This window comes from Varanus komodoensis, unplaced genomic scaffold (genome assembly GCF_004798865.1).
Source record: "Varanus komodoensis strain SLA01 unplaced genomic scaffold, ASM479886v1 scaffold23, whole genome shotgun sequence".
NCBI lineage: Eukaryota > Metazoa > Chordata > Lepidosauria > Squamata > Varanidae > Varanus > Varanus komodoensis.
The window spans coordinates 3368013-3611116 of NW_025335627.1; the positions used below are offsets into that span (position 1 = coordinate 3368013).

The window sequence follows — 243104 nt, forward strand, 5'->3', positions numbered from 1 at the left end:
CAATAAAGCCTCAGATGGTCTGGACGCTTGGTCTTTCCCACGAACCCGAGTTTTATTCCCTCTTCTCAAATTGAGATTCCGGGATTCTGACAAAGAGCGCTAGCATATCTCCCCCCTCCCCCACCTGCCTTCTTTTCTGAAGGCTAAACAGAACCTCTATCCTTACAGAGCTTTGTTTCCAATCCCCTGAACTTCGTTACCTTCCTCTGAATGTTTCCCATTTTGTCTGATTCTTAAAATAGGGTGCCCAGAACTGGACACTGTACGTCAGATGATGCCTAATGAATGCTGTGTAAGCTAGTACGTTATGGGATTTTGAAGTGATATAGCCTAAAAGAGCAGCTGCCCTTTTTGCAACCGCATCACATCGTTAACTCACATTCGGCTTTTCATCTACAACATTTGTAGTACTGCTGAACCAAGTATTCCTCATCTCTTAACTATACATTTGTTTTCTGTTTCCCAGGTGCAGAAGCTGGCATTTTCTCCAATTAAATTAAATTTCATTCTGTTGCTTTCAGCCTGGCAGTCCAACCTCTAAAGATCACTTTGAATTTTGTTTCTGTCTTCTAGGATTAGGTAATCCCTCCCCACATTTTGTGTCATCTGTAAATCTGATAAGTATTGCCTAAACCTTCTCATAGAAATCTTTAATAAAAATATTGATGAACACTGGTCATTACCTTTCCCCAGTTTGAGAAGGTGCAAATTAAGAAGTACTCTTGGAGTCTGATTTTGTAGCCTACTGTTGATCCACCTGATCACTGCTCCATCTTAGCCCAGGTGTTCCCAGCCTTTTCCATGCCCACACTGCTAGAAAATGTTTGATTATGTTCACATCCTCTACAAAAGTAATATCATGTTTGAAGATGAAGTCAAATTTCAAATTTTTGAATCACAAATCGAACCATATGCAGTACTGCAGGTGAACAGATCAAACTAAAGAGCTTTTAACTCAGTGCATAAAATTCAAATATAAATCAAACAATTAGAAAAAAAATTGTAAACAGTAAAATCAATCCCAATTTGTGGACATAAATTTCAATGACTTCTTTGTTCCTGTTTCTCATTCATGATTTTGTCAAAATGTGAACTTTCTTGCTGATTGTGGATTCAGGCAATTCTTAGATTTTGTCTTGATTGACAAAAGAGAACTGAATCCAAATGCAAACAAAACTGTTATTCCAGTCCCTCCTCACAGGACTGTTTCCGCTACCTTGATCATCTTTGCAACGAGCTCTGAAACTTTTCCAATTTGTCTGCATCTTTCTTAAACCATGGCGCCTAAAGCTAGTCACTTAAGCAGTGCTGAGTAGAAGGGGACTAGTAACGCACATGATTTGGAGGTGACAGTTCTATTAATGCAGCCCGAAATAGCATTTGCCCCTCCTTTTTTTGCAGCCACAAAACATTGTTGACTCATACTCCATTTGTGATTTTCAGCAATGACAAGATCCTTTTCACCTGTAGTATTGTTGAGCCAAGTATGCCTGGAACTGTAACTATGCAGTTGGTTTCTTTTCCAAGGTGAAGAGCAGCAGAGCAGCAGAGGCAGAGGCTGGGGAGTGTGCTGAGGGTGGCCAGTGGACTGGCGAAGACAAGGTAGGAGCTGGGCAGAGGAGTGGGGGGCAGGAGCAGCGGAGAGGAAGGGAGGCGGGGCCAGAGGGGCCAGAGAGGCCAGGAGGAAGCAGAAGGGCGGAGCCACGAGCCTGAGAGGCTTAAAAGGCTGCGCTCAGCCACTGGCAGTGCCAACGGCATTGTCCCTTGTCTGTGTCCCTTGTCTGCGGCCTGGGCTGCCTGGGGACTCCCTTCACTGGGGGCTCCCTTCCATGGGGGCAGGGTTTTATCTTTATCTTTTTAATGTTTTCTTTTTTAATTAAATTTTTATTTTGTCCTTGTGTGTGTGTGTGTGTGTGTGTGTGTGTGTGTGTGGGGTGGGTTTTCTGGAAGAACTGGACAACTGAGGAGTAGGGCAGGACAAACAAGGCGGGGGAAGAAGGCAGGGTCTCTGAGGGGTTCCCAGTGTCAGGCCAGGAGATGGCCTTGGCGGGAATCACAGGTGTTGCTGTCTGCTGTGACAGCTGCAACATGTTCGCCCTTCTCCCTCAGGAGAGGCAGAGATACACTTGCCCTCGGTGCAAGCTGGTGACCCTCCCAGAGGAGGAGGTGAGGGGTCTGAGGGCTGAGACCTCTCCAGGCCCCCCGGGAGCAGCCCCCCTCCAGACAGAGGGTTGAGGGAGGGGCCACGGGAGGAACAGCCAGGGAGACTGGGAGGTATGTCGCTCACGGGAGGAAGAGGCCTCTCACGCCCACTGGCTTCCATTTTTGAAGCCTTGTGACGTTCCAGAGGACTGGAGGGTGGTGTGAGTGGCCCCAGTTTTCAAAAAGGGTAGTAGAAAGAACATGGGGAAATATAGAACAGTTCGCCTTATGTCCATTGTAGGAAAAACAATGGAAAGGCTCATAAAAGCAAGAGATCTAGTGATGCTAGATAGGGAAGGGAGGCTGGCAGCCACACAACATGGCTTCCACAATAACAGGTCTTGCCAGACAAACCTTCTGGAATTCTATGACAAGGTTTCAAGGTGGCTAGATGGAGGGGATGCAGTGGATGTGGTTTTCCTGGATTTCAGCAAGGCCTTTGACAAAGTGCTGCATGATATCCTGGTTGAGAAACTGAAGAGTGTTGAGATAGGCCAGTGCACTGTCAGATGGATTAGAGCATGGTTGACCAACCGAAAGCAGAGGGTAACCATTAGTGGGGAATCATCAGGATGGCGGCCAGTGACATGTGGGGTCTCCCAGGCCTCTGTCCTGGGGCCGATCAGGTTTAATCTTTTTATCAATGACATGGAAGAAGGGGTGAACAGTCTGCTGATCAAATTCACAGACGATACTAAAACTGGGGCAGTGGCTACAACTGAGGAGCAGGTGCACCAGGTCCAAAGGGATCTGGACAGACTATGGAAGTAGCAGGAGAGCAGCACTTGTGAAAGGGATCTCGGGGTGCTGGTTGACTGCAGGCTAAACATGAGTCCGCATTGTGATGCGGTGGTCAAGAGGGCGAACGCCACCCTTGGTTGCATAGCCAGAAGTGTGGCTTCTAGATCGAGAGAGGTATTAATACCACTCTATATGACTCTGGTGTGCCTACAACTGGAGTACTGTGTTCAGTTTTGGGCCCCTCGTTACAGGAAGGATATAGCCAGGTTAAAGTCAGTGCAGCGTAAGGCCACAAGGTTGTTGGCCAGTTCGCAGGGGAAGCCATATGAGGTGGGACTGAGGGAACTGGGTCTTTTCAGCCTGGAGAAGGGGAGACTCAGAGGCGATCTGTTGGCGACATACTCTATGTGAAGGGGTATCACACAGAGGTGGGTAGTTGCTATTCCTGCCTGCAGACGAGGGCAGGACCTGCTCCAACAGATGCAAGGAAGTACTTCCTGACAGTAGGACCCCAAGGGTATGGAATGGACTTCCATGGGAGGTGGTGGAGGCCCCATTGGTGAGGGTGTTCAAGGATAGGCTAGACATGCACATGGTGGGCATGTCATGAGCGGAGCCATCTGAAGCCAAGGGTCAGACCAGATGGCCCGGGAGGCCCCTTCTGACTCACTGTGTTTCTGTGCAGAATTTATCATTTGCCTGCATTCTGTTGATTTTAGCCCTGTAGTTCAATGTATTTATATAACTTAGAATTTTGTTTCTGTCTTCCAGAGTATTAGCTTTCCCACCCAGTGTTGTGTCATTTACAAATCTGGTAGATCTGGAGAGATCTGACATGCCTCCTTATAGGTATCATTAATAAAAATGCTGACAAACACTGGACTCAGGATTGAACCCTGTTGTTTTCCACTTATAACCTCTCCCCAGTTTGAGTAAGTGCCATTGAGGAGCACTCTTTGAGTCTGATTCTGTTGTTCCATCTAACTCACTAGCCAACTTTTAGCTGGTTTCCTAATCAGGCTATCAAAGGGCACTTTGCAAAAAGGTTAGCTGATGCTGAGAACTACTGTGTCCACAGCATTCCCATAGTTTACCAGGGAAGTTACCTGATCAAAAAAATGAGATCAGATAAGTGTGGCAAGGTTTGTACTTGACAAATCTAGAAATTGCTGCGTTGTTTTCAAAGTGTTTACCGAAGGTCTGCTTTAGAATCTGCCCCAGAATTTTCCCAAGGACTGATGCCAGACTGACTAGTCTGTAGTTCCCATGTTCCTCGTTTTCCCCATTTTTCAAAACTGGGGCAATGTTAACCCTCCTCCAGTCACCTGGCACTCCCCTGTCCTCCACGATTTCTCCAAGTCAGCAGGCAGTGGCTTTGAGAGTAGTCCTAGCAGCTCCTTTATTCTCCTAGGATGCAGTTCTTCAGGGCTTTTGTGTTCTTACATGTCCCCTGAAATACATGACAAGGATTGACAAATCTTTCTCGATGCTGGCTTTTGCACTCTGTTGGACTTGTTGTAAGGTTTGAGGCCATTCTAATTCTACCCTGTCCCATTCTGGATGAAAAAGCATGGGTTTGTGGGAGACCAGACATGGGGTGGGAAAAAGTTTTTGCTAGGAAAGCGTTGCCCTTAATCCTCAGGTATCTTGAACCAAACCATCAATTCTCAGAAACCTCACATGAGCAGTGTGGGGGATTTGGATGTTCCTCTTTTTACCCAGTATGTTGTCTTCTGATCCTGTTTAAACTATAAATCCAAGAAGCAGCTCTGAGACTTTCCAAATGTATTTGTTTAACAAAGGGATTACCAGATGGAGGTGGCATTGACAGAATAATGGAAATGCATTGTGTGCCAGGTCCCCTTGTAGACTCGCAAGTAAGCCTTGCTAGCACTAAGTTAGTTACAGTTAATTTGAAGTGATTTTATACTGATGGTTCTCTGATGATTTGTCATTATGTTCATTGCACCAGGAGTATTATATTATTGCCCAAAGCACTTTGGACAATTCCAGCAATGAAGGGCATTCTGCAAAAGGCTACTGTAGTACTACTAATGTGACCCTGAGGGTAGAGTAGTGCCAGCAGCCACAGCAGGAAGCTGAGGCTATTTTTGTTGCAGAAAATCTGAGGAATGGAATCGCCTCCCTCTTCTTCTGTTTGGCTAGCTGGATGAGAACAATATGATCCCCACAAAGGGAAATGATGAGGAACATCTTGTACCGTTCATGTTCTGCTTGTAATTCGCAGCACCTGAGGGCTTCCCCAGCTCTACTGCATTGATGGCTGGATACCTGGTGAGCAACACAGTGTATTGCCACATCCTAAACAGAGAGCCTGTGTAGTGTTGTGGTTACAGTGCTGGCCTGGGGCTGTGGAGATTCTAGTCCCCACTTGACGAATGGAGCCCACTGGGTGACTGACTCACGCTCAACCTAACACACCTCAGAGGGCTGTTGTTAGGATCAATTGACACTACGTGAGCCACCTTGGGGTCCTCACAAGACATACAAAGGTGGGCTATAAATGCAGTACAATATAATGCAATATAATAATAAACAGAAGTTTGTGAGTTTATATTCACCACAGAGTTGCTTATTAAGAGGACTACAGTGGTATATTGTTGTTCCCGCCCTTACTGTCTTGCTTTGAAAATCAATGCAGAACACAGTTTGGGAGTGTGATGTATACAGCTGCTCTGGAAGACTAGAGAGGGGATGTTTACCCATTACCCGTAGGAAGCATAGGTACAAACAGTAAACTACTATTTATCATGTAAGCAGCCAACATCCTGTTTGACAGTGGAGGCCCATTCAATGTCCATCCAGTAACCCAAAATTCCCTCTCCAATCAGGCCAACCACATCTCTGCAGGAAACTCAGAGCAACAGGTGGGCATGCGGTGCAATTTATCCTCAGTGCATCCCCAGCTCCAGGTATACTGTGGGTATCCATGGAGGTTCCACTTAGCTATTGACCTCTGTGAAGTACCCTAAGCTTGTGGCAACATCACCAGACCTCAGGAAAACCTCAAGTTCCAAAGATACGTCATCTGTTCTGTGAAGAAGGTTTTCCTTTGATCTTAGTCAATCGACTGTTGGACAATTTCATTGGGTGCTCCTGAGTTCCAATACTAGGAGCGTCTGTTCACAGTACTCACTAGTGTGATAGAATGTAGAATCCCTTTGCATCAGGTTTTAAATCTTTTGTTAATTTATTTCTTTGTTTCTCTCATGACAGTAGCTTCTTATATGATAAGAAGAAAAATAGGAAACTGGTTGTCCACTTCAGTGTCTTCTGGGTTTGGCATTTGTATGCTAGGGTTGTGGGCTGGGCAATTGCTCTGAAAGATCTTTCAGGGCCCCTTAGATCACAAAGATCCAGGTATGTCCTCCTTGACTCTAAGATTTCTGTGGGTACAGTTTGCCTGGGAGTCCCTTGAGGCCATTTCTCTTAAAGGACTGCTGATAACTGGCAACGTTCTGATGATGTATCACCATGGGAGCTAGTTCATGCCCTCCACTAGACAAGGGCAGGGTGTGACTGAAGCAGGAGGTCAGTCTGCTGGAACTAGATCAGAAAGGGAGCAGAGCGATGTCTTTGTCCACTGCAGGAAATCCTATGACGGTATGGGTTGCCTTGCACAACTGAAGAGGAGCAAGAGTCCATTGAAGTGTTTATTCTGTGAAGCCTCATATTATGCTCAGATATGATGTGAATTTGCATCAATAAACCTTATATCACAGAAACTCCAGTAACCTCCTTCTAAGGAAACTGTACCCTGAGTAGGCACTGAAAACTCTAAAGGTTTTCAGTGCTTGGAAAGGGGTCCGCATGTGTAACGGTAATTTGGTTTTCAATAAGTACATTTTTTCTATAAGTGAATTTTGAACTAAATAGATCAGTACTGCTCCAAGAACTATCATTCAAAAATACGGTGAATAAGACAATTAGTCTGCTAGGATCTGGGCTGTTCTGGTGGCCTGCTGGAGCTCGCGTCCTGCTGAGGAGTGTCAGCTGGGAGTCCTGGAGGAAGAGCTGTATAAGAGCAAATTCTTCCCTCCAGAAATGGCCTTAGCACTGTAGGTCTTCCTGTTTGCTGCATTGCCTGCCCCTTGTACCTACGGTCTCTCCTGCCTTGCCATGTTACTTCAGCAGCACAGGTCCTCTCGTTTGCCGCTGTGCCTACCTCTTGCCTGACCTTCCCTGCTCCAGCTCTTGCTCTTGGTTTTGTTGTGTCTCCTGCCCTGCCATATGGATCTGGATAGGCTTTTCTTCACTTTTAGAAGGCTAACCTGCCCTTTTCTGCCAGTATTTCCCCCTATTCCTTATTTCCTTTGCTTGCAGTATGTTTCTGTGGTAAGGCAGTACACAATGTTTATTTTGCAGTGGTGGCAATGAGAGTTGGCAGATCGATTCCTGGCAGACTGTCTCGTGTTTGGCGGTGCAACAGTTGTGTGACCAGATGCCAGTCATGTGGCTGTCTGGCTTGCTTTAGCCTTAATGTTTCCACTGCATTTGTCAAAAGTTCCATGAATCTCTTACTGAGAAGCTGAGACACACGCATTCCATAGTTTATATTTCTGCTCCCACCATCCTAGCAACGTGTTTAATGTGCCGAATGCATCTCTTTCTGGGAAAGGTTGCATGAGCAGAGGCCTGATGGCACCTGGAAACTTGCGGATCTTAACAGTATCTCCTGGGCTGCATGTGTTTGTTGCAGCTGAGGTCCGTGATCTGCAGCGCCTCTGCCTTGGCTGCCACCCTGCCCTATGCAACACTTGGGACTCTGGATAAAGGCAAATGCTTCTGGGATACCATAACAGCACGCCAGTGAAGAAATCCACAAGGGTGCCACTAAATCCCTGGCGGGGACCGCCCTACAGGCCAGACTCCACGTTGTGCTAAATCCATCGAAGCGGGCATCAGTTTACACAAAGGAAGCCAGCGGGAACCTCTTGTCGTGATCTGGCATCTCACTCCCCCAACCGCCTTACTTTTCCCCACACAGCAGATCACAGGGAGATGCTCCTGACCATGGCCTTTCATTATGCGCAAGCTGGCTAGCCAGGACTGACTTCATGGTACTGGGGGAGTAATATAAAGATGGTGAGCAAGAGGCATTTATTTGTTTGTTTGTTTGAACGTTTCTATGCCGCCCCTTGCCGAAGCCTCTAAGTTGAGTGCATCTATCAGTTGAGTGAGTCCCCTACTCTCATTGCAGCTGTTGATTTTTCCCAAGCTGGAAGTTGCTTCTGCACTGAATCCACCCCCTTCTCCACTGCAGTTGACTCTACCCTCAGCATGGTTTGTGCTGCTTGTGGTCCAGCTGGTGCAAATGCTGGGTGTTACTTAATGGTTCTGCTTGTTTGACCTGGCGTCAAACATGGGGCAGCTTAAATGACACCTCCCTGTGCCCCCTCATTCCACAAACATCTTCTCCTGAACAGAGTTAGTGTGGTTCTCACCAGCTTCTTGGCTTGTCTTACAGCTTGTTGGTTTTGCAATGAAGTGAAGCATTCTATATATATTTGCTACACTTCAGCCCTATATTTTTATTTATGTATGTATTACATTTATATCCCACCCTTTTTCTTTTCATGGAACTCAAAGCAGCTTACAATCATTCTTCTGCTCTCAGTCTTATCCCCACAACATCCCTGTGAGGTAGGTTGGGCTGAGAGTCTGTGACTGGCCCAAACTCACTCAGTGAGCTCCACAGCTGAGTGAGGACAAGAACTCAGATCCCCCAAGTCCTAGCCCCATATTCTTAATCACTACACCATACCGGCTTTCTTCTTTGTAAGGATAGTAATAGTAAGGATGTATGAACAGTACATTGCAATTTAGTTTTTGTATCAAGATCCAGTATGTACCTTCTAGACTAAGCATGAACTTGGCCACAAGCCTGAACTTGGCCACAAGCCATAATCAAAGTTCACACATTCCTGAACTTGCAATACAGTTTATGGACCAAAAATATCTGTTCAATGGCATGGGTACATTTCAAAACGGGGTACTTTTCAAAATGAGTACATTTTAAGCATATGCACAAATATACTTTAATCATAAGAGAAGAATGTGTACATTTAAAAATGTGCATATTTAAAAACGTGAACAATCTGAAAGAAATATGCGCAGAAATACACATGGATTTTCATATGAAAAGTAAAGCAAAAACAATATTCATAATATGATACAAACACAATTCAGAGAATTTAATCAAGTTCTGATTTTTTGGGCTCACATACCCCTACCCAATAGCAGATTAAGAACAGTGATGTTTATTAAGACCATGCCATTGGAAGAAGTGGCCAAACGCTTGGAGACACAGCATCACCTGCTGGGATTTTTGTAAAAACATTCATGCAATCTGAACTGATGCAGTTAGCCTCATGTCTAGTTTGCCACTGGGATGATTCCCATATTCAGGGGACCATCCACTAGGGATGTGTGAGGAATCTGCTTGGGGGTGGGAATCTGTTGGATTTCACTCTACTCCCCAGACTCTGGTCTGCTTTGCAGAGGCCCGAAGTCCAAGCTCCTGGCCAGTGTTCCCAGAGTTCATGGGGCAATTGCCAGGAATCAAGTCCCATGCTGTTGCCACTGCTGGCAGCTACAAAGGAACAAGAAGTTTGCTCACCCTTAGAGCTCTTCTTCTGGGCTGTTGCCTCGGCTGGCAGAAGTGGGCAGGGAAGGTTGGTTGCAGCAGTAGCGGGAGGGGAAGGTCAGTCATCAGGAGCAGAAGCCGGCACAAAGGCTCGCGGTGTCTTTCCCCCCTGCCGGCTCCCATGGGGTGTGGAAGAGCAGTGCTGCAAGGATGCGTGCCATGCGCTGACTGACTCTCCTCTTCGCCTGCTACTGCCACATGGGGAAGGTGGCCACCTGTGCCACCAGGGTTCAGCGAACATCTGCAGCCTCCACCTCAGAGCCAACATCTGGCTCTCTACAGGACCGGGCTGGGTGCGAGAAGAAGCCCACCGATCCTGAAGGAAGGAGCGTTTTCAAAAGGGTTCATCCCAGCTCTACTATCCACAACCATTATGAGAGAGAAAGATTATTTTGTCAAATTCTGGACTTGCAGCCAGCCATACCAGCAATAGGACATTTCTCCTGAAGAACATTCAATTCTATTAATTTCAATATAATTCAGGGTGGTTATGCAGTCACTAATCATGATTCTTGACTAGAGATGAATAGAACATGAATAGTGTAATCTGTATATTCTCTTATGCTACTTCTCTTTATATTTTGCCAGTGAAAGAAACGCACGAAGCTGCCTGTGTTCCCATAACATTTTGATTTGCATGTCATACAAATCACAGTTTATCTAAATGCATATTGAAAATAGGACTTGTCAACAAAATGGACACCATTTGTTAAGACATACTGTATGTAGAAAATACAAAATTGAATGCACAAATAAAATACCAAGCTTGTAATAATGATAGCACTCTCAGAAGTAAAGCCAACCACACCAAATCATAATGATTGGTTATATGACTCAGTAGGCATCCAGCGCTTTGCAAGAGAACACAGCTCCTACAGCCAAGTTAATCAAATAATCTCAGAAACCAGTGGAAGGATTTCAGTACCCCTGAGTCCATGCTCATGCAGGGCCTGTTCAAAGAACACCATTTCCTGTTGATTCCCACAAGCCATTTTTTTAAAGTCATGTCTTTTGTTGCAAATGAGCGCTTTATTTATTTGGTACTGGGTGTCCTCTTCCATTTCATAGTTGTGTATCTTGGCAAAAAGTGTAGCCTTCCTTCTCCAGCATATATCCATGTGAGTCAGGAGAAAACCCATCTGTTGAAAGATGAGATGCCCAGTTTTCTTAAATTAGCCTCTTGCTGCCTATACTAAAAGGAAGTGTATATAACAGCATAACACCCAATGCAATGTTATGATCTGTTTTCCATTTGTCATTTTTTGCACTATTTTAAACCAAACTTGCAAAGCAAAATGCTTCTTCTACCAATAATGGGTGGTGAGCATTCGCAGAACTAGCACAAGAAAATGCAGGACGCATTCAATATGTAGTGAGGAAGAATGAAACTTTGACACAATCTGTATCGCACAGTCTTTTCTAGCTACTTCTACTCCTAAGGTTTCTGGTCCACAAAGAGTTGCTCCATCACTTTTCTCCTGCCCGAAGTTTTGCTCTGTTCTAAATTTACTCCCATTTTCTGCCTCCCCACTACATTTGGCCACCCAGAGAAAAAGCAGCCTTACCACAGCTTCCACTAGCCCTTAGTATGAAGGTGGAATGATAGCCTTCTGATACTGGCCTGATACACACCACTATTGTACGCAGTTCCTACTGCAGGTTGCTAGTAGGAACTCTGGAATCCTTCCACCAGTGGAAAAAAGGCCCAAGCTGACATGCTTGGTTGAAGCCTTTCTCCTGAAGGAGGAGGAGAATGTGAGTTGAACAGTTATTGTGCACAACCCGCAGCCATTATGTATAGTCACCATAATTTAAGGAAAAGTTGCATATAGTCTGCTCATGAAGAGGGAAAGGTGCATATTCCCTGCCCATGGTGCAGAATCCCCAAAAGGCCCTGGGACGTGTGCATATCTTGGCTGCAGCTTGCGCATTCTCCAGGCAATAGATACAGTCCAGCAGACCTTGGAAAACATGTGTTTTGTACTTTCTGTGGACAGTAAGCATATCCTCTGTTCAAATATGATACTAAGCTCAACCTCCAGGTGCCAACCCTTTGAGGGGCTTGGAGGGTGGCAACCAGGGGAAGGGCCTGTTCAGCAGTGACCCCCCATCTTTGGAACAAGCTCCCTACTGTGGCCTGCCTGGCACCAAATTTGTCATCTTTTTGATGCCAGGTTAAGACAGCCCTCTTTGCAGGGTGCTTTAAAGACCTCCCTGGTCATTCAGGGGCCTGACCTGATTAGCCAGTGTTATTTTTGGCCAGGCTTTTTCATTGTCTTTTAATGTTCCTTTATGCTTTTAAAATTAATTTTCACTTCTTGGTAATGTTTTAACAATTGAATTTTATTGTTTTTATAGTTTTTTGTAAAGTGCCCAGAAAGCTTCAGTTATGGACAGTATACAAATGAAAACAACAAGAACAACATGTACAATCTCCCCTCTATGTCTCCACAGCGTTTTTACACATCCTCTGGGAAGTATGCATATTCTCCAATAAACACTGTGCTTATTTCATCACAATCTAATTTTGCTATTTGCTCATGCAGTGAGTATTTGCTCTAGGAAATCAGCATTGTAGCAAAGGAAAATTGTACATCCTTTGTCCAGTATACTTTGCCTGCAAGAGACGTATGAGGACCGAAATGAGACTAACCTGAAGACTTAATTCCTGGGAATGGTACCATCTAGCTCTAGCTCTAAACACACCAGGTGAAGAAGAAAGATGATTTCTGAGCTAGACCTCCCCACCACCTCTCTGCTGGCTGTATACTTGCATCTTTTTTAATATAGAGAAAATGGGTTTGGGTTTTTCAAATACAGTTAGCACTCTCATGTGAGGATTTTATCACACCGTCCTTCTAGACTTGCAGACCAGATCTTTTCTCCTGTGATACTTAGAAAATATGCAAAATGATTGTCTTAATCATCTTAACCAGCTGGAGCTAAAGCAGGAAGGTGGAGAAAATGTGCAATTCCCTCTACATGAGCAGAGCACATCCTCTGGAAGATGTGGTGAATGTGCACAAAGGTGTGTGTGCGTGCACACACACACACAATTGCCACTTAAATATGCAACCGTTACGTCAATACTTTCAAACAGCTGATAATTTAAAATAAACATTTATTTATTTATTTGATTTATATGCTGCCCAGTTAGCCACAGGAGTACTTGTGGCTTATATATACTCAATGCCACCAAGCAAACAAATGCCACAAAGTAATAGACAACGAAACATACACACACCAAAAAATACACAGGCAAGATGTAGAGGTGTGTGAGGAATCTGATGGAGGGTGAAAATCTGAAGGATTTCTACTAGTCAGCCCCCACATTTTGGTTTATTAGCCTTGCACTGGCCGTAGCTGGCTGTGGTGGGAGTTGAGCCAGTTGTGCTTGAGCTAGAGTTGAGTTCAGCTTGCAAAATGTGCACCTTTTAAACTGTTAATGGAAATTGTACAAATAAACAGCAAAAACTATGTGCCTATAGCACAATTTACGTAGAATCAGCAGTCTTGAATTTGTGCAAAGCATAATTATAATTATATCCGTACAAATATACAATGATATGTAAATCAGTTTATCTGCGCAAATCTCATCACAGGTGAAAAAAAATGCACATCAGGACACATTATAACCATTGAAGTCAGTGAAAGAAAAACCTGAACCCTGGCACCTGCATGCAACTGCTTGCATGGAGACCGTGTGTGAAAATGCAGTACTCTGAGTACGCTTACTGATCACTCACATTTTCTGCCTAGTCAGTGCTATTGTCAGACCCCTGGACTTGCACTGGGACACACACCTGCCTAAGTGAAGCTAGAACTCCCAGGTACCATCACTATGCAGGTGTGTGCACACACATGGATGTATGGATGTATGGGTACATAGTATATATGTATGGAGTAGATTTACTTAAATGTCAGGAAAAGAAAAGCGATACGTTATTTCTTTTCATTTCCTGCACCCCACTCCCATTTTTGTTTGGTTCTGGCTTGGAAGGGTTTTTCCCAAAAGGTACAACCCTATCTTGAAACTTAACAGCAACCTCAATCCCTGGATATACTCCTTAAATTTTCGGTCAGCTTGTAGAAAGGCAGAAGTCCAGGTATTTGTCTTGACTATTCCCTTTGTTTGCGCAAAATCTTGACTATTCCCTTTGTTTGCGCAGTCGAGCCTATTTCCAGGCCCCCAAGGCATGCGTGTGGAGCCAGGTCTTCACGACCCCATCTTCACCCTTAAAGCCATAACCCAAACCCTAACACCCAGGTTTAATTCCTGTGCATTTACCCAGGTTAAGATTCAGTTTTCATAGCCCTAACCTGAGGCTGAACCCAAATGGTAACTCTCATTAAAAAGAATCCCTGTACATTTAAAAAAAGATTCACAAAGGCTGCCGTAAGCATATTCCAGTTTAGGAATGCAGCAAGATTCCACGGAATCTAGCATTTGTGGACTTCCTCTTGTGCTTGGCCTGCTCTTGGAGAGTCCGCTGTGCCAAGAGGAAGTCGGCAAATGCTCATAGAATGAAGGCTGCACAACTGACAACCTCCTTCTGCATAACATGCACCAGTACAGCCAAAGGCAGCTGCACTTGGTGCAACAGACGGGTGCAGCTTGAGCTGCTTGAGCACCAGGCCTGCTTGAGCACCAGGGCTCCACTCCTGGTGAGAGCCACGCAAGCAGCCTTCTTCTGCATCGTGCGCAGCAGCACAAGCAAAGGCTGAGGAACACTGCCTGCCCAGGTGGGGGGCTCCATTCCCGGCAAGCATCATGCCAACGCTGGGTGTGTTCACCAGGAGCTCAGACTCGGGACTGGAGTCCAGGGAGCCGAGCCCAGGGAATCCGATGGATTCCGTCCCCCGGACCACATCCCTCTTCTGGCTACCCACTTACACTTTTTGTGTAAGCAAGGCTATTTGCAGGTCTCTGCACATGCCCAGGCCCCCAGGTTTTCCAGCCCTAGCTCGATCCAGAACCCCAGTCCTAACGCTCCTATACACACATGAAAAATGGAGAAAAGCCGAGGGAGTGCCTGTTAGTCACAATTCCTGCTCAGTCTACCCTATTTCTACCTCACTGGACATGATTCATAGAATCATAGAACAGTAGAGTTGGAAGGCATCAGGAAGGCCGTCAGGTCCAACCCCCTGCAGAACACCAGCTTTTCCTAATGTGAGCCCTCATCTGGAACTTTATCCCATCCTTGATGTTGAAATGCCTGTACCTCAAGACATCACATGCAAATGTAGCCATCAGGGTGTGCATGTTAACCCCTCTCACTTTCCTTCCACTGTAAGCAATTTCAAAGCCCCTGCATGTGCCGGGGCAACCAGGTTTTCCAAATCTGAATTCTAGTCTGAACCCTAACACCAAACCCAACTCCCTATACATTTATGGAACATGCAGAAAGGAAAGATTCATGGAGTTCTTGGTGACCATCACCTTTCTTGCCCAATTAAACTTGTTTCCAGGCTATAAATCAGGCAAATGGATCTTGATGGTTAGGGTTAGGTTTTCCTAACCTTAGAGTTTTCCTAACTCTAGTCTGAACCTTTAACCTCAACCCTAAGGCAAAATGGAGATAATCATAGATTCATAGAATAGTAGGGGCCAAGGAGGCCATCAGGTTCACCCCCTTGCTGGTGCAGGTCACCAGTTTACACCATTCCACTCAGATGCATGTCCATTTTCACCTTGAATATCTCTAGTGTAGGAGACCCCACAACCTCTCTAGACAGCTGGTTCCACTGTTATATTGCTCTGACAGTGAGAAAACTGTTAGAGCAATCTCTAGCCTAAATCTGGTGCCCTGAAGTTTAAGTTCACTGTTCTGTGTCCTACACTCGGGGATAAGTGAGGTCTTTTCCTTCCTCTTTGTGACAGTGTCAGCATCTGGAACATGGGCAGCTGACTAACTGGCAGAAGCACCAGGACCCAGGCAACCAGGTTGGGGCTCAAGGTTCAGTCCAAATCATAGGGAAGCAGTCCAAGGTCAGAGCCATGAGTAGGACAGCAATGTAGAGTCACTCCAATAGGCAAGCATGGTCAAACAAGCCAGGGGTCAGGAAACCAAGGAGACAATGCTGAGGGGGAACTGGCAAGTGAGGCCTGGAGCAGGAGAAGGAGCAAGCAAGGATCAGGAAGCTAGGTAGGCTTCAGGAGAAGGAGCAGGGTCCAGGAACAAAGTCCAAGAGTCCAGCAAACAGGGAGCACTCCAGCAAGTCAGAGGACCTTTATTGCTAAGGCAGCTTCTGGAGGGAGCCAGTTCTTGTATAGCTCTTCCCACAGGGCTCCCAGGTGGTGCTCAGGAGGGCCCTGGCAGCTGCAGTAGATTGGGGCAGTAATTCTACAACTACCAGGGCTGCTATGCCCCTTGGCCAGCAGAGGAAGCCCCAAAGCTGTCTTGGATCTTGACCAAATGCTTCTGAGGTACTTGTTGGGGCTATCATATCCCCTTGTAGTCTTCTTGAGGCTAAACATGCCCAGCTTTCTCAACCTCTCATGATAGGGTTTAGGTTCCAGACACCGGGTCATTTTCATTGACCTCCTTTGGACCCTTTCTAGTTTTTCTGCATCTTTTTAAAACCTGGGTGTCCAGAACAGATCACAGTATTCCAGGTGAGGTCTGATAAGTGCTGAGTAAAGGACAACTAATACCTCTTTTGCCCTGAAAGTGATGCTTCTATTTCTACATCCCAAAATAGTGTTTGTGCTTTTTGTGTCTGCCTTGCACTGCTGGCTCATGTTTAGCTTGCTGACCACAACAACTCCAAGGTCTTTTTCTTTTGTTGTGCTGTTGAGCCAACTACTCCCCATCTTAGAAACACAGCGAGTCAGAAGGGGTCTCCTGAGCCATCTAGTCCACTCATGACATGCCTATGAATCTTATATTGGTGCATTTGGTGAGTGCCACCCATCCCAGTGGAAAAAATGGCATTTGTCCCTCTTAAATTTTATTCTGTTTCTTTCTGCCTAGAAGATCTAGATCACCCTGGATCTTCTTTTTGTCTTCCAGGGTGTTAGTTGTCCTGCCCAATTTTGGGTCATCTGCAAATTTAATTATTGTTCCCTGGTCTTCCTCATCTAGATCATTAACATCTTTATTAATGTTTGTTTGTTTGTTTATTAAGAGCACTGGTCTTAAGAGCACTGGTCCCAGGACTGAACCCTCTGGCGCCCCACTCATCACCTCACTCCAGCTTGAGACGGTGCCACTGATGAGCACTCGCTGTTTCCAATTTTGTAGCCAGTTGTGAATCCACCTAATAGTAGTTCTGTCAAGCCCACTTTTTGCTAGTTTGTTTATCAGGATGTCATGGGACACTTTGTCAAATGCTTTGCTAAAGTCTAGGTAAATTATGGCCATGGCAATTCTACTGTCCATATGAAGGTTATCCAGCCAAAATATGAGATGAGGTTAGTTTGGCATGACTTATTCTTAAGAAATCCATGTTGGCTTCTGTTTATCACTGCATTTTCTTCAAAGTGCTTACAGACTGGTTTTTAAACAATTTGCTCCAATATTCTCTAGGGACTGGTGTCAGACTGACTGGTCTACAGTTCCCTGGTTCATCTTTTATCTCTTTCTTTTAGATGGGGACACCATCAGCTCTTTTCCAGTTGTCCAGCACATCCCATTTCCCAAAATTTCTCATAGATTACCAAAAGTGGTTTAGAGAGTTTTTCCATCAGTTTCTTTATGACTTTGGGATGGAGCTTGTCAGGTCCTGGAGACATGAAAACATTAAGTCCATCAAGGTGCTCCTTGATCATTTGTCTGTTGATCTTAGGCTGTCATCCAGCCCTTTTGTCTTGTACATCCTCCTCTGTAGGAAGGTTGTATTTTCTCTTGTGGGAGAACACCATGCCTTTTCCCTGTCATCTGTAATCTTTTTGTCATCCACACTGAGTTGGTGAATTCTCCTCTCTTTCATTTGTCTTTTGTTTTGGATGTAACTGAAGATTCCATTGCGGTTTTTATCAAGCCTTCCTAGCCTCAGTTCATAACCTGCTTTAGTCTTCCTGATTCTTCTCTGCAAGTCTTTAGTGTCTGTTTATTCTCTTCTTTTGTGGCCTGGCCTCCCTTCCACTTCCTGTACATGTTCCCTTTTTAATTTCAAGTTGTCTCTTAGCTTTTCGTGGAGCCATGAGCGTGTCCTCTGTTGTCTTTTGCATAACAGAGGGAAAAGCTCTAGTAGCACACCAAAATAATCTTCTCCACAACACAGGAAAGAAGTCAGATGACCAGACCATAAAGCACATGGGTGTTGGTGTCTGTACACTAATGCCCACAGTATGGGAAATAAACATGATGAACTCAAACTCTTATTACATGAAGGCAAATATGACTTGATAGGTATTACTCTAACTTGGGGGCATGACTCCCAGGACTGGAATAGAGCTATTGAAGGGTATAACTTGTTCAAAAATGCGGAAGAAATAGGAAAGCAGGTGGAGTTGCATTATATGTTAAAATACTTACCCTTGCACAGAAATACAGAAAAAAATGAGCCTGTTGGACCTACTGAGAGGATCTGGATCAAAATAAACATGTCAAGGGATACAAGAAAAGCAGGTTGCTTACCTGTAACTGATGTTCTTCGAGTGGCCATCTGTGCAGTCACACATATGGGTACTGCGCCTGTGCAGTGCCTTTGGCCGGAAGATTACAAGTTAACGGTTTTTGGTGGGAAAACTCCGCTCCCCCTCCCCCACAGCCTATAAAGAGTGGAGCGTCCGCCATTTTGTTCATTCTTTGACAACCAAACGGACACCCCCATGTGGGAAAAATTAGTTCTACTATGAACTAGATCGGTACCAAGAAATAATGGAAATGTTTGGTACCGACGAAAAAGTTCACTCACCGACACCGAGCGGGGCCGGTGGGTGGGTTGTGTGACTGCACAGATGGCCATTCAAAGAACATCAGTTACAGGTAAGCAACCTGCTTTTCTTCATCGTGGCCTCTGTGCATCACACATATGGGTAGATTAACAAGCTTACCATAATGGAGGAGTGGAGGTGTCCTCAACGAAGAACAGATGAAAGAACGGCTCTGCCGAAGGAGCAATCTTGTCGAGCCTGAACATGTAAATGATAATGTTTGGCGAAAGTGCAAGGGTTCGCCCAAGTAGCAGCCCGACATACATCGTCAATTGGTACTCCTGATGCGAAGGCAGAGGAGGTAGCAACAGCCCTAGTCGAATGGCTTCGAGGAGCTGTGGGTAAGTCAATCTTAGCCAGTTGGTAAGACAAAGTGATGGTATGGACTATCCACTTAGAAAGCCTCTGCGGAGTGACAGGGGTGCCTTGATCTCTGGTAGCATAATTAACAAAAAGTCTATTTGAGCACCGAATAGATTCCGTCCTAGATCTGCAGAAGGCTAAACAGCGCCGAACGTCAAGTGAATGCAATGATCTCTCTAGCGGAGTCGATGGAGATGGAAAGAAGGCAGGCAAATTGATATCTTGTCCCATATGAGAGGGAGTGGACACCTTAGGGAGAAAAGATGGATCGAGTCACAGGACGACCTTTTCTCTGTGAAAGTTGAGGTAAGGTGGGTCTACGCGGAGAGCGCAGAGCTCACTGGCCCTTCGGGCTGAGGTAACCGCCACTAGAAACGCTGTCTTCCACGAAACAAGACGTAAATCGACTGTTGCTAACGGTTCGAAAGGAGCTCTTGTAAGCGCTTGCAAAACAACAGAGAGACTCCAGGTAAGCATTACTGGCCTGATTGATGGATTCAGATTATAAAGCCCCTTCAGAAACCTCTTAATAGTAGGTTGAGAGAAGATGGACTATCCGTCCAGCATGCCACGATTATAGGCGATCGCTGCCGTATACACTTTAATCGAAGATGGTTTCAGTGCAGAGTGGTGTATTTCTAAGAGGAACTGAAGAATTTGGTGTATCGATGATGTAAGTGGAGAGAACAAACGAGACTCGGCAAAGGTGGAAAATCGTCTCCATTTAGCCGTGTAAGACTTCCGTGTGGAAGGCTTTAGAGCGGAATCCAAGATGTGTTGAATGTCCGGATGAAAAGTTGTCGGATTCGGCGGAACAACAGTCGGATCCGACAGTGCTGGTGGATCGAAAGAGGAAGCAGTGTCAACCCCAGCAGATTCGAAGGTTCTGAATGCAGCAGATTTGAGGGCAGGATTCGAACCACTTGAAGTTGCTGTCGGTACAGATGTAGCAAAAGTAACTATTGGATTCGCCACGCTGTTAGTTTCAACGACAGTATATCTGGATGGCGAAGCGCACCATCCTGCTGGGTTATGAGGTATGGAAGCAGTGGAAGATGAAGGTATTCCCCGTGAGAGATGTCGAGCAGTGTGGCAAACCAAGGTTGGCATGGCCACCAAGGGGTAATCAGTATCCCCGTGGCCCGATCGTATACAATCTTCGCTATGACTCTCATCACAAGAGGAATCAGCAGGAAGGCATAAAAGTTCAGGTTGTTCCATGGGATCATGAAGGCGTCCCCTAGGGATTCACACCCGATTCCCGCTCTCAAACAGAAAGTTTTGCACACCTTGTTCTGTTGGGTGGCGAACAAGTCCACGTTGGGAAACCCCCAGCAATGAAAAAGATCGTCGCGTGTCTGAGGATCTAGCTCCCATTCGTGAGAGATGAACATGTGCCTGCTGAGAAGGTCCGCTTCCACATTGTCCATACCAGCCAGATGGACTGCCATTAGTGTAATCTCTCTCGAAATGCACCAGTCCCAGATCTGCATAGAAAGTCTGGCCAGGGTTGGAGATTTCGTCCCACCTTGTTTGTTCAGATAAAAGACAGTGGCTATGTTGTCCGACGTTATCTGAATGACCTGATGTTGAAGAACATCCTCGAAAGAGTGTAGGGCTTTGAATACTGCCAACAACTCCAGGAAGTTGATATGATTCGTGGATTCTTGGTGAGTACACATGCCCTGGGTATACAGGCCGGAGCATACCGCTCCCCACCCCAGAAGAGACGCGTTGGTACCGATGGTTATCGATGGGCTTCGGGGCCTGAAGGGGACCCCAACAGTCAAACTGGCTGGGACCGACCACCATAGTAGAGAGTGGAGCACCGAGGATGGAACTCGGAGCAACTTCAACGGTGGATCTCTCTGTGGATGGAACACTTTGTTGAGAAATAGCTGCAAAGGACGAAGTCGAAGTCTGGCGTGTGGTACCACAGCAACGGAGGAAGCCATATGGCCTAGAAGCCTCTGGATGGACTTCGCTGGAACCGTCCTGTCTCGTCGCATTCGATGGATGTGGTGAGCGAAAGTCAGTTGTCTGTCCTGAGGGAGGAAGGCCTTTTCCAATGTCGAATCCAAGTGGGCTCCAATGAATGTAAGCTTCTGTACCGGAAGAAGAGAAGACTTCTCGGTATTAATGCAGAGGCCCAGATTGTCCAATAAGGCACAGGTAATACGGATGGAAGTGAGGAATGCTTCCCTAGATCTGGAGACCAGGAGCCAGTCATCAAGGTAAGGATAAACTTGTATGCCCTGGAGGCGTAGGAAAGCGCAGACAGGGGCCATGCATTTAGTGAACACTCTTGGAGCGGTGGCCAAACCGAAGGGTAGAACCATAAATTTGTACAAATCAGAAGCAACAGCAAAGTGAAGGAAACGCCTATAATTGGGATGGATAGCAATATGGAAATAGGTGTCCTTCAAGTTCAATGAGGTGAACCAATCCTCTTTCCTTAGCAGCGGCAAAATATTTTGGAGGGTGGTCATTCGAAACTTTTTCGTCACGATGAATCAATTCAGATTACATAAGTCCAAAATCGGATGTAGGTCACCATCCCGCTTGGGGACTATAAAATATCTGGAGCAGAATCCGTGAAGTCCGTCATGTTGAGTTATTTGACGAATCACTCCTTTATGAAGAAGTTGTTGTATTTTATCGAGCAGTACCGGCGAGCATGATGTAAACTGGATCGGACTCGATGGAGGAATGATGTTGAATTCTATCCGACAGCTGTGCTGTATGATGGACAATACCCACCGGTCAGATGTAATGGACTCCCAAATGGGGAGTCGGCTTCGCAGCCAGTCCCCAGATGAGAGGGGGGTAGGTATGGGATAGGTTAGAGGAATGGTTTGCCCGTCCCGTCAACGCTGCCTCCTATCGTCGTATCGGTGGCGGCCCTGTTGGTAGCGTTGTTGGGGCTGTTGTCGGCGGCATTGTTGTTGCTGCTGCCTGTGCTGAGGCTGTTGCCTGGATTGGTAAGGCTGTCTATAGGGCGGACGGGTCCATGCCCACTTATGCCTTGGTTGCGACTGGAGTTCCATCCGTCAGGCTGTCATGCAGAATTCATGGAGTTTTTTGAGTTTATGATCTGTCTTGGAATGGAAAAGCCTGGATCCGTCAAAGGGCATTTCCTCAATTCAGCGCTTAGTCTCTTCTGGAAAGTTGGCGCTCCTCAGCCACGCATGCCTGCGGAGAGAGACAGCACCGACCAAGGCTCTTGAGTTGGTGTCCACATGGTGCCTGGCTGTGGACAACTGCTGAACGGCGACCTGCATCTCCTCCTTTATTAGCACCTTGGCCAGGTCGCCCTGGTGGTTCAGGAGGGCCGAGACGATGTTGTGGAGGCGTTGCATTATAAAGTACTGGTACCTTGCCAACATCACCTTGTAGTTCGAAATACGCAGCCCCAGGCCTGAAGCTGCGTAGACTCTCCTGGCTAGGGAGTCGATCTTACGGCCCTCCTTATCCCGTGGAGCAGTGTGGCCTCTTGCCTCTCTACCCTGGGAGGACTCCACCACGACCGAGTTCAGCTTGGGGTGGCAGAGGAGGAATGGGACCTCCTCCTCCCGAACCTGGTACATAGATTCGTACCTCTGCGACGTGGGTTGAGGGTGAGAAGGCAAGTCCCAGGGTTGCGTCATCACCTGCCATAGGGTGGTGATCAAAGGCAGGACGATTGAGGTCGACTCCTCCCCGCGGACGACATCATAAAATTTGTCCGTCGAAGGTCCTGGACGCTGGACAGCGTCGATATCCAGGGACTGGACAAGCCAGGACATCAGCTCCGCAAAGGAGACATGTGACTCATCCGGTGATGCAGGGCCCTGGGAGGTCACAGTGACATCGGGAGAGGTGGAATCGACATTCGAGTCATCAGAGTCCGCGCCATAATACGGGGGAGCTGAAGAAGAGGACTCCACCGGCGAGACGGACTGGCTACTTTCATCCCGAGGAATTGGGGACGCGTGCCTTGGATCCAAAGACAGCGGGTGGTCGTGGGAGGGTGGTGGGGACCGATCCCTCGGTGCGGGATAGTACCCGGTAGAGTATGGCTCATCCCAGGATGGATTGTAGGAGCGATGCCATCCCTCGGATCGCTGATCCCTCGAGCGGCTCCTGCAGGCCCTAGGCGGGGATATGACCACATCCACCTCCATCATGGTCATGGGCATAGGCATGGGTGACCTAGCCTTGGGGGGAGAGTCTTGAATTTCCCCATCAGAAATCGACCCCCGCTGAAGAGTTGGCAGCAGCTCGGTGGGAAGGTCGGCCACACGTCGAGGGGACCCTTGGTGGGTAACCCTCATAGCTGCCTGGAGTACCGGCTCGGGTGGAGTCGGTACAGTAGCTGCCGCCGGTACCGAGGCAGCCGTCGAACCCGAGTCACGGTGTCATGGGTGCTCCGGGTCCTTCGACTTCTGAGTCGGTTTCAGAGGCTTCTCCTTCCTAGCCTTCTTTGCTGATTTATCGGTATCAGCATGTTTACGCTTCTCACACTTCTTCTTCAGAGAAGCGGGTGGAGCCCTCATGGTAGATGCGTCTTCGTCCGAAGGGCGTGAGGGCAGGACCACCGTGGTAGGGCCAGGCTTCAGAACGATGACGAGTGGGTCAGACTGCATGAGAGCCCGATCCCACAGGAGCCTCCGGGGGCAGTTCTCACGATTTTTCCTGGCCTGCTTAGAGAAGGCCAGGCAGTGAGAGCACTTGTCGGTTCTATGCCCCTCCCCAAAGCAGAGGAGGCATAGGTCATGCGGGTCAGATGGAGACATCTTCGACCCGCATTCCGCGCATTTGCGGAAAGCCGCTCACTGCGCCATCGCAAGAAATGGGAAAAAAGAAGACAGTGCAGAGGGTAAGAATATATTTTTGTTTTTGTTTTTTTTATAGAAGATCGAAAGGAAGGTAGAACGATAGAACTACAGAACTAACAAGAACTATAGAGACAACCAGAACTAACAGGGATATAATAACTGGGAGAATAATAGAGAAGAAGAAGTACTATACAAGTAACGGTCAGAGCGATAGTTGAAAGCGGCACGAGGCACAGTGAACAGCGGTCACAAAGACTGAACAAAATGGCGGACGCTCCGCTCTTTATAGGCTGTGGGGGAGGGGGAGCGGAGCTTTCCCGCCAAAAACCATTAGCTTGTAATCTTCTGGCCAAAGGCACTGCGCAGGCGCAGCACCCATATGTGTGATGCACAGAGGCCACGATGAAGAAACATGATTGTCAGAGTGTACAACCAACCACCCAACCAAGTAGAAGTTAAGAATGAAATTTTTTCTCAAGTAAACTGCCAGTATTTCAACGGTGATATGGCAGTTATGAGGGGACTTCAATTACCCACATATCTTTTGGGAGACAAATTCTGCCAAAAGTGACCCCTCCAAGGAATTTTTTGCATGCATGGCAGCTAACTCTCTTCTACTGGATAGTCTGTCCTTGACTTAATTCTGATTAATAGAGATGACTTAGTGGATAAAATTGAAGTTATAGGAACTCTGGGGGAATGTGACCACAACATACTTGAGTTTGAGATTTTAAAGGAAGCAAAAATTGAATGTAGCCATACAGGTACTCTGGATTTTGGGAAACTTGATATTAATAAACTGAGGACAAAGATAGGTAAAGTCCCGTGGCAAGCAACTCTAAGGAAAAGAAGGAGTCCAAGATGGGTAGGAATTTTTCAAAAAGGAAATTTTAAACGCACAATTACAATTTCAAAATAAACAAAAGATAAGAGACAACAGAAAAAATCAGTGTGGCACCACAAAAATGTCAAGTTGAGCTAAAAACAAAAAGGACATGGACGGGAAGTAGAAGGAAGGCCAGGTGACAAAAGAAGAATACAGACAGGTGGCACAGAAGTGCAGGAATGACATAAGGAAGGCTAAAGCTGAGAATGAGATGTTTACAAGGGATGCTATAAGCAACAGAATGGCTTTTTTCAGGCATGCTTACAATGAACGACAGAGAAAAGAAACGGTGGCTCAGCTTCTCATTTAGGAGGGCAAAGCCAAAGTGAAGAAAAAAATGAAGTCCTCAATTTCTGCCACCGACACAGCAGAAATGAAGTACAAACCAAAGGGTTAGGACTGAAGCATAAAATTAATGACCAAATCGCAAAAGAACACCTATATTCTTAGAACCAGTCCAGATTTCTAGGGCTTGATGAACTTCATCCTAGAGTCTTCTACCTTTATGAAAAGTCATAAATGAAGTGCCACATGACTGGAGGAGATCTAATATTGTCCCAATCTCCAAAAAGGGCAAGAAGGAGGATCCTGGGAATTACAGACCAGCCAGTCTGACATCAATTCCTGGAAAAATTCTCGAGCAGATTATAAAGAAGCTATTCTATAAGCACCTGGAAGACAATGGCTTAATTACTCGAAGCCAGCATGGATTTATCAAGATCAAGTCATTTTTCAATTGGGGAACCTCCCTTGTGGACTGTGGGTATGCTTCTGGCATAATATAACTTGATTTCAAGAAAGCTTTTGACAACGTGCCCCATGACATTCTGATCAGAAAATGAATTAAAAGTGGGCTAGATGGAACAGCTATCAGGTAAATCAATAGTTGGCTACAGAATTGGACTCAGAGAGTGCTTCTTGATGGTACCATCTCAAACTGGGGAAAGGCAACAAGTGGGGTACTGCCTGGGACCAGTACTCTTCAACCTTTCTGTTAATGACTTGGATGAAGAGGTGCAGAGAATGCTGGCCAAGTTCGCAGATGACACAAAATTTGTTCAGATAGCTTATACCATGCAAGACAGAAACAAATTTCAAACTGATCTTGATAGGCTGGAGTGCTGGGCTGAAGGCAACACAATGAAATTCAGTAGGGACAAATGCCAAGTTCTACTCCCAGGAAAAGGGAACGAAATGCAGTTACAGAATGGGAGATACTAGGCTTAACAATACTACAAGACAAAAGGATTGTGACATTGTTGTGGGTCACAAGGGGAGGTATGATAGCATTTTTCAAATACTTGAAAGGCTGTCAAGCTGAGGTGGGCCAGGATCATTCCAGAGTGCAGGTAATGGCTTCAAGTTGCAAGAAGCGAGATTCTGGCCGGATAGCAAGAAAAAAATGCCCTGACTGTCAGAGCAGTACAGTGATGGAATCAAAGACTTAGGGAGGTTGTGGCCTCTCCCACAATGGAGGCATTCAAGAGGCAGCTGGACAGCCATTTGTCAGGGATGGTTTAACTTTCAGTCCGGCACTGAACAGGGAGGTGGTCCATCTAGTCCAGCATTCTGTTTATCCAGTAACAAACCAGTGCACACAGGAGACCCACAAACAAGCAGCAGCATCCTGCAGTCCAAGTTCCATGACATCTGTATGCACATAGGCATACTGGCCCTGAGGAAGAAAGCATTTGGCCATCAGTACTAGAAGCTATTGATAGTCTTATGCAACTTGAACAGCCTTTTGGACATCACCTGTGGCAAAACCACCCCAGGACTATTTATGAGCTCCAGAGCTTCTCCTGGGTGGTCAGGCTTTTGCACTTCATCCCTGGTCCATGGATGATATGCAAAGGCATCCATCCCTTCGACCATCCCTTTATCCATCCCTGTATTGACCATCCCTTTATCCCTGTTGCATAAACATCCACTGTTGCTTCCAAGACTGTGTCTTCCTCTCTGGTAGGATTCAGTTTAAAGCCCCCCTCATGAAATTCTTCTTGCTGTGGCCAAACACAATTTGTCCAGCTCTGGTGAGGTACAAGTCATCCCTCACTAGCAGTACTTAATCCAAATAGTTATTTAACTTATTTCTTGTAAGCCGCCCTGAGGCTTCGGCGAATGGGGCAGCATAAAAATGTTTAAATAAATAAATAAATAAATAAATAAATAAAATAGTGTGATCTGTGGTCCCAGAATCCAAATCACTCATGTCAGCACCACCTTCATAGCCTTGTGTTCATCTGGAGCATTTAAATTTCCCTACCCCTCTATCCCAATAATAGTCTTCCAAAAGATGTAGGAAGAAAGATACAGTATAAAGCACGCGGTCTTCAATGCCTGTATACTAATGCCCAGAGTGTGGGAAACAAACTGCATGAACTTTAATACAGGAGGGTGAATACAATCTCATAGGTATAACTGAAACTTTGTGGGATGACTCCCATGACTGGAATTAAACAATTGAAGAATACAATCTGTTCAAGAATAGAAAGAACAGAAAAGGAGACAGAGTTGCATGCTATATAAAAGACACACATCTCTGCTCAGAAGTACAAGAGGATGAATTTAGTAGCCCCATCAAGAGCACCTGGATTAATATAAATGGAGCAAGGAACAAAAGGGACGCAGTGGCTGAAGTCTATGACTGACCCACCAGTCAAGAAGATGAGGATGACACTTTTGAAAAGCAAACTGTCAGTGTTTCAAGGAGGCATGATGTCATCGCTATGGGGGACTTGGATTTCCCTGCAGTCTGTTGGGAGACAAATTCTGCCAAACATGGCCCCTCGAAAAGGTTCCTAACATGTTTTGCTGGTAACTTCCTCCAACAGAAAGTGGAGGAAGAAACAGGAACAGCTGTCCTTGACTTGACACTACCAAGTTATTATCCTTGGCTTGATACCAACCAACAGGTGAACCTAGTGGACAAAGTGGCAGCTACAGAAACATGGGGGAAAGTGACCATGCCATACCTGAATCCTTGATTCCAAGGGAAGCAAAGGTAAATGTATCCAAACATGTACATTCCAAACATGTGCATGTATCCAAACATTTTAGGAAATCTAATTTTAATAAAATCAGAACAATGTGAAGCAAAATCCCATGGCATGTGGCTATAATGAGAAAAGATGTTCAAGACGTGTAGGGATTTTTTTTTTAAAGGTAATTCTAAAAAATTCTAAAAACAGAATTACAAACAATTCCAACTAGAAATTGGAAATGGTAGAAGTTAGAAGAAAGCTGTGTGACTTCACAAACAGCTTGGAGATGATCTGGAAAAAAGGACATGTACAAGCCAGGCTACAAAGGAAGAATACAGTCAGGTAGCACGAAATTGCAGGGATGGCATCAGGAAGGCTAAAGCCTTCACATATGCCCAAAGTAAAAGAGAGAGAAAACAAGTGGGGGTCCAGTTACTCAGTGTGGCTGGCAAAATGGTAACAGATATTGAAGAACAGACAGAACTGCTCAGTTTCTGCTTTGGCACAGTCTTCTTCCAGAAGATTTATGACTTTCCTGATTAAGAGGAAGTACAAGCTGAAGGGAGCGGGATGGCAGTTCAGGATACGCTAATGGTCAAGGAGCATCTGATTGGGTTGAATAAGTAATGAGGTCTGACTATGTCCTCACTGGTCAGACCTCATCAGGAATACTGTGTCCAGTTCTGCACACCAAGTTTTAAGAAAGATCCAGGAAAATTAGAAAGGGTCCAGAGAAGGGGTGGGGGCAGAAGATCCAGGGTTTGGAAACACTGCTCTGTGAGGAGAAAGTGAGAGAACTTGCATGTTCAGCCTTGAGAAGAGAAGACTGAGGGGGGACATGATAGCTCTCTGCAAGGACCTCAAAGGCTCTCACAAAGAGGAAGGTCAGGATCTCTTTTCACTGATATCAGTGTGAAGGACATGGAATAATCAATTTAAGTTGCGACAACCCAGATTCAGGCTGGACATCAGGAAAAGCTTCTTCACGGTCAGAGCAATAGCACAGTGGAACCAGCTGCCTGGAGAGGTGGTGGGCTCTGCCACACTAGAGACATTCAAAAAGAAACTGGACAGCCATCTGAGTGGGATGGTGTAACGTGGTGTCCTGCAGCTGCAGGGGCTTGGACCCGATGGCCTTCATGGTCCCTTCCAGCTCTACCATTCTATGATTCTATAAGTTCAAATCTCCTGGGCTCAATGAGCTCCATCCTAGACTCATAAAGGAGCTTGTGGAAGAACTCCCAGAAGCACTATCTCTTCTTTTTGAGAAGTCATGAAGAACAGGGGAAGTGCCAGATTACTGGAGAAGGGCTAATGTCCCTGTTTGCAAGAAAGAAAAATAAGAACCTGGGAATTACAGACCAGTAAATCTGACATCAATCCCTGGAAAAATTCTGAAGCAGATTGTACAACAGTCAGTCTGCAAACACCTTTGCCTTCATGCATCACTGCCTTCCCTTGGCAAAGGGGCTTGCATAATGCAATGAAGCTATGAGCTATGCCGTGCAGGGCCACCCAAGATGGACAGGTCATAGCAGAGAGCTCTGACAAAAGCTGATCCCCTGGAGAAGGAAATGGCAACCCACTCCAGCACCCTTGCCATGTAAACCCCATGGACAGTGCCAAAAGGTAAAAAGATATGACGCCGGAAGATGAGCCCCTCAGGTCGGAAGGTGTCCAATGTGCTACTGGGGAAGAGCAGAAGCCTAGTACAGGTAGCGCAAGAAAGAATGAAGTGACTGGGTCAAAGCTGAAAGGACACTTAGCTGTGGATGTACCTGGTGGTGAAAGGAAAGTCCAATGCTGTAAAGAACAATATTACGTAGGAGTCTGTAATACAAGATCTATGAATCAAGGTAAGCTGGACATGATCAAACATGAGATGACAAGAGTGAACATCTACATCTTGGGAATCAATGAACTAAAATGGACAGGAATGGGTGAGTTTAATTCAGATGACCATCAGGTATACTATTGAGGGCAAGAATCCCTCAGAAGAAATACCCATCATAGTCAGTAAAAGAGTAGGAAAAACAGTACTGGGATACTATTTCTAAAATGAGAGAATGATCTCAGTTTGAATCCAAGGCAAACCGTTGAACATCACAGTAGTCCAAGTCTATGCCCCAACCACTGATGCTGAAGAGGCTGAAGTTGACTGGTTCTCTTGCAGAAAATGATGTCCTTATCATCATGGGGGACTGGAATGCTAAAGTAGGAAACCGAAAGATAACTGGAATAACAGACAAGTTTAGCCTTGGAGTACAAAATGAAGCAGGGCAAAGGCTGGTAGAATTCTGTCAAGAGAATACGATGGTCATAGCAAACACTCTTTTCCAACAACGCAAGAGACGATTCTACACATGGACCTCACCAGATGGTCAGCTCAGAAATCAGACTGATTATGTGCTCTGCAGCCAAAGGTGGAGAAGCTCTATCCAGTCAGCAAATACAAGACCAGGAGCTGTCTGTGGCAATGCCAAAGAATGTTTGAAGAAAGTAGGGAAAACCACTTGACCACTCAGGTATGATCTAAATCATATTCCGTATGAATATACAGTGGAGGTGACAAATAGGTTGAAGGAATTAGCATTGATAGACAGAGTGCCTGAAGAACTATGGATGGAGGTTTGCAACATTGTGCAGGAGGTAGCAACTAAAACCTTCCCAAAAAATGAAATGCAAAAAAGCAAGAAAGCAAAATGGCTTTCTGAGGAAACTTTGCAAATAGCTGAGGAAAGAAGGGTATCAAAAGGCAAACGAGAAAGCAGAAGATACACCCAATAGAATGCAGGATTCCAGAGAAGAGCTGGAAGAGATAAGAATGCCTTCTTAAATGAACAGTGCAAAGAAACAGAGGAAAGCAATAGAATGGGAAAGACTTGAGATTCTTTCATTCATTTCTCTTCAAAGAAATTGGAGATATGAAGGGAACTTTTCATGTAAAGATGGGCTTGATGAAGGACAAAAATGGCAGGGACCTAACAGAGGCAGAAGAGATTAAGAAGAGGTGGCAAGATTACACAGAAGAACTATACAAGAAAGAGCTTAACGTCCCTGATAACCACAATGGGGTGGTCACTGACCTCGAGCCAGACATCCTGGAGTGTGAAGTCAAATGGGCCTTAGGAAGTCTGAGCAACAACAAAGCTAGTGGAGGTGACAGTATTCCAGCTGAGCTATTCAAAATCCTAAAAGACGATGCAGTCAAAGTGCTACACTCAATATGCCAGCAAATTTGGAAAACTTAGCAGTGGCCACAGGATTGGAAAAGGTCAGTTTACATTCCAATCCCAAAGAAGGGCAATACGAAAAAATGTTTGAACTACTACGCCATTGCACTCATTTCACACACTAGCAAAGTTATGCCCAAAGTCCTACAAGCTAGGCTCCAGCAGTATGTATGTGGATCCAGAACTACCAGAAGTACAGGCAGGGTTTCAAAGAGGCAGAGGAACCAGAGATCAAATTGTCAAAATACATTTGATCATGGAGAAAGCTAGGCAGTTCCAGAAGAACATCTGCTTCTGCTTCATTGACTACGCTAAAGACTTTGATTGTGTGGATCACAACAAATTGTGGCAAGTTCTTAAAGAGATAGGAGTACCAGACCATCTTATTTGTCTCTTGAGAAACCTTTATGCGGGTCAAGAAGCAACAGTGAGAACTGGACACGGAACCACCGATTGGTTCAAAATTGGGAAAGGAGTACGGCAAGGCTGTATATTGTCCTCCTGCCTATTTAACTTATCTGCAGACTACATCATGTGAAAGGCCGGGCTAGATGAATCACAAGTCAGAATTAAGATTGCCGGGAGAAATATCCACAACCTCAGATATGCAGACGATACCACACTAATGGCAGAAAGTGAAGAGGAACTGAAGAGCCTCTTGATGCAGGTGAAAGAGGAGAGCACAACATTTGGCTTGAAACTCAACATTAAGAAAACTAAGATCATGGCATCTGGTCCTTTCACTTCCTGGCAAATAGATGGGGAAGAAATGGAGGTAGTGACAGATTTTATTTTCCTGGGCTCCAAGATCACCGCAGACGGGGACTGCAGCCAAGAAATTAAAAGACGCTTGCTCCTGGGGAGGAAAGCTATGGCAAATCTAGACAGCATACTAAAGAGCAGAGACATCACACTGCCGACAAAAGTGGGTTTAGTCAAGGCTATGGTTTTCCCAGTTGCAATGTATGCCTGTGAAAGTTGGAGCATAGGAAAGGCTGAGCACCAAAGAATCAAGGCCTTTGAAATGTGGTGCTGGAGGAGGCTCCTGTGAGTCCCTTGGACTGCAAAGACATCAAATCGGCCAATCTTAAAGGAAATCAACCCTGACTGCTCTTTAAAATGTCAGATACTGAACATGAAGCTCTGACTCTGGCCCTGCAAGGGAACACATGCTGTGCTCCTTCATCAGCCAAGGGACTTGCTTCTGAGTTGTGTGAGTTCATGTGCTTTTGCTTGGTATCATTAAAAGTACAGCTTGCTGCAATATGCCCTGAGAACTATTTAACATGGGGTATAAATTTTAACATATATAAATGACATGAAATACACAGGAAAGTCCCATTTCCTTACAGCCCTGGAAGGAAACATTAATAGATTGCCCAGAGCATGGCTAGCCAGGAGGTTGAGAAGGGGAATGGCAGCAACTGTTGCAGTCTCATTGGCAGGCAGGCTCTGTGGGCTTCTGGGCCCTATGGCAGCTGCTCAGTATGCTGATTGTGCACATCTGTAATGCGTGCACAACCGGCTGAAGCTACACTCTTCATTTAAGTTCATCCTTTGCCACTGAATTAAAGCTAAGACACTCTCATGGGCATAAATGGGAAGAAGGTTGCTTAGAACCACGTTCCTGCTTTGTGGAACAAGCTGCTCATTATGACCTTATCAGGGATAATTTAGCTCATGCTGATGGACAGATCCAAAGCTGTTCCTTGCCTAAATCTTAACTTTTTCCTGGAGTCAGATTCCAAGACAACAATCCAATACATTTTGAAATACCTCTTCTAAGATCTCCTGTACAGTCACTTTTACTAGGCAAATTGGCATTGTCTAATGGAGCATGTTCTAAGTAATGTTCCAGGGACCCTTTCCAAATCTCGCTCTGTCTGTGACACAGCTAGTATGTGCAATGGGCACTCTTAGCTCATGTCTAGGGCAGAGGTTCTCTGCCACTGTGAACCATGCTAAGTAAAGAAATCTGAGATTCGGTTTCAAAATTATTCAAATGCACTCAGTTACATCATAGGAAAAGTAGGTAAAAGGGTTGGGCGAAGCTACGACGTGAAGAGAAAGGATTTCAGGAAGACAGGGCAGAGCTGAAAGGTACATTTTTAGGGATTTCAGCAGATCCTTCTTGAAGAGAGGGGTGGAGATCAGGAAATGCCTGGGTTTATAGTGTAGTAAGCCTTGGGACAAGGCTGCAGGCATGTCCTCATGCCAGCTAGCTGGGGATCCCTGGCAGCCAGCAGTGGGTGTTCTGGGGGAGAGGGTTGATGAGGCTCTGTGGCAGAACCCCAGGTTCTATGGCTTTAAGTGACTTCAGTGAAAGGAGTGAGCCAACACATGCAGCTATGCCACTGGGCTTGTTATGCACTAAAACCGTGTGTTGGACTATTCTAATCATGGTTTGGCCCTGTGTTTGGTGAGCATGAAAACTTTCACACGCTCTCACATCGCCCAACTGCCCCTTCCCTGAGGAGCTGCAAGGGGACCCTTGCAGCCCCCTCTCAGCACACATCCATGCATCTGCGGCAGTGTAACGTTATGCCTGTTCTGAGCACCATTTGTGTATCCCAGGCTAAGTAGGATGGATGTGGGCAACAGCCAACATTCATTTGCCCACTCAGCAGCATCCCCTCTTCATGTATAGTTCCCTACATGCATTCCCAGCTTGAGGTGGGCATTTTCCTACTTTTATAATGAGCAAAAATGCCAGATCACTAGGGGAGAACCACATGGGAGATTAGATGAGGCCAGAGAATTAGGGGCACAGATAAGAGTCACCCCCCTAGAAGTTGAAGGGCTCCTCAGGGCACTGGATGTTACAAAGGTGCTGGGCCCTGACGGTTTACACCTGAGAGTACTTCAGGCGTTGGCAGGGGTCCTCTCATGCCTGCTGGCCTCCATTTTTGAGGCCTCGTGGAGAATGGGTGAAGTTCCAGAGGACTGGAGTGTGGTGTCAGTGGTCCCAATTTTCAAAAAGGGTAGTAGAGTGGATATGGGGAGTTACAGACCAGTTAGCCTTACATCCAATGTAGGAAAAGCAATGGAAAGGCTCATAATAACAAGAGATCTAGTGATGCTACATAGGGAAGGGAGGTTGGCGGCCATGCAACATGACTTCTGCAAAAACAGGTCCTTCCAGACAAACCTTGTGGAATTCTATGACAAGGTTTCAAGGTGGCTAGACGGAGGGGATGGAGTAGATGTGGTTTACCTGGATTTCAGCAAGGCCTTTGCCAGAGTGCCGCATGATAACCTGGTTGAGAAACTGAGAAATTTTGAGATAGACCAATGTACTTTCTGATGGATTAGGGCATGGGTGACTGACCAAAAGCAGAGGGTAACCATTAGTGGGGAATCATCAGGATGGCGGCCAGTGACAAGCTGGGGCCAGGCTCTGTTCTGGGGCCGTTCCTGTTTAATCTTTTCATCAATGACATGGAAGAAGGGGTGAACAGTCTGCTGATCAAATTCTCAGATGATACTAAAACTGGGGCAGTGGCCACAACTGAGGAGCAGGTACTCCAGACCCAAAAGGATCTGGACAGACTATGGAAGTGGGCAGGAGACAACAGGATGGCGTTCAATGTGGATAAGTGCAAGGTCTTGCACTTGGAGCATAGGAATGGGTGTCATAAGTACAGGTTAGAGGACAAGTGGCGGGAGAGCAGCACTTGTGAAAGGGACCTCAGAGTGCTGGTTGACTGCAATCTAAACATGAGAGGGCAAATGCCACCCTTTGTTGCATAGCCAGAAGCATGGCTTCTAGATCGAGAGAAGTATTACTACCACTCTATATGACTCTGGTGTGCCCGCAACTGGAGCATTGTGTTCAGTTTTGGGCCCCTTGTTACAGGAAGGATATAGCCAGGTTAGAGTCAGTGCAGTGTAGGGCCACAAGGTTGGTGGCTGGTTTGCAGGGAAAACCATATGAGACAAGACTGAGTGAACAGGGTCTTTTCAGCCTGGAGGAGACTCAGGGGGGATCTGTTGGCAACATACAGGTATGTGAGGGGGTGTCACACGAAGGTGGGTAGAGACCTGTTCTCCCTTGCAGAGGAGGGCAGGACATGCTCCAATGGAGTGAAGCTCAAGGAAGCAAGGTTCAATTTAGATACCAGGAAATACTTCCTGACCGTTAGGATCCCAAGGGTATGGAATTGTCTTCCGTGGGAGGTGATTAAAGCCCCATCGGTGAGGGTGTTCAAGTATAGGCTGGACATGCACATGGCAGGCATGTCATGAGCAGAGCCAGCTGGAGCCAGGTGTCAGACTCGATGGCCCGGGAGGCCTCTTCTTACTCGCTCTGTTTCTATGTTTCTGCCTTCCCCACCATTTTTCACTTCATGCTTCATTTGCTTTGTCTGGTGGGACGTCTGGATTTTTGTAGTTACAAGGCATTTGTTTTTCATTTGTTCATTTGTACCTTGGGAATATGACCAGCACGTATATTTCAAACAGTGGAATTGCTGTTATTATTTATTATATTTATTAACTGCAGTTTCTTTAATTGGCATTTGTATTCACCCCCTTCCTCACCCAACACCCATGACATGATAGGTGTGCATGGTTGGAGGAAGATACCTGGGGCAGTGCTTTGCAGTTGCCCTTATCCAGTAGGTGAGATGATGGCAAGCTACACTAAAAATAGAAATTAGGGGTGGACGCAGCTCGGGGGCAGAAACAGAAGATAAATATTGTTCACTTATACAGTCCTGTGTAGTCTACTCAGAAGTAAGTCTCATTCTATCCAGTGAGGCTTACTCTCAGGCAGGTATACATAGGAAGCCAGTCCAGATAATTTCCTTCTGGAAGATTGCACTCTGGCTTTTTAAATTTTATTTTAGTTTTATACTACCCATTAGTCAAAGCTCTCCAGGCAGGTTGTCGGCATTCTTCTCCATTACCCAGAAGCAAGTTCTAAGTTGTGAGCATGGTATCGCTGACGTACTCAACGTCTTACCCCATTCCACACAGCACTGGTTTTAGTTGTCTGCTGTGGTGTGTCACACAAAGCCGTTCTTTTCGGGACACCACACTTCCTCCTTATCACAGTGAAAGAAATTTTCCCTCAGGGTTGTCAGTTTGGGTGAATGTCCTAGTGGAGACAGTTACAAAGTAAAAGCTATCCATTCCTTTTCCTTGGAAGGAGTCCGACATATGTCAGTGAACTTTATCGGATGCTGTGGACAAGGGCTTTTCCTTCTGTTTTTTTAGAACTGTTAATCACGGAGCAGTAGGCAGGTAGCCTCCCCTGCACTTCTGGGAACATGAGATAACATCGTATTAACTTTCCTTTTGGTGTAATCTGCTTCCTGTAGCTATATGGGGGAAATTAAGGTGGAGAGGGGATAAAAGTTTGTGGAGGTCCATTAAAATAATGGATGTGCTGAAGTCATCAAACTCTGCAGAAGCCAGAATTTCCAGTTTCAGGCAGTAAATTAAGATGCCGTGTAATATTTAAAAGGTATTTATTTAATACCCTACCTTTCTGCCAAAAATGCAGTTCAAGTATTTTGTAGAGAGCCAATATTTCTCAGGGGACTCTTCCTGCCCCCACCTTCCATTTCTCAAGTTTTCATTGCAAGCAGTTTTCTAATAGAGGGCATGCAAGAATGGAAAGAGGGTGAGGCGAAGACATGTTTAGACTGTGGAAGGAAAAATGGCAGTTTAAAAGGCTGTTGTCTTTATGTTAGAACCCTTACTGATCTGCTGAGGGTTTAAGCTCACCTGCATGTTGTGACCTACAAACTCAGAAGGAAAAGTAGGGCTTGGATTTTAACCCTCATCCCACATCAATGTAAAACTAGCATTATTTGCATTTGGGGCAATTTTCTTACCCCAGACAAAAGCACCACAGGCTGCCAAATGCTGCATAATAGTTTTGTCTACAAACTTTTTTTTAAAGCTTTCCCTCCAAGGATGTTAAGGCAGATTTGGGGCATAACCCAGAAGATTTGGCGTGCATGACCTGGTGTGTCTTTCTTAACAATGGCATTGTGTAAGTTAAGTCACTCCATTGTAGGAAACATATTTCTTAGTACATCCCATCTTAAGTGGTTACATGCTGCAATAAAAAGTCATAGATTGACTAGGATGCTGAGTTTTCCCTAGCAGCATCTTAATTTAGTTTAACAGAGGGGAAAAGAAGGCATCAGACACAGCTGAAATATACATATAGAAAGTATATATACAATTTGGCTTTTGGGTGGCAAGGCTAAAGACATTTACTAAGGAATAAGACCCACTCAATTCATTTTCAGATATGCTGGTAATATTGAGGAAATTTACTCAAGAAGGCCACCAGGTTAAACCTTACATCACCATATGACAACACAAAGATATGTAATGCCAGACATCTATGGTAAGAATTTTAAAGATGGTGTGTTTTTGGCCTCCCTTTCTTACACACCAAAGATAGTATGTTCTTGCATGACCTTTTCTTCAGTGCTTTGTAATGAAAAGATCTAGCCTTAGGCTCTCAATAAACAAACAAACAAACAAACAAACAAACAAACAGACAAAGTGCATATCTGGATATGCTAATTTACATACGCTCTAAAGTTTATGTGCCTGTATGTGTGTGTGTGTTCTAAGGACCCTGTCTCCAATGGAAAACTATATTTGTTTGAGGCGGGTTCAGGCACCAGGCCTTTTAGTGGAGACGAGGACAATTATTATGGGAACTTATCATATTATTATTTGTTTTATTAATGTACTGTTTGTCTTATTGCATTTTATTATAAACCTCCCAGAAAGCCCTCTGGGCTATGGGGCAGTAAATAAATGCAATCAATAATAAATAAATTAGTAAAAAGGGAGGTCTGGGTAGGGGAGCAAAGGGCATTTGATTTCAGGAAAAAAAAGACCCTCGGGCAGAAAGATACAAGTTGAAAGGAGAGCAACCAGAAGTGATGCACTTATGGGCAAAAAGCTTGCTAATCCAAGGGGTTCGGTTGTAACAGAGACCACAATGGCCCCTGTATCTGCTGTACCTGTGAGCAGCAGAGTGGGGGGACAAATAACTTTGCAGAGATTCAGGAATCCAAATGGAAGTTGTGGGGATCCAGCCCTGCTGGACTACCCACTAACACCACCTCTGCTGATATCTGTGCCTTTAGGAACCAAGTAGGGAAGAAAAGTAACTTCTGTAGTTTTAGCTCTTTCATGATGCACCCTTTCAGTTGAACTATAACCGATAAAGTGGTTTTAAAGTAGGAACTGAGTTGAAGCTTCACACACTATTCCTTATGTCAGACTTTTCCTCCTACCTCAGGCACTTTTTCAAAGTGTTTATCCTGTAAAAGGTAAGAACAGCAGCTGTCTCTGGTACTGAAACTGACCTTTTTGTCCAAATGATCAGGAAAGGAAAATAAATGGGATACTGAAATGTGAGCCAGTTTCTTTACTTTCTTCAGGTCAGGCCAAAGAGAGATATCTCTACAAGTGGACCAGCTAGATGATTGGTTTTGTTTCCTAATCCTATAACCACCTTCTCTCTCCTAGTGCTCTACATATATAGGGCATGAGGGAAGAGGGAATTATATGCATGGCTGCTAGCCAGGTTGGCTGGGAAATATTGCAGCTGCAGTCCAATACATCTAGAGGGCACTAGATTTGGGAAAGGCACATTTCACGTTATAGCGGAATGTGCTTCCCCAGAGCCAAGGACCCAAGGATGGCTCTATCTGGAATATGTCAGACAAGGTTTTTATCATGCATTCACTAAGTCTCTTTCATGGAGGTCCAGACATAATCAGCTTCTATTTGTTACCCTTCTGTGTTTTCCTACCACTTCTTCCATCCCTGTTCCTTCCACAAAAAGATCTGTTAGAGAGGAAAAGATGGAACAGCTGTTCAGAAGAGTTCATAATGTATTTTGATACATGCCGTCTGGAAACACCCGCAGAGAACAAGATGAGTTTCAGTGTAGAATCACACAACCATTGTTTTCTCTGGCACAAATTGACTGTTTCAGTTAGTTCATGTCAGAAACGGCTGTTTTTCTTAGCCTCCCTTGTGTTCAAACTGTGAGCCAAAGTAACATAGGAAGCCTTGAATTTTGAATGCATCCAAGTTTATAGTTTAGAAAAGATACCTAACACTGCATTTTTGAGAATTTGAACTATATCATATGTTGATGGAGAAGTTCAGATAAAGAGTCATGCTGAGTGCAAAGCTATCATGGATAGAGCCTAGACATTCAATCACAATGATATTTTTAAACTGTTCATACTCTGAGAAGTCATAAAACTATTCAATAGAATTTTGATTTTATATGTAAATAAATACCTTGTTGTCTTTATTCTAACTTTTCATTCAGGTAGGATAATAAGCTGGAAGGGATACTTTTCCTTTCTGTAACAAAAGTTATATGTTGAAATTTGAAAGTGGTTTTATGCAAATTACTAAAAGAAACTAGTGTTGGCTCTAATGCCAAATATTCATATATTGAGGCAAGCAAATAATTGAGACTTTGACCAGATCTACAATATACCTTTGGTACTGTCCATAGGGTTTTCATGGCAAGGGTACTGGAGTGGGTTGCCATTTCCTTCTCCAGTGGATCATCTTTTGTCTGTGCTCTCTGCTATGACCTGTCCATCTTGGGTGGCCCTGCATGGCATAGCTCATGGCTTCATTGTGCTACACAAGCCCCTTCACCACGGCAAGGCAGTGATCCATGAAGGGGGGCACCTAATGAAAAGGAACAACTCACTGGAGAAGACCCTGATGTTGGGAACGATTGAAGGCATAAGGAGAAGGGGACGGCAGAGGATGAGGTGGCTGGATGGAGTCACTGAGGCAGTGGATGTGGGCTTGGGTGGACTCTGAGGGGTGGTGGAGGACAGGAGAGCCTGGAGGAGTGTTGTCCATGGGGTCGCGATGGGTCAGGCACGACTTTGCGATTAAACAACAGCATGCTTGCATTATCAGTTCTTTGGTTCACTTAAGGTAACTGATTTGATCAATAATTTCAGCACTGTACTTTATCAAGATTTGGGTTTGATTTTCAAAGGCAAGCTCTCAGTGATGAGACGGACTGGCAGGTACATCCTGAAGCAGAAGAAGGCCTTCCACAATGCCCCAGTCTGAAGCAGCCTTGGACACCTCTAGCAGTGCTCGAGAGAGAAGCCCATCAGCCACTCTCCCTCTGGGGCATTTCCCTCAGCATGCTTGGTGGGGCTGTGTGGAGCAGTCATTAATCCTGCCTTGGTACTCCAAATCAAGAGGTCAGCCATGCCCACAGAGGATTTGCCCATGTCCCCCACAAGGCCTCATGTGATCATGGCCATATTCCTGCGTGACCACATGAGATTGCAGCCATGGTCTGTGAGATCTTGACTGTGTCGTGTAGAATTGGTGGCTGGGTGTCAAAAAGTCCTGCCAAGCAATCCTAAGAGCCCTGAAGCTCCTTGTGAAGGCCCCAGCACAGCAACGAAGGTAACGGGGGTGCGGCCTGTCAGTGACAGCAGCAGTAACGGCGAGAAATTGAGGGCAGCAGTTCAGATTCTGCTTTGAGTGGAAGCGAGTTTGGGTTGGACCTCATGATGCAGAAATGAAATCTATCTGGCCAGTGTGGAATGCAAGAACACAAGGATAGCATTCACACAGCTCACATCCCTATTCTATATAGAAAAGCACATAAATGGAGGAAGGTGCTAGCCATTTCCTGCGGGTGTTTCTGCATGTGTAAGCCTCTCTTCCGAAAGAAGTTCTCCATCATAGGAATGGAATGATTGAGAAGTCTGTTGCCTCAATAAAAACAAGACTTTGTGAACAGAGGTTATGCACTTTTTTCTATGTAGTCAAGGCAAGAAGAAGGGCTAGTGGGCATGATCTGGCCCACCTTTTCACACGTGCATGCCCTGAGGAATATTATGAGTACAGTGCTAATGAAAAAGAGAACATACTATGAACCCTAGCAAAAGAACTAGTGGTTAAACATAGGCACAATATCACAGGATCAATGAAGACCAAAAGCTGTTTGAATTAATGACTGTCAAAAGTGCTTTTCAGCCCCTTTGGTTGTTTCCATGCCACTTGTGAATGCAGTTGACTGAAGGAGAAAATTCAGAAGATACGTAGCTCAACCCAACCCTACACAAGAGAGTAACTGTGGGGATAAAATGAGTTGAGCAACCTGTGTGTCACCTTGAGTGCCTTGGAAGAAACATGGGATGTAAGTGTACTTTAAAAACTGAACCTTGGTGCTTCATTAATTGTTTGGTTGTTGGTTGTTATTGGTAAGGTTATTGAGAATGTGGAGAAGGATTGTGTGGAGATTAAAGTAGGTCCTATAATGGGCACTGAGCTGTGTTTGGTCAGATTCATTTCAAGTTTTCCACCTGAGCTCTAGTTTCTTTGCTTGCAGGTCTGGTGTGTACCAAGTTGCTGGGCAGGCTCAGCGAGAGGGAAGAGGGCACCTGGGAGCAATTGTGTCAACCACCAGGGTGATCTGGGATTCACCAGGAGCCCCAGTCAGGCCAGCCAGAAAATCCCCCATAACTCCCCATAAATCTGCGGGATTCATTAGACTCCAGGATTAGGCCAACTTAATGTGTCCCCAGAGGGGAAAAGGGGCTGAAAGTCTGAACCTCAGGAAAAAGTGATCTGACCATGACAAAGGGGTTGATGATAGCCCCCCTAGAACCAGATCACCATCTGAGAAGGAAGAAGGATGGGAACAGAAGAAAAAAAAATAAGAACTAGTAAACTACGGCAGGTATTCAACTTTCCTTTTCTTTCAGAATCCGCTTCTTACTGGTCTTCTTACCACATTACTATGTGAACTACTTAACATGGTTCAGTACTTTGCGCTATATCCCAGCTGTTTGACATAATCACAGCCTTCCTGAAATGTAGGTATAACAAAAAGCCCCCCCCCCCGCCCTTGCCGCACTCAAACAGCCGCAGTCTTTGAATGATGGAACTCCCATTCAAGCAGCAAGAACCTCAAGGAGCTTGAAGTGGGATCTCACAGTTTATTTACAGCAACCAGGAATTCCTAAATTAGAACACCAGTGAGTGGTATCCAGTTTAAGACTGACTATGAGGAAACAGAACATACACAGAGTGTTTTATGGAGTTCGTGTCACATACACCTTGCAGGGAGGGAAATGAGACTTTGAATGGGTGATATGCAAGGACAATATAGAGGGACAGAAGGACAATACAGAAACCTTGGAAAAACATCATGACACATCGAGACCTTCTGTGGCAGATAAAAATAAATAAAAGAATCAAAAGTTACAGAATTTGACAGGTTTCAATGTCTGCTTTTTACAGTCTGAGGGAGGAAGTTCCAGAAAGACAACGAGGGAGCTGAAAAGCAGCTGGCGGGGATGTGCAAGTCTCCAGCAAGACTACATTTGCAACAATGCATTCACATATCCTGAGGCTCACCTCCCCTAGAGGGAACCTGAATGGGAAGGCCCTGTGGGTTGGGGGCAGGGGGGTGTGAGGGAAGGGAGGCAAAGATTTCTGTATTCCAAAATATAAAACTATAACTTTTATGAGGACAACAGCAACAAGATTTATTCACACTGGATGATAACATCCTCCCCATTATTTTCTTTTTCCCAAAGGTATCTACTGTCATGAGTGTAAAATAGCTTTCTTTGTAGAGAGGTAATGGTAAGGGCATTTTAGCCTTCCTGAAGTCTGTGGCTTTCACTAGAAAACTGATTTACACCCAGCTGTAAGTGTGACTGTAGGGTGCAAGTATGAAGAATTATTTGCCATTATGATGTCTAATTCTGATGATTTGCCCAGCTCATTTTGTTTTAGCTTTTGTTTGTTTTTGAACAGACTGTGGAAATGGGCATGACTTAACCTCATTGGCAGGAGGCTAGAGATTGGACATTACTACAGAAATCATCAACTGAAAGAAAACTGACCCCAAACAAGAAATGCTACATAGGAGACCACTGCAAAAGGTTTTATTATTTCAAGAAACACTGTTTGTTGACCCGTCTGGTTATATTTTAAACTGCAGCTGGTTCATAGCAATCAGCACTGCTACTTTAGAAGTCAAAACAAAATGCAGGCTCCAAAGCTCTGCTTCCTGGCAGTGTAGGGATGAATGGTGTTTCTTTCTTGCCAAAAGCAGACATTAACACGTGGCTTAGTGATGGTCACCTAGGAAAGAGTGCTCAATTGTACAGGCCCGTTTGTCTTTTGATAGCTTAGTCTGGAGGAGGATGCAACTGTCCTTGCTTCTAGTATACACTTTGAACTGGCTGCCCTCGCATTGTCTCTGGCTGTAGCACTTCTGCACGTTTCTACAGTGCAGGGGTAAAGAGCCTCTCTCATTGTTTAGCTCTCTGTGTTCAAAAATAAATAGCCAAGTTTGCAAATGAGGCATGAGGGAAGCAACTTTGCCACCAGCATTCAGTCACCAACTGTGCATGCGACAGAGGTTTATTTCGCTACCTTGATTGATAGGAGAATTTATTTGGGCAGAGTTGTGAGGAGCTCTATTTTGGGCAAGGTGAGAGGAGCTGTGGGGTGGCTTGGTAGCTTTGGAAGAAGCCGCCATCCTACTGGCAAGCTCCACATACAGTAAAACCTCAGTTCACAAACGTTTTTGTTCACAAACAATTCGGTTCACGAACAGAAAGTTTGGCAAAATTTTGCTTCCTTTTGTGAACTCTGCAGCAGGTGACAAACACAATCACGACCATCTTCCCCACACGAACACAATCAAAGCCATCTTCCCCGCACCATGACCATGTGTCAGAGTGTGTTCAAGCGGGGAAGATGGCCACGACCGTGTTCATACAGACACGAGCGTGGCCATCTTCCCCGCTCTGACACGTGGTCGCGGCTTCCTCTAGTTGAAATCGTGGTCGCAGACTCTCCCTCCAGACAATAACCTCCTTCCCACCCACCTTCCTGGCCTCCAAGCCACAAGTGGCCTCGAGCAAGGTTAGTGTTCTCTCTCTTCATACTCTACTGCACTGTACTTTGTTTCATATTTTTGTGGTTTAAAAATATATATATAGTTCAGAGCAGAGTAACCTTATTTACATTGAACCTTATGGGGAAACTTGACTCGGTTCGCAACCGATTCAGTTTGCGACCAGAATCGTGGAACGAATTAAGTTCATGAACCGAGGCACCACTGTATTTGTCTTTAGGAAAGAATTAAATTCTCTGTGCTATAACAGAAGTGGGCAAAACTCAGGCTTGTGGGATCTATTTTGTCTCTTACTAGAATATTGAGATCCACCACCTGGAATTTGGTTCAAAAGACAAACACTTACAATGGAAGAATTCTGAACTGAGGAACTTATTTTGACTACCAGAACTGAAAGGAGATCACAGTCCTTCCACACACAAATCTCCTACTGGTTACTACATGCTTCCTTCATTTCAGCAGACTGATAATTCACTTTTATGCTGCTGCTGTTCAACAGTTGGAAATTACAAATCCTTGCCAATCTTTTAGAAATCATTCACAGATCTATTAGTACATTCAGATCTAAAGGATGTCCTAGGTGACTGGAGTGGGCTTCTGTGGAAAAGGAATCCGACCAGGCTTGGATGAATGTCCACTTCCATGGCTTAGAGTAATTTTAGCAGAGGAGCAAGAGCCAACCAAGACAAACTGGGCTTGTCATGCAATGAAGTGTTTTTCATAGAATCACAGAATAGTAGAGTTGGAACTGACCCGAAGGCCGTAAGTTCTTTTCAACAAAGGGTAACTAATTTGTCTGGCTGAACCTGAGTGGACCTAAGACCTGGTTGGCTTAAACAAAGATTACAATGGGACAAACAACTCTATGTCTGATGAAGACAACAGCAATAACCATAAAAAAATAAAAAAAAAACCAGAAGAAAAGACTCTTAGGCAAAGTGAAGATTGGTTTCAGTCAGAGTCTAAAGCTGACCAGTAATCAAACACCTTTCCCCAAAATGCAAACTTGGCCGCTTGTCCAAAATAACTAAGATCCTCTGTATCTAATCCCGTCTTCTCCAAAAGGCTGAAAGCAAAGTCCTCTTTTAATAGTAGGTCTCTTTCGAGACTAGGCTGTACCTCAAGGAAGCACTTCTTAGATGCAGTTTATCAGGCCAGATCTACTGCAATAATAAGCCAAAAACAGCAGGAGTCAAGAGTACATGTGGCTGGATGCAAGAGCCAACTGCTGCTTCTGCCACTGAAACTCATTGCGTAAAACCAGGAAAGAGGGTAACTGGACACTTGCAGTATCTCACTTCCTTTGCCTATAGAGACTGGGTCATGCAAATCCAAACAACTTTATCCTCAGATTCTGTAGAAAGGAGAAGGGTACATAAGGGTGGAGCATCAACAGAATTTTCTGGGAAAGAACAGTCTGTCCCTCACCTTATTCATGTTTGCTATGAAAGAATGTGACTGCTTCTAACACTACCACTTCTGGAAATCTATAGTTTTGTCGTCTCTGATGGCAGAAGGAATACTGCAAGGCAGCTGCAAAATGCTTTAGAGAACGAGCCATGATGGTGCTCATTTTTGTCAGTTAAAATAAAATGGAATTAGGCTAAACGTTTAGAAAGGATTCTTCTCTCCAGAGGTAGTTCAGTAATGAAAAAATCTGCGATGAAACACCATTGCCAACATTCCCACACATCAGTCAGGGGTGAATTTGGTCAGGGAAGACCGTCTTTAGCCAAGTGACCCACAAGATACTTTTGGCTGCTGCACTACATACTTGTGAGCCCCATTGAACTAATTAACTCTAAGTGAATATGCACAGAACTAGCTGCACTATCAATCATGGCCCCACAAGCCCACCTGCTATGATGAGTTGTTCTGTAGTTATCCTAGGAAAAAAAGTATGTTTTCTAGGATAAGTGTGACTCACAGAAGCAGTGGTTCACATTAATGTATGACATGCCTGAAAGTGCTTTCAGTGCTAAAAGAAAGCAATTGGAAATACCCTACCTGTCCAATCTGTGGAGACCATAGAAAGTGTGTGTGGGTTGCACTTACAGTGTCCTTCAATTCCCCCCCGTGCCACTGGGCACAGAACGAGACCCCCCGATACACCCAGGCACAGCTCTTCAAAAGTAACCACCTTGCCTTAGAGTTAAGGTATCCTATTGTCAGGTGTGCATAAGGGCTTTTAGCTCAAAAACTCTACTCTTTTTGGCTTGCGCACGGAAATGCAACTCGGCAGTCATGAATAAAAATCTTTCCCAGCATGCAGCAGAAATCACAACTGCAGCTGACTAAAAGCTGTAGGCTGGGCTCTTTGGGGGTGGTCTTTTTTGGAAAATCCAAAATCCAGGACAGAAATCTGGAGCTTTCTCCAGGACATTACAGCTGGGAAATACCAGCAGTCTCATGAGAAAGACTTGGTGTCACAAGATTTCCAGCATGATTTCCAGCTTGGATATTCTTCAAATTCTTGAATGCTTTCTCCCAAACCCAAATCTCTGAACTTTTAGGGGGTGGTTTGTCCCTTTGTAGACATTCTATCTGGCAGGGCAGTTAGTTTTGCAATGAGTGTCATTGCTAAAGCCCATCTGTGAAAAATGTTTTGGGGTTTTGCAGTCTTTGGACAAGAAATCTCAAGAATTTCCAGACACGTACTTGGCTAGGAGTGAAACAAGGAAGAAAGGGAACAGCTTAGTAGACAGTATTTGTTTGCTAGAAAATCACTGATTTCAGTCTGTGTCAAATATAAGCAATATGGTTTCAATCTGGGTCTTAAAATTGGACCAGAATACAGTGCTAGGACACATTCCAGTTTCTCCTCCATGTCGCTTGCTCCATCTAGGCGCTGAAGCAACTCAGGCCAGAGAAAACATTACCCCTCACCCCAAGGCAAGATGTGAATGTTTACCAACACTTAATATTGTCCTATTTAGTGAATAACTACAGCATATTTTCAGAAGAGTATTGACCAAAGGTGTTGTTGGCAACCGTCCTCAGAATATCCTTTGTTCTTTTAAATGACCCAAGTTTGCATGCTGTTTGTCCTAGATAACTAGAAAAATATTCATATAATCAAAGTGCATTTTGAGTCATGGGGAAGGCACACATCTGAAGTGCTTATTCAATCAGCATAATTGATGGGTGAGAAAAAGAGCACCTGATGATTGATGACTGGAGTCCAAGCAGCTGCGCAGCAGCTTTTCAAAGGCAATTCTTGTCAGGAGAGCGAGTGCAGATAAGAAACAGCCACAGCAAATTGAAATTGTACACAGATGTTTTGCAATTTGAAAAGAAAGAAAAGAAGTCAAGGCATTTGTCAAAAATTTGTGACTCATAGAATCATAGAATGGAAGGGGAGTTGGAAGGGGCCAGAGGGCCATTGGATCCAACCCCTTTCTCAGTAAGGACTCCAAGTTAAACCGTTCCCCTCAGATGGCTGTCCAGCTGCATCCTGAATGCCTCCAGTGTGGGAGAGCCCACAACCTCCCTAGGTCATTGGTTCTGTTGTTGTTCTGCTCTAGCAGTCAGGAATTTTTTCTGGATCTTTAGCCAGAATGTGGCTTGAGCCCATTATGCCATGTCCTGCGCTCTCGGGTGATCAAAAAGAGACCCTGGCTTTCCTCTTTGTGACAGCTTTTCAAGTACTTTGAGAATGCTATCCTTTCTGCCCAGTTCAGAAAGGACAGGAAGGGATAGAGGGGAGCAGGAATAGTGCTATATGTCAGGGAAGTATAGGATGCAATGAGATAGAAGGTGACGTAGATGGTAAAGGTGGCTGGGGTGAAACTAAAGGGTTTCAATAGGAAGAGGGACCTGACAGAGTATGTTATCATCCTCCAAGTCAACCTGAGACCCTGGATAATGCCCTGACAGACCAGATTTGAAAGACATCTCAGGAGAAGGACACAGTAATTATAGGAGATTTCAAGGAAGTTGAGGAGCTCCTCAGGGCACTGGACATTACAAAGGTGCCAGGCCGAGAGTACATAGGGAGTTGGTGGGGGTACTCTCACATCCACTAGCCTCCCTTTTTGAGGCCTCATGGAGAATGGGTGAGGTTCCAGAGGACTGGAGGGTGGCATCAGTGGTCTTCAAAAAGGGGAGTAGAGGGAGCATGGGGAATTACAGACCAGTTAGCCTTACGTCCATTCCAGGCAAGACAATGGAAATGCTCATAATAACAAGAGATCTAGTAACCCTAGATAGGGAAGGGAGGTTGGCAGCCAAGCAACATGGCTTCTGCAAAAACAGGTCCTTCCAGATGAACCTTGTGGAATTCTATGACAAGGTTTCGAGCTGGCTAGATGGAAGGGACACAGTGGATGTGGTTTACCTGGGTTTCAGCAAGGCCTTTGACAAAGTGCCCCATGATATCCTGGTTGAGAAATTGAGGAGTTTTGACATAGACCAATGCACTGTCTGATGGATTAGGGCATGGTTGGTGGACCGAAAGCAGAGGGTAACAATTAGTGGGGAATCATTGGGATGGTGGTTGGTGACGAGCAGGGTCCTCCAGGGTTCTGTCCTGGGACTGATCCTATTCAATCTTTTCATCAATGACCTGGAAGAGGGAGTGAAAAGTCTGCTGATCAAATTCACAGAAGATACTAAAATGGGGACAGTGGCCACAACTGAGGAGCACGTACTCCGGATCCAAAAGGAACAGGACAGACTATGGAAGTGGGCAGGAGACAACAGTATGGCGTTCTATGTGGATAAGTGCAAGGTCTTGAACTTGGGGCATAGGAATGGATGTCACAAGAACAGGGTAGGGGACAAGTGGCTGGAGAGCAGCACTTGTGAAAAGGATCTCGGGGTGCTGGTTGACTGCAGGCTAAACATGTTAGCAGTGTGACGTGGCAGTCAAGAGGTTCAGCACTACCCTAGGATGCATAGCGAGAAGCATGGCTTCCAGATCGAGAGAGATATTACTGCCACTATATACAACTCTGGTGGTCCCACAGCTGGATTATTGTGTTCAGTTCTGGGCCCCTCATTACAAGAGGGATGTAGCAAGGTTGGAATCAGTGCAGTGAAGGGCCACAAGGATGGTGGCTGATTTGCAGGGTAAGCCAGAAGAGCAGGGACTGAGGAAGCTGGGTCTTTTCAACCTGGAGAAGAGGAGACTCAGAGGGGGCCTTTTAGCGACATACAGGTATGTGAAGGGGTGTCACACAGAGGTGGGTTGTGAGCTTTTTTCCCCTGTAGTAGAGGGCAGGACACATTCCAATGGAGCAAAGCTCAGGAAACCAAGATTTTGGGTGGATCTCAGGAAGTACTTCCTGGCGATTAGGACCCCTAAGGCATGGAATGGGCTTCCATGGGAGGTGGTTGAAGCCCCATCAGTGAGGGGGATAGGCCGGGCATGCACAAAGTAAGCATGTAATGAACAGAGCTGGCTGGAGTTAGGGGTCAACGAGATGGCTCAGGAGGCTCTTCTGACTCTGTTTCTGTTTCTATGTTTCTAACTGTTGATCCACCAGATAGTTGTTCCATGTAGCCCACTTTTCGCTAGTTTCTTAAACAGAATATCATGAGGCCCTTGTCCAACGCTTTGCTCATGTCAAGATAGAGTATGTCTGCAGTATTCCCACAGTCCACAAGGGAGATTGCCCATTCAAACCAATGAGATCAGATTAGTCTTGTAGGATTTGTTCTCGAGAAATCCATATTGGCTCATAGTAATCACTGCACTGTTTTCAAGGTGTTTGCAGACTGACTGCTTGATAATCTGCTCCCAGGAAATGATGTCAGACTGACTGGTCTGTAGTTCCCAGGTTCATCTTCTTTTTGTTTCTTGAAAACAGGGACAACATTTGCTCTTCTCCAGGACTTCCCTTGTCCTCCATGATTTCCCAAAAGTAATAGACAGTGGTTCTGGGAGTTCTTCTGCCAACTTGTTTAGAATGGAGTTTATTGGGCCCTGGAGATTTGATCTCACTCAACCCAATGAGGTGTTTCTTGATCATTTTCCTATCAACCTTGTGCTGTGATTCTGCTCCTTCAGCTTGTAATTCCCCTTCATGAGGAAGGTCATAGTTCTGCTTTTGGGAGAAGCCTGAGCCAAAGTAAGAATTGAGCACTTGGCTTTTCTTTGTTATCTGTTCTCATTTAGCCACCCACATTGAGTAGTTGGATCCCCATTTCTTTCTGCTGCCTTTTTCTTTGGACATTTCTGAAGAAGGCTTTTTAGGTTGCTTTTAGCATCCCTCACTAGCTTCATTCTTAACTTAAAAAGCTTTCTAGATGCCATCCCTACAATTCCATGCTACCTGTGTGTACTCTTTGTAGCCTGGCCTTCCATTCACTACCTGTACATGGCCTTTTTGTTTTCAGATCATCTCTAAGCTTTTTATAAAGCCACATGGGTGTCTTGGGTTGTCCTCTACCCATTTTCCTTCTTGGAATTGTCTTTGTGCCTTTAGAATTTCCAAGAAATTCCTGCCCGTACTGGACTCCATACTGGAGTCATTTGCCATGGGACTTTATTTACCATTATTCTGAGTTGACTTTCCTAAAATCCAGGGTACATGTTTGGCTACATTTGGCTTTTGCTTCCTTCAGAATCAAGAATTCAAGTGTGGCATGGTCGCTTTCCCCCAGAGTTCCTGTAATTGCCACTTCATCCACTAGGTCTTCCCTGTTGATTAGGATCAAGGCAAAGATAGCCTTTCTTCTTGTTCTTTCCTCAATTTCCTGTTGAAGAAAGTTATCAGCAACACATGTTAGGAATCCCTTGGAGAGGCTATGTTTGGCAGAATTGATATCGGGATGTTGGAGTCCCCTGTCATGACAACACCATGCCTCCATGGATGAGAAGTGCTCCTTGGGTGCACAGAAAGGCAAAGACTTGCTCTTAAGAGCACATTAATTCAATGTTGTCTTCTATAAGTGCCTTAGTGTTTCAGATGGAATGAATAGCATGTATTGCATAAGGTATGGCATCCTACATTCATAAAGTACGAATCCTAACTCTTTCTACAAGTCTCCATCATGGCAGAGTCAGTTCCTTGCTTCCCCCAGAGATAAAGAGCAATTACCAGTGACCTGTCACAGGCAATCGAAGCCAAATCCTAATCTTCTTTGTAGCCGGAAAGAAGAAAAGTGCATTGAGCAAATCTGGCTGATACTCTCTGAATGGAAGAAAACAGGAATGTCCCTCTGCATTTCATCTTAAAATTGCTGTCTGATCCTGAGCAACACAGGTGTCTTGCTATGGGCTCAAATATCATGCTATGGGTGGGTAATGAATGAAGAATTAGTTAGCTGGAGAAGCACAACTATGTGTGGCAAGGAAAATACTTTTGTCACTTGATACTAGAAAGTAGATAGAATGGAAAAGCAGGAATTGATTATTTTGCTAAGAAAGGGTTGAATTCTCTGATTCCACTTATGGTAGCAAAGGAGCTGGGATGCTGAGACTCAGGCCTGCATGTTATTGCATGTTGCTGGGATCCTTGGCTGAGTGGAGCAGAGCAGCTGATCAGCGATCAGGGAAACATTTCTGTGTGATCACTTTCTTCTATGTATTTCAGGATTCAGCCTTGGTACAGGAAGCAAATTCCTGAGCTGATTCCTCTGAATCACAGCACAAAAGAATCAGGGTGCCATTTTCTCTGTCTTCCTGGCTGCGCTTAAGAATTGTGTTTGCTGGGCATCCTTTGTTTCCTAAGAAGCAGAATGAATAGATTGAAGGAAACAGAAACTGGAAGCAAGTTGATGGCTAGAGAGAAAGAAGCCCTGAAGAACAAGATCCCAGGCAGCTGGCGGATGGGGTGATTTGTGCTGGCGTAAGTGGGGCGGAGTGGGCATGCAAGGCACGTTTTGCAGGGCTTGCTCTGTGCTGGGGGGCACAAGTTGTCGGATGAATTATATGCATGTTCATTGGAACATCACCCAAAATACTAGCTGCCAAGCAAGCAGACATTATGTATCGTTTAACAGAGAAAAGGAAACTAAGGGACAAATGTGACACTTTTGTTCTACGTTTATTGTCTGTCTGTCTGTCTGTCTGTCTGTCTGTCTATCTATCTATCTATCTATCTATCTATCTATCTATCTATTTATTTAAAGTTTTTATATGCCATCCCCATTGCTACATAGCCTTGGGACTGCTCACATCAACAAATAAATAAAACAATTACAATTACAATTAAAACTTGGAAACACACTGGCTGCACAATTAAAACTATAAATATTAAAGATTATTAAAATACTGTTTGCATAAAAAGGTCTTGGTCTGGCGCAGAAAAACAAATAATGACAGCGCCAGGCGGACCTCTCTGGGGAGCATATTCCACAGATGGGGCGCCACTGCAGAGAGGCCCTCCTCTGGGTATTTTGCTTCCTGATATCTCTCATGGAAGGCTCCCCGAGGAGAGCTCCTGCTGCCAATCTCAAGGGGCGGGAGGGCAAATATGGCCGCAGGCGTTCCTTCAGGTATCAGGGTCCCAAGCCGTTAAGGGCTTTATAAGTAATAACCAACACCTTGAACTGAGCCTGGACTTCGATGGGAGCCAGTGAAGCTGGCAGAGGACTGGCGTTATATGAGAATAATGCTCAGTCCTCGTCAGCAACCTGGCTGCTCTATTTTGCACCATCTGAAGTATCTGGACTGTCTTCAAGGGCAGCCCCACGTAGAGCGCGTTACAGAAATCCAACCGGGAAGTAACCAATGCATGCGTCACTGTCGCTAGGCAGTCGTCCTCCAGGTAGGGACGCAGCTGATGGATCAGCCGAAGCTGATGGAAAGCGCTCCTCGCCACCGCCGACACTTGAGCTTCCAAAGTCAGTTCCGGGTCGAGGAGCACTCCCAAGCTGCAGACCCTGTCCTTTAGAGGGAGTGCAACCCCATCCAGGGCAAGGTCCAAGTCACCTACCCAAGAGTTTATATACATACAGCGTACAAAAAATTAATTGAAAGGTAACAAGGGATGCAATCCACAGAACATGAGTGGAAGGCAACTGGTTCAAATTTCAGTAAAGGGCTTGTGGAACTCTATGATCACTGTTTGTGATGCTCTGCCCAAATGGATAGGTTGTATGAATGCCAATCCGATTTCATGTGTTTTTGTATTTTAGACCAAATAGAACTTGAGGCTGGAATCAGATTTATTGGTGATGGAACTCTTTTGTCAACATAAGCTGAGAAGAATGGTTTTTCAGATATGGTAATTAACTAGCAGCTCTTGCTTTATTTTATTTTTCATATTTCAGAAGCATTTGACCTTTTCTTTCCAGTTAGGAGATGTGGAGTGAAAAAGATGAAATCTCTTTTCCAGTGCTTTTTGGCATATTCCATAATGTCACTGAGAGCTCTGGCTAAGAATCCACTTCTTTGGCCAGCTGGACAAATCACTGGGACACCGGATGCTGGGACCGTCTTTGTGAATCATTTCTTTCTTGATACACCATTTGAGTAAGGGAGGGCGGGAGGGGGAGCGAGAGTGAGAATGCTGAAACGTATTCCTGCCAAACACAGCTACACTGAAGGCTACCTATATTTGCCAACTTCATGCTTAGCATTTCACCACTGGGCTGTCTATTTCCTCTTTCTATGAGCTCTTCAGTTTGCATATTAATATTCATGCAGTTATATCATTTTATACCAGTTAACTTCAAATGCTTGGATTCTGGAATGTAGGGGAATGTTTTCCAGTGTAGGGAGACGTGGAAGAGGGCACCTCACTTGAGATAATACATTTGAAGGATGTGTGTTCTCTTTTCGAGGGAGAGGCACAGCCACGCCTTCATGGCAACTCTGCCTCATGCCTTGCAGTTCGTCCTGTGTGACCATGTTCGCCCCCACCAAAGGTCATGGAGTAGCATGCCTCAATAGCCCCATGTAGTTTTGCTGGTGGTAAATGTGGGCCCCATATTTGCAGCTAATTATTTTCCTACAGATGTTTGGACCAAACACATCTGTAGTATTTACATCCACTGCACTTCAGGTTTAGCTCAAAATGATCAGTCACTTTGCTTTTGAATAAGGACTATGCTTTTCTATTAGGCAAAGAAGCCAATCTAAGTATCATAATGAAAAAGAATCATTACAGTTTGATATATGGATTGTATTTATAGCAGTTATATTGTTGGTCTGGCATAGTTAACAAGAGATCAAGCTTCACAGTAGACAACCCTTGGTCTGAATTTCATCTTTGCTATGAATTCACTATGTAACCTTCTGCAAACAGTCTGATCCAGGCATCCCCACTGCAAAATGGGAATGATCATAGTGGTCTGCCTTACAGGATTACAACAATATACTGTGAGTGTAGCTTTTTGGATGTTCTAGCTGTGTAGCCAGTATGGTGAGAACCATGGACAGGAACTCGGGTGATGTGGGTTCTAGTCCCGTCCCCCCAGGTGAAGAAGCTCACAGGGTGACTTTGAGCTAATCACTGACTCTTAGCTTAAACTACCTCACAGCATTGTTGAAAAGACTGGAAAAAAAGAGACTGAGAATTATGTAATTTGCCCTGGGGTCCTTGCAGGAAAAAAGCAGCGTATAATTTTTCGCAGTTATGTACTATCAATTTATTTCTGATTTATGGAGACACTACCCTCAAATGATTGTCCTCAAAATGACAACCTTGCTCAATTCTTAAACTCATGTAGGAGGCTAGTCTGGCCAGTGAAAGTGAATGGTCAGAAAGAATACCCAGAATGCAGCATTTCTAAATAATGCTGGAATGTATAAGCAATTTACCTTGGTTTTAGGATTGGGTCAAGCATCATGTTAAGGACACATTTGGGAAACCTAATTTCGATTCCATATCCATGGGCCTGCAAACAGGCTAGATCGGGCAAACAATGTGTGTGGTCAGCAAGAACACACGGAGTACTTCCTTTCTTATTGTAGTTGCACGCTGTCAAGCTGTCTCTGACTGATGGTGACCCTACGAGTGTGTGCCCTCCACAGAGTTCTGGCCTTGACAGCCCTGCTCAGCTCTTGTTAAATGCAAGACTATGTTTTCCTTTACGAAATCAAGTCATCTCATAGTTGGTCATAGGCTTTGGCTTCCCCTAGCATAATTATCTTCTCTAATGAGTCTTCCCTTCTTATGCTGTGCCCAAAGTACAACAGCTTTGGTTTTGACATTTTTGCTTTCAAGGAAATCCCTAGTTTGAAAGGACTCTCGAACTTGTTTGTCTTTCTGTTAGTGCAGAGTATTCACGAAGCTCTCCTCCAGCACAATGTTTCGAATGCACAGTTCTCTTCTTCAGCTTTCCCACCCTCCTGGCTCTCTATTTGCATCAAGAGTAGGAATACAACAGTATGAATGAGCTTGACCTTCATCCTCAGTGAAATGTCCTTATGATACTTTCATTATTTCCCTTATAAGTCTCAGTCTTCTTCCAGTTTCTTGGCTGGTGTCTCCCCTTGAATTGATGATTGAGCTAAAGTATGCAAAATCTTTTACAATTTCAGTTTCTTCACTGCTGACCTTAAAGCTGTTTATTCTTCTGTAGTCATGATTTTTATTTTCCTAATGTTTAGTTTTAGTGCTGCTTTTGTACTTTCTTCTTTCATTTTCATCAGTAGTCATTTCAACTCATTGCTGCTTTCTGACAGTAAGATAGTATCATCTGCATATCTTAAATTATTTCAGTATCGTCCACCAATTTTCATTCTTTCTTCCTCTAATGCTAATCCAGCTTTCTTTATGATCTGCTTTGCATACAGGTTACACATCAGGACGATGAGATGTTGAGGCACCTCCTTTCAGGACCATCCATAGCTTCTCATGATCCACACAGTCAAAGGCTTCACTGTAATCTGTATAGCATTTCCTTCCTTCCTTTGGTTTATATCCCTCTTTTTTCTTACAATGAACTCAGAGCGGCTTACATCATTCTCCTCCTCCTGCTCCCAATCTTATCTCCAGAACAACAACACTGTGAGGTAGGTTGGGCTGAGAGTCTGTGATTGGCCCAAAGTCACCTGTTGACTCCATGGCTGAGCAGGGACTCGAACCCAGGTCGCCTGAGTCCCAGTCCCATGCTCTTAACCACTACACCATGTTGGCTCTCTATCAGCATAGACTGCTTTTCTAAAATTCTTTGATGCACTCCAGTAGCTCACATATATTTGTAATATGATCTCAAGTGCCTCTTTATTTTCAGAATCCAGCCTGAATGTCTGGCATTTCTCACACCAAATAAGGTAAAATTTATTGTTGCAACTTGCATGGGAAATTAGAGCAATTGTCCTATAGTTGCTGCACTCCTTAGCATCTCTTTTCTTGGGGTTTGGAATATATATTGTCGATTTCCAGTCTGTGCAGCCTTGCTTGTTTTCCATATTCATTGGCATGTTAGGATTTGGACCAGTCCAGTTGCTGCTGCTTGGAAAAGTTCTATTGGTACCCCTCTCTACTCCGGTTGCATTATTCTTTCCAAGCGCCTTTTACTTCACTTTCTAATATTCCAGGTTTTAGAAGAACTGTAGGATTCCCCTTTGAAGGTATTTGTCAGCCTTTTATCTCTTCTGTACAGTTCTTCTGTATACTGTTTCCACCTTCTCTTTATTTTGCCCTGGCCAGATAGTATGGTCCCCTGCTGGTCTTTCAGTATTCCTAATCTAGGTTTGAGTTCCCCTTTGATTTCTTGGAGCTTCTAGAATAGGTTTCTTCTTTTAACTCCTTTGTTGTTCTCTTCTGTTTCTTTGCACTGGTCATTTGTCTCTATATGATAGTCACTGGAAAGTTCCATTCAAGATTCTGACCCTATTTCCATCACCTTTTGATTTTGCTCCTTGTCTTTCCCTACCAATTAGGTTTTTCTGTCATCCACCTAGGCCCTACCCCCTCTTCTATTTTTGCTACAAGAATTATCTTTTTGTGTTCTTCTCTAACAATATCTCTGCTTTCAAACCACCGTTCTTCTGATTCACAGTCAGTTGAATCTATGTTATATAAATTTATTTTGGCACTACTCTTCTATCAGTGATCTTTTTCAGTTTTACTCTAGTTTATATTAATTCATGCAGTCTGGTCTTGTTTTGGAAGCAAGAAGAGAGCTTTTCAATCTCTTACTTTCAATTATGCAATCTATTTAATTTATATATTGGCCATCTGGTGATGCTCAAGGGTGCAATCATCTGATCAGTTGCCTGAGGTATGCATTTGAGATAAACAGAATGATTCCCTCACAACATTGGATTCTGCTTCGTTTTCTACTTCTCTGTCCATTCAGTTATGATTATGAAATGCATACGTACAAGATGGGGATGCTCGGCTCAATAATCCTGCAAGTGTGAAGGATCTTGCGATTGTTGTAGACTACAAGCTGAATATGAGTCAACATCATGATGTGGCTGCAAAAGGGGCAAATGCTCTTTTAGGCTGCATTAATAGAAGTATCACTTCCAAATCACATGAAGTACTAGCTCCTCTTTACTCAGCACCGGTAAGTCCTAATTTGGAGTACTGCATCCAGTTCTGGGCACCATGGTTTAAGAGAGATGCAGACAAGCAGGAAAGGGTTCAGAGCAGGGCAACAAGGCTGATTGTGGGAATGGAAACAAAGCCCTAAGAGGAGAGATTGAAAGAACTGGGCATGCTTAGCCAGAAGAACAGAAGATCGAGGCTAGCACTCTGAAAGACTTGAAAGGCTGTCACAAAGAGGAAGGACAGGATCTCGTCTTGATCGTCCCTGAGTGCAGGACACTCAATAGCAGGGTCAAGTTGTAGGAAGCTAGGTTCTGGCTAAACATCAGGAAGAACCTCCTGGTGGTTAGAGCAATGCAGCAATGAAGCCAATGGCCTGGGGAGGTTGTGAGCAATCCTATATGCATCCAAGAGGAAGCCGACCAGCCATCTGGGGGAGGGGGTGGCTGCATTTGGAATCCTACACTGAGTAGGCCATTGGTTTCTTTGTCCTTTCAATATGTCTTGCGTTGCTATGCCTGCATAGAGATTTTCAGCTTCTTCTTCAGCATGTTGTTGGAGTGTAGTCTTAAGTGAGGGTTATGTTGATAAGTTTTCTGAGAATTCAGATTAATAGTATTTGGTCAGAGTTTGCATTATGCCCCCTTACTACCTACGCTATATCATGCCTCAGTATAAGAATTCTGTTTCTTCTGAGTTTGTCATTTCCAGAGTAAAACAATGTGTGTTTCTTTAAATGAAAACGTCCTATTGCAGTCTACTTAGTTCATTATGATGCTTAGCCATCCATTTTTGACTTTACTGTTTCCAGTTTGCTTTGATTCATACTTCTCACATTGTGTTCCAACTGTATGTGTTGCGTAGCATCAGACTTCCTTTTGCCTCTGTGCATCTCAGCCATGAAATTCCCTTTCAGCTTTGATCTGTTTGTGCGATTAGCAATAGCACTTGGCCTTTGCTCTTCCCCAGTGCCTTCCAACGTGAGAGGGCTCTCATCTTCTGGCATGATTTCTTGTTTCATTTTGGATTTTTCAGCATAGGGTTTGCAAGGTAAGAAAATTCAAAGTGTTTTATACAGATCTATACATTTATAAATGGTGAGGAATATTATTAACAGCTGATCCATGGCTATGAAGAACCATTTCATGTAGAAGTATCCTGTGATAAAGTAAACGAAGAGAAATGATAAGGGAACAGAAAGATGAAATAATTACACCTAAAGAGATTAATTAACTATTTATTTATTTTATTTATTTTATTAAAACATTTTTATGCCGCCCCTTGCCGAAGCCTCGGGGTGGCTTACAACACAATAAAATACAATAAAATACAAAAATAACAATATAAAATTAAAATATAAAATAAATAACAATATAAAAGAAGTCGCCTTGGCCAGATAAATAAGCAAATATTGTTAACAATTAAAATGACGTTTAAATAAAAAGGTCTTCACCTGGCGCCAAAAAACAAATAACGACGGCACCAGGCGGACCTCTCTGGGGAGCACATTCCATAGATTGGGCGCCACCGCAGAGAAAGCCCTCCTCCGAGTACCTACCCTCCTAATTTCTTTCATGGAGGGTTCCTGGAGAAGGGCCTCTCCCGCAGATCTCAAGGGCAGTCGGGCATATATGGATGTAAGCGCTCCTTCAGGTAACCAGGACCCAAGCTGTTTAGGGCTTTATAGGTCATCACCAACACCTTGAATTGGGCCCGGACTTCAATGGGAAGCCAGTGAAGCTGACGGAGGACTGGAGTCATGTGAACATAATGCCCCGTCCCTGTCAGCAACCTGGCAGCTCTATTTTGAACCAATTGAAGTATCTGGACCGTCTTCAAGGGAAGCCCCACGTAAAGCACGTTACAGAAGTCAAGGCGGGAAGTCACCAGCGCGTGTGTCACCGTCGCCAGGCAGTCGTACTCCAGGTAGGGGCGCAGCTGATTAATCAGCCGAAGCTGAAGGAAAGCGCTCTTCGCCACCGCTGTCACCTGAGCTTCCAATGAAAGCTCCAGGTTGAGGAGCACTCCTAAGCTGCGGACCTTGTCCCTAAGAGGGAGTGCAACCCCATTCAGGACCAGGTCAAATCCACCCTCTCCGAAGCCCAATCCGCCAAACAACAGGACCTCCGTCTTGTCTGGACTGAGCTTCAGTTTATTGGCCCTCATCCAGCCCATTACCTTGGCCAGACACCAGTTCAGCACAGCCACTGCCTCACCTGGATTAGTGGAAAACGAGAGGTAGAGCTGGGTATCATCAGCGTACTGATGATTCCGTAGCCCACACCTCCTGATGACCTCTCCCAGTGGTTTCATGTAGATGTTAAACAGCAAAGGGGACAAAATGGACCCCTGTGGTACTCCATGGCATAGCTGCCATGGTGCAGAGCCATAGTCCCCCAGCACCACCTTCTGGAATCGGCTGTTGAGATAGGAGCGGAACCACTGCAAAGCAGTGCCTCCAACCCCCAATCCCGCTAGCCTATCCAGAAGGATACCATGGTCGATGGTATCGAAAGCCGCTGAGAGGTCCAGGAGAACCAACAGGGACGCACTCCCCCTGTCCTTCTCCCTGCACAGGTCATCGTACAGGGCGACCAAGGCAGATTCAGTACCGTACCCGGGTCTGAAGCCGGACTGAAATGGGTCCAGAGAATCAGTTTCATCCAAGAGTGCTTGGAGTTGTCCCGCCACCACCCGCTCTAACACCTTGCCCAGAAACAGGATGTTGGCCACAGGTCTATAGTTAGTGGCCATCTCTGGATCCAGTGACGCTTTCTTCAGGACCAGTCGGACTACCGCCTCCTTTAAAGGGGCAGGCACCTGACCCTCCCTCAGAGAAGCATTAACCACTTCCAAGATCCAGGTCTCAATCCCATGCTTGGAATTATTTATTAACCAAGACGGGCAAGGGTCCAATAGGCAAGTGGTGGGACATACTCGTCCAAGCACCTTGTCCACATCATCGGGCCGCAATAACTGAAATTCATCCAATAATTCTGGACCAGACGGAAGCATTGGCGTCTCCCCAGAAACCTCTGATTCATTAGTGGTGTCCAGCTCGTGACGAATCTGAGCAATTTTCTCCCTGAAATGCCTGGCAAAGTCGTCACAGCGGGCCTTTGAGGGTGGAACTGGATCTTCCTTAGGACCCGGGCGAACCAGGCCTTGCACCACTCGAGAAAGCTCCGCCGGACGGCATTGTGAGGAGGCAATGGAAGCGGAAAAAAATTTCTTTTTCGCTGCCCTCACCGCCACAGCATAGGCCCGATAGTGGGCTCTCAAGTGTGTTCGGTCAGATTCATCCCGTGATTTCCTCCACCTATGCTCTAGCCGTCTCCCAACCTGCTTCATCGCCCGCAATTCAGGACTATACCAAGGGGAAGAGCGGGCTCTGCCCGGTGGGAGAGGACGCTTAGGAGCGATCGTGTCCACAGCCTGGTCATCTCCCCGTTCCACAGTTCGACCAGAGCCTCGACAGGAGCACCAGTCTTGTCAGCCGGAAACTCCCCCAGGGCTTTCAGGAATCCATCCGGATCCATCTGGCTCCGGGGGCGGACCCACACAATCGGATCCGCACCCTTACAGAGGGAGAGGCCGCTCTCAAGCACAAACCTCACCAGGAAGTGATCTGACCATGACAGGGGAGTCAAACATAAATTCCTCACCCTCAGGTCACCCTCTTCCTGCCCCGTCGAGAAAACCAGATCCAGTGTGTGTCCACGTTCATGGGTCGGGCCAGAGACATGTTGAGACAGGCCCATGGCCGTCATGGAGGCCATGAAGTCCTGAGCCGCCCCGGTCAGACCAGACTCGGCATGGAGATTGAAGTCCCCCAGGACCAACATCCTGGGGGTCCTCAACACCAGGTCCGAGACGGTCTCCGTCAGCTCAGACAGGGAAACTGTTGGGCAGAAGGGTGCACGGTACACCAACAGAATCCCCAATCTGTCTCGGTCGCCCAACACCAAGTAGAGGCACTCCAGCCCTGGTCTCGAAGGGACCGGAAGTCCTGTGAGAGAGATGGAAGCTCGGTAAACCAAAGCAACTCCCCCTCCCCTCCCCTCTGGGCGTGAACAGTGCTGAACCAGATACCCGGGCGGGCACAGTTGAGAGAGGGCAACATCCCCCCGCTCCCGCCCAGGTCTCCATTATGCAAGCCAGGTCGGCCCCCTCATCCATAATCAAGTCATGGATGAGGGAAGATTTATTATTGACCGACCTGGCATCGATCAGCAGCACCATCAGGCCCGAGGGGCGGTTGACAAACAGTATCCTTGCGTATAAAGGGTGGGAAATGTTCAGGCAGTCTTCTTCATTTATCAAAGAATTTATATTAAGTAGTACAATATGATGCAATAGCAAAGTGGGAAAGATGGAATGATATGCCATGTAATATGTTCTTGATGTAGCTCTCATAAAGCAAAGCACATTAAAAAAGACATCCAGATGGAATCATTTAGCTAGTTTTGTACATCTTCTAACTATTAATTTATTTGGCAAGTCTTCTAATATTCCAGGGTGACTATTGTTTTCCTCTTATTCTCACCACACTGTCTCTACCTCATTTTATTTCTCAGATTTCTCACTTTAGGAGTTCCTTCTAAACTCACCTCCATTACCTCTGCCCTTTCCTCTTGCCATCTTGCTCTCAATCTTACAAGCTTCCAACTCCATTTTCTGGACCCAGACTACCCCTTTCCCCAACCCTATCACCAACTGGTTCCCTAAGTACTATCCACATGAGGTCTCAGGACTCTTTCAGTGCAGCTGGGAGCATTCTGCTCTGAAGCATGCCCTTTCGGTGCAGTGGGGCTTTATCACGAGAAAGTGTGCTGAAGACTGCATGCCAAGTTGTCCCTTCAGACCTAGCATCCTTGTGCCTTTGCACAGTTCTGAACTCCTGTGCATTTCTATCATTTGTGTGTTTGGTTTAGTTTTCGCTTTACAGAATCATGGCTGTGGCGATGTTACTTCCACGCTCCCTGCATGCATATGAGTGCTCACTGGAAGGAAAGACTATGGAATGCTTGGCCACTTTCCCTGTTTCTTGATACACACTTGGCTGTCAAAAGGGATACGTGTGCCATGCACCGTCTTTGCAAAATTACTTTGGGAGCATGGTAGGTGCTGTCCCAGGCTTCTGCATGTTACTACATTTTATTGTGTCTTATCTGCTGTTGTGAATCACCCAGAGAGCTTTGGCTATTGCATGGTATAGATGCAGCAGCAGCAATACTTGCGTGCATCCTCATTACACTAAGGGAACCGCTTCTGCACTCTGCCCTTTGTTTTGGATGGCAGCACTTGATCCAGCTGGATGGCGCCTGCAAGAGTATGTTGGGATGTGCATATGGCATTTCAGCATCAGGCAAAGGAACTGTAAAGAGAAATGAATGCACATCTGTGATGGCCATCACGGACATGTACACAGAGTCACAAGCCAGCATGGCAAGCAAATAACTTGAGCTGTAGGAAGTGGAGAGCAACGTTTGGGCTTGCCAAAGACTTGGGAGTCTACAAAGAGCTCTAGAGGTTATTTTAGATACTATATTTTGATGGAACATATACACTCAGTTTTAGTTTGGCAGTGCTTGAAGATGCCTCCACATCTAGCCACCAAACTCTTGACCTTACACTTTATCCTCCTGCATTTTTACTGTTTCTGCTTGGCTCTTTGGTTCCCAGATAGAAACAATTAATGTGCTTGGATCTGAAGGTAGGCTTGGGGTAGGCTACATGAAGTGACAAAAACACTGGTTCCCAGGGCCAGACTAGGCAGGAGAGAACTCCAGTTATTGTGCAGCTGTCTGTACTATTCACATATAAATGGAGGGTGGTGCTTGGGTGGGGAGGTTGCCTTTTACCAAAACAAGAAAAGAAGGAAAGGCTGAAGATGGGTGAGGGGAGCTAAGCCCAGCCTTGTCTTGCTCCCTTCCCATTCCTTACTGACCCAGCTGCTTTTCTCACAGCCTGCCTGTGATACTGGAGATGTGCTATGTTGAGGGGGAAAAGGTCTGGAGGGAGGATGGGCATTTTGCCAGCAGGGTGTCAGCTCCCCTCACTAGCAGAGTCTGTTGGAGGTAAGCCTCACAAACCTCATGCTCACACTGCAGGTGCTGGGGTGCCCGTACTCTGAATGGGCCAGTGCTGCCACCACTGCCAGGGCTTGCTGGGCCCTTGCTACTGGTTAACTTGTCCGCAAGGCCTGTGACGTGGCAGCTGCAAGGTGAGATCTCCCCACATACAACGTTCCTCCTCCCTTTTCACTTTCTTCACACAACTCAACAGGGCCCACATTACTCCCTGGTCTGTGAGAACAACAACGCAAGCTGTTGTGGCTCACTCAGCCAGGTGTCCCGCAGGACAGGGATTCACTCGTGCCTTCTATGGTCAAGACCTGGAGCTGTTTCATACGCTTCCTGTTAATGCCAGGGAACGAGGACTGGTTTGTTGTGCTGCTGCTCTTTAAAAGAGGCTCTCAGGCTGCTGTTGGTGCATCCTCCTAGGCCAGAGCATGCCTCTTTCTCTTCCTGTGAGTAACAAGTTGTTTTGCTCTTTTCATACTGAGGTGCGAGGTTCTGCAGAAGGCCAACCAAAGAGGCTCTTAGTCCCGCAGCAGGTCCGTATGGGGGAGAGGGAGGAGGAGGTCCTTCAGGAGGTCTGGCCTCGAGCGCTTCATGGCCTTCGCAATTGGCACCAGCCCTTGGAATGTCCCACTTGCCTGCCCAAGTGCTAAATGGGCAAGTTTTCTTCAATAAGGGAGCCAAGCCATGAGGAATTTGTGAAGGCTCAGCAATGAATGCAGGTGGAGAAGCCAGCAACCTTCTCTCACAGCCAGCAACCTTCTCTCACCTCGTGCATGCAATGCAAACAGGCTGCCGCATGGGGTGTGGAGGGGGGGTGCTGCTCATGCAGCATGTGGGCTGGATCCCTGGGCATGCTGGACCGGGACCTGAACTCGGGCGTGTGACGAAGGGGGCGAGAGTCCCGGGAGCCCAGCACAGGGAATCCAGTGGGGGGCTGCCCCTAAAACCCATTCTTCCACATCCTGGCCATATCGTTGTGGGCTCCATGCCTTTCAGAAGCATGAGCTCCTTCATCGGGACCGATCTGGCACAGCCCCAGAGTGGCAAGCAGAGGGAGCTGGCTTCCGATGCCGCTGCTCCCATTCCCGCGTCTACTGGGGACGGCACATCCCCGAATCCCCGAATGAGGAAACATCCGCTTTCAGCAGACTGCTGGCTTAAAGGCACCACACTTGTATTTTGGTGGGGGCAGCCTCTTTCTCCCCCACCCACAGGCTACTTGTGACCCTGAGGCCCCGCAGTGAATGTTGTGGCGCGTGTGGCAGGTGGAGCGTGTGGCTCGGGATGCCCTGCCTCCGTGTGACCTGCCTCGAGGGACAGGGCCTGCGTCTGTCACGCAACACGGCATGGGGACATGCTGGGCGTGACACGACAACGGGACACGATGCTCCGCAGGGAACAACGGCGTGCATTTCTGCACTTGTGGAGAAATGCCCTCTATGCCGGCATAAAAGATGAGGCTGATATTCCTGCTGTGTGTCGTCCGTCCGGCACAGAAGACGACCCGCCAGTTTTCCTCGCTCTTTCGCTTTTCTGTGGTCATGTTATACACTGGTACAGCAAATGCTCCAGGAGGCACGTTCCAGACACCCACCGCGTGGGCGTGCAAGGCGAGCTGCACAGGGGCCAGGCCAGTGTTCGGGGCTCCTGATACTCGCCGGGCGTGCAAGGCCACCCCAGCGTGCTTGCCGGCTCCGGTCCAGGGGCGGCTCCCACGCCGCTGTACGGGGCATGCAGGCCTCTCCCTGGAACAGCAGCCTGCCTTGGCGGGGCCCTGCCCAGAGGGGGTGGGGCTGGGCGGTTGCCATGCGGCTGTTGCCACGGCGCCCCCTGGGGCCATTGTGACAGGCTCCCCACAGCCACGGCCCCAGCCCCCCAGGGGAGCCCGGGGCAGAGGGAGGCCTTCCCAGAGGGGGACGCGCTGGCTGCTTCCCGCTCGCTCTGGTGAGGCGGCGATCCGGCGTGTCTGCCCAGTGGATGAGGCGCATGCGGGATGTGGGTCGGCCTCGGGGCAGCCTCCCCTGAGCCTAGCCCGGCTCCTGCCCCCCGGCCACGGCAGCTCTCCCTCCCAGAGCCACGCGAAAGCCGAGAGAGGCCCCCATCACCCGGCGGCCTCTTCACAGGGTGCCCCGTGAAGGCCTCTCGCACAGGCCCCACCACTGCCGAGTCTCCGGTCGATCTGTTTATGCATTGGTTCACTTGTCATCCAGTGCCGGTTTCTACTGCCCGACAGCCTGGGGCTCTTTGGGTGGCTAACGATTAAAGCTGGGAACGCAGAGACAAGAAAAGCAGGAGCTTCATATAAACAGCCCTGAAACATGGTGTTGTTGTTGACTTTAGTATTTTATGTAAGCCACCTAGAGAACCCACCTGGATTAGTGGGCAGCATACGAATAAATCAGCAAAGGAGAGATACTACACCCAGCAAAGCAAGAGCAGTAGACCCATAGCAATTGCAGTCCATCGAGACAGAGGTTCAGGCGCAAGATCAGATAAAATGCCCTAAGAAATTCTCAGCATCCCCCCATTAGAGGATGGAGGTGATCTGGCAATGGGACAGAGCCAGGGAGGCACCAAGCCCAGTCCTGCTGGGCAGCCTGCCCGCAGACCTGGGAACGGCCAACCTTCCTTGTCCCCTGCCCGGGAATTGCTTGTGTTGGCCACTCCACTCCCTGGGTTTAGCTGCCTCTGATCCAGAAGGGTCTTTGCATCTTGCCCATCTCTCTTACAATCACGGCGTCCTGTGGTGGAGCCATGACCACTGTCCGTTGCCCCAGGACCCACACAGTCCCCCCAAGCTTTGAGAAATGGCAGGAGGGGGGCAAATCCAGAGTTAGCCTCCCTGTGGAAATGAGCTAAACTCAGCCTAGTCACGCAAGCCACATTTCTCCTCTTCTTCCTCTCGCCCAGCTTTTCCAAGCTGAAGAAGTTTCTCCGTACCCGGGGAGGCAGTCTGCCTGGCACAGGAGGGAGGTAGCGGGCCACCTGGAGCTGCTGCAGAGGGACCCAGGATCGACCATGGGGCTTGGGCTTGGGCATCTTTTCTGCGGAGGAACAGAGTCCAGCCCCTGCCTGGCAGGCCGGCCGGCCACGCAGCACGGGGTTGGCAGCCCAGGTGCTCCTTCCTCTGTGTGGGCAAGGGCTCAGTCCACGTGGGCAACGAGCCAAGACCGCCAACCTCTGGAGCTGATTCCGAAGGCCCAGAGGTGGAGGCCCAGGAGGAAGCGTCCCCACCCTTCCCGGGGACCAGTACAGAGCCCCCTCGGAGATGCCTGTTGCCATGTGAGTCGCTGCCCAGTCTCTCAGGAAAGGCTTGGGGAGTGGCTCTTCCTCATGGAATCCCCTCTGTGGGGTGCAGGAGTGCCGTGGCCTCGCACCAAGGGGACACTCCATGCCTGCACCCAAGGGGAGGGTCAGCAGCCCAGGGGATCCTCACGGGTTACCAGCCTCAGCCCAGCCTTCAGGAGCAAGCAGAAAGGCAGCAGCGGGTGCGGGGAGGCCTCGGAAGCACTGGCGGGAGCCATGGAGGAGCAGGAAGGAGGGAGCTGAGTGGCTGGCATCCTCGGCATGAAATGTGGGGGCAGGTCCGGCTTGTCCCTCCAATGGCACATTGGGAGCTGCTGTGCCCACGAGGTTGGAGATCCAAGCAGGGAGAGGGAGAGGGAATTTGGGGCCTGCCAACATCGCTTCTCTTGGTGCGAGGTTCTGCAGGAGGCCAACCAAAGTGGCTCGTGGCCCTGGGTCCTTCCCTGAGTCCTGGCCTCGAGCTGCTCATGGCTTTCGAGACTGGCACCAGCACCTGGGAAGTCCCACTCGCCTGTCCAAGTGCTTCCTCTGACGTCCCGCTCGCTCTCTGAGGAAAGAAGGCCATATTCCTGTCGACCTCGTCATCTAGTGCGCTGGAGTCCAGTGAGGACGAGGAGCCATCGTCCTCCCATGAGACGGACCCCTCTGAGCAGGAGGACTGATGGAGGGAGCAGGCGTCCACGAGAGGAAGGAGCCCTCCCCACCACTGCTTCTCCCCTGGCACGGTCCTTGTGCGGGAGGCTCCCACGAGAGCCTCGGGGTGCCTGCAGGTGGTTCTTTCCTCAAAGCAGCCAAGCTGCTGCAGCTGGAAGGGGCCTGCAGCCGCCCCCGAGAAGGGAGGATCCGGCCCGTGGCACCCGCTCCTTTCTGAGCCAGAAGGAGCTTGCAGACGGGGCCCCTGACTCAGGACAGGCTGATCCTGAGAACGGAGAGCGTGTGTGACACGCGGAGTGAAAGCGGCTGGCGCAACAAGAAAGGGCTGGCATATGAAGCGGGCAGGAGTTCCCTGTTTTTCTGGCTGTTGCCAAGGGGGCCTGGAATCTCTGAGACTGTGTGGCTGCAAGATGTCCCCACCCCACGGCCTGCGGCTTGTGCCAAAGCCCCCTTTCCACACACGCTCGCATTAAGGCACCTCCTGCTGGGGTCACGGCCCCCCCTTCTTCTCCTCTTGCCCCTCCTGGACCTGCAGGCTGCACGAGTGATGATGGCAGGCCTTCTGGCAGCTGAACTCAGCACGGACCCAGCGACAGCACGGGATGGTTCCTTGGCGAGAGCGGGGAGCTGCCCCGCAATGGCCTTTGTGGCGCGTGAGCACGGAGAGGCGGCTGAGCCACACTCTGGCCATCGCGTAGCCCTTGGCTGGCCCTGGACTCTGCCAGTGGGAGTGTGGGCCCACCTTCCCATCCTGCCTTTCTTCTCTTGTCCGCAGGTGAGGTGCAGAAGGAGGGCCTGAAGAGATCCTCCACTTCAGCTACACCCTTCATTGCCCCTTCCCTCCATCAACCCTTTTCACTTCCAAATATCTATCCACTACACCCACCCATGTGTCTGTCTGTCTATCCCTCCCTCCCTCCATGTATGTCTACCGCTTCCTCACCAGTTAACTGAGGAAGACATTGTGTGTAAAAAGAATTTAAAAGGTTTGTTTGCCTGACTTGCTTGCTCATCTCATTGATGCACAAATGCGAGTCTCCAGGCTCAGTTCCCAAGGATTGCACCCTTAAGCTGCAAACCGATTTCTCGGAACTCTTTCCCTGGGAATGTGGTATGTCTGCATCTTGCCAGAGATTCCGGGCCATCTTGCAGGTCCCATTGGGCTGATTTTAGGCCTGTCCCACTATTTCCTTTAATTGTTCTTTTCTGCAGTACACAAACCACTTGCTCCCCACTTGGGAGCAAAGCATTGACTGAGGTATAGGGTTGGGAAGAAACAAGGCGGAACTGCCTCTGCAGTTGCACGGGGCCTGGTTTTCCCTAAGCTGAGACGTTTCCACAATGTATCGAGGCCGCTGAACTGCATGTACACCCCCACAAGTGCAAAATTGCATCCCTCCGGTTGTTCTTTCAGGCGCGTCCCACTATTTCCTTTAATGTGTTCTTTTTTGTGTTGCACAAACCCTTGCTCCCCACTTGGGAGGAAAGCATCATTATGATTTGTCATTAAGAAGCTGTTTTTGATTCTCTTTTGGAAAGCTTTTGGAAAGCAAAGCATTATTGATTGATTTAGTGCTTTGTTGCTGTACTTTCTTATGAAGTGGTTTGAGTGCAATATATACAGAAAAGGATGAAAAGTGTACATAAAGCAAGAAAGGTAACCACTGACTGGCAAAAGGATTATATGCATACACTTATTCTAACCTACTCAACTGCAAGATCATTCACCATGTGGCCTCTGATGACCCAGAAGGCTCTTTAGGATTAAAATACATACTAGCCATAACAACAAAAGGGCTTTATTGTACACAGAAAACACCAGAGGCTTGCATGCAGGTGCATCTTAGAGTCCACTAGGTTAGTAGGACTGGAAGGGAGCCAGCCAAACACCTTTTTCTTTAAAGAAGACCAGAGAAGGAAGTGCAGTTGTCTCTACTAGATGTGGGGGGAAGCACGTGTGGTTAGTCAAGCGCACAGGCAGGTCAGTGCCTGATGCCCATTAATCCAATGTGAGCATGACTCTGAGCATGCAGTGTCACCCAGACAGCTCACAACTACCTTGGCTACTTCAAGTAGGCCTCATTTTGGGCATGCAGACCAGGTTGTCTTCTGGGCTGTATTTGATCACATTCTTAATGTACACCCAAGGTCGCCAAATCTGACAGATTTCTAGAAGCTCAGACCCTGTGATGCTGAGGGTAATGTGGGGGAGTTGGCACCAAAATGAGAGCAGAGTTGGTGCCAGGCAAACTTCTCTGGAGGGCCTATTCCACAGGTGGAGGGCCGTTACTGAAAAGACCCTTCTTCTCTTTACCAACCCTCTCACCTCCTTGAGAAGGGCCTCTCCGCCAGATCTTAATGGGCCTGCATTTAAACTGTAACCAATGTAGTTCATATAGAATTGGTGTTATGTGGGCCCGTACACCAGCACCAGGTACTAATTGTGTGAAAATAATTAGCCCCCCACCCGATACTAATCCAGGAGGGGCTTTCCACTGCCAGCTGCTTTTTCTTCCAATGCTCCATGCTCTGGGCAGCAGCAAAGGCTGTCCATTGGGTGCCTGGTGGACACCTGGTGGGCATGAGACTGTGGGAAAATTTGGTCAGATCAATAGACTGAATGGTTCAGATCCAACTAATCATTGGAAAGCCCTGTGGTGTTAGATGCATTAAGTAGGTTTCAAGGAATGTGTATGATGATCTCTAGCACTCCACCTCTGATCTGGGGACTACAGAGTAGTGTTGTCACAAGGGGTCATGCTCTCGCTTAAGCCAGACATGGGTTGTTGAAGCTACTCACTTTTCTGAATCAAAGTCTACTCCCCTGTCTATATTCTTCTGCATAGTCTCTGGATTGTGAACTTTTCTGTTCCTGAGAAAATGGAAATTCATCTTTAAGTCAAATTTGTATGCAAGTCAGATCATGTAGAGTCAGTCCTCCACATTCAGGGGGGTCAGGGGTGCGGGACTCCCATGAAAGTGGAAAAACAAATATCTCTACCCGCTCCCCCACCCAAACGCACCAGCAACTCCTCTTTGCAGCAAGGAAATGCCAGAGAGATTTCGCTCTCCAGATGAGCAGGCCAGGAAGGCATGTTTCAGAGGCCTCCCTCTCTGCCCTTCCACTTCCTGCCTCTCTGTGGTGATGGCGATTTCCTGCAGTATTTTTTTAACGTAACAGGCTGTATGGCAGTTAGTTCATAATAAAACACCTGACTGGTTTCCTCCCCTCCCCTCTCCCCTCCCCTCCTCTCTTCTCAACTGAATTTGGAAGATGTCTGCGTTTCCATGATCCTCAGCTGCTGTGTTCTCTTGCTTGATCTTTGCCTGCCTGCCCTGCTCCTTTTGTCTCTGCAGATACTGAGATAAAGGTTAAACATCTGTTTTGTATCTGCCCACGCGATCCAACTGAAGCAGAGTAACTCTGTCCTCCTCCCATGAATCATAGTGCATCTGGAGCACAGTCACAGTTAGTTAGGGGGACAGTTTACCCCATACAACTAATTTCAAGAAGACTGGTTTCATTTCTTGCCAATTGTGTTTTGATGTTTTAGTCATTTAAATTCTAGAGTGGATAATAGGGAAATAGAGACAGAGGCTGTTCTTGGGACTTCCATCTTGCCAGTTTGTAAATGCATGTAGAAGCAAAGCAGGGTAAGGAGAAGCACCAACATTAGGATATTAAGAATAAATGTGCAGCATAATCACTCCATGTTGGGGCAGGCTTGCAAATGATGTATTTACTTATTATCATTCTTATTCATCTTTCCACGTGCTTTTCCCAAAATGACTTACAGATTTCATGATGTAAATTCAAATGATGGTTAAAGCTTTGTGAAAGCAAGCATTCAGAAGCTCTGTAGTGTAGTTTAATTTCAAATATTTACCAAAAAGCCAAATATGATAATCCATCTATCAATCAAAGTTGATTCATCCAGCTATAGTCACAGACCCATTTACCAAAGAGCAAGCATATTTTAAATCTCTTTTCAAAGCAGCCACAGATAAATCAGAAGGAAATTCCACAGAGTAGGGGCTTCCACAAAGGCTTTAGAGGGCAAAACAAACACTTTGAGTAGAGCTCTGTACTGTGGCAGCCGCTGTAGCTGATAGAGAACTGGTACAATGCTCTGCCCCTCTTACTTCAACAAAAGTGTGAGTGGCGTTTATCCCATGCCACCAGATGTTTCTGAATTGTCTCCAAAAGCAGCCCCACAAAAAGCCTATTACAGCAGTTAAGCGGGAGGTAACTGGAGAATGCATCACTGAGCTTAGATCAACTTTCCCTAGATAGGTTTAAAACTAATACGTTAACTAAATTGATAAAAGGCATTCTTTTTTCCCCATCATTAGTCATGCATCCAAAAAGACCTTGCTGCCTAACAGTCTTCCTAATGAGCTGGCTAAGGGGATCATCGGTGTTACACTGGAGGCTCTAAGAATGGGCAATTCCTACATCCACACAGGGACTGCCTTATTAAGAGTGAATTCAGACTTCATACTTTCCTTAGCCATGTTGGAGTTATCCCAAGTTATTAAGTGTCCACTTACAGAGCAGGCATACTGTAGACTTGGTTTTCCGTTCTGGCCAGGAGGAGGAGGATCTGGCTATTGGAGTTGGGGGGAGTTTAGCTTAGACTCACGGGAGCTCCTAATCTCTACAGGAGTGAAGGAGCAGCCCTGGAGCGAGATGGCTCATAATGGTTTTCTGATTGACCTGGGAGATGCCTTGCTAGTTCAGACAGTGATTCTTTCAAGGCCCTGGTCAGTGTCCAGGACAGAAAAATAATTTATGTGGTTTCCATTGTCATTGGATTCACGCATTATGACAACCAACCTCTGTATGGCTTCCAAGGTCCGTGGTTTTTTGCCTGGATGTAACTGACAGAAGAACAGGTGGTTATCATGCTAGCATGGTGTCTCAGTCGTCTCATCGTTGGAAAAAGCCCATCAGCCACAACACTTGACATTAAATCACATGCTGGATGTGTGGTGCAGGTCCTGTGGCTATCGCTCTTTCCAGGTAACTCTGTGGTAGCTGCATACCAAGTTCATGGAAACCATGATTTTGGGTTCCAGGCAGCAGATAGATCATGGTGTTGCACAGAAATCATAGAACAGACTGGCTGTGTTCAGAAAACATAACAAGCCATGGTGTTGTTGTTTTTTTAACCACTGTTAATCTATCATGTTGTATTTCATCAGGGTAAGTATTGTATTTAGAAACCTGGATAAGAAACAATGGTTTATTGTGTTTCCCCATAGCACCATGGCTTATTGAGTTGTCTGAACACAGGTTCATGGTTTCTATAATCGCGGTGTGTTACTAGCACTGAAACCTCTGGCAAGAGCAGCAACTGCAGGAGCTGCTCCAGCCATCCAGTCTCTATGTGTGGACCGATAAGGAAGAAGCAGGCAATGCACCTTGGGATTGAATTTCAGGCACATTGGCTGATGAAATATATGATAACATAGTGGGAGATGGAAGGTGGAAGGATGGAAACCATGATAAAGTAGTTGATACATCACTCAGGGATGTGGGTGGCACAGTGGGCTAAACTGCTGAACCACTGGGCTGATGACTGGCAGGTTGGCAGCTTGAATCTGTGCAGCGGGGTGAGCACCCGCCACTGTGTCCCAGCTTCTGCCTACCTGGCAGTTTGAAAGCATGCAAATGTGAGTAGATAAATAGGTACCATTTCAGTGGGAAAGACAACAGCGTTCCTTGTGCCTTGGTGTTTAGTCATGCCAGCGACATGACCACGGAAGCTTTTCAAACATGTATAATCCTTATTTATGTTCGCACTGGGGTTAAGCTTCAGGATAAGATTAGGAATAAGCCATGCATTGCTAGGTACCCAGAACTAGCTTTTATTAGGAAGAATGAATGAGCAGTCAAGAAGAACATCCTGATTTCTTTCTTTGTGCATGTTTTCTAACTGTAAAAATATTATACCTGGGTGTAATGATTGGAGGTAAGTTTCAAGTAGTTTGATTTAGGAAGACCTCAGTCTCTGAGCACATGTAGAAGTCTGGAAATAACCTTGATAGGAAAGATGCTATGAGTGGTCAAGAAGAACATGCTGACTGCTGCCTTTGTCAATATTTTCTTACTGCATAGGAAATATACAAGAGAAATAAAGGTTGGGTTCAAATTAAGGCTAGGATTAGGGAAATCTGCGTCTCTTTGATGTTCACGGACCTGGAGGAAGGCTAGACTGGCCTAGCAAAGTGAATGGTCAACATGAACAATGCAGCCTTTCTACATGCTGACTTTAATTTGGGGTTAAGACTGGAGTCAAGCAACTGGTTAGGGATACATTTGGGAAACCTAGTTTTATTTGCATGCCCATGAGTCTAGGAATAGCCTAGACTGGGCAACGTGAGCAGTCAACAATACCCTATATCCTTCTGTAAAGACTTAAAGTGCTATGTTTGTGTTCCTTTAAAAGTCGGTAAGTTTCAGAAGGGCAAGAGAGAAAAAGAGGGGGATGAATGAATTGGGTGATCAGCTGGTGACTGGGAGTATTGGGCAGAGCTTGGAGGTGTGTGGAGAAAGAGAGAAAGAAAAGTTCTTCTGTGTGGTCTCTGTGCCTCACACTTATGAGCTTTGTCGCGCAGCGCAAGGCCTGGATTGGAGAAAACACTTCTACAGCTCAGTGTTATAGAGTGGATGGGAGCCCGTCCCTGCCACTTCTGGGTCTCTGGAAGAAAGGGAGTGGGGCTCTCTCTCAGTTCCTTTTTGACTGCACAGACAAGTCACATCTGCTGATCAGAATCTCCGTCTTTGCTCTTTACTTACCTTCATCACATTTTTTTTCTCATTCTGCAGTCAGTTGTGGTCTGTCAGCAGTTAACAGCACTGTGGTTGTCAGAAGTCTACAGTCTGAAGAGGCAGCCTTGTCCTTCGAATCCTACTGAGTGCTGTGAAAAGCATTTACGATTCTAAAGAAAGAAGCAGAATATTAGAGGGCATATTAGAGACTACGAAGAGTCAGAACCTAATATTGTCAAATATTTTATCTATCTATCTATCTATCTATCTATCTATCTATCTATCTATCTATCTATCATTTCTGTATCCTGCCCTTTACAGTGTCTCAGGGCAGCAATAACATAAATAAATAAGACACAGCATCACAATAATATATTCAATAAACATTAAAAACAACACTAACTTTTAACATGCTGGGAAAATAAAAAGCTTTTGGCCTGGCACTGAATGAAAAAAGTGTTGGCGCCAGGTGCACCTCTCTGAGGCACCAATTCCATAGCCGGGGTGCCACTGCAGAGAAGGCCCTTCTCCAGGTAGCCACTCTTCTGATCTCCTTCAAAGAGGGCTCCCGAAGAAGGACCTCCACTCCAGATCTTAGGGGATGTGCAGGTATATATGGAAGGAGGCGCTCATTCAAATAGCCAAGTCCTAAGCCATTTAGGGCTTTGTACGTAATCACTAGCACCTGAAATTGGGCTCGAACTTCAATTGGAAGCCAGTGCAGTTGGCACAGGACCAGCATTATGTGTGTATATCTGCTGATCCCTGCAAGCAACCTGGCTGCTCTATTCTGAACCAATTGAAGTATCTTCTTCAAGGGCAGCCCCATGTAGAGCACATTACAGTTGTCCATTTATAAGTGTGTGAGAGATACAAGCTGACAGAAACCTGAGTGAAGGAGAGAAAGGAGGATCTGCTGTGTGTGGAAGGTGAAGGGAAAAAAATGATATGCCTCTATCAGAAATTCTTATTATATGTGGCTTTATTTACTAAGGAAGAAAGTTACTGAACATCTTGAAACCAATAGGCTTATTGTACAAATAAAGCTTTATTTTGTTTTTTGTTAACTCAGAGTCACGGGCTGTTTAAATACTGGTGTCTCCTCCTCAGGACCACATAGCCCAAGGAAGGAGCCCGTACTGTGGCAGGTTAATGTGTAAGACTGGAATTTAAATTTCTGGTGTCAGCATTAGCTATCAAAAGAGCTAAAAACAGACCTCAGTCAAGAAAGGAAAGGGGAGTATTTGAGATACCTTCCTTTCTTGTTCTTTTTATATGCTGTCAAGTTGCTTCAGCCTATGGACAACCTATGAATGAGTGACCTTCACAGTGTCCTGGCTTGGACAACCCTGCTCAGCTCATGTAAACTGGAGACTGTGACTTCCTTTATGGAATTGATCCATCTCACAGTCAGCCTTGGATGCATCCCTAATGGATGGGGAGCACATTGTACAGGACACCACGCTCAAGGAACATGGCAAGGGTTAGAACAGAAATGCCACATCAACGGCCTGGAACTCCTTGCAGCACTCAAACCCCTCTTGCTGTTTTAAAGACTCCTAACCGGAAAACATATGCAAGTGGCCACGGACAACAGGACAACCGTGTTTTACATCAACAAACAAGGGGGAACAAAATTTTCCCTTCTAGCCCATCTAACACTGTGCATATGGAACTGGTGCATCGATCATTACATCCGTTAACAAGCAGTACATGTAGAAGGGACCAAGAACATGGTAGTGGATTCACTCAGCAGACACCTCCTTCAAACATATGAATGGGAACTGCACAGGCACCTCCATCAGGAACTATTCGAATGATAGGGCACACTGACTGTTGCCCTATTCCTCATGGAACAGAACAGAACTGTTTGAGAGCAGGCATAGGAAAGGGGTCATTCGGGGACGCATTCATGGTTTCGTGGAAGAATGCCCTTTTCTGTGCATTCCCACTATCTAATTCCTCTATGCCTTCTCACCATCTAACCCTCTAGTTCTATGGACATTAGTGAAAATAAGGGAGGACAAAATGTCCTGCATTCCGATAACCCCTTGGTGGCCCCATCCGACCTGGTTTACAACTCTCCTACATCTCTCACAACAGACGTACCTTCACCTACCACAGACCAAGGACCTCATTTCCAAGGAACATGGGAGAATATTACACCCAGACTTGCAGACAGTGAAACTGATGGCCTGTCAGATCCACGGACACCTAAAACATTCAATTTGGATTCACAAATACAGCTGATAGTACAAGCAGCATTAAGCCAAATACAGGGTGATCTACGTGACTAAATGGAGAAAATTCAAGAACTTTGAAAAAGGCCATGGACTCAAGGCATCTACCATCCTGATACATATCATTTTACAATTTCTCTATTCCCTACATAAAGATGGACTAAAACCAACTTCAATAAAACTATACTTATTAGCGATCTCACACTACAGAGGCTATTGACAGATCCTCTGTTTTCTTCCATCCACTAGCACGGTCCTTTATGAAGGCCCTCCAGAACAAAAACCCTCCAAGTGGGTCCTTCCTGCCCATGTGGAGTCTATCATTAGTTCTCCAAGCATTAACCAAACCAGCTTTTGAATCACTCACAACCATGGACCTAAGACTCCTTTCATGGAAAACATTGTTCTTGGTGTCTGTCACATCAGCAAGAAAAGCTAGTGAACTGTGTACTCTTATAATAGACCTTTCATACTTGAACTGCCACAAAGAAAAGGTCATCATGCTCCTGGATCCTTCATTCCTACCAAAGGCATCCACTGCATTCCATCTAAACCAAGGCATCATTCTGCCAGCCTTTGTCTTGTCACCTTCATCTCCAATTGAATGATCGCTGCACACTCCAGATGTACAGAGGGTGCTTGCCTTTTACCAATCCTGCACAGAGTCCTTCCACAAATCTAAATGACTTTCGCTAGGAGAATCTTCCTGAAAATGGGCACCGCGCAGGTGCAGCACCCATATGTGGGGATGCACAGATGACTACTCAAAGAATAACAGTTACAGGCAAGCAGGCTGCCCTTTCGAAGTGGTGTTCATGCAGTTTGCCTGTTGGACTGGGGGTGGTGGGTGCAGGATAAGTGGAGGTCTGCTCAGAGTAGGGAGAGGCGTTCCTGTCAAAGAGTGGACAGTAAACTGGGAGTCCTGCTCCGAGATTATAGCCTAGGGCCATCCATGTAGTCTATAAATACGATGGACAAATAGGGACGCAGTAGCCCTCACAGAGGGGAGCCTGGAGCAGGATATGAGATGTGCAATCTTAGTGAAGAGGTCAGTTGGCACTAGAATAGTATTGTATTCAGCAGAAACAGGCAAGTCTGCAATAAAGTCCAGACAGACAGTGTGCCGTGGACAGCGGGTGGGTGGGCACAGGGAACAACAATCTGGCAGGCGTGCTGGGTGGCAATTTGGCATGTTGGCAGATAGGATAGGACTGGACATACGTTTTTACATCATGATGCACCTGTGGCCACCAGAAGTTTCGTGTAACCCCATGTAAGTTCTGAAATGCCCTGCAGAAGGAGCATTGTGGCACTGGTACAGAGCACATTGCCATTTAGAGAGGGGAACATAGAGACATTGGTGATGGTAGAGCAAGCTGTCCCTGAAGAAAGGAGCTGGGGGTAGTATCCTCGAGTCCTGTTCAGTCTGCTTTTTTAGCATAAAGGATCACTCTAATGAGCTTGGCAGAGTTTTTCTACTCAGGAATGACCAGGAGCTATAATGGCCGAGGATTCGGGGCAAAGGATCAGAAGAGGAGAGGGACAAGCTACTGAGTTGTTGAGGTACTCTGGTTTGCAAGAGAGGGCATCTGAGCCAAGGAAATGAAAGTGGGTGACAGACAAAGCCCATCATGCTTGTCAGTAGTCTGGCTGTTTGAAAGTGTTACAGGTTTTTGTGGTCTGTTTGGATGAGAAGGGGGTGGGCAGCCTCCTCCAGCAAGCGACACTAGGTTTTCAGGGTGGATTTAATGGCCAAAAGTTCTTTTTCCTAGATAGCGTAGTTCTGCTCTGATGGGGTTAATGTTTAGAAGTAAACAGCGCACAGCTGGAGGTCCCTCCTTCCCCCTCCCTTTGTACAGGACAGCTCCCAGGGCTCTGCCTGAGGCATCCGTTTGAATTCCAAGGGGAGGTCAGTGTGAGGATGCAGGAGTAGGTTCTTGGATGCAAAAGCGATAAGCTTGGACAGCAACATCAGCTGTGGTGGACCAGGTGAACCACTTCCCTTTGCCTTTAAACAAATCAGTCAAGGGGGTTGCAAGCGGAAAGTGATTAGGAATGAAGTTGCAACAGACCTTAGCAAAGTCCAGAAACTATTCCAACTCACACTTTGAGTGACGGGACCTCTCAGGACAGAACAACTTGTACTTTAACCAGGTTCATTTTTAACAACATGGTGAGATGGAACTCAAATTTCTCTAATTTGGCTGGCAGGTTGTGTCACAAGTACATTCCTATATTTTGTTGGGTATAGTGTGTCTTTAACTTACTTTGATATTTCCCTTTCTTTCGGTATGTGATGCTGCCACCAGGAATTTAATTCCCATCTTACTTCTTGCACTGCATAGTGCCCAAGCTGTAAGGCTCCTTCATTGGACTATGTGGTCCTGATGATGTGACACTCGTACTCCAACAGCCTATGACTCTGAGTTAACAATAAGCAAAATAAAACCTTATTTGTACAACAAGCAGATTGGTTTCAAGATGTTCAGTAACTTATTTCCTTCATGGATAAAACAATGTATAATAGCAACTTTTGATTGAAGTATCTCACTCTTTCCCTTTATAAATGCTTCTAATGCAGAGATCCTCCTTTCCCTCCTGAATGTACCTTAACCAGTCTGTATTCTATTCATCTCAGCTCAACCTTCCTCTTCTGCACTCTGGTTTCTGTACACTTCTATCTCTCACACCCTTATCATACTTGACAATTTCAGGTTTTGACTCTCCCTGGTCATTAATATGTCCTCCAAGCATTCTACTTTCTGCATTTCCATGGGAATCCTAAATTCCTTCTGCAGCCCTCTAAGGGATTCTAATGAGAAGGCTGCCTCCTTGGAGTCCGCAGACCGCTGACTGACCCCAGTTCTGACTGTTAGCTGCTGACAGACTACTAGAATCTATTTCTCTCTCCTCACACACCTCCAAGCTCTGCCCACACACCCTCAGTCACCAGCCAATCACCTCCCTCACTCACCCCCCTTTTATCCCCCTTGCCCTTCTGAAACTTACCAACCTTTAAAGGAACACACACACAACCCTTTAAACCATTACAGGTTGTTTTCTTCAAACATTGGAGGACAGCCCTGACATGTTGTTCATGCAATGCAGGGTCCTTTGAGGATTAGCAGGTCATCTAAATATACAATTAAGAAGTATTCAAGGAAGTCCTGGAAAATTTCATTCATGAACCACATTAATGCAGCAGATGCCCCAGATAATCCAAAAATTCATAGCTTCCATAGTGCATGGTCACTGAGATATAGTTCTAGTTGTAGTTCTCATTGTTGCATCTTGACCCACATGCAGGTTTCTCAAGAGACAAATAAGATGGTCTGGTACTTCCATCTCTTTAAAGACTTGCCACAATTTGTTGTGATCCACACAATCAAAAGATTTAACGTAATCAATGAAGCAGAAGTAGATGTTTTTCTGGAACTCCCTAGCTTTCTCCATGATCCAGCGTATGTTGGCAATTTGATCTCTAGTTCCTCTGCTTCGGAACCCTGCCTGTAGTTCTGGTAGTTCTTGGTCCACATACATACTGCTGGAGCCTAGCTTGAAGGATTTTGAGCATAACTTTGCTAGCATGTGAAATGAGTGCAATGGTGCGGTAGTTTGAACATTTTTTGGCATTGCCCTTCTTTGGAATTGGAATGTAACCAGACCTTTTCCAATCCTGTGGCCACTGTTGAGTTTTCCAAATTTGCTGGCATATTGAGTGTAGCACTTTTACTGCACCATCTTTTAAGATTTTGAATAGCTCAGCTGAAATACTGTCTCCTCCACTAGCTTTGTTGTTGCTCAAACTTCCTAAGGCCCATTTGACTTCACATGCCAGGATGTCTGCCTCGAGGTCAGCAACCACCCCATTGTAGTTATCAAGGACATTAAGATATTTCTTGTATAGTTCTTCTGTGTAATTTTGCCACCTCTTCTTAATCTCTCTTTAAGAGTCATAAAAGAGCTAGCAGAAGAACTCACAGAACCACTACCTATCATCTTTGAGAATTCATGGAAGACAGGGAAAGTGCCAGATGACTGGAGAAGGTGTAGGGTTGTCACCATCTACAAGAAAGGGGAGTGGGGGAAGGAACCTGGGAAGTATAGATTAGTTAGTTTGACTTTAGTTCCTGGAAAATTCTAGAGCATAGTGTAAAATAAACAGTCTGCAAACACCTTGAAGACAATGCAGTGATTACTAGAAGCCAGCATGGATTTCTCAAGAACAAATCCTGCCAGATTAATCTAATTTCATTTTTTTGACTGGATAACCTCCCAAATGGACTGTGAGAATACTATGGACATAATCTATCTAGACTTTAGATATCTGACTTTATTGGTCAGATTTATAATCAAGAAAGCATGAGATTCTACATTGAGCTGACAAAGAGAATCTCTACTAGAAAGAAGTTCAGATTTTTCAAGATTTACCAATAAATTTGCTCAGAAAAAAACAGATGGATTTTGCAAGAAAAATTCTAGAAAGAAAAAATAGAAGATATCGTTGGAAATCTGATTGTAATGGACAATGATAAGTAAACCCCATGGTAAGTTATCCTAAGGAAAAAAGAAATCCAAAATTGGTGGAAGTTTATTTTAAAAGCATAATTACAAACAATTCCAACAAAAATGAAAGAGCAGATGACAGAGGAAACCAATTGTTGGGAGTGAGAGACAGTTGTTCCTGGTGTGCCTTCTCAAGGGTTAGGATTAGGGTTAGGAAGGAGGCCCAGTTAGAGGATTGCTGTACAGAGAGGAAGTGTACTTATTTCCAGAAGGCCCCTCCCAAAAGGATGGGACCCAAACATAAGAAGAATTCCTACAAATAAATACTTGATTGGCTTCAACAGACCGCTCTATGCATGCTCAGTTGAATGCATTCTGGGTGTTTCTGCTTCTGGAAATCACTTTGGTGAATAAACAAAATTTTGCAAGAATGGGCTGTGGCTCTGAATGTGAAGGGAAGAAACCTAGCTCATTAGTTTTACAATGTGGCAACACAACATACGTCAAGTTGAGCTAAATACAGTGGTACCTCGGCTCACGAACTTAATCCATTCCACGACTCTGGTTGTGACCCAAATTGGTGGTGACCCAAGTCAAATTTCTCCGTAAGGTTCAATGTAAATAAGGGTAATCCATTCTGTAACTTTTTTTTAAAATCAGAAAAATTTGAAACAAAGTGACAAAGAACAACAAAGTAGCAAAGTACTGGACAGTACAGTGGAGAACACTAACCTAGGTGGGGGGGTATTGTTTGGAGGGAGAGTCCCCCTCCATAAGGACACTGGGGAGGTCTCTTTCAGGGGTTTCCTTTCTTTGTCTCTTAGCTGCAGGGTCAATTTTGGTGAAATGGCACAGAGTGCAGGAATAACATCAGGGAGGTTAAAGCTGAGACTGAACTGTGGCCAGCAAGGGGTGCTAAAAGCAGCAAACAACAAAAGCAAAGGGCAGCAAGAATGACTTTGCTTCATGGGAAGGAGGGTCGGAGCCAGTGCCAGCTGCCCTTACTGCCCTGCTATGTCCAGGGCTAGCTCAGGATGAGTGACGGGGGATTTCTTGCTGCTCTTGCAGACCAAGTCACTGGCTGTAGCCCTTGGCCAATTATGGGATCAGTTGTCTCGGTTCAAACAATGACAATCCATCACGGGTAAAAGAAACACAAGAATAGTCTATGAGTTCTCATTATGAGTTGTGCAAAAAACCCCAACTCACAGTGTTAACCCATTGCTGGTTTCACGCAACATGATGACCGACTATTGACCCTTATCATTGGTTGGTTGTTCTGATGCGAATCTTGTCACTTTGAGAGAATTCTAGATTTGCATGTCTGTCTTCTTATGGGTAAAGGGAACCCACTGGTAAAGGAGAGGCATTTGTCAAGACTTCCTGTTCCAAAACCTGGAGCTGGCAGTGGTTCCTCAAATCAGCTAATTATCCTGCAACCACACTCATATTATGCTGTGGCCTTTCCACACCCCCCAAAAGAAACCCTGAAACCTTACAAAAGAAACCCTGAAACCTGGAACATTAGCGGGAATCCGTTTGGGGAAAAGTGCTTGCAGCTTGTGGTATCCTACTGTTGTGGTCCTTTGTGTGTTAAAGGAAGGATAGAGAGGAGATGAGAGTTCAGTGAAGGAGGGGCTATTCTTTCTGGGGCAGGCACTAGAGTTTCTCTCTTGACATGGCAGTAAGTCCGTCTTTCATAAAACAGAAGCTCCTGATGCAAAGAGCTGCAGCCGCCTGCTATCCTGGCAGGTCCTGGGTTCTGATGAAAGGAGCACTCCTCCTTTTGTAATGCACGCACTGCTTTGCCTTGACCCCATACTAATCAATAGTAAACATGTTCCATAAACAGCACTTCAGTCCTGAGTTCTGGCAGGAGATCTTTTCTCCTTACCAGACGTTTCCATTTAGAGGAGGAGGGAAGTGCATACAAAAGTCTGCAGAGTGGTTGGACGTGTACATGGTGGCTGGAGATTATTGTGCTCTCCCTGAGATCAGGGTGACTGTTTGCCCTTTCCAACTGCAGGGAAAGGCTGCTCTGCTTCTGCTTCTGCTTCCAGAGGGGCTCTGATGAATTACAGCAAGTTATTTTTGGGCTTCAGTCTTCAGCCACGCTGGCAGATCCTCTTCCAGCTGAATGGCAATTGTTTCCATGTATGCATTGGAATGCAGCTGCTGAACGTTTTCCTGAGACGCCACCTGCTTCCTTAAAAGGCCCGAGAAAGCTGGGTTCCAAGTCCTGATGTGTTGCAATGCCTTGGAATGAAAAGGGAGTTAGCAGCCAGTTATCCCAGTGGAGTTTTTGCCAGTTTGAGCAAGTGTGAAGTTATCCAAACATCACTGTCCAGCTGCATAACAAAATGAAAATACGCTCTTGAATGGGAATATGATGGAGGAGAGAAAGACGCAGAGAGGAAGAAACTGAAGCCCCTGGTGCTCTTCTTGGATGGGGTAGCTGCATCTGCTCAGGGCTCTTGTGCTGCCAGCATAAAGAGCTCAGACCTGACCACTGGCTGAAGATGAGTCCTCACCCCAGCAGGATTCCACTGAAGCACAGGGATGAAGGCAAGCTTCTAGATGCTTGGCAATTCCCTGCCCTTCCAGGATTGGCAACTGAGCAGAAAAATCTTGCTAGGGCATTTTTATTAATTTTCAGACCTTTGATCAGTGTGTGTATGGTTCGTAGTCAGCCAGTAAGTGTTTTATTGTTTTTGGTCAATTATTATTACAGCTGATTAGAGAATTAAATACAGAAATTCTAAAGATTCAAACAGGACATTCTAAAATAAGGAAGAAGAAAAAAACAAAGCCCGAACCAAACCTTAAAACCAATGGTAGGGAAATGGCCTGCAGACCTCCTGCAGTTCACCATCCCTGCAATAGTGGTTTCATGAGAATAAAACATCACCATGGCAATTGATTGCCAGGTCTTAAATCCTTTTTGCCACCAAGGCATCAAGGCAAACTCTAGAGCTCTGACTGTACCTACTAGTGCCTGCACAAGGAAGTCTACGCTGCCCTTCTTTAATACCAAATGGTGCTATTGGTATACTTTAATACCAAATGTCTCGTGCCTCCAGACATTTTGGCCTACAGCGCCCACATTCCTAAGCATTGGCCACACTGGCAGAGGTTGATGGGAGCTGAAGTTCAATATATCTGGTAGGTATGAGGTTGGGGAAAGCTAAGAGCATGCTTTAACTAGAGTGGAGGCAATCAAGTTCCACTCCGGCCATATCCCGATCCATTTCCAGCACTGCCCAGTTGCCAATTCTTCTGGAATCAGGTGATAACTCTAGCTACAGGAAAGAGGTTAAGGAGAGGGGATGAGTCTTTGTCACCTGTTCCTGCCATGCTTTTACATCCCCCAAGCTATAAATATCTGCAACCCACCAAAAGGTATTGATGAACCGCTTTAAGCTACAGTACTGGAGAGCTGGAAAGTGCAGATTTTCCTTTTCCTAGCAAAGTCCATTGCTCGGGTCCTTAGAACACCATGTGCTGCTCTGAAAGCAGGACAATGGCCTAAATATTCTGGCAGGCAGAAAAATTGATGTTACCAGATTGTACCAATGAGAAGGTTCCCTTCTCTAATTTGGTAGGGAAGCACTATTAAAAAATAAGTCAACACTTTGTTCTCTCCTGCCAGTTGCCCTGGAGGCAATTGCAAATAAAGGTTTGTTTAGGTTGGCATCCAAAGTGGAGCATCCTAACCTTGCCAAAACTTTTCTCCTTCACTGTGCATAAAGGGCACTGCAAACACTTGTCAACATTTCTAAGTGGTGGCCCAGTCTCAATAAAACAGCAGGAAGAGAAAGGAATGCAATAAAAATAGCAAGAACTCAACCCAGCAAAGTAAGACAAGCGTATCATCTAAAATATTGAGGTTGCAAGTTAAGGCTACATTGGAAAAGACTAGGCTGAACCAATATGCCAGTACCAAAACATATAAAATGCAAAATTTATTCAATTCTAACATAAAGAATGTTATAAAATTAAAGGATAACTGAATTGTACTTGATTTCCATCTGGGTGCATTTATATTCATTAGCCGGAGCACTGGAAAGCAAGAGCAGTTGAGTAATGGGATAGGATCATCCCTTCATGCTTTCAGTTTTACCTGCACAGGTAAAAATCCTGGATAATTATCACTGCTTTTTCTTTAACTTGATAGCTGAAACTTCCAGAAAGGCAACTGGCGTATCCTCTGGATGGAACTGGCCTCCACAAGCAAATGTACACAACCAATGGAGGTTCAGCTGTGGGTGTGATGTGGCCCTAGGCACAAAACCCTCTAGTGAGCTCCCACCTGTGTCGGTGCATCCTGGTGGCCTTTCTTCAGAGCAAGGGGTGGGAGCAAGCCGGGAGCGTGATGGGGCGACAGGTAGAATGGGAGCGCGCTGACAGTATGGGGAGGCCGAAGTGGGTGAGAAGTCCTGAATCATGAAGCAAGATCCCCAGGACATTGTTATGCTTGGCTTCGTGCTCTTCTTCAAGAGACAAGTGCTGCAGCTGTCTCTTGGAACCCCAGCCAGTGGGTAAGATGTGCATACACACGACTGCACACAGCTGCGTAGATTCTCTTGCTTTCTGCCTTGCTCTTGCTGACAGCACAGGCCAACCATCGAACCCTGAATTTACTGTTCATTTAGTCAAGTGTGTGAGTGTTTTACTTGTGTAAGGATGCCAGGCAGGTTTGCAAGGCCCATGACAGGCTCTACATGAGGAAGTAGGGCCTTATCATTTCAGGATTGAAAGACAAATGAACAGACAATCCGGGTGTCCGTCCCATCACACCTCTGCCTTTGCCCCAGTATGCCAGGAGCTGATGCAAACCTAATTTAGGTTTTGTTTTTTTTTTTTAATCCCAGCATTTTAAGTTGCTTGTCCTGAAAGGAGACACACGAGGTTGGCCAGCTGCAGCAGCCACAATCTCCCCTCCACACATATTTCTCTGGACCCAGAGATACTGGATGGAAAAAGATTGTGGCTGCAGCAGCCCCCTGCCCTGGAAGTCCCTCCACTCTTCCACTCTCGAACCATTGAGGGTCAGTGTGTTTCCCTGACACAGTTTAAATAAGACCCAAATCATTTCTATAATACACTATTTCAGTAGTTTATTTAGTCACAAAGTCACAAGGGGAAAACATAGTTCTCTTCTGTGCAGGCCCAAGTGAGGGCAAAGCTCCAATTTTTAACAAGCTTCAATCTGGACACACTTCTAATTTGACCCCAACTTCTTATTTTCTATTTTGTGTGCTTGGAAGGACGGTTGCTAATGTGGCCTTTGCAGCATCCAAGCATTTTGGATGAGTGGAAAGCATAAGGAAAAACCCAGTGCTCTTGTCCAAGAACCCTTCTGAAAAGAAATTGCAAACAACTTCTGGTGAAGAAGCCACTATATTGGCCAGCCAGGCAGCTGTGCAGTCTGCTCACAATGAAGAACCCCACATCCTCCGAAAGGGCAAGAAACTAATTCTGATGTGAGCTTGGTGAAACGGACTCTGTCTGAGACTTTCAAGTGAATCATACGTGCATGACGTACACCCTACGTGAGTGGAACTTGTCTGCCACATCTTGAGATGGTGGCTATTTCCTCTGTGGGGAGAAGGAGCTGGCTGCAGGCAAGGCTAGCATGGGGAACTACTCTTGGTCTGGGACCAGATGATCTAAGGGCATAGCCAGCCACCTGCACCTCCACGGGTGAGGTCTCACCCCTTGGTGACCAGGAAGCTGGTTATGCTAGGGAAAGCTTGGCTGCCTTGTTGCCTTCCCCATGTTAACACTTTGAATTCATCACAGTCTGAACTGTAGCCACAAGTGGCAGCAGGCCAGTCATGTACCAGATGCCTACTTATGGAGGCAAGCCAAAGAAGCTTGCACCAGTTACTTTTAGAAAAGTTCCAGTACTGTGTGAAGGTTCTCTGCTCTTCCAGAAAATGCATTTGCTGCTCCTTCCAATGTTCTTGGCCAAGTCACCTCATCTCAGTCTTTAAGTACTAGCTATTGATTCTTGCATGTGAAATCAAAGTTCTGATTTCACCATGTCACTATGATTGGCTTTTCTAGTATTCTAATGCAATAAGCCCTTAAAAATTGAATATCATAGTATCAAGAAAATGTGTCCTATCAATATGATATTTGGTGTGGGGAATCAATTTGCTCTGTAGATTAACATGACCAAATGCCAGAAAATTCTCAGCAATAATGTTGGAGTTACAGATATTTAAACAGTATACACTGAATGGCAGACAATCCAATTCTACGTTTTTGTGCCTGCCCAACGCATTTCTTAAACATCTCTTCTCAATCATTTAGGTTATATCAGAAAAATTAATTGTTTAGATGAAACTGTTACAGCACAAGAAATTTCAGATTATGAGATCCTAAACTTCCCATTTGCAATCACCATGGGCAGAGCAATCCTAAGGACCCTAGGCAGTGTCCGGGGGTGGTGGGTTGGTTGATCAGATTCCCAGATCTGTCTAAAGTTGAAAAAGCATTCCCCTCCCACCCACCACCTGCAACAGGTGCAGAAAGACCCATGCCAGGAATTCCTCCAAGGTCATAAAAGTGACCTCTGAGAATGGGCAAAGAGGACCTCCGGGGGGAAAGGGGGAGATTGGGCCCACCTTGATGCAAAATATCCTGACCTTTCTCCTGCCTCCTTCCTTCCCATCCAAAGCACCCCAGCTTTCTGACTTGCAGGGCAGGAACAGCAGTGCCGTGAGCATCACCTCCACGCTCCTGCTGCCCATTACAGGATGCCCACCATCTCCTGAGGCTTACAGGCATCCCTGCCAGATTGTGCCCTCAGATGAAATTGAAGTATGAGGCTGAAAGGCTGAGCAAGAATGTGGGTGCAGGTAGACAAAGGGCTCAGCTTCTATCACTGCATATTAGAAGGCATTGTGCAGCTCTTGTATTTTTCTGCTTACCACACTGTTTACTATTGCAAAGCTATTTTCTATTATTGCCAAGCATTTACTATTGTGGTTCATCCCATTATTTAGGAAAATAATGGGGTGTTCACTTTAAGAAATTCAGCCTAGCATGGAATAACTCAAGGCATGGACAACTTATGGGGCCGGCTGAATAGCAAGGCATCAGTCAAGTTACTTTGTCAGGAGAGCATCTTCCCAGGTCCAGAATTAGCAACCACACCTGATCAAGGAGTACAGCAATCAGGAACTTTTGTCTAGGTATCCAAAACCAGTCCTGACTCTGCCAAGTCTTTTCCTCTCTTCTGTTTCATCACCTTCCTTGGACCCAGAGCCTCTTCTCGCATTGCAGTTTTTCTCTAAGCCCCAGAAGGTCTTTGGGTCTGCTGCAGTTCTTGTCAACCACAATAAGAAGAAATAGCTTGCTCTGGCATCTGTCTCTGCCATGATGGTTGTGACATCCAAACGAAGAAAAAATGTTTCATCTTTGGTGGCTCAAGAGCCCAGTAGGATCCCATAGCAAGAGCAAAAGACAAGCAGCCAGTCCAGCCCTCTGACCTCTGCTTAGAGTGTCTGCCTGGCCACTTGTACATCATTCCTTGCTTTGACAGGGTTCCTCCTCTTATAAGGAGTGGTACTTGAGCACTTACAGTCAGAGTACCAGAAGTTAGAATCCCCCCCCCCTTCAAAGTAGAGTATGTTTGCAGTAGGAGAACTGTCCCAGAACAATTTGCAGAACAATTTGCAGTAGGAGAACTGTCCCAGTACATGGTGTGGGAGAGGCACAGTGGGCAGAAGATGGGGGCATCCACAGGGAAGGCCTGGGAGAGGGGTGGTGCGGAGAGGGCTAGTTCACGCAGGAGGAGTGGGGCAGCGGCTTGATACGGGGGGGCTCAAGGCGCAGGGAGAGGTCATGTGCAGGGGTAAGTGGCACCGGGCGTGGAAGTGGCACACGAGGTGTAAAGAACCTGGGCCGGCCTGCCAGCCAAGATGGGCTCAAAAGCGGGAGGGACGGGGAGAACAAGAGCGGCTTTTGTGCTGGGCAGGGCCTGGAGGAGAGTGGGGGGGGGCGAGGAGCTGAAGCGGCTACCTGGACGGGGAGTGGCGGCCCCTGCAGGGCAGGCTGCGTGGAAGGTCGATGGCCATCACCTGCACGGGAGCCCAAGTGAGAGCAAAGGCAGGTGGGGAAAGGCAGCAGGAAGGCTGCTTGCGAGGGCAGTGAGGCTAGTGAAGCGGAAATCAAGCTTCCGTTCCGAAAGAGGCACCACAAATAGGTAGGGGGTGTGTGTGTGTGGACTGGGGAAAACGCTTTTCCCATGGAGATGGAGACAGCTGGCCAAAAGCAGGGAAAGTGACAAGTGGAGAAGCACAGGCAGCATACACGGGGGCAATTTTTTCCCAGTGGGAACAGATGTCCAACGAGCTAATGATGGGCTATGAGGTGGAAGAGAAAAGGTTAAGGCTCTTGCAGGAGGCGGGAGAGGGGGCCTTTCAGCAGACCAGAGACAGACCAGTTACCTACCTAGAGAGGGTGTGTTGGCTCCTGGGATGCATGCATGGGGGGCGGGGTGGGGCGGGGCTGGATGGAAACACCATCATAAGGACTAGAGTGTTTGGCCAAACCCTCCTGGTAACCACTGGCCACCGTTCGTGCTGTGAACACCCTCCCCATCTGCTGCAGAGCTCCTTTCTGCACAGGAAATGCCTGCAAGAGGAAATGGAAAGGAACAGATAGCACACAAACGATGGGTGATGTGAGGGAGTGAATGACTGCGCATGTTGGGTGTTGCCGTCTCGGGAACCCAATTTTTGTTCTCCCCTGATGTCACGGGGACTGTGTGCCCAAGGGGGCTAACCTTGGCACACCTACATCTTGGGGTTTAGCCTTGGCAGGCAAACCCCTGCGTGCCTTTCCATCCCCGTTCCTGCTCTTGCAGTCAGATGTCCCTGAGCCTCCCCCCCCCCCCGCATTGCTTAGCCCTGCCCTCTGCAATTCTCTCACAGCCATAATCTGGGCTAGAAGCTCCATGGAGCTATTTATTTGCCTTTAATTTCATTTGTTCTGTATGAATAGGTTTGCTCGTAATATATGAACTAACTGAAGCCATTACAAAGTTAATAAAATGTCTAATGCTCCCAAGAGGAGTTACTGTGCATAGTTTTATTCTTGCACGTTCAAAACCCCCCTCTTGTTTGAAGACACTGGAGTGTGTGAGTGCCTTGTCTCCTCCAAGATGGGTTCTGACCAGAATTCAGCAGGTCCCTTAGACTGGGGGATATCTGAATTCGTATGCAGATGGTGTTACTGCGGAATGGGAATTGTCAGGAGAAATTAGAGAAACCAAAAGGAAGCCAGGCCCCACTGTAAATCCTGTGAATAAGGCTGGACACTGGTAGCACCCTTGCCGTGTCCAGAAGCATTTTACATGGCAACTGAGCAGAACATGTGAGGCTGCAGAACCTGCCAACAGTCTACACGGTTGAAGAGCAAGTCGGCAGCCTTGGCCTTCCTGCACTTTTTGGGGCGAGTACATTTGACAGTGCTAAAGCTCTTCTTAAGCAGGAGTTCTTCTCATGCTAGAATCCAACATAAATCTGGGTTGATACATGAGGAAGATACTAGACGTTGTTCCAAGGTTACATGGGCTGCATAAAACTACCTTAAATTCACCTTTTATATAAAGGTGAAACAAAAAATAACAATTGGTGACCTTCAGCAGAAAGTTGCATCCTGGCTGTGTGTGTGCAGGTACGCCAATTTAGTAATGCCTAGTAAGACTGCTTTTCTGATCCAATCCTGCAATCCTGTTTTGGACAAATCAAATGGTAAAAAGCTAAAAACACCCTTTGATAGTTTTATAATCTGAATGAGACTGTAGCTGTGCTTTGTGATCATAATTATAGTTTGTATTTAAATTGTTTCTGTTTGTATATTGTAAGGTGCTGAAAGATCATTTATTTATTGCATTTTTTGCCGCCCCATAGACTGGGGCCTCTCTAGGAAGTTTACAAAAGACAAAAGCATAACATAACTGTAGTACAATAAAACAATAAACTCTAAAACCACATAAAATCCAGCTAATATAAGGTGCAAAACAGGACGATAATGTAAACAATAAAAACAACAATAAACCAGCAGTGAAAAGCAAATGAAAGCATGACGCTAAAAGCAAGTATTTTGTATTAAAAAGCAGTGCTTTTTTGTCATAGAATGTGTGGGAATGGAGTTCCAGAACCTTTTTTCGAAAGATTTTCCAAGTTTTAAAAGTAACTTGAAAATTTGATGTTTGGTCCATGTGGATTTGAATCACCCTGTTGAGTGTAGCAGGTCGGCGGAAAAATCATTAAAATGGTGCATGCGGGCTGCTTGTGTGTCGAATCCGATGCATGTGTACTTCGCGCTGGTTGTGATGGTGCTGCTCGGCTTGTGGCGCTGCTCAGCTTGTGATTGGTTGTGTGGTCGCACACTGAGTGCTTACTGCAGGCGGCCACCATTATATTTTGTTACACAACTGATGTGTGTGGCTGTGTGTACAGTGATTGCCTACATGGAAAAGGTAAATATTTTCATGAGTTCTGGCACTTTTTTTCTTACAAAAAAAGCACTATTAAAAAGTATTAAATATTAAATTAAAAAGTCTTTACCTAGCAGCAAAAACAGAATGAGGGTGCCAGTTGTACCCCTTTAGGAAGAGAGTTCCAAAGAGGAGGTGTGATAACAGAAAAGGGCCCCTTTTTGCCAATTTCCCCCTCACTTCATTTGGAGAAAGTTCACGAAGGAGGGCCTTCATTGAAGATCTAAGTGACATGGTAGGTATATATGGAGGCAGGTGTTAGAGATCCCTGACCCAAGCCATTTAGGGCTTTGTATGTTAACGTAAACATTTTGAATTGAGCCCTGGCAAGAACAAGCAGCCAGTGCAGTTGATGGAAGACTGGTGTGATGTGCTCTCTACAACTGGTCCTTGTTGTTCGCTGTGCTGCTCTGTTTTGCATCAACTGAAGTTCCTGGACCATCTTCAAAGGCTGCCCTGTGTAGAGCGCATTACAGTAATCCAGGCGGGAGGTTACCAGTGCATGGATAACTGTGTCAAGGCTCTGCTTGTCCAAGTAGGAACGTAGCTGACAAATCAGCCTAAGCCGATAGAAAGTGCTCCTGGCCACCAAGGCCACCAGCAAAACAGGTGACAACTGGGCATCCAAGTTATGAACCTTATCTTTTAATGGAAGCACAACCCCATCCAGGATAGGTTGAAAATTTCCCATTTGAATGGACGGACTGCCCACCAACAGTACCTCTGTCTGGTCTAAATTGTGCTTCAGCTTATTGGCACTCATCTGGTCCATTACCAAGCCAAGGCACTGGTGCCTCACTTGGATTGGAAGAAAGCGAGAGGTAGAGCCGGGTGTCATGAGTGTACTGGTGACACTTCACCCCAAACCTCTGGATGGCCTCTCCCAGCAGTGTCATGTAGATGTTCAATAGGATGGGGGAGAGAATATAGAACTGCAGGACTCCATGACACAAGTGCCATGGTGCAGTCCCCCAGCTCCACCAACCGGAGGTGGTCAGCCAGGTTGGAGCAGGGCCACCACAAAGTGGTGCCACCAACTCCCAGTCCAGAGTATTCTGGGCACTAAGCTGTGTTCGGTCAGATAAATTCTGAGTTTTCCTCTGCCTGAGCTCTAGCTGTTTCCCCTCTTGCTTCATCCCTCACAGCTCTGGCATATCCCAAGGAGCCAGGCAGGCTCAGTGAGAGAGAGGCGGGTGCCTGGGAGAGACTGTGTCAACTGGCTGGATCACCTCCGCATTCCACAGGGTGACCTGGGCTTTGACAGGCATGCCAACCATGCCAGCTGGAAAATCCCCCAGAGCCCTCTGGAAACCTTCTGGATCCATTAGACTTAATGTGTCCCCCACTTTACAGAGGGGAAAAGGGGCTGAAACTCCAAGCCACAGGAGGAAGTGATCTGACCCCGACAAAGGGGTTGATGACAACTTCTCCTGCTACCAGATTGGGAAAGGTTTCCTGCCCAGTTGGGAAAACCAGGTGTGACTTTTTATATGCGTTGGGCCAGTGACATGCTGCGACAGCCCCATGGATATGGGGCTGAGCCACCTGGACATGGTAGCCTCAGTGTGGAGACTGAGGCCCTCCAGGACCATCATCTCGGGGGTCCTCAACACCAAGTCTGAGACAACCTCCTTCTGCTCAAGCAGGGCGCCTACTGGGCAGTGGGGTGGGCAGCACTCCAGCAGCATCCCCAGTCTGTCTCGATCTCTCAGTGCAAGGTACAAACACGCACTCAAGAGGGGCACTCGAATGGGCAGGGAGCCCTGTGAGGGGGAAAGGACAATGGACAATGGCCACCCTCCCTCCCCAGCATACCAGGTGATGTTGGTGCAATACGGAGTACCCGGGGGGGGGCATAATTGGGAGAGGGCAACCCCCCTTCCTCTTCTACCAGGCCTCGGTAATGCAAGTCAAGTTGGCACCTTCATCCACAATTGAATCATGGGTCAGAGAGCTCTTATTACATACCAACCTTTTGTTTAGCAACAGCACCACAAGGCCCAGGGGAAAACCAGCACAGTTCCCAGGAAACTGTCGGACTGGGAGAGAGATCAGAACAGGGGACAGTGATAAGGCATTTATTCCCTCTTCTTTGCTGGCCTATCAATTCTTCAATGCTATATCTCTCCCTACCAGTGACCACTGTAATAGGGGCTCCCATATCTGTTCCCAATAAGCCAAGTAAAGCAATAAAATAGCCCTAAGGCTGAAACAAAGACCAGCTGCTGGGAAAAGGGGAGGGAAAAAGAGAAAGAAAAGGGGGAGGGGAAGCGAGGGGGGGGACCTATTCTAGTAGTCTACACTTGCCTTTTCTTTCATAATCCACATCTTACTGTGAATAAACGCACTTACTTTTTGACATGTCAAGAAGTAAGCACATTTCTATTTATTCACTTGGTTGGATGAACATAGAGTGGTGTGGGGAGTTGGATCTTGCCCACAAGCCCTGCCCTCTGACCTTGGTGTATTCAGTGGAAGAGCGCAGCTAAGCAGAGCCCAGCATCCTTCCCACATGATTGGGAGCCCTGTGGTGCACTGATGTGGCTATGTGATTTTCCTCACAGCTCCATCTCGATGTGTCCACAGATGCACAGAGACTGTATGAATAGGGTTGTGCCTGTTGTTACTGTGAATTTTGTTAACTGTCCAGATTGCCTTCAGGTTATTGGGTGTTATAAAAATGAATAAAAAAATAAAAGTATAATCATTGTCACTTAATTTTATATTTTGTCTGGTGCCTCAAATATGTCTCTTGTAGTGGTTAATTATATGAGTTTCTTGGGATGAACTAAACCCCATGGAATCATTGTCTTTGGCCTTAGCGGCCCTTGCTTTGAGCCAGGGTAGCTCAGGCTCAGCAAAGGCAAGTGGCAGCTAGGACGTCGGCATTTTCAGTGCCAGGATTTAGCTCTGGAGTACAAGGAATGAAAGTGCCTCCAGCAGGTGTGACGGGCATTGCTGACCATACTGGTGGCTAAAGAAGAGTCTGCACAGATGTGGGGTTAAGAAGAGCAGCTTTGTGTTCAGAGAATGTGCCTGGGTATTTGTTTATGGAATTATATACTGGCTAATGAAGTGAAGTATAACTATTCAGGAATATGGGTGGGAATGCCAGACAAGGGTCACGACCCCTTACCAGGATTGCTTTAGTCTTGGTTCATTTTCAAAGGTCCCACTGAATGGGGCCTTTATTGGATTGTCACCAGCCCTTATTTTTCATTAATGAAATGCCAGAGTTAAAAGTGATGAATCTAAACCATTCCATGACACCCTAACAAGTGCTTGATTTAGGAAATAGAAGCACAGATACCTGATGAGCAGTCATCTCATGCGGTATCTGAGCAGTTCTGGCACAGTGATGGATAGAAGTCCACTTTCATGAATACTTTTCATTATATTTGGGGCTAGTTAGCCATGGTAGCATTTTCTCACATCATTAGATACTAATTCTGCCAAGCAGAGCATATTTTCTGTATCTTCAGCCACAGAATAAGTTTTGGTGTGCTAGTGCATTTGGCTTTGACCGAAATCTATATAGACCAATTATTCTGGAGCTGGTCATTAAAAAGTATTGTTGCCTAAAGTACCAGCTTTGGAAATGAAACCAGAGGTTCATCTGGACCATTTCTGAATCACTGGCACATTGGGAGATGGGCAGGGGGCAGGGAGGGAGGCATGGTCTGCAATGGTGATACAATCGAAAGGTTCTCTCTTTATTCCCCAGGAATGGGGATTTCAAAATGGCCGCTCTGGCACACATATGGAACACTCGATCTTCACAGAATATAAATAGGCAAGATGTTGAAGTGGAAGAAGGAACATCTCTCTCTATTAGCTGCATTTGAGACCAGGCAAATCCACTTATGCCTTTTCCTTGTTTAGCCACTTGCAGTCATCTGAATGCAGCCTTTACCCAGGAAGCCTGTGGGACCAAACAGGCATGGATCTGCTTCAGGGTGGGACAACTTGCAAAATGCATTCCATCAGCTATGTCCACCATGTTCTTCATGAAGTTTGCTTTTGCATTTCCAGGCAGGTAGCAGCAATGGTTGGTTTATGAGCCCCTACCCTGATAAATGGCTGTTGGACTATCTTCTGCTTGGTGAGAAATGTAGAAGGCCAAGCTTCCTTGAGACTTTGTAGAATTGTGCTTTTTATTTGCAACCCCTGCCCTCCCCCCACAGTTTATTATAAAATCCCAAGACTTTCTAAATCACGATTTAACTTTATTTAACAGTTCTTTTGTATAGAGTTCCTAAAAACAAATACCACAATTAAAAGAAATTCCTGTCCCCCAAATCCCCAAAACAAAAAAAATATAAAACACACATTAGAGGATTGCCAATAACCTTCTACACCATATTTTAAAAATTCTTTAATTCAGTTGTTGGTCCTAGCAGTGCATCTGTATTAAGAAATACTGGATTTTTCTGGTTTGATTGATCACATATGCATAAAAGAGAATTAGTATAAAGTCTAATCCAGGAAGAATAAAACCAGAATGAAAATTTGGACTGTTTGTGTTCCAGGATTGACTACTCTTTTTAATACAAGGCTTTCCATCTAAAGTTATGCTCAGTTATGGAAATGATAAAAGCAAGTACATAACAGTTGGCAGTGATTTGTGTTTCATTATTTTCTAGTCTTTACACTGCCTAAAATAGGGATGATGCCAGAACTCAAAAGAAACTGTAATTTGCTCAAACAAATAAGATCTGTGGTGGGTACATATTACATAATGTTGACAATATAGAGTATATCCCAGACATATTTAGCATTCAGTCCACAAACAGTTTAGCACCATATTGATAAAAGTCGTGCAGCCAAACTCTTTCTTCAAGGTTTGCTTAGAACATAAAGCAGAAATAGCACAGTGCAAGGTAGTCTATACCCTTAGCTTTTATGAGGGGTATGATGGCAATGGCTGACCCCTGATTTTCTTAGAGGTAAACGTTGATGTTTTGCTGTGATTTAGGTTCCTATTGTTGTTGCAATGCTAGGTTTTTCAAGGGCTGAAAAGGCAAAAAATAAAAAATAAATTGTTAGGCTATCAAAAAGAAAAATGACAAAGTTGGGATCAAAATACTGTCTAGGAGTCTAAAGGGAAAACATATAAAGCTTCTGGTTTTCAAGAGAGTACCTACCGATGTTAGATTCCTAACCCCAAATGTCTTATTTTTTTAAAGTGCCCTATTATGAAATTCTGTGATTTATTATATCACCCTGGGCTAGCCAGAAAGTCATGAACTAGTATTTTCAGGTTGATGGAATACTGGGGATCCTAATAAACAAATATGCCACACAAGACTGAAACTAGTCCACTTCTCTAGCCTGTCAAGGCTGGCTTCATAGACTGCACAGTATTGCAGTAATCAGCAAGTAATGATTCCATTCTCTCACCTTTAATCTATTTGAACAATAATAGCCTATCTGTGTTCCTTTTCCTTTCTAGTTATTTCTACAGCTATGCCATTACAATTATATAAAATTAAAGTGTCTTAGACTAAATCATGGACAGCGGAGCCAATTTATTTCAGCAAGCAAATTCACAAAAATGCTATCCATATGTGTTATTTTTGATTCCTTGCAAAAGATTCAAATCTTTTAACACACCATGCAAACACCCTAACTAGAAGTATTCTAGACTACCTTTTACATTTGTCAAGGTGGCTTTCATAATCCCTGCCTCCATGAGTCAACATGGCAGTACCACAGTGGTGAGAAAGTGGTCCAAGTGTCCATAGACTGTTCTGGCATCTACAGTTCCATTTTTCAATGTCATTTCAAATAAAGGCATGCAAGAAAATGCAAGGACAAATCTTACCCGACATGCAGAGATTTTCACATTCTTTTTGTGTGTTAAATCTGTTTTCATTTCCATCACAACCCCCATACCAGAATCTAGTACAGCTTCTGCGTGCTGGGTCAAAGGACCATTTCAGGGTAAAATTCCTGCAGGGTCCTACTTTTTTCTCCAACATACAGATATCTTTCACTGTAAATCAACAGACAAACAATAAATGCACCAGGCTTCCTGTGAATCTGCACCACTTCGCATGCTTTCAGCAGAACAAGAAACAGCTTTCCCTCTGATGAGCATGTTTAAAGGATAGTCACAAGTACATGAAGTTTTATTGGTCACTGTGGATAGCATGCAGGATTAAAGGACAACAGAAATCATTTGTACGTGACAACACAGAAATCACCCCACTGTCTTCAGGAAGGCCTCTCTGCACAGGAAGAGATAACAGAACTGGAGGGATGCCTGGAAGATGCCTAATTTAGGAGGATCCTGCACCACTGACCTAACTTTAAATACAGAAATGATTATGAGGAGTCCCTCTTATTATAAGAGAGTGAGGGAGGAATAATTCTGAACTACATAGAAATTCTGTTCTTCAGTCACTTGCAGATTAGTAAATCCATACACATAGAAGTTCCAGTGGATGGATTATAAAATATGTTGGAACTTTGCAGTAATTATTTGTGAATTAATAGGTATCTCAACCCCAGAGAGGCAATTATTGATCTAAAGTACCACCTTTCCTAAGTCTGCAATGATTTCTGCCTTGCTGCCATTCAGCTGCATTTTTCATTTGCCAGTCTTGCAGATGATGTTTGAGCACTGTATGGCAGTGGAGTATTTAACAGATGCATATGCCTGCTGGGGAGTCTCTCCATTCCTTCCAGAATAATGAAACGCAGGTGAAAACAGGCTGAAATGTGATGGGCTTCAGAGAGACAAGAGATGTAAGGAGTACTTCGGAAGTGATGGTTGAAGTGTTGCTGAGGGGAGGTTGCTACGTGCAAAATAATCAAATACATTTGAGATCCTGACATGCTTGTCTCTAGAAGCATTTGCCCTGCATCAAGTGTTGCCCTGCTTTTGGATATTCCACCGTGACTGTTCATGTCGATGCTTGTGTTCTGGGTTCATTCAGAGCAGCTTTCTGTCTCACGGACGTTGATGCCCCGTATGGATCTGATGGGCTGCATTGAACAAAATGGCCTGAGTAGTTTCTTAGTATTTGAAGGATGTTTTTTTTTCCTTTCACGCAGCCAAAGAAATGTTTCAGTGGCAACCAGAGATTCACTGCAACTGGTTCTTGTTCTGCTCCTACTTGAGCAGCATACAAAAATCTACATGAAACCCACTTTTCTGATAGCTCCTTAGACAGTCGAAAATTGAGACACCAGAAAAACAAATGCCTTTTTGTTTTGCAACTGTTTTTTGATCCCTCAGGTATTGTATATTCATTTCATTTTAGTGGGGGAGCGAATGCACACATATCAAAGAAGGTGTAGAGAGATAAGTTCCTCTACTGAGCAAATAAAAAAGCCCTTCAAAGCAGGATAGCTCCTACCTGTATCAAAGGACCATTTTGTACTATACACCTCTGAGGCATTGGAGTGAATCTCTTGAAATCAGGATGGACAGTTAAATGTGTTATCATGCTCAAATAGACATCTAATTACATTCTAGCATGCTTCCACCCATGTTTTAAAGCATTTAGAGAACTAAAGATGTTTTCTTTATTGGAGAATTATTCAAAATTAGATTTAGTTAGCCATTTTATAAAATGAAAATTTCTCCCACTATAATTTCCACCCTTCCGGGTCACAATTCCCAATGGAGTTAGAGTAAATAAAGGGCACTGGAAGTATTTGTGCCAGTTGCATGCAGTGCCATCATAACCTCGATAGAATACCAGCACACAAGTGTAATAATGTATTACATTATTACACTTAAAATGGTGTTTAAAATGGTTTAAAATGGTGCTGGCACTTCAGTTGACCTGTCCCAACATAGTTTTTATATGTGCTGAAGCAGCAAGGATAAAGGATAAACATGCTGTTGTCCATGGTGTAGCCTTTGATTGTACTCCAAACTGAGAGCTAATTTGCACAGGCATCTGAAAGATGGAATGATCTTCACAGAAGAACTGTACTAATTTCAGGTCTGGTTTGAGAATCACTTGTTTGAAGTGCTTCAGTGTGAAGATGGCCTGCATGCCAATAATTTACCACCATTCAGTGAAAAGAATGAAGAAGCATTTTCTTTGCTGTGACATATTTTTGGTTAGGAATGGAAAATCTTTCCGTTTCAAGTTTCCCTCAGTTTATTTCCCCAGTCTTGTTTGTTTTGTCCTATTTCCAAATCTGTTTGTGAATATAGTTTTATGAATCTGTATAAAAGTTTGTATGCATTTTGAACACACTTCTAATATATACACTTCATACACAATTTTGTCCAATATACACATCTTACACACTTTTCCAAAGTAGAATGCATTTTTGTACATTATCACCTATATATGTTTCCATATTTCCCTCTAAACTCTATGTTCCCTCTGTGAACATTTTGATTGGCATATTTAGAGAAGCCCAAATACTGATGGTTAGCTGTGATTTGGTTCTCAAATTGTTTTGAAAGTGTGAATTAGGTAAATTTTTATGAAGTAAATTAACCTGGAAATAGAACAAATTCCTCTCACATCTGTAACTTTGATTTAGAGATTATTTCAAACAAACAGCTCCCCTGTGAAATATGGTCTAGCAGGTTTAGATATAAATAATTTCTAAATCCCAGTCTTACTGATTTTGTTGGTTTTGAGTTTAGATAACAGTATTATATGGATTGAGGTACATGGACCACTTACATTGATGTACCTTTTTGAAAAAGAAGTTACAAATCCTCCCCACTCCCCTTTTTAAAATTTTCTTATTAAGAGTGATTATTGTATATAGACATGTTATAGTCTTTTCTTTCATGGCTCTCCCCACCTTTTTATTGATGTATTTGCAATAAAGAATAATTGAGATGCTTTGCCTGCACCATAAGGACTCCAGTAGCATCTGCAGGCCAGTGAGAAGTTGCACTGGATACTAAAGCAGCAAGCATTAGAGCTGACAACCTAGTTAAATGAGCCCATGGGAATGGATGAGGCCACAGAGGTAAGGTCCACTATCCTGTTTAAATAGGACTTATGAACACATCAGAGGCATCTCTGACTTACACTGTCCAAGGAAAGGAGGAGGCAAAGAAAATAATACTTCAATCAATAAATCAGTTCATAAGCAGCATCTTGCCTCCTGATATTTTCGCTATGGGTAAAATGTAATACAAAGAATCAAGAGCTGTGTGTATTTATTTTATACTCACTTCATAAAGTCAGATATTCAGACTTGAAGTAGTATTTTAACACAAATTGGAAATGCCCCTTTAGGTAGCAAGTTAGTTTATAGTTTATAAACTATATAAACTAATATATATATTGTTTATATAGTTAATATTAATATATTAATTATCATTAATATATTATTATTATTAAAATAATAGTAATAATATTTTATAATATTCATATATATACAATATATGAACCTGTATAGTTTAAAGCAGCCACACCAGAAAAGCAACGAAGTGCAGTTGCTACATTCTTAATATCATTGTATGCTTCTCAGACTTGCTACATGTAAGCAACCAACGTGAAAGTGGAAAAATGCACTTTTAATTCTTTCACTTATTTTTAAATTGAACTTCAACAGTTCTGTGCTTTGGCTTTCATTTTGTACCTGAGGCATTTGCAGTTCCTGGGGGGAGGGGCAGTCTCATGTCAATCAATGTGACAAGCACCTATCAGTGAGGAGCTCATTGTCATGACAGACATGCCAAGTACAGAGTCCACATGAATTTTCTATTGCATATACAGGTCAGTACATTCAGAATGTTGATATGTAGATTTTAAAAAATCTACAAGACAGCTGCTGTGGATAGACCATGCTTTTGCTTCAGAATGTTTAAAAGGGGCACATGCATATGGAATGCATATCTTACAAAGTATGCCTGCATTTTTTAGTGTAGTATGTATAACTCAATAGAAAAGGCAAAGTGAGAACTTGTCTTTAAAAATTCAGAACTGTATAATGGTGATGAAATTATATAATGAAACAAATACCACCTAAACCCAATTACATCTGAAAAATGAATGTCTAAACTAGAAAACCCGAGAGCCTCAAATAAACTTGAATTTTAAAAAATGAAAGCTGAAATAGCTCCCTTCTGATCTATAAACATATTCTCAAGAAGAAAAAAAATCATATATGTTATGATACCCCCCTGCTATAATTTTCTTTCCAGAGGAAAATATCAGGGTGATATCCTCATACAATGAAATGATTGGCAGCGTTCTAGAATTGCATAAATACACAATTCTTTTTCCAAGCAGGATTTTCTATGCATCAGAACAGAGGCATTTCTGCTTTCATATACAGCTACTTTAACATTCTTTGGCAAGGAATCCAAATACTTGCTGTTGCTCTCCATGCCTGACAAAGTTCAGAAGGTTTGCTGGAAATAGCTCTACCATACTCATCAAGCCTTATTAGCTGAACAATTCCATCTAGATCTTCGATTTCATATCTTCAGAAGGTAGCCAAGTTCTGGCTCCAGCATGGCCCATGTGTTCTAGACCATTGCTGCATAGTTGTGCCTGTAACTGATTGACCATTAGTAAGAGGTCCTAATTAGAGATGCAAGTTATCTATTGGTTTCCATAAACTCTGCAATGTCTCAGGTATCCTTACTTTTAGTTACTGTGGACATTGCCATTTATGAAGTACTGGATATCTTGTTCATTCAGCTGCCAATGCCCCCCCGACACACACCAAAAAAGAAGAAGAAGAAGAAGGCAGATGGAATTAGACAGATGATGGCTTCAGTGGAATTTTTCACAGCAACAGATTTACCTTATGCATGTTGGACACAAAATCAGATGGATTATTTTCCCTAATCCTAATAAACATACAAAATGCAAGAGGTCTAATTCTGATAATGAAACACTCTTATCCAGGATGCCTTGCGTGTCCAGGCAAGATAGATGGACAGCACATTCCTATACATGAACATACTCTGAAGTAAGTCTAACTGTAATTGAACTGGATTGCAGTAAAGAATGAAGAAAGGCTCCTGCATGCTCTACTCCCATCCAACTCAGTGCAAAAGTTCCAGATAAAAACAATGCATTTAAATCCACCTGTTGATTTGTTTTGCATGTTCCCTGTCTCCTTCTCCATGTCCTGATGAGCTTTGTCTCTTGAGCAAATAGCACTATTTTGTCATCTTCAAAATTCTGGAATATTTAATGATTTTAAAGTGCTTATTCTGCTGAAGCCATGCCTTAAATTGGGTATTTCAGTTTACTTTAAGCAAGAAAAGTGCCAGTAGACCTGAGAGTGTTTTACATAGGATTCCCTTGCCCTCCTTCCACAATGGACTTCCACAGATGCTTGAACACTTTTCCCTGCAAAGATGAACCAAAAAATAAAGGATTCCCCTTATCCCATTGCCTCAGTGCTTCAGAGCGCAACTTTACCTTGTGTGGTTCTCCTTGCAGATATTCATTTGATGCTAGTATAAGTAAACGTGGCCCTAAGAGTTAATGGTTTGGCAGTGCCTTCAGCTGCATCAGAGCAGCGGCTCTCCTAGGCGAGTGCCATCCGTTCTGAGGCACCCTGAGGCTCCGGGCCTGCTACCTGCATTTCCTGAGTTGCTGGGCCTTGCCGCGGGGGCCTTTTGCACACAGAGCGGGCACGTGGCCCCTGGGCTAATCCACTCACGATTCCACCTTTGCTCCCATCCTTTCTTTAAAGCTATTTCTGTTGTGTACATATACCTTCCTTGATTCAGTGCACTTCTGGTTCCTGGTCTTTCTCTCATACCTGCTCTTGCTATGTTTTTTGCTCTGCTTTCCAATTTCCTTCTGGATAATTTCCTCCTGGGTACTTTCTTCTTGGGCACTTTCTGTCCTGTAAATGTTGAGACCGGTTATTTCACTACGGCTGTATATCCTAAGAGTGAGTATACGCAACCTGGAGTCTAGATGGTAACAGAACTTAATCCAACACTTCATTGCTTTAGGCTGCGGCCTTAAAATGCAAATATGTGTGTTAAGCCTAATTTTTCTTTACCGGAATTAAAATGGTCCTGTTGCCTTGCCTAAATAAAAAACCTTAGTGAGAAGCTAGTCAGCATTAGCATTCTCAGCAATCAGTGGAGCAAATAATTGTTCATAATGTAAAGTCCATTATTAAATATTTGGTTTACTTTGAGTTTTAAATTCAATATTCTGCGTCCCATTGTGCTACAACTGCCTGTGCACAGACAAACTTTTCCACATGAGACTGTTAACTGGCTGCCAATTCACTGTATCTATTTTCAGTTTCATCACAGAATTTAGATCCTAGAATTGAGATCCATACAAAATGTTTCCTTTCCTGTTTTTCTGCTACTTAACCTCTAGGTGGCATAGCAGAGTAGCACAAATACACAGTGAAGAAGCATTTTCTTTTGCTTTTCTAATCAAATGCCACATCTTCCCTGCTGTATGAAGGCTTGTTAGGCATAGACCATTTATTTTCTTATAGGAATAAACATATGTCTCTATCTACCGTTCACTTGGTAGAGAAACAAAAGGGGTGGACTCACAAACGCCCCATAGTAAATTCATCCCCTTCCCCTTAGAACCTTTTACATTGAGAATCAACTGCTCTTTTCTACATAGGACCCTCCTGGGCTCTGCTTCTTGGATAGGCTAGAATATGGTGGCCTGTGGGGAGTGGATTGTACATGCATGTGGATGAGCTCTGTGGAAGCAGGGTTGTTATCCAAACTCCTGTGCCAGTGAACAAAACCCAGAGGTTTTGTTCCTGCTGCTTCACTTTTTCACTCTGTTGAATCACTTATTATCAGGTTTGTTGTGTGTCACAATAAGGACAGAACTCCAGCTTCTTCCCTTTACACAAACTAGACAACCAGCTCGCTGTTCTTGGTGAGACAAGGGGCACAGTCAATGAGAAACTCGGGTGGGGGGGAATGCTCTTCTGGCACAATTTAACCCTTTGGGTTTGTCCTAAAATAAGTTAAGGAGATGTGAGGTGATTATGTAAATGAACTGAACTGTGAAATACTCCTAATCCTCTAATACAATGCTATTATTATTATTATTATTATTATTATTATTATTATTATTATTATTATTAGAACATTTCTATGAACATTTCTAAACATTTAATTATGTATTGTATATCAAACACACAGAGCCCAAGATAACTGGCCCAAAAATTGTGCTGTTCACTATTTTTCCCATCCAATAAATTACTACATTTGAATGTATCCTTGTTGGAAAGAAAGTGCATTCAGCCCTTCAGCCGGATGAATAAACGACTTTGAAGCTTACTGGTGAGTTATGCAAATTAATGAACTTTGTTTAAACTCATGCTGCATCACCTGCCATATTATTAAATGATGCCCCTTAACTTTTGATTGAAGTGATGCCATGAAATGTGCTTTTAGAGGCCATGAATGAAGGAAAGTTGATTCAATATGTTTCACCTCCACACCTTGATCTTTTCCGTTCTCTCACAGTAGATTTAGAAGAGCTTTGCTCTGTTGCTCCCTCTTGCTGCTGCCTGATAATCAGCTGTTTGTTCTTTACCTTAGACATTCTCCTGACAATTAGAAGTTCTGAAAAATCTTACTGGACAAATGGACAATTAAGGCCCTAGCACATATTCTGAGATTTACAGTCCACCACAAAACTTCAAGAAAATGCCAGGATTCATATTCTGTGATGGGAGTAATTCAAGGCAGCCCTGACTGTGGCCTTTGTTCTTTATAACAGAGGCAGACAAGAGACAATCAGGGCATCTCTGATCTGCAGTGGAAAACTGAGATTGATGGTTGATAGGGCATGGCTGGAACTTGCTGGCTTGGCTGCAGCAAGAAATGCCTCACTACTGGCCACAGTTTTATTATTATTGCATAATACGGATGAAGAGTCCTTCTCTCAGGTCCTCACTGCAGGGATAAAGCAGGTTGGCGTTCTGGAGGTCCAATGCCATATCCTCTCTCCCCAGCCATCCCCTTCTCTACAGGGTCCTAGTTCCAGATGATCACTATGCATTTGGGCAGTTTTCAAATGTGTAAAAGAATGCCGGCCTAAAGGAACAGAACATTATCCACCATAGGTGCTGAGAATAGGCCAACAAGTACTGGGTAAGAATGACAAGATGTTAGATGCTTCTTCTTTCTAAAAATAAAAGAAACCCAGCAATGTGTAGGGCTGCAAACCTATACAAGTTTACCTGGGATTCAGTCCCATGGCATTCCAGGGTCCTTTCTTCCTGACAAAATGCATACAATTGTTTTGATAGGAGGAGGGAGAAGGTAAATTCCAGAGTGGACAGGAGTCTCTTCTGGATTCCTTAGATCTTGATATGTATCTCAGCTTGGTGTAAAGGAATCAAAACCAACAAAGATCCTCTGACTTAGCATGTTACAGGCGACTTCTTCAGATTTTCAAAACTCTGATGTTCCTAATCTGAAGCCTGTCTTTCTAGTCGTGTGCCTGGCAGTTTTCTGGGCTAAAGCATTTTTCCCAGGCAAAGGTGATTACTTGAACAAAAGTAGATAATAAAAGTAATGCTTATTGAAAATAAAAGTACTGCCTCGCTAAATAAAAAGGAAAAAGAAGGTAAAACACATAGGTGATTATATTAGTGACACTGAAGACAGTACAGTACGAGTAATGAAAGTTACTATCTCTACATGCTCATCAGAGAAACAGAAATGTGCTTATCATAAACTCTTGTTCTGTGGTGTGCCATGAGGGCAGGCTCAACACCAAGGGTAGAATTTCCCACTGGTAGGAAATCCAGACCAAGTTCTGACTCCCCTCCCAATCGGAACTTGAAAAGCCAACATGGAAATAAAAATCCAAAACAAGCTATGAAAGCATCAAACAGCAAACTTAGGTTTGGATGCTGTGGGAGAAGCAGACAAAGTCTTCCTTTGGAAATCCTACCCACACATGTCTAACAGTGATAGAAAGGCCAACATCCATCTAAGAATGTGGCTCTGGTCAAAATATTATTTTTAGGGAGACAATGCAAATGGGGAGAGCCTGCATTCTGGAGGCGCTGAAGAAGAATAAAAATCCCAGTACAGTTATTTTGGATGGACTTGACAGAAACACATGTGTGTCGGAGAACTACAACCTGTCTTAGAGTGGCTTGGGATAATGCTTCTCTTCCTATGGTTACGGTGTGCAGGAGAAGCTCTCTTCTGCATCTCACCAGCAGTTTTCATGTGGTCACCCTGTCATACAGACCTTCCAGTTAGTTACAATATTTTTGTGGGGAATCCTTCTGTTAAGATAAATATTTTTGGTAAGCTCTCCTTTAGGATTATGCAGACCCTCAACATCTTTGGTTCACCCTCCAGGCTGTTAACAGAAGCCTGTCTGGCTGCAGGGGAAACATTGGATTCTGATCTGAAAGCCAAATTATTTTCTAAATTGTCAACTTTAAACGGTTGGTGAAGATGCTCATGTCTACATTGATTATCCAGTGGGATTCCTAGAATCACATGTCCTATGATGGTTTAACCTTGGGTGTCCACCAAGCCAGGGAAGATCTGAGAGTGGTCGACAATCTTTTGTTGAAATTCCTATAGGAATTTCTAAAGTGGTCTTGAATGAAACCTCAGAGCAGTAGTTCTTGGTAGGAGACTAGCATTTCTAGGATCTGGCATCCCTAGTTGCTCCACAGATCCAAGATTCAACTGATCTTGTGTAGTAGGTAAAGCCCTGTCTGTGTGGTGGAAGTTATTTTGGGTTAATCAATGCTGATAAAATTTGCAGATGATACTAAAATGGGGGTGGTGGCCACAACTGAGGAGCAGGTACTCCTCAGATCTGGACAGATAATGGAAGTGGGCAGAAGACAACGGGATGGCATTCAATGTGGATAAGTGCAAGGTCTTGCACTTGGGGCATAGGAATGGGTGTCATAAGTACAGCTTATAGGACAAGAGGCTGGAGAGTAGCACTTGTGAAAAGGATCTCGGGGTGCTGGTCGACTGCAGGCTAAACATGAGTCAGCAGTGTGACGGGGTGGTCAAGAGGGCGAATGCCACCTTAGGATATAAGTGTGGCTTCTAGATTGAGAGAGGTATTACTGCTACTCTATATGACTCTGGTGTGCCCACAACTGCAGTATTGTGTTTAATTCTGGGCCCCTCATTACAAGAGGGATATAGCAAGGTTGGAATCGGTACAGCGAAGGGCCACAAGGATGGTGGCTGGTTTGCAGGGTAAGCCATATGAGGAGAGACTGAGGGAAAGTGGTCTTTTCAGCCTTGAGGAGACTCAGAGGGGACCTGTTAGTGACATACAGGTACGTGAGGGGGTGTCACGCAGAGGTGTGACACCTTTATTCCCCTGTGGTGTAGGGCAGGACGTGTTCCAGTGGAGCCAAGCTCAGGGAACCAAGGTTTAATCTGGATGCCAGGAAGTACTTCCTGACAGTTAGGATCCCTAGGGTATGGAATGGGCTTCCAGGGGAGGTGGCTGAAGTCCCCTTGGTGAGGGAATTGGCTGGACATATGCATGGTAGGTATTTCATGAGCAGAGCCAGCTGGAGCTGGGGGTCAGACTAGATGGGAGACCCCTTCTGACTCACTCTGTTTCAGTGTTTCTATGTTCTTCAAACATTTCCTCTTTGCTTCCTAGGTATGCTCTGGATCCACAAATGGAGCAACCAAAGGTTGTCAATCTGAAAGATATTATCCTGCATTGCATGCCAGCAGACACAAACATTCCTATATTCCAGGGTATACTTATACCTCCTATTCTTCTTCAGCATTCTAAAATAGATGGAATGGACTACTTAGTTGCCATAAAGTTGGGACACATGCTATTGCTCTGATGTTCAAAAGGTACCAGATTGTCAAAAACCTCTGGGCTTTTCCAGATCCATTAACCAGTTAGGATATAATGAGCCTGTCTGCCAGACATCTTTGTCTGGGAAACTGGGAATAGTACAAAGAAACAGGAATCTGTTAGTATCAAGCAGCAGCTGCTTTCATTGCTGAAGATATCCCCCAATCTGATTTGGGGGTGGGGCCATACTCATTCCATGTTTGCTGCTTTCTTCCTCTATTTCAGGCTGAGAACTAATTGGTAACTGAAGAAGATGTGACTCTCTTTGCTTCTGACTGGAGAGTACTCCCCACCTCCAGTTTTTGAAACTGTTATATATGGTTTACAGCTTAGTTGTAGGCAATGAAATGCAAACAGACTGGAAACTGCATTGTCTCTTCTTTGTTAAATCCTTCATTTCTATGAGAATCGCATGTCGGAAGTCTCCAAAAGTCTTTAATTCAAATGATGAGTTTCCACACCAAAGTTGTTAAGTCAGAGGATCTGATGTGCTAACATATTAAGTTTGCACCAAGTTTTTCTTTTTCAGTTCTGTTGAGCCACGTATTCCCCATCTTGTATCAATGCCTTTGGTTTCTTTTTCCTAGGTGGAGGCCTTGGCACTTGTCCTTATTGAATCTCATTCTGTTGCTTTCAGCCTAAGTGTATCAAAATCACACAGCATCTACATTTTGTCTTCTGGAGTGTTCGCTATTCTGCCCAGTTTTGTATCATCTGCAAATCTGATTATCTGTCCTTGTACTTCCTCATCTAAATCATTAACACAGATGTTGAAGAGCACTGGGCCCAGGACTGAACCCTGTGACAACCCACTAGTTACCTCAACCCAATTTGAGAAGGTGCCATTGATGAGCACTCTTTGTGTCCGATCTAGCAGCCAGTTTTGGATCCACCTAATAGTTTTTTTCTCTATCTAGTCCAGTTTTTGCTAATTTGCTTATCGGGATGTCATGTGGCACTATGTTGAAAGCTTTGCTAAAGTCTAGGTAGATTGTGTCCACAGTGTTCCCTCTGTCCATTTGGGAGGTTCCCCAGTTAAAAAATGAGATTAAATTAGTCTGACAGGATTTATTTTTGATCAATTCATGCTGGCTTCTATTAATCACTGCATTTTCTTCTAGATGTTTGTAGATGGTTTTTTGTTTTGTTTTTTAATAATTTGCTCTGGAATTTTTCCAGGGATTGATGTCAGTCTAACTGATGTCAGATGGAAAAAAGGTCCATCTTTTTCCCTGTTTTGAAGATAGGGACAACATTAGCCCTTCTCCAGTTGTCTGGCCCCTATTCCACATTTAGTACAGGATGGGAAAGGGATTCTTCAGAGACTGAAGAAAAGATAGAATAATATAAAACTATAGTAGTTGCAAAAAGAAACCAGCAGCATGAGGGCACTCTTACAGCCCTTATTTCCTGCCTGAGAGATGAGGTCCCACTGCAGTCATAGCCATGAACTGGCCCTGCCTACCAAACATGGTGAGCCTCTATCCTGGTTGTTGAGTCTGCCTTCTGAATATGGGGAAGAGTCCAGAGTGTAACACCATTTTGTACATTCTATAATATATTTACAGCAGCATTGCTTTTCTGGGTAGGACAGACTGCATGCCAATGGAGACAGACAGGGAAATATCAGACAATTCACAGCAAGGCAAAAGAGCGGCAAGAAAGCACATTGTATAGTTATATTTGGCCAGTGGCCACGGCAAAGCATCCAGGGGGCACATCCCATGGAACAACAAATGATCAAATGCACAATCCTCTCCGTTTCTGCTTTTACCTGACAAGTGGCTTTTCGCAAGGACAGGCAGCTGCATGACTGTCTCATCTGCTGTAGAGAAAAAGTGTGTGGAGTTTGTTTTTAAATTACTTTTTTCTATCTGCTTTGAAACTTTCTTTGACAATATTTGAAAGTGCAAAATGGGTTAACCCTGTATGGGTACTTACATGGCTTCAAGCATTTGTTAATGCAGTCAGCTTCTGTCTCAAATCTATTGGCGTTACCACCACACCCACCATACCAAACCTGGGTGCAGATCTTGTTTTTGTAGTCAAAGAACCACTTAACCTGATACTCCTTGCACTGTGTGCCCATGTCAAGGTCCAGCAAGCAAGGATCTGTCAAATTTGAATTTCAAAATGTGCAAATGTTAAATGATTCTGAAAAGGTTAAATGCAGCTAAAAGGCACAAAACAACCCCCCTCCCACCACCAAATAACAAGCAGCAGCAGCTTTCAGAAGCGCAAATGAAACAGAGCAGACCTGTACTAAATCACTTTTCTGATATCTACCTTAACAAGAGCAACTTAGGAAATTATAATCTAGCTATCATTTCTAATAAAATCACAAACATGCCAGGCAGCCAATACATGCATATTAATATTTTAATCTTTTTTGCATATAGTTTTGCATAGATTTTCTGTGAAGGTGCTTGGCTTATATATGCCTCTGCCAGTCAGTAGCCAAATCCAGTGCAGTGCAGCAGTCAGAGGCATAAAAATGCACAGTGGGGAAAAAGAAAGCATGGTGCAATTTCGAAATCTTAGAACCGAAGTGAAATTCAAGGGAAATGACAAAAAACATTTAAAAATGTGTTTGCCACTCCCAACACTCCCAATGACTAGAACATAAGTTCTGTTTTCACCATCGGTTAAGGAGGGTGTTTCCATACACAACCAAGAAGCTCCTCTTCCCATCCAGCCTTGCCAATCAGACTTTGCCCTGCTGAGCTTCTCCATTCAGGGGCAAGATTGACACAGATCTTGAGCTACGCTGGGCCTCTTGGAGAGGTGCATGGCTACAGCTTACAAGAAAGTTGATACTGAAGCAGCTACTTAGAGTGTCCACGCATCTTGCCTGTTGGATGGTGCCTTTGGGACATTGTGGAAAGAGGGTGTTGCAGCAGCAACATGACATCAGGTGAATGTGATCTAGAGGGAACTATTCCGTTCACAAGCCCACCTGGCTTGGAGACTGGAAACTTGCCAAATTAGCCCATGCTGAATCAGAGCATCCTAGTAGCAGTCTGACATGACCCCCAGCCTCATTGATTCCCCCAGATTATCAACTTGATATAGCCCAGGTTTTCTTGGGTGGGCGGTGAAGAGCTAAGAGAGGTTACTGCTTACAGGCTTTCCTTGTAGTCAGGCTGAGATTGCTTGAACAAGGGCAACAGCTGGGGTTAGGTTCTGGTTAGAGTTAGCCAATGCTGTGAAACCCATAAGCACTTAGAAAAATCGGTGAAGTAAAGAGCATTGTTAGGAACTAACAGCTATTTCAATGAACCTGGCCATCTTTTTTAATGTATTAAGTCACTGTAATCATTGCCTTTATTTTGACTAGTGCTTCCCCTCCCCCACACAACTGTTGGCCATGTTTAATTCGTGTTCCTTGGGAGAGGAACCTCTCCTTTGTTTATTACAAATGGCTATGTTGTAAGTTTGCGCACACAAATTTATGTGAACCTGCGTAATTGCTAGTGTGTGCGCACCTACCCTAGGCAGCTCATTTTAACTCCACTGTAGATATCTTTGTACACCTACATTGCTCTCTTCCCTCAGCTTAGGCAATACCATTTCTGTGCTTTGCTCTTACCCAGCACATAGCATCCAGGCTGTATTAAAGATTCACGCCTGGATCTTGGGCCCATGCCCAACTTTATCCACATTTTATCGCATTACTGCTTTTGACCTCTTGGCAGCAGTGTGCAATTTCTCAGTTGATTCAAAACCAGCCAAACTATACAGTGAAGTAATTCCCCAGCTACTGCAATGGGTGTGCTCTCAGTTCAGCCTGCATACTGCCCACCCATGCTGTAGAAGACATCCAACCAAGCTCATGCCATGTAATCCTAGAAGCAGTTTCATATCTGCCAATAAAACCAACACTGTTGGCCTTTCTCTCAGTATTGATATCTGTGGATGAATGTTGTCAATGTAGGATAGAAAGAAGAACTTCACCATTAAATCAAATTTATATTCCAACCAAAGCAGTAGTTATATTTTCATTAGAAATACAGAACTTGATAAAATTAAGCCTCACATGTGAAAGCACTGTTTCGCATATGAAAACTGTTTCTCTGTTTTCTATTTTATTATTGTTGAATAATTGTTCATATTCTCCTTTATTGCCTTTCAGACTTCTAACATATATTGGGGAAGTTCAAACATCACAACAACCCCCCTGTGAATAAGCTATGCCCAATTGGTTGTTTGTGAAATAGTACAGAGTGTGCCTAATCAGACAATTTAGTTTAGCATGAATTGTCATCCTGTTTTTTTCCTTGGTCCTCTTGCAGGTAGGGGGAAAGCAGAGTAGAACCCATCTTGTTTCTTCTGCCCTTGCTGACTGCAAATTCTATTGTATTTGCCATGGCTTCTCTCCTACCACTTTTTGGGGGAGTTAGATACTATGTTTTGCAAACTCACTGACAGTCCCTCCAAATACAGGAAGTGCACAAGTGGCACATTTGAGCTGCTGTCAAAAAAGGTATAGCACCTATTAATGATAATGATGAGAATGAGTGAACCTCAGTTTTGTGTGAATATCTTTGTCCTTCAAAAAGAAAAATTGTCTTTTCACAATTGGAGTTTTTGACAGAGATTTTGAAAGGTATTTGACAGCAATTCTCAGGAAAAGTGAAAAAGTATGAAGACACTGACAAGGGTCAGGTCTAATAAAAACAAAACAAAACCAACCCAACCCAACCCAACCTGGAGGATTTTCCTACAAAGAGGGTAATCTACTGGCCAAGGGACACTAACAGCTTGGCTTTGACAGCTCACTTTCTGATAGCTGTCTAGAGAGTGCAAATAAAAACTTAACTAAGTTCTGTGTAGCCCATTCTTTCATTAATAGTCTTGCATGGTTTCTCCTGCACTCTTGACAGGATATGCTTTCCAGGACATTGATGAGGGAAAGCTTTTGATTTCAGCCACTTGAAAGTGTCCAATTGTGTACTCTCCAAAGAGCAACACACGCCAAATAGTGAACCAGTGACAGTTGCTGTAAAGTGATACTTGGAGACCTGTTAGCAACATACAGGTATGTGAGGGGGTGCCACGCAGTGGTGGGTCATGACCTTTTTTCCCTGCAGTGGAGGGCAGAACATGTTCCAATGGAGCAAAGCTGAGGGAACCAGGGTTTAGGATAGATGCCAGGAAGTACTTCCTGATGGTTAGGACCCCAAGGGCATGGAATGGGCTTCCACAGAGGGTTGAAGCCCCATCGGTGAGGATGTTCAAGGATAGGCTGGACATGCACATGGCAGACATGTCATGAGTGGAGCCGGGGGGGGGGGTCAGTCTAGATGGCGCAGTAGGTCCCTTCTGACTCTCTCTGTTACTATGTCAAAGACCATGAAAGGCATTAACAATATCTGAAAATAAAATGTGGCAGAACACAACATGTGCAAAGCACACAGTTGAGACGTGGGAGACTGAGCCAATGACAGTCATTCTAAAGTGCTGTTTGGGCACTTGCTGGAGTGGCTGTCACTGGCAGCAGCCTTGGTATACTCAGTAGTGACACAGGCAAACTCAGCAAGAGCTACAAGAAGTTTTTGCTGCTCTTGCTGAGAAGCTCAGATGCTGCTTCCCTTGATCTGCAATGGGCTCAGTCACCATGGGTTGCCACAAACAAGACACCTTGCAGGAAGTGATCCAGGTTTGCATGGCACAGCAACCTGCTGTTGCTAGTAACCCACAATGGGTTATCATGTCATGCGTACCCTGTCACCTTGTGCCTGATGAAGAGCTACTGTAACTTCTAGGTACATATATTACGCATCCTGTGACTCTCTTACAAAGCAATGGCTAACAAGAAGGTAAAACATCCAGACAAGTACAAATCCCTTCCACAAATCACTTCAGTGCTGTGTAATACACAGGGCAATTATACACATAAATAAAGAATGAGAAAGACACAATACGGCAAAAGGATAGAGATTAGGAGTGGGACGACAAAAGGAGTCTGTGATCATACTTTGAAGCGCTGTACTTAAAAAGACAAAGCCCAAAGAGACATACAACCTTAATCCCATCTGTTAAAACTGTTGAATGTTGTACATGTAAAATCAACCATTTTCAAAAGAAAAAAAAAATATTTTCTTGCAGCCCAGCTCTCTTGCCTCCTCTGAAAATCTTAATATTTTTGATACTCTCTTCTTGAGTTCACCCTTAAAGCTTATGTTTAAGGAACTAGACAACAATGCTCAGGGAAGCTGAAGAAAGAAGAAGAAACAGCAGGTAACTGAAGTGGGTCAATTCCATACAGAAAGTCACAATCTTGTGCTTACAAGAGCTGAGCAGGTCTGTCAAGGACAAGACATTTTGGAGGGCTGTCCTTCACAGGGATGCCGTAAGGCAGAGATGACGGCACATAGAGGAGCAGCAGCAATAAGAAACCAGACACAGGGAACAGCATATTCAAAACAAGGCTGCTGGGCAGCTTATCTGAAGACAGTTGTCAGACAAAAAACTTCAGTTGTATACATGAATGGGAGAAAAGTGAGTGGATTTTTTTCAGGCACGCTTCTACATTCTATTCCTTCATAGCAGCTTGCAGCCTTCAGAAATTTTGAAGCCGTGAAAACTGACCCAGAAAATTAGGTACTTGTGGTGGGTTGGCGCAGGCAAGTATTACATAAAATGCAACAGGCAAGGAAAAAAAAAAAGGAATCTGGACAGTTCCAGGTATGACGTATAGGGCTTTGAAATTGAAACAAGAGTGTGGCAGATGTGGCCTATCATGAAAATCTCCAGTACATAATGGAAGTTTCATACAACTGGGCTGTCAATATAACTACTAATACCAGCTTTGAAAAAGAAATGGATTTCGCACCAATCATTTCTCAGTTTTGTGAAATAAATTTCATGGGCAGACAAGTGAGATGTGGCAGTTTATCATGTACAACATGTTTCAAGTCATAACTTCTCAATATTTCCATTCATTTGTGACGATTAAAACAAAAAGAGAAAACTACTGACATTAACACAACCTTCTCACCTATATAACAAATGGTAATAATCCACATGTTGTAAATTACTGAGCTGGTCCAAGTAGTTGGCCATTAATGGTTATTGACGCATGCCATTAATGCCTTGAGGCAAGATGTAAGGTGAACAGACAAGAGCAAGGTCCAACAGTGCAACATAAACTTATGCAATAAAGAATATTTAAATGAGCCATGGGGAAATTTTTTTCTCTAATATCTCTGAACATTTTGTTGTTGCTCTCTGGTGGCCATTGCGCCATGTGAAGGCTTAAGCATCGCCATCTGAAATGCGCCCATTTACTGCAAGAGTGGGTCTACTCTTCCTGGTGGAAAGCAATGCAATTGGGACTAATGAACCCTTTCTAGCTGCCATGGTTTGTATGGCTGTTGAGGAAATAAAGTCTGCTACCTTACTTTAAATTCCAAAGGAATCAGAGGTGAGCTTATTTACATCTTTCCCTCATTAAGAAAGGGAATTGCTCAATAAAATAGTTTGATCGACATCTGTTCTCTTACCAATGTGAAACCATATAATTTTCTTCAGGACTGACCTAACCGGTCCTTTGGATAGGTTTTCTCCACCTCCTCAGAAATCAACTAATTCATGTAGATGCTCAGGACTTTGAAAGAAACCTCTAATAAACCTCTATTAAAATACAAGAATAATGAAGAGACTGAAATATGCGCAATATGTTCAAAATCCATGGAGGATCTAATACCCAAAGATGCTGTGTGGCCGAGGACCTAGGGACTCTAATGCTCCAATTCACTGTATGTTGCCCTTCTAAAACATCATGACTGGGAACACTGAAGAAGGGCTTGGGGCCAAGTCCTCTTGGAAAGGCACCCGTCAACTGCTGGTATAATGGGAACTGTGGATATTGAACCTGTAGGTATTGGTTCCTGAGTGACTGCTGTGTGGATCTAGAGGATTCACCAGCTAGACTTGGTTCCTATCCTTTGTAATGTGCAATGTCAGCTGCACATGCATCTGGGACTCATTTATTTATTTGAAGACAATTTTTGGCCTCTTTTAAGGATGGAAGGCTCTCTAAGGATGGGGCTCACTCATCTCACCACAGAAGAGATGCACAAGTCAGTACTTTCTATATTACACTGAGAGCACTTGTCAATCGAGCATCCGGTCAACTCTTCTTTAACATCTGGAATGACCAGGTACCACTCCTTTCTGTCCTCTTTACCAGAGCAATCCAGTCTACATTTCTTGCTTGCTTGCCTGATGACAACTGAGCTCCACTTACAATGACAACAGCCAGCTGAACACCTGTCAGTGATTTGGAATGCCAGATGTCCTGCCTTTTAAGATTGCCCCCCATGTACTATTTAGCCTGTTATTTAAGGCCATCAATATTATATAGAACAGTATGCATATAATTTAATTTATGTATATAATTTTCTGCTCCAAAGAAAATAAGTTGTCCTTTATTTCAGACAGCATGCCACCCAGGTATCCTTTCCTATAAAAATTCTTCCCGAGACCCTAATATAAAATGATGCACACAGATAGCACACATTTTCTACTTTCAGGGACTACAGACTCACCCGTTTCAGGTCCTTGCAATGGCTCAGCATTCACTATCAGATTTGCTTTAGCTGCTGAAGGTAATTTGGGCAGGGGCATGCTCTCTGCAGAAGGAAAGCCAAAGTCATTGTCTGCAGAGTGAACAGGATCAAAAATAGAGGCAATATTTTTTCTATTAAAAAAATCAAATCCCAAGCACTATTACACATATAATGTACATTCCTTAAACTGTAACTTTTACACACACACACACACACACACACACACAGAGAGAGAGAGAGAGAGAGAGAGAGAGAGAGAGAGAGAGAGAGGGGCTTTCATATTGAATTAACCACTAGAAATCTAGAACTTTTTTTTTTAAAAAGAGGCAAGCTAAAGCCCCATATACAAACTATGGAATAAACTTTGTAAACAAAATTAAGTGGGGCATCTTTTGACATGAGGACAATATGAAAAGAAGAGCAACACACATGCCTGGTTTGGCTTATAGAATGGCAAATATATTTTTCAAATAAGAATTGTTTTTCACTGGGAAATATTTTCAATCTAGCCCTCTAGGAGGCAATTCATTCTTGGAAGTGCTAAAAATACAGCATATTTCACTCCCCTGAGGAAAACCGAAGCCCTCAAAAAGAAAAGTTTCATAAGGATTGAACAAGAAATTTACCTTCTGCAATGGTGATTCCTATGTTATCAGAGTGGCATGACCAAATTCTACAATACTCCACTACCATCAAATTTCAGAAACAAAGTTACTCCTCACTATACTGGAGTAACAAGGAGTGACTCTGAGAACAGCTACCTAACCCACATGGCTCTTCCTACAAAGTGACATGGGACCCAGACACATCTGATGTCCGGGCAAGTACCATGTGCTTATTTTTCTCATGTTTTAAAAATGGAAGCAGGGAGTATTCTGAGAGAAAGAGTAACTTGCTTGAGGCTACTCAAAGCAGGGCTGGGTAGAAAGCAGATTTCCAAACACACTCAATGTACTCCAAAACTCCCAGCTTTCTGCACTATTGGCCATGCTGGCAGGACCTACTGGGAACTGTAGATCAAAATGTCTGGATATGTACCTCCTGTGCACCCCTGATCCAAAGGATTCAAAGCATAGGTGATCAGATCAGAGACTTCCTGACTCATAGTTCTGTCTCTTAGTTCTTAGGTAACTGCAGTGCAGTGACAGAGTGCAGAAGGCTGGGAATCTCAGATCCACATTGATCTAATTTTATTGCAATGCTATTCTTTAAAATTAGCTTTTTGAATTTTACTGCCAGCTTCCAATGAATCTACCACTTTAGAATATTGTACTACAGTATGAACCACTGTTTCAACATGTATCCCATTTTTATCCCATTGACTGGGCATGATTCATCATTACTAAGAAAACATTATTTTTCGGAAGAATTAGAAGGTATTATGGAAGGATTTGCATTGAAGGGAGATGGAAGAATAACTTTTTATTTGATGATTCATAGATCTTAGTTTAGGATTGATTATATATTTGTATAAAAGGATCTTTTTTCTCGAGTATATGACTCAGATGCAGGGCTAATTAAAATTACAGGTCATACATTAATAAATATGGACTTTAAAATTAAAAGTGATTATGAAGAGACTAATAGATTGGAGATGGATTTAAATATCTTACAAAATAACCATATAATAGAAAAAATAGAGAAAAGACTGAAAGAAATATGGGAGATTAATGATAAAGAGGAAAGTGAACGAAACTTAGCATGGTACACAGTGAAGGCTGTTGCAAGGAGAATGAATATTAGGGAATCTCATAGTTTTAAAAGACAAAGGGTTAAATACATGGAAAATTTAGAGGGTGAAATTAAGGATTTGGAGAAGTATATAAATGAGAGCGATAGTAAAATTATGGTGGAAGTACAAGTTAAAAGGAAAGGGTTGAAGATTAGGGTAATAGAAAGAACACAGAGAAATTTAATATATTTAAAAAGGGAATCTTTTGAATTTAGCAACAAGAATTCAAAAATGCTGGCTAGAGCAATGCAACAAAAAGAATTAAAAATTCCCTTAATGGGAATAGTTAAAGATGAAAAGGGTAAAAATTGCAATTTAACAAAAGAAAAATAGAGCTGCCAGGTTGCTGACGGGGACGGGGCGTTATGCTCACATGACTCCAGTCCTCCGTCAGCTTCACTGGCTTCCCATTGAAGCCCGGGCCCAATTCAAGGTGTTGATTATGACCTATAAAGCCCTAAACGGCTTGGGTCCTGGCTACCTGAACAAGCGCTTACGTCCGTATATGCCCAACCACCCTTTGAGATCTGCGGGAGAGTCCCTTCTCCGGGAACCCTCCATGAAAGAAATTAGGAAAGTAAGTACTCGGAGGAGGGCTTTCTCTGCGGTGGCACCCAACCTATGGAATTCACTCCCCAAAGAGGTCCGCCTGGCACCGTCGTTACTGGTTTTTCGGCGCCAGGTAAAGACCTTTTTATTTAAACATCATTTTAATTGTTAAAACATATGATCTGGCCAGGGCAACTTCTTCTTCCTTCTCTTTCTCCTCCTATATTTTTATTTACTTAATTTATACTGATAATTTTAATCTTATATTTGTAAATCAATATATTTTTTGTATTTTGTAATTAATGGTAATTTATTATGTGCTATTGTATTTCATTGTATTTTATCGTGTTGTAAGCCACCCCGAGGTTTCGGCAAGGGGCGGCATAGAAATGTTATAATAATAATAATAATAATAATAATAATAATAATAATAATAATAATAAAAGTTATTTTATAGATTTTATTCAAAGTTATATGAAACTGGGAAGTTGCCAATAGATCAAATTAGATCATATATAGAAAAGAATGTTGGGAAGAAATTGCAGAAGAAAGATAGAGAGCTAATAAAACAGGTCATCATGGGATGGAAGAGGTTATTAATAATTTTAACGCAGAGAAAACTCCAGGTATGGATGGATTAGGATCAGAATTTTAGAAGGTATTTAGAAAGTTTCTGGTACTAAGATTAAACTATCTTTTTAATAGCATTTTGGAAGGTGGGAAGATCCCAGGATCTTGGAAATATTTTTCAATAGTTTTGATACCGAAATCTAGCAAGGATTTGAGAGATCCTGGAGTGTATTGACCTGCATCTTTGATAAATCAAGATGCAAACATTTTTACAGTGATATTTGCAAAAAGATTAAATAATTTTATTGATACATACATTAAGATGGATCAGGTAGGGAGAAGGATGTTGGATGTGACTGGAAGAGTATTACACATAATATAATTTATATTACGTGAAAGGTTAGAAGAGGGTGTAAAATCATTAGATTTTTTTTAAAGCTTTTGATTGTGTGGAATGGCTAGCAATAATAGAGACATTAGGATTTGGGTCATGATTTAAATGGGTAATAAATCGATTGTATTCAGAAAACCTCAGAACTGTGGCAGTTAATGATAGCATAACAGAAGAAATATTCTTAGGCTGAGGCACTAGAAAGGGATGCCCTCTTTCATCAACATTGTTTGCTTCAGTTATAGAATTCTTAGCAAATAGTATAAGAAATGATGATACTATAAAAGGTTTTGGCATTTAAAATAAAATTACATTTGAGATTCGCTGATGATACATTATTAATAATAAGCAAAGACCGCTTTAAAGTTATGGATAAGATTAAAAATCATTTGGTGGAATATGGTGAGATAACAGGTTTAGAAGCTAATTGGAATAAATACAAGATGATGGTGTTTGATTGCACCGGAGAAGAAAAGGAGGAATTAAGAATAAATTTCAAATCAAAATATGTAATATTATTAAATATTTAGGTATTAATATTTTTTAAAAAAATACTCAATGTTTGAACAAGAATAATTTTGATATATTAAATCTGAAATAAAGAATAAATAGCAGCAATTTAGGAAACTAGGATTATCTTGGTTTGGTAGGATACCAGTTTGAAAAATGAGAATTTTACCTAAGATTATTTTTTTATTTGGGATGTTCACGATTAGGATATTAGGGGAAATATGGCAAAAATAATTAATAAATTTTGTAAGAATTAGTAAGAAAAGATGGTATAAACCACAAAAAGAGGGAGGATTAGGTATTCCAAATAATAAATTATATTATGAAGCAAATCAGTTAAGAGTTATACCAAATATCATATTGCAGCCTGATAAGATAATATGGGCAGAGACAGAACAACAGCAAATTGAGGGACCCTTTTAAGTATATTTCTTAAGCAGGATGATAAGAAGAATGTTAAAAAGATAGAAAACCCATTTTTAAAAAACATGATGTGAGTTTGGGAGAAGTATGGGGAAGAGCTTATGCTGACAATCTCCCAATAATTCCAGTCACAGAAATTAATGGAATTTCCAAATTTCAGATGATTGCAATGAGTAGGGAAACTCAGGTGGTATTTAAGCAAGGGGGATTTCAAGTGGGATATATAAGATTTAGGGAGGATGTAGATGATCTTTTTAAAATCTCATGGGAAATGGATTTAGGGTTAGGATATAGTTTGAGCTGTTGCAAAATTTAGACTTATTGAAGAAAGTAGAAAAATTCTTCTAAATTGAAGAAAGTAGAGAAAAGCACTAGACCACTCGGGTATGACCAAAATCATATCCCTGATGAATATACAGTAGAGGTGACAAATAGATTTAAGGAATTAGATCTGATAGACAGAGTGCCTGAAGAACTGTGGACAGAGGTTCGCAACATTGTACAAAAGGTAGCAACTAAGACCATCCCAAAGAAAAAGAACTGCAAGGCAGCAAAATGGCTGTCTGAGGAAGCTTTACAAATAGCTGAGGAAAGAAGGGAAGTGAAAGACAAGGGTGAAAGGGAAAGATACATCCAGTTGAATGCAGAATTCCAGAGAATAGCTAGAGGAGATAAGAATGCCTTCTTAAATGAACAGTGCAAAGAAATAGAAGAAAACAATAGAATAGGAAGGACCAGAGATCTCCTCAAGAAAATTGGAGATACAAAGGGAACGTTTCAGGCAAAGAAGGGCATGATAAAGGACCAAAATGGCAGGGACCTAACAGAGGCAGAAGAGAAGAAGAGGTGGCAAGATTACACAGAAGAACTATACAAGAAAGAGCTTAATGTCCCTGATAACCACAATGGGGTGGTCACTGACCTCGAGCCAGACATCCTGGAGTGTGAAGTCAAATGGGCATTAGGAAGTCTGAGCAACAACAAAGCTAGTGGAGGAGACAGTATTCCAGCTGAGCTATTCAAAATCTTAAAAGACGATGCAGTAAAAGTGCTATACTCAATATGTCAGCTAATTTGGAAAACTCATCAGTGGCCACAGGATTGGAAAAGGTCAGTTTACATTCCAATTCCAAAGAAAGGCAACGCCAAAGAATGTTCAAACTACTGCACCATTACACTCATTTCACATGCTAGCAAAGTTATGCTCAAAATCCTACAAGCTACAAGGAAAGCTATGGCAAATCTAGACAGCATACTAAAAAGCAGAGACATCACCCTGCCAACAAAAGCGCGTATAGTCAAAGCTATGGCTTTCTCAGTTGCAATGTATGGCTGTGAAAGTTGGACGATAAAGGAAAGCTGAGCACCAAAGAATTGAGGCCTTTGAATTGTGGTGCTGGAGGAGACTCCTGCGAGTTCCTTGGACTGCAAGGAGATCAAACCGGTCAGTCTTAGAGGAGATCAACCCTGAGTGTTCTTTAGAAGGCCAGATACTGAAGATGAAACTCAAATACTTTGGCCACCTAATGAAAAGGAAGAACTCACTGGAGAAGACCCTAATGCTGGGAACGATTGATGGCAAAAGAAGAAGGGGACAGCAGAGGATGAGGTAGCTAGATGGAGTCCCTGAAGCAGTCAATGTGAGCTTAAGTGGACTCCGGGGGATGGTGGAGGACAGGAATGCCTGGAGGAATGTTGTCCATGGGGTTGTGATGGGTCAGACTCGACTTTGCAACTAACAACAACAACAACATATTTTGAGTACATTAATATGGGTGGGTTTTTCTGTGGAGCAGGTGCAAACAAATTTGTGTTGCAATCTTTTGCCCACGTATAAACACTGTTTCATTTGTTGGGCCCTTAGCCTGAATGGAATTATTTTTACTGCCTGACTCTTTATTATTGGTTTGTATTGCTGCATCTCACTGCCTCTTGTTTCTAATTTTGTGATGATATTCAGTTTAAACATTTGAAATGCTTTTAATCTGTAGGGACCCACTCCTATGGCCTCCCAACATTGTCTGTGGATCTGTAGGATTTTTCAGAACCCCAGCACCAAGGTCTTGCAGCCCTGTTGCTAGGACTCCAGAGGCCAAGCTCTCACTCCCCATGGAACTGGAATTAACACAAAGAACAATATAGATGAAATGGGCAGAAAAATATCTAGCTTGCAGTTAATAAATGCAATTGACTTTAGTTGCAAGTGGGATATCATTCACTCAGTGCAATTACGCTCAGGGCAATTAAAGATTAGCTCAGACCTTATCACAAGGAAGAGAAATCCTTCTTCAGTGTCAAACTGATGCATCACATTTTGATCATATTATTTTTCCTATCTAACTCATCATCCAGATCAATTTTCTAGGGGCACGGCATATACATGGAAAGTCTAAGTTGCAGTTGGCATATAGAGGATGAACATGCATACAAACCACATTAACCTAAGGACAAACTATGCAGTTCATGGATGAATGTAACAAAGCACTAGTGTTTTCTTTCACTTTCCACTCATGGCTGCAACCATGACCAAAAAGACTGAAGAAGGATGGGATGTTTACTTTGACCACTATATTAGTTGTTCTGCTTACAGTATTCATTTACCAGGTATTTTCCCACTGGAGAAAAGTTATGTAGCCCTTCTTCCTATAGCCTCTCCAGCAGCTACTTTTCCTTATTATATTTTAAAGGTAAACCTCAGGGCTTCTTTTTGTCCACTTATGTGTGACGTGATAGCCACCCTTTATCAAAGCAATCATGTGGACTTGGATCTGAACATTTTGCTTTACTTTACATCCTTAGTACATTTTACTGCTGTTGACAATCAAGACCAATCTTGATAAAGGGGAAACATTGTACATACCTTCTGGCTTTCTTGTTGTAGAAGGCAAGGCAGTAACATTATTTGGAACATTTCTAATGGAAGAAACAAAGAATAGTAATGGATACATAACTATATAATGGTCCTTCTGATTCATCCGTAAGCATATCTAAGATATCAAGATTAGCCTCTCTCTCAGCTGAGCCATCAGAGCTCGGCAAACTGTAGACGAGGAATTCACCTCTTGGACGAGGAAACATGCTGCATGTCGCTGTTATGGGTCATACCACCTCACAGTCTTACAGACGCACTGGGAAGAGAACTAAATTGTGCCAAATGTATATTTGTTGTTTGTTTAGTAATCTCACCAAGACAGTCTATTTATTTCATCTGAGAATGGAGAAGCCCATTAGACTTACATTTGTTTCTGACCAAATTTTTGGACTGGCTGATCAGCCTGGAGCCAGTCACATTGTTTCTTGACCTCTGGAGACAGGTAAAAGGCATTTTCACCTAAAATAATAGTAATAATATTAATAATAACAACAACAACTACTACTATTACTACAATGATGACAACAGCAGCACAGAACAAATAATATATAATAGAACTAAACCATTCCTTCTTCTCCAAAGATAGCACAACAATTACAAGCATAATAAAATTGTTTATTAAGTATGATTATTTAAGCATTTTAATACCACATTTTATTATGAGCACAGTACTGGGACTCAGGCAATCTGGGTTCTAGTCCCTGCTGACCATGGAGCCAACTGGGTGACTTTGGACTAGTCTCAGCCTAACATACTTCATGTTGTTGTTGTGGAGATAAGATTGAAAGCAGCAGGAAGATGTAAGCTGCTTTGAGTTCTGAGCAAAAACTGACGCATTTGGGGATTCTGCAGTGCTCTTGGGGGGCTTGATGAAGGTTCAGTATATTTGCCACCAACTGCTAAAAGTGCCTGTTAAGAGTGCCTCCACTTATCCTCTCATTATATGTTTGTCCAATGCAAAATCATTAATACAAAGAAGCCCTACATCTTCAGCGTTCCCTTGATGAAACTAAGCCCTCTTCAGTGCTCTGGTAACAATGTAACATTGTCTCAAAGGAATTGTGTATAACATGATTTGATTAGAGAACCCAAGATTTGTTCCTGCTTGTGATCCAGATGTAAAATGAGTATATGTTGCTAGTCAATCCAGATTTATCTCCCTCCCATCACATGCACTCCTTGCTCAGTGTAGCATTTCATGTTTAACACCAGCCCGCACCAAACTTTCCATTGCCGTGCCACATAAAATACTTACTGCTGATAAAGGCTGGCAAGAGGTTTCCAAAGCGTAACAACGGCTCTTCGTTAAACTCGGATGGCTTGTCAATGTATTTGAAGAAGACATCATTAGGCTCACTTGCCAAACTGTAGATATTCTTGATGTTAAGTTTCTTACCAATGCCTACTATGACAAAAAAGTATCCTTTGCATTTAGCTTCTGCAATAACTTTCTGAAGGTGTTCCAGTTCTCCATTTTTAACTTCTCCTGTCATCATCAAGACAAAGACTTTGAGATCTCTGGGATTAGGTGCACTCTCAAAAATGTGTCTTGTTGTATATTCTATTGCACTTGCCACAGCTCGTGTCCCATACAGCTGCACCATTTGATTACTAATGAAATCCATCAGCTGTTCTTTAGATGCATAGTCTGTCAATGACAATTCAACTTTGACGGGAGATGCACTTGAGTTTGATTCAAATTCATAAGGAGCATGTTGGATGACAGCTACCCTGGCATGGTGCCGGGATGCCTTGGGATCGGAGCTCAGAGCCATCTGGCTTACTAGGTATGAAATGTAGTTCTTCATCTCTCTGAACTGCAGTGGAGTAGTGCTATCAGAGCTATCCAGGAGGAATGCTACATCAATGTCAACATCTGTAGGGGCTGCCCGTCTGTCTCTACCAAAGCCAGCCCTTTGGGGACCACAGCTGGGATCAGGATCACACACGTCTAGAAGAATAAATATTCAACACATGAATACGTGTAATAATGATCATGCGAAAAATAAATTTAGGAATCTGTATTGACAAATTGCAGCAAGAATGACAGTACTTCATGGCAACCTAACAGTTAAGAAACATAAAACTATAGTTGGCTCTCAACTTTTGCAGGGATTAGTAGTGTAGGGCACCTGCAAAATAAGCCCTCCCCAACCTTAACTCTTAATACAGTTGGCCACACGTGCCCCGGATTGCCTCTCCACTTCTATCTCAGACCTCCGTCTGATCCAGCAGGGCTCCCCTTCTTCCTTTATTACATTTTTTATATCCCCTATTCCCTGCCCTCCCTTTCACTCAAGGAATTGCCAGAGGGATTTCCTTCCATGGATGGGCCGGGTAAGAAGACATGTTTTGGAGGCCCTCCCTCTCTCTCCTTTCGCTTTCTCTTTCTTCATGGTGATGACAATTTTCCACAGTAGGCTGCAAAACTCAAAAACAAACAAACAAACAAACAAACCAAGAACCACCCCCATTCAATTATTGACAGCAAACTTGCGAATAATTAAATCCACAAAAGTTAAACCCACAAAAGTCAAGGTTCAGCTGTGATTTCATGTGGCCACATGGTTTTAAAATTCCCTGAACACTATAGTCTGAGCTAAACGATGATATGTTGTAACTGGTTGTACTGTTATACTGACTGATTCAGGCCAATTGTATGATCTGAATTTTCACACGCATTTGTCAGCCACAGCAGGAGCTCCTTCGGGGACTCAGCATTGCAGGAAAGAAAAGTGAGAAGAAAAGAATGTCATTTGAATGGAATTGTTCTAAGCAGAAAACCACTGAGTGTCCTTTTATATGGCCCAGGAACCTCAAAACAACTTTGTAAAATAAGGAGTTATGCATAATGGGTAAAAGCACACACCAACACCATTCTTTCAGTGAGAAGAAACAATAAAATCTCCAGGCATGGTTTACAAGTACGTACATTACATAGGAATCATTTCAATACCTTACCTAAACAAATATGGCATGTTAATGCTCTCCTAAGAGCTTGGGCCTGTTGATTTGCACCACCAGCAAATACAATAGCCTGTCCACCTATAGTGTTGTTGATCTGGTTTGAGACAAAAACAAATATATTAGTACTCAAAGGAGGCAGCATGAATAGGAAAGGCCAGTGTCTTCAGACTAAATTGCATTTGGAATTGTTGAAACAGGAGATGGATAAGAGCTCAAAAACAGATGGTCAGTCCCTTTGATGCCAGCACAATTGTGTTTTGTCTGTCTTTGCCGGAGCGGGGCCATGTCTCACCTACCATTAAACTGCAGTGTTGGACAATAGTCCTCATTTGAATGAAGTAAATCTACAGAGTCTATTGGAATATGTCAGGAGAAGTGTCAGTTTTTTTCACCTTCACCTGAAATGCCAGGTATGTTGTCTCCCTGGAGGATGAATTAGAAATGTGACTGAAGGGTTTCTGACATGTATCGCTTCCTGCTCTTCCATGTGGGAAGATATAATACTGCCAAATGGGGTTCTGGAGAAATCACATCAGACTTTGAAGCTCTGGGAAGGAAACTTGAGAATTTGGGGGCCAAGATAATTTTCTCATTCATCTGTCCAGTACTTTGATGATTAATAGAAAGGGAAAGAAAAATACTCTGGCAGAATACCTGGGTATGAATGCAGTACTGATGCAAGATATTTGTACTTTGGAACCATGGGCTGCACCCCCTAGAAGATGGACTGCTGGCAAGGAATGGCTTGCACCCCACAAGGTCTGGGAAGAATGTGTTTGGCCACAAACTGAAGAAATTCAACAGGAGGGCTTTAAACTGATTCCCACATGGGAGGGAAAACTAATCTTAGGGATTATAATGGAGAACCCTTATGCAGGGAGCAGATCTAATAGTGCCCAATGATAGCCTTCCAAAAATATAAGAAGAAAGCAGGACTATAAAGTCTGTATAGATTCAGTGGTTTTCAGTGTCTCTATATGAATGCCCAGAGTATTGGAAACAAATAGTATTAATTTGACCTGTTAATATTGGAGGGCAAATATGACTTGATGGGTGTAACTGAAACTTGGTGGGTTGACTCCCATGACTAAAATTCAATAGTTGAAGCATCTAAGTTCTTCGTGAAGAATGGAAGGAACAGAAACAGTGACAGAGTCTCTGCTCCGAAATACAGGAGGATGAGCTTAGTAGCCTCATCAGGAGCATCTGAATTAAAATAAATGGAACAAAAAGTAAAAGAAGCATGATAGAGTCTACTAGCGACCACCCAGTCAAAGAGGAGACAACAGCTGCAGAAGCCAGTTGCTGAGTTTGGGCAGGCAGAACTCTTGCACTGTGAGGGATCTTGTGGGCAGCTAGTTTGCCACTATGTGGCTTGAGTGCTGGACCTGATAAACCATTGGTCTGATCCAGCATGACTCATGTTCTTCTGTGGATGGAACTTTTAAAAAGCAAATTGCCAATGTTTCCAAGGAGGCATGCAGTAATAGTAATAAGGAACTTCAATTTTCCCCATATTTGTTAGGAGACAAATATTGCCAAATATGGCCTCTCCAAGAAATTCCTGACTCGTGTTTCTGATAACATCCGTCCAGAGAAAATGAAGGAAGGAACTAAAGGATCAGCTATCCTTGACTGGATTCCAACCAATAAGTAAGATGAGCTGAAGCCGATGAAGCAGGCTGGGAGATGGCTGGAGTGAAGGTGGAGAAAAACTCATGCTGAATCTGACCGAACACTCCTTAGAGCTCATTATCAAGCCTAAGCTGTGGTGGTGAGGGCACCGAAGAAGAATCTCTTCTCGGCTTCCATTGCATCCTCAGTGTCGTCCAGCAGAGCTTTTCCAGGTGGTGCAGGGCCTGTTACATTCTAGGCCCAACACAGATCGTCTTGAACCCTTGCTGGCCTGCTGTGATGAATGTGCGCAGCACTTTTGGGATAAAATCTCAGATTCAGCATGAATTGGACTCTGCAGTTAGTATTGTTCCTGTAGTGGAGATGTCCAGGGCACTGTCTAGTCCACCTTTGTTGGATAGGTCTCAATTATTGTCATCTGAAGAAGTGGATAAGGTGCTTGGACAAGTCCAACCCACCAACTGTTTCCTTGACTCATGCCCTTTATGGCTGATCACCAAAGCCAAGGACAGGATACATACCTGGGTCTAGGAAGTTGTAAAAACCTGAGGGAGGGGCCGGTTCCTGCTCTCTTGAAGGAGGCAGTTAGTAGGCCTCTCCTAAAAAAAAGGCAAACTTAGAGGTTGCCACCAATTATAGACTGGTAGCTATATCTTGTTCTTGGGCAAGGTGCCTGAGCAGGTGGTGGCCAGAAAACTCCAGGTACTCTCGGAGGAAACTGACTCTCTGGATCCATTTCAGTCCAGTTTCCGGCCTGGTTTTGGGAATGAAACTGCCTTGGTTGATGTACAATGACCTGTGTTGGGAGAGGGACAGGGGGAGTGCATCCCTCTTTTCTCTTCTGAACCTCTCAACATCTTTCAATACCTTTCACCATGGTATCCTTCCAGAGAGGTTGGCCAAGTTGGGGGCTGGAGGCACTGCTTTGCAGTGGTTCTACTCCTACTTGGCCAGCCGATTCCAGAAGGTGGTGCTGGGGGATTCTGGCTCTGTGCCATGGCAATTATCCCATGGAGTTCCACAGGGTTCCATTCTATCCTCCTGCTCTTCAACATCTACATGAAAAAGCTGGGAGAGTTCATCCAGAGGTTAGGGTTGAGGTGTCACCACTATGCTGATGACACTCAGCTCTACCTGTCCTTTACATCTAATCCAGGTAAGGTGATTTTGAATCAGTATCTAGCCAGTGTGATGGGCTGGATGAGGGACAACAATTTCCGACTTAATCCAGAGAAGATGGAGGTTCTGTTGGTAGGTGGGCCCCAGTAAGTGATATCTGCCCTATTCTGGATGAGGCAGCACTCTCCCTAAGGGATGCGGTGCATTGTTTGGGAGTGCTCCTCTACCCAGAGTTATCTCTGGAGTACCAGGTGAGTGCTGTGGCAAGGAGCACTTTCTACCAGCTTTGGCTGATCCATTAACTACCTGGCTGCCCTTGAAGACTGGTCCTGTACCATCTGTGCTGGCTACTAATTGAAGTCCAGGCCCAATATAAGGTGTTAACTTTGATGTACAAAGCCCTAAATGTTTTGGGGCCTGGACATCTGAAAGAGCATCCTTATGATCTTCCACTGATGTCCTTCTTTGAAGGAGGTTAGAAGAGTGGTTACCCAGAGAAAGGCCTTTTCTATGATAGTGCCCCGGCTTTGGAACCTGCTCCCCAGAGAGGTAATTCTGGCACCGATGCTTTATTCATTTCCTTTACCTGGTATTTTAAGGTTTGATGGCATTTTTAAAATAGGAATTTTATGATAAAGTTTTTACATGCTATTTTAATTGTTCTGCTTTGTTGTGGGTTGTCTTCAGACCTGTTGGCATAGACAGGATCAAAGCATTATGAATGAATGAATGAATGAATGAAGAAATAAATGAATAAATCCCATGTTGAGTGACTCTAATGGGAAAGGGAATCCAAAATGGATGAGATTGATTTTTAAAGGGCATGTTAAACATGCAATTACAAACAATTCAAACAAGAAAAAAGACAGAAGAAAACAGAAGAGGCAAATAGGCTTCACAAAAAGCTTGGAAAAGACTCCGAATGCATAGAGGAAGTGGAAGGAAGCCCAGGCTACAAAGGAACAGTGCAGGCAGTTAGCAGGGATGGTGTCAGGAAGGCTAAAGCTGAGAATGAAGTGAGGTCAGCAATGGATGCTAAAAGAAACAAAAATGCCTTTTTCAGATGTGTGCTGAAGACAGAAGAAAGAAACAGTGTTTCTTAGTGAAACAGAAATAGCGCTATTTAGTGAAGAAGGCAAAATGATAACAGATGACAAAGAAGAGGCAGAATTGTTCAATTCCTACCTTGGCTCAGTCTCCTAAAGGAAAGTCTATGACAAAGATGAAGTACAAGCTGAAGGGGCAAGATCGCAGCTTGATTCAAATGGTCAAAGAACTTAGCATGCAGTCAAATCCCCAGGGTCCAATGAATTACATCCTGGGGTAATGAAGAAACTAGCAGGAGAACTCACAGAAGCACTGTTATCTCTGAAAAATCATGGAGGATGAGCAAAGTGCCAGGTGACTGGAGAGGGGTTTATTTCAGAAAGGGAAACAAAGAGAATCCTGGGAAGTACAGACCAGTCAGTCTGACATCAGTTGCTGGGAAACTCTGGGTTTGATTATAAAGCAGTCAGTCTGCAAACTCCTTGAAAACAATGCAATCATAACTAGTAGTCAAGAACAAATCCTGCCAGACTTGGCTGGTATCATTTTTTGTTGGTGTAGCCTCCATGATTGACTGTGGAAACACTGTGCACATACTATATCTAGAGATCAGCAAAGCTTTTGACTCAGTGTCCCATAATATTCCAATTAGACAACTAGCTAAAAGTAGGCTAGATGAAAGAACTGTCAAGTGGATCCACAGTTGGCTATAGAATCGGACTCAAAGAGTGTTCGTCAGTGGCACCTTTTCAGACAAAGGAGAGGTAATACGTGGGGTACTGCAGGGCTCAGTCTTGGGCCCAGTGCTCTACAACACTTTTATCAATAATAAAGAAGTGCAGGACACACTTATTAAATTTGGAGATGACAAGCTTCCTCACTGCCAGAGCAATATGACAATGGAACCAGCTGCCTAGAGAGGTGGTGGGCTCTCCCACACTGGAGACATTCAGAAAGAAACTGGACAGCCATCTGAGTGGGATGGTCTAATGTGGTGTCCTGCAACAGCAGGGGGTTGGACTCGATGGCCTTCATGGCCCCTTCCAACTCTATGCTTCTATAAATTTCATTCAGCTCTTTTCAGCCCAGTATTCCAATTGATCAAGATCACGTTGAATTTTATTTCTGTCTTCCAGGGTATTAGCTATCCCACCCAGTATGGCATCATCTGTTAATTCAAGACTCATTCCCTGCACTTCCTCATCCAAGTGATTAATAAAATGGTGAAGAGCACTGGCGCCCAGGACTAAATGCTGTGGTGCCACACTTGTTACCTCTCCCCAGTCTGAGAAGGTACCATTGATGAGCACTCTTTGAGTCCAATTCTGTAGCCAACTGTGGACCCACCTGATAGTTGTTCCATCTACCCCACTTCCAACTAGTATGTTAATCAGGAGATTATGGGTCATTTTGTTGAAAGCTTTGTTCAAGTCAAGATAGCTTATGTCCACAGCATTTCCACACTCCATCAGGGAGGTTATGCAGTAAAAAAAGAAATCAGTCTAGTCTGATCTTCATGTTTGGCTCTTTTTATTTATGCAATAAATTTATATGCCGCTACAATAGCCCATATCTGGGCTAGATAGTTGTGCAGCTCACAATATTTTGCAGTCCTGTACATACGTTCTTTGATACAGAGCTAGCTAGCTAAGTAGGTTTGAGAATCATTCTTCAAACACTGCATATTTGTCACAAAAGATTTGGTTTCCAAGAGTGTTCTAGTAATGACTGCATTGATTTCAAGTCTGCAGTTTGCAGACTGACTTCTTTATAATCTGCTCAGACTAAAAAGAATTTTCCCAGACTGACTGGTCTGTAGTTCCCAGGTTCATCATTTTTCCTTTCTTGAAGATGGTGCCAAGATTAGCCCTTCTCCAGTCATCTGGAACTTCCTCTGTCCTCCATGATTTCTTGAAGATAAGAGAAAGTGGTTCTGAGAGTTCTTCTACTAGTTCCTTTATGACTCTAGAATGGAGTTCATGAGGACTTGGAGATTTGAACTCATTCAACCCAATTAGATCATCCTTGACCATTTGCCTGTCAGTCTTGAACTGCCATCTTGCCCCTTCAATTTGCACTTCCCCTTCATCAGGAAGGTCATAGCTATTCTTTTGGGAGAAGTTTGAACCAAAGTAGGTACTGAGCATATCTGTTATCATTTCCCCATCCACATTGAGTAGTTGCACACCCTTTTCTTTCCACTGTCTTTTACTTTGGACATATCTGATGAAGAGTTTGTTGTGACTTTAAGCATCACTTGTTAGCTTCAGTTCATTTCAAGCTTTAGCATTCTTGATGCCGTCCCTGCAATTCTGTGCTACCTGCCTGTATTCTTATTTTCTAGCCTGGCCTTCCTTCCACTTCCTATACATGTCCTGTTTTGTTTGCAGATCTTCTCTAAGCTTTTTGTGAAGCCACATGGGCTTCTCCTGTTGTCTTCTCCCCTTTTTCCATGTTAGAATTGTTTGTGATCATGTCTTTGGAATTTCCTTTTTTCAAAAAAAATCCCAACCATCTTGGACTCCTTTTACTTAACATTGTTCTGCATTGATTAAAATTGGCTTTTTTGAAATCCAGGGTACATGTTTGGCTACATTTGGCTTTTGCTTCCTTCAGAATCAAGAATTCAAGTATGGCATGGTGGCTTTTCCCCAGAGTTCCCATAGCTGTGACTTTGTCCACTAGGTCTTCCCTGTTGGTTTCTACCAAGTCAAGGATAGCTGTTCTTCTTGTTTCTTCCTTCACTTTCTGTTGGAGGAAGTTATCAGCAACACAGGTTACGAATCTCTTGGAGGAACTCTGTTTGACAGAATTTGTCTCCCAGCTGATACTGGGGACATTGAAGTCCTCCATAATGATGACATCATGCCTCCTTGAAACACTGGCAATTTGCTTTTCAAAAGTTTGATTATTGTCTTCTACTTGACTGGGTGGTTACTAACCACTGTGTTCCTTTTATTTCTAGTTCCATTTATATTAATCTAGATGCTCTCAACTGAGCTACTATTTATTTATTTATTTAGGGAATTTACAGGCTGTCCATCACTGTCATTGCTGGATGGCTTACAGCATTATTCTAAATCCCAAATAAAATAAATTGGCTATTTCATGAACTGACCATAAAATGAACATATTTAAAATAAATTAAATAAATCAAATACAATTAAAATTGGTTAATGTTAAAATATTGGTCAAATAAAAAGGTCATGACCTGGTGCCAAAAAGCACATAATGACGGCGCCAGGCAGAACTCTCTAGGGAGCGCATTCCATAGTTGGGGCGCCACTACAGAGAAAGCTCCCCTCTGAGTACTCTGTCTCCTGACCTCCTTCAAAGAGGGTTCCTGGAGGAGGGTCTCTGCTGCCGATCTTAGGGGGCAGGAGGGCATATAGGGAAAAAGGCGTTCCTTTAGGTATCCTAGTCCCAAGCCGTTTAGGGCTTTATAGGTACCTTGAATATAGGTACAGCACCTTGAATTGAGCCCGGACTTCGCTGGGAAGCCAATGGAGCTGATAGAGGACTGGAATTATGTGAAAATAACGACCAGTCCCCGACAGCATCCTGGCAGCTCAATTTTGCACCATCTGAAGTATCCGGACTGTCTTCAAGGGCAGCCCCATGTAGAGCACGTTACAATAATCAAAGTGGGAAGTAACCAGTGCATGTGTCACTGTTGCTAGGCAGTTCTCCTCCAGGTAAGGACACAGCTGATGGATCAGTCGAAGCTGAAGGAAAGTGCTTCTCGCCACCACCGTCACCTGGGCTTCCAGGGACAGCTCCAGGTCAAGGAGCACTCCCAAGCTGCGGAACCTGTCCTTTAGAGGGAGTGCAACCCCGTCCAGGGCAGGGCCCAAATCAGTTACCCAGAAAATCGAATCACCTACCAACAGGACCTCCATCTTACCTGGATTGAGCTTCAGTTTATTGGCCCTCATCCAGCCCATTTCCTTGGCCAGGCACCGGTTCAGGACAGCCCCTGCCTCACCTGGATTAGTTGAAAAGGAGAGGTCGAGCTGTGTGTCATCAGCATACTGATGACTCCGCAGCCCAAACCTCCTGATGACCTCTCCCAGCGGTTTCATGTAGATGTTGAATAGCAAGGGGGACAAAATGGAGCCCTGTGGGACTCCATGGCAGAGTTGCTAAGCTCAGCTTCCTGTATTTCTTGGCAGAGATCATGTATCTTTAACATAAAGTGTGAATGTGCTCTGGCCAAACACCTTTCCAGCCGTGGTAACATACAACCTATCCTTTGCCAGGCCCTCCATGGATCGCTGCCTTGCTGTGGCGAAGGGGCTTGCGTAGCTCAGTGAAGCTATGAGCTATGCCGTGCAGGGGCACCCAAGATGGACAGGTCATAGCAGAGAGCACTGACAAAACGTGATCCCCTGGAGAAGGAAATGGCAACCCACTCCAGTATCTTTGCCATGAAAACCCCATGGACAGTACCAAAAGGCAAAAAGATATGACGCCGGAAGATGAGCCCCTCAGGTCAGAAGGTGTCCAATATGCTACTGGGGAAGAGCAGAGGGCTAGTACTAGTAGCACCAGAAAGAATGAAGCGACTGGGTCAAAGCCAAAAGGACACTCAGTTGCAGATGTATCTGGTGGTGAAAGGAGAGATCTAAACTCAATAGGAACCTGGAACATAAGATCCATGAATCAAGGCATGCTGGACGTGGTCAAACAAGAGATGACAAGACTGAACATCGACATCTTAGGAATCAGTGAACTAAAATGGACAGGAATGGGTGAATTTAATTCAGATGACCATCAGATATACTACTGCGGGCAAGAATCCCTCAGAAGAAATGGAGTAGCCTTCATAGTCAATAAAAGAGTAGGAAAAGCAGTCCTGGGATACACTCTCCAAAATGATCTCAGTTCGAATCGAAGGCAAACCATTCAACATCACAGTAATCCAAGTCTGTGCCCCAACCACTCGTGCTGAAGAGGCTGAAGTTGAGCGGTCCTATGAAGGCCTACAACACCTTCTAGAATTAGCACCAAAAAATGATGTCCTTATCATCATGGGGGATTGGAATGCTAAAGTAGGAAGCCAAAAGATAACCAGAATAAGAGGTAAGTTTGTTACAAAATGAAGCAGGGCAAAGGCTGGCAGAATTTTATCAAGACAACACGCTGGTCATAGCAAACACTCTTTTCCAACAACTCAAGAGATGACTCTACACATGGACATCACCAGATCGTCAGCACAGAACTCAGACTGACCATGTGCTGTGCAGCCAAAGGTGGAGAAGCTGTATAACTCAGTAAAAACATGACCAGGAGCTGACTGTGGCTCAGATTATGAGCTTCTTGTGGCAAAATTTAGGCATAATTGAAGAAAGTAGGGGAAAACACTAGGCCACTCAGGTATTTCCTAAATCATATTCCTGATAAATATACAGTAGAGGTGACAAATTGATTTAAGGAATTAGATCTGATAGACAGAGTGCCTGAAGAACTGTGGATGGAGGTTCACAACATTGTACAAGAGGTAGCAAATAAAACCATCCCAAAGAAAAAGAAGTGCAAGAAAGCAAAATGGCTGTCTGAGGAAGCTTTACAAATAGCTGAGGAAATAAGGGAAGACAAGGGAGAAAGATACACCCAATTGAATGCAGAATTCCAGAGAATAGCTAGAAGAGATAAGAATGCCTTCTTAAAAGAACAGTGCAAAGAAACAGAGGAAAACAACAGAATAGGGAGGACCAGAGACCTCCTCATGAAAATTGGAGCTATGAAGGGAACGTTTCAGGCAAAGATGGTCATGATAAAGGACCAAAATGGCAGGGACCTAACAGAGACAGAAGAGATTAAGAAGAGGTGGCAAGATTACACAGAAGAACTATACAAGAAAGATCTTAACATCCCTGATAACCCTGATGGGGTGGTTGCTGACCTCGATTCAAACATCCTGGAATGTGAAGTCAAATGGGCCTTAGGAAGTCTGAGCAACAACAAAGCTAGTGGAGGAGATGGTATTCCAGCTGAGCTATTCAAAATCCTAAAAGACAATGCAGTGAAAGTGCTGCACTCAATATGCCAGCAAATTTGGAAAACTCAACAGTGGCCACAGGATTGGAAAAGGTCAGTTTGCATTCCAATTCTAAAGAAGGGCAATGCCAAAGAATGTTCAAACTACCTCACCATTGCACTCATTTCACATGCTAGCAAAGTTATGCTCAAAATCCTACAAGCTAGGCTCCAGCAGTATGTGGACCAGAAGTACAGGCAGGATTTCGAAGAAGGAGCGGAACTAGAGATCAAATTGCCAACATACGCTGGATCATGGAGAAAGCTAGGGAGTTCCAGAAAAACATCTACTTCTGCTTCATTGATTATGCTAAAGTCTTTGATTGTGTGGATCACAACAAATTGTGGCAAGTTCTTAAAGAGATGGGAGTACCAGACCATCATATTTGTCTCTTGAGAAACTTGTATTTGGGTCAAGTAGTAACAGTGAGAACTGGACATGGAACCACTGATTGGTTCAAAATTGAGAAATGAGTATGGCAAGGCTGTATATTGTCCCCCTGCCTATTTAACTTATATGCAGAGCACATCATGTGAAAGGCCAGGCTAGATGAATCACAAGTTGGAATTAAGATTGCCATTAGAAATATCAGCAACCTCAGATATGCAGATGATACCAATCTAATGGCAGAAAGTGAAGAGGAACTAAAGAGCCTCTTGATGCGGGTGAAAGAGGAAAGCACAAAAGTTGGCTTGAAACTCAACATCAAGAAAACTAAGACCATGGCATCTGGTCCTCTTACTTCCTGGCAAATAGATGGGGAAGAAATGGACAGATTTTATTTTCCTGGGCTCCAAGATCACTGCAGATGGTGACTGCAGCCAAGAAATTAAAAGACGCTTACTCCTTGGAAGGAAAGCTATGGCAAATCTAGACAGCATACTAAAAAGCAGAGACATCATCCTGCCAACAAAAGTGTGTATAGTCAAGGCTATGGTTTTCGCAGTTGCAATGTATGGCTGTGAAAGTTGTATGATAAAGGAAGGCTGAGCGCTGAAGAATTGAGGTCTTTGAAGTTTGGTGCTGGAGAAAACTCCTGCGGGTTCCTTGGACTGCAAGGCGATCAAACCGCTCACTCTTAGAGAAGATTAACCCTGACTGCTCTTTAGAAGGCCTGATACTGAAGATGAAACTCAAATACTTTGGCCACCTAATGAAAAGGAAGGACTCACTGGAGAAGAGCCTAATGCTGGGAACAATAGATGGCAAAAGAAGAAGGGGATGGCAGAGGATGAGGTGGCTGGATGGTCACTGAAGCAGTTGGCGTGAGCTTAAGTGGACTCCGGGAGATGGTGGAGGACAGGAAGGCCTGGAGGAATGTTGTCCATGGGATCATGATGGGTCGGACACAACTTCGCTAAACAACAACAACAGCAGCAACAATCTCTTGCCAGCAGCCCATCTTCCAGAAAGTGTAGCCTATAGTCCCAGAATCTGAATCACTCACATTGGCACCTGCTTTGTAGCCAGGTATTAACTTGCAGTATTTTTCTTTCCCTGACTATTCCTCTTCTATGAACTGGAAGGATAGAAAGGAAAACTATCTGAACTCCAATGTTCTTGATTTTTGTCCCTAGAACTTCAAAGTCTGACATGATTTCTTCAAAGCTCCTCTTGGCAGTATCATTTGCTCCCACATGTATAAGAAGGAAGGGATACGTGTCAGTGGACTGTTCGAGCCTTGGCAACTTTCAGTTATTTCACTCATCTGTGCTCCAGGGAAACAGCATTCCTGATGATTCCCCAGGTCTTCCTGACGTGTGTTTCCATCCCACACAACAGGGAGTCTCCCACAACTAGCACTCTTCTTTTCTTGTTCTTGCAAGCCTTGGTATCATTGCTACTACTCGGTTGACCTGTAGCCTCTTGCTCAGAGCTGCACCAGATGACTTGCAGGGCTCCCAATGCAGGCTGCGCTCCAGTCTCATCTGTGCGTGACTGAAAGCCGTTGCGAGTCCCCCTGCTTCCACTGCTGCAGTGCCTTCTAGCTCTTCTGCTCCTGTCACCCTTTTCCAGGGAGTTTCCTTCTCGTTTTCCCTTCCCTCAGGATTCTCTACTTTTGCCTCAGCTGGCTGTTGCCATTCTAGCTTTTGTACTACTGTTAGGTGGTGCAGTTGCACTGCTCTGTCTAAAAACTCATCTTCTTTTATTACCTAGATGGTGGGCACTTGTGTTGCTCAAGTGCTTTTCTTCTGGCCGGGCTGCTAACTTGCACTTGTTGCAAGTGTAGGCCATGTTGACCTCAGGCAGGGAAAAAAATTGTACAGTGATTGCAGGTCATCGCTACTAGGGGGCCTTCTTGCTTCATTCTTTCTGCTACCTTTTAAATTGTATCCTGCTGGGTCTGCTGTAACAGCCAGTGTCATTGGCCACCAGTAGGGCTTTTCTGCTAGACTTACACTCTCTGGTCTTCAAGGAGAGGAGCCGCTTCCCTTGTTCTGGGGCCTGGTGCAGTCACTCGCTGCTGTTGCCACTGTCACTGCTTCTTCTGAGCCTCCCCCCACCCCTGACCTTCCCAGCCACGGGAATTTCCACTTCTTGCTCCCCGTTGACCTCCAGGGGGGCTTTCTTTTGCTTGGCTCCTGCTTTCTGGCTTTCAACAGTCTGCAGTCATTTTCTGCACTCTGGGGCTCAGCATGGGTCCTCCAACAGGTCCCCGCTGCCTATCCAGGCACACTTTTAATGGTGGGGAGTGGCTGTGTTTGGGCTTTCCCCCCCTCCCATCTCAGTTCTTGGTGGTTACTTGGCACCATGCATGGCTGCTATGGGACTCCAGAAAGACAAGAAGTCACTGCCACTGCCTTTGGCTCCCACTGCTGCTTCCCATTTCTGTAAACTGTCTGCTTTCCAGTGCCGTTGTCAGTGCCCTTGTTTTCCTAGTCTGGGTCTGGCTATTCCCAGGTGCTGACTCTACACCCCTGGGGACCCCTCTCCTCATTGGTGCCACCATCTTGACTTACTTAAGAACCTTCCTTATGATATGATCAAATGCTTGAATGGGTGTCAAACATGGTTGTACCAAAATCCCTTTTCAATCATCTCAAAGTGCAGGACACAGAATGAAGGACCCAAGGTACAGGAAGCCACGTTCCAGCAGAACACCAGGAAAAACCTTCCTGTTAGAGCAGTACAGCAATGGAACTGATGATGCACTGTGGGGGCCACAGACTCTTTCACTTTGATCCACAGAACTGCTTACCTGTGTGAAAACACTGTCAGCTGCCCCTGGAAAGAGGAGTGCTGGTTTTTGCCTGCCACACCACAGCATCCTTTTGCAACCTGTAGGCGTGGCCTATCTTGGGTAGGGAGCAAAAGGACTACAGGAGCAAAGTCCCAGCAGATGCACAGACCGTCATGCAGGGTTCATTAGATTAAAGCCAATGTTAGAACCTTCCCTGGAGCCCCTCTCCCCAAAGCATGCCAAGACACCGAACAGCCAGAATTCTGTCTGGATCAAAGCAAGCTGGCTAGTGCCAGCTTGCTTCTGTTCCCTTCTGTCTTTGGAAACACCTTGCCTGAGGAAGCAACATGGGCAAAGGCCTCCTCGTCATCCCTGTGGGCTACAAGCCTCTGAGGCCATGCTCAGCAGTACAGAACTTCTGCTGCCAGGTATGCGCATGGCTCCCTCATGCAAGGCATGTGCTTGACTCTGCATGGAGGAGGGAGGGAGGGAGTCACGGTGCAAAGGAGGGCAGAGAGGAGTCAAGGCAATGAGAATGTACCAAGATTAAGGATTTTTGGCTGTTGCAGTGGGGCCTGGAAGACTATTTTTGGAGGATGGCTGTGGCACAGCAAGAGAGCCCCAGACCTGAGCCTGTATAGAAGGGAAGAAGGGTAAGGACGCAAACCTGCAGTGCATTTACAAGGTCCCTGTCCTCTCTGCTGGTAAGGAACACGGGCACGACTCCAGCGTCGTAGAGCTTCATCACAGCCTCATTCAGTTGTGGAGATGCTGCTGTTGTTGCTGGCCCATGGGTGAAGAAAACAGCCACCTTCCTCATGAGGAACCCACTACGTGCACGTTTGAATGTATTCCTGGCCACAAAGGACATTGCAGCTTCTAGATTTCGCTGTTTTGATGTCTGCTGAATTTGGAGGTCCTCGATCTTTTTCACAAGGTTTTTCTTCCTTCGGAAGTCAGCGAAACGGATCTCAGTGGTGATTTCGCTGTTGTATGTAACTAATGCAACACGGGCACCCCGTGGACAGTTGCTCTCAGCAATTGTGAGATCATTAAGAATTGTCAGCACAGCTTGCTTCGTTCTGTTGAAAACATCCGCCCTTCCACCAGCAGAGGTATCTATAGCAAATGCCAGTTCTGTTGGATATATTGGGCATTCTCTTGGACCTGCAAGTTATGGATATATTAAAAATCAAACGATATGATCAAACACATTTGCTTTGTAAGAGCAAGGGGCAGGATTCTACAACTACCTCAAGCCAGTGCATGTCCTTTGCGGTTACTGCTTAGATCAGTTCTTGATCTGATATACCAAAAACTAAGTAATTTAAGATGAACTTACCATAACAGCAAGCTGTGAATTACAAGGAAAGAAAGAAAAGACGTCAATTGCTTCATAATCTTTCACTAAAACAAACTATAAAAACATTAGAGACCAAATATGCAGACTTACGGCATTTGTCTTTGATGTTGCGTATAAGTGCACATTCCTTTAAGGAAAAAAAAAAAGACAATGATACAGATTTCTAGCATGAAGAAATGCTAAATACCCAATACCATGAATTAGTAGCTGACTTACATCTCTTGCTTCTCCTTTGTTACCCTTAAGTCCCTGTAAGAAATAATTTTAAAATGTAACTGTGACTGCAACACATATATGTAAAGGTCTGCTCCACGTGGCCCTGCACACTGAGATTTGGTGGGTGACTACTCACAAGTAGACCTTTTTTATCAACTCAACAGCAACAACAATGCTTCCTACACAACGTTCTATGTAGTTATTCCAGATGTGTGTCTCACTAAAGGCAGTACAGTTGTCTTCCAAATAACCATGTTCATGCGATTACAACAAAAGTTTCACTGGTTTATCTCTTGTATGAAAATACTGAGAACCACTAATTAGTACTACAGCTAAGGAGGATATGGACATTGTAAAAAGATCAGGCTTAAGAAAATGGCACTAATATGGCAGGGGAGGTTACAAGACTCAAGAAAAACTTGAAATACCTGAAACAAAATGAACATTTCTGCTGCACCTTTCAAAAGCTGAATTCAAACTTTGACATCCACTTTTGAAATAAAGATTTTGATTCTTCAGATTTATAGTCTGTGTATTTGAATACCTAAACCCTTCAGTTTAATTCAGTTCAGTATGATCATCAACTAATGTATATTTTACTAAACTACAATTATATTCCATACTGAGTCACAGAAGTGCTTTGCACTTCAGCTGGGAAGAACAAATGGACTCCCTGTTCAATGCTTCTTCTTCCAATTGCCCACCAATGGGGCAGTACACAACAAGGATCAGAGATCGCTGGCCTCACTAGGAGCACAGGAGGAAATCGTAGCAATGCTCACTTCCACGAGGTCAGTGGTGTTTGCAGAGGGGAGTTACACTGACCTGCCCTAATTCAGAAACAAACATTTCCACCTGTTCCCAGGATTACTGTCAGAAGCAAGTCTGTTACTCACAGTGGGTCCGTGAGCGCAACAGAACAAGCAAGAGCAGAGCAGCAGTACCAGATACTGTGTAAAGCAACACTTTTCCAGTTATAAGAGCAGGTCTGGAAAGTGCATAATGGGCATACTAGGGCTAATATATTGGGTATTACCCTGAAAGCTCCTCGTTTGACATTCTCGTGCACGCAGCATCGTGCCGTTTATGGCTCGTCCAATAAAAGTATAGCACGTGGACTACGTTTGTAGAACAAATGTGAAAAGGTGTTCCGAAACATCTTGGATTCTCAGGCTACTGAATTAATCATGTGCATAGCACGAGCAACTTACACTTGGTCCTGGGTATCCTCTCTCTCCTCTTGGGCCTCGTGCACCAGGTTCCCCTGCCCTTCCCTGAAGGGTAAAAGGCAACAAGTTGTAAACGTGCTTGACTGATGCAATACATACCTGCTCTTCTGAGCGTGCCCGCTTTGGCTTCGTTGGGTCAGTGCAATGGTTCTGCATACCATTGGTGCGAGCCTCTCTGCCTTTTGTGCAAGCCCTACAGTCATGATTGTGCCCATCCAGAGCTGCCCAGAGAACCCACTGGGCTATAGGGCAGCATATAAATACAACCAATTTACAAATAATGAATATTCTCTTGGATTGTACTTTAGCAGAGGAAGGCCTGCGGAATCTCCCCACCCCAACAAATTTGTCAAGCATTTCTTGTATTATCATTTACCCAAACATTTGTCAGCATGTCATTGTTTCGTGACTCTTCTATTACTTGTAATGTCTTCTTAAAGTCCAACTACAGAGTGCCCTAACAGTGCCGTGTGTAGCGGAGACATTTACTTTGGTGTAAGCAAGCACAACCCCAGTGCACATTTGGGACAACTTCATTTTAGAAGAGCAGGATTAACTCTCCCCCTGCACTGTTTACTTCCTGAAACAAAGAATGGGGAGTCTTTAAAACTTTAATCACATACACATGGGAGGGAGATTTGCGGAAATAAACAGTGGCCAGGGAATGCTTTAATTCTCCTTTCCTGGAGTGCAGGGGTCCTGATCCAAATCAGAGCTGCACATGCTTAGACCAGAGGAAATAAACAAGAACAGCTGGATGTTACACGTGATCTGCAGTTTGGGTCTCACTTGTCCTGAACATGCATTAGCTTTTTTATTTACTATACTATTTTAAGTAATTATTGTATGTTGCTTTGAGCAGTCTCTGGTCAAGAACAACAAATACATGTTGCAAATATTACATTTTTCTTCATACGGACAATGCAGATTCCTATGTCTATGATTCATATTAAATACAATCAGCTAAATGAACAGAGGGCACAAAAGGGCTAGTCGGAAGTATGCAGAAATCCTTGTGCATGGGTTCACACAGTTCTGTAACTGGCATGTCTTATGTGGTGTGGAAGGAGTGCGATATTACAAGGAATATTTGGCTTCATTGATTATTAGCATTACAACATCGGTCATGTTAAGGTGCTCTCTTATGCCATATATTGCTTCTGCTTTTGTATCTGTCCAGTATGGTGCATGTCCATACATAAACTTGTATTCTGTTTGGGAAGGGGAGACATCCAGGTTTGAAACTGAGACTTGGTGAATTCAGATTCATAGTCAGTGGATTTGAATACCTCTACCCTCCAGTTTCAGGTCTGAACTGCTGGACTTGTTCAGGCCTCTCTTCTTAAGTAGCACTATTATTGTTGTTGTTCATTTCAATTCTATATCACCCCATAGCCAAAACTCTCTGGGCAGTTTACAGAAACATTTCCATGTTCCATTACAATAATTTTTACATGTAAACAAAGGCAACAAATTGTTTCTTGGAATCTGAGTAAGAAATTCTTTTTTCTTTAACAGTAGGGTCTCTGTAAAGGATGTGCTAGCCCCTTGGCTGGCAAGTTTCACTTTTCTTATGCAGTGCTCTACAATAAGCTATAGAACAGTCCTACTCTGAGCAGGAGATACAGGAAGATGTCGTCGTATCGGACCCTATGGATATTGAGGTTTGATTCTAGGTACAGTTGAACCACAGGGTACATAGATGCTCAGACCAGTCTCCTGGTAAACTAAAAGTGGGAGATGTTTCTTCTCCTGGAAATATTTATCCCAGCTATTCCTAGAATGATTACACATTATATGACCTTTCTCAAATTAGCCAATATTTATATTTTGATCCCATTCAATGAGTTTTTCAAATGTAAGCAAGCTCTCCTATTGTAGGTCCCTACTTAGTGATAATTTCATTATCAGGTTTACTGTACTAACATCAATCCAGTAATGGTGTTAGAAAAAGTGCCATTATTAGTGAGTAATAATTACACCACCTCTACTTTGGAGCCTTGGTCATTGCTGGGGAAATAATTGCCTTTATCTTTCTTATGAATCAATAGAGCTATGGAGGAAACTTTGACAGAATAGGATTTAGAGGGGAAAAATTGCTGTGAAGAATGAAAATGGCTCAGTTGGCTTCATTTTAATCTTCTGGAATCAAACAGAAAGCCACATTACCCTGTGACCTCTGCTTCCTTTGGGGCCAGGATCACCAACAGTACCAGAGTCTCCAGGTGCACCCTGTTAGGAAAAGAAACAAGGCATTGACTCTCTGGCAAGCACCGTCCATGAGCAACTGCATTTTAGCACAAAGTTCATGAGTGAGAGTGTTCTAAATACCCTTTGTCCGGGATATCCTGGGAAACCAGTTTCTCCCTGTGAAAATAAGAAACAGTTTTGAGAATCACAACAAGAAGAAGGTTATTTTCTGATCCACTCTCCATTCACTATCAATAGAATTATTGATTAAGTTGATGCACTGTAAACCACACTGCAGGTAATAATACGATGTCATTCTGATTTTGCAGCTGGTACAAAGCACTAGAGCCCGCCTTCTCTTAGGACAGAAGGGATGAGGGTCACTGAAGAAGAATGAGGGACTTTTCACATCAGTGGTCCAATGTCTGACACTCTCTGTAGTTGCTTCTGGACTCGGTGTAATAAGTTGGTCATGACCTGGAAAGCCCTAACAGCCTGGGTGCAGTATGTTTCCATACTCCATTGTAGATAAAATGGGAAGACTGTGTAATAGCCAGTGCTTTTTTTTGTAAAAAAAAAAAAAAAAATGGTGCCGGGACTCACCTCGCCACCGGCAGTAAGCACACGCACCAATCCCAAGCAGCGGAGCAGCTATCTCTCACTATCAGATAGCAGATCACAGACACAATAGCAGCCTGCAGGCACTATGTTAATGATGTTTGCTGCTGATCTGCTACGCCAAAATCACTTCGTAAAATCCATTGAAAAAAAGTGCCAGAACAATCCATTGAAAAAAAGTGCCAGAACACTGTTCCGGTGGGTTCTATGACAAAAAAAGCCCTGGTAACAGCTATGTGGAATGTGCACTGAAGACAAGGTTTGGTTTGAACCTTGCTCTGCCACTTCAGAAAAGCTGCTAATTGGGCCTGGACTGAGCTGGACACCACTCACTTCAATTCAAGTATGAATAACAACCTTGCTTCAGAAAACCCTACGGTTTCTATGGTTCCTCTTGCCTAGAATGGGAAAATCACTCAACATTTATTTTGTCAGAATTGGACAGAGTGTGTTGGCACCTCTGTGCTACTTTATCTAAGTTCATTGTTCTCTCGCTATATTTAAACAGATGAAGCCTATTAAGGTTCAGGCAAATACATGCAGCCTTTTCGTACACGTGGGTTGTTGTTATTAAATAAACAAATATGCCTATAATATTTTATTCCTTGCTGGAATTGGATGCAATTGCAAGTGCAGTTGCAGCCACTACAAACTAGACAATGAACCGAACCTTTCAGAGGGAGTGCAGCCCCATCCAGAATAGGTAATGATACTCTCGCTTGAGCTTGGGAACCACTCACCCTTGGGGCCTTTATCTTTTTTATTAAAAATATTTATATCCCATCCTTTACAAAACATCCCAGGATGGCTTACAAACCATAAATAATCAAACAATAACTAATTACATCAAAATACAACATAATAAGCATAACAAAGCATAGCAGAACATAACAATGTTAAAACCAAGTTAAAATAATTAAATATTAAAATATTGGGCAAATAAAAAGGTTTTAGCCTGGCTACTATAAGACCAGGCTGGCTACTATTGGAAGCAAGATGCTAATGCTAGAATATAAAATAGACTGGTTTTGCTCTGACCTCAACAGGTTTTAAGTGTAATTCCAGTGCACTTTAGGGTTATAGGCCCACAGGTTATATAGTAACAATTACCAAAGGAATCCTATAAATGCAAAACAAAAATGCTCAGAATCAGATCCTGTAAGCTGGTCAAGGGGCTGAGAAGAACTACCCCTTCCAATATCAATTTATAGTTGTTCCCTTCCAAATTCACTGGCTGCTTCCTCTGGGACCACATTGCCCAAAGGGGGAATCAGATTTTCCTGAGAAACTCTACTTTTGTTCATTCTGACAGATCATCAACTCATTTACAGTATTTTCCTTGTGTTTCTGCAGCACTATCTGTTGCAAACAGACATTTTGAGATGGGGTGATCAGAATGCTATTTAGCATTCAAGTTACATGCATGCACACACCACAGATTTTATCCTATATGAATGTATCTTCATTTTACCCAAGCCAGCTGCACTGTTTGCACTGCAAGTCTGCTTTGAAGACTGGGGAAACTTCAGGTGTGCATATAATTGCAAATAGACTGAGACTATGCATACCCTTCTGCCTTTAGCACCAGCCGTGCCGACTCCGTCTCGACCATCCTCTCCCTGCAAGATGTAAAGACACAGTAGATGAATGTACAGTGCATACTGGAGTGCAGAAAAGTGTTCGCTTAATTTAAACTGTCAAGCTAGGATACTGAGATCAAACTTTTCTGAGTGTATGCCTTGAAATAACAAAGCAAAGGAGTTTAATCAGAAGGCTTATGGAACAACTAACAAGCCATCTCTGGGCTGGCCTTGGTGGGGTGACCAGTCTTTTCAACATCTCTCTCTCTAAAAAAAAGGGGGGTGGGGCTAAGGGGATTTTCTGTTCATTTCTACAGGATGATGCTGATTAGCCTAGCCCATGGGTCCTCAGGCTACAGCCTGTGGGCCGGATCCAGCCCACCATGCCCATTTATCTGGCCCACCTCGGAGGTTCTGGACTCCCCGCACCTGTGCACGACGAGGTGGCGGATTGCTCACTTGGAGATCATTTTGAACTCGCTCAGAGATCTCCAAGCGAGCAAGTCACTGCCTTGCCACGTGTGCCAGCTGCCACCCCCGCCTCACCGGCCCGCACCCGCTGCCGCCACCTTTCAACTGGCCCCTGTTGAAAAAGTTTGAGGACGGCTGGCCTAGCCCCAGTTTCCATTTAGTCCAGCAGCATTCTTACCGTCTCTCCTCGAGGCCCAGGTGGACCATTGGGCCCCTTTGGACCAGGGTCACCAGGTTCACCCTGTAATTAAAAACAGTGATTTTAACTTACAATGTGGAATGGTGGCTACAAACATGGCTATGAATCAGGGTGTCCCTGTTGTGGAGGCCGTGAGTAGCCTTGGGAAATTCACCCTCACCTTCAGCACCCTCATCTACGGGGATCAGAATGCTCTCTCTTAAGGGTTATTTGTACCCCAAGCCAGGCTCTTAAAGAGTTTGTCAGCACTGCTAGATTTTATCTATCACATTTAGAGTTCAAAGCTATTTGTTAAAATGAAAAAAGCTGATGCTAACAGGAGCCATGGATGATTATCATAACTCACTTTGAATGCAAAAGCAATATTGCTTTTCAGTGTAATTTCAACATTTACTTTTCAGTAAGTGCCTTTATCACTTACTTTTTTACCGAAAGGACCAAGTCTGCCACGCTCCCCAGCAGAACCAGGTAGACCTCCAGCACCCTATGGAGACAAGGTCTGAAGCTTAGCAATAAGCCAAAAAAATTAAAACAAAACTTTACTAAACACATATATGTAACAACAGAATAATTTTCTAGGAACATATTTGTGTAGTGTTACAAACAAATGTCTTACAAATATGGTAATGTAATGTATTTTCACTGAAAATATTTTCCTGAAATGCATTTATTAATTAAAACACTTAAAAAAATTATTTTCAAATGAGCAGGCGTAAGATTAGAACTCTATAAAGTACAACGAAAACAATAAAACATAATCAGGCAAAGAAGGGTGCAAGTACAGCAGAGCAAATACAGTGTATCGGCTAATTAAAATGCCTGGGCAACCAGGTATTTGAGCTGATTCTAAAGCAGTAATACTGTTGGTGCCAATCATGGAGACCATAGTGGAGAAGACTATCTTTTATTGACAAATAATATATAGAAGAACAAGAACTTTAAGGAAAAAAAAACTTCCCTGGCAATCTTTGTTCATAGGCGGGTTGATGGTGCTCTTGCAGATCTTTGTTCCAACATACTGGGTGAATTCTTACACAATGGCAACCATTATTTAGCATTGTGTGTGTAAACAAACACGTGCAAGCACAGAACCATTATCTCAAGTGCTCCTGCCTCCCTGTTCCTGTACATCCAGGAGCGAAATACATCAGCCTTGAACTTCATTTGAGCAGATTCCTGGCTTGCCCATGCATATGAACCAGGAATAGTAGTTAAAATAAACTCTAGCCAACCCTGCTTCAAATGCTAGAAGGTTTTTGTGATTTGTTTAGAAAGCTAGAGTTTATTTTAAGATACAATTCCTGGTTTGCACATAACAACAAGCCAGACATCTGCTAACGTGAAATGAGCTCCTGCTGCATTTGGGGCATGGGGGTGGGGTGTGAGAACCTGGTGCTTCATGCGAAGCTACACAGAGGGAATTCTTGCAACTTCTCTGCATGCTATCACAATGTTACAGCACCTAAATGCAAGTCAGAACTTGGATTGACACCTTTTGGACTGACAGAAAGCAAGCACTGTGGGTATCTTTCAACTTTAGATGTATTTTAGATGCTTCTCCCATCTAAAAGTGCATAAAAATAAGTTTTTGGCTCACACTTTATATGCTGCAGAGACTTCCACAACTGACTGTGGGTCATATGCAGAAAACCTGCTGGGCTTGATCTCCTTTTGGAAAATAAGAATAATTCAATATTTTTACCCTTGGGCCAGGAATGCCTTGCTCTCCCCGAAGACCAGGTGCTCCAGCTTGGCCAGGTGGACCCTGTGTAAATAGGCAAAGGTAGAAAAAACTCAGTACCACCACACAAAATAACAATAGCTTAAGACCTAGGGTCAACTTTTGAAGTTATTGTACATTTATTCTTTCTTATGAGTAAAACTCAAGAACTCTTGTGGGCATTCCTGGAGTGCAGAAACCTCTACACTGCTGCAAGTACCCTTAAGGGTAAATGTAAAATAAAATAAAGGTCCTTCAGCCACTTCCTAAACTTCAAAAGGAATGTACAAACACTGTCCCCCAGCCTAAGGAGAAAATTATTCAAAACTTTCCCCATCTCTGAATGTGGAAGGAGAAAAAAAAAAACCCTTTTTCACAGTGAGAGACAAAATTCCTGCAAATAGAGGTAGGGTTGAGCACAGCACAAGTAACTGTTAGTTAAGATCCCCTGAGAATTAACTGTCTGTGGGAATATAATAAACTCTGTATCTTCAGTTATTGATCCTCCCTCCCTCACAGACAGACACAGACATGCTGCCCTTGTGAATGGGCAACTTTTTATCTTATGTATCCATTTTCCCACTTGCACTTCACATTGTTTCCACTGCTCACAATTATAAAACTTGACAACTGAGAATAACTAAACTCTATTAGTTTTTGATGTGCCACAAGACTCATTTTTGTTGTTTTCCATACAGTAGACTAGCACACACATAACCTGACTGTCAAGATGAGCTGCAAGATTTTCTCACCTCTGGCCCTCTTGTACCCTGTTTTCCTGCAGCTCCTGGTAGTCCTGCTGCACCTCTGTTTCCCTAAAATATAATATAGTAAATTGAGTGGTCAATGTAATGAAATTTGACAACACTAGATTTAGGGCAGACAACCTCAATGGCTTCGTAACATCATAATTAACTTCTGCATTCTTTTGTCACAAGATCTGGCAAAGAATATGGCATACAGCTACATCTGGAAATTGGCAGGATTAAGGATTTTCTGCTGTGAGGCCTCGTCTGTTTTCCCACACCTTCACTCCTCATGCCCAGCCTAGTTTCAACTCCCTTTGCCCTTCTTTTGCTCCCAATTCATTCTTCACATAGGTTGCTCACTTCATGTTTGATTCCAAGCACTTCGTGTATGTTGAGCACTTTGCTCTGTGATTATATCCAAGATTCATCAAAATGTTGCTTGCACTTCAGTTTTCTACTTGAAAAGTTACTCCAACTTTTGTGTCTAACTCTTTGGTTTGGCAAAAAGTGCACCCAGAGATACACGCACAGCCCTGTCACAAGAAGCCTAATCAAATTCACGAGAAATGCTTTTCAGATCCAGAGCATCCATTGCATCTGCCAGCATAGTGTTGCACCAACGAGTACCATACCTGAGCAGAACCAAGGAAAGCTTTATGAACTGGTCAGCTACTCCTAGCAGGTGTGCATATTGTGCAGGGCTTGAGTACTGAATTATAAATTTCCCAAGCATTACCTCTTAGACAAAGGTTCCTAAGTGCAAAGTACTTCTCAAGTTTCTGTGAATTCTGACAGATATTAGAATTTAAAACATTCCAATTCCTATTCTTCCAATCTGGGGTTTCAGCAGTTCCAAATTTGTACTCAGACTCCTTTTGTCTTTTCTGTGTCAGTGTGGGCATGTGCGCACTGTGCAAGTGCAAGAGTTCACTTACTTTGACTCCTGGAGGTCCTCTTCTGCCAAGTCCTCCCTGTGAATCAACAAAGCACAGTCACAGAGAGTCATGCCGAGCAACAGCCCCTCATTCCACCTGTGCTCTGCAGGCTCCCCCTTGATTCCCTGGGACTATTCTGCACATCCTTCATGGGAAAGCAGGTGGAAGATCAAAGCGAAACTGAGTCGGAAGCACAGGGCCAGGCTCTCTCTCAGCCAGTGGGGAGGGAGGCATGACGTAGCGCCTGGCTTTCTGCTGCCATCCCTCCAGCTCAGCTTCCAAGCACTCAGCAGACACTTGCCTCGCTTGGCCACCTCCTGGCCCTCAGTGTGGCTCCCCTGCTGATGGCCACTCACGGTCCTACCCAGCAAGCTTCCACTTTCCCTCCTCCAGCTCTCCGTTTCCCTTTGAAAGCCGTAAGACCAGGAAATGTGCCTCCCCTGCCTGGCAATCGAGCCTTCTTTGATTGCCTCCCCACCAATAGGCAGGGCTGTGCCTCCTTCACCATGGTGCCAGGAGAACCAGCTCCCACCGTGCCACTGCTTTGCCTGCCCTCCCCTGGCCTCAGCGACATGGGCATTGCCATTAAAAACACATAGAAGCATAGAGAGCGAGTCAGAAGGGGCCTCCCGGGCCATCTAGTCTGCCCCCTGGCTCCACTCACGACATGCCCACCATGTGGACGTCCAGCCTATCCTTGAATACCCGCATCAATGGGGCCTCAACGACCTCTCGACCTCCACACCCTCGGGGTCCTGACTGTCAGGAAGTGCTTCCTGGCATCCAAATGGAACCTCGGCTCCCTGAGCTTGGCCCCGTTGGAGCGCGTCCTGCCCTCCTCTGCATATTGCCTTCCTCGGCTGGCGCAGTGGCGCTTGCTCATAGTTGCCATGTGTGTCCCCACTTAAATCCAGGAATGTGTCCATGGTACAATCTCTCTCTTCCACATTATATGAAATCTGCATTATGCCTTGGCCCGTGTGTGTGTAGCAACCAACTCAGAGCAACCCTATACAGGGGTTTGCATCCCTGCGGCTGACAGAAGGAGGCTCTTTGATCCGGCGACAGCATTCACTGGCCTCCCTTGCCATACCCACAGCAGAGCCCTCTCCTGGATCAGAGAACCTCTTATCTGTAGAGGAAGATCAGTGGGTAAAACCCGAGGGATCCACCAGTGCTGCTTTTGCGGCAGGAGCAGAGCACCATGCCTGTGGGGGGAGAGGCAGCTTGGCCAGGGACCTCACCAGGCGAAGCTGTACTAGGCAGACCTTGACCAAGTCACAACTTGGCTTCATAATGAAATAACACAGATAATAATAAGAGCAACAGACACAGTAGTAATTAATAACCATAATAATCAATACTTTCTCAGGCAAACATGAATACCCACATGCACTGAAGTCAGTCATGGGGATCATATAAAAATAAATAGATCAAAATGCCTTTAGGGGCCCCAACTTGTGACACTTCCTTGATTGGCATGGTGAAGTTCAAGCAGAACAGCAGGAGGAAAGCAGTGATACTCACAGTCCTTCCAGGATCTCCTGGGGGGCCTGTAGGTCCGTCTCTTCCGCGTTCTCCCTGCAAGAGACAAAGCACACAGCTCATTTCTGGTGACAGAGGCAAATGAGGCCAAAACCAGATACTAAGCATTTTGATTGAATTGTCAGTTTCTACTGCAGCATGAATCCAAGGCAATATGCTTTACCATTGGTCCGAGTTCACCCTTTTGGCCTCTGGGTCCTCTCTGGTTGTTATCAGCTCCTGGCGTCCCCTGGAAGCAGTCAAAGCAGAAAAAAGCAAGTGAGGCAGTGAGGGAGGCATGCCGCCTCCAGTCCTTGTCAGGCCTGGCCCAGCCGTCAGCCCAGGGGAGGCAGATTCTGGGGGAAACAGTAGGAGCAACCCATTCAGCTGCTGCTCGCTTCTTCCGGAGTCCCTGGCTGTTCTCCTCTGCTGGAGCTTTGTATGCTATACCACCTGGCCTGGACACTCCAAACTAGCTTAGCTGTGGTAGGACACTATTCTATCACCAAAGCTGAAGGAAGAGCCACCCACTAGTCCCCTTCCGCACATGGAATGGAGAGGGGAGTCCTCTTGTGCTTCGCCTCTGACAGCAAATGTCTGTGGCTGCCCTCATGCACTGAGGCAGACTGAGGACAGAGAGTGACGGGCTTAAACCGGAGAGATACTACTGGCTGAAAGCACTGTGTCCCCATCTCTAGGTCTAGATTACCCTGAAAGGGTGTTAGGACAGTAACATAAGGAGCTTCCTGACAGAAGGATGAGAATGCCATAATTGTATCACATGTGTGTCTGAATGAATTAGACAAAGTATTTTGCAAGGGTGTTTCTAGTCTAGAAACTCTCAGACTGAATTGTACTGTGCTTCTCTAATGTTAACCCTCAGATTTGGAAGAAAAATAAGAAAGGAGAAACGAGGTAAGAACCCCAGCAAAGGTGAGTCTCATAAAAATAGGAGCTCATCCTCGTGTGCATGAAGTGGCGCTGTGCAGGCATTCTACACGGCTGCCCTTGGACACAAGGTGACGGGCTGCTGGGACTGAGGCGCTGTCCCCACCCCTCGCTGCACTTGACCTGCCCATGTGCCACATCTTGCCTGCACAGAGGTCCATGGGACACACAGGCTCTAGTTCTGTGATTGGTGCCCTTCCAGAATGGGAGGAGGGCTTTTGCAAACTCTCCCTGAAGAGATTGCATAAGCCCCTGTGCAGGACACGTGGCGACCTCAGTCAGGACTAGTGGGCATCGTGCCAACTCCCCACCCATCACTGTCCAGCCATGCAGAAGATTTGCAGGGGGCCAGGTCCTTTGCCATTGGAAGCGCTGCACTCTAGACTAAGGTCTGGGCGGGTTGGAGGCAGACACAGAGAGGGAAAGGCAATGAGTTGTCCCTTCACAGCTAGCTGGGCATCCTTCAGAAAGGAGGCTGTCCATACATTTTGAGAACCACAGAAACTGTTTCTCCTGAAAAGGGAGAATGAGAACAGAGGATTTCATGCAATGAAACCCTTTTGAAACTATTTTATTGATAAATGAGAAATGCAGTAGCGACAAAAAATTATCACAGGAAGTATTTTCAAAACACTTAGCCTGAAACACCCCAGGCAAACTGCATTTACATCATTTATTCATGGAAGCAAATAAGTCAGCACATCATTGTGATTCATGACCACCGTATCAGGTCCATGTCCACATTCATGGTTATTCTAGACAAGGCCGCAGGAGAGGCCACTCACCAGCTGCACAGAAGCCTCTGGCAGGATGGAGTCTCCCTCCCTACTGCAGTACCTGCAGGTGCCCCCTGAATCTGTGCTGGGGGGACATGAAGAGCCACAAATGGGAAAGCAAAGGGAAGCCCTACGGTGTGAAGGGGTTTAATCCACAGGAAGGAGGTTTGTATCGGCTCTGGCATGGAAAGTCAGTCTCTCATATGTATGATGCGGGTAAGAAGGTATGCTTTCATAGCCTAATCTGTGTTAGTTGTTAATACAGTTACGGTTGTTAAAATACTTTTACACTTTTTTCCCCGTCTTCACCAAAATAAGAATATTTCCTTCACCAATTCATCTGTATATCCAAAGCTTTTTGTTCAGTGCCTTATTAAGAGACTTGATTTGTTTTTGGCATTTTCAAAGCATATGCCACACAATTAATCTGCTCTGAATTTAGATTTTTCTGCATTCTTATTAGAAAAGCCCAGCTCACCCCACAGCAGAGACCTTTAGGTGCTCCAGCTAGAAATATTTGATTGCAACTGACTTCTATTGACTCTGTGAGTTCAGTTTTCAGTCATCACAGAAAAGGTAACTGTATTCACATATTACATGGAAGCATGGGGCATCCAATGTTTTGTTGTATAGGAGATACCACTTTGTTTCAGATGGTACATTCCCTGATAACCACAGGGGTATCAAGGTAGCTTGCAAATATGTATTATTTTAATCTGAGGCCATTCAACTTTGGATGTGAAATGTGTGTTTCTTTGCTGTGGTATGTGGAATTTTTTAATTTTGCAAGCTGCTTAAAGAAGATGTTGTCTCAAAGGAGTCCTATAGGGAAAAAGAAATAGCCTCTGGATTTATAGAGAAATGACTCCTATCGTTAGTGTGTGAAAACTGCAACAATCTGAAATGTGACCATGGGGTCCTCATATTTTTCAGTTTGCTTACTGGATCTCCTCGCAGTCCGTGGTCACCTCTTTCTCCTCTTTCCCCTTTGATTCCTTTACCACCCTACAAAGAAACATAGAAACAAAGAGAGTCAGAAGGAGCCTCCCAGGCCATCCAGTCTGACCGCCAGCTCCAGCCAGCCCTGCTTGTATAATTCCCATAATAATATGTGGAAGATATATATTCCATAATATATGGAAGATGTTTCTATAAAATCGTGGAGTTGGAAGTCATTGAACACAACCATGACATTCTGTAGTTAATGTGCCAGTCTCCACCTTGTATGTTATGCACCCACCTTCAAAACTGCTGCTTGCTCAAGGGGGACATCAACATTTACTCCAGGATCAGAGGCAGCATGCCAGTGAGTACTAGCTAACTGAGAACATGAGCAGAAAGCTGCTGTTGTGTTCATGGATCTCCCATAAACAACAGGAGCAGAGTGCTAGAACAGGCCTTTTAAAAAAATCTCTATCAAGCCACGAAAGGAGTACTGGGTCAGGCATCTCTGTCTCACAATGCCTGGCTTACTCAGCGCAGTGAGTTGCAATCTTCAATGCTGAGGCCTCCATAATGCCAAACAAGGGTTCCCACTGTAAACCCCGTGGATATAATAATAATAAACAGCAACATTTATGCAGCTGCCTGTTCTGATGTGGGACCACTCATGCCTATGCAAACCCCATTCCAACTCTGGGATCATGGGTGTAACGCTTTCTCTGCTTGCACGCTGGCACCAGCGCTTGCCCATGCATTTTCCTACTGCATTTTAAGTTTTGTGAAAGAATGTGTAACATTAAACTTACGCGTCTGCCAGGGCTTCCCCTCTCTCCGGGAGAACCTGGATGTCCTCTGTTTCCCTAGCAAAAGCAATTGAAGTATTTAAATCAATCAATGACTTTCAGCAAACAGATCAATGACTTCTATTGAGAAAACTGGTATTTTCTTAGAAAGATCAGCTCTAATTACCTCTTCTCCATCTATTCCATCAAGACCAATCTCTCCCAATTCGCCCTGCAAAAATGAAAAGAAGTAAATATTATAGCATGAAATAGTCAATACTCACAAAGGTAGCAAGAAATAGTCAATACTCACAAAGGTAGCAATGAAAATATATATAGGATAGGCACATGGACATGCATTTTTTTCTTCTGATATCTCAAAATATGCACATACCTTTTCCCCTGGGAATCCACGATTCCCCTAGGGAGAGAGGAGAGAAGAAAGATTATTCATGTGACCAAAATCTCATTTCCTGAAAATTGAAATGACTAGAGGAGGGAGACAGCAAGACCTTTTGAATTCTGTTTTCCTACTGACTTTGAGAAGAATTGGAATGCCCCCAAAGTTATTAGGAAAAAGAGCAAGAACGTTGAAGCACCGACACAGTAAGCAGAGAATCCTCCTTTTGAAGCATTTTACAGGTCTTCCATGTGACGCACAATGTCCCCCTGTGATCTATGTAGACATGAATAGTGATGTGACGGGGAGAAGGTTGTATGGATAGAAAGGAGTTAATAAGCCCTATACATTTCTATCCAGAAGTTCAATGGGATTCTAGGACTGAAATCTTATTTCCTATACACATTTCACTGAGTTTAAGTCTGGGGGGGGGGGCATGCAGGGAGAGGTCAGGATACTGTTTTTAAGATAAATCTCTATTATTGCTAGGTATGGATGAATCTGTTTTGATTTCTGCAAATATATATCCTGTATATTTTTTATTCAGCTTAATGAAGGATAAGTTAGTTTCATCCCATTTTTATAGCATGGCAAATTTTATTTAATAAAGATGAATTTTATTTAATAAAAGTCCACATTAAAATCTATATGAATTTTTGTACCTATTCCCTCTATTGTCATTTTTCTATTACTGTTGCAGCACAGTCTTATCTCTCATTTTTTGCCAAGGAACCCAAGGCAGTGCTCATATAATCCTCCTTCCTTCCATTTCATACTTCATGGTTTTACTCCATTGTATGCATGTGAAGTTTGTATACATTGTATATGTGGTTCTTCTTATCTATGCATAGGTATGCATTCTCCCAAAATGTATACAAAAAACATACAGTGGGAAAACACATTCCATGGAAGAAATACTTTAGAAATTCATAATGCATATATAATGTATGAATTTTGTGCACAAGTTTTGATCAGTGCAACTGCATTGCAACGTCTGGCAAAATGTGAAAAATTAAAAAGAAATTCCTTATTACTTAAAGCATGGTAGATCAGGTCACTGTATTAAAATTTGGACTTAATTTCCCTCCCATTCCTAAATTGCAGGCTTTCCTTTATGAAACGGAGTAAGAACAGCCCTGGATGCTTCAGCCAAATGGCGTTCAGAATTGTATTCTTTCACCACCACATTGCTTTATTCTGTTAGTAAGCCCTTTGCTGAATTTGCAATATTTATAATAAACTTAAGCATCTTTTGCATATGCTGCATTCTAGGTTGCATTCATTTCATGAAACATGATCTACTACTGAACTTAATATTGCAGCTATTGCCAAATAAGTGTTCATATGTGCTGGAAAAGAGACCCCCCCCCCCCCCGTCATGAAGCAGAGTGGGGCACACAGTAGCAACTTGTACCACTTTGCCTCCCCCTGCCAGAAAGGAACAGCCTCTGGAACAGCCACCCGCCCTTCCCCTGGCGCCTCACAAGTCCTCGCTGAGCTGCGGCAAGAGCCCCACACTGGAAAGAGCCCAAAGAGCGGGTGCAAAGGTAAGGGGAAGGGGGGCATGAGGTAGTGGCAGAAGGGGCATGGCGCAAGGGCGATGGAGAGAACAGGTGTAATTTGGCAGCCGTGGGTCCTGTGTTTCTCCCAAATATGGTGGCAAGGAGCTTTGGGCTGGGCTGGTGATAAGATCAATCTACCAGATTGTCCCCCTGAAAAAATGGACATCCTTCATTATCCTTTGCAGTTTAGCAGTTAGCTGCATGGAATTTTATTTATTTATTTATTTAGGCATTTATATGCTGCCCCATTCGCCGAAGCCTCGAGGCGGCTCACAATATGAAGAAAATTACTAAAGTGACAATATAAAAAATAACAATATAAAATAAATAACAATATAAAAGAAGTCGCCCTGGCCAGAATCTGCCAGAAACCTCACAGACTCTGATGAGCAAATCACTTAGAAATATGCAATGTGCTGTAAGGCATCCCCTTTGTACAGAACTGACATTAGGGATATGTTTGTTCTCCACTCCAGAATGGTTTGATATTTTGCAGTAAATATCTACAAGTAGTGTAAACTGGACTGATGCCTATTGACAAGTGGGTACCTTCCCTTACTCTCTATATCTTGTTTGCTGGCTTGTTTTAATACCTTAGTTCCTCTCTCTCCTGGACAGCCTTGGAATCCCTGAGTTCCATTGACCCCCGGTGGTCCACGATCACCCTGTTGAAAGTAAGGAATAATGCAACAGTTAGCATTTATGCCTGTTTGCTCATAGATGGACTTCAGAGTGATGGCATGAAGGAAAATGGGTGAACGAATAAATGAATGGAGGGAGGGAGGGAGGGAGGAAGAAAAAGTGTAGGAAGCACCAAGTATAATGGGTCAAATGCACAAGTTAGTATGGATATTTTGGATTAGCTACACTACTGCATATGCTTGTGTTTGGAGGGCGGGGGAGGGGGTCAGTATAGGGTGATGTTTGGTGTATTGGACCAGGGACCTGGGCATGCATGTGAGGCTGTTGGTGAGAGGTTTTTGTTGTAAGGCGGCTTCCTTTCAGTAGCACCACAACAAAATGGGAGGGACAGCAGGCACACACAAAATTAGACACTTTAATTCCCCTCTTCCTTTTTTTCCTCTGGACACATGAAAAGGAAGGATGAGTACTTGAAAAAAGTAAATTTACTCACCGGTCCACCTTCATCTCCTGGATAGCCTCTGTATCCATTTTCCCCTGGAACTCCCTTTAAAAACACAATGCACATGGTTGATATTTCCACTTAAATCCATATACATGAGATTCCCTTTTAATATCCTGTGTTCTCTTCTTTAATCTCCATTCAAAACCTTTTTGACTGTTTAAAAAAATTGATGTCTAATAAACTACTACTTTACTACTTTTACAAACAATAAACTAGCTTAACTAAGCAAATTATCTCAACAAATCTTAAGTCTAGATTGTTATCTTTATGATCTTTCATGAAGAAATAATGCTTTTCTTCTCTAATTTTAATGACTTGCAGATGCTGAGCTAATTTCTTGTACGTGGAGTTCTATATCAGTGTTTATAATAAGAGCAGGCTAAATTATTCCTTATAGGCTCAAGGTAATGCACACGATTTGACTCATGCAGCAGAAGATTCTGCATGCCAGCATTTTATTCATTAAACTACTGCCAGTCTCTGCCCAGATAATGGATAAGAACACCAAATTCTGAGTGAAAGATGGAAGATTTGCCTTTTGTTGTTATAATTACTGAAATTCTCTCTCATACCAATTTGACACTTGGTAAATTTAAAGAGACAAGATTGAAGTAATGTATGGGAGCCTGGTTCTTTCCAGATTGAATTAGGTACGTATATCACCTAGTTCATTACAAAACAAAACCTGGGATCTTAATAGACACCCTAGGTGTGCTGATTTACTAGCTGCATTTGGAACTTACTGCTCTATGAATAGCCTGATCATTAATTGTTTTTGTTAGTAGCAAAGTTGTGCCCAACCCATCATGGACAACATTCCTCCAGGCTCTCTTGTCCTCCACCATCCCTTGGAGTCCACCCAAGCTCACACCCACTGCCCCAGTGGCTCCATCTATCCACCTCATCCTCTGCCGTTCTCTTCTCCTTTTGCCCTCAATTGTTCCCAGCATCAAGGTCTTCTCCAGTGAGCTGTTCTTTCTCATTAGGTGGCCAAAATATTTGATTTTCATCTTCAGTATCGGGTCTTCTAAAGAGCAGTCAGGGTTGATCTCCTTTAAGATTGACTGGTTTGATCTCTTTGCAGTCCAAGGGACTCTCAGGACTCTTCTCCAGCACCACAATTCAAAGGCCTCAATCCTTCAGTGCTCAGCCTTCCTTATGGTTCAACTTTCACAGCCATACATTGCAACTGGGTAAACCATAGCCTTGACTATACGAACTTTTGTCGGCAGGATTTTTAGTATGCTGTCTAGATTTGTCATAGCTTGCCTCCCAAGGAGCAAGCGTCTTTTAATTTCTTGGCTACAGTCACCATCTGCAGTGACCTTGGAGCCCAGGAAAATAAAATCTGTCCATTTCTTCCCCATCTATTTGCCAGGAAGTAATAGGACCAGATGCCATGATCTTAGTTTTCTTGATGTTGAGTTTCAAGCCAACTTTTGTGCTCTCCTTCTTCACCCGCATCAAGAGGCTCTTTAGCTCCTCTTCACTTTCTGCCATGAGAGTGGTATCGTCTGCATATCTGAGGTTGTTGATATTTCTCCCAGCAATCTTAATTCCAACTGGTGATTCATCTAGCCTGGCCTTTCACACAATGTGCTCTTCATATAAATTAAATAGGCAGGGGGACAATATACAGCCTTGCCAAACGCCTTTCCCAGTTTTGAACCAATCAGTCGTTCCATGTCCAGTTCTCACTGTTGCTTCTTCACCTGCATACAAGTTTCTCAAGAGACAAATATGATGGTCTGGTACTCCCATCTCTTTAAGAACTTGCCACAATTTGTTGTGATCTACACAATCAAAGGCTTTAGTGTAATCAATGAAGCAGAAGTAGATGTTTTTCTGGAACTCCCTAGCTTTCTCCATGATCCAGCATATGTTGGAAATTTGATCTCAAGTTCCTCTGCCTCTTCGAAACCCTGCCTGTACTTCTGGTAGTTCTTGGTCCACATACTGCTGGAGCCTAGCTTGTAGGATTTTGAGTATAACTTTGCTAGCATGTGAAATGAGTGCAATGGTGCAGTAGTTGCTCATTAATTAGAAACATAGAAACAGAGCAAGTCAGAAGGGGTCTCCCAGGCCATCTAGTCTGACCCCCAGCTCCAGCCGGCTCTGCTCATGACATGCCTACCATGTGCATGTCTAGTCTATCCTTGAACACCCTACAATACAAACACCCTACAATTGCAATATGTCTAAAGCCCTGGTGTTCTCTAAAACTAGAAAACAATTTAAATGGACTTTAAATGACAGTATCATTAAGCAAATTTTCCACATAAAATAGGTAGTCAAATGCAGAGCACTGGACTCTGGTAAGAACAAGGTAGACAAGTCACTGCATCAGCAAGCTTCAGCCAGTAGCATGTTTTAAGATTCTTTTTTACTCAAGGTGGACATCATATCCCCTCTGCAATACCAATTTATACAGCAAAGACCTTGGCCCAATCCCTATTGGGATTTTGGGATTTCATTCCCAAATGAAAAAAGTCCAGACTGTTTTTCTGAGGAAGTAGTTGGGCCTCCTGCCTGTGTGTGAAATGCAGCCATTTGTCTGGAAGCAGGGACCAGTTGAGTGCAAGGCATGGATTGCAGCCTTTAAATGGTGGCCGTTTTTACATTTTCTATCAGCTCCCAGTAGCTATCTGTCTCTGCTGCTTCCTGATATGTGTGTTAACTGATGGATGAGAGAAAAGGACTAGGAGTCACACAGGCTGGGTTCCTCTGCAGAGGTTCTGGGCAGCTGGAGAAGTCCTGCTTTCTTGTTGTTGATTAACAGAACTGGATCCTCAACATTTGAGAACTGCTGCTACTACAACTTCTTCCTCACTATTTCGTCTTAATTGCAATAATTGCTATAATAATGGATTTACTCCAGCCCCATATCTGTACACATTAACTATCCCAAACTACAGAGGAGTATTTATTCTTGTCCATTTTAATGTGCTCCCATCAGCACTATTAAAAGGACGATTTAATAAGAATCAATGAACAGGCATGTTCAGGTGGTGCTGGAGCAGTAGAAATAGTGGAACACTCTCTCTTATATTGCAACTTTTATAAGTAATACTGAGAGGAATTGATTAAACCATTAATAAAATATCTTTATGGGAATAATTCTTCCACTCCAGTACCTATGTGTTTAAGGGATGTATCATGTTACTGGAAATGTTGGTAAGTTTTTTATGACTGCAATGCAGTATAGGAAAAATGCAGTCACCTGTTTAAGTGAAAATATTGTATAAATTGTACTTGTTTTAACTGTTAATTTTTCTACTGCTATTTTATCTTTGCTTTTTAATCTTCCTGGCCTGTCATGGTATTTTAAAAAAACAAAAAGACCATAGGTATGCCAAACACAAGAACTATTTGGGACCATTCTGCTTTGAACAGGAAATCCATGGATAACCACACCAGTGTCATATCACAAACAGTTTTAGTAATGCACTTCTATTTCAGAAATGACTTGATACATGGTTTAGAGCCTGATATTTGAGGAATACAGTTCTGAAGTTACCCAGGCAGAATCCCAGGGACAGGCTCCCTTTAGGCATTGTTGCTAGAATCCTAGATGCTCAGTTTCCACAAATAAAGCATCTCACCTTTGGTCCAATTAAACCTGGCAATCCTCTGTCTCCCCGTTGTCCAGAACATTTGCATGGCACACCACAGCATGCCTTTTCTGCGATGTTATCCTGTAAAAAAAGAAATAAAAAGTAGAAACATAGGAACACAGAAAAAGAATGAGCCATAAGGGACCTCCTGGGCTATCTAGTCTGACCCCCAGCTCCAGCCAGCTCCACTCATGACATGCCTACTATGTGCATGTCCAGCCTATGCTTGAACATCCTCACCAATGGAGCTTCAACCACCTCCTGTGGAAGCTCATTCCATACCCTCGGAGTCCTAATGGTCAGGACGTGCTTCCTGACATCTACCATAAATGTTTGTTCCCTGAGCTTTGCTCCATTGGAATGCGTCTTGACCTTCACTGCCAGGGAAAAAAGGCCATGACCCACTTCTCTGTGGCACCCCATCACGTACCTGTATAGCACTGACAGGTCCCCTCTGAGTCTCCTCCTCTCAAGGCTGAAAAGACCCAGCTGCCCCAGTCTCTCCTAGTATGGCTTACCCTGCAAACCAGCTACCATCCTAGAGGCCCTTCGCTGCACTAATTCCAACCTTGCTATAACCCTTTTGTAATGAGGGGCCTAGAACTGAACATTATACTTCAGTTGCTGATGCACCAGAGTCATAGAGAGTGACAGTAATACCTCTCTCAATCTAGAAGCCACACTTCTGGCTATGCAACCAAGGGTGGTGTTTGCCCTCTTGACCACCGCATCACACTGCTGACTCATGTTTAGCCTGCAGTCGACCAGCACCCCAAGATCCTTTTCACAAGTGCTTCTCTCCTGCCACTTGTCCCCTAACCTGTACTTATGACACCCATTCCTATGCCCCAAGTGCAAGACCTTACACTTATCCACATTGAATGCCATCCTGTTGTCCCCTGCCCACTTCCATAGTCTGTCCAAATCCTTCTGGATCTGGAGTATCTGCTCCTCAGCTGTAGCCACCAACCCTATTTTAATATCATCTGCAAATTTATGTTGGTAAACTAGAAAGCAGATAAACCTCTTTAAAAATCACAAGCTATTTTGCATAAGTAGTACAGTGTTCCTCCAAGCCAAGTTCTGTGACTTTTTAAAAAGTAGGTTGGGGCTGTTTAAACACCAACCCTGTTTCTCAAAATAAAAATATAACAAAGAAAATGAAGGCAGGCACTGAATGCTTGCATGGTTTAAAATTCATTTGACCATTTCAGAGGAGAATGCTATTTGAAAAGGTTCTATTGCCTAAATTTGAAATAACCTTAAAAGATATTTAAAAAGCTAAATTAAGATAAGGGCATTAAGATATGAGCAAAGAATATTTCCATATTGACCTATGTCTTCATGTCCAGAAGTAATATAATAGCAAACCAACCCTTAATTCATAGTATGTGGGAAAGCCAGTGCTACAAATGAGTAAAAAAAAAAGAAATGAAAATAGGACACTTTGGATACTTCACATATAAATATGTTGCAGTTGTGCCAGTAACCCAGCAAAAGCTACAGCTGCAACGGCTACAATGCTGAGCTACACATCAGGATGTTCGACATTTACCTCTGCCATGAACTCATTAGAGAGCATTCATTAAGTCACCCCTTTCTGTCTCGGCCTCTCATTTAATGTCCCCGACCCCCAGCCCTGCCACACCACCTGCAATATGAAGATTGGCCAACCCTGCCGAATTACTGTAAGGCTCGTACAATAAAAATCACTTTGATCAATCTAAGTTTTATCATTTTCTTTAGCACTGATACAAATCAGCTTCAGGGACAACAACTGCAGGTCTCAGCTGTAATACGAGTAACTTACAGGACAGGTTTGGTTACCGAGAATTTTGGTTACTAGAATAACGATTTGGCATGCTAGAGTTTCTCATCCTGACGCCTTTCCTTCAAGAACAGCAGCAAGTACAGTTCTTGCAATGCCATGAAAGGCAGGGGTTCATGGGCCAGCGGGGAATATTTATGCTGCCCCAGTGGTGACCAGACATGATAACCAAAAATAGGTGGCAGAAGACAGTCTTGCAAGAAGGCAGCTAAAACTGTGCAAGCCACTGCTAACACACCCCGGGAGAGTACAGCTGAAGCGGATCAGACATATTACAGATATTAATCATTTACCAGTTGTTCTGCCAATTCAAAATCTAGATCCAGCAGATTTACTCGGAGAGGGCGATTATAACTAAAGCCACGCCCAAATTCCAGCTGCATCACTTCCTCAAAATTTGCCACTCGTTCCAATCCTACAAGGATGAGAGCACTGACGCCTAGAGAATTGGAAGAAAATGCCATTAGTCCTGAACACTGGTTCATTATTTTCAAAGTCTTTCTCTGTACAGTCCTGTAGGGATCCACCTTGCCCTCTGTCAATTTTGATTTTTTCTTAGTTGTTATTTTTTTCAGATCTAAACTTCATTCTCTCCTGTTTCCATATCAGTTTTTTCGTTTTTTAAAGTTTGCACAATAAAGGGTTACATTTCATGTGCATTCATCCAAATCTACACGTTTCGTACATGAATTTGCCTAATAGGCACAATTTTTGCAAGCATTTCTTCTCAATATACTGCATTCTCTGTAACTTTCATGCATCTATGCCCTTCTGTGGGTATTTTCCCCACAGTTACACATTTTTGTATAAATGTTTTGATTGGAAAAACATGCAGTGCAAAATTAGAAGGCACTCTCTTTGGATGAGAAAGATGATACAGCAAACCAGGTATTCCCTTGCCATCCACTATATAACAGGAGATTTTGCTAGCTACACTGGATTCCACATAGCACAAAGCAGGAAATCTAGAGTGCTCCCCACCCCCGCACCCTTTTAAAATTATCTGGCAAAAGGCACTTCATTATATAGCCCTTCGTGCACCATCGTGGTATTTAAAAATTATGAAAATATTCTTTTTTCTGTTACTTCACTTAATCTTCATGTGGTGAGCAATCTAGTCTAGGATGACCTTAACATGTAAATGCATGTATTTACAGTGTTGTTATTGTGGGGATAATATTGAGAGCAGCAGGAGAATGATGCAAGCTGCTTTAAGTTCTTTAAATAAGAAAAATATAGAAATCTTATAAATAAATACATAAAATTCCAGTTTTGTGTGCTAATAACACAAGTGTAAAAATATCAGATTATGGCACTGCATTTGTGAGTAGAGGACATGCACTGTGATCTCTCATGACTAACTGATCTGAAAGTAGCAAGGGTTGCAAGCATATACGTAACTTAAAATGCAAATTAGAACTAATCTATTTATCAGCATGAAAATACAGTATTGTAATAAAACACCTTCTCTCTTCAGATCAGCAGATGCAGCTGCTAACTGTCCTTTAGCACCATCAATGCCATCAGTTAAGTGTATCACCACCTGGGAAAGGAAATCTTTAAGTTATTGGACACCCGTTGTGAAACACAGTAACACACAAACATCATTGTAATGTAATACAAGTCAATTGTTGCCACAGGACTAAGGAATTGGCCTGGATCACAATGCAGATGGCCCAAAGGGCCCGTTCTGGTCCTACCCTCTGTTGGAGGGGCATCTTCTGCCACCCGTACTCTAGTTTTCTTTTCGGGGAAGAGAGTAGGAGGATGCAGAAACAGGGGCCAGCAAACAGGCTGGCAGGCTCTGCAGTCAACTGGACTAGATATGGCATTTATACAGTGACTTGTCAAACTGGACATCAGGGGAAATGATGGTCTCCCGTGGTGTGAAGAAGGTGAACAAGACCTGCATGGTACCTCTGTTTGTTTAGAGGAGAGTAGTGGTTTATAGGGGTGCTCAGGAAAAGGGTGCTGGGGAAACTTGTAGGTTCTGGAAGCACATGCTAAGTAAGATTCATTTGGCAGAGGAGGGAACCCAAAGGAAATTTAGTTACTCGGGAGGATTGGGCACAGGGTATAGATGCACACCATGAAAATTCATGAAAGCCACATCTGCAAACTGTTGGGCAGGGCCGGTCAGCTATTTCCATGAAAATTGTATGATTAATCCCAGGTGAGCAAAAAGAAGTTAAGCAGTGCCAGCTGCCTAAAGTGGAGCTCAAATGGCTTTTTCTAAGTCCAGCACTCTAGAACAGCTTTCACCAACTTCGTGTCCTTCGAAGTTTTATACCACAACTTCCTGCATTCCTGGCCATCGGCCATGCTGGCTGAGGCAGCTGGAAGCTGAAATTCAACTCATCTGGAGGGTGCCAGGTTCAGGAAGCCTTCGTCAGTTCTAGCGCAATACCTCCTCTGGGTTGCTTTAAAAATCTTCAAGATCAAGGATTTAGCTGGCAAACAAGATTTTACCTGGGATATATTTGCCAACTTATTAGTAAATACAACAAAGTAAAATTAATTCCTTCTCTAAAATGGCAGTCAATAAGTTTGTTTCTTTAGAATGACATTTGGATAAGGATCAAGACCATCCAGTATGGATTTTCTTTTTCTGTAGCAATTAAAGGATATTTTTCAAGCAAGCAAGAACTTAATGAAACACTCAGGAGACCCTTTGTCAATGCCCATTAAACAGTGTTTGATACTACACTTTTACAGTAAGTCCACCTTCCGGGTTATTTGCTAGTTTTAAACTGATTTTTCTTTTACTTGTCCATTTGATAGCCACCCAGAAACTGGAATTTTTCCTTTCCAGGAATGAGAATAGAGTGCAAACTTACCTTCACGCTTCCACCAGGAGCTGTTCTGAACTTATTCTGATAGGATCTGAGTGTCTCTGCAGTTAGGACATATGGACCACCGTTACGCATGGCTTGGAACTTCTCGAACAGCTCTGGCTGGTACTCAGAAAAGTCAAACGCTTCCACAGCCCCAGAGGGGGTTTGTGCCATGATGGCCACGCGCACAACTGGAGGCTGGTTGCGAGTGCAGCTAATTCTCTGCAGTTGAGTGATCCTGTTCAGAATGTCTTCAACCTGTGATTCAAGTGCTCTCTGCAGATTGAATATGTTTTGTCCTGGTCCAACATCTGAGACATCAAATCCCAGTATAATATCCAAACTGCAATCTGGAGTGGATGAAAGTACAAGTGCATTATACACAGAGTAGGGAGAAACTGAATGGTTGCTATACAAATGTGTAAGAAATTACCAACCCAAAAATAGTGTATATAAAATTAAGTATCAACAATTGTCTTAGACTTGGTACATACTCCGGTTGTTCATGGATAGGACCAGCTTCAAACTAGCAAATTATAGAATGTAGATCTTTCCATGGAAGTTGTCCTGTAGAAAAGTTTTTGACCCCTTTGGACCCTCTCTTTTGCCCAAAACTGTGCATGGGATTAAAGGGGGAAAATATTCTTCACGGGCATCAGTTCAGATATTTTCCTTCATAAGCACATGTCATGTGCATGTGTGGAAATTTAAAGAAAAAAGGTGGTTGGGTAGAAAGGCGTAATTGCACCAACACAAAATTGGTGGTCCTGATATGGATTGGGATCCCCTACACTTATGCAAAAGTAAAATAAAAAGCCATGAGCACCGACACACCACAAGTCATGCAGGCTGTTGCTTAAGCCTAAGCTGTCCAGGGACTGAGTAAGCCAAGTTCTCCTCCTCCTCCACCCCCATTAACGTTTTTTCTTTTTCCCTCAACTGCCAATCTGAAAATTCTGCATAGCCTGGAATGTCAGAAGTCCTTCTCAGACCATTTTTGGTTTTTACTTTTAAGAGCTTCCTAATTTAACATTTGAAGTTGTACACTTCTGCATTCCTAAGTAGCCCAGAAAGGATTTACAAACACACAGCCTTGTTTTAGATGGCTCTAATTCACTTCCATACTGAAAGCAGCTGAGTGCTGGAGCTCACGACTCGAGGAAGCATGAGGGACCATGTTTTGCTGCATTCCTTATCTTCCAGCAGCCCGCTTTGCTCCAGTATTTTCCAGAATACTGTGAGCTGGAAGGCACTCTGAACTTGCGAAAGTAGAAAAGGTAAGTATGTTTAGTCTAAATTATGGGAAAGCAGCAGATACTACCTCTTGAGACTTCTCCCACACCTCGGCACAACTGCTCTTTCATGACATCATTCAACGTAACCAGCACGGCTTCATTCAGCTCTGAGAGTTCCTGGGCTGTTGCAGCTCTAAAGGCTGTGGTGCTGTCACTGGAGAGTTTGGAAACCTCACCGAGGTCAATGTTTTTCACGCCAACTGCGAATACCTTGACACCCTTCTGAGCCAGTGACAAGACTGCCGTCTGCCCATCATCCTCAGGCTTGCCCCCTGTTATAATAAAAGCGATCTGTGGGACTCTCTGGTCTGCCCTGCTGCCAGCCTCCTTCACAAAGTGTTTTGCTTGGATGTGCTTGATGGCTGATCCAGTTTTAGCAGCTCTGCCTCCTTTGTACACCGTTTTATTCACTGCCTCTAGGATCTGTTCCTTGTTGGAGAAATCCTTCAGAAAGAATTCATCACTCACTTCTGAGCTGTATTGCACTAAGCCAACTTTAATGGAATCCCCTTCTTCATAAATAGCATCAACTATGTCATACACAAAGTCAACGACTTTTTGGAAATTGTCTCTTCCAAAGTTGATGGAACCATCCAGCAAAAAGACGATGTCTGCTTGTTTTTTACCATCTAAAAGATTTAAAATGGAGCAGATGTTAAACCATTGGAAGAAGACAAACAGAACCACAGAATCTATAAAACAAGGGGTGGCCAATTCCCTCCCTTGGAACCCAGCGGAGGCTGCCCCTTCCCATAATTGGTACTGCTGAATATGCTACCAAAATTTTCTTTTCATGCAATTTTTCAGTGGCATACTTGCAGCAGGTCTAATTGTCTTAGCGTTGTCAAGAAGCGGGTCTTGGGCACTCAGATTTTGGAGTTGCTCAGAGTGACACTGGTGCAAGCTTTCTCCACCATCATTCTTAATGCCAGGCTGAGTACAACTCTGTCATCATACCCCTTATCATCAAACATGAAACCCTCTCTTTTGGCACCAGAAAACGCCAGATATATTGTTAGCACAGCACCGTATGAATTGATCTTGGAGCCTCCCAGTCTTTGAAGGGCCTTCTCCTTAGCAAGATGGCACATACTCCCCTCTGCAGTCTTGGAGGGGAAATACTGTATGACGCCAATGGCAGAGAGGGTTTGCCCTTGTGGCACCGGAGAGGCTGAAACAGTTGGACGTGTTATTTTTTTACTGCCAGTTTTATCAAGAAATACAGGCCAAGTTTATTTCTCATCTGTTTAGAAGGTGGCCAGACAGATCTGATGCTGGGGTCGCCCAGAAGCTCCTTACAGGCATCAATGCCTAGCTAACAGTTTATTGTGCTAAGTTTTTTGCAGCTGCCTCCAAGATCCACAAAGATACTGTATGCAATGTTTTAATTTTTTAATTAGAAATCGTAACTGGTCATTTTAAACAAGTTGATATCATTTGTTTATTGATATTTTGTCCTTTAATACTTGCAGTATTTTAAACTATTGTGTTATTTGTAAATTGTTTATTAAGGACAAGCTTGTCACTTGCCCATAACAAACTGTTGCTGCTGCTACCAAAATCCAGCAGTGCGGCAGGGAAGGAAGGAGAGGACCCAATTTCTCCATTCAAAGAAGGCATGCAGGGATGAATCAGTATTTTTGTTGTTGTAAGAAAAAATGGAACCAGCAATGAGGAAACAAGGAAGAATTTCAAATGGAAGACAGTGTCTAAAAGCTATTGGAACAGGGGCTGGCTGGCTCCTCAGCAAGTCTCACTGCAGTATAATCTGCAGAATCTGTGGGTTTGCTTTTCAGTGAATGAGGAGCTAAATGTCTGAGCCCATTCCTTCCATTCATGTTGATAATGAACAAAAATGGGAATAAAAATGCATTTTTAATTCTTCGTCTCACTGCTGAGACACCAGTCAGAATTCAGCCCCATGAAAAAAGAAGCGAAAGCAGCACTGTGCAATGCCTTCTGGATAATAAAGAAAGCAGAACCAATTGAATCCTTTTCAGGGACTGGAGTCCATGTTTGGTTTGGGGAAGCAAGTGTTCCTCTATGCTTGGAAAAGCAGGTCTAACAATGGCCTCAACGATGTATTGGGGGTAGTCAGGAAGATGAAGGACGGGAGGAGCTTTGGGATGGTGGGAGAAGACAAACTCTCTTCCTGTGTGCCCACCCATAACATTTAAATAGTTTCTAACTTGCACAATATATTTACTAGATGAATCAACCTATTATTCCCATTTATTTTTGTATAGTTAGTTTTATATTATGAAAGGTTGCTCTTTTAGAAATTATTAAATACATTATAATTAAATATGTCAGAGCAACTGTTTAGCCGCACTCGAGAGTTTGTGTATTTCTTCCCCTGAAATTTTAATATTATGAAAGATTAAATAGTATATAACCAATATCTTCAGATTAGTGGATTTCTGGCAAGCAGACCCATCTTATAAAGTGTGCATAGGATTGTAACCTGAAAGCTATCTTGATCCATACTTGATCTAAAAAAGTGTGCACTTTTGAAAGAGCCACATATGTAGCCTGAGTTTTTCTTTTTCCTGCAGCAAGTCCGACTTCTGAAGAAGCAAGTCCACTTCTGTATTCAGTATGAAAAGGGACTTGTCCCTTTGGCTATGGGGACTGCTGCAGTGAAAAGTAACGCACTGCCTGTGTGCAGTTTTCTATCTCGAGCATGTCTCTTCTTTAAATCGCATCAATATAAATTCTAACTTCCTCTAGAAATTACTGCATCCCAAAGGGGTTACTTTAAATGAAAGACTGACCAGTAGGGATCTCAGGAGGTATTACTGTTGGTTCTTGAGGTGCCTCAAATGATGCAAAGAATCGTTTCTCTATTGCTGGGAGCTGGGTAAACTCTTTCACAACAAACACAGTTCTAGGATCATTGGTAATCCTCTGCAGTTCCGCGCTGTCTGCATTCCTCGCTCCTACACCCAGACCCTTGATCCCAGAGGACTGTATCACAATGGACGGTCTGCTGACATCATCCTGGGATCTCCCCCCAAGCAAGAGAACTAAGTGCTGTGGGACTCCGTCTTCTCGCCTGCTTCCTGCAGATTTCACAAAGTGGTGCCTCACAACAAAGTCCAGAGCCTTCCCAACATTCAGAGGAGAACCTCCTCTGTACCGCAAACGGCGCAGGGCTTGTATCACAGCGTCTTTGGTTGAGTAGGTTTTTAAGAAGAACTCAGAAAATACATCATTGCTGAACTGGACAACACCAATTCTCACTTTGTTTGGTCCAATGTCTAACTGCTGGACAATTCTGATGATGAAATCACGAATGTGAGGGAGGTCATTTGGCACAACATTGGCAGAGCTGTCAATAAGGAAGACAATGTCTTTTGCTTCACTATCAATATCTGCAGAGGGAGAAAAACGGGACAAAGCAATGTCACTGATTTCCTTCTCCCACCAGGGTGTACACTTTGCATGTAAAGAAAAGCCAGGCTCAGTCCATGGCATTTCCACTCAAAAGAATTTGGACTAGCAGCAGAAACTGCAGAGTCACTGCTTGTTGGAGTAAGAGGCCATACTGAGGTAGGACTACCAGTGATCTGACCTGGTATAGATGCAGCTTTACAAATTGCAGAGTTGTACGTGGTTGATTTCTATGCGCAGGGATATTGGGTGTATGAAGGGTGGACAGGCGCAGTGTCTGAGAGTCAAAATTTGTAACAGTGAAATGCAACTTTGCATTGTACCTACAGAGGTACTTTTTCAAAAATATGCAAATTGCAGCAGCTGGGAAAGGGATGAGACAAGATATGCAGCAGCAGGAGGAGGATCATATATGTAGCTTGGCTCTGAGACACGCTTAGAATGTTCCACCTCATCTGGTGCTGGTACAAACTATACTTATGAAATATGTGGCTCCATATGAAATATGTGGCTCCACTGGAAAAAACAATCATCCTTTATCTTCTGTAACTGGAACCATGGCAGGATACTAAATGGGCCTAGGAATGTGCTCCTTATTTTGGGTTGTCATATTGTACAAGGTTCTGAACCTAAAAAATTACTGTTCTTATTCAGTCTTTCCATTTCTGAACTAACTTAATGCTAAAATAACCATAACTTTCTAAAATATCCTTGACCTTGGAAATATTTTTTTAAAGCAAGCCATGTTCAACATAAGCAGCATTGCAAAGTCCATTAAAATAACAGTTTGAGGGAAATTAGGGGAAAAAACATATGTTGATTGTGAGGAAATAATTAATTTTATTTGAACTTTTGCCTGGAAATGAACCATCTCCCATTAGCAAAGAGGTTAGCTACGGCCTGTCCCTTGTGTAGCATCAGAATCTTGTGGAGGTATTGCCTCCGTTCAGCAGTGCCACAGGTGGGAACAGCTGGGGCTATGCCCTGCTTTAGGCATCATTCTGTGGACTTTTTAGCAGTCATGAGGCTGCTGGAACTCTGCACCATCCGTGGCGATAAGGGGCCAGGTAAGACATTTCCCTGGGAGAGGCTAGAACCAGATGGCTGGGGGCAAGGCAGAGATGAGGAAGTGGCTCATATAAACAATGGCACTCTCTTACCTGGAATTACTGATACATCACCAATGAGTGTATTTATCTGCTGTGCGGTTAGTGTTGTGATAGGGGTTATCAGTTTCTGCTCCAGATTAGGCAGGTGGCGAAAAGCTGACACCTGAAATACATATTCGGGGCTAAGAGCTATTTTGACCATTTCTTCACGATCCACATTCTTTCCAATAGGAAGTGATGCCACACCAACTCGCTTGACTTCAACTGCAGAATCCTCTACAATATCGTCAGGATCACGGGAAAGAAAGAGGATTAAAAACTGAGGGGCACCCTCTTCTAAGCGGCTTCCTGAAGGCCTGGTAAATATATTTCTTGACACATATTCTATAGCGGACCCTGCATTCACTTTGTTCCCTCCTTTGGGTCTCAGCCTTCTTAGTGCAGCTTGTACCTCATCCTTGGTAGAGTGTGCGTTCAAAAGAAATTCAACCTTGGGATCTTCACTGAATTGAATCACAGCTACACGAGTGTTATCAGAACCCACATTCAGATTGTTTACGAGTCTTTCAATAAATTCAATAATAGAATTAAATTCACCAGCTGCAGACTTCGAGCCATCAATAAGGAATACAACATCTCTTTTTATATCCCCTGTAGAACAAAGAAAGAATTTAGATTATACCAATACAAGTAAATTACACTAGCAAATACATTAAAAGCACCCCTGCCTCTTGTGAACAGACTGATGTTCATTCTAGGCTACTGCAACATAGCACTGAATGCAAGTAGAAGCAAGAGACAGCTTACCTGTACTTGCACTCCTGTGAGAGGTCATCCCTGTGCTTATATGTACAGGTTATGTGCACAAGCAGAACAACATTCAGAACATGCCAGACCTGGACGGACAGAACTTTGGTGTAGACCCTGCACCCCCTGCCATCCTGCACGCTAAAGGCATGGATCCCACTAGTCTGCAGCATGGGAAGGGATTAATCCTATGGGATGTCAAAAACTGGGGAGGAGGATAGGTTGTGTGACTATACAAATGGCCATATGATAGCAGATGTTGGAGGAATTTGTAATAGGCTGAAATATTTTCATTTTATTTATCTATTTTTAGCTGGGTTTTTCCCCTATCAAGGAACTCAAGGCAGCTTACACAATTCTCCTCCTCCTCTCAATTTTGTCATCGCAACAACAGCCCTGTGAGGAAAGTTACACTGGATTTCTATGGATTTGGCCCATAGATTCCTTAGTGAATTGGCTTTTTCTGAGTTGTAACAATTCTTTGGGCTAGAAGGCTCTTTTAAAGTTAAGTTAATTTTACATTCCAGAACTGTATGAAAGTCTGGTCATACAAAACCATGGAAAGTTTGAAAAAATAAACAAAAATAGCTTTGCATTTTACTCCATAGGCTAAGGTGCAAACATATGGATGAGGAAAATTTACATATTTGCACGAATGCAAACTTTTGGAAGCTCAAACATGGAGAAGTGAGATTGTTTACAAAAGGTGGCATTTGTACTGAAGGGCAAGATTATTCAAGTGACCCTGAAGCCTATGAGGAAGGCTGCATGTAGCTCCCAGTAAGCTCAAGGAATGCCTAGTAAAAGAAAAGGTCCAGGAAGATGCTTAGAAGAGGACTGAAAAAGGCTGGGTACCAAGGCTGATTTTCCAGACTGGATTTCATTTTCCAGTCATTGATCAAGATATCCTCCATCTTGGAATTAAGAAGGCCCACATTGTCAAAAGACAAGTCTTTGATCCTGGGATGAACGTCCTGAGTTAGGTCAGAAGAGCACAGGCAGCATAAAGCCACTCCTCCCACCACTGCTTCTGATGCACAGTCTGCCTCGTCATATGTAGTGTTGACTTGCTGATCAGCCAGATAGTGGATCTCAGCCTTAAAATAATTTCTAGGCACTCTTTGTCCTCAGCCAAATGATCAAAGGAAGATGCAGACCCAGATGCCCACAAAACCAGAGAAACCATCATGGAGATTTTGTACCCACGGCATCAAGATTTCTCCTCTCCCAGGCCACATGTATGGTGGAAGTTTTTCCTGGGATTATTGGAGGAGGCCTCCATTATATAACCCAAAACCCATATGTACATTTCCCTTTATATCCCCTATAAACCAAAAAAAAAAGAATCTGGACTGTGCTAATAAAAGTAAATTATATTAGTGAATATGTGAAAAGCACCCCTTCCTCTTGTGGACAGACTGATATTCATTCTAGGCAACACAGCACCGAATGCTAGTAGATAACAGGCCCTGATGAACTGACCATCAGATGCACCTACTCAGCATAAGCATGCACAGTGTCAGCGAGAGACAGCTGTGGCATCAGCTAAAAATGTTGATGGAGACATGGACACCACTTTGAGTGATAGTAACCTGGGCCAGGTACTGGGTCAGTTGTACCAGGAACAGAAGAGCATTGGAGGCACACTCAGGATATACCATGACGTCTTGTTGAGCTGGTGCCTGCTTAGCGATCCCAACAATATAAAGAGCCAATGGGGGTTAACAGCAAGATGGACAATGGAACGAAGGCTGCTACCTGATGGACGGATACCATATGACTCCTTGGTACCAAAAATCAGTCCTTGGGGTCGCGCTGGGTCGGACACAACTTCGCAATGAACAACATATTGTTAATTGTTGTATTATATGAAGTAAAATGGAGCTATAAACTGGTCTCCTGCGGAGCAGGCACACAATTTTCTTTGTGTTGGGTTTTTTTTTAGTTATCAGTTGGGTTATAGATGTTAATATTATTGATATATTTTTATATGTATTGTATCAACTGTTTGTATTTATGTTCTGGTCTGTTAAAAAGAAAATAAAAGGGGGGGGGGTGACAACACTTTCCAATAGGGTACAGAAGTAAAAAGGTACAGTGGCATGGTCTTTTCCACCTGCATACCAGAGCAAAAGGAAGATGCTGGAAGGAGGGGAGGAGGATGGGGTGGGCCGGTGTGAATTGCCCTTTGTTTGCACTGCAGTTATCTGTAACGAGTCATCTGGCCCTCTCTGGAACGGTGCCTGGTTAAGTTCAGCGGCATTTCAAGGATGCTCACATGCTGACTTCTAAAAGAGGGTTTTTCTCTGGCCTAGCAATCTGTCAATGCCTGCATGATTTTCCCAATGAAAGTTAAACCTATTGATCTGTACATCAGTTTCCAGCAAGGCCACATGCATCAGTACCAAAACTAGGGCTGGAATTGACTGTTCAGTATCAAGTGGTTTAAAAATTTTGCAAGTAGGGCTTAAAACAAGTGTAGCAGCTGTTACTTCCACTTTTTGTCTTTCTCTTTTTTTTCTTTCTCTTTTTCTTTGTGTGATCTTCAGATGGAACAGGAAGGTGCTGTTTGGACTATACCTTGCTTGGCTTATCCAAATCAAATATCACCTTGGAGCTGGAGGTATCTCAGTACACATCAAGTCACAAAGCGTTTCAGTATCAAGTTTGATACCGATGCAAAAGCTTTGGATTCAAGGGGGGGAAATGCTTGTCAAGCTGAGTGTAAATTTGAAGCAACAAAGGACCAGATGATGCTGACTGCACAGATCAATAAAGAGATGGCATGCAGAAACCACTTCTGCACTGCAGAGTTATCCGATTACAAGGCCTGTTCCCAAAAGAGAAGACACAGTGATCTGTAAGCATAGACAAGACAAGCCCCTTCTGTATGGGTCTGACGACAACTTGGGCAAGAACCAAGAGCAAATGGAAATAGTTATCAATGAGGAAATCTTTCCTCCACAACTACAGCTTTTTAAATAGTATACTGGAGGCCAAAAGGGAATGAAAACTCTATGGGAGAAAACATATAAAGACAAAATGGAGAGAATGACGCAACAGAGACAAAACAGAGGGGAGAAAAAAGAGCTGATAAAAGGAACCGAGTATTGAGCAGTTCTTAGGAAATCTCGAGAGCTGGCGATTGTTCCCACTGCTGAGCTGCAGAAGTGGCCACTGAAGGGGAACTGAGTGGAACAAGTTGGAGCATGTGTGATAGCCATGGCAGGAGGGGATGGCTGCCGCCAAAACTCTGCCAAGCTCCACAGTGTAGCAAGTGCTGCTCTGAGGAGGTGCAGAACCCATGAACTTGCACCACAGAGTTCACAAAGACCTTACTCAAAGAGAGTGTGGCAAGTCAATTAGAAGCTGTTTTATCCCACAGGTGTAGGTCACAGTTCATGACACTGAAGCTTACGATGCCTGAGGCACTGTGGAGAAACATGCTGTCTTCAGCGATAACTTAATAAACAACAAGGGGCTTTCTTTTTCTGTTGGGAATGGGGCACAAGAAAAAGAAAAACCTCAGGAATCTCAGAACAATCTCAGATCAGCATATAGTCTTGTGAGAGATTTTGGCTCAGTTCTACCTTTATGGAGCTATGAAAACTCCACTCTGGATACAGACGATAGTATCCAGAGACTTGAAAATGTTAGAGATTATTATTATTATTATTATTATTATTATTATTATTATTATTATTATTATATAAATATAATATAAATATATAATATAAAATAATATATTATATATAATATATTATTATATTATTATATTATATTATATTATATTATTATATAGAAATAATATATATTATTTCTATGCCGCCCCTTGAGATCTGTTATCCTCAGCTGTTTTTCATACTGCAACTGAAAACTGCTTTTGAAAGCTTTTTTTAGTGCTCCTCCAATAGTCTTGTGCCCATTTTTGGTCTAACTGTTGCCCAGTGGAATGTCTTTCTGTGGCTGGCTTATGGCCATAATCTGATTGTGTGCCCATTGTCAGAATCATTAAATAACACAAAATACATTTTCCTTCACCTGAATCAGGGGATGATGGCCTCAAAGCGTCTATTTCTGCCCTGGTCAGCCGAGTCACTCTGTCGGCAATGAGTTCCTGTACGGTATTCAATTCGCTGACACCAGAAACAAGGAGTGCAAATTCAGGAACATACGAAATTGCCCGGAGTTCAGTGATATCTGCATTGCCGATGCCGATGCCAAACGGCACAGCTCCCTTTGTCTTCAGATCCATGGCAGGCCTTCGGATATCATCTGTTGACTTCTCAGCGGTCACCAGTATCAAGAACTGTGGGACACCTTCAGATACTCTGCTTCCAGCCTGTTGTGTGAACACATGGCTAATAAGGTAGTTGATGGCAGCTCCTGTGTTAACTGGAGAACCTCCCATAGCAGACACTCTCTGGATAGCCTGGATTATATCTGCCTTGTCCAAGTACTCATTCAGAAGGAACTCCGGTTTTATAGTATTGCTGTGTTGGGCCAGAGCAACCCGGACTTTGTCAGGGCCAATATCCAGATTATCAATCATCCTCAGTATAAAGGACTTCAGTTCTGGGAAACTACGCCTGATACCATCTGAACCATCTATCAAAAATACAACGTCTTTCTTCTGAGCTTCATCAACTGTTTGAGAAAATTGGGAGTTAGGAGAAAAAAAATATGTAAAATTGAAAGCCACGTCAGTAAAACTTTAGGATGTTCTCATGTACATTTAAGCAGATAGATGTTGCATTAAAAGAAAGCTGAGAGGAAAAAGGAAGGCACCAGTACAAGCAATGAAGAGAAGGGAAAAAAACCCTAAAATGCATACAAGAATCATTAAGAGGTCAAGTCATTTCTAATGTCACAGACTCCAAGAAAAGAGTCTCTTGACTTGACATGCATTGGGGCCTCAATAAAGTTCTCATTGCCTCCAATAGTAAATAATTTAGATAAATTTCTTCTACACTCCAACCTGTTGCCATCCAGATGTTCTCAAGAGAAATTCTCATCAGCCCCAGCCACCATGGGAAATGGTAAAGCATGATGGGGATTGTAGTTCAACACATTTAGAGGGTACCAGGTTAGCGAACTCCTCTAGAGTTATTATTCACAACATTGTATTGTAAGAAAGTATGAAGATGTACAGCATTCTGTATAAAGGATGTAGAAACTGCATTTGATAATGGCATAAGAGGGAGTTATTTCTACTTTTTTCCAGGTAACTTTGAATCAGTAACTCAGTGATGCTCAAGATTGCCAACTTCCTCTGAATGCCAGCTCAATGCTCATCTCTCCTTGATTACAGCATTCATTTTCAATCACTGTTCCTTTTGCATAAGCAGGAAAATTGAAGAAAATGAATAGCTACGGAATGTGAAAATTCTATAAACAAGTTCCAGATCTGTGCCACTTTCCCCAATGCACTAAACTGTGACTGATTTAAACTGTGTGCATTTTGAGAAAGTTGCACATTTTTCAAGTATGTGTTTGCAGATGCAAATTCAGAGATTTGTAAACCTTTTTGAAAAAATGGACTCCAATTCACTTGTGTGATTAAGATTGCCAATGGGGCAATTTTGAATAATATGTGAATAGAAAGAAAATTGTGACAGATCCCTAACATTGAGGAAATTCTGAAAAACATGGCAAAAGCTAATGCAATGCCCATCGTTCTCATATTCTTTCTGCTCTATTTTGTGGGCATATGTTGCCTTTTCTCTCACATATTGGTTGTAATGGCTAAAATTTTGAAAAGGTTCTTCCGCTTCAATGGTTCAATGAATTGGCCCAGCAGATATTGCAGGGTGGGGGGAGGGGAGAAAGACCATGCATCTCGAAATATGCTCCCGAACATGCTCGTGTGTAGGCAGTAAAATTGTGACCTGTAAAGTCTCTTCTCTGACTAGCCTAATCTGTCCATGGATAGAATAAATTTGCTAGGGAAGGCTAGTTAATACTGAACTCATTCAGGGCCAAGCCTAATTAGGCAGGATGTCCAATTTTATTTGCATCACTGGTGCAGTTTATTATAGTTGTCCAAACAAGATGTTTTCACAGCGCAAGAGAAGAAGCAAAGAAGGTACCTGTGGAGATATATATACCTGGATGTTTAATCTGAATGGTTTTCAGTAGGCTGACTATTTCAGGTTGTATGTCTCCAAGTCTAGAGAGGGACTCAGCAGTTATAATGAACTGAGGGTCATAAACAATCTTTTCTAATTCTGAGGGATCTGCACTCCGGGTTTTGACAACAAAAGTAACAACCCCAGCTTGTTTCAAAGCATCCGCTGTGTCATCCACACTGTCACTTGATCTTCCAGCCGCAAGGAGCACTAAGAATTGGGGCACTCCTTCATCAATCCTGCTTCCTGCATTGCTCACAAAGATACTCCTCGTGGCATAATCTAATGCAGCACCAATGTTGAGTAGTTTCCCTGATTTTATCTTCATCTTTTTCAACTTTTGAAGCATTTCTTGTTTGGATGGAATGTCATGGAAATTGAACTCAAGTTGTACATTGTCACTAAACTGTGCCACAGCGACACGTACGGCATCGGGCCCCACATTCAAGTCAGATATAATTCGGACCAAAAAATCTCGAACTGCAGCAACCTGACCGGCAAGATTTGTTGACCCATCAATCAAGAATAAAATATCAATCTTGCTTTCTGGAATTTAAGTGATATGAAAGGATTTAATACACAGAAACACACCATGTTTAATTACATAAGTTGAGAAATTGGAACAATCTTAATTACATAACAGGAATAATTCTAGCTGTGAGCCTCTCTTTGGCATCTTTGATTAAAAGGAAAGTGATGTGTCTCTTACGATAATGACTGTATGGCACAAAACTGTGGAATCATGAGGTCACTCTGAATGATTATAGAGCTGCAGGGGCCTGAATCAAGGGGTAGTACATACAGACTGCCATATCACAGCCAGGGAGGCTGGGAGCTCCAATGTCAGTGAGGCTTGTGTAACCACTCTGGATTTTAGGCCAAACATTAAGGATCTGTCCATGATGTCAAAAATATTTTGGGGATACTGTTTAACATAAATCTGGAGTGGGTCCACAGCCCTGCTGACACTGGGGAGACCAGCCTCTTATTTAGATTTTATTCCTGGTGAGTCTTGCAAGCACTACTTCATTCATAACACAAGACCTGAAATACTGAAAATACAAACCATTCCTGCATCTTTGAATGTTTAAAATATCCTTTAGCCTTGCAAACAATATTCCTATATAGCATATGTTATATATGAAGACATAATATAAAACAGGATTGCATATGGTCCCCAAAAGTCCCAGCTGCAGCTCTTCATCACCTGCCACCGCTGCCAATCCCACACCCCGCCCCAGCTTCTACCGACTAACCTCAGTATGTAGGCTGTTTGGCCTCACTGATATAAAGGCTCTCATATTTTCAAGGTCTGACACTGCAGAAGAGCAGAGAAGGGAGCAGAGCGCGTTGCTTCTGGTGGAAGCAAGGCCCTGGGGCTCCAGTTGGCCTGACTGTGTTTGGCCTTTTTTTTTTTTTTTTTTTTAAGATGGTAGGATTAGATAGAGCTCAGCATGCCCACCTGGTAAGCACAAATGATCTTGCGCTCCACCGGTAAAGCTGGTCTGCTCAAGGGCAGAGAAGTCAGGAAATGAAACTGAATCTTCTGCGAGTAAAAGAGGGTTTGGAGAAAGAGCTGGCTCGGTGAGGCTGGAGCTGTTGTTGACTCACTGCTAACAACGTAAGAGAGTGGGAATATGGGGAGATGAATTTGAGAATGTGAAGGATTGGGGCGGTTGTGGTTTCAGGCCTTTAGCAGTGGCTTGATTGCCCCCTCCCACTATACTTCGGACAGCAGCATGTGATCATAGTTATGTGTGTGCCATGAAAATCTCAATTTGCTGTGTATGTTCGTGGGTGTATGCCTTTCCTGTCCTTGAGCCAGTATCCCTTTGGGACAGAAATGGCTGTATGCCCCTCCTACAAGAAGTCAGCTTCTGACTCTTTAAATCCCTGAAAAAAGGGCATAGCTTCCATCATCACAGTGTTGAAATGATGGGAAGAAAAATATCACTACATGAAGAAAGAATGCATCAAGTTTTTAAGGCTGTGCAAGGGACAAAAGCTACAATGGCATCCAGGTATTCCTATGCATACCTAAAGTACTTCTGAGAGTAAACTGATCTGGATCAGTAAAGAACACCTGCAGTTCCAAGGAATTAACTCATGCATACATATTCTTTACCTGATGTTGATCAAGAGATAACTCACATATTAGAACAGAATAACACAATATTTGTAATTTTCATAGAGCACTAAAATTAGTAGTTACTTCTTGAGAAGAACAGTATCATTGTATTCTTAGCATAAACCTTAAATTGATGTTACAGTCTAGTTCTCCTTGCAGTAGTAAAACTGAATCTGGCCTGTACAGATTGTTACTAGAAAACCATGAAGAAGACTAGCAGGAATCTTGTTTCCTTGACTTCTGGTTTTGTCCTGGCAACTTTTTACATGGATTCTGTGTATTCAATCATGTGGGCCTCCACTTGCAATTTGAAGTAATTTACCCTAGACCAGGGGTCTCAAACTCAACTTACCTGGGGGCCGCTGGAAGTAGAGTCTGGGTGAAGCTGGGCTGCATCAAGTACTCCACCACCGTGGTGGTGGTGGGCCGTCATCCCGCGGCCGGCCCGGGTGCCACCAGCGCTTTGAAGGCCGCAGGGCCCCTCCCCGTGCCCCACCTGTCCTGGCAATTGGCCCGCGGGCCGCGAGTTTGAGACCCCTGCCCTAGACAATGGATTATCTTGGCTGTGAGAGCCTCATACTAGATAAGGTAACATCCAGATTAGATCTGTTATTGGATCTTTTGACATTTTACATGTTTGGAAATAAAAAAGCTGCAAGAAAGGAAATCCAGTTTGATTCAATTGTTTTCTTAAAGAAGTCTCCCTGTCCACCCTACATAGAGCCCTTGGGTTATGGGGTGGCATTTAAATGTAGTAAATACATACTCAGACTGCTTAGCTGGATTCATAAACACAATGATCGGCAAGGGGAAAGATGTGTTTTCTTTATTAGAGCAAAGGGCAGGCACTGGGGATAGGCAACTGGGGACAGGCAATTTTCCACACAGCTATGGTCAGGAAGCAGGACAGAATCCAAAGTTCAGAATTGTGTGTGTGTTTGTGAAAAATACAAGGAGACAACTGGTATAATTTGGCACCTGTAATTTAAGAAATCTAGAACCAGAGATTTCAGTCCTCTAGTGAGGTAGGTTTATTGGATGCATTGCTAAACGGTTACTGCCAAGAAATGTAGAACTAAAATCTATCAACATCTAACGTAAATCTATTAGGTCTCATTTTGACTTCTAAGCCAACAGTGACTAATAGTTAAAAATGCAATTGTTCATTGTGTGAAGGATGTAAACTCTAATTTAGTCCTTAGCTTGAGAGAACTGCAAAAGAAGTTTGTAATATGATGGAGAGCCCACCGTTTATCCCTGCTGAAAGGAATCAGAACCCACTGAGTTACAGGATCCTTTAGGCATCCTAAATGACACACAGTTATGACTGACTGCACATTCATCAGGTTTTGTTGTAGGGCATGAATTACTCTTGCTACTGTACTGGAGCAGAAAATACTAGGCTTTTGCTAAAATGCTGCAAACATTATAGATTATGAAATGGCAACTTTAATTCAGTGCCTGAGAAGCAGCATAAAACTTTCAGGCTCAGTGTACAAGTTCAGAATATGATGCCAGTCAATTATATGCACATTTGATTTAGCACAGTATCTCAGGTGTGTTCTGAACTTGATACTTGATTAAGTGCAGAATTTAAGGAATCTTTGTTTTTCCTGGGAGGGTTGGTGGCCAAAGAAAGAGATGAGTTTTCTATGGAATAGGTATATACCCTAGCAAAGGGACAAATCATCATGGGCAGCACAAATGTTACACCTCACTGGATAGGGTTCTCTTAGGTAAATATTAACTGTTTGTTTTCAAGAGAAAATGAACTAGAAAATTAGCTCGAGGTTAAATAAATCCTGGAGTATGTATAGTATGTTTGCGTATACAGACTGCGCATCTATTTTGTCAGTTCTAGTCGCTCAAGAATTGTCCACAGGGTAAAATTAACAAATGTTTATAGGTTTTTACTAATATGCCCTCTTATTTATACTCCACATAGATAAAAAACCACATGTGTGAAGCTTAAAGTCTTCCTCATAATATTCATACATGGAAAAAAGATTAGGGATGCTAAATCCCTGATCACATGACAAAAAGTGGAATCCCCGTTATCAGTGTACGGCAGATGCATGAACCATTTAAGAATTTCATAATGTGTAAGGGGCTTTAAAACACTGCAACGATAAAATGCTGTGATGCCACTTAAAACATACTGCAAGATTAATGACAAATAATTCATAAAGCCATACAGCTTGAAGAAAGGAGCAAATTACCTGTTGATGGAATTACAACTTCTTCCACATCTCCTCTAATATACGTCGTTAGGGGCCTAATCATTTCCTGTGGTAAATCTGCCAGAGAACTGAATTCATCCTTAAAATATACTATTTGTGGATTAAACGCGATTTGCTGAAGTTCTGTTATATCAGCATTTCTAACACCAATGCAAAATGTCAGCACTCCTGCATGAGCTAAAGCATTGGCAGCCTGCTGGAAAGAATCGGCAGATGGCCCTGCTGCAAGGAAGACTAACACCTGAGGAACGTTCTCGTCTAGCCTGCTCCCACCGGCTTCAGTGAAGTGATTGGATAGAACGAAGTCTAGAGCAGCACCGGCATTCAGTACTGATCCCCCTTGGAGTCTCAACTGCCTCAGGCGATTAAGTACATCTGGCTTGGTTAGGAAAGTGTTTAAAAAGAATTCCGTTTTGGGGTTCTCACTAAATTGCACTAGGCCGACTCGTACTTCATCAATTCCAACATCAAGGGAGTTAACTAGGTTCACAAGAAAGTCACGGACAAATGGGAAGTTGGTATTTCCAACGTTGACTGATCCATCCAAAAGAAAGATGATATCCCTTTTGCTTAACAGAACTGCAGCAGAGCACAGAAAAGAACATAACACATCATAGAAAAACACACCAGTCTTTCTCATGTGTGCATACAAGCATTTGCTTTGCACACATGTATACCACATTTGAAAGAAGAGGGAACAAGACAGAACAGCTACGAAAAGAAGTAAAGAAGAGCCAAGAAAAATATAGAAAGTCCTCTCTGTGTGATCAGTCAAAACTTACCCAGCTGCATGTTACATTTTCTGCAATACTTCCCTGGATTCTTTTCCAAAGATTATATAGTATTTTGCCTGCCCAGAGATAACTGAAGTGGGAGAAATCTTATTCTAAAAGTTGTGCTTAGTAGTACTGGTGAACTTCAGTTTAAATGGAATGTGCAGATTCTTGGTTTTGGACCCATTTCAAGAATCCAGCTGAAATAACTGAATATCCAAACTGGGCTGACAAGACACCTCTGTCAGCTTCATTCGTGCTGACTGCTTCTGATGCAAATTTGGTGAGTTACATACACAGAGAATGCCATGGGCCTAGTGCTGCTGGCTCAAGGGCTCAAATCCAAGAGCGGCAGGCTCTGAGAGTTACTCATTCAACGTGTGTACACCAATGTCACCACAACGGTGCACACACCTTAAGGCTTCTACATGTATGTCCTTTCTGATATGCAGTGGCTCTATTTACTCCCCTCCCCTCCCACAAATGATTCTATGGGTCAGCAAGTAAAGTTCTAGAACATTATAGCATGTTTGGAGCCCTTTAAGCTTCAAATGCACCCAAACAGATTTGGTTGAAGGCCCATGAATCTAAGGCAGGCACTCTGCAATTAATCCAGTTTCATCAGGTTTGTCAATTTTGTGGTCTGAGGAGTTCCATAGCCTTAATACTGGCCTTCATGAAAACACCAGCAACAATTAAAATAGCTAAAACACTATAACTTGGGAGGGGAAATGCACACCTCCAAATGGATTGTTTATAATGTTCAACAAAGAAGAACTGAAAGGTTCTTCTCTTTGACTTCCTGTGATAGCTCCCTCATCTTGCCACCTTGTATGGCACTGCTCACGCTGTTGAGAAGTATCTCCCAACCCTTGGGATAAGTTCTTGCATTGCAGGAGTTGCCATTTTTTCATTCTGGTGGCAGAATGAAAAAAAAGATCCACTGTGCAAGATGCTTTCCACTCACAGAATGTTCGCTATAACCTGATAATAGAAAGAATGCTAATATTTAAGAGGAGAGAGAAAGAAAATAAGAATGTATATATCTTTTGAAGTACAGAACATGTAAGAACATTTTTAATTTATATTTTAAAATAAAAATGTCACAGATAACATAAAACATGCAAAACTGCATTAGTAAGAGACATACATTTTGAAAAAGCTTGGTAAGTGACAAATTTTGATTCTGTGATATTCATCTTAATTAAGGATAAGTAGAGAGAAACTAAAAGCTAGCAACGCAACAATATTGAGTACTGAATCAATCTTTTTTTTAAAAAAGGATTACCAGGCAATATTGTTATGGGATCCTAATTAGTTTTGCCAACTTCATCATTGGGGATACTGCTCAAATTTCCTTACAGGATTACATTGCACACATGACTTTGTTTTGCCTTCAGCATGCAGCAAAGGAGAGTAGGTGGTAGATAAAAAAGCACTGGCTGGAGAAAATGAAGGCTGCATCCAGACAACATGATAACCCTTATTCAAGGATTGAATGAGAGGGCAGCTATCATTAACCGTGAGCTTGTTTAAAGACAGGTTATCAGGTTTTCTGAACCCAGCTGCACTAACAAAGCATGTCTAGTAACCATGATCAACACACCGTCCACAGTTCAACAAGTTATCTTCATCAGTTGTCTGTGGTTAATAAACCATGCTCTGTTAGTGCAACTGGAATTAAACAAGGAAAAATCTCATTCCTGAATCCTGAAACAGTGTATAAAGTTATTGTTAACTAATGCCAGTAGCAGTACTAGAAGGGCATATTTCCACTGAATTTCAGTAGGAAGGTAAACCCCTGGAAAAAGAAATATGTGGGTGAATTACTGTTCTATCAGTGCACCTTGTGCATTAAAATAAACACTAGTTATTAATCACTAAATAAATCATAGCTACTGAGTGGGAACCTGATGGTGAAATATAGTTGATTTTAACACAAACATTCCAGTGATCAAATTTCAGATACAAAAAATGTTAACAATAAGTCAGTATCTGCCATTTTGTTTAAATGACACAACACTATGCACTCCTATTCAGAAATTACTGTCATTAAATTCAGTGGAACTTTGTTCCAGATAAGCATGGGACTGCAGTTTTACCCTATTCAAATGTTAAGTCTATTATGTGAACAGACTCTTCCAAACCTAGACTGGGACAGTAATCATTCTCATCATAATGTAAGTATTTTAGAAATATTGCCAGAGTCAATTTCAAATGATGAAGTGCAGAATGATAATATTCATGTTGGCTATCAGTTTGATTAGTGGCAAGAATAAAACAGCAATAGCAAAGGATTAGGCATTTTGTTTCATTTTTAATCCTGAAGATCAGACTAAAATGATTTCAGTACTTAACAGAAATGGCAATTACCTTCTGATGTTGTTTGCACAGAAGATCCAGACAGCGTCCGTATAGGAGTCACAATATCAGGGAGAATACCTTGCAGTGTGACAGTGCGGAACTCACTGGGAGTAAATACGAAGCTTGGTCCATAGGCAATTTGTTCCAGTTCAGCACGGTCTGCATTTCGGGACCCAACGGCAAGGATCACTATGCCGTTCCTTTTCACTTCTTGTGCTGGTTGGGCAACATCATCTCTGGACTTACCACCAGTAATAAGGACCAACATTGGTAGGACGCCTTCATCGATCCTGCATCCAGCACCACTGGTAAAGAACTCGTTTTTAACAAGCCTCAGAGCAGAACCTGTATTAAGCGGAGCGCCACCGACTGGCTTTATTCTCCTAACATTGGTAAGGACCTCTTTTTTCGTTTGGAAAGTATTGAAATAAAATTCCGGTTTCATAGTTTCTGCATATTGTGCCACTGCAACTTGGATCAGGTCCGGTCCAATTTCAAGTCTGTTGATGATTTTGGCAATGAAATCACGAATTGCATTAAAAGGGGCATTTCCCAAGGCTGTGCTGCCATCTATCAGGAAGACTATGTCCTTCTTATTGACTTCAACAACTGCAAGCAACAATACATATTCACATAATCAGTGGAATATACATTCAAAAGTGCTACTCTACTAAGTATCAGTGCATACTTTCCATGGGTTATGGGGAATGTTTCTACCATCACAAAAAGCATCTCTTTTTATTATTGGGCTATGTAGAGTTATACTGAGCTTTATCATGACTAAAATGTATTAAAGGCAACTTAATGAAGATCGCACAGTCAGCATTTAATAGTGTTGTATACATACCTCTGTAGTATTCACACTGATCATTCAAAGCTTTGCACTTTGTCATAAGAAAAAGACTCCTACATTAGACCAAAGATTCATCTAGATTAGCATCCTGTTTCCAATTTAGGCCAATCAGATATTTCTGGAAAGCTCACAAGAAGGGCAAGCCATCAGTTCTCTAGGGTCCATTGTCCTATCCTAAGCTATTCAAAGGCAAGAGTTTGTGAGGACTCCCTGGTGTGGCAAAAATCTAGTAGAATTTCATGATTCAGTCCTGTGGGTTCCAGGTCATGAGCCCTGAAGTCGGATCAACTTGCTATACTGTAAGCTGACCCAGCTCATAGATTTCTACCTTGAAGGCAGGCTACAGTGTGCACATTAAGAAGTGCACTAAGGAATTTTGTGTAAAATCAGGCAATTTGTACAAATCAGTTCACATGGTCCGAAAAGCACATAGTCCTCATGAGATTGACATAAATTGCATGATGGCCATGTGTTTTGGAGTACCAATTTGCACAAAATAAACAAAATACCATTAGTTTCACAAATTGCATGCATTTGTGCAAATTGAGTAAATTTATGCAAACTGCGGATTACCTTAAGACGTCTTTTATGTGCAACCTGCAGCCAACCTTAGAGATGGAAGTCTGCCAGGGAAAAAAGCCTGAATTGACCCCCTTCTGACTGGAAGTGGACAGGAAATCCACTAAGGTCAAATGAGCCAGAGTTCCCACGGTCAGCACATTTCCATCAGAGGTGCCTTCTCAAGGTCTACTTTCCACAAACCTGCCTCCTCTCTACACCACACATTCTACCTGTGTTTCCTTGGCAAACCACACAAGAAATCCAACGTATGTCCCACAACTACCCGGACACAAGGCTCCCCACTTCTCCCTTTCTTCAAACTGGTTAAGCACTTCCATTTATATACCCCCGGCTGTGACACATCGCTTCCTCTACTGATCTGGCATCTGCCACACAGGCTGTTGTGTGTGTGTGGCAGGGGGCAGTGTTCTCATGAGCATCACATTTGCTTAGCAGGCCCAGTTTACATGTGTGCATCCTAAGCATTTCTTCCTTCCTAATTTGCCTGAAAAGCTGACAGGGCAACTCGGTGATCATAAGTACTAATGACCATTCAACTCAGGGAGCAGTTGAACGTTTTTTAAATTATTTCATTGAACTTTCTGAACTTCTTTTTAAAAAATTAATCTGCTGCATAAAGATAATGTAGTAAAGGAGACTCGTGAGGTTTGTCAAATCTCAGAGCAAAACAATCTCAGCCATACGAATGCTACCAGGTGTGGTTTAGTACAACATGCTACCCACCAAACTACAAATTAACCATATCAAGAATAACCCGCAGTGTGGTGTACTAAGCAGGACTTGGGACATATACTACATAGACATGAATCCACACCCCCAATTAGCTGTGAAAGACAAAAGGATACTTTAGGTCTTATGGCTAATGGGGCAGGACAGTAATCAAATAAATAAATAAATAAAATAGTCTCTCAGTATAATGTCCCTCACAGGGTCATTGTGGAGATAAAATGTTTGGGGCACGTAAACTATCTACACTACCCTGAATCCTTGAGAGAAACTATTTTTAAAAGTCCAGAATCCTACTTACCTGTTCTTTTGTCATCTGGTAGTTTTTGCTCCTATAACTTTGCCCAGCAAAGGAATTAGGCAAATATTGAAAAGCTTTATTGTTTTTAATGAGCACATAGGCTAATCTTTAATTCCAGGAACTGGAGAAGGACCAGTAGCTACAGAAGATGCTCCATAGTGTCCACAGTGAGTTCAGAGCAACACTGAATTTAGCAGACTCCATGAATGAGGTGCTTTTAATCAAAGCAGTGAAAGAGCATCCAGCTGCTCGCCACTGTCAAGGTCGTGGTATCAACAGGCACCGGCACTGCCAAAATTCAAGATTTCGCACGGTCTCCGGTAAGTACTGCAATGGATACAGAACCTAGTGCAGTCCTGCTGCAGGAAGCCCTCATGGTGACATGGCAGTTTTCACCGAGGGTGCAACCAAACTACGAACATCTTGCTAGTCCCCCAGTCCTTGGCTTAGTTCTCACTTAGGCAGCGTATTTGTTTCTGAGTCGGTGGTCTCCCCGCCACACTGAAAGTGGATTCTAGCCAAGCCCTGGAAGAAGGCTGTGCCAGTCACCCCACTGCTAAGCCACATTTTGCACAAGCTGTTAGCTGCCCTGTGCTCTTTGTGAGAGAGATGACAGAAAGGGGAAAAACCTAGCTCGGTGTCGACTACTGTGACAGTGGGCCTGCAGGGTTTAAGCAGGAATCCTGTCCAGCCCTACCTGGGGCACCAGGGATCAGCCTGGGGCTCCCTACCATGACTGTACCCTGCTAGTGCTCTGTGTTCAGGGGTCTCTTAGCATGTTTTCAGCCCAGAGCCCCCAGCTGCCTCCTGAAGGGGTACTGCCAGGCACAGGTCTACCACTTCAGAGAAGGCAAGGCCATCATCTTCCTGGTGGCAAGAACAGACGTGCCTGGGAGGTGCTGCAGACATGATCTGCTTGAGGTGGAGCTGTGTTCTGTACAAAGCAACCTCCCTTAGGGCTGCCTGCTTGCTGGTGCAAGTTGGAAACACGCTATCGATTTTCTTCAGCCTGTCTCAGCTTAAGGACACAAGTTCCTGCCTGTCACCTGACTTAGTATGACGGTAAACAAAAAATCAAGCCATTCTACTTTCTTGCAGTTTGTTATTGTCTCTAGTAACTGAATGATACTGTTAAGGGAAAACATACCACATATTATGGACAGTGAACATTAAAATCCATATTTCCACTAACTGTGGAAACAGTAAAGACTAATTTTCAAGTCCAGAGACTGAAAAATAGAAATCTGAATTATTAATACTGCTGTCGTTTATGATAATTTAAGATGGGATTTCAGTTTAAAATCCAATAAGGTTTATTTAAGGAGCACGACACTGATGGAGACATGCATTACACAAATAGTCTACTGGGAAATATCAGGTTAATTGCAATCCTTTAAACATTTACTTGAAAGTAAGTTGCATTCAGATTAATTAGCCCTACTTTCAGCTAAGTGGATATAAGATTGCAGCTTCAGTCTTCACCATTTTAAGGATATAATCACACTACTTTTAATTTTCTCCTTGTGACAACACAAACCAACCTAAGTTAAAACATTTATGGTGCAATCAAATGCATGGGTTCTGAAAAGTAAGCCACACTGACTCACTCCCAGGTTAGCATGCAAAAGATTGCCATTTTAGTGGTTTAGTGGGTTGCTTTTCCAGGGTTTAGTTAGGCAGAACATGATATTATAGTAGCAGGTTTGCATCCTTATGGAATTCACTGTTTCTTCTAGGTTATCTGAACCTGCCTGAACAAGAATGAAAAATGCCTAGTTTTGAATGGGAATCACTTTGGCAACAAACAAACCCAACAAATCCGCCAGTGTCACAGCCACATTAACTTAATATAAGAATTAACACAGAATGTGCAAATGCAAAACTTTCTTTGGAATTCAGCTCCAGTCACCTCCAGCCACCATGGCCAATGGCCAGGGATGCTGGAAGCTGTGGTACAAAATACTTGGAGGACACAAATGGAAGGGAATGGAAATCTCTGTCCCCTTCTCCTGAGCAAGCGGGGTAGCTACTTGCAGGGAAGGTGGAGGCCAACTGTTCAACACAAAGAGCACCCAAAATTTACCATGATCATCTTCCCATTGCCTGTTATAATGGTGACCAGAAGAGACTTAATCTAGTCCTAGAGTCTCTTTTTACCTTTTGTGGGCTAAAACACAGCTCTTCTTACCCCCACTCCCACCTCCAGCTTGGTGTCCTGCTTCTCTCTTTCCCTTTTTTAAATTGCAGAAGGGGCTTGCTCAGATCACCTCTCTGAGGGCCTGGTATCCCATTCCTGACAAAGCAGCACATGCTAACAAGTGAAACACTGTGCCAAAGGCACTGCTGCAGCACCACACCATTTAAAAAACATTTCCCTCTGCATGAGAGTGGCATTTTATTCAACCAATCAGTCCCCACCTTTCAGATGATCCAGTCAATGAGAACAGGGTGCTGTGACGGAAGGGCAAGGCAGCCTCATTGGCTGTGTCCCTTGAAAGGTGGAGTCTAACCGGGCTCATTATTACTGGCACTCCTCCAAGAGAAGCTAACTGGAGCTGCAAGAGAGTTGTTTAACTTCTTCCCAGCTTTCTTTGCCCCTTCCAACTCTACTGCTCTGTGATTGCTTGGGCTCCTTGACATCTCCCAGAACAAGTTAAATGTTTGCCTTGCCAGCGCTAAGCAACAAAGTTCTCACCCATTTCTGTTCAATAGGTAGAAAACAGCAACCTTGGCTGGCGAAAGTAGCTGGCTGTGTTGACACTTCCACCTTGTACATGTTCCCAAGAAAGAACCGGGTAGGAAGGAAAGACCATTGTGACTGAGGCGTAGCAGTATTTGTCTACACATGTGCCTTCCTTGTTCATGCATAAAATGAAGAGTGAGCATTTTGTTGTAACTTGGACAGGGATATGTGAGAGAAACTGTACCCCACCCCTCCACCTTACCTGCCATCTCAGTGACCAGAGCCAAAGTGGGACAAAAGCTAAAAAGTGTGGGGAGCTGAGACAGCGCCACTCACCTAACATATTGTGCTGTAAAAGTTAGACAACACACACTGCTTTCAAATGGGGCAGCCACATGAGCAAGAAATGGGAGACTCCTGTTAACCTTTGGGGTGTCCCTGTTGGCCTTTGGGGTGATTTTTCACTGTAGGTTGTGGGAATGTGCTGCTATAGTCTCAGTATGATATGAAATGTGGTCATCTATGCTGCTCTTAAAAGGATTAACATGAAGCAACTCTTTAGTGTTTTTCCTTGAATATGCTTTCACCTAGATAACCCAAAATGGATATACGTAGCTCAGCCATCACCCATCACAGAGAGACATGCTACAGGAGTCCTTAATGCATCACACTGTATCAGTAAGCAGGGTTTTGTGGACTGAAAGCTCAGTAAGAACCAATTTTCACCTGAAACTGTGAAAGCATAGGTACTTTAGGAGACACAGAGCAGTTTGTCTGTTTGGACAGTGGTGCCACTGAACCACAGATTTAATTACAAGTTTAAATACTAGTTAAAGAAAGAAAGACAGCAAGCAGAAGCTCACTGCAGAGGGCCATATGTATGGGAGTCTGGAAATGCAGAAACCTGGGCAGTCGTGATCACAATTACGACAGCCATGAGTTTCTTCCACAGAAGGAGGCACGAGTTCATACAGACATCTCCTTCTGTAGAGACATCTCACCCGTCCCCACATAAGCCTGGCAGTGGCCAATCCATGCACTTGAGATGCTACTTACCTAAAGCATTAACTGCACCATTCATCAAATAAAATTCCTAATATGCCTGGTTTTAATGGCCTTTAAAGGTCAACATTATTAAAAAGCAAGGCCTGGGAATGCCATTAGAAACAGCATGTTGTCTGTTACTTCATGTATGTTCTGTCCTTACCATGGGAGGGGCACTATGGATTTTGCTCTACAAGTCCTAATTTCTAAGTCATCCATGTGGTTCAGAGCCATTCCCTCCAGAAACCCAGCTCTCTGTTTCGGATAAGAGTAGCAATGGTTACATATGCACTTGTGCATTTTATACATTTAGACACATGCTTTAAAATTCTGACAAATACCAACCTCATGACCCAACATTTCTGTCATTTGCAACTCACTTCCTTATGCATTATGGATCCTGAGAAGACTACCAAGATAAGTAAAGTCCCATACAAGAGTATAAATAATTGAATGAAATATAATGGTTCATTTAAAAAAATACATACCTTCTGTAAGAACGGTTGGGGCATCTAACAAAATGAGCCTTTGGGCCACTCCAACAATGTTTGGCAGTAACAGTTCTTGAAGTTCGGCAAGGTTACTTGTGTCCAGGGCAGTAAATACGAAGCTTCCATCAGTAGCAATTTGCTGAAGCTCTGCATTGTCAGCACTTTGGACCCCAATGCTAAATGAGAATATACTAGCTTGCTTCATGGCTAAAACCCCTTCTCTAATGTCATCGCTAGATTCACTGCCGCTTATCAGCACCAAAACCTGTGGCACACCTTCCTCTATCCTGCTGCCTGCTGACCGGGTGAAGTGGCTTTGCACCACATACTCAAGAGCTTCCCCAGTATTAGCTTCCTCGCCACCGAGTGCGCTAAGGGCCTTCACTGCATCTAGAACATCAGATTTTTGGGTGTAGCTGTTCAAGAAGAAAACAGTTCTGGGTCGATCACTATACATCACCACCCCAATGCGTATGAGCTCAGCTCCAACTGATAGTCTTTCAATTAAATTTGCAATGAAATCACGGATAGCTGCGAAAGTGACAGCGCCGATGTTGTTTGATCCGTCAATAAGGAAAATAATGTCAGCAGATTCTTGCGCTTAAAAAAAAGAGAAACGCAACAGGTGAAAGCATTAAACAAAGTGATTCCATGCAGAATAGTGATCTAACATGTTTCTTTGGAAACCGGCAAGAAACACGAATATGGAGGAACAAAACACACATGGTCACTGAAACTGCCTGCTAGTTCTGCATTCTGATTGAATATGAATTACCAGTTCATATAACTCAATTATATAATATAATTGTATTGGAAAGAATTCCCACTTGGGATATCTTTGCATGTTATATTTTATTATGTTTTGCAATCAGAGGAGGGCCATTCCCATGTCTTCATACACACGTACATTAAACTATAGGCATGGACATTAAATCATAGACATACACTTTAAGCTATAACATGAAGCTGTGCTGCATAGCTTCAGCTCGTCATTTATGAGATGCCCAACTGGGAAGGTGGAGTGGCCTTCACTTGCTGTGCTTTCAGGCCCAGGAATGGCTATCCACACCTGCAAAATGCACGGAAGGCAAATAGGTAAAGTCTTGTATGTGAAGACAGAGCTTGAAAACGGGTATTGTAAGTAGCAGAAATAAGAACACTTTTAAATAATCAATTTATGCATTTATGTTTATAATCCAGATTGCAAGAATGGGGATGTATTAACATTCCCAATAAAGAACTGACTGTGTAAGTAGGCTTATCCAAAGGCCAAGTAACTGTTCTTATATACATTCTTTATAGAGATGTTCTTATATTTTGTCCTTTATATTGAATAAATACATTCAATATAAATATACTAGAATATATTTTTCTACATATTTATCTATATTTGTTTAAACATTTAATGCTGAAAACCAAAGTGCAGAACTTTAATTTACAATTATGTTTATAATAAAATACTTCTGATTTTATTTTTCATATATGATGACTGGATATTCAATCAAATAATGCAGAATCATGTTAAAACAGAGTGATGAAGCCAGTCATAATTATCCAACCTTATATGTTATAAACTGTTTCCAAATAGATCAGCTATCTTGGAAAGAAGAATCCTATAACAGTGGTAAAGATGTGGGATAAGTTGGCCCTGAATAAACAGGTTAATTACCATGTGAATTAGTTGTTGGTTGCCTAGAGTGCGTATTTTGCTATGGTGACATAATCTGATCCAAAGCATATATGTGACAGGCAATTAGTTAAAAAATAAGCTATATCACCATGCCTAAACATATGGCTTCGGTATACATTAGAGTCTTGAAATGAATTTCCCTCATGTGGTTGTTGATCATTCTGAGCTGACCCCTTTATCCACAAGCAATGGAATGTGGGTCTCCATTTCATTTAAAATACAAACTTTGCTCATAGTGAAGTTCTTTGTATTGTAAATTGATTGGTGCTGGGACTGAACCGATGACATCAAAATGGCATAGCATTTGACCTTGCATTCTGACAAAATTCATCAATAATATTAAGAAAGGGACTATCAAATATTAAGAAATACCATGTTTTTCCTGGTACTACATCATCTTAAAATGATGCTTAGAATAAATTGCCCAATATTTTATCTTTACTATAATTATAATTTTACCATTAGTCCTTCCTTGCACCAGAAAGAGAGCTGGTCTTGGATCAGTGCGATTAGGGGCCCACTGTCTACAGAGGAAGCGTATAGAATGACCTCTGTAGTTCAGTCAGCTCAAGCCCCTTTAGGCAATAGTGATCACTCAGTAGGCAGGTTTTCATGACATGACAAGCCATGGTGGGCCTGTTATTTCATCTCAACCCTGCTGTGGCATTTTAGCATGGCATGCTTGGTCTTTAGGAACCACAAAGAGAAACAACAGTCTGTTCCACTGTTTCTCAGTAGCACAATGGGTTGTTGAGTCATCCAGATCTGGAAGGCAGAACCCATGGTGGTATGAAAGTCAGAATCAAGACAGCTGTTTGGCAAGCAGATTATAGCAGAGTGGAGCAAGCTGCCCACTTGGTCTAGGATAAAAGCAGCCAAGCTCCCAGGGAGCGAGTGAGCAGAGAGAGCAAACAGGAGTTTGGTGGCAGAGTTGTAGTGGGAGAGGAGACGGAGGCAGGCAGAGGCAAAGCAGAGAAGGGCCTGCACTAGCCCAGCAAACAGCCTTTTGTTTTCTAAGAAGCCTTGTCCTCTGCAAGAGACAACTGAGGGGAAGATCCTGCTTCGCTGAAGGGGAGTAGCCTGAGTAGCTAGCCCCAGTTGTGTGTGGGTGGAGTGCTTCATTCTGGCTCCTGGCTCCTAGCAGAGTGGAGCAGATTAAAGCAAGCCACCCCAGTTTGTCAAGGGCCTCCAGGATACAAGCAGCCAAGCTCCCAGGGAGTGAGCAAACACAGTGAGAAAACGGGAGTTTGGTGGTGGAGTTTGTGTGTGTGGGCAGCTGTTTCCTAACATTTTCCCCCTCTTCTTTTCTCTCGAGTCCCCACCCACCCATTTGTTTTCTTCTTGCAAAACACTCCCAGTTGCCTGTAGGGCTGTGCTGTCACTCTTTGGAGAAAGCACCAGTTGTTACCAAGACAGATTCGCAGCGTAGCACCAAGAATGGACTGAGAAGCCTCCACAGTGGTTGTGACTTGCAATATCTTTGCAATGTTTGTTTTCTTACCTGAGAGCAACATGGCCTACAAGTACTACAAGTGCAAGCTAGCAGCCTTGCTAAAATAAAAGACGAGAGCTCTAGAACAGAGAATGACCACTCTCAAAATAATAAAAGAAGATGAAGGGTTTTTAGACAGAGCAGTGCAACTGCAACAGCTAAGAGCAGAACAGAAGCAAGAAGAGCACCAGCAATTTGAAGCAGAAGATGACAACTCTGAGGAGAGGGAACATAAGGAATCTCCCTGAAAAGGGTGACAGGTGCAGAAGAACTAGAGGATGCTCTGCACCAGTGGAAGCAGGGGAACTCTCAGACCGGTTATGTTACTTGAGGGAGAGGCAAGTGAGAATCCCGCTGTGAAGGAACTACACAACACACTCTGAATAAGTGACAAAAAGTCAAGTAAGGAGAAGGAAAAAAATACAAAAGTTTGCAACAACAAATAGTGAAGAGTGGTAGTTTGTCAGAGATTCCCTGTTTTGCACGATGGAAAAACATGTATGTTGGGAAGACATTTGGAATTATCAGGTTCACTGTCTCCCTTGGGCAAAGACCCCAATGATACAACTAACAGTCGCATACGACCTACAGGGGGATACTCCATGTGAAGTCTTGGCTATGATGGTGGTGCAGCCATGAGAGATTTGCATTCTGGGACCACAGACTAAACTTCCTGGAAGACGGACTGCTGGCAAGGAATGTGTGACACCTTACGAAGAAAGGAAAGGATGTACTTGGCCACAGCATGAAGAAGTTTATCAGGAGAGCTTGAAACTGCATTCCTCAGGAAACGGAGACATACATCTGGCTGCAACATCAACTGACGAAGCGTTACGTACTGCAACAGTGAAAGAAACTCTAGCTGGGCCTAACACTAGTATCCCAAAAAATGTAGGCAATGAAGCCAGGGAATAATGCCCAAAGAATGGGAAACAAACAATATAAACTCAAACTCTTAGTACACTAGGGCAAATATGACCAGACAGGCATAACTTAAACTTGGTGGGATGATGAATGTAACTCAGAAATTGCAGGATACAACCTGTTCAAAAAGAATAGAAATAACAGAAAAGGAGGCAGAGTTGCACTTTGTGTTAAAGATAAATACAGTATCTCTGAAGAAATACAGGAATTGCCAGTGTATCTGGATTAATATAAACAGAAAAAGGAATAAAAAGGGCATAGTAATTGGAGTATATTATCCTCCACCCAACCAAGGTGAGGATAAAGATGAAACTTGAAAAACAAATTGCCAGTGTTTCAAGGAGGCATGATGTCATCATTATGTGGGACTTCAATTTCCCTGATATCTGTTGGGAGGGTATCTGCCAAACATGACCCTGATGTCTGCCAGACATGGCCCTTCTGAGAGATGCCTAACGTGTGTTGCTGAAAACTTCCTCCAGCAGAAAGTAGGAATAGGAACAAGGGGCATGGCTTTACTTGACCTGATCCTAAGCAGCAGGGAAGACACAGTGGACAAAGTAACAGTGACAGGAACTCTGGAGGAAAGTGACCGTGCCTTACTTGACTTCTCAACAATAAAGGGAGCTAAAACGAAATGTAGCCAAACATGCACTGTGGATTTCAAAAAATCCAACTTCAGCAAATTCAGGGTGATGATATACAAAGTCCCATGGCAAGGCACTCTAAGGGGAAAAGGAGCCCAAGAAGGGTGGGATATCTTTGAAAAAAGAAATGCTTAAGGCACAACTACGAACAATTCCAACAAGGAAAGAGAGTAGTAGACAACAGAGGAAGCTCACGTGGCTTCACAAAAAGGTAAGAGACGATCTGGAAGCAAAAAAGGACATGTATAAGAGGTGAAAGGAAGGCCAGGCTACAAAGGAAGAATATAAGCAAGTAGCAAGGAACTGCAGGGATGACACCAGGAAGACTAAAGGGATGCACTGAGGCTAGCGAGGGATGCTAAAAACAATTAAAAAGCCTTCAAACCCATCCAAAACAAATGACGGATGAAAGGGAAGGGAGTGCATCTGCTCAACATGGATGGAACAGTGAAAACAGATGACAAAGAAAGGGAGTGAAAAAGGGGACATGATGGGAAAACAGCTGATTGGTGCTGCTCCTGCCTGCAGTGCTGTCCAGGTGATCTTCACCTTTGTTGCCTGGGCGTGGGTCAGGCACTCCCCCACCCCACTCTAGCAATGCCCTCTGGAGCAGGAGACAAGGAGGCCTGATCTGCTGTGCTGTGCACAATGGAAGGCAGGAGCTGTGTTTGCACAACAGAGAACACCGGATGGCCGCGGTAAGCCAACCAGCTCACAATTACAGCTGTGCAAGAGTGGGCCCTCACTGCTCCCCATGATGTCTGCGGGGATAATGTCTGGAGGACTAGGAGGGAAAGAGATAGCAGGAGGAGCGTCAACACCATGAGCCTGATTGTTTGTCAAGCACATTAAAAGAACTGCAAACTGTGGTAGCCATACAGGGTTGCTTGTCATGATGTATGAATCCAGTCTATGCATTAAAGACTCTGTTTAAATGCTCCTGTTTCTCATTTTAACAATCAAATTATGCATCACCCGTTACCGTCCTATAGACTCTTCAGTGCTAATCTTCTGAATAATCTAGGTTGTGCAAGAAATACCGCTGATCTTGAGGAAACAGGAAAGATGTACATATAACTGTTGGATAATCTGTCATTCCTGAAATACCATTTAACGGAAGTAGACCATGAAAGGTTAAGGTGATGGTGGAGGCCAAATGGAAGCATGCTGTGTTACATGACTGAGCAAAGAATTCTTGGTATTGAAAGAAAGCAGCAACTGTCATTGGCCATGATGGACTGCAATACATATCAGGCAAATTCAGGACCGACCTTTTAACTTGCACTAGTTGTTGCTGTTAATAACTGAGCACTAGCAGTTCCCAACCACCCAGAGAGTCCTATGGAGGACTGTTGGTGCAGTTTATGAAATATATATATATATATATATATATATATAAACCTAAAACCTATCTTTTACTAAATCTTTGGGAACATACAACAATGACATTTAATGCAGAGAGATTGTAAAAAGCATCTGATAAATTGTCATTCTGTCTCAGGTATATTAATTGATTCGGCACCATGTTATGTTGTGAAATACCACAGTCATTATATGACAATTTCTAGAATAAGAGAACACTTTTCAACATTATTTGGGGGCACAGGCAACCAAAGTAATATTTTTGAAAGCATATACTGTATATGCCATGCATAAGTAGTTATATATCTTGATTTAAAAATCATCAACATAACCTCTTTGTATAACTGTCTGTAGTTATGTCACACATAATTTGGGTATTTGCACTCTCACACACCATTGCATAAAGGTGGGCCAAAAGTCTTCTGTTTGCCAGGGGTGATAAGTAAGAGCATCTGCTCTCCAGCATTGGCTCAGAGCAATGCGCCCTCTTCTAAGCCCTTAGAGGAAGAGGGCAGAGTCTGTCTTTGATGTATTAGCTCACTGCATACTCATAAAGCTGTTAAAGGGGCTTAAAGAAATGCATTTCCTTTCTGTTCATTCTACCTGTTCAAGGATGATAGTTTACCTCAAAGTCTGAGGATTATATCAAATTCCATTAAAACCTCTGAGTCTTCCCTGGCAGTAAAAATTAGCATGCATCTCTGGTCAGCCTTTTAAAGTTTCACTTAAGAAATAGATATGTTAAAAAGTAATGATATTAAAAAGTAAGGAGTGAAAAATGCATCCTGATTTTCTCCATGAATCTCTGTGCCCCATAAAACTTGCAGGAAAATGGGTGAAAACATTTGTTTGGCTAAATATCATGCAGTGATGCAGTGATGGATAATGGTGCAAATGATGGAGCTGAAGTGAGAAGTTAATGAGACGAGACAAGATGAGTGTTATAACCTGTACATTGTTGTTCTCCTGTACCCTCTATTCCTCCTTTCATGCATTCCAAGGTATAAAAACAAAGGTCTGAGAGCCATTGTGAAATAAGCATTGCACCAGGTTAAACTCTGTTTTTTCACATTTAGTGAGGTTTCTGGTTTTATTACATGAAAATATCCACAGTAATTAAAGAGGAAGTGTGTGTGTGTCAGTCTGGCCATCCAATCCATCAATGCCTTAATACTAAGGCTATGAAACCTGAAACTTGGCGTGCTTACTAAGGAAGCTCCAGGGGTCTGCATCTTTGGATTGTTTTGTTTTTCAAAGGCATTTGTTAGTTTTAATCAAATTGAGTTTGTCCATATGGTTGAAACCTGCAGTAACATTTTGAGCCGCTAGGTGCAGATTTCCCTACCGAGCACATAGCGTTATAGACCATATAGTACTTATTTATTCCATTCCATTTCTATACTGCCCCACAGCCAAAGCTCCCTGGGTGATTTTGAGACCAGGGAAGATAAATAGATCGAGGAAACAGAACGTGCCTGCCCCTTCCCCTCCGCTCCCTTTCAGGAACGGAGTGGACAGATGCCTCCCTTACCGGGCAAAGGGAGGGCCAAAGGGAAATGTTCAGGTTAAGGCCTGACAAGGAAGTCTGGCCTGAGATGACTAAGCCTGATATCTTAATGCCAATCAAACATTTATTAATAACAAGCACATAGTGAACCATTCAGGCACAGAAGTTTCAATCTAGAGGTAGGGAGGTATAGCCAGTACTTCAAGCACTCAATATGCTCTCCTTGGGAAGTCCGTGGGACATCTTTCATGACATTAATATTATTATCATTATTTATAGATAAGCAAATGTGTGGCATAGAGCTTTTTGCAAACTGATACGTACCCTTGTGTTTGTCCATACACACAGAGACAGAGAGCATATCCAATGTCTTACTGGGGAAAGGGTATGTTCTAATTTTTTATTTGCAAATATCTGTAGATCCATGTGCAAGGATGGGTTAGTCCTAGCATATCTACATCCACCTTAGATTCAGCCTGTGCTTTTAAACAACTCGTTCTGTCTTCCGGAGAAACAGCCATCACAAGGCTGTGGGGCAAAGAAGTTACTTAAAAGTGATGCCATTTCCTGTCCTGAACTTTGTAAGGCACAGGCATACTGCCTGAGAAGAATGATACCTAATAAGGAAGATGATAATGACTGAGGCACATTGGATATCAGTTTATTGGATTTTGTTTTATAATTTATATGCCAGAGCCAGATTTCTTTGTCAAAATGAGCAGTATGAAAACCTTTGTTTTTAACCTTTGAGATGTGTGTACATTAGGGCCTTCTCAGACAATTCTTGTTGTTACCAATACAACAATATGAATGACATTCATTTGTTGTTATAGCCTGGAAATGCCCTTGATCTACACATCAGAACGCTTAAAACCACGGAAGAGTAGAAATTGCAATACTTTCCCCAAGTGTTGCAATGTCAGAGCAGAAGAGTGTTACCTGTGATGTCTTTAATCTCGCCTTTTGCTCCAGGCATTTCTGGAGTCACTGATGAGCGAATACTTGCAACTAAGTCTCCCACAATGCCGTGGAGAGCAGTAAAGTTCTCTAGGTTGAACAGGTGCATATCAAGGGGATCACTTGCTATTTCCTTTAATTCCCCTTCCACTGCCTCCTGCACTCCAATGGCAAACATGTTTACATCAGCAGATTTAAGAACAGATGATGGCAGAGTCACATCATCTTGGGATCGTCCATCCGTTAAGACTATAATTATCTGGGGGGTGCCATCACTCACTCTGCTTCCAGCAGCTTTAGTTAGATGGTTCCGAATTAGGAACTCTAATCCTTGTCCAGTCTTGGTTCCACCCCCCATATAAGGCATGTGTGAAATATGGGAGAGCACTTCTTGCATAGTATGATACGTGTTTAACTGGAACTCTGTATGTGGGCTTCCGCTGAACTGGACCAGACCAAACCGAAAATCATTTTCACCCACATCTAATTGTTTTACAACATCATACAGAAACTCCCGAACAAGTTGGAAATGTTCCTTTCCAATGCTCCAAGAAGAATCCACTAGAAATATTATATCAGCAGCGGCACCGATTTTGACATCTTTAAAAAAACACATTGATTTATGATTTTCCAGAGGTCAGTGGGAAAAAAAGGCTTGTCCTACCATTGACAATCATGCCCTTCCTTTGCATAGTCAGAAGCACAGAGCTCAAAAAGTAGGGCAGGAGGAAGAGAAGAAAGCACATTCTAATATATCAGTTTTACATTTTTGAATATAACTGTAATATGTAACTTCTAGAAGCAGGCATTCTCTTGGAGAATTAGAACAGGTTCCAATGTACTATCCTCTGGATACAGTACAACACTAGTGTGATTCCCTTGCCTATATAGATGTGAAAATAAGTTGCGCATATGGATACTTCTTCTTCCCCAGTTCTTCTCCAATTACCTCATGGACTATAAATTCTTGATTCAATAGTTCACTGAGAAATCCTTTTAATATCTCATTGAACAATACCTTGACAGTTCACATTTTAATGTGATTGTATTGCGGTAACTGAAGCTGGTCTGCTTGAATGATTAGTGGCCTTATCCTAACATTTGCAAACCTAGGGCTGTACAAAAGTCCATCCAAAATGCTAAATTTGCAAAATATGACTTGCGGTTAGATAGGGGAGATCTCTCAAAAGCTTTGGGCTAGATATGGGAGATCTCTCCTTGGCTCAATGATCTATGTTCTTCTGAAACAAAAAATGGACCAATTTGGATCATTTTTCTATGCCAATCCAAGGGCTTGGGGATGCCCAAACCAGCCCTATTAGTAGCTCAGTCCCCAAACACCTCCCTGATCCGTTACTTACCTATCAGAAAGTAGTGGGAACAATAGCAGTGAAGAGAGAAAAAGAGGGAGCTGTTCTTAGAAGTTCAATTTTAGAAGACAAGCATTAAGTCTGAGGAGCTCATCTTGTACAGTATGAGTACAAGAATTCAACTGGAACTCTTGTTCTGGGCCTACAGTGTACTGGACCAGAACCAACCAAAAATAATTTCCAAAGACATCTTAGCAATTTTACAACAACGTACAGAAACTCCCAAATGAAAGGAAAATGGCTTTACCCTTCCCTCCCCTCTCTCTCCTCCTTTCACCATGATTACAATAACCCTTGAAAAAAATGATCTCTTCCATTGTCCCTTGGAGTGCGTACCTTGGAGTGTTGCTACCCCGTGGATTATGGCAAATGGAGAGAGGGGGAAAAACAGGTGGAGGGAAGAGAAAAACCAAGCTGCTCCCGCTACATTCTGCAGCTTTTGCTCCCACTACCGTTTGACAAATAGGCGAAAAGTAGGAGAAGGCTTCTTCGAGAAAGGTTTTGGGGACAGCATGGTCTCACAAGGGCAAACATGAAGATGCTGGCATTCTTCTCCAACTTGAATTCTGATCTAAGCCAGAGAAGAATGTGGGGGCTCTAAAAGCTCTTAATTATGGGCATGCTTTTATTCAGAGATGTTATCCAGTCTCATGCAAAGTATTTCTGAATTGCATCATTTCCACAGGAATGTGGCACTGGCATTGCATCTCAATCTTCAGTAGAAGATTGATGAATCCCCATGCAATTGCTTTCCAATATTTACTACTAGGCTGGTTATAAAAGGGTGGGGGGATCTGGTCCCAGAGTAGATTTATACACTTTGTAGGCAAAATGGTTTACTTTTTAAATGTTATAATAATTAAAATGAGGAAGAAAGGTGGAAAGATGGCTTCCATTTCTAACAACTTCTACAGGTTTTCCTATCTGTTTACCAAGAGACATCTTATCCATACCATTAAGTGTAGATCATATATGAGGAAGAAGAAGTTAGATTGCTCCATTCCCAAAGATCTGTCTCCAGGCAATGTGCTAACATTACATGCAACCAAGTTCTTATATAGACAGTACACAGATTTGAGAACATAAAGCTGGGATTGGTACAGTATATTTGAAAAAATGTTTGTTGGGGCCCAGTATGCATTTTCCCCAAGCAGAATTTCCAAAGATACAGTAAATAAATAACCTGAATTCTACAAATATTAAACCATTTAAAGATGGAAGAAACTTACTAGCTCCTTGCTGCTGGGCATCAGCCATATGATATCCTGAGAGTAAAAGACAAAAGATAGCTGCTAAGGGCAAATATCGATGTTTCCTCATTTTTTTTGGAGGGTGAGTTAGCTACTGTTTCAAAGCACCAGGTTCTAGATCTGAAAAGAAAATGAGACTTTGTCAGAAAAATTTCCATTGCAATCTAAATAGCAAGCCTGCCTAATTAATTCAAATGCTCAATCCATATATAGATTACAGGCAGATACTAAACAAATGGATGAGAGAAGCATTAGCTGGATTACACCTCCAGCAGTTAGCTCATTTAGACATTTATTGAAAAGGCATTGTGGCATCCAACATACTTGTTGCAGTGTGTCAAACAGAATCATAATTCGTCTTTTAATATCAACATCAGTTATCAAAATAAGTTAATAGGGCATGTACATGATGATATTTTTCCTTTCTTTTCCTTTTTTCAGACTGCCATTGTATCTAAGAATGGCAGAATGCTGCATGATCCGTAGACAGTCTTCTGTGCAGCCACTGCTGTGCTCAGTATAAAAGCTTACTCTTGCACTATACAAATATGGCAATGAACAGAGTTTTCTCCTCTGAAAGAAAATGCACATGCAGCTGGAACTCCTGTAATGGTGTGCCTTCAAAAGAATGAAGTTTTGAGGTGGGGTAGGGAGCACATCTGCTAAGATCCAAAAACAGCTGAATAATATATTACAGTTACATAAACACATGCACTGCTACAGTGCCAATAAATTCAGATGTGCGAAGTGATGTACACCTCATTTCAAAGGGAAGGCATACTAGAATTCACGTCAGAGTCCATATGGTGGGGATTGCTCCAAAGCAAAAGGCCGCAATAACAGGAGTTCTGTGCACGAGTCAGCCCGAGCCGGCTGCCTATTGCTCTCTCTGTCGCAAATCATGCTAACCGCTCTCTCGTCGGGCTGGGGGAGGAAGGGCCCTGCTGGAGCTTCAGTCATGCAGAAGGAGCACTCTTGGTGTACTTGTCAGAGAAAGGGCTGTATCCACAGCAGCACTTTTCTCAGGTTCCAGTTTACTTTAGTTTTGCCCCTCATTGTCTTGGAAGAAACATTCACATGTTGCCCATTCATATGGGGAACAGATGTGGAATTAGTTTATGCTTTAGAGTTTCAAAAGAGAGTCCTTCCCTGTCCCTGTTTAGAGATGAGTCATTGGACCTTTTGCATGCAAAGTATGCACTGAGTTTGGTCTCTCATCAGTTCTTGTGCAAATTTCAGCAACAAGTTGCATAAGACACACCAATGTCAAGACACTGGACTTAACAGACCCTTGATCTCACCCACAAGGCTTGCTCAGATCTGCGTTGCAGATTGCCAATAACTGTATGCACAATAACATCTACCCAACACTGGCTGGTTCCCAATCCAGAAGTTCCTGACAGCACTGAATGCTGAGTGGGATGTATCTCTTACATCTCTTACCTTTGCAACTGACACTGAATTGGATAGGGATGTGTGTGCACACAGGTGTGTCACAAACTGAAACAATTGGCATAACTTCACTGGAGATGCAATGTCCACAAAGTGGATAAACTTTTCCCCTGCCTATCATTTTATCCCAGCCGCTGGGTAGTTTCTGACATCTTCCTTTTGCTGCCATCTACTGGAGTCCTGGCAGCTTAGGATCTTGTCATTATAACAAATTCAGAGTGCCAGGCATCATGGAACCAAAATAGGATGTATAAAGGAGGCATCAGCTTAGGGAAATCCCAAGGTTAGTACAAGTACCTCCCAGACATGTTATTAAGTCTCCCAGGGGTGATTATTGGGACCAGGGGGACCAGGAGAGAATTGCGTATCATGGCAGAGGCCTGGTTGCTTAGAACCAAGACAGAAACTGTCCACACCTCACTGCTCCGTAGCCAGCTCTGCTTGGTTACATCCCTCTGTCCTGCACTGAATAGGGGACTGGACCTGATGGCCTTCTTGGCCCCTTGGCTATTGTATGATTCTTTGAAGTGCAGGAGAGCATGAAAGAAAATATGGAGTTTGTGCACAAGGATACAGAATTTGGTAACTATATATAATCATATTTAAACAATGTCTAGACATTTAGATTTTTAAAACAAAAAAAACCTGTGCTCCTGAACATGAACAAGAAAAATAGTAAATTCTAAAATGGCACATAGCTGGATCAGAACATAATTAACAATGGGTTACAAACATCTCTCTGCAGAAGAGGAATATGATTATAAAGTAAGTACAAAAGATTCAAGCCAACCAAGGTTATGCATTTTCAGCATCCTTGGTTTCAGTGGAAGAGGTTTAAGCACTTATTTTATTAAAATGAAATATCTTTCACTATTCATTTCCAGATTTAGGATACATTTTTGAAATGACATGACCAAGAAAAGGTATTCAATATTCTAAACGTGGCACACCATACATTAATGTAATAGCATTATGACACTGACATGTTTATTATCACTGAATTTGTCCTTTTTCACACCCATTGCCCTCTAAATTGACATTTTCATTAAACTACTGATCCAGCATGGTCCTCAGATAATGCCAGCTTGAACTTTGATATGAGTCAAATGGCAGAAGTGAAATGGCATCGCTGAGGGGAAAACATTATTCAAAAGCATCTGGTCTCTTCACCACCATGGCTGATTCTCTCAGGGCTGGCTCAAGGTTAAGAAAATATGAACAGCTTTCCTGGATCCAACTGATCCAACTGAGGGGCCTTCTAGTCCAGCAGTATATTTCCAACTGGCCAGCCAGAAGCTTCAAAAGTTGCTTTGTAGCAGGCCTTGAAAACAATCACTTTCCTGTGTCATGTTCCCTCAGTCACTGGTAGTCAGGCAGATGCTGTTTGGACCAAGGGAGCAGCATTGCCTTTTGCTAACTGTACATCCATTTTGGGTTTTTAAATGTTTATAAGCACAACATTTCTGAGTACAAGTCAGTCAAGCACAATGTATACAACTGAACAAGCTCAATGTGACAATTTAGGAGTTGACCTTTGCTGCCACTGAGGACATTTTCTGTGGGGTTGTACAGAAATCTGTTCTATTCAGAATATTTCATGAATTTACCCAATTTGTACCTCCCAAGCCTATAAGCGAGATAAGACAGAGATGAAATCTGCATTTTTACAAATTTTGCTATGCAGCTCATCCCAGAAAAAACAATGCACTAAATGTACCTATTAGGGAAAACTGCACAAAATGCATATATTTGAGAAATGTACATACAAAACTGGATTACAATGGGGAACACTTGAAATGCATGTATATTTGGAACATACACAGAATGTGTACAGTATGATTTTTAATAAATAGCAAACTGTATTTTTTAAAACATGCAAATTTTTGTTCCCTCAATCCATCCACTTCACACTATTTCTAACAATAGCCCGGAGTTCTTCAGACAAATGGCTTCTTGTATGTGGCAGTTTTCTTCCAGTCTGTATCTCAGTGTCCTAAACTTGTGGCACTGTTCCTGGGCCAGGTTTCAGTGGACTCTATGGGGGAAGTACTCTAATGACCTTCAGCAAAACATTCACTTCAGTGGAACCAACTCATGGGAGAGGCGACCGTACTTGCTTGCTTTTGGGAAGAGGGAGAGGGGTACTGCTGGTCCTACTGCCTTGGGGGTTGGGAGGACAGGAGGAAGCAACAGCACCCGTTCTCTTCTCCGTGATTTTTTGTGAGGAAGCAATTATTATTGCTTTGTTTTAGATATCTTTGTTTTTTGTTCTTTTACATAGTTAATTGAGCTAAAACAGACAGGCATACATACTGGGACCTAAAAGATCCGTTCCCTTGCACGTATCCCCTTTTAAATACCTCTGACTTCTCTCATAGTTGCACTTCTGTGTGACACAAGATCACTTTCTCTGCACTCCACTGCATTCATGAGTATGTGCCCCAACATGCAAAGTAAATGCATTTTGCATAGATACTGCCACGATGTTCCCTCATAAACAGAAGGGGTTCTGGTGTAGCTTTCTCCCAAATCTCAGTTATGGCTTTTTGTGTTTGGAAAAGACTTTGACTGATATATTCATCATCCATTCTCCTAGAATTTCTTGTTCGGATGCATTTATCAAGGCAGATAAATAACCTTTGAAACTTGTGGTTTGTAAAACTGCTAAGCATGATGTTAATTATGCAGTTTTGTAACACCAAGTATATATTTTCTGCTGTTTAATAGCGAACATTATGCTACCTTTCTTATATGTACTGGTGGCCAGGAAATTCAGAGCTAAATTTGTCATTTAACTCTGTTCCTTCTATTTTTGTTATCATTTATGTTATTGTTACTATTAGTCTATCATTGCTATTCCTACATCAAGTAGAGTGAGGAGCAAGAATGAAACTGGTTGGCCCCAACCTCCTGCACTTCTTGTCCACAGCCTCAGGGCACATCGAGTGAAACAATCCAACTAGATGAGTCTCTGGATCCCTCCATAGGAATTGCATAAATATCTGTGTCAAGTTCAGCATGAATATGAGAAATTTTAATCTTAAAGTTCCTAATTATTTGTCACAGTTGGCACCCACCACATCTCCATGCGAGTCTAATTTTAACCATGTTAAACACCTGGAAAAGTTTTGTGGAAGAGGTAGCTGAAGATTCTGTGGAGATGGGGAAGTGCAAGCACCAAACAGTGTTATGATGTGCAATGTTATGATGTGCATGGTAAGAAATGAGAGCCAGGGTGGCGTAGTGGTTAAGAGCATGGGACTGGGGCTCAGGCGATCTGGGTTTTAGTCCCCGCTTGGCCATGGAGCCAACTGGGTGGCTTTGGGCCAGCCACAGACTCTCAGCCCAACCTACCTCACAGGGTTGTTGTTGTGGGGATAAGATGGAGGAGGAGAATGATGTAAGCTGCCTTGAGCCCTTTGTAGGAAAAAGGCTGGATATAAATTGGGGAAAAAAATGCCATGTCTGATCAGACCAATGGTCGACCCAGTACAACAGTCTGTTCACATGATGGCAAGCCGGCTGCCCACAGGATCCATCAAGCCCAATGGGTACCTGAGCAGTTCAGACATGTGGGCCTGCTGCCGCAGATCATGGCAGTGTATCGCCAACTCCACCCTTCTCTCCACCCTTTTTAAAGCCATCCATATTGGTGGCCATCACTACTTCCTGTAACAGTAAATTCCATAGTTTAACTATGAGCTTTGTGAAGAAGTATTTCCTGTCCTGAATTTCCCACCAGTCGGCTTCATGGGTATTCAGTCAGGGGGAGAAAAATGTCTTTCCCTCCACACCATATATAATTTTAAATACTTCTATCATGTCTCCCTTTACTTGCCTTTCTTCCTAGCTGAACAGATTCAATAGCTGTAATCCTTCTTTGTACAAGAGTTGCTCTGACCCTTTGATCATTTTAGTTGCCCTTCTCTGCATTTTTTCCAACTCAATAGTGTCCTCTTTCAGGTGAGCAGAACTGTACACAATATTCTAAATGCAGTTGCATGCAAGGTTTATATAAGGGCAGTATATAGTAGCACCTTTATTTTAAAAACATAGCAATTCGGAAGGGGCCTTCTGGGCCATCTAGTCCAACCCCCAGCTCCAGCCAGCTCTGCACATGTAATACCCAAACATGGTTGTCCAATATAATAGTTAATGTATAGTATAGTATAACATGGTTTCAATTATTTTGCTAATTATACCTAACACGGAGTTTGCCTTCTTCACAGCAGCGATGCACTGGGCCAGCATTTTTATTGCACTGTGCGCCACAACTCCAAGATCCCATTCTTGATCAGTTATTGCTGGCTCAGATTCCACCAGCTTATGCTTGAACTTGAACTTGTCCGCCTCAATGTGCCTTCCTTTGCGTTGGTACTACATTTGCTCTCCCAAGAAGAGCAGCAAAGCCGTGCCAGATCACACCAAAGTTCCATCTGGCCCAGCACTCCATATATATGGTGGCAAACCAGCTGCCCGCAGGATCCCTCAGGCAGGGTGGGTGCAAGACCTCCATCTGCCCAAGCTCCTCAGCAAGTGGTGTATGCAGGCAGGCCACCTCTGGCAAAGGAGGTAGCACACAGTCAGCAAGGCTAGCAGCCACTGATGGCCTCCTGCCTCATGATTCTGCCCAATCCGTTTTTAAAGCCAACCAGGTCAGCACCCCTCACCACCTTCTGTGGCAGCAAATTCCATAGTTTAATTATACACTCTGTGAAGAAGTACTTTCTGTTAACTGTCCTAAACTTCCCATCAGTGAGCTTCGTGTGATGGGCCTGGGTTTGAGTGTTATGGGAGAAGGAGCAATATGCCCCCCTCTCTCTCTCTCTCTCTCTCTCTCTCTGCTTTCTCTGCATCATGCATTATTTTGAGCACCTCACTCATGTCTCCACTTGCTCGCTGTTTTTTCTAAGCTGAACAGTCCCACTTGTCAAAGCTGCTCTTCCTGGGAGAGCTGCTCTAACACCTGACCATTTTGGTTGCCCTTCTCTGTACTTTTTCCAACTCTGTAATTCAAGTAAGGTGACCGGAACTAAGCACAATGTTCCAAATACGGATGCACCAAAGATTTGTATCAGGGACTATGAAGCCCCTTCTCCCAGCATGGAGAAATCCCTTTGAAGAGCCTTACAATCTCTTTTGGTTTTAACCACCCTAAATGATCTTGCGTTACCAGCAAACTTGGTCACTTCGCTGCTCACTCCTATTCCAGAGCGATTATGAATAGGTTGAAAAGCCCCAGACCTGACACAGAACCCTGTGGGAGCTCATTTTTGACATCCCTCCATTAGGAGAAATTGCCATGTATTCCCACTTTCTGCTTTCTGTTCTTTAACGAGCTACTGATCCACATGAGGACACCGCCTCCCATATCCCATGGCTAAGTTTGTTCAAGGGCTTTGGTGAGGTACTTTCCCAAAAGCCTTTTCGAATCTAAGCAAACTATGTCCACTGGACCACTCCTGCCTCATGTTTACTGTTGCTCTCGAGGAACTCTAATAGGTTATTGAGACAGGCCCATTTTGTGAAAACCCTTTTGCAGCAGGGCATCTTCCTCTGTGTACTTAATAATTCCACCTTTAATAAGACTTTCAACTAATTTATCCAGAACAGACATTAAGCTAACTGGCCTGTAATGTTCTGTATTCCTCTGAATCCTGTTTTAGAAAATGGTGTTACATTGGCCATTTTCAAGTCCCATGGTAAAGAGGTTGGTCTTAGGGACATATTACATATATTTGTTAAAAGGCCAGCAATTACATATATAAGCTGTAGGATGCATACCATCTGAGCATGGTCAATTGTTACGTAACTTTGAGTTTGTCAGTAAGGTTCAAGCTTTCGTCACTACTATCTGCCTTAATTCCTCAGATTTGCTCCCTGAATACATAAGTTCAGGAACAGGTATCTGTTCTGTTTCCTCATCTGAGAAGGCGTATGAAAAGAATCCATTCCGTTTCTCTGCAATTACCTTATCGGTCTTTAATGTTCCTTTAATTTCATTATTGTCCAATGGTCCAGCTGCTTGTTTCTTTCTCCCAATATATTTTAAGAATTCTTTATTGTTGGCCATTATGTTGTTAGCGATGTAGTCATCTGTGCAGGTGCAGAAGTACAGGCACCAACCAGCACTATGAATCGCGCAGCCTTCCATGATAAGCTCCAGCATTATTTTTTACAAAGTTCATCCACATTACATGCCTCTATTTTTGCTATAGTTTAGTCCTTCCAGCTGAGATTGTTGGCCTTTGTTTGGACTCCATCTTTCACACAGGACAGGAATTGGAATTGTGGAGGTGCTCAGGGGTCTGAATGGGCCCCCGCACAAATGCATTCACGCCTCCTAGGAAACTAGCCCAGGCTTTAGCTGTTCTGACATGCTAGGTTTCTACATGCAACTCTTTAATTTTCACCAGGGAAGGGACGAGCCCTTTCAGAATCCCTCCCTCCCAAAACCATGGATTTCCTCTCACGCTTGGCCCAGTCCTGCAAAGTGAGCTGAGCCAAGAGGAAGTCCATGAGTGCTCACACAGCCCTGGTTGTGAAAATGACAACCTTCCCCACTGGGAGTGACTGCCAGACATGGAAGAGTGCACTGTGAGCAGGTGCACCAGGCACCATCCTGGTGACCCGTCTTTTCCCTGTTTACTGTTGCTGGTGGTGGCAGCAGCAGCAGCACGTGTGGGAAAGGGGCACTGCTTGCTCAGCATGTGGGGCTCAGTTCCTGGCAAGCACCCCGTACACACTGAGTGCACGGGGCCACCGCAAAATAGACTGGAGCCTGGGGAGCCGAGTCAAGCCTAGGGGATCCAACAGATTCACCCCTCCAAACAGATTCCTCAAGCATCCTTAATTTTCATATGAAGGAACATTCCCGTGAGTGAACCTCCACCCCACACTGGTAAAGCCAAGATACAGAGAACCAGGGTATTAATTATAAGTAACGACAACAGCAGCAACAACAGTCAGTTCCTGAATTGTTCCAAAATAGCAGACCTTAGTGGAAATATGATTTTTAAAATGCCAGAATTTAGTTATTTTACACTCTTACAGTAGTTTGCATACAACATCCATGACAGTGTTTGGATGATTGATATCTTCAACCAACACATTCTATTTAATCAATAATCCACTAAGATCTGACTGATCAACAGCTGTCCTTCCACACATTCTAAGTATTAAATTATGTGAAAGGTCCACAAGGGTTATACTCCACAGTCCAGGGGCCAGCTTCTCAAATGAATCGGTGGCAAATGTTTCTTTAATGGCTATAGATCAGTTTCACACAAAAAATTTATCTCAATTTAGCTGAACAAATTGTATAGACTGCCATACACATGAATTGAATGCTGTTCTGCTTTGTTGGGAAACAAGTGATGATGGCATAGTCTGTTCTTAACTGTCACAAGGTGTACAAAATAAAGAGATGGAACTACTAATTCATTCATATGCTAATTTGAGAAGGAAAGAACAAGAAGGGTTCTATAGCCCTACCTTTTTACAGCTTTTAAACTTTCACCCATAATTTGACTTTGATCTAGACTTCTGAAAACCAGAAATGTCATTCTGGTTGTTGACCTTACTACTGTGAAGATATGTTTAATTCTCTCCCACCACCCCCAAAATTACAAGATTGCTAATTATATTTTTATTAATTTATCATGTTTCTATATTGCTTAATAAGCCAGACCTTCCTTCCTGCCTGGTTACAATTAAATCTGAGTTTAACAACAATCTGAAAGCTTAAGGAAGATAATTATGTGCCTGAGAATCTTCACTAGGCAACCTTGAACCTGCAAAGTCTCTCCCCACTCCTCCTCCTCAGAATTGGACAGTTGTAACTGAGCAGACGCTGATGTGCAAGAGCTGCTCCCTGTCTATACTCCTCGCTATGGCTTAGTTCTCTAGGCCAATACAAAGCATGAAACAAGACTTCTGTGGTTCAGTCTCCCTATATTGTTTGTAGAAGCAGAAGTGAATGGATTGATGGTGGGGAGACATGTTTAACCCTCCCTACTTGCATAATAAAATTGGCTATTGGGCAATATAGAAGTAAAATGAATGATAGTAATATTAATAATTTCTCTAATCTAAACGGCCCTCCAAAGTTCATGCAAAAAAATCCCCAACAAGCTGCCATGATATTCCCACTTATAGGAAATGGTATAGCCGGAGTACCACACAAGCTGAACACAGTGTTAGATCAATGATTCAAGAAAAAGGTTCATGGATTAAACTGGATCACTCTTACATTGATTCTATTATTAAGCCCTAATAATTTTAATACCTTTCTTTCTTATTATGTTTTCTGAACCATAATAAATCTATATTTCATTTTTTCAAATAGTTATTTATAGAACCCTTCATTTCTGTAACTGTTATCTATAAACTGTGTTGCTGGGTCTTTTTGCTACAATGTATGATATCACATTTTGTGCTAATTTTGTCTAAGATTCACTGAATTGGTTTAATCTCAATGAGGCTCAATATTGGTCCCTTGGGTTTACCTCATCGCTACAGACTTGGCTCAGCTAGCCATTTCCTTGGGCTTTGGGATCTAGGGAAGTATTTCTAAGTGTGCTCATTCTTGCAAACCTTGCCAAGTGCTTGACAAACCCATTGGAGATAAGAAACATAGAACTAAAACAAATTAGAAAGGGTCTCCCAGGCCATCAAGTCTGACTCCTGGCTCCAGCTGGCTCTGCTAATGTAATCACCAACATGTGGTTCTCCAATGAACACATTGTACAAAGTCTTTCCTTGAGCACCCTCACTGATGAGGACTCAAACGCCTCCCTTGGAAGCCCATTCCAAGGGGTCCTAATTATCAGGAAATACTTCCTGGCATCCAACCTGAAGCCTGGCTCCTTAAGCCATCGGAACATGTCCTGCCCTCCACTGCAGGGAAAAACTGGTCATGGCCCTCCTCAACCTGACATTCCCTCCCATACTTATAAGTCACTAAAAGATCCCCCCAGAGTCTCCTTTTCTCCAGGCTGAAAAGACCCAGTTCCCTCAATCTCTCCTCATATGTTATCCCTCCCGACCCAGCTACCATTCTTGTGACTCTGCACTGCACTAATTCTAATCTAGCCATGTCTCTCCTATAATGTGGAGCCCACAACTGGATGAAGTACTCCAGTTGTGGGCACACCAGATTTGTGTACAGTGGTGTCAACACCTCCCTAGATCTAGAAGCCATACTTCTGGCTATACATCCAAGGGTGATGTTTACTTTTTAACTGCCATGTCACACTGCTGGCTCATGTTCAGCCTGCTGCCAACCAGCACCCAGAGTTCCCTTTCACAAGTGCTGCTCTCCAGCCACTTGTTCCTCATCCTGTACCTGTGACACCTATTCCTATGTCCCAAGTGCAAGACCTTGCACTTATCCACATTGAATGCCATCCTGTTTTCCCCCAACCACTTCCATAGTCTGTTCAGATCCTTCTGGATCTGGATCTCCTGCTCCTCAGTTGTGGCTACTGCCCCCACTTTGATATTGTCCACAGCAGAGTGGTTACCCCCTCCTCCAGGTCATTGATAAAAAGGTTGAACAGATTTGGTCCCAGAACTGAGCCCTGGGGGACTCTGCTTGTCACCAGCTGCCATCCTGATGATTCTCCTCTGATAGTCACTCTCTGCTCGCGGTCTGACTATCATGCTGAAATCCATCGGACACTGCATTGATCTATCCCAAAGCTCACCAATTTCTCAACCAGGATATCATGCGGCAATATGTCAAAGGCCTTGCTGAAGTCCAGCTAAACCACATCCACTGCGTCCTCTCCATCTAGCCACCTTGAGACCATATCATATAATTCCATAAGAGCAGATAGGCAAAGCCAAGTCCAAAAGGATAAGATTGATGTGAGTGTAGCGCACAGCATGGATTTAGAGCCTCCGCCCTGAGGAAAGCCCAACCTCCATTGATTTCCATGACAGTGACTTCAAGCTACCTTTAGCTCTCCTCCCCTCGGCAGAATATCCACGTCTAGTCTACAAGACTCTCATTTCTGCAGCTTGACTCTTTAAAAGACAAGACACAAGCCAATCTTCCCTTGCCCTTTCATGCTACATTTCTAACAGTTTCCATCTGTACAAATGCTATGGAAAATTACTAGTAAATTAAAAAGGGGAGTATATAGGTCACATATGCCTCACTGTCATAATAGCGAGTTCTATCTATCTATCTATCTAGCTATTGTACATCATAACTGTTTTCTCATTCTGACACCACAGTCTATACTGGTAAGAGGAAACAGAATACAGTGGTATCTCAGGTCATGAATGCCTCAGTTCACAACCAAATTGGTACATGAACAGAAATTTCAGAAAAATCTTGCCTCAGTTCACGAACTCTGCATTGGGTGACGACCACGATCGCTGCCATGTTGCCAAACAAACACGATTGCGACCGTGGCCATCTTCCCTGCATGAGCGCATTCGCACCCATCTCCCCCCCCCCCCCCCGCAAGCATGATCACACTTCCCTGGCGAGCGCGATCATGGTCATCTCCCCCCACCCCAAGCACGATTGCAATCGCATGATTATCATTTGGACTCTCCCTCCAAACAATAACCTCCCCCTCACCTAGGTTAGTGTTCTCTACTGTACTGTATTTTATTACTTTGTTGTTCTTTGTTACTTTGGTTCAAATGTTTGCGATTAAAAAATATTTACAGAATGGATTAACCTTATTTACATTAAACCTTATGTGGAAATTTGACATGGCTTGTGACCAAAATCAGCTTGTGACCATATTCATAGGGGTCAGAACAGATTCACCTTATTTACATTGAACCTTATGGGGAAATTTGACTTGGGTCACGACCAATTCGGGTCGTGACCAGAGTCATGGAATGGATTAAGTTTGTGAGTTGAGGTACCACTGTATTTCTGTATTAAGGGAACTCTCTCAACAGGTCTTTGTATGTAGTAGATTTTTTTTAACATACCACTCTCCCTCAGCTGATGCTACTCAGCCTCTTAATGTAAATATGGAACAGTAATGTGGAACTCCAAGGCTGGGCTTCTGGATCACAAGAAAGAAAATAAGTAACAGGACTAGTTCAGATAGTGGATGGATTCTTTGACTGCAACAGATCCAGAACTAGATCCCAGCACACACATTTCTCCAGGTTAAGTGGCAATAACAAAGCACAGTCTTGTAGGAAAAAATCATTCTGCACAAGCCCCACTGAAATGCATGGCAGCTACATAAGCACTTTTGGGGTGATCTTTTCTCTAGGACTTTCCCTAGGAAATAGCCACCATATTTGCCTGGAACAATTAGCTAGACTTGCTATGAACAAGTTCCCTGCTGGTTCACAGAGCCCATTTGCTCCCACTTGGCTCCTCTTGCAGGTAGAGGTGCCTAATAAATCAAAATGGTCTCCTTACTGTGTAGGAAACCTTGTTTGTTTTGCCTTTTACAAGCCATGATCATAAACCATGGCTTGTAACTATTTGCTTTTTGTCCTTGGCCTTGTTGTTGAATTTATTCGATCAAGGAGCTTGTTGATGGTAAGCCAGGATTCCCTGAAATCCTGGTTCCTATTCTGTGAGAATGCAGCTAATGTTAAGTGTATTAGCCCTCTGTGTGGTAGGTTCATTCTGGAAAGGTAGTCTGTCAGATATTCCTGTCCCAAGTCACGTAAGCTTTTACAGGTCAAAAGCTTCGCCTTGAACCGAGCTCTGAAATGTACTGGAAGCCTGTGCAACCAGCCCAACTTGGTGTTACATGTTTGGACCTACTGGTCCCCATCATCAGTCTAGCTGACACATCTGAAACAAGTTGCAGCTTCTGAACAACCCTCAAAGACAGCCCCACATAGAGCGCATTGCAGGAATCTTGACCCAGAGATTGCCGAACATAGACCACCAAAGCCAGAATTTCCCTGCCCAGGTAGGAATATAGCCAACCACCAGCCAACACTCTTCTGAGCAGGCTGGCACTCCACCTGACAAGCCATACCAGGAGTGGGCAAAATCCCCCTGCCCCCAGCAGCCCAGGGAAGACAGATTGTGCTAAGTGCACACGGGGAGCCACAAAACATCGAGTGCCTTTTGGAAAGAATGGTGGGGCAAGAGGCGAAACCTTGAATGGGTCTGCTTAAAACCCTGACAATCTATAGGATCCTGGAGGAAGGACTGGCTAACTCTCTTCCTTACTGGCTGGAGTGAGGGTATGTGGCACCATTTTCTTTGCTGCTTCTACTTGTCAAAACAGTATTTTTGAAACCAAAAGTTGCACACAGAGTCCCTGAAGCTGCAATCCTACAGCACAGGACGTAACACCACCTAGTTGAAGGAAGGTGCCTGGCAGACTGGGAGAGTGGTTGAGCCTCGGGGGGCCACTTGGTGTGCCAAGAAACAGAACCTGACTCTACCCAGAGATTTGCCTGATGGAGTGGGAGGTGGAACAGAAGGTTGAATCTCAGAAGCCAAGGGGCAGAAGCCTTCCTCCTTGACTTTTAGAGGCAGCAAGGAGAAAGGAATCTAGTTGGTCCCCAGAGGATCTGAGAAGGGGGCCGAGAGGCTGAAACGTCATCTCAAATTCTGACACTGGGCAACTTTAGCTAAGGGCCAGGTTTGGAGCATATCTCTGCCTCTTGTAACTCTTCTTCTAGGGCAGAAGCTGGTCAAAATGCTGCCTTCACTCCTCCAACATAACTCCACGTTGCAGCCCGGTATCACATCAGTAAATGCTCCATTATGTGGCCTCTGCACTTGGATCAGATTCCTCGTGATTCAGGCATTTGGGTCTTGTGCCATGAACCAGGCAGAAGCTCCATTCAAGCCTATAGAAAACATGATGATCCTCATTCTGAATCATGGACTATCCTGGGGGCAAAGAAATGCAGCCATGATTTGAACCAGATGTGAAGAATAAATGGGAAGAATAAATAGGCTACAAATGTGATGTAATGGGCAGGGGAAAGCAGAGGGACTTTCTTCTGTCCTGACTCCCCTTCTTCCTCAGCCCCACTCCTCTTCCCCCACCCTCTGCATCTGTTTTTTGAGGACATTGCCCTAAACAAAGCAGGTGGCCAAGTTAGCTCTTCTTTGGTGCAGATCCACCCACAGTCAGTTGGGCATGCTCATTTTTTCCAGAACTGTTACTAAAATGGAAAAGGGAACAGGATTAAGGACAGAAGGTATTTGTACTTCTTCTGCTAGACATACACACCTTAATTTAATCAGGCTAACTCTAATATATTGATAAAATAGTAAGATTACTATTTTAAATTGTAAATATTTTTTTAAATTGTGTAGCAGCACATTCTACAAGTGCAGGAGACTTCTATCAGCATTTCGGCAACTATGAATTGCTGTTATTAAGTAGCAAGGAAAGAGCATTCTGCAAGTGCTCAAGAGACACTTTCCCTTCTTCTCACAGTTCTGAAAAAAATATTCCTAAACTGAGTCCAGAGAAAAAGTTCATTTATGGAGATGGGAAAGGGACTGTGAAAGAAAGGTAGAGCTTGTCCATGCACTAGTGGGGCAGGAAGGGGGTAGAAGCACTTTTTAAAAGCTGTGCGATAAGGAGGGGAAATGAAAAACTGAGTTTTGTGTGCAGCAGAACAGGGTATGTGTATTCTATGGCTAAACACTGAATTACTTCTCACTTTCTGAAAAACACAAAAACAAGCTACTGTTGTATGAAAAGGATACCACCTATCAATAAGCACTGCTTAATAATGTGAAGTGGAGGGATGATACAATTGTGCAGTCGTGAGAAGAAAACACTCTGCAGATGTGGCAAAGGCAACCTATTATTTAAATGTTATTTTTGCTTCTGAGGACTATACCCCAGGCATTAATGTGACCTGGACGAATGCGGCCCACTAAAGGGAAAAAATACTTCGTCACTCCGACTCTCCGACAGGAATGCAAAATAGTGCTTCCATGTGGACTCTGCACATTTGACATGTGTGGCATGTGTGTCTCTCGCTTCAGTGCCTTTTCATCTCGGTGGACACTTTTATTTCCCATTTTCTACTCGGAGTAGATCAGAGGTTGTGTTGTGCTGGCTCAGCTATTGTCTACCAGCCCTTGCCTGTGCACGGTTAGACACCATGCACAGACATACCTGCCTATGCCAAGGAGTCTCCCTATTTTCATTCCCCATGACAGGAAAGAGGGGGCTTTTAGTGGTGGGTGTTCCCATTATTATCATGGGAACACCCACCCGTATTATTACTTTTCCCATAGGATGGCAGCCATGCCCCCCCCCCCAAAAAAAGAAACGTCAAGGCATGCATTCAAGGGCACCACTGGAGCAGGGGCTAATCCTACCTCAGGTGATCCTACAACTGGAATAGGTGGGGGGGGTTTCTTTGTTAGGGTGTTTTCTTTGCCCTACAAGTTGCTGAGAATCTAACTAGCCCCTGCCTCTTTCATTACGTTTATGTCCTGTCTTTGCTTCTTTTTATGTGCATTCAGTCCCTTTCGCACTAACACTGAGCACACAGGTGCTGCCTCAGTATGGTTTGCGTGGCCCTACACATGTTCAGTGATCGCATGGAGGATGAAAGGGCAAATAGCCTTAAAATGCTTTGCAAGTGGAAGGTAATGTTGAGAACTGGCTTTCACAACAGTTAGAGGAAGATGTATTTCAAAAGAAGAAGAGGACAGCAGAGAACGAGGTGGCTGGATGGAGTCACTGGGGCAGTGGGTGTGAGCTTGGGTGGACTCTGGGGGATGGTGGAGGACAGGAAGGCCTGGAGGGATGTTGTCCATGGGGTCGCGATGGGTCGGACATGACTTCGCGACTAACAACAACAACAATTCTTCATCTTCTTAGGCTACAGAGAAATAATACAATAGCATATGATAAAGCAAATCACAAACACACGTTGCATGTTCAAGGACACAGGCGTGGTTGCCAATGCCTGGTGGGGAGGCCAGAAAGAATTCTCCACGTCTCCATAAATCCACTCAGCAGCTCCCCATGGGCAAGTGTCCCTGGTCTTTTGGAAAGGGACCTGCCAAACACTCACAGGAGGCCTTTAGTTGACACTGGACTATGGCAGGATTCTTCGTGTCCCTGGAGCAGCTTCTCCAGCGCTCGGCATGATATGCACAGCTCCTCCCTTTGTCCACACACTCGGGCAAATGCAGCAGAACTAGTGGATGGGAGGACTCAGCGGTGAGCAGGACGTCTGATATAAAAAGGAAAGCCAATGTTTCTGAAGCCCTGAGCTTGCTAATGCTCGTGGCAGCTGATTTAAATGTCATGAAAGTTATAAGAACATGGAGTCTAACTTTTAATCTCACAGATCTTGCACTTAAAATCTGACCAGAAGGCAAACAAAATGAAAAATAAAATACCAGTGAAGACCCATTTGCTTAAAACCAGTCAGGAAACAATATACAAGGAGTGTCGTAAGACAATCGCCAAAATCCGGCCCATCAGTCCAAGCAACTGGATTTTTTAAAAATTTGCAAAGAAGGGATGGTGGCATCATATTAAAAACAGCTTGCCATAAGGATATTAACCAGCAAAGAGCCTGAGAGGAAGTGGAAGGCGTGGGGAGGATTCCCTGGATCTGCTCCTCCCAGTGGTTTCACGGTTACAGGCCCTGTGGGTGGCTTCCCTCTCTTGACTGCCCAGCAACTTGTGGGGATGCCATGGTGGGGGTGGGATGTGGAAGGAGGGGGAAAAGGAGGTTTGCTAACCTATAATGATAGTGATTTGATGGGTACCAGAGCTAGAAGACTACGGGAAAAATTTAGAGGGGCCTTTATAGCCATCATGAGGGCTAAAAATTATAAGGTGCCTATGAATCAGCATTTGAGGAAAAGCCACAAAGGGACTGGAAGAGTTTCTTTCCCACTCAAAATCCCACTGAAACCTCTGGAATGTACTGGACTTGTGCCATTTGGTTTGGTCACGGCTTGGGGCACAGTCAGGAAACATTTTTTGGCTAGGAAGATCTTTCTCACCCAGGGAACTGATCAGGATGGGAGCACTATTAGCGAAAATGACAAGGCGCTCTTGGCACTGGTCTTCTTAGAGATGAGTCATAGCAAATTGGCCAAAGGGGAAGCCTGGGCTCAGCTTTCCCAACGGCTGGCAGCAGTGCCTCCCAGCTCTTCCTGCTAGCATGCCTCTGTCCACTCAGCAACCTTCCTGCCTGCAATGCAGGCCTGCTACATCTGTTCCATCTTTATGCAGCACATTCCTGATCCCCTAAACTCTTTTGCTCCAGTTGCAGGCCTCCGTGAAACAGGTGCAGTTCTGCAACCGAAAGCTGTTAGCAAGTCTTTTGCTTCCTATTAGAGCCAGCATACCATCCATGTTAAGCTCTGGACGCTGGGCGAATCGTCCTGGGGCAGATTTCCCCCAGACTCCCCCCTGGACCAGGTGATGTCATCCATGCCATTAGGAAAGCCAGCTCCTGGACTGAGGCAGCACCTGAGGGAGCACACTGCTAGCCAGCACCTCGGCCAGGGAGCCAGCTTTGTGCTGCCTGGGCTTTCCCTGGAGGCCCAAGTGGAGCAAACCCACCCCACCCAGAGCACTAGCTGTGCTCCTTCACGTTCCCACATGCTGCTCATGGGGGTGTCAGACACTCACCCGCAAGCCACCTGTCCCCTTCAAACACATTGTTTTAAGAAAAAGCTTTGGGTAGAAAAAGGTAGGGTAGTCTTCTCTCCCCCTCCCTCAGCTCTAGCCTTGCTCTTTCTCTCCCCTCTAGCCCTTTGCCTTGCTATTTCTCCCTCCTTCCAAGCCTTAGGCCCATGATTTCCCCCAGGCTCTTTAGCTCACTGCACATTTCCCCACATTTAGTTCACTTTTGATGAGCCAGGGCTTTCTCACTCCATATTCCTTCCAACATTTCACACTGTCTCCCCCAGTCCCCATTCCAGGAAGTCCACTCTCATGCACTACTGAAGGCTTTACCCTGCAAACTTTTATTTCTTGAGCAGTACAACTAAGATCGTGCTACAGTTTGCACAGTGTTCTCAGTGTTGCTGTTGTTGTTATATGTATCTATTCAAGGGTCTTTTGTCAAAACACCCTGCATGAAACCCTCCCTCAGCAAATCTGACAGCTCAGGAATCCATGTTAGCTACTATTATGCCCATATTGCAGATTCGCATGTTGTCAGGTTGGTGGTTGGTAGACACACACCCACCCCCCTAATGAGTCTGCTGCCAAAATCAAGCTTTGAAGTGTTGCATATATTTGCATATCAAAGGATTCCAGCTCCAAATATAACTCTTCAGATCATGTCTTGAGTTTGGCCACAGAAAGAACATAAGTTTTGTCATTTTGCCGAGGGCCTAAATTTACCTCTTAATGTTGAGTTTTCAGATGGTAGAGTCTGCATCACCATTAAATATAGGCATCTATATTTTGAAAGTGTGTGCAAAATCTACATGTAGTAGGAATCCTGCTACATGCATGGATTTTCAGTGCAGTCCCATGCATGCCTACTCGGAACTGTTCAATGAATTTTATTCTCATGTGGGATAGAAGGCTTTTTTTGGAATAAAAAGTAAATGGGCACAAATAATTTTGAATTCCGTATTTTACATTCCTTTCAGTCCTGTTGTAAACAGCCCCAGATATATGGATTAGCTTAGCTGCAGTTTCCAGCTTGAATGAAACCCTAGAAGAAACTCTAGATGACAGATTGTCATCCTGCCTATGCGAATGCCCTGGTCCCATAGAAAGTCCTGGACCCTCGGACTAAATGGCAGTTTTTCATTTAAGATCCTTGCCGAGCTGCACGGTCCTTGGAGCTCAAGCAAAGAGGTGGAATGTTGTTTAGCCTGCACTGTTACATAGAGGATGTGTGATGAGGAGCTAATGGGTGTGTCCCATTCCCGTTATGAGACTGTTTGTTCATTCTTGAGTACCTAAACTATTGATTAAAATAAAAGGTCGGGCTCAAGATAGACTCATTTATGAGTAAGGAAACAGAGCAAGGAAACAGAGACCACGGGACATTCTGCTTATGGGTCCACATTGCTGTCCAGCCCTTTAGAGGACACCAGTGTGCTGTAGGCCAGTTCACAGAAACAGAACACGTTGGTCTTCTGCCACTCAGGTGAGCTATTTCAAGCACGGCCCATCACAGGTTGCCGTTTAGTGCTTGCTCTGTACATCCTGTCTGTGCACTTGGACTTCGTTTTTCCAGCACTGAGTTTTCCCCAGAGACCCTTTCACACAGATGCTGCTGAAAACTGTCCAGGCTCTGCCCTCTAAAGAAATTCTGGACAGCAAAGACTCCTTTTAGTTAGATGCAGAGGCCAGTGATTATAACCATTTCCCAAAGGAAAAGCCTTAAAGTCATTTTAGAAGGACTCCAACCGTATTCTCAGTTAGTCAACAGTTTTGGTAGTGAATGTTCTTGAGAGAACTTTTCCCGAGTTTAACCCTGTCTCCTCAGGGGCTTTCTCAGACTTGACACTTAGCACAACTAAACATAAAACATAATCCTCATCAAACAGCCATGACAGTGTACATAAAATATCACTAGGTCGGTTCCATGAATTCCCATTCCTCTACAACAGGCTCCATTGCCGTCTCCCCCACCACTCTCCCTCACACAGCAAGTAAAACCACCGATTCAGTTCCTGCAGCCCGTGTGCCAACTGAATTCGCAGGAGAAGGAGGAAAAGCATCTCCTAGAGAATGGCAGTCCAGAAGCGAGAAGTAATATTCTACTTCAGGTACCAGCTGGAGTTTTACTCCCTCCCACAACCCTGCTCTTTGCCAGACCCTTCAGGAAGCAAGTCCTCCAGGGAGCACCTTCCCCCCACCCCAGCCAAGGGTCAGAAACCCACCCCCAGCCTGCCCTGCGGTGCCCACATGGACAAGCGAGGCTGCCTTTGCCCCCGACGGCTGGGACAGTCCCACTCTGGCATGCAAGGCGGCTGCAGCAGGCAGGCAGGCAGCGGCAGCTCTTCCCTGTGGCCCCCACTCCCCGAGCTCACCCCCCCAACAAACACACCCCCTCAGAAGGGATGATCAGGTTAAAGAATTCTTCTACAGTCAAGTAAAGAAAGAAAAAACACTTACCCCTGAGTAAGTCTACGATTAGGAATCCCAGGACCTTACTTAGGCGGTTGCTTGCACATTGAACTCATTTCTTCATTTCATTAAACTTCCCCACTCCCCACCCCGCCTGCCCTGTTATTTTCTCTACGGAGAAGGGGAGGAAGTTGGGATTGTTAATATATATCTATAAATTTTAATCCATTCGCAATTCCTCCAACTGGGTCAGAGACGTAGAAAAGTGATCTGCCTTTGGTGTAAGATGCAGCTCAGAACTGGATTGTCTCTGGTGTTACAGGCAAGGCCTCCTCACTGACTGACCCAAACTGTAAATGAAAAGCAGACTTTCTCAAACAGCAAATGGCTGTTTCTCCTGGCCCCTGTGTGCAGGATGATGTCACAGTTCCAGTGTTAGCTTCCATCCCACAGTTTAAAATGAGCATTTCAAAATAACGTCCCTCCTCACCAATCACCTTCACATTCTCTGAAACAAGGTTTTCTGTTTCACACGTTGCCTGGAGATGCCTTGCCAGAATACAGGCAGCATGACGGCTGCTTTTCATAATTTACTGGAGAGCAAGAAACAGGAAAAGCAATAGGCTTTTCCACTTTTGTGACAAGTATGTATGCTGCTACCATTAATGAAACAACTCAGTCAAAGCCAAAATGAAGTGTAGTGGACAGCATTAATTTAATTTTTAAAAACCTTTTAAATGTTAAAGTGGTAACTTTTAAGTCTTATATTTTAGCACCAAATTCCTTCTGATTTTTATATTCAATAAGCAGAGAATCTGTTTCTAAGACTTTAGAAGAAATGATAAACTATGCTTCCTGAATTTTATTGTCAAGATTATAATATTGGAAACATTATCATGGGTGAATCTATACACCTCTTCTGAAAAATGTGTGCTACTGTTTCCATATGTTCAATAAAAGAAGGAAAAATGATGAATGCCTGAAAGGCAATAGACAGAGGACTGGATCAAGAATAACTTAGTGCAATTAGTTTGAATGGCTACACTCCAACTATACTTCATGTTTGGTGTGCACCTTAGCATGGTTCTGGTTCCTGACTCAGAGCAGAGCAAGCTGCCCCTGCTGATCTAGGGCCTCTGGAATACAAGCAGCCAAGCTCCCAGGGAGCGAACAACAAGAGCAAGAGAACAGGGAGGGCAAACAGGAGTTTGGTGGAGTAGTTCGGTGAGGGAGGTCAAGGGAGAGGTCCCTAACATTTTTTCCTCTTCTTTCCTCTTCTTTATTTCACCTTAATTCCCTCTCCCTCTTCTCCCCCGCACTTGTTTTTCTTCATTGTACCACACTCCCATGTACTCCTAAAACTGTGTAGCTAACCTTTAGTAAAGGCAGGAGAAAGCACCAGTCGTCACATCAGCCCTGCAAGCCAGAATCACTAAGGCTGCATGAACAATGGACCAAGGAGACTCCACAGCGGTGGTGGCCTGCGACGGCTGCACATGGTTTGCTTTCTTACCTGAGAGCAACACGCCCTACACGTGCAACAGCTGCAAGCAAGTAGCCCTGCCTGAAGAAAAGGTGAGGGCACTAGAGCTATGAATGTCCACCCTCAGGATAATAAAAGAAAATGAAGAGTTCCTAGACAAAGCAGAGAGGCTGCAACAGGTAAGTGTAGTCCAGAAGCAAGAAGAGCATCAGCAAGCTGAGGGATGGGGAAATGAGGAAACTCCCTGGAGCAGGGTGGCAGTTAGATGGAGAAAACCTAGAAGATGCTCTGCACCAGTGGAAGCAGGGGAACTCTTGAACCGCTTCAAGTTGCTTGAGGAAGTAAGTGTGAGAGACCCACTGTGAAAGGACGCACAGCATGCTCTGTAACTCTGAAAAAGAGACAAAAGGCCAATCAAGAAAGGAAAAAGATATCAAATTTGTAACAACGAAAGGAGAAGAGTGATAGCTGTGGGAGACTGTCGTGCCTGAAGCCCCGACAGAGACAGCACCTCATGAGACAGCACCTCAGTACAGTCTATGCTCAAGCAACAATTGGACAGAGTCAAGTCGACCTACAAAGAAGTCGCTGACTGGTGTAGACAACCTGGACCTCCTCTAGACGTTGGTGACTGGGTCTGGTTATCCACCGAATATCTTCCCCTCTCAGTACCCTCCCGCAAATTAGCCCATAAACATGCCGGACCATTCCGCATAACTGCTCAGATCAACTCCGTTGCCTTCCATTTAGCCCTCCCCCCCGCCATGAGGGTCCACCCAGTCTTCCACCGAGCACTTCTCTCTCTGGCTCCACAGCAACACCCCCTCCGCTCTCAACTTCCTCCTCCCCCACCCGTCATAGTCGATGGAGAAGAAGAATTTGAAATCGAAGAGATCCTCGACTCTAGATTCCAGAGGGGACGCCTGCAATATCTAATACACTGGAAAGGCTACACCCCCCCCCCCGAAGACCGAAGTTGGGAGCCCGTCGCTAACATCCCTGCTCCCACCCTCCTGAGACGTTTCCACTCCAGTTCCCTACATAAGCCAGGGGGCGACTGTCTCTGTCCTCACTGGGGAGGGGGAGGTTATGGGGTGGGGTAGTGTCATGCCTGAAGCCCCAACAGAGACAGCACCTCACGAGGAGGTCTTACACTTGGGACCCTGTATCCAAAAGCCAACCCCACAACCTAGCTTGGGGATGGCTGAGCAGATAGCTGCACCTGCCCCTGACTCCCTGCCCATTGAGCAAACACCCGGGACCACATCAAAGCAAGAGAGCCCCAAGGGAAAAGACGCCAAGAGTTCTACTCAGGAAGAGTCGGAGCAGGCTGCCCCTCCTCCCACTGACGCTGAACTTCCTGAACACGACACAGGACACGCAGGGGGCATGGTTGACTTTTCTCTAGTGACCCATCACAGAATTCTAAGAAGATACGAGCAAAAGCAGAGCGTGTTACATCAGAGAGAAGAAAGGCGTGACCGAGAGAGCTAGTCCCACGTGGGCTCGGGGAGAGACACCACTAGAGGATTAACATCTGCATTTCAAAGACCTCAGCTAAAGAACTTATCTATAGAGCTGTAAATCTTGTAGACAAGTAGCAATAAAGGACTCTAGTTTTATTGCTCGTGAACGTGTGGGTTGTTTACATGTTGAGTGCCATCACGACAGAGATTCCCTGTTGCACAAGAAGGAAACATATGAATGTCATGATGACCCAGAGAATCACTGTCTCCCTGGTGCCAAGATTAAAGATATAACCAGCGAGTTCATGCAACTCATACAACCAACTGACAAATACCTCCTCCTCCTCTTCCATGTGGGAACTAACAACACTGCCAGGAGAAGATTTGATGACATAACATCAGACTTCAAAGCTCTGGGAAGGAAAATCAAAAATGCTGGGGTGCAGATAGTCTTCTCCCCAGTCTTACCAGTATGTGGAAGAGGAATGGTTAAGAAAAGAAAAATCCTTCAAGTGAATGACTGGCTATGATGGTGCTGCCATAAAGAGAAATTTGGATTCTGGGACCACAAGCTAAGCTTCCCAGAAGATGGACTACTGGCAAATGATGGGCTGCACCTCACATAGAACGGGAAGCAGATATTTGGCCACCACATGAAAAAGTTCCTCAGGAGGGCTTTAAACTAAAACATAGAGGAGAGGGATTTGTGCTGCATGGCATACCATCACCTGAGAAAGACATACATTTCAACAGAGAAAAAGCAGGACCCAACACCAGTCTTCCAAAAAATGTAGGAAGAAAACCAAGGCACAATGAGAAAGAACTTCGATGTTTCTACAACAATGCCCAGAGTATGGGAAACAAACAGCATGAACTTGAGCTCATAGTACATCAGGGGAATTATGATCTTATAGAAATAACTGAAATTTGGGATGACTCACATGACTGGAACTCTACAATTGATGGATACAACCTGTTCAAGAAAAACAGAGAGGACAGACAGGGAGGTGGAGTTGCACTATCTGTGAGAGACACATATTTCTGCACAGAAATACAAGAAGAGGAACTTAATAGCCCCATTGAAAGCATCTGGCTAAATTTAAAGGGAGCAAAAAAAAATAAGAAAAACATAGTTATTGGTGTCTCTATTACTGACCACCCAGTCAAGAAGAAGGGTAGTACACTTACCCTTACTAAAAAAGGTTAAGTATCTGGGAATTTATCTTACAGCTTAGTGTTCTATTCTGAAAGAAGACAATTATGATAAATTACTGAGGGATATTAAGAGAGATCTGGGAAAAATGGGCCAATTTGCAACTATCCTTGCTGGGAAGAATAGCACTGGTTAAAACGAATATATTACCAAAGCTTTTCTTTCTATTCCAAATGATTCCCATAAAAATTGATAGAATTTTTTTTGATGATTTAAATTTTCAAATCTCAAGATTTATATGGAGAAAGAAGAAACCAAGGATTAAATTAAAAATACTTCAGGAGGCTAAAGGGAACAGGGGCTTTGGTCTCCCTGACTGGAGGCTGTACTATCAGGCTTCTGTTTTAACGTGGCTAAAAGAATGGATAACTTTAAGAAATAAGAGAATCTTGTATCTTGAAGGGCATGATTTGCAAATGGGCTGGCACGCTTCTATGTGGTATGAGAAGACTAAGTCACATGGCTCTTTTTTAAGTCACTATATTGAATTTTGAAGGGATTATAAGATATGATGACATTTTGGATAAGGATGGAGGATTGAAATTGAATCAAGAAACACAAGAACAGGGATCTAATATTTCTTGGTGGCATGAGGTGCAGATACAATCGAGATATGCTAAAGATGATAAAGCATGGGGTTTTTATAAGGATTTACCAGCGTTTGATCAAGTGATACTGAAATCAGATGAGAAAATGATTAAAATATTATATGACTTTTTACTCGATAGGAAAATGGAAGATGAACAGGTTAAGGAAACCATGATAATGTGGGCACAAAATTTTGGATGTAATATTGAATTAGGAAAGTGGCAAAAGCTATGGGAGAGAAATATTAAGGTAAAATTAGCAACTTCGTATAAAGAAAACTTGTATAAAATGTTTTATAGATAGTATCTGTCGCCAAATAGATTAGCTAAGATGTTTCCAAATATGTCAAATGGATGTTGGAAATATAAACATAAATTGGGTACTTTTTATCATATGTGGTGGACTTGCGATAACAAGAAAAAGTATTGGATTAAAATACATAAATGGCTTGAGGAAATGTTACAAAAACCCTTAGCTTTTAAACCTGAAGTTTTTTTTATTAGGCATTATACCGGAGGACATTAGTGAACAAGAAATGTATTTGATTTTACATGTAATCACTGCAGCGAGGATTGCATTTGCTCAACACTGGAAAAGTGAACTACACACCGACGAACTGATTCTAAAAAAGATCCTGGACTGTACAGAAATGGATAGATTGACTTTATCACTGAAGGAGAAGGAAGATACTGACTTCTATCAAACTTGGGACTCTTTTTATTATTGGCTAGAGAAACGGGACTTCGCATAGATTTAAATATGTTTTATTATTTATTTATTTAGGAGACTTCTATGCCACCCCATTCGCCGAAGCCTCGGGGCGGCTCACATAAATAAAATTCCATAGAATAATATAAATTAACAGTATAAATTAAGTCGCCCTGGCCAAAGAATAAAATGAATAAATACTATTAACAATTAAAATGACATTTGAACAAAAAGGTCTTCACCTGGCGCCGAAAAACAAGTAACGACGGTGCCAGGCGGACCTCCCTGGTGAGCGCATTCCATAGATTGGGCGCCACTGCAGAGAAAGCCCTCCTCTGAGTACTCACCCTCCTAATTTCCTTCATGGAGGGTTCCCGGAGAAGGGCCTCTCCTGCAGATCTCAAGGGGCGGGCAGGCATAAATGGACGTAAGCGCTCCTACAGGTAACCAGGACCCAAGCTGTTTAGGGATTTATAAGTTATCACCAACACCTTGAATTGTGCCCGGACTTCAATGGGAAGCCAGTGAAGCTGACGGAGGACTGGAGTCATGTGAACATAACGCCCAGTCCCCGTCAGCAGCCTGGCAGCTCTATTTTGAACCAACTGAAGTATCCGGACCGTCTTCAAGGGGAGCCCCACGTAGAGCGCGTTGCAGAAGTAAAGGTGGGAAGTCACCAGTGCATGTGTCACTGTCACCAGGCAGTCGTACTCCAGGTAGGGGCACAGCTGATGGATCAGCCAAAGCTGAAAGAAAGCGCTTCTCGCCACCGCTGTCACCTGAGCTTCCAGTGAAAGCTCTGGGTCGAGGAGCACTCCCAAGCTGCGGACCTTGTCCCTAAGAGGGAGTGCAACCCCATTCAGGACTAGGTTCAATTCACCCTCCCCAAAGCCCGATCCGCCAACCAACAGGACCTCCCTCTCGTCTGGATTGAGCTTCAGTTTATTGGCCCTCATCCAGCCCATTACCTCGGCCAGGCAGCGGTTCAGCACAGCCACTGCCTCACCTGGATTGGTGGAAAACGAGAAGTAGAGCTGGGTATCATCAGCGTACTGATGATTCCGTAGCCCACACCTCCTGATGACCTCTCCCAGCGGTTTCATGTAGACATTAAACAGCAAAGGGGACAAAATGGATCCCTGCGATACTCCATGGCATAGCTGCCATGGTGCAGAGCCATAGTCCCCCAGCACCACCTTCTGGAATCGGCCATTGAGATGGGAGCGGAACCTCTGCAAAGCAGTGCCTCCAACCCCCAATCCCGCTAGCCTATCCTGAAGGATACCATGGTCAATGGTATCAAAAGCCGCTGAGAGGTCCAGGAGAACTAACAGGGATGCACTCCCCCTGTCTCTCTCCCTGCACAGGTCATCGTACAGGGCGACCAAGGCAGATTCAGTGCCGTACCCGGGTCTGAAGCCGGACTGAAATGGGTCCAGATAATCAGTTTCATCCAAGAGTGCTTGGAGTTGTCCCACCACCACCCGCTCCAACACCTTAAGTTTTTAAGTTTTTTTTTAAGTTATCATAAATAGAAAAAGAAGGGTGTGGGGGCTGACTCAGCGGGCTCGACGATTTTGATGATGGATGTTGTTTTTAGTTTTCTTGTTTGTTTTGTAGGATTATAATTTCAAATAAAACTTATTAAAAAGAAGAAGAAGAAGGATGCAACATTTCAAAAGCAACTTGCCAGCATTTCCTAGAAGAATGATGTAGTCATCATGGGGGACTTCAATATTCCTGGTATATGCTGGGAGACAATGTCTAAATGTCAAGAAAGGGATAGGCGGGGAGTAGAAGGGGATCAGGTAGAGGCGATGTGGGTAAGATTGTCAGGTCTGGAGTTGGCCAAGGATCTGAAAGTGAGGGCATCTACCAGGTCAAACTGAGACACTGGACAATGCTCTGATAGACCAGATTGGAAGGGTATCCCAGGGAAGGGATGCAGTCATAATGGGAGACTTCAGCTGCCCTAGTATTAGTTAGGAGACACATTTGGTGGCAGCGGCTAGGTCCCATTGCTTCCTGGAAGCTATGGAGGGAGGGTTTTTCACCCAGAGGTTCCAAGAGGCAACAAGCGAGGGTGGGGGGATATCCTAGACTTGGTTCTGAGGGAACCAATGGAGGATTTGGTGGATGGTGTGCAGATTAGGGGAACTCTGGATGTGAGTGACCACTCCTTCCTGTGCTTTGCGATCAGGGGAGCGGGAATGAGTACCACCTTGGATGGGAAGAGAGGATCTAAGAGGGATTAGGAGGAAAAGAGACCTTCACAGGAAATGGATACTGGGGCAAATGGATCCAAGGGTTTACCAGGGAGAGGCAGCATGATGCAGAAGGATGCTTTGCAAAGCTTAGGCTGATTATGAGCTTCTGTCAAGAGCAACGGAAAGGGCTTCTACCTTCAAGTAAACAAGAAGAGGAAAGGGAGAAAGGTGATGGGACTACTTAAAAGGGAGGGAAGGGATCTGGTAACTGATGAAACGGAACAGGGACAGATGTTAAATGATCATTTTACTCCTGTGTTCTCCCCAAAGCAGGTTGGGGGAGATCTACCTGGGCGGCTAGATGAGGTTGGGGTTATGGGGGGGGGGCACAGATTGGAGTCAGCTCACTAGAGGTTGAGGAGCTCCTAAGGGCCCTGGGTGTTACAAAGGCACCAGGTCCTGATGGGCTACACCTGAGGGTATTTTGGGAATTGGCAGGGGTACACTTGCGTCCATTGGCCTACACTTTTGAGGCCTTGTGGAAAATGGGAAAAGTTTTGGAGGACAGGAGAGTGGCGTCAGTTTTTCCAATCTAAAATGGTAGCAGAGGGGATATGGGGAATTGCAGGTCAGTTAGCCCTACGTCAATTCTGGAAAAGATGATGGAAAGGCTCATAATAGGGAAAGCTCTAGAAACCCTAGATAGGAATGGGAGTTGGCAGCCACACAGCACTGATTCCATAAAAACAGATCCTGCCAGATGAACCTTGTGGAATTCTTTGATAAGGTCTTGAGGTGCCTTGATTGAAGAGATGCAGTGGATGTGGTTTACCTGGATCTCAGCAAGGCCTTTGACATATTGCCATATGATATCCTGGCTGAGAAATTGTTGAACTTTGGGATAGTTTGCTGCACTGTCCTATGGATTAGGGAATGATTGTCAGACCTCAAGCAGATGGTGACTATCAGTGGGGAATGGCAGCTGGTGACAAGCAGAGTCCCCCAGGGCTCAGTTCTGGGACCAATTCTGTTCGAATTTTTTATCAATGACCTGGAGGAGGGGATAACCATTTTGCTAACAAAATTTTTGGATGTGGGGGTGCTGGCCACAACTGAGGAGCAGGTACTCCAGATCCAGAATGATCTAGACAGACTATGGAAGTGGGTGGGGGGAAACAGGATGGTGTTCAATGTGGATAAGTGTAAGGCTTTGCACTTGGCACGCAGGAATAGGTGTCACAGGCACAGGATGGGGGACAAGTGTCTGGAGAGCAGCACTTGTGAAAGGGAACTTGGGGTACTTGTCGACAGCAGGCTGAACATGAGCCAGCAGTGTGACACGGCAGGTAAGAAGGCAAATGCCACCATTGAATGTGTAGCCGGAAGTGTGCTTCCAGATCTAGGGAGGTGTTGATAGTGCTGTGCACAAATCTGGTGTGCCCAGAATTGGAGTACTTCATCCATTTCTGGGCTCCACATTATAGGAGAGACATAGCTAGGAGAGAATTGGTTCAGTGCAGGAATGGTGGCCAGGTTGGGCTGAGGAGAGCTTGAGGGAACTTCAGCCCGGAGAAGGGGAGACACCTATATTATGTTATTATATGAATATTTATAGTAGGAGGCTTTTTTGTTGTTTAGGTTTTGTTCCGTTTGGGTGAAAATCAAAATAAATGAAAAAAAGTACTGTGCAAAGTGGAAGATAATGCAGCATGTTTCAGCTTAAATTTTGGAGACCGAGGAGAGTGCAGGCACATTTTCTGAATTGCTGCTCCACCATTCTGCGTGGACAGGAGCTGCACTTGCAGAGGTTCTGTGCTTCCTTCCCAGACAAGAGACAGGACTTGGGTGAACTTAGGGCCACCTCTCTGCTGCTGATAGCCATCCAGCTCCACACAGGTCCTGGTGAAACAACCACAGCACGGCATGCATGCCGTTTGGCCCAAACAAGAGATCCCTTAGGGGCATGGCCCTTAATTGCTGTTAACTTCCTTATACTTCGGAGCTTGAATGAACAAGGCAACCTCTTAATACAGTGTGTTTGGCTGAAAGGTTTTTTGTTCACTAAGTTCAGTGACATTTTGAGAAGGCTGTGCTTACAATGCTCTCATCAGGCAAGCTTGAAATTGAAAATGAGAAACTCAGTGGAAGAAGAAAGGAAGGATGTAATCAGCATACAGAACATTTATGAAGGTGCTGCAGCTGATCGACAGGACTCGCTGGGTCAAATTATGGAATCACCCAAGCAGCCAGGTCTGAGAACGAAGGTGGAATAGAGGCCGCTGGCAGGCCCTCCTGTCAGTGAGGAGAGCTTAGCACAGCTGGGGAAGAGTGAAACACGGGAGTCTCACCAAGGGGAGGCTATGAAGTCCTGTGGGGCAGCAGGATGAGAAGGAAGTCAGCAAGGGAAGAAAGGCGAGGAAGAGGTGAGGAAAAGGTTTCCTGCCAGGTTCAGCTACCTGCATGGGGCTTTTTCAATAGGGAACCTGGAATGTCCTAGTAGGCAGCAATAGAAGGATTGGGGGGGCTGGGGGCTGGGCTTCACCTGTTTTGTGAAAGTGACATATTTGCCTCAGGTGCAGTTGGGCTTGAAGGGGTGCTGACAAATGAGCAAGGGGCCCCTGCTGCAGATAGCTGGTGAAGGAATGCCACCAGAAGGGCAAGTAGTTCATCCAAAGGGCACCGGGTGTGTTGGTGATTTAAAGGCAGGCAGAGGGCAAGGAAGTACAATTCCTGACCCTGAGCAAGAAGTCTCCAAGTTAGCTGGGTCTTGGTGTTGCAACTAGAGGCCAAGACTTACAAACAGAGACTGTCTGCACAGTCTCGTTCCATGTTAGCAGTCTCGTGACTATGGGGGAAGAGGGTGTGTTCAATGTACCCCTTCCCAAGGATCTGCACACAGCAGGCCACAAGACTCTACAACCAAACCTCCCGCAGGCCAATGCATGCAGTTGAGAAGATGACGTTTACAGTGCAACCCTGTGGCCACTGTGATGGATACTGGCAGTGCCAGCTCCAACCTTGGAAGCTTGCTTCAAGGTCGCAGTGAGGGCTCCAAACTCAGGACAGCTTCTTCCCAGTCCAAGGAAAGGACTACACTGGCTGCCTCATGGAAGCCACAAGCAGGGCCTCAGAAGGTCTTCTGTGGAGAGGGCTGGGGAGGAGACCACCACAATATGTGATGCATTGGTGGTCCCCCTGACTCTTTCCTTCACGCTCTGATGCTCATTACTTAAACAACTGAAATTGATCATCTGACTGTTTTACAGGTGAGAGGAGCAAGCAAGTGACCCACAGTCTTCCCAGTTCAGACAGTTACAGGCATCAGAATCAACAGGGCACAGCTGAGATAAATAAGGAGAATAAAATGCTGCTTTTGCAATACATTTGAAACTAATCAAGTGTATCATAGAAATGATTAAGTTAACAGTAAGCATTGTTAAAAATCAAGGAGGTGAATCATTCATAGGACACAAGGAGTCTGCCTTAAGGGAGAAAGGTATTGTGCTGACAAGAAAGATAAGTGAACTGATTATGCTGACAAAAGGATTAAGTGGAAACCTGAGAGGAGTGATGACATGCCTGGAACAGATGATAAAAGACATTTGGGCAGTGAAAAGAGGATCTAAAACCATATAAGGTAGAAAACAAATAATGGACTAGGGTCTTTGAAAATGTGGAGTGGGAGATGTAAACAGGGGCAGTCTTTCACATGGTCAGTTTAGGTGGATGGGATAGGCTGTAACCCCGAAGGACCCCATCCACTGGGATCTAAGGGGAGGGACACCTGCGGCTGGGCATAGGAATAAAATGTGGTGATTCCAGCTGATTGTGTGTGCGCCTACCTGTAGGGTGCACCCGCTTTTGCAAAAGTGTATTCTTTTAATAAATCAGTGCTGCTTGAATTCGTGGTTGTCAGAACTTTGTTTTCTGGGAATGTTGCTCATACAGTTCAATCCAAATTCATCACCCCTCTGCCTGGAACCACATACGAAAATAGACCAAAACCTGTTTGGGTTTCAGAAGCATGCAAAGAAGACACACTCCTCTGAAAGCCCTGCTGTACAGAAGAGATGGGCGTCTACCATTTTTCAAGCCCATCGCACCTGGAGAGACTCTGGGGAAGTTGTGGTGCTGTGAAAGAACGTGTGTTCTATTGTGAGAGAGAAATGAGACCGACACTTTTCAAAACCAATGTGGGAAGCTTTCTTTCCACGTCAAAGCTGCCTGACTGTCTTGATCCCCCATCCAAGTAGTCAATACAAAGCTTCCAACTACAAGGGAGAAGGCCTTATTTATATTAAATATCTCACCCTCAGATACTTGAAAGAACAGTGGGATATACCTCAGGCAGAAGAACTCATAGTACAGAAGCAGTTTTCTCCAGTCACTGTGATACCCCAATGGTGGTAAAAGGCACTTTGAGTCACCCCTGCTAGATAAGCATCTGGGAAAAGCATCAAACGGCAAGCCTGTGTAACGCCATTCAAGGTACACTGTTGAAAGGCATTGCATATTCAAACCCAGAGTCCGCTCTTCCACTGGCCAGCAGCGCTTCAGTCTTTCAACAAGTAGGTTTCAGAGTTCTGCTGAGATCCTCACTCAGAAACCCCACGGGGATGTTAACAGTGGCAGGAGCTGTGCTTGCTCTCCTTGCATACCTTGTTAGACCTCTTTGCTCAGATTGGCCAGAGCTATCCCATTGCAGTGCTCTTGGTCCAGTCCCTGTGAGGCAGCTCAGAGCAAAACCATCGTCACAGAGAGATCCAGGAAAATCAAGGAGGCTGCTGCTGAGTTGCTGTTCCATGCTATACTCCACACAAAACATCCTCTCGGGCACCATTAAACAGCAGACATTATGGATCTCTTAAGTTGTTCGGATAGTTAGTCCTGAAGTGGTGCTCCTACGTAATAGCCATGCACACGGCTTGGGTGCACAAATGACCAGCGCATCCTGGCCACATCCATAGGCTGAAATAAACACATGGGTCACAGCAACCTTCGGCAAGGGGCGGCATAGAAATGTTTTAATAAATAAATAATGAATATATAAAAACCTGCAGTCACTTCCCAAACAGGTAATGAGAAATGGGAATTCCGATCTGATTACTCAATGAACATGAGTAAGTTTCACCGCAAAGTGTTTCACAGACTGGTCACAGTGGGCTTCTGAATCATACCTCTCTGGAGGTCAAGCTATAAAGATCCCTTCACCACTCATTTCCGCTTCACCAGCCAACACTGGACAGAAGCAATGATGGCAAAAGAGTAAGTTTTCTTTGCCATCAACGCTGACACGGGAGATGCCCTGTGATGGACTGCAGCCCACATCCAGGCAGAATTAGTACTTTATCAACCATACTTCAGTGCCTTTTGAAACCTGAGGGAAAGGCTACACCAACCAAAGTTCCATGGAACTCTGGTGGCCAAACTGATCGCACTGCATGAAGAAGCGCCAGTGCAAACCTTTGGCTTCTGCAATAAACATGTAAGCTCATGTAAAACTTATACTGAATTTCTATTTGTTGGATTTACTCATTATTGATATATAATATATATCCCTAGAAACCACATTTTTCACTGAGCCAAATCCACAGGATGAGCATAAGATTTGTTTCTCTAGAGCAGAGCACTAATTAAAACATCATAATTGGGGATTCAGGGGGAGGGATGATAAGAAGAAGGGGTGAACAGTCTGCTGATCACATTCACAGATGATACTAAAACCAGGGCAGTGGGTACAAGTGGAGCAGGTACTCCAGATCCAAAAGCATCTGGACAGACTATGGAAGTGGGGATGGGACAACAGGATGGCGTTCAATGTGGATAAGTGCAAGGTCTTGCACTTGGGTCATGGGAATGGGTGCCATAAGTACAGGTTAGGGGACAAGTGGCTGGAGAGCAGCACTTGTGAAAGGGACCTCGGGGTGCTGGTTGACTGCAGGCTAAACATGAGTCAGCAGTGTGATGTGGTGGTCAAGAGGGCGAACGCCACCCTTGGTTGCATAGCCAGGAGTGTGGCTCCTAGAGCGAGAGAGGTATTACTACCACTCTATATGACTCTGGTGCACCCGCAACTGGAGTATTGTTCTCAGTTTTGGACCCCTCATTACAGGAAGGATCTGGCCAGGTTAGAGTCAGTACAGTGCAGGGCCACAAGGTTGTTGGCCAGTTCGCAGGGGAAGCCATATGAGGTGAGACTGAGGAAACAAGGGTTTTTCAGCCTGGAGAAGAGGAGACTCAGGGGATTTGTTGGCAACATACAGGTATGTGAGGGCGTGTCACACGGAGGTGGGTAGAGACCTGTTCTCCCCTGCAGAGAAGGGCAGGATGCGCTCCAACGAAGCCAAGCTCAGGGAACCAAGGTTCAATTTAGATGCCAGGAAGTGCTTCCTGACAGTTAGGACCCTGAGGGTATGGAATGGGCTTCCACGGGAGGTTGTTGAGGCCCAATCAGTGAGGGTGTTCAAGGAAAGGCTGGACATGCACATGGTGGGCATGTCGTGAGTGGAGCTGGCTGGAGCCGGGGGTCAAGACTAGATGGTCTGGGAGGCCCCTTCTGACTCGCTCTGTTTCTATGTTTCTAACTACCATACCAGACTACATGGTAAGTTAATAGGAATAGATTGTGTGAAAGATTTTGGGCACCTTTCTATCTTAACTTCACCACTAGTTTTAGGTTGAAGCTACCAACAAGGTAGCCAACAACTGCACTGTGAGAGGTAAAAGCATAGTAATCCCCATAGACATTAGTGGTTTTATGCCACCCTGGGGAAGTCAATATTAAGGGGGCAGTGTTGGTCCAAAATTGCTGATTAGTATCATTATGACATAAAGAGTCCTATTCATCCTTGAATGGATGCTTATGGAGTTATTTCAAGGAAAAAGTTTAATCCTTCCACACTGGAATATCTGAGGCAGTGCAGCAGTGCAATGCTTTACAATGCTTTGATTTACAATAATCCTCAATTATATTTTAAGTGTTTCGCAGTTTCTGGCAGCTCCACTTGTTTTCCTTTTGGTCCTGCAGAACAGGTTCAGCACTCATGAAAAGCTAGCTTCAGAAAGGGGCGTGTGGCAGCCGTGGCACGTTTGAGCTCAGGGACTCAGGTGCCCTTCCACGTTGGCCAGCTGGGACTGATACCCGCCCAACAGCACTGCCTGCGTTCAGACGGAGAGCGGTCGGAGGCCGGGGCGGAGCCTGGCAGCCCCCGCCATGGCCAGCTGAACGGCACTGGGGCAGATCCCATGCAGACTCCACGGGGGCCAGCTTTGGCTTTAGCTGTCCTGAGGACAAGCAGAAATGGACGGGGGCAGGGGGAGAAGCAATGTTTCACAGTGTGGAGCTTATGTACTTTAAAATGGAATTGTCACTTTGCATACTACATTGGATTCCCAGGAGGGTTTCCCTGCACACCGAATCATAGAATACCAGAGTCGGAAGGGCCAGAAGGCCATGAGGTCCAACCCCCTGCTCAGTGCAGGACTCTGAGTTAAAGCATCCCTCTCAGATGACTCTCCAGTTTCATTCTGAATGCCCCTAGCCCACAACCTCCCTAGGTCGTTGGTTCCATTGTTGCAATGCTCTAACTTCAGGAAATATTTTCCTGATCTCCACTAGAATCTGGTTTTCTGTAACTTGAGCCTATTATTTCATGTCACACACTCTGGCTTGATTGGGAAGAGATCCTGCCTTTCCTCTTTGTGAAAGTATTTCAAGTGCTTGTAGGGTGCTCTCATTTCTCCCCTCAGTCTTCTCTCAAGTCCGAACATGCCCAGTTCTTTCAAACTGCCCTCACAGGGCTTTGTTTCAAGTCTCCGGATCATCCTGGTTGCCCTCCCCTGAACATTTCCCTGCTTGTCTGCATCTTCTTTACATTGTGGTGCCCAGAACTGGCCACAATACTCCAGTGCTGAGTAAAAGGGAACTAGTATTGGATATGGCATGGGCTTCCACGGGAGGTGGTTGAAGCCCCATTGGAGAGGGTGTTTAAGGCTAGGCTGGACATGCACATGGTGGGCATGTCATGAGCAGAGCTGGCTGGAACCGGCAAGACTAGATGGCCCGGGAGGCCCCTCCTGACTCTCTCTGTTTCTCTGTTTCTAGTACTTCATAGGATTTGGAAGAGATAATTCTATTAATGTAGCCTAAAAGAGCATTTGTTGTTTTTGCAGCCACATCACATGGTTGACTCATTTTCAGCTTCTGATCTACAACAATTCCAAGAGCCTTCTCACCTTCAGGATTGTTGAGCCAAGTGTTCCCCATCTTGTAACAATGCATTTGGTTTCTTCTTCCTAGGTGCAGAACTTGGCATTTGTCCCTATTGAATTCCATTCTGTTGTTTACAGTCCAGCACACTAACCTATCAGGAGCACATGAAGCTTCTTTTATTTCCGGGGTATTATTTATCCCACCCAGTTTTGTGTCATCTGAAAACTTGATAATCGTTCCCTGTACCTCCCCATCCAAAACATTAATAAATGTTGAAGGTCACTGGGCCCTGGACTGAACCCTGTGGCACCCCACTTGTTACCTCTCCTCAGTTTGAGGAGGTGCCACTGAGCCTGACTCTGTCGCCAAATGTGGATCCGCCTGAGCGTTGTTCCATGCAGCCCATTTTGTCGAGTGCCCGCAGCTGCCTCTTTGTCCACGAGGTCTTCCCTGTTAGTTAGTCTCAAATCAAGGATAGCCTTGTTCCGTCCTTCACTTCCTGCTGGAGGAAGTTATCAGCAACACATGCTAGGAATTCCTTGGACAGGCCACATTTGGCAGAATATGCCTCTCAACCAACATCAGGAAAATGGAAGTTCCCCATCATGCCTCCTTGAAGCACCGGCAATTTGCTTTTCAAAAGTTTCTTCCTGACCGGTGGGTCAGTAATAGCCTTCAACCACTGTGTCCCTTTTGTTCCTTGCTCCATTTATATTAGTCCAGATGCTCTTGAGGGGGCAACTAAGCTCATCCACCTGTATTTCTGTGCAGAGATATGTCTCTTAAACATAGAGTGTGACCCAGCTTCCTTTCTGTTCCTTCTGTTCTTCTTGAACAGGTTATATCCTTCAATCGTTGAATTCCATGCATGAGAGTCATCCCACCAAGTTTCAATTATACGCATCGAGTTGTATTCACCCTCTGTATTAAGAGTGCAAGTTCATGTTGTTTCATTTCCCACACTTGGGACATTAGTATGTAGACACTGAAGATCACGTGCTTTGCACTCTAGCTTTCTTCCTACATTTTTTCCAAGATTATTATTGGGCACCGTGAAAGCTTCTCTCTCTGTTGTGATGCATAAGCCTTTGTCTATTGTTACACCCAGGTGTACTTCTCCCTCCCCTGTAGAATTCAGTCTAAAGCCCTCCTGACAAACTTCATGCTGTGGCCAAACACCTTCTTTCCAGCCCTGGTAAGGTGCAGCCCATCCCTTGCCAGCATTTCATCTTCCAGAAAGTTTTGCCCATGGTCCCAGAATCCAAGTCTCTCATGTTGGCACCACCTTTGTAGCTAGGCATTCTCTTGGAGTATTTTTCTTTCCCTGTCCATTCCTCTTCCAAGAACTGAAAGGATGAGAAAGAAAACTACCCACCCACCCCCACCCACAATTTCTTGCTTTTCTTCCCTAAAGTTTCAAAATCAGATGAGATTTCTTCAAAGCTCCTCTTGGCAGTATCATTTGCTCCCACATGTA

At 43.9% G+C, this 243104-nt stretch overlaps 1 protein-coding gene across 13 annotated transcripts; it reads right to left on the reverse strand.

Moving 5' to 3' along the window:
• Positions 1–95381: 95381 nt before the first annotated feature.
• Positions 95382–226234, reverse strand: COL6A3 (collagen type VI alpha 3 chain). 13 transcript variants are annotated; one of them, XM_044431953.1, is made up of 47 exons: positions 225799–226234; positions 221765–221926; positions 205286–205426; positions 202669–203286; positions 194105–194707; positions 187437–188036; positions 184717–184869; positions 179902–180468; positions 177836–178441; positions 173039–173638; positions 171260–171859; positions 168512–169114; positions 167194–167540; positions 165821–165899; positions 164650–164795; positions 162517–162609; positions 158903–158956; positions 158361–158432; positions 156200–156226; positions 155993–156037; positions 155830–155883; positions 155024–155086; positions 152542–152607; positions 152361–152414; positions 150834–150869; positions 149902–149964; positions 149132–149194; positions 147851–147913; positions 147409–147471; positions 146748–146798; positions 144703–144738; positions 144541–144603; positions 142354–142416; positions 141143–141175; positions 141017–141053; positions 140906–140917; positions 140231–140730; positions 126536–126635; positions 124830–125525; positions 123940–124033; positions 123563–123615; positions 116507–116617; positions 109896–110066; positions 109729–109779; positions 102895–102981; positions 97001–97171; positions 95382–96188 (listed from the first exon to the last, which is right to left on the reverse strand). In XM_044431953.1, exons 3-47 carry the CDS (start codon positions 205374–205376, stop codon positions 96148–96150), a joined length of 8799 nt encoding a protein of 2932 aa, XP_044287888.1. In that variant the 5' UTR covers positions 205377–205426; positions 221765–221926; positions 225799–226234; the 3' UTR covers positions 95382–96147. The 13 variants fall into 13 exon arrangements, with proteins under 13 accessions (XP_044287888.1, XP_044287887.1, XP_044287900.1 ...); XM_044431952.1 differs by lacking the exon at positions 221765–221926; XM_044431965.1 differs by lacking the exon at positions 221765–221926 and having other exon boundaries at positions 184270–184869.
• Positions 226235–243104: the final 16870 nt, after the last annotated feature.

Coding starts and splice junctions, on each gene's coding strand:
- COL6A3 (XM_044431965.1), bottom strand. CDS start 205,376: ATGAGGAAACATCGATATTTGCCCTTAGCAGCTATCTTTTGTCTTTTA. Junction 109,780..109,895: donor TAACAAATGCTTGAAGCCAT/GTAAGTACCCAT, acceptor TTTTCTCTACAG/CAGATGAGACAGTCATGCAG. Junction 97,172..102,894: donor AAAAAACATAGCAAGAGCAG/GTATGAGAGAAA, acceptor GTTGATTTACAG/TGAAAGATATCTGTATGTTG.